This window comes from Argopecten irradians, chromosome 11 (genome assembly GCF_041381155.1).
Source record: "Argopecten irradians isolate NY chromosome 11, Ai_NY, whole genome shotgun sequence".
Lineage (NCBI taxonomy): Eukaryota > Metazoa > Mollusca > Bivalvia > Pectinida > Pectinidae > Argopecten > Argopecten irradians.
This window is the reverse complement of record NC_091144.1, coordinates 23,588,533-23,876,890: the sequence shown is the minus strand read 5'-3', so window position 1 is coordinate 23,876,890 and position 288,358 is coordinate 23,588,533. Positions and strand designations below refer to the sequence as shown.

General features: G+C 34.1%; 9 protein-coding genes and 1 long non-coding RNA gene across 12 annotated transcripts; 4 read left to right on the top strand and 6 right to left on the bottom strand.

The window, feature by feature from the left end:
- Nucleotides 1-1,277: 1,277 nt before the first annotated feature.
- Nucleotides 1,278-6,970, bottom strand: LOC138335060 (uncharacterized). The gene is made up of 4 exons (XM_069283964.1): nt 6,834-6,970; nt 4,007-4,130; nt 2,604-2,746; nt 1,278-2,383 (listed from the first exon to the last, which is right to left on the bottom strand). Exons 1-4 carry the CDS (start codon nt 6,877-6,879, stop codon nt 2,265-2,267), a joined length of 432 nt encoding a protein of 143 aa, XP_069140065.1. The 5' UTR covers nt 6,880-6,970; the 3' UTR covers nt 1,278-2,264.
- An 11,548-nt stretch (nt 6,971-18,518) lies between these two features.
- On the top strand, nt 18,519-24,289 carry LOC138335059 (cysteine and tyrosine-rich protein 1-like). The gene is made up of 4 exons (XM_069283963.1): nt 18,519-18,656; nt 19,904-20,033; nt 20,679-20,833; nt 22,467-24,289. Exons 1-4 carry the CDS (start codon nt 18,608-18,610, stop codon nt 22,712-22,714), a joined length of 582 nt encoding a protein of 193 aa, XP_069140064.1. The 5' UTR covers nt 18,519-18,607; the 3' UTR covers nt 22,715-24,289.
- A 25,315-nt stretch (nt 24,290-49,604) lies between these two features.
- On the top strand, nt 49,605-73,038 carry LOC138335058 (homeobox protein Nkx-6.2-like). Its single transcript, XM_069283962.1, has 3 exons — nt 49,605-50,628; nt 55,079-55,251; nt 69,356-73,038. Exons 1-3 carry the CDS (start codon nt 50,190-50,192, stop codon nt 69,539-69,541), a joined length of 798 nt encoding a protein of 265 aa, XP_069140063.1. The 5' UTR covers nt 49,605-50,189; the 3' UTR covers nt 69,542-73,038.
- Nucleotides 73,039-106,070: 33,032 nt separating this feature from the next.
- LOC138335057 (inositol polyphosphate-5-phosphatase A-like) lies at nt 106,071-166,950 on the bottom strand. Of its 2 annotated transcripts, none has more exons than XM_069283961.1 (18): nt 166,691-166,950; nt 148,701-148,742; nt 147,593-147,693; nt 129,109-129,196; nt 122,127-122,190; nt 120,715-120,746; nt 120,132-120,203; nt 119,330-119,382; nt 118,927-118,990; nt 118,554-118,609; nt 117,603-117,687; nt 117,191-117,280; nt 116,600-116,677; nt 116,319-116,392; nt 115,242-115,353; nt 114,749-114,811; nt 111,888-112,717; nt 106,071-106,232 (listed from the first exon to the last, which is right to left on the bottom strand). In XM_069283961.1, the coding sequence occupies exons 1-18, from the start codon at nt 166,751-166,753 to the stop codon at nt 106,211-106,213; spliced, it is 1,989 nt and encodes a 662-aa protein (XP_069140062.1). In that variant the 5' UTR covers nt 166,754-166,950; the 3' UTR covers nt 106,071-106,210. The 2 variants fall into 2 exon arrangements, with proteins under 2 accessions (XP_069140062.1, XP_069140061.1); XM_069283960.1 differs by having other exon boundaries at nt 106,093-106,232; nt 111,831-112,717.
- Nucleotides 166,951-168,674: 1,724 nt separating this feature from the next.
- LOC138335056 (zinc finger protein 782-like) lies at nt 168,675-173,235 on the top strand. The gene is made up of 2 exons (XM_069283959.1): nt 168,675-168,746; nt 169,770-173,235. The coding sequence occupies exon 2, from the start codon at nt 169,793-169,795 to the stop codon at nt 172,157-172,159; it is 2,367 nt and encodes a 788-aa protein (XP_069140060.1). The 5' UTR covers nt 168,675-168,746; nt 169,770-169,792; the 3' UTR covers nt 172,160-173,235.
- A 1,690-nt stretch (nt 173,236-174,925) lies between these two features.
- On the bottom strand, nt 174,926-194,479 carry LOC138335055 (uncharacterized). Its single transcript, XM_069283958.1, has 13 exons — nt 194,366-194,479; nt 191,328-191,564; nt 187,908-187,980; nt 186,317-187,501; nt 186,060-186,178; nt 184,929-185,016; nt 184,133-184,218; nt 183,894-183,956; nt 183,449-183,540; nt 181,461-181,534; nt 180,521-180,752; nt 179,069-179,171; nt 174,926-177,346 (listed from the first exon to the last, which is right to left on the bottom strand). The coding sequence occupies exons 2-13, from the start codon at nt 191,534-191,536 to the stop codon at nt 177,142-177,144; spliced, it is 2,529 nt and encodes an 842-aa protein (XP_069140059.1). The 5' UTR covers nt 191,537-191,564; nt 194,366-194,479; the 3' UTR covers nt 174,926-177,141.
- A 1,637-nt stretch (nt 194,480-196,116) lies between these two features.
- Nucleotides 196,117-223,139, top strand: LOC138335053 (condensin complex subunit 2-like). The gene is given in 18 exon segments (XM_069283956.1): nt 196,117-196,228; nt 200,309-200,571; nt 202,689-202,773; nt 203,083-203,169; nt 203,705-203,837; nt 205,160-205,302; nt 206,833-207,025; nt 207,544-207,623; nt 208,649-208,793; nt 210,418-210,523; nt 211,558-211,685; nt 212,220-212,452; nt 213,503-213,576; nt 213,709-213,760; nt 215,207-215,350; nt 217,989-218,090; nt 219,847-220,047; nt 220,875-223,139. Coding segments are annotated over 18 exon segments (2,265 nt in total). The 5' UTR covers nt 196,117-196,195; the 3' UTR covers nt 220,938-223,139.
- Nucleotides 223,140-227,556: 4,417 nt separating this feature from the next.
- LOC138335052 (uncharacterized) lies at nt 227,557-237,657 on the bottom strand. Of its 2 annotated transcripts, none has more exons than XM_069283954.1 (8): nt 237,337-237,657; nt 235,508-235,601; nt 235,092-235,324; nt 231,909-232,145; nt 230,608-230,761; nt 229,907-230,002; nt 229,232-229,327; nt 227,557-228,703 (listed from the first exon to the last, which is right to left on the bottom strand). In XM_069283954.1, the coding sequence occupies exons 2-8, from the start codon at nt 235,544-235,546 to the stop codon at nt 228,332-228,334; spliced, it is 1,227 nt and encodes a 408-aa protein (XP_069140055.1). In that variant the 5' UTR covers nt 235,547-235,601; nt 237,337-237,657; the 3' UTR covers nt 227,557-228,331. The 2 variants fall into 2 exon arrangements, with proteins under 2 accessions (XP_069140055.1, XP_069140056.1); XM_069283955.1 differs by having other exon boundaries at nt 237,364-237,657.
- Nucleotides 237,658-250,381: 12,724 nt separating this feature from the next.
- LOC138335769 (uncharacterized) lies at nt 250,382-253,328 on the bottom strand. Its single transcript, XM_069284934.1, has one exon. It carries the CDS (start codon nt 253,034-253,036, stop codon nt 250,943-250,945), a length of 2,094 nt encoding a protein of 697 aa, XP_069141035.1. The 5' UTR covers nt 253,037-253,328; the 3' UTR covers nt 250,382-250,942.
- A 32,062-nt stretch (nt 253,329-285,390) lies between these two features.
- On the bottom strand, nt 285,391-286,866 carry LOC138335051 (uncharacterized). Its single transcript, XR_011210227.1, has 2 exons — nt 286,396-286,866; nt 285,391-285,630 (listed from the first exon to the last, which is right to left on the bottom strand). It is a non-coding gene; the product is annotated as an uncharacterized lncRNA (long non-coding RNA).
- Between the last annotated feature and the right edge of the window lie 1,492 nt (nt 286,867-288,358).

The window sequence follows — 288,358 nt, the reverse complement described above, 5'->3', positions numbered from 1 at the left end:
CTAGCCAAATTGACACTTTTGGGCCTGCCTGTCAATTTTGAATTTGGAGTCAACACCCCATACAGATTTTAATAGTCAAATTTTGTCAGACCAACAGTTACGAAGAAGAAATCCATTGTTGAAGGATAGATTGACTCCGTACTATGACAAAAGCTCACCCTGGTCTTTTGGACAAGGTGAGCTAAAAGTACTATCTATAGTTATTGGTATTTTTGCAGGTTACTTTTTTTGTTTGCCATTTCAACCAAAATGTTCGTGGTTTCCTGATCTGGTATATCAAGGTTGTCAACCAACAAGAAGACAGAAGACCATTGTCACGATATGTATTGTATACCTGTTTGTGTTATCGTTACCGGTCCGCATTGTTGTTGGTGGCTCATTGTGATCAAAATAAACAATATTTTTATCTGTTTCCAAGAAATTGTTCAGTTTAATTTTACAAAAAAAATACTATGTTTTTTAACCGTGATACATATTAACATCTAGTGTGACAAAAGAAGACTACAGAAACACTTAACTAAAACGAAAAACAATATTTCTTCACGTTGACTCAACGTGATTTTTTTCACGTGAAATTCACATTTTTGCCCCGGTCCAGGTGAAAGAAATATTGCCTGTGTAGATAGTACTAATTCATGATATATTTTCAGTGTTAGTTATAGCTTGATTTGAGAATACTTCACAAACTATGAAAATATTAGAGGAATTTAAAATATGTCTATCACATGTCATGTAACTACAACATTTTTTGTTCGAAAGCAACATGTATTTTACTTTAATTCGTGATGTCGACGTGATAGGTACGCTATATATTTATTTTACAAGCTGTCCCAGTTCGCTATCAAGTTGCAAAACCCTGTCAGTTGCGGATTACAGCGGATATATTACAGCGCATATAATAAGCATGTATTGAGTATATATTGCGTACGAATATGTCGTATGTAATCTGAATGATTTCCACAATCAAAATTTTGTGCTGTTCAAAAATCGTGGGAACGGAAAAACATGCATTTGCGGAAAATTGCTGACGAGTGCAGATATTGAGCGGCCGTTATAAGTGCGCTTTACGAATATTGAGTACATTCAGCGAATATCAGCCAATTTTGTGGGCAATGCATTCGCAAATCTTCATTAACTGCCAGTGGGACCGGGCCTTTTTTAAACAAAACCCTGATAGCACTAACATAACACACTGAGAAGATTTTTTTTTTCTTTTTTTTTAACGTAATGTAAAATATATTGAAATAAACATCAGTATTAATAAGAACAACTTCAAATCAACTGCAATTCACGGCGATTTAATTCAGAATTTCTGCGAAAATTAAGTTCGTTTACTGTAGTTAGTCTACTGATAGACGTCCATTGTACTACGTCTCTTTGAATAGTACATACTTTGCTGATATGATATATTTGCCTAACAGAATGGGAGATAACTCCTATTGGTTAATGCACAATTGTTAATTTATCCTTGTAAATTATGATATATTATATACTATAACTAGTATGTCATATTAACAATTAGATCAAGCGGGTATTACAGTAATAGTAAATCATACACAACGAAAATTCAATTCAGCCAAAAATGCTCAACTTGGTTGTATAAATAGAATTTAATTTCATGACTTTTATCGCTTTTTATATGCAAATGCTGTCTATATCATATCAATAAGAGCCACAACCTAACAATTATTTCCTGAATGCTAAACATATATAGTACATAATTTACTATTATCATATGTGCCAATTAGATATATTTTGCACCAATATGTGTTTATTCTAGTACTATATACATTGAAACTAATCTTCACTGAATAAAATAAATATGAAATAACAATGGTTTGAACCAATTAAGGTGTTCATTTTGACGTCATTTTTTCTGGGCGAATACTACGGGTGGGCCTTTTACTTTTATGGAAAATTGGAGGAAATTAGAAAAAATATCCATTTTGTTGAGCGGCCTGTCCCAATTTCTATCCTGATATAGATTTTCACTCATATCGCACTCAGGGGGACTTCTTAAAGTTCCCTTTTAGCAGCACCGTAAAAGGATATTTTTTGTTATCTGTTGGAAACATTTTATCAGCGCGCCAGTTAAATAACACGTCTTTCAAAACATCAAGAGAACCACAAAATTAAAACACAAACAGTATATTTCACTTTAAAATATTGCCACACAATCACAGTTATATAGGAAACAGGTTGTTTTGCTGGTGGCGCTCTGCCTCTTAATTTGTTGTAGTGCACGTATGTTATGAAGGCGATCATTAATTTTTGGGAGGATACGCTGGAGATCCCATGGGTGCTGGTTGTTGGTAGGGTCCAGGTTGTTGGTAGGGTCCAGGTTGTTGGTAGCCAGGCTGTTGGTAGCTGACCTGGTTGCTAGCTGTAAAATAGCCGTATTTCATTGCATGCATTAGCTAAAGGCGTTACATAATGTTTTTATATCCTTTTATGGAATACTTTGTTACCAAATCAAATCGGTGAGTAAAATTGCTCAAATTGATAACCGTGAAGTGGTCAGTTTTAATTATTTTGTTCTAGTTTTTCTCTCTATAGTTGTCTCCATTTTGTTTATAAAAGGCGAAAGAACATCAGTTACTTACCCATATTGACGTTATTAGCTGGTTGTGCCATGACCACACCGACAGTCTTCTTCTTGTTACAGTGGTGACACAGGCATACCACGAAGATGATACCCCCGAAAAATAGGACTGCAGCGATCACACATCCAACGATAAGGCCAGTGCTGAAACAAGCGTCCGAGTCTTATAAAAACTTTATGATAAGTGACAGTTGTGGCGTTGTTGATGGCGGATATGATGATGGTGGTAGTAGTGATGTATGATATATGTATTTGTAGTTGTCGTTGGTTACTGTTATTGTTGAACGGATATTTGCTACATATGTTTTTTATAGTGTAAAAGGAGCGGGTCGGTGTGGTTTGTACATAGTGTTAAATAGGTCTCTTTCACTCAGCTGACTGAGCATGCTTCTTTGGCTCAGTCGGTAGAGACGTAGTTTTTCTCACCGAAGACACTCGGATTCGATTCCAGGTCGGAGCACTCGACAAGAATCATATGTGCAGTTTCCCTGTTCTTCTACAATAATATGCGGTGTTAATTGAAGAAGTTTATCAATGGAAAGGTTCAAAATATACTGTGAGGGTTCAAGAGGTTGTCTTTAAAAATAATATATCTAAGAATAAACGCAGCTTTTCTGAATTGAATAAATTTTCAAAAGATTATTATTCTATTATGGCCCTTTCCAGAGGGAACTGTTCTCCTATAGTGTTGTTTGGTGAGGTATAGTCCCTCATCATTATTTTATGAAGTCGTATATTTGGTCACGTGCTCATTCCCGGGGGACTATACTTTAGTATATTTCTCGTAGTCTGGTATAGTCTCCCGTAGTCAGGAAGGACAGAGAACTGTCGCAAAATATACCATGGCTGTTATCCAATCGCATTCCTAGTAATTATCATGTGATGTACTAAAAACGTTACATATTTACGGTACGAACAAAGAAGTCGTTTGTGTGTTATAGCGGTGGCAATGGGCAAGAAGAACTTTTAACAATCTTGTCTGTCTTGTTATAAACGAATAATTTAATTTCAAATGATATGCTAACTTCTATTGGTTAGATCTTTGAAGCTACTTCTATAGACCAAAAGAACAATACGTCGAGTATTATGACGTATACATATATGATTTTTTCGCTGGAAATTTTAAATGCAGCACAGTCATTGGCCAAACTAAACTATTGTATAAGATATCAATGCGCAATAATTGAATCTGTTCTATTGTAAAAGCAAGTACAAACATGGAAATTAACGCCTTATAAGTATCACATAGAGTTAATCACATTAAATTAAAAGCTTTAATCTCAATATTTTTGGGTTCGTGGAGTTTAGACTGAAAACAGACGGAGATTCTTTTTCACAGACGATTCTCGTCTATGAAGAATACCATTCCAATATTTTATGAAGTCTATACATACATATACTTACTAGTTTGCACAGCACTCCTGATTGTAATAGGTTCCACAGCAGCCATGTTCACAGTAGACGTAAAAGTGCCAGGTATCACTGCCTCCTAGTGAAGCTTTGCAGTCTTCAGCAGACACCAGACTATCTGTAGACACAAGCATAAATACTAATTCTAAAACACGAAGTTAACATGTCTTAAATAACTGCTTGAGATCAAAAGGATAATTAGAAGAATGATGAAGTTCTTCTGAAGCACATATATCGTATTATCATAAACTGATATTTCATTAAAGTTCAGTCTGTCTTATTTAGCATTTATTATCTTTTTTTGATTAATTATGCTAGAAAAGATATCTAGATTTTTTTTTCAGCTTATCCGAATATTTTCATTATAATGACCAAATAAATAAGAACATGGATTTTGATACAACGTTGTTTAATGCAGTAAAAGTTGTGCATATTTAGTATGTCTATCCGTGCTAAAGTTGAACACGACCAGAAGATTTTGACGTGGGCCAGAAAGGATTTAAATACATAAAAAAGTATAATTTGATACTGAATTGATTTGGACTTGAAGTTTTTGGTTTGTTTTATGGAAAATAAACAGTCAGGTCCATTTAAGGTTATAAATTGTTAAGGAGGCTGGTAAAAGCTGGAATGTCCGGAGAAAGCAAGCTACCTACATTCAGAATCGAATGAAGATTCGAAAATCTTGTTTACTTGTTATATCATTTCATTACTTAACCATTGATGTCGCTATTTTTTAACTTCATCGGGGTATGAAAGAAATATCGATTGCAAACTGTGTAAATCCGCACGAATAACCCGATGAAGTTAACAAATAGTTACAGCAATGCTTCTTATTATTTTTCAGACTACTTGCTAACATAAATTATGTTTAAATGTACGATTCCATTGATTTTCTAATAGATTTTTTTTTCTAAATCAATACGCAATGTCGACGTCTCTATAGTGACGCCATGATAACGTTGAGTTTTCGTGCCATTCTCGGATATTTTAATAGTATGAAGAAGAAGAATCTGCCAATCAGAAAGGCCGATTAAGTATGAACACATATACTAATTATTTAAATTTGATTTTTTAGTTTTTTTCTTACTTTCATTCATTATTTTTTCTCAGTCAGTTAAGGGCATATCATTAATCTCTTGATGTACAGCAAAAGTGTTATAGTTCATCTACCATAGAGGGGGAAAACATTTAAAAACTATTTAAGAGGGACATTTTCCAAAGAAGAAACAGATAAACCCCTGTTGAAGGAACAACCTACCACTTATCTTTCTACCTAAAATGTCAATCAAATTATCGCTACAAATTATTATAATGTATCCGTCAACGGTCCCTCGATAACAACAATAGTCAATTAACAAAAATGACGATAAAAATACATAATGGCAAGTTTAACCTTTTCTGAAAATGTGAAATCAAACTTAAGCTCAAAACTTTTCCAAAAAGTTTCCGTTTTTCTACGTATTAGGGGCGTGTCCTTAACACGGTTTAGAGGGAATTACAGAACGCATTTGTAAAAGTTTCAAACTATTGTCGATTTCAGAAGTAATTCCCCATGTAGTACACATTTTCAATGACTGCAAGTTTAATTCACCAACAACGAACCCCCAAACAACAGTATTATTTCTTCATAAACAGTTTTGGACTTACGGCGAGACATCAGATAATGTAGCGACAACGAGAAATGTTTATTATGACAACATTCAAGCATGATCAATATTGAAAGAGCTAATGTCTTTGTCTCATTCACATGAACTGATAAAGCGGTCATGCCGTTTGGATATTTCATTATAATACAATATAAATAGACTACAATGTATGCCAAATTCACGGTTTTGAACTTAAAAACAAAACGTATGTACCCGTGTGTTATATTTTAGTTCAGGACATTGTGTAATTCAGGCGAGGATTTAATTATATACGTTAGGGATTTGCGTCTGACAAATACAGACCTGAACATTATTCAGGTGGCACGAACCCATTGTCTCAAGACACGTTTTATACCGGGCCTTATTATTGTTACCATTCTTTGTTTTTTTGTGTATTGTTCTCGTACCGATATTACGAACATATGTACCCGGCCTTCTATACCTTTCGGTCTTTTCTAAAGACGACACCATTATCTGTTTAGAAGTCTTTTGAGTTACAATATTGCAGCTATCGTACCGATAGAGCGGTGTCCTACCCAATGTATATATAAAGGGGACAACTAAGCACGAAAAAATATAAGAAAACACCACAAAAACGAAAAATGAAACTTCCATTTTTTTACTACACAATAAAAAGTACTGAATAAACGGAAAAATAAAAAGCTCCATGCTGGCTCATAATTCTATATTTTCATAAATAAAGTGTTTTTCGTATTCAATCACAAGTCAAATGTGCCATCATTGTCATACTCACCATCAAGAAGAGTTTTTAATATGTTATTCATCACCAAAAATTACAAACATTTTGTTAACCACAATACTTATAATGTAAAGGTTTCAATTTTACAATGTCAATTAATAGTTCAAAGTGAATATTTGCAGTACAGCCAAAAATCGTGGTATTACATCCTACGGTGCACACAATCAAACTAAGAAACGTCTACCATTTCATTTCATATTTTAAAGATAATAACAATAATTGCAAAGTGACCTAACAAAAGCATTCTAAAAAACAAGATTTTGCTTGTATCGGTCAATTAATTCTAAATTGCAACTCATGTCTATAAAGCATTATATATGTTGTGTCCATGTCGTTTTGAATGATTTCAATTGATTACTGAAAACAAAACAAAACATGTCAAACATATTTAAAATCACATAGTTCCACTTACTTGCTAAAATTCCACAAAACAATGAAATAGAAATTATATCAAACATGATGGCCGAATAGAATCAGTGCGATCACTATAATCCTAGCTATAATTCCGGCTAGATGTTTTATCTAAATGACCGAATACACGACCTACTCACCGAATACACGACCTACTCGAGCTGATCAATCCGACTGGGTTAACACGTAGTTAAATAGCCCACGAAACCCAAGGTTCATTGTCTCTTCAGTGTTGTGGTTACGTGATTGCACGTAGTCACAAACACATTATCAAACCCTATGGACATCAAAAGTTATGTTCTGTAATGTTCATACTCATGAATCAAGAAGGGCTTTTGATATTTTATTCGCCACCAAAAGTTAGCAACGTTTTGAGAACAAATAATGGTTGAAAATGTGTTTTAGCAGTAGTATCAAAAAGCAGTATGCTTATATTTACAGGCATAAAATAAGTACATATGGTCTGACCATAGTTGATCCAAAAATCATCACATGTTGAATGTTGAATGTCGAATGTCGAGCTGCACAACATTCAAAAGTCCGTTCGTTAGTCAGTTATATGTAAGTTCTGAATGTTGAATGTCGTTTGTCGAGCTGCACAACATTCAGATTTTGTTCTCGTTGGCCAGTTATTGGTTCTTAATGTTGAATGTCGTATGTCGAGCTGCACAACATTCAGATTTTGAATGTTGAATGTCGAGCTTCGCAACATTCAGATTTGTTGTCGTTGGCCAGTTATTGGTTTTGAATGTTGAATGTCGTATGTCGAGCTGTGCAACATTCAAACTTCTGCTCGGTGGCCAACGATATTTGAAAGTTGAATGTCGAATGTCGTATATCGAGCCAACTTCACACATCCGGCAAATTAGTGTTTGTCATGCTCGAAACAAAAAATGACATAATTGCCTCTACAATGTACCTTTAAGTTATATTTGGTATGAAAATAATGGTAAAGCATGCACTGAATAGATTTAATATTCGTGTTTTAAAATGTTAAGTTTAAAAAAGTTCAAATAACTGAACAAATACACGGGCATAATAGTGTCGTTTTTCTGATGTTATCTCCTTTGAGGCCATTGGAAATAAATACTTACAAATTAGGCTTGTTTTCCTTTGTTAGCTACAGTTAATGACCAATACGCCTCTCTTTTTGTGTAATGGTAGTTGAATTGTAGCCTTCTCTTTGGATGGTTACTTACACACTTCACTAATTTTACTACCTAGTATTTACTTGGGTCACATAATTCAAGAAATTAACATTCAGGCTACAGAAAGCTGCTTTAAAGATGCTCCACCGCCGACAGAGCATAAATGATATTCATCATTTGAACAATAATTGGTGTTTAATCGTGTATATATATATGCCTAATCAACACAAAAATAACATAAAATAATTTGTTTTGCCTTTGGTGCATGCGCAATCATTACTTTATTATATATAAGATATAGTGCCACGGAATTTTTTCGGGATGCAATTAATTATTTTTCATATTTTTAACTTGAAGTAAAATTAGAAGCTCAAACTTTTCAATGGTGGTAATGGTGTAAAGTAAGTAATTTTTTTAACTGAAGAAAAATACAAAATCGTCTGCTCCTGTTTTTGATAGTGTAAAAATACCATTTGTCAGCGGTGGAGCATCTTTAAAGTATCCAAATATTGTAATGATCATGTAAAATATCTATATGTTTAAACTATTTATTCTAAAATCATTATAAATCTTCCTATTTGGGTGACGATGCCTAGTAATGATGGCAAAATCTCTCCCAACCTTTAAGTTCTGTCCTTTTAGATATCATGATTTACGTTACTCTTCTTATTAGGTGTTGTGGGGTATATATCTGGTATAGGCCTGGATTACAGGCTTTTGCTAATATTTAGCTATGGACATACATTTACAATAGGAAACTCATGTAGAATCACTGGATATAATTATTCGATTTCTTCTGCCTTACACAGTTATATTAAGATACATTGCTATTTGAAAATTTGTTATTTATGCATAAGAGCATATGATTCAGTAAATCTTTGTTACAATTTTATATAATAAATTCCTTTTGTTTCTATACTAAACGTGTATTTAATTTAGTAAGCGGGTGACTTGGAATCTCGATTGACCTAGAAAATAAGCCTGTAGTGTTCTACAGTGTAAATGAAAGTTGGTGTAGTTGTTATCACTCTCAAGTGATACGAAAACTAGCTCGCTCTCCTCCGCCACTACATATTGGTGGGCCTGCATTGCAGGCCGAACCTGAATCTGCACCAGTGGAGTAAAACAATTTTTGGCTAAAACTACTCCAATCACTGTAGTGTATTTTACATTTAAAATGTATGATAATGTGTGAAAAGTATTTTTTTGTATATAAGAGAAAAAATTAGCAATTTACAGATAGTTATTTATTGCTTTTGGCGTACCTTACGGGAGCCAGCATCTGACCTAGTATGCATTAGTATAATTTAATTTAGTTTTTTAATTTTAATTTAATTAGTATATATCTATATAATTATACACAGTTACATGAATACTATAATCTTGTAGGGTTTTGACCATGATGGCAGAATTATGGTCAAAACTCTACAAGATTCTATTATTCATGTCACAAGTGTAAGCGACCTTGAAATATTCCTGAAAATTAAACTCAATATCACAAAATCCAAACCAAGCTGGTCCCTCCATGTGCCAACTAACACTGTTACAGGTCCTCTGAAGGATGGCTTACCCTCTGATCCCAATGCTAGTGCGCCTAGCTATATCCCGTTGCCTGGTTCGATGACCTCAACACCACTGTCAATGTCTTAATGGTGAACTATAGACATTGACCTTCATTACTATTATACCAATCTACTATCTCAAAATGGTCGTATTAAGCAAATCGCATAATAAAAACATGTAATCTATAAATTTGATATATTATGCTACTTATAGAATGAGTTCTTATTTTATCATATCCATATGATTTACTTGTAATTAGTTTAATATGTTATCTATAACTTATATGTAAATACCACCTGTTTACCATGACCATTATAGTTATAATAATCTTCTTCCTAATTGAAGTTTTATTTATTATATTAAATTTCCTATTTATTACTTCCTACTAATATGAATTTAGTTTTTTTACTTCAGATATTTCCTGCAGCAATATATAGTAAGTACTATGCGGATAAGTATTCGTTTTGCAACAAAAGCATAAGCAAGACCTGATCTAATATCTATCTTAGCTTGCTTGTCTAGCCACTGCATGGACAGCTAATTGTTTAATTCGGGTTTTTTTTGTTTTTTTTTTTTTTTTTTTTCTCGCTTGTCCAAGCATTACTTATTGTTGGCTAGTGTGTTTGTCTTCCTTTATATTCAAGTTTATTCTTATTTTAGTTACTTACTTATTTATCAACTTATAATTTATTTATTTCCTAATTATACCTATATGGTTTATTGTTCATGGTTTTCTTTTCATTAGAATTTCTTTTTTTTCTTCTGTTTTTCCCTTTCTTTATTGCTCTACTTTTAAATTTTATCTGTAATTATGAATTTAGTTTTACATTAATCAACAATGTTGTCTTATATATGTATAAGTATAATAAATAAGTTTTTAAATTTGTTTTGTAAAGTTTTAATGTTAATTGTATAGTTGATCATGGTTCATAGCTCGTCAGGTACACGTAGTCTTCGTTAGTTGGGTCCGTATAGCTTCTTGTGCGTGGAGAGTTGTTGAATGATGATTGACTCCGATGGTTTTGTCAACATTTTATTCTTTTGTACGTCATATGTTATATAGAGTCATCGTTGATATGTGGTCCAAAATTGGACCACATACAAGGTGTGTGGTCCAATCTACTCTCTCTCTCTCTCTCTCTCTCTCTCTCTCTCTCTCTCTCTCTCTCTCTCTCTAGCCCTGTCTAGCTGTCTCCCTTTCGACATACCCCGGTTATCTCTATTTATAATAGTTAATGTGTACGCATACATTACATAGCAACGAGAGCAGGGAGATTAAAGATCACTCTTTGGCCATGATACTGTACCCCATTGCAAGACCTGGGGGTCACACGAGTAGTTACGAAGTTGTAAGTCTATAACAATATCTTGTGAAATAAAACGTATTATATTAAACAAGCTACAAACTATTCTAGCTCCTCTATTTTATTTAGTGATTGTCTCCCTCTGACTGTATCCAAATCAATTATTGCCAATTACAAGCTATATTATTCTATCTACTCTATTTTATTTATTGAATGTCTCCATTTGACTGTATTCAAATCCGTTGTTTTTACAAGCTACATACTATTCTAGCTACTCTATTTTATTTATTTATTGTCTCCCTTTGACTGTTTCAAAACTGCTGTTTGTATAATAGCCACTACAGTAATCGTATATGTAACCACAGATCTATAATAAGACCAAATATTACATAATTAATTACCTTTGTGAAGTCGCAACTAAATAACAATTTGTCTATATTACATAAATACTCTTCATTCAGAGTAAAATCTTATATCAATTGAATCGTTACCTACTTAAGTTAGCGGTAATATTCTATTAAAATGTAAATTAATCTCTACTTTAATATGTGTGTGGAAGTGCATATTTGTTGTTTACCCTATACCTGTTAATTCAAATTGTTGCTATGCAAATAAAAATGTTGTATTTGCCCAACAGAGTTTATTACTATCGATATCTGGTGACATTCAGCCTAATCCAGGGCCAATAAACTACCCTTTTCTACTAAGCCCTAACGGTTCCAAAAATGTTATATGTAGACATTATAAAATACCTTTTCTTTTAATCTTTTATTTGTCAATCTTATTAATACTTCTTAGTGGTGATGGTCATCCCAATCCTGGTCAACCCCCTGATAGACATTACCTATCTAACTTGTCAGTTATTCATTCTAATGTGAAATTATTTAGAAACAAATCAGATATTATTGAAACTGAATTTTCGGAATATAATATAGTCAGCTTAACTGAAACACACTTAAACAATACTACAACTGATGATAGCTTGGCACTAAATCCACACCCAGTTATGTTCAGACGAGATAGAGAAATAGATAATGGAGGTGGTATACCGATTTTTACCAAAGAACTTAATATCTACCAGACGAACTGATCTGGAAAACCCCAATATTGAATACTTAGTTATAGAAGTGCAAAACTCAAATAAAACCTTTTATGTTGTATCTATCGTCCACCTAACTTCGGAGTTAACTATTGGCAACATTTTGATGATCTTATCGAAAATTTGATTAATTTCAACACTATTGTAATTATTACTGGTGACATCAATCAGGACATGATGAGACTCCCCAACACTTCTCATCAGCACACTATTGTAACAAATTACCAATTAGACAGCCTAACCATTGTACTATTCTTTTAAATCTTGTCTTCAAAACACTGCATGTAATATCTTACAAAAAAACTTTTTATCAATATAAAAGTGCCAATTGGGTTTTCATTAATAACGAAGTACAATCAATAGACAGGGATACTTGATTGGCCATTCAAATAATGTTAATGCTATAAATGAAAACATTCTTCAAATTCTAAATAATGTTATTGACAAATATATTCCTTGCAAAACTGTTACAATTCGATCATCTGATTAACCATGGATAACTAATGAAATTATGCTATGTCTTAGGGAAAAAAACAGAATTAATAGGAAAGCATGAAATAGAAATCGAGTTCAGGACTGGGAAGCATTTAGGTAAATTCGGAATAAATCTATCGATCTTTACTAAACTACAAAACTCTCTAACTAATAAATCCATTCCTCCAGGTAAGTGGTGGAGAATAACCAAATCAATTTCTTCACTAAATAATAAAGTTAAAAAGTCACCACCTTTAAAGTTAATAATTATATCTTAAACCATCCATTAGAGAAAGCTGATGCCTTTAATAATTTTTTCACCTCAATATCTAACTATATAGATGATACTCATCAACAGGATTTACCTCCCCTTAGTCATGTAAAACTGTCTGATATCACAATTACTGACGTTGACATTAAAGACCAGATTCAAATCATTAATAAAAATCAACCAGCTGGACCAGATGGAATAGCCCCTAAATTTATAAAAAAAAATATATGCCCTTCTATAATTAGACCCTTAAATATTCTTTTTGATAAAAATATATATATGGGATATAGACATATTCAATGTAGCGCGTTCTATAAAAGAATTCATATAGACTTTGCCTGGTATTCGATCCTTTTGCATAACATCTTGCCTATAAATTTTGTTGAAATGAAATGAATTTCTATCTATTAAGATTCCTAAAAATATCGTTGAATTCGCCAATATTTTGTGTTTCTCGTAAGAAATGTAGGCTTAGTCTGTTGTTTAATGAATTTACATTAACTCAATAAAACTGATTGAATTGAAATTTGACAGAATGCTAAAAAAAACTTTATCCCTTCTTGGGATGTCACAACCCCGCCACTACTTTTCCATTTTCACATGTTTCGTATGGCATGGATCTTAGGTGTACTTGAACATTACTAAGTTGATAAAAAAGTAAATAGACAAGGGAGATAACTTTAGGTATTTCTGGTGATTCGTACATTGCTGTGTAGCGCTAGTAAATTGTAACAAAATATGCAAAACAATGTACAGTTTAGTAAAACATATGTCTGTCCTTAAATAGTCATGATGTTATGTCTATTAGTGTCTATAGCAGTAAGAAGAAACGTTTGATTGTACAAAAACACATGCATCGAGTCCTTTTTGACTTTTTGGTATTAAAATCATAAAAAAAAATCCTATCATATACTTTTATAACAACGAACATAAAGCACAAAGTTATTTTGAGAAAAAATGCACAAAAGCTGTATTTATGGTAAAACATGCATATTTGTGGAAATACACTTAGAATCATAAATTTTACATATTTGTTTAACACCGTATTCTCAATGAGCTCGTATATGACATCATAATATTGAATAGGTTCATTGCTATCAATCGGAAGCGTCCGTTCATACATACTATATCTGCACGATATCATTTACAACCATTTACATGCGATGTCAAAAAGAATTAGATGTGTTTCCTTTTGTAACATCGCATTCGGTCAAACAAGCTTTCTTTCTACCTCCTACAAATACCAAATAACATATGGTTGGTTGGCTGAATGGACTTAACGTACTATAAATAGCTAAAAGGACGGTGATATATTATATTGAGGTATCAAGTATTAGGCAATATAAGAATAACAAATATTGATCCAGGATATCGATCTGATCATTCTATATCATACATAACTTTAAGCTTTAATGAATTTAGATAAGGCAAAGGATTATGGAAGTTTAATAATGATTTAGAATATCTTAACATAATAAATAAACACATAACAGATATTAAAACTCAGCATGCTTTACCTGTTTATAATCTGGAGAATTTAACTCAAATCAACTTTTTTAGAAACCCTTTTATTTGAGATCAGGGGGAAAACTATTTCATACTCATCTTTTAAGAAATAGCAAATAAAAGACCAAACATTGGCATTAAGGAAACTCATTAAAGAATTGGAAGATCAGAAAAATGTTAATTTAGAAGAATAAGCAAAAGCACAGAAAGAACTAGCAAACTTTCAGTAACACAAAGGCAGGGAATCATAACTTGTTTACCTAAGGGAGATAAGCCAAGACAGTATATTAAAAATTGGAGACCAATTTGCACTCTTGAATACCATATAAAAAATTGCCTCAGGCACAATTGCTAATAGAATTAGAAAAGTTTTAGACACTATTAAAAACACAGATAAGTCTGCATTTATATCAGGAAGATATATTGGGGAGAACACAAGAATAACAAATGATATCATGCATTATGCAGATGAAAATGATATACCGGGCATGTTGTTAAATGTGGAATTCGAAAAAGTGTTTGATTCGGCCAGTTGGAATTTTATTGACAAAGTACTGATCTTTTTTAACTTTGGAAATGACATACGAAAATGGGTTAATGTTTGTCAAAATGGTTTTAATTCAACTGTTTACCAGGGGGAAATTTGTCTCCATTCTTACTTATTAATCGAGGATGTCGACAAGGTGATCCTATCTCCCTATATTTGTTTATTCTCTGTGCTGAAGTTTTAGGAATTAGAAATAATGTAAATATTAAGGGTATTAACATTGATGACACTCCTATATTACTATCCCAATATGCTGATGATACATCAGTTATACAAGATGAGTCAAGACAATCATTAAGGGAAACATTGAAAGAATTGAAAAACTATGCAGAAATATCTGGCTTAAAAGTAAATAATGGTAAGACTGTAGTAACTTGGATAGGGAATAAGAAATATAGTGATGAACAATTTTGTCCAGAATAAAACCTACATTGGGGAAAAAGGAGTTTTACAGTTTAAGGTATTGAATTTAACGTAGATTTACGTAGAATGGTAAAAATGAATTATGGCAAGAAACGTGTTAAACTTATATCAATTCTGAATGCTTGGAATAAACGAGTTCTTACACCTATCGGCAAAGTACAAGTTATTAAATCGCTACTAATTTCACAGCTTAATTACTTGTTCATAGCACTGCCAAATCCTGATATATATGTCATAAAAGCACTTAACTCAGAAATATATAAATTCCTTTGGAACAGTAAAGTAGACAAGGTTAAGAGAGACACTATTATAAAGGAATACAGTGAATGCGGTCTTAGAATGATAGATATATACTCTCATGGATCAGAAAATTATACACAAGGTCAAGTAAATAGCAAATTATTCTAGAAACTAATATTATCACAAACATTATGGCTAATTGTGGAGTAGGATATATTAAAGAATGTGAATCTAAATGTGATAATCAATTTTGGAAAGATATTTTTAATTCTTGGAATTGTCTTATTAAGAAACAAATACAGTTAAAAGGCGATGATATATCAGGCATTTTGAAAACACCCATTTGGTACAATAAGGATATAATAATTAATAGAAAAATGGTATTTTATAAAAACTGGTACAAGAACAATGTTATTTTTCTTAATGATCTTTTGAAAAGTCCATACTCATTAAGTTTTTATAATTTTCATGAATTTACAGAAAAATTTCATGTTAATACTAACTTTGTATCTTATCAGGGAATTATAAATTCATGTAGAGAGTACTTATCTCACAAACAGTTTGATAATTTCAATTTGTCATATCCTATTATACCCAATAATTTAGGAATTTTTATTAAACATAAAAAAGGATCAAAAGATTTCTACCACATACTTTGTCAAAATAACACTAGGTCTTCCGGTAAAGGAAATTGAAACAATTTATTTGAAATTAATGAGGAAACTTGGAAGCAAATATACTTGACTCCTCTCCGAGTTACGTCAAGCTCAAAACTTCAATGGCTACAATGCAGAATAAATCAACAGAATGTAAAGAAGAATTCAATCAGGATTGGAAAAAATAAGGATTAAGCTTATAGAAATCACACCCAATCTCTGACAGCACGACTTGAAATACACTGAAATAATATAACCGATTATTTTAAAATAGTCACTAATAACTTTGCGGCACTGCAAACCTACAGCGAATATATACTATACTATCCTCTCTCTCTCTCTCTCTCTCTCTCTCTCTCTCTCTCTCTCTCTCTCTCTCTCTCTCTCTCTCTCTCTCTCTCTCTTACTTCCCTTTTTGTACGTGTATGTATATTTGTATAATTTGTAAGTGTGTGTGAATGTTAAGGCATATGCGTATAGGATAAAAAAAGAATTGACCAAATTTAGAATGCATAATTTTGTATGTTCTGTAAGTGTGTGAGTGTGTGTAAGGGAAAGGTGTGATAGTGTGTGTGTTTGTGCAAGATAAAAAGCAGAATAAGACTGAATATGTAGAATGCATGAGAAGGATGGTGATGATGAGGAATAAGCTGAGAAAGAGGATAATTGATAACTATAATAATGCAGATAATGAGTTATAGCTATGAGGATTCAGATAGAAATGTGTTTGTTTACTAAGTAAGGATGAGGAAATGTTTTACTGTTGTATAAGAATATGTCTGGATTTTTTTAAAAATACAAAAAAAGCATTGGGCAATATCCACCGAAGGTGCACGTTTAATATCCTCATTTTTTTTTAATATAAAAAAAAGCATTGGGCAATATCCACCGAAGGTGCGCGTATGATATCTCTCATACCTCTTTCTGTAAAAAATTCTGACTATGGCTTATATTTTTAATGCAAATATAAAACTAGTTTGGCAATTTTATTTAAAGTCCCAAAAGTCTTTACTTTACCGTTAATACCACACAGTTTAATTTTTATTTCTTATGACTTGGTTCCTTTTATTTTTCTCGCTGTCGTTGTAATTACCGTATAATAGTTCACTATCGCTACACTATGCGACAAACAGCATAATGAGCATTCGTTGTTAATATAGATTCACATAACTTGCATTTAGTAGGTGTGGTTGCCTCATCTTATTGCATCTATTTACATGTTTCAAAGATAAAACTGTCATTATTAAACGTGCACGTTTTGTTTCGGAATCATATTGGCCCTATAAATGTAAAATTATATGTTTCTATCGTACTCGAATCACGTATTAAGACAAAATTAGCATCTTTGAATCCATGTTTTACTGAACTATTCTCACATACCTACTGACAGTACAGGTACCTACTGACAGTACGGGTGTAATAGTGGTTTATCCCATTCAATACAACCTCATGACGACAATACGTCAACAAGATTATTGTTTTCTAATAAAATGTTAACATTATTTTCAGAAACTACATGTGTTACTATAAAGAACAATAACAACATAATATTTGTTAAAGATATCCCCCAATTTTCATGTTTGAAGAATTGACTTGCAGTTGCTATAAGATCTTTTTTGAAATGGCGAAATATCATCATTGTAAAAACGCCAGATAGAATATCCCTATTCTTTATGTCCACATATGAAAGAATCTTTTATTATTAGCTGTGCTACAAGAAGACTGAAGAACATTTCATACCTTTATTTACCAATCCAATAAAAAATAATGTTTTGTCCAATAGTGATTAGTAGGTTACAATCCTGAAAGTGCAGAAATAATATATACCAGTAAGTTCTTTGTGTGTATACGCAAAAATAGGGGCAATGTGTAACAATTAAGCTCTTTTATGATTCCTCTTGAAATTTGTTTAATTATATTTAATTTCTTCCAAATATTTTAGATCAAAGAATGAGCAGAAACAGAACCTAATAACAAAGTACCTAGATAATTTCCTTTCAAAACTGAATTAAACATCGACTTTATTACCATAACAAATCCAAATAATTCCAACAATACATATGTTTTGTAAGTTTATTTCAAAGTTTCTTTTGTGTTTTTTAAAAAGACGACCAAGGAATTTTAAAACTTAATTAAGCTTAAAATCATTATAAAAAAACAGTAGGACAGTATTTGAAAATTAAGCTTGCTGAATAGTTTTTATACCTACTTTTCCTGATATTTCCTTTACAAACCCGGGTCAATATTCCTCTCGTGCGTGTGGAATAAGTAGTATTGTAATAACGACAATAAAGGAATCCTGAAGACAATCAATATGTTTCCCCTGTAGCACTATTGACTTTTCGTTACCCGTCGAGCTACGTACCCTACTACCCGATTCCAGGTAAACAGTTTCTATATCACTTCCTTGCTGCTTGTATATACTTTTATACAGGATGTCGGTCGATATTTCACCACAAAGCCGTATACATTTATATAGTGCCATCTCAGAACACACTCCCGGCATCCAGTTGTTGCTATGGCGGCAAAATAAACACTGACAAAATGGCGGCTAAGTGGTTGGGGCTTTCGGTACTGCTGGATTTTATCTGTGGTCAGTATAAGTGTGTATAACTATAAATCTGTTTTTGATGTATTGATAAACAATGATATATAAGAAACATAAGCTGAGTAGGTATAGTTTTATGTAGATGTTAATTGTTGTAAGATTGGAGTTACGTTACGCTTTTGTGAACACATGCTGAAAGATGCTCCACCGCCGACAGAGCATAAATGATATTCTTCGTTTGAACAATAATTGGTGTTTAATATATCATGTATATATATATGTCTCATTAACACAAAAAATAATTAAATCAATTCATTTCGCCTTTGGTGCATGCGAAATCAGTACTTCATTCCATATAGGATATTGTGACACGGAATTTTTTCGGGATGCAATTAATTATTTTTCATATTTTTAACTTGAAGTAAATTAAGAAGCTTAAACTTTTCAATGGTGGTAATGGTGTAAAGTAAGTAACTTTTGTAACTGAAGAAAAATACTAAATCGTCTGCTCCTGTTTTTGATAGTGAAAAAAATACCATTTGTCAGCAATGGAGCATCTTTAAGTAATATCGATTTCCTGTATTAGGTATAAATCTAGCAAACATATCTACAAACACTAGCTATGAAATCTTCCACACTTCCTTCATTTAAATATCATTTAAATCATCGTGAATGCTGAATATGTGTAGGGTATCTTTGATTTGAAAAAAAAATGGATTAATACCCTTAAAGCTCAAAAGTTAAATCATTTATAAAAGAAATATATATAATCCTGCAATTGATGGTTCAGATTTTAACTTTGACATAAAGGAATGATATTTACTCTAGTACAATGTAGTTACATATTAGTGTAATACTGTCTCACTGTAACAGGAAAATCGAAATACAGCTGGATTTACATTTTAGTTACGATAAAAAGATTCAGGATATTAAAGCAAACAACTGTCACTTAATTCCATCAAATTTGGATACTGTTTATTATGTATACGCATGGCATCATTTAAACTAACTGTTTTTGTGTGTTATAAATTATATTTTGGCATAGAGGGCCTAGTGGAAGCGGCTTTACGATACTGATTTGAATAAACGAGTTAAATGATATTCTATAAAACTGGCGAGTAGAATATCGAATAATTTAACGATTTTTACGTATAGTCAATACTGAAAATTATTTATTTTGTTATTTTGTTATTTTATTTATTTATTTGGTTATTTTATATTTTTATTTATTTGGTTATTTCATTTATTTATTGTTCGTATTAAAAATATAATAAATCTCCATTCTATTGTAGGAAGCCTGGCCAGCCGCTGTTACTATGGATACTACCAATACTATAACATCTACTCTAATTACTACTATCTGTCCTATTACTGTAGTAACGGTTGCTGTGGCTACTATTATGACACAAAATGCTGCACCAGGTACGTAACAATGGCGACTAAGAAATAGAACAGTCTTGATAACTGAGAACTGAGAGTTTAGTTAATCTTCCAGCTCATTTAGTAGATAAGTTTATGATTTGCTAAGCAAGGTTCAACCTCAAGTTGTGGTGAAAATCGAAGACACGATAAGGTTTTTATCCCGTTTCGTGACCTTCATTCTACACTTGCTGTTCTCTCATATATATCCTCGATACTCCAAGGGTTACTATCACTGTCGTTACATCCACTCCTGGAGTATGTCAAAGTAAACTGATGGCAATTCGGGAGAAAAGTACAGACCAATCACAGGCCTGCAGAGACTTCCGTTGAAGATTTACAAAGAGCACTACTCAACTTCAAAACGATTGAAGTACCGATTATTTTGATAAAAATCATGTGACTAAACTGCCCAATTATTGTTGTTACATACTCAAGAGGTGGATATAGTGACAGTGATGATATCCTCCGAAATATTGAGGATGTCTTATATCACGGTATATACTTTAATTTTGCTGTTGTATTTTATACACATGTACCACATTTAATTAAATATTTAAAGCACCTAAACGATATTCAGATTGCTTGTTTTCAGAAGATCTACTCCATTCTCTTTGCTCTTTTATCTGTTTGTGTTTTCTGTTCCAGTGCCGGGACTATAGCAGGATCTGTGGTCGGGGCATTCGTTTTTATAGCCGTGGTGGTCGGGATCTTTGTGTGTTGGTGGATGAATAAGAAGCGGGCAAGACGAGGAGTCGTTGTGCAGCAAGGCGCCCGCCCAAACAATACTACAGTAGCTGTCGGTATGGCATACAAAAGTCTTTAAAAACAAAAGAAAACAAAATTCATACAAAAGTCGCTTTTGGAAAGTTCCCTTGAATTGATGTATAACGTCATTGCTTTGCATGCAAAAATGTCTCGGTTTCTGTAAATAAGGTAACCTTTCATACATCTAACAAACAAATGGAGTTGCTACAATATCCATTCACAGATGAAAAAAAACCCACTTTAGACGGAGATGACGCCTTTTAAAACTAATTAATTAATGTTGCATTTAGTACCATGGGTTATTGGCCTATACGGATAATATTGATTTCTGTGTTTATGATTATCAATATATTGTTTTTTTCTAATTTCCCTCAACATTCATACAAACTATTGGTTATCGCTTGTTGTTCCGCTATTTAAGCAATAAACTGATACAAGATTGGACATACAGTTGATATGAAGCCCATTCAAAAGGAAGATAAATAAAATGGCGCCAGTTAGGGCGCTATGAATATATTTATCTTTCTGACAGATGGGATTCATATCAACTGTATATCCAATCTGGTAACAGTTTATTGCTTATATTTACATTACGATCATTCAAATTCAAATCCATACACGTATATCTTTTGAATTTCCCACTTGTGCTAGTGTTGACGTCACCAAGTTCAACACAAATCGGTTTGAAACAAGCGAACAAATGAAAACTATGTGACGATATTTTTTCAATAAATGCTATTTCTTCAACACGATAATACTACTGAATTTCAAAGGCCGCACAACTTGAAAACCATTTTTTTAAATTATTTGACCGTTATGTATAGGCGTAAGTATACATTGTATACATTGTCCAATAAGCGGCGAAAACGTTAAATATTCGTACGCTTGACCAGATTGAAGTTCAAAGCATGATATTGCTCATCTGATTTAACATAGATTAAACGGCAATCTGAAAGTAGAATGGAAATATTATATGCAGTTTCCTATCACCTGTTGATAGGCTCTATATTTTAACAGTTGCCCACCAGATACGTTGTCCTCCATATGAAGGACAATCATACAAATAAATTAATATCATCATAATAGCACATGTTTGGCCTCTTAACAATCCTCAGTCACATCATTTATCGTTTGAATGTGATATTCACTACTGACTAGCATGTTATAGTTTAGATAGGCAGGACATAAATTATTCATAATTTTAACAACCAAAACACATTTGTTGTATTCGACCCTGTGGGTGAAAGGCAACCAGCTCAATTTGACAAACAGTTGTACACTGGGAACACTATAATCTACATTTTGGGTAACATAGACAATATGTACATGCGTTAGTTACATTAAATCCTTATAAATATGAAATGATACTTGTTACCAAAATTGACGTAATATGATGTACGTTAACCCAACTTACATGTATGTTTACTGTGATTCAATTTCGCGTTTTTATACCTTCGAGATATCGAGACAGGCACCTAGCGTTCTCCATTATTGTATTTTAAACTGTCTCACAGCGATTTATACTCACGATCTCATATCTCCCGCGAAATTGACTGGGACGCGAAAATGAGTTTGTTTCGAGTAATAATTAAAAATGGTATGTGTAAAGTCGCTAAACAATTATAATTAAGAAAAGAAGAAATTAATTTTATCTCCACTATTTTTCAGTACATTCCCAGCAGACACATTATCCTCAGCCTCAGCCATACGGACAACCGATGCACTACCAGCCACCTATGCAAGGGATGCCTCCCCCACAACAGATCAACCCCGCCTATCCACCTGCGCCTCCCATGGGGCCAGCACCTGTAGGCACTGTCAACAACTACCCGCCCCCTCCGGCATATCCTGGACCCCAGGGTATGACACCCATGGGCGCTGCACCTATGAAACCAGCTTATATGCCAAGTCACTGAAAATAATTGAAACATTTTTTTTTGAGAAAGGGTTTTAATATTTTGGAAGACATGTGTTTTGATAACATGCATTCTTTCTGAAATTTATTCTTTAATAATCATCAATTGTGTATATTTACATATAATTTAGCAATGAATCACATGATGATTTTTGTAATATTTTTGTACATACCATTTCTATAATTTGTTTTGTTTTTTATTTACGTATCTATTCATGTATGTGTTAAACGATTAGTCTCAGACGCATTTTTGTTGATTTTACAAAAGATTTGTATTAGTTTTTATCCAGCCAGATGCTGTTATTTCCCAACTCCGGTGGTATACCTAAGAGTGATACTGTAGGCGTGACTAAGTTATCGAGAACTAAGCTTTAACTATTAAACACGAATAGCACGAATGATCTGCTTAGATGTTGTCCTATGGTTTTCTTGATTTATAGCTTATTACATTATTTTTGGACTCGTTATCATTTTGCTGTAGTATTTTTAATAATCACTAACATCACATTTGCTGTATCTGTGGTTTAAGGCTATTGAACTTTCTTCTTTGAACTGTACTGAACGAAGTGATGGTTGAACACCCGAAGCTTTCTGCAACAAATACTGTGCATAAATCAATTAAAAACTGAAATATGAACTATGATCAGGGCCCACTTTCACGATTATCCCTTAACTTTAAGGAATTCCTGAACTGAAAATTTTCCAAAGAAAACATTACAAAAGTAAAGGAAAAAAAAACCTTAGAAGCGTTCCTTAAATTCTGTAAGGTTTCCCTATGGAGAATTTTAAGTTAAGGGATTCCTTAAATTTAAGTAACGTTCATGAAACTGGGCCCTGGAAATATTAACTTCTCATATAAAGGAAAATAAAGACATTTTTGGGTGGTTCGATTGCATTTTATCTTGCTAGTTCAAAATCAAAACATTTTGATAAACTTTCACCTTTTCATCAATATCTTTCATAAAAAATTAAAATCATTTGCTTACGAAATACAACATTCGGTGATAATTATTCTCTCGTACAGTTATAAAGAAAACTTCATTTTACCTACGAAATGAGCATAATTAAGCATAATTAGTTATATTTGAGATGCTAGAGTTAGATTGATAGGTACAGTCATACTTCTACACCGATAATACAACGATTGGTAAAGCTTTCGGAAATCGTCTGTAAATGTGCTTAAAATTCACCAATCATGTGTCATTAGAATTGTTTAATGTTTTAAAGGGTTTTGCTTTAAATGCCTTCTAGATCTGCTTTAGGTTTAGGAGATTAAAAATGTGTCTTCAGGTGTGAATGTGTTTCATACCACTGTCTTACATAGACACATAAAGGGAAGTAACTCTGATGAATCTTGCTATGGAATCATTGCGATTGTAATTATATACTTGTTTTATTTAAAAGGCATGTTCCATATAAAGATGAATTCAAATAAAAGGGAAAAAAATCACCCATTTGTATTTTTGTTCCGTTGATAATGAGTCAACCATTTACCGCTATAATGACGAGTCCTTGAGTTCGTGTCTTACGTTTTATTTTGTTGATGGTTTTTTTTTTTTTTTTTTTTTTTTTTTTTTTTTCATTTTTAACATTATTGATTTTGATGTTCTTATTTTTCTCTTATATTTCCACGTATATTATGTTTTGCTGGGATTCATTAATCTTTTCTAACTTGTGTAATTGTAAACAAGACGATTTTCCTCAATAGTTTATTTGTCTAGTATTCATTTTACCTCATATCGTTACATTTCTTGTTATCCTTGTTGAAATTTAAATACGCAAATAAAATACAGATTTGCATTGAAAAAAATCTTTATTTTTAATTAATTTTATAGCATTTGTACATAAAAAAACTTGTATTTTTTGTTATTTCGATGGATTCCGTGGCTGTATTGTGCGAGTTATCTTCCTTTAAACTGGTGTCTCATTTTATTTTTAAATTTGTATTCAAGTTGTGTTTAGTCAGATATATTATAAACATAAATTTCATCCATATACTTTTGGCAATTATTTGGTCAACAAATTACTGAAAGGTCACTTATGTAAGTAAATGACTCAAGCGTACTTGACTTGCGTCCTATGATTTAGATGATACTTACTATTTTCTATTTACACTAAGCCGATACCATATCAGATGTTTAAGATTATCCCTACACCTAGAATAAAGCCTTTTTTGTGATGCTTTTAATATTCTACAGACTGGTGACTAGTTTAGGTTAAGAGTTGCAACTCGTAAAAATGAGTTACCTAGAGTATGTCGGAACATCTTGGCCCCTTTTCCGTCGTGATCCTAGATCAATATTACTCACTCAATAATCACTGATGCGAATCTATTGACAAGGATTATTTACGTCATCAATCATAATAAAGCATTCTCATCATTTTTGACCCCTGATAGATTGAAATGGCTACCTTAAATACCCTTGTAAAATCATCCCCATCAACCGCGATGATTGGATAGTTGACACCTACATTCTAATGTGAAAATTCCGATGAAATGTCGATTAAGAGACCATCCTTTAATGAACCGTAAGTGATTATCCTGTCCCTATACTGTGGTAGTGTGCGGACACAACAATTATATTGTTGTCCGCTCATCAATTTACCTATCATCTGTAATGCGATTTCAACTTTTCTATAGCACCTATCGAAGTTAATAGCTTCCCATATGACATAAGCTATGATGTAGATCGTGGGTAAAGAGGGTGTCTTTATTTGTGGGATACAATGAAAGCAGGAATATTCCCTGGGTGTGACATGAAGCGTAGAACATTCTGGTCAAACGTGGTAGGTGAAATATGTATATAATGAATGTATGTTTAATACAAGGAACTTATACCAACACAATATTTGCAGCTATTGATCAATTACAACCTGAAGTAGTGAAGTGACAGTACAATAGTAGTGAAATGATGCAGCTATAAAATGTAAATGATTTTAGCAACTGGGATTATGTATCTGAAAGTATTTTTTCCAGTGTAATAAGTGTTTGTTTCCTCTAACAGCCAGTAATATTAAACATATTTTATACACTTGATCAAAATAAAACTGTAATTGACAAGTAACATGATATGAAACGTGTTAATAAAAAGAACTTTTCAACACGATTCGAAAAAAAAATCGAGTTTTGAAAAAAAAATTGAGTTTTCAAAACAAAATTGAGTTTTCAAAACAAATCGAGTTTTCAAAACAAATTGAACAAAATATCATTAACTTCTGGACTAAACTACCAAGTCCGGCTTTGGTTTCGCCGAAAGTGAGCTGGTTTGCAGAAACGCAGACTAGAAGACTTTCTTCTGACTTTGCGAACTTTAATATACTTCAAAATAGTATTGTTAGATAGACAACATCAATGGTTTGTCATATATTCTTGTTAGTAATGACAGGCTAAGAATAAATGGTTTTCCGTCTAGTTTGTTTGTCAAAGGATTAGTAAAACATACCAGTATTAACGCCAATATAAATATATTTAATAAAGACAGATAATTAAATAGATATCAGTTCGCTAACACCAGACATCACCAAAATGCCAAGGACGTTAAGTGTGTGCACACATAGCATTCATTGTTCCCAGTTTTTTTTATTGAAATATCGCTTCCACAGCTGACACACTTTCATGTGTTTACGATATAAGGTATACAGTTAATTCAATATCGAAATATATTTTACCAAATCACATCCGTGATGATATTAAAACAGTAAACAATGGATGAGCAACACCGCGAATCATAAATTATCATAATATATTTGTTTAGTTTTTGTAAGAATCTGCATTATTGTTTTAAATATAAATAAGACATAGTATTACATGTTAAACGATAGAGACAAAATACGACATAAAATCCATTTATACAAAAAGTGCATTTTGTAAAAATTCCGCATCTATTATTACTATGTATTACATTTCTGCAGATATGAAATACGCGATAAGAAGATTTATACAATATTAGCTGAACGGTTCGGAACACAATCTTCCATACAGTCGAAAGAACAAATGTTCTTCTTTGGATGTGATGTAATGGGTTTTTTTATCTCTCAAAATACTGTATCACTGTTATACAAGTGTATTTTAAAGAACTTATCTATATGCTTTAAAAACATCCGTCATTTGAGAAAAATAATGCTCACCTATACTAGTACAAGTCGATCAAATTGATAGTTAGAGTGTTTACTGTTAAAAATCTTTTTTTTTTTCTTTTTTTTTTGTAAAATTGTTGCTTTTGGCTATAAAACAATTCATGACATTAAGGTAAAAATATCTATGTCGTATTGTTCAATTAAATTTAAATATTTTAATCAAGTATATAAATCAGCATGCGATTCCACTGTAATTATTATTATCACCAAGTTCCTCTGTCAGGAATGCACTTGTATTTAAAAAGGTAATACCTACAACTTTAAACTTTAATCGACAATTTGTACAAACCATTCAGTGTGCGGAATGAACCAACTAAAGTAAACGTATCTATTAAATTTAATAATAGTTTACTTGTATTCATGTTTTCATTTCGTTTCCTTTTTTTCTTTATTTAAAGTAAAGTACAAAATTGACGTAATTTATTATTTTTGATATCCAATTATTCCCAATAATTTTCCTTCCCAAATCTGACAAGAAATGTATTAGATAAAGCATATCATGCCTTTTAGAGTCATAGAAAAGTTTGATGATCAAAAGTGGTTAAAGAACAGCAAGACATTTTGAAACATGTGTGAAACATATCTGTAAACAAACATCTAGGTTTGTATTCACACACAGTCTATAAAGGTTAAACGACAGGCTGTTACAGAGGTGTTATTCTCGTCTTTACGTTTAAGTGTCAAAAATCGTGTATTACACGGAAATAAACCGGAATCAGGAGTTAGTTTAACAGTGCCATCATAATAACACTGTCTAGCTAGACACCACGGAGTCTACATCATAAAGTCACAATTGAAAGCTGAATAGTCCGGATTGAAAGAACGCATTGAAAATCTTATTGCTTGGTAGTCCTCTTCTTCTTCGAATGGACTTTATTTTTCCACTGAAAATAATACCTGTACATCACATTAAAGGGCAAATATTTTAATCCTAAATAAATAACAATGTTTTTGAAATCACGATTTCATTTAAGTGTTATTGATTAAAACTAGTCAATTCTCAGTGACACAGTTGAAATATGTCCTGCAAACATGGCATGATTAAACTAAATCTAATTCTATACGAGTGTAAAAAGGACAGATTAAAAAAAACGAATCTTTTAATTTTGGCAGTGAAGCGTTCTGCTTGTGATGATATGATAGACTCATCAGAGCCTAATGATTGAATGATTGGTTTGTATTGAGCCATTATTGGGTACGATTGTCCATGTGTAAAACGATTATTAGGTTAGGATAATCTGAACCCGGCTGTGATAGGGTAATGTTTTATCTCGCCCTTCCACACACTATGTCTTCCCTCTAAATGATGACAAACGAGTCCCAGAGGATCGTAATTACAATATATGTCCAGAGTCTTGAAGACAGGGTCTTTTGAGGAGGTGGTCGTTTGGGTGGGGAAAACAACAATTGCTATCCGGAGTAATGGTCATTAGGGCGATGGAAATAGAGGCATCACCACAGTACCTGTCACGAAGTATCGTCTTAATTTGACTAAACTGGACAATTATTCAATAAGGATTTCAATGGGATGTTGAAACGAGACGGGGGATTTGATAACACACGAAACCAACACAATGCTGCATTACAGTGGATGGCTGTCTTGGAGAACACAGATGTGGACTAGGAACTCTAACAGGGTCTCTAACTAGACAAGGAGGAGGTCGGAATGGCCAAAAGACAGGTCGGGTCCCCTAAATGTAATTACACTGCAATAAATTGGGGATTAAGCGTTGATCAAACCGCTATTAATACGCATTAATGTCAAAACACGATTTGGTAATCAACTCGCGACAGACCTGATCGTATCGCCGTTCAGGAGAGGTGTCACTTGCCCCGATAAATCTAGATGTTTTAAATCTTTAAATTAAGTGATATAGACAGATATCACCTTTTTTTATTGGTTTTTATTTATTTTTTTTTGGGGGGGGGGGGGGAGGGGGCGGGGGTTACTTTCAGATTTTCAGATTTTATAATTAACAGTATCTTCTAATAATTTGATAATTTTAAATTAACTGCAATAATTTTATATATGTTATAGGAATATAACACTTAAATCAGAGTGTAATCCACATATACCGCAAAAATATCCATAACCTAAAGAGTTATATTCAAAGTAATCCTTATAATTCAATCTAAATCTGTGAAATTCCACATTTCCTGAAGGTTTCGTTTTTTCTATGACATCATTGCGACGTCAAATTTTACGTTATGAGTCGATAACATAATGTTTTAATCCAATGAAAACACTTGTTACAAACAAGATTTAATTACTTGATATCATAAATAATGCAAAGTCAGATGGTTTATTTTCAAGAAATTGGATTTTCATTTTCATCTATATGAAATAATAACACAGTTTCGCTGTCTTATATAACAATACGGAAAAACTATGTCTGTTAAAAGGTTTAGCAAGAAATAATGCATGTGTTTCTTTGTTGATAAATAAAAAATGTGGTCACTGTAAATACATGTATGTGCAATCATACAGATATGGGGCGCATTGCTCATGGAAATAACACCTTATTGAATCGTTAACTATTACCAGTGAATTATACATCACCCTATTAATGTTTTTATTTTCTACATTTACTTTCTTACTTTTTTTAGATAATACAATAAACGTTTGTGTAGACAGCCTACACATCCAACGTTTCTTGGTATAGGACGTCGGACGCACTTCTACTGAGAGAAACAAAATCAATAGAATAAATCAGAAAAATCCATTCAATCTTAATTTCGCTACAAAACCTATTGCCACATACGTTGCTTTGATTACAAATGTGCGCCTAGTGCAGATTGTCCTTCCCATAGGACGAAAAGAACTAATGACTTATGGGTAGAGCCGGTCATCTTGGCGCTGACCCCTCTCGTGGCCCCAACAGATAAATTGACGTTTCACTGAGTGTGAGTATATAAGTTGCTGTTAAATTTACGATTCATCAATTTAGACCCTCGTTGCTTGGCATTGTGAGGACCCGCAAACCAAATTACATTTGAATATACCAGATAGGACTAGAAACGTAATGGCCTATGATCGGCCCTGGGACTCACCGTTTTCCAATATTTGCCGTGAATTCTGTTTGCGACTATGAGTGAAAATGGGTATTTAGAGGGGATCAAAAACGCGTCTCATCATATTTGCCAATTTCTTGAGGCAGAAATTACGGCTGATAAGAGGCGCGCTCTAAGAAGGGGCAATAAAAAGTTAATAAGGAGTGAATCAAAATGCGCATGAATTTCACGAAACAGCATTATGTGGGATTAGGCCGGACGGGAATCGGTGGTATAGCTGATCCAAGAAGCGTCGATTATAATGCCATTGAAATTGGGCACACATGAAACCGAAGAGACAAATAAGCATAAGTATTAAGGGGTCTTATATGTGACAAAACAGTGTGAGCCGATACAGTATAGCTGTGATCGCAAACTCCCCCAAACACAGATAACCATATGCCGGGCCGGAAGCCCTGCTAGGACAATCACACCCTCCCTAATATCTTTTTAATATTTCTTATTGGAGGGATTGTGGTGGATCAAAGGCTATGGTACACAAAGCGACGCTATCAAAACAGATCACGCCGATAAAAAACAAACGCTTATAGATTGACGACAAGGTCATAGAATAACAAAAGATGACCCATTATTAGAGTTTGATTACATATTCCACGCGCAGGCGTTGCCTTATATGGTACGAGGTCTTTGGCATTTGATAAACGAGACTGCTCTGACGATTTGTGAAAGGTGACCTGTCAAAATATCGAAATGAAACTGTTGAACAATCTTGTGACATCACGACATGTGTAATTTAGGGTGGTATTTCGTGGAATCTTAATTAATATGGATTTGATTCAGTGGAAACTGATAGATCTGCACCTAGATTATGAATCGCAATATCTTTTGATAAATCACTCACTCAAATGGGAAATCTTTCCAATAATATATTTATATACCAGTGAAAAATTGTCGATTGAACAGTTTAAGACAGGGACAGTCATTTTTCTGTTTGCCGATTTATCTTGCTTAGATGTTCTCTTGAAACACAGATAATTCTATATCTATACGTATTATATTATGCTTATGAAAGAAAAATATAGGATAAAATTATCCCAATTTGCATTACTATTCATGAAAAATACGATATAGTGTATGTGTAGTTGAATCCGTAATACAACAATCATTCAGTCAAAATTGAGAATTACCTTTTTGCTTATCGCCGTTATCCTGTCACTATTTGTTAGTTATAAGAGTAAAACATTAGTTTTGCCCGAGAAAATCAACAAACAAACATATTTAAATCTAATAATTATTAATCGATGTTTTGATAGAGAACATTTAACAAATATAAATCAAATTCATAACACTTCCCAAAACAAGATTATACATTGATATAAGACAACTGATTTATGAGTATATATCGAGAGCCCATTGGTCATACTGACCTGCTATTGAGTCTACATTGGCTCGTGATTTCCCCCACCCACCAACCTTTTATACCAACTTTTATTATCGTTATCTTTCTTTTACCTATAGTAGTAACCCTCCTTCTTCCTCTTTTTTTCCAACTAGTATTCGTAAACTTGCTTAGATAAGACTTTCTCAGTAGAGTTCTTGATTAGATTATCTTCCTCTATTTTGAAACCAGAATCAGACAAGTGTAGAAACAAAAATGATCAGTCTTAGTGATTAAATTATTATAAAATTTAGTGATTTTTTTTATTCTAGAGATTGGTGGTCGATACTGGTTCCACTTCAGCTGTTGTTTTTGTTTTTGATTTGAGTCCAGAATTAGCCATTTTACAAGGAGATTCGGAAAATACGATTTCTCTTTATTAATTTTTTTTTCTTTTTCTTTTAATTTTTATTGTTTTTGCAAAAACACCCATTATATTTGTTGTTCATTGACGTTTTCCTACAAGACTTCTAAAGACTAGCTTTTAACCCTATAAAATTTTCAATAATTTTGACAAAAACTTACAAGAAACAAAACACACGGAATAAATATAATTAATATAATGATATTAACCTACATGTACTAGTTGGTGCTATGATAAAAATGGGTAGATACAATTATATTTCGGAGGAGGTAAACAAAATTATAATATGGAGGTAAAATAGCCAAAAATTACTAAGGTTTAGATACTGAATTTATCAATATAAACTATGAGATATAGAAAACATTGCTCTCTTGTACTACTATAGCAATTAACTTTAACTTTCACTCCCAAACACTGGCCTTACATACACCAGAATGTTGTGGAGTAAGATATGTTCATTACTTTTCATTTTCAATCTATTTTTTTTTAAAACACTACAATGGAACTTACGTAAATGTCGGATTATAGATTACAGAATTAACTTAAGCCTGGCATTATTGATCATTTAAACTTGTGAATATGTTTAACTTTTTTCCTATCAAGAACATAACTATGAAAACATGTAAATATCATTCACGCCACATCTGAACAAAATGTCGCAACGCGCTAAGAGATGCGCACGCAGGTATATCTAAGCAGAAACCGGAAGTTGGTACGAGATTACACGATATCTAGGACCACGTTTCACTCTGCCATTGTTTACTCTTCCATCATGTGTATAATATTAAGTGCAGTCTATTTAAATGAACTGCAGACTGGGTACCCAGGGGACAGGATCGGAACACGATTCGGCGCAGTGTCCCGATATGGCGGAGCGATTTGGTTTTTTGAGTCATTTTAGTTAATATCCTTAGTCTTAGCAAGCAGACAGAAAGTCGGGGGAAGGGAAGCATGCAGCTTTAAGGTCTGATAATGGATAGTGCTCTTATTTCATCCGCTTCAAAATGGATCAGACATTCAAGTTAATGGGAGAAGACCAAGACATTGAAATTTGAAAGCTAAGCAAGATACGAAAACACCAAAAGTCGAAATGATGATGGGCCTCCATTAAAGATAGTTGTATGATAGAAATCTGCCTTCTCTGAGTGTCGCCTCTAGTTCTGGTCAACAACATGGATTCCAGTCAAATCGCTGTTTAACAGTCGCATGTTTGCAGTTGAAAAAACTTATCTGAACTTGATTGTTCTAGTAGATTTCATAAAGTCGAGAGTCGCTGCAGAAAAAAAAATAGAAGTACTTTAGATTTATCAGTGTTTTACCCAGAACTGTGATAGTAAAGGTATCTGAATTTACTCTTAACACAAAGAAAATAAGTTTGTATTGGTGTGCCAACCGAGTTTTGCTATATAAATAAATATAAGACTGAAATGATTAACTATCGAAGGCGAATGATTAATTGCTATCATATGTAAACCTGGAAACAGAAAGAAAATTGTGCTCACGAGCGGTCTCATTTACATTATCAGTTCTTTTTATTGAAAATGATGTTTAAATAAAATTATCATGATGAAGTCCTTGGATGAAGTCCTTGGTTTATTGCTAATATTAGTTTTTGAAACTTCCATTGATATATCAGTGATACTACACGTCTCAGGCATAGCAGGCTTATAATATATCTTAACTTGCGTGAATTTCATTATGGTCATTAAAATCGCGACAAGTATATGATGTGTTGCGTGGAGGGGGATAAATGTGTGTTTTGAGGAATGATGGTGTATTGTTATTATTATTTTTTTTTTTTACAATAGTAGTATCCTTATTCATTTTATATAAGCATTGATGTCACTTTTTTTAACTTCAACAGGGTATGAAAGAAATTTTGTTTGCAAACTGTTTGAATTCGCGTAGCGGATTCTCACAAAAGCTTGCAAACAAAATTTATATCATACCCCGATAAAGTTAAAATATAGTAACATCAATGTTTATAATGAATTTTTAAAACTACTGGATAACGTAAAACGCGTTTAAACGTATGATTCCATTGACTTTCCAATGGATTCTTTTTTTTATAATTGATACGCAACATCGTCGTCTTTATTGTGACGTCATGATAACGTACAAATGTAGGTTTTTCGCCATTAATGCGCCATTCTCGGATTTTTTTCCTTCATGGTATATGAAAAAAAGTATCTGCCAATCAGAAAGTTGGATTTAGTTTAAAAACACATAAAAATTAATTATAGCGTTATCTCACTGAAGCAGACTATCAAACAAACCTAATAACTCATTCCATATATATTATACTAACAAGTGTTTGACAGTCGTTCGACTCCCTTTATACTGTACAGAAGCTACTATTTTATAGCATACGATCACGATCAAAGGATGGCGCCTGAGCCTTCCTTACAGGTGCAAACGCTCATCTAATTAAAGGCAAACCGCGATGCGGAACCAAGAGATGCAAGGGTGATATGCGCAAAAAAAGACATACAGGATGGAAAGTAAATACCAAATTAAGTCGTCTTTCAGTAGGGATTGCAGGTATCTATCTTAACTTTTTCCTGAAGGGCAACAAATCATTAGAAATGTTAATCGAAAGTGATATGCATCCAATACTTTAAAACGGTGCTGCATTCGATCAAAATAAGGATTGATACCATTAGGTAAGCTTACAAAAATGTCTGCCACAGAAAGTATTAAATATTCATATAATAATCAAAAGCAATAAGTGAACACATGTAATGCACTATTTACATACATTGTGGTGTTTGGATTTACCAGTAACAGAGGACCTTGGCACGTGCATGCCCTTTACCCTTTACCCTTTGTGTATAAAAGATCGTTTGGTTTATTATTAAAGTAATAGCCGGCATGAGCAGTTATCTCTGCCATGTTAAACTTACAATCGATCAAGGTGTTAGTAATTGTCTTTCATTTACTACTTCAGATTCTTACCTCGATATCAAATTACGGAGCGAATCGTAAAATGGAGTGATGAATATTCCATTTTGTTCTCAGACACTCATCGTTGTCAATTTTAAGTTAGATAATATATGCTGTCATATGTTATCTGGTTTACTTTGCACGAAGATGGCGTCCTAACTTGTGTCTAATCCTTTAAACATTTTCGTTGATAAAATATGTTTTAAATCAAGTTAAAGTTGTTGACAATTTTAAAGAAAAAATTCTGCCTGGTGATACTTTTACCACTAGTTTTTCGATAAACATATTAAACAAAACAATAGCTTGAAAGATATATGTTGAAAGATAACAACTCTGACATGATTTAAAAGTGATTTTAAAGTGTGATGAAAGATATCATGTAGATACTTAAATAAAATCTAAAATATTAGTTCTACCTGTTCCAAACTTGCATTTGTGTGCTTTAAAATTTAACTTTTGATCTAACTACTCAACTTATAACATAACACTAACCAAAATATGTTTAAAATGTGAACAGGAGTTGTCTCCTTGCCTCAAACCAAAAGGGATTGTTGAAAAAAAACATCATTTTTGTATCTATCTAATTAATTATTATATTGCTTTCATACTACATCTGGCTTTCTTGTTGGCCTATTCCTTTTTGCATACCACTATGGAAAAAACCCCAGAACGACGTTATAGTGACGTTACTAAAGGAGCATTGACGTTGGACGTTGCGTATTGACTTGGAAAAATAATCCCTTAGAAAAGTAACGGAATTGTACATAAAAAGGTATTTTATTTTATCAAATAGTCTATAAGAATGATTATAAGCACTGATGTCACTATTTTTTAAATTTCATCGGGTTATGAAAAAACAAAGGAGTTTACATCATTTTGTGAGAATCCTCTGCGCGTATTCACACAGTTTGCAAACAAAATTATATTTACCATACCCCGAAAAAAACCAATTAGTGATGTCGGTGCTTATTTATAAAAAAAAATATACACCGCACAATTTAACATCTCATTTCAGAACATAATAATAGAAGGTCTGGCAATGTTTGCAGCCTACCTTTGATGGTGTTTTAATTCACATACTACTACTAAAAATGTTTATTATATGACCATCTGTCTTTCTGCGATATTTTGTCATTTTTTATACTTTATTACAATATACGCCAAATGTTATTTATGAACAGTGTATATTTTCATATGCTAGCTTTGTAAGAAATTGGTCCTGGAAATTTATTGATTTTGCAAAATATTGTGATGACGATATTCAAATACGTAGAGGGTAAGATATTAAGACAGGGCCTTTCCAGTCTGATGTCTACTATTCGGCAGTATAAAAAGCAACCCTGACGAGTCTGACAAGCTTACTCCTCATAAATTGAGCCGACCTGTCGTATACATGTCAAGTAGGCAAACACGCGCGCACGTTCTGAGATCCAACACGTCACCCATCCGACACGTGCACAATTAGTGTGATTGCACGGGTAAATAAATCATCAGATATTATGTAGTGCAATCATCTCGAGCGTGGGTCAAGAGAGATTGGCAGGCAAATGTTTGAAAAGGAATTGATACCGCTTTGTGAATCTATCGTATCGCTATCCAGAATGACACTTTGGTTAATAAAAGGTAATCATATTTGGACAGAATATGACTGCCTGGATGCACCGGTTCTAATATAAAATTGCGGATTTCTTAACAATCTAGCGGAAACAGTGATTTTTTGGCTCAAAGCCTCATCGATTATGGCTTTGTTAGCGTTCCGCTATTTTCTTCCATTCCTCATTTTGATATGATCGGGGGAATGATTAGATTACGTCCATGATCGAATGATGTATTTACAGTGGGAATATTATCAACCGTGTTTGGTGACTTTTTAATTTTCTTGATGAAGAAAGTTCATCGCATCAAAGTTTGACTGACTTTAATTCATCAGGCGCGTTCTTTACCATGGTGCATGAGTCGATGATTAATGAGAGCAAACAAACATTATGAAGGTACCCCTTCTGTAGCAAAATGATCGTACTAATTCTTCCTTAGTAGAAATTCGTCGTCCTTTCAGCATGATTTGACAATCGAATAAAATATGAACGGGCGATTTGTTTCAGTGTTATTTCCAACACGTACCATCGCAACGCAACTATTTCAAATGACTTTCGTATTGAATGCGAAATGAAATTAATCAGTGGTGTTCGCGGTCGTTTACGCTTGATGTCCAGCCCAACCATTCGTATATGATAGAGGCTGCCCTTTAACCATTTGACCGCTTCATGTAATTCATAGTTTTGTTGAGAAAAATGATTACAGTATCTGTAAATGAGAAGAAAGTCCGAGCCTCCTGCTGGGTCAAACGTCATTTTGTTCTGGATAATGCATGGTGGTTTGTTAAAGAGGTTTTTGTTTGAAGAGCAATCAATCGTTTCTTTATTTAATTAACATGATTTCATTATCATGTAAGGATTTTACAAAAGACGCATTAAATCAATGAATTAGGAGGGTTAGTCACATACAAATAACGTTGTCATATTTGTCTCTACAATAATAGATATGTCTCTGTTCCATTTTAAGCGCTGCAAAAAGTTAAACTTGAAACTGAAAATGATCGTAAATTTGTGTCTCTTCATAAGATAATTAAAACAAGATCAGTATGTCTGAGTTGGTATACAACAATGGTAATTATTTCGTGTATATTGTGTAAAATATTTTCAAATGATAGGTAGTGAATAGAGTGTATGTATTACTGCGTTCCCAAAATTTGGCATAGCTTATTATGAACTTCATTTCGAATGGCCATGCTTAACAGCATATTGTCACGGCGATTTTGTGTAACTGTAGATTCACCAATGACTAGACTGTGACCAAAATGCATGTAAATTGTATGATTAGCATTGCTCAAGAAGTCAATGACACTGACTCATTATGATTTGTGAGTACTTATTTTGGCGCAATCAAATTTCAGCACAAATTTCCTATGAGCGCATGCAGCAATGAATTCACAAATTTTTAGTAATTGCTATATAAACCATAAACAGAAAATACACTTCGCGTAATCATATCTTCGCGCAAATGTCTGGCGCGCAACACGCTAATGTATCGTGACCTTTACAATATACTGTACACCAATTTTTTTCTTGTGCGATTTACTTTCGCGAATTTCGCGATACAAGGACATTCGCGCAAGGTTTTCTCTGCGAATTAGCATCCATTGATAGTGATAGGCATTTCCAATAAATTAGGAAATCCGCGAATATTAATCTCCGCAAACTTGCTCTAAAATGTGAAATGGACGTCGCGAAATTTAATGGCCGCGAAAGAAAACTAGTTTACATTATATATTTACAGTATCTGATCTTTGTTGCAAGTCGTTTCGAAGGAGTGTGCACACTAACATTTTGTTTTGAGTTTTGTCTGTTTAATAGATCTGACAATAAATTACGGTTCTTTTATGTCGATATCAGTTTTTCTACGCGATAGGGTAAACTTGTCCTTAATATGAATTTGACTTGTTTATGTGTTATATTTTCTTTATACCAAAGTTTGAGTTAGTTATTGATACAATAAATAAGGTATCGTCGGACGAATCTAATTGTAGGGAACCGTAACATATTTTATATCAATACATTCACGGGAGCTTTTAAAGCGAGTTGCGCTCGGATTGAAACATGTAAAAGAGCGAGTTTATATTTGATTAGATGATTTATTAGAGAAACTCTCGTTTATTTACGTGATACACCATACAAATAGGATGTATGGGTATAAACAGGTCATGTGGGATTGCATTGTTAACTGGACGAGGATGGCTTGAGCAAATATTGTCGGGATTTAGTACGCGATATAAAGTCGTGGCTATTTAGATGATTGTCAGTTACAGCCAGGAACACTTTATTACGGCTGTTGTACAAAACAATAATAAACACGGGATCATTGTTATGGTCAGCAGGACAATAAAATACAATTGTTTCCTATAAAATTTCTTTATCAGATTAATTTGGATAATAATTTCTGTTTTATAGATAATATCGATTATGTATTAATATTATTTATCCGTTGTTCGAGGCACGTATTGGTGATTTTGATATTAATATAGAAGGCAATAATGATGCAAAAATATCATATTTTATATATAAGTTTTATGGTGTAAAAAAGTATTGAAAGAAAATGAAATATAGCGGATTTAATGCGCGCGGGTGTAGAGTACATTGAAAAAGACCGTCATTGTTAGTGATTTATTTTGTATTATTTACAAATATACTTAACCAAAACATACGTCAAATATTTATTTTATTTAATAGCATTATCGTTTCTCATGAAAAGTAATTGAAGACTGAATTTTCTCACTCCCATTACAAATACTGATTCTTTGTTTAAACGCCCTTTTTGTTTTCGAGTGATACAATATAACAGATCCGTTCGACAATGGACAGAACACAATGGTAGTGGACACACACAGACTGCTGTAGCTTCACAGCATGGAAATCAATCCAGATAAGTAAATGTTCATGTGTTGGGAGTATCAAATATAAAACCATCTTTATAACATAGAGAAAGTTGAGTCACATCAAAAGGAAATTGGTTTCTATATAAACCCTATAGTGGTTTAAGTTTAAGAGAAATTGTAAAATCATGGAGACTGAGAGGTTTCTTTTTCAAATGTTGTTTTCTGCGGTCGCTTTTCATTCACCCGAAACATATTTCATTTTTTCTAAGGTTGTAAAAGTTACGTGTTTTGTATTGTTACCAATATCATCAAGTATAAGCATTAAATGATCTCTTTTCCATACTTATAATACTTATTTTAAACCCATAATAAGTACAAAATGATTAATACTTAATTGTTTATAATACAAGTTTTTTTTATTAGTTTGGTATTCAAATAAAACTAACTATTTATACAACCCACGAAAAAGAAAATGAAACCTGTTTACGAATGGCCAAAGATGTCTTATGTGCAGCATACAGGATATGTATTATATAGCATGTAGTAGTTTTCGTTGGAAAGTCTTATTAAGCTGATATACGATTCCTTGTGTTTAAGCCTTTCCCCGCTTTGGTTCTCTCTTCATTCTGTTGAATCTACTTCGTCCATTGAGCTCTTGCATCGAAGGTTCCTCCTGCATCAACATAATCGCTTATTTAGTTAGTAAAACGGTGTTTAACATAAATGAGCATTTTTCTATTTTAAACAGCACAGATTTTTATATATATTTTCCTAAATGTGAATTGCTTTAATAGAACATGTCTACGGAAAATTTACATTCAATACATACGAACTTTTCGCACTTTCTAAAATAGTCTCTCTTGAAAATGTGCAATTTACAAATGAATTAAATTGGACAGTTTTGACCACTTAACATTTTTTTATAAACAGCCGTCAAAATCTTGTATTTTGTATTTATTATGTAGCAAAAAAACAATAAAAAGGACGTCACCTGCACAGTTTATGAGAAGTAGAACAAAGGAAACCCATTTTAAGGCGATCAGTCGAGAAGGAAATGAAAGTAAACTTGAGAAAAGTTGATGATCCCAAGAAACAGAAGATGATGTATACAGTAACTGTATTCTAGCTACAACTTTTAATTTGTTTTTACGATGATCAAATCAACTATATTTTTTATATAATAAATTTTAGGTGAAAAAGACAGCTGTTTATAATCCCCCCCTTCCCCCTAAAACCAGTCCATCAAGTTACAGACGGATGATCCGTACACTGTACGGCTGTTATGGCTGATTACATTATTTTACTTAACTCTATTCACATTCAAAATTTACCGTAGACCCAATATACCGGACACGCGGGGAGATAACTCTCTTTGTATTGTATTGACTGATAAAACAATGACACGCGCCGTAGATATTTGTGAGATGCGTAAGCGGCCCTGCGGAGTTGCAAATGGCTAGGGATCTGGGCGGCGTTCTGCTTTGACATCCCCGGATAAATGATTAGGGTGTCATTTTTATTAACAAAGATAGCAACAATTCCAGCGGACATTAAGAATAATGATCACAATGTCAACAAGACTGTTTGTCCGGCGTCGTCTGTCGACACTTCTGGTATGTCGTTCGGCCGTCATCCACCGTACCATAGTCCTTCCGTACGACGGAGGAGGCACAGAAAGGCCAAAAGTCTCTTTATAGCTGGGTTCTAATTAATTATATTTTACACACTACAATGTGTTATTATTTATTCTGCGGAACAAAGGGCCTTAGAGAATCCAAATCTAATCACATCTTTAGAATAAATGTGTACTTAAGTCAAACATGAATTTCCATATTGGTACAATATCGTATTCTATTACAAACGACTTGGGCGATTTTAGGATGAAATGGATTTTTTTCTTAGATTTTTTAAATATTTACTCTATGTATGATTTCTATGTGAAATGTTTGTAGTCATTCGGTTTGTAATTAAAATCATTGCCCTCCATATAATAGTACATGATACATTGGATAGGTAAAATCTATTATTCATTAAGTAACAGTTTGGGAATTCAGAAATATAATTTCTTTGAGGATTTTTTATCAGAGATGATAGTATTGTTGTTGTTGATAATAAATGTATGATTTCACAGTTCCTTAATACATCGGTGGATATATTGTGTAGATTAGTCATCATGATAAATGTATTATGCTGTAGTGAAAGCATTGAAAAGAAATTTTAAACCTTCTTTCACTATTTAGATCAATTTTTAGGATATTTCTCTGTAAAAATATGATTTACCAGATGAATTTTCATAATACTTAGTCTTTCTGTAAAGAAATAGGTAAAAAAAGGCGATATATCGCTATATTTTCCAAATTGCTGTTCAAGATATTTCTCTGAAGAGAAAAAATACAGTCACGAAATACCGCTATTTTGATTTTGATTTTCAGAATATCGAATATAGTCTCATAGATTACTTAAGTTAACATGAATGCTATATAGACATTATCAGGGTCTATGAATGACCCCTAGTTAGCCGCCGTGACCACCAGCGCTAAATCATTACGACTAAAGAAGTGATTTTTATTGCCCCTTTACGATAGCTTCAATTTACCCGACATTGTACCCCAACTGGCAAAATAATGACCTGTACCACTTCTAGCTCTCCGATTAATGATGGACCATTCTATTGGCCGCAATTCCGGCCGGGGCCGCGTAACAATAGAAATCTCATAAACAGTCAATAGAAATAGCCCGTAATGCGAAAGTTCTCACCGTAAAAGAGGGGGCTCTTGGAGCTCGGAAAGCTATCAATTTGTCGCACGGCCGATTGAGCTTGGACGAATTGGTAATGTTATCGCCTCTATCGCACGTGACCGTATTAGTGAGGGAAACTCGGAACGATTCCTCTGTGCAATGAATATGGCCTTTCATGATAAAACCGACTTGGCTATTTGTAACCCTTAACGTGAAAGAGTGGAGGAAAATAGAATTGTATAAACGTTCAAGATCATCAGATTGTAATCTAATATCAGCGAGTGAGGATTAGAAAGCTTGTCGTTTAGATATTCCTAATAGTGGTCATTTGAATATTTATTTGACAAAATAGGACAAATATATTTCAAAAGAAATATTTGTTTTGCCTTCCAAAGGTGACGGAGCATTCTGTTTTCATTGGATTATGATAAATTTAGCGGAAAATGATGTTATAGATTGTCGTGGAGCAATTGTGATCTGAATCTGATTTCCATAAGACGCGCATCTTAAGCTTAAGACATTATGGAAGAACGACCTACACGTTTTGACGTTTAATGTAATATATCACACTGTATGTATACCTATATAAGCCTAATATCCCAAATGTTAGCGGGAATAGAATTCTCTACAATAGTACACAAGGAATATATTTCTGCAATTGCATCTGTCTATAAGCTAATGTTGTCATGCCTTTGTTCAGTTTATAAACGATACATTCACGATGTTGTCGCATTATGTAAATGAGAAAAGTGATTCCTGGTTATATATCTTCGCACATTTTATTGCTAATGTATCTAAAATTATAATAATTCTTTATGTGAATGTCCCGCATTTATCGTGACGTCACAATAGGCACATTGACGCTGTGTATTGATTTAGAACAAATCCCTTTGTGAATCATTGAAATCGCAAACCAAAATGTATTTTATCTGCTGAAGGAGTCTTAGAACATGATAATTATAAGCAACGATGTCTCTAGTTTTCGGACTATCTGGTTAAGAACAAATGTTTGCAAACATTTCTTTATACCCCGTTGACATGAAAGAAATATACAGACATAAATACTTTAAAGATGCTCCACCGCCGACAGAGCATAAATGATATTCATCATTTGAACAATAATTGGTGTTTAATCGTGTATATATATGCCTAATTAACACAAAAACTAACATAAAATAATTTGTTTAGCCTTTGGTGCATGCGCAATCATTACTTCATTCTATATAAGATATAGTGCCACGGAATTTTTTCGGGATGCAATTCATTATTTTTCATATTTTAAACTTGAAGTAAAATTAGAAGCTCAAACTTTTCAATGGTGGTTATGGTGTAAAGTAAGTAACTTTTTTAACTGAAGAAAAATACAAAATCGTCTGCTCCTGTTTTTGATAGTGTAAAAATAACATTTGTCAGCGGTGGAGCATCTTTAACGTAAGATAATTTTTTGGGACGTAAAATGTAATAATATCATAAAATTTATTGTTGAAGTTGTATGTTCTATGACTTTCTTTCTTTTTACCATTTAATGTGTTCTACATATTTTCCCTTCCTCTCTTAGTTTTATACTAGTTTTTAAGTTCGTATTCTCAAAGTTATTAAATTATTTTGTATATATATTACTCAGTTATTAGCTCAAAAATCACCTTATTGTTCCGGTCTATTCCGATCTGTACGGATGTTACCAATGTTGGTCACGTGATGCAACTCAGGTTTCCGATAAAACTCGAAATTTTTAAACATAACGTTGATCTGTGGCCGCCTTTGAAATGCACGATATTTCTCCCCTCTCTCTGAATGGTATATTGGGGCTTTTATGGATCAGATCAGCCTGTTGATTTTTTCTCTACTGAAGAGCATTTAATTCGATTTTTTTTCAAACAAAGAACTACATATTTATTTGCTTAGTAAATATATATTTCACTCTATTAACTCTACTAGAAATCGATCTTACATACAATTCAGCAAAAACCACTAAAATTCTTTTTAGACATCCATTTATCCATTGACGCATATTATCATATATGTAATGGTTTTAATATCTTTTGTACATTTATTATCATTAACAGGAGAACCAGATTTTTGCAGGTAATGTTGACTTAAACCTAAATAACTTCACAATGTAAAACAACTATGTGACCTGATTTAATAGTTATGATATATACATGTATATATATGGATGTTGATATTTTATGCTGAAATATCCAGGTAATCAACACGAATTTTTATAGATAATACATGTTTTAATCTAATTCTTTGATACTTGATACCTATTGAAGCATTGTAATCAACATAAGGATAATTATTCAATTAACTTTTTACCACAATAGGCGGTGTTATTCAAATCTCACGGTATCAAATAAACAGTGCAGCTATTGATTAAGAATTTGTTTTACCACACGTGGTATAAACTCTGTACGCATTCTGATTGGCTGACACGATGAACTTTGACCGAACTTCTTTTTCTTTGGTGGCACGTCATTATTTGTCAACGTCATCAATAATCGAATGACGTCATACTATGTTGTGATCGCTGCTTGAGGTCCAAACTGGTGTTGGAAAGCGTATGCGTCGAGATCTTTGTGTCAAAATCCGTGACATTTTCATACATGTTAAATTGACCTTATATATGTACTAATATGATAATACATCATAATACGGACAAGACTTTCACTGATGAGTTTCGTAGATTTATCGTGTATGAAACGAACTTGATCTTGATGGTAATGGCTTGAAGATTATCTGGCGGGAAATAGACGATGCCGTGTCGTGCGAATGATATTACATGTATACATGTAGTCCGACAATGAGTTTTATTTTCTGGAAGCAACTATGAACATTTGAACTCAATAAGACGTTAAATGAGAATTATCTAACCCTAAATATATTCCCAATTAGAAGAATTTGATATCGATAGATTCTTTATCAAAAAATTACTTTTGAAAACTTATTACTGTCTTTTTGCTGATTAAAACGTAACTTCACCTTATTTGCATATTTCGGTAAATACATGTTACCGTATCCTCGCCGTATTACCGCCGTATTTCTATCAGCTAAAAAAATATGATTGTGGTACTAACAGGTCACACTACTCGTGGTTGTTAAATATTGAATTTATCGCTAAAGCTCGTGTCTTTTGTAACTTTTAAAAAATAACTCACTCGTGTGGAATAAATTCAATATTCAACAACCTTTCATTGTGTAACCTCTATTTACTGCATCCTTCTGTTAATGTTATGTATCTTTTAGTGAATTTTCAACTTTTAACAAGATTGTATATACATCAAGTGGATTGGACATCAGGCTACGCATATATTTAATTCCTTTCTAATAGTAAAAAAGTAAATTTGATATGTGTCAATTACAGTCAGCATACGTTACGTATGTAACCGTAAAGACAATAATCAGTGATACTGCATCCAACTGCTAATGTGTCGTTTATTGTGATGCCAGGGAAAGTGTGGCAATAAAAAAACCACAAGGACCGGAAAAAAGAATAAGAAGGTATGATATTAAAGATTGATGATGCCAATTAGCTGCTTTAGATACCGGTAAATGGTCGTGAACTTTAGTCTAATTTACAAAACGCTGAATATTTCAACAGGTTGATTTACAACGATTAAGGTGTGACTTCCCTCTAATCTAAATAGAAAATAAAACTACGTGTCATGAATAAACAAACTGATATTAAACAAACTTTTAATGAAAACCACAAAACCTTTATTAAATCAGATAACAACACCAATGTTTTCTTTTTCGTCGACCGGTGACTTGATAAGAATGCGATAAAGAATTACATGAACTTCTAGAATTGATGAGGCGGTGTGGATATTTATCTCATGTTCGTCAGATCGGCTACAATAGGTCGAGGGGCTCTTTACTGCTTGATGCCCCAACACAATGTGCTGAGTTTGGTAAATGTGAAGTTAAAGTGGGCATACTGGAAAGGCTGAGACCCACAAACACAGAATCATTACGTTGCTATGGAAACTACTCTAACACATATAGAAATGTTCTATTATCATGTTGAACGGTTGGCAATATGTATTCTGGAAATCATACTGTCATTAATTATAACAATCTGACAGGTTTGTAGCCAATAGCGTGAGAAGTTCCAGCGTCCGCTATGATCCCATCAATAATAAAACGACGATATTGGAAGTTTAAAATTGTTTTTATGAACAAGAAGATTAAAACATATGAGAAAAAATCCATCATATCACTGTCAAATCGAACTGAAATAGACAAACATGTGTTACTTTAAAGGCACAGAACAGGAATATTTTATTTTGGTTTTATAAACAGGATCGGGACTTTATTCTTCCGTGAACTTGATCTCTCCCTCTATCAAATAACAGTCCATGTTTAAGAAGTGTCACATCGTTCCTTCACAGAACTTCAATGGTAGTAAAAGGATCATAGAAAGAAAGAGATATGAAAGGCTTGATAGCTGATAAAAATATATGTATAGGGCTTTTTTTAAATGCAAAACAAAAGTAGATGGTTAATACAAATTATGTTATTTAGTTCAAAACCATGAAGTTACAGAAAACTTGAAATAATTGCCCTTCAATAAAGATTGGCTGAAGTTTTCAGCATATTATCATGTTGCATTACTTTATATTGATAAGACAGTAAGATCAGGGTCTGGCACCATAAAACTTTCTCAGACAGATTTTTTACTCAAGTCTATGTTAAATCATAGACTTGAGTAAAAAATCTGCCTGAGAATAATTTTATGGTGCCAAGTTGGATCAACTTGTGAAAAGAATGGAAAGGATTTTATTACTAACAGCGGAGGTTGACACAATGTACAAAGGAGTCTATTATAACCATAATATATTACTATGTTGGTAATTAGACACTCCTGGTATATTGCTAATCATTCTTACTTTAGACGTCATGTTTGTTTTCTTTTAGCTTTTGGTTTTGATTTTGTGAGGGTTTTCTTTATTTATTTATTTTGTTATTATTGTTTTGTTTGTTTATTTGTTGTTGTTTTTTTTTATTTTTTTTACTATTACTTTTTTGCATACTCAGCATTTTTTCTCATCTCTAACTCATTCTAGAAGAAAAAAAACCAGCTTCATGATGCAGTCATTTGAAAAAATAAAAAGATTTATTATAATTATATAGTCATTTTTTTATGACAAATTATCAATTAGAATGCTACATTAATGTATGTTCGCATCATCTCCTTGAATATTTAGGCTTATGATATGATTATTTTTATTTGCAGTAAATTTTAAATCGATATTTCAATATATATATGCAAAGTTGGAATATCTTACACATAACATTTATGTGTGTCCATATACTTGTATAGCCTATAATAGAGTATACCAAAGGATTTGTTCTTAGTATCCTGCATTTCCGTTTGAGATGTTAAATATTGTTTGATATTTGTTTGATGCATTTTAGTGATATTTATAGTGATTAATTTGTATAAAGTGTGACTCTGCTGAATCAATAGCTTAAATTTTTTACTTGTGTTTGTTTCAATGCATTTAGACCGATAGGTTTTTCCATGATAAAGCAATTTTCCCTCATATCAAGCATATGGCTAGTATATACAAGCAACACAAAATGTTGTCTGCATTGACGATACACTAAGATTACAAAGCCAACGATAAATATCATACAGTCATAAAATACGATTGTAGATTATGGGCAAAGTATGATAATATAATAGATATATTTAGGAACATAATCCATAATTCAAATTGTCACAGTGGAAAATTTATAAGAAGAGCATTACAAAGAGATTGCGATTTTAACCGATCTATACATGCATACACTCATAATGATAATAATTTGAAGTAGTTGATATGAGCTTTAAGATTTCAAGATGTTTATTAAATCACTGAGACACATGGGAGCATATTCAGTAAAAAAAAACTAAGCATGACAAAATGGACAATACAATGCAACAGGCATTAAATAATTTTCAATGTAATAATTTTGATATGATGTTCGTTTGAAAGCAATATCATGGTCTTTTTTAGAAAAATGTATTTCGTAACTTTAATATAGCAAACATTCAAAAGACGTTCTAGTTGAAATAAGTGGAATTTGATGTGGAATAATGCACAATGAAACATGGTAGATAATCATAGTCCAGGTTAGACCTCATCAAAGCTCTGGGGTAATGTTTAAGACTAGATGTATCAAACAAACACTGATTATTACTTTTACAGTTCATGGCATAAACTTCATCATTAACCCAAAATAAGAAAGAGACGACTGCAATTCGAGTAGATTTAATGAAATACTTATGATTTATAACAAAATATCTGTACTTAACGTTATAAGATGAGCATGTTTGATACGGTTATATAATTCAAATGACAAAATCTGATCGATATATTATTAGGCATGATGAAATGATATAAAGATATGATATTTTCCTATTAGGTTCGGATAGAATCAGTATAATATAGGATACCATTGTTGCGCCTTCTTGTTTTCGTTCATAATATTAGTTCAAGGCGTTTAAATGATGTTCTGTTTAATTTTACATTTACGGATGTAAGTAATAATTAAACAATAAGATGTACAATGTATTCAGCGTTTTATGCATGGCAGTCTTTTGAGTATAAAATTAACAAAAGAATGAATGCCTTATTTCATTAAGGCTTACAAAAATGTACGTAACATGGTCATGATCCGAAATAAAAAATAATAAACGCAATGAAACTTCTCAATACATATTCATGATATATTACTTTTTATTTCATGAACCACGACTGCTAACATAGAGTTATAAAAAATAATACAGATTATGATTTATATTGGCCCAAAATCAGGACTCATAAGAAACCACTCACTCGGCACTTAAAAACATTTATAAGAAATCTAACAGAATTCATGGTTATTTGTACCAAATGATAAGCATTTTCTTAGTGTTAATTGATCGTAAAAATGAGTGTAACCCTTTTTATGTTCCATCTTGGATTTTGTCCTGACGTGAAAATTGCAATTCATATTTTTTTTCAGTTTACTTTGCTGATCTCTGAATTTTATTAATATATTTAGTTCTTTCATTGCCGATAGCTCTTTAAAAAGTGAAACAGCTGTAATATGTAGTTTTATAGTTTGGATCCAATGATAAATTCATATTTAAATACGATTTCCATTTCTGTATACAATAGTATAACATCTGTTGTACCTGCTCAACATACTATTTACTTATATTAGTCAGAATGAATATAATATTATAACCTGTTTAATAAAGTAACGGATATATTTATAATATATCCTCGTGCTAAGTCAATGTAAGCAGATTTATTGACGGGGCACTTGACCGGCCTATTGACTTCATAACTGTTTACATGTTTATTACCGTGACCTTTAGCCAGATAATATCGAACACGTGCTGGGGTTCTACTCTATTACATTGTTTATATTATCGAGATAATTAAATGGGGCTGCTCCCTATAGCTGTACATAAGTAACAAAGCCAGCGCGAGATAACGCGAGCTGTCATTTCAATATCACACGAAATACGACTTAACGCTTAAGGAATTGTGGAGTCATTATTAAAAACTGAAGATAGGGACGTCTGCATGAAATTGATATGTGCTATCGGGACCGTTTAATTTTAATCTATCTAACATATACTTATCGCTACTGTAAGGTTGTCGTTATCACGAATGGAGGCGGAGGTTAGCCAATCAAAGCGCGCGGACGATTAAGACCGTATGAGTGAATTTAGCTTCGGACCAATCACGCGACCGGATCTGGCGGAGGGGGAGGGGCTTCAGTGTTTGGCATTAAAAACTGATTAATCATTGTATAATATGTGATTGATCGTTGCCTCCCGTTCATTCCTACAGCTCCATACAAACTTGTGAAGATACCGGATTGGCAGTGATAAGGGAAACCTACGTTTGTTATTTATATATCATATATATAGTAGCTTAGAAGCTGAGGCTAGTGTAACTCCTTACGTTGAAGGCCAACAGAGGGCTAAAGTGCAAAAATATAGATTTCAAAACGACCCATCGGACAACAACGGCGATATCACGACAAAACTTCGGTCATCTTGATTTTAACGTGCATCTAAAATGTTGTCGACATGGCGAAAGAAAACATTACGTGCCGGGATAATGCATTGATGCTGGACATTAAGATCAATTATAACTCTATCTATAATTGTACTTTATGAGAAAATTCCAGAGAACTGTCAATTAGCCTATTTGAGTTACGAATTGCATATTTTAAAATAAGCAAGAAATTATCAAGAAAGCAATTTCCATTAAGCTTTTAATTCGTTATTTGTTTTCAAGTTCTTTGCAACAGAAATTGACATTCGACTTCCGTACAAATCGTGTGGAGAAAGAAGGAATACAAAGCAAGACAAAGGAAACTTACACCAGTTGACAATATCTTCTTGATTCTGACGGGACAGTGATATGTTGGATTATTGTTCCAGTGACGGGTCCGGGAACTCGGGATACCATCCGAACCCTAGTCCCACAACGATGGCTAATTTACTAAATATGGGCATGGACAACAGTCGGGTGGGACAACCAGCTTTTGTTTTAAGTAGTCCACCGTTAGCAGCTCTACATAACATGACAGAAATGAAGACTCCAGCTTCCTCATCCAGCATGCTAACTCAATCAGGGTACTCTCAGTCCTCCCAGAAACACATGTCGTGGAATGGTACCCCTCATGGTATCTGTGACATCCTCAGTCGGCCCAGTATGGCAGCTCTTGGACTTTCTCGTCTGAATGCAGCAGGGATGTATCTAAATTCACAAGGAAGACTTCCAAAGTTAGCAGAACTACCCGGTCGGCCGCCAATTTACTGGCCCGGTGTTATAAACAGTTCGAACTGGAGACCTTCGGGTGAGTGTTGAATTATATGATTATTTAAGATTAACTTCAAAAATTATCATTTTAAAATCATGTCATTATCTGAATGTTTCAAACCGATTCAATTTAAGTTTTTGCAATGATTTTCTTGCTCTATACGATCATTATACCGAAATTATGTTAATTAATCAATTGATATTTTGTCAAAAATGTTTTATATTTTAAAATATTCCCGATTTAATCCATACTAAATATAATTACAACTGCTTCCACCCATGCCAATATGAAGGAAAAATAAGACATTTTTAGTTGCTATATAAACGGGCATTTTCTAAGTCAATTTCAAAGTCATTCTTTCTTTTTGAGGGGAGGGGGGAGCAGTTATTTGTTTTTCTTAACATTTTTTTTTATTTTCAAACTTCAAACTTTATAACAATCAGCATTTTTGTTGTAAACACTCAGCGAGTATTCTTTGTTTCTATCATAATATATTTTTTATTTAACGTCCAAATTACAGGATATCCATGGTAAAAATCTTACCTATTTTTTCAGTTCACGAGCAATTTAGATTTAAAATCACAGAATTATATACAAAGTTATACTTATATTTTGATCATACAGTAATTGTAATTGGTATGAAAATACGATTACGTCAGAGCAAGTTTTATTATCATTTTTAAACAATTCTTCCAATATCATAAAATGATTTCTATTCTTACAATAATGTTAATTTGCTCTCAATATCAAAATTATTGATAACTTCAGTATGTCATATTTTATAGGTCAGCAAGACAAGTAGAACAAATCCATTGCCTTTTTAGTATTATTATTATAAGAAAAAATGCCAATTTAGGAAATACTTTTAAATGAGCAAAATTGTTAGCCGTTTAGTATGTTATATATCGAAAGTATCTATAGTTGTCCAGTAAGTACTTGTTAAGTGGAAAGTTTACACTATGTATCACATACACTGGGGTAAGGGTACGATTCCTGTCGGCGGGTCCGGTTGTCGGGGTAGCCAGGGGCCAACGTCAGTCGACAGATCTCCCCGGCCCTAACGGTACACAACGTGTAAGTGTCGGGTGATTAGGACCTGTCTTAGACACCAACAATTAAAGACAGTTTCACACAAACACAAGATAAAGTACTCATCCCAGAACAGCCCTAAAGCTCATCTGACATTAGCTACTGTAGTCAGTACCAACACTGTCCTATAGGATAGAATCGTATTACACCGCTTTCTCAAATTCTATTAACTTTAAGTACAAAGAATGCTGTAAAAAATATGAAAAACTTTCGCATAGTGAAGTTACAGAAGTTCTAAGTCTAATGAAGTAATAGGAAGAGAAAAGTCATCTCATCAAAAAGTGAAACAATTCAAGGTTCTGGTTTGATGCTGTATTCCTCACAGCAATTAATTATTGTTTGAATTAAGGTAAAACATAATTATTTAAAATTGTTTCGTTAACGAAATTACACGTTCATAATGTATTACTGATTCTGATTGTTCTACTGGTTAGATGATTTTTCTTAAAACATTTTTTTATGAAATGAACTATTTATTAATAAAAAAAACAGTTTTTAATATGTCTTATAATATTTTTCTCTTTTATCTTATTTAATAAATATTATTACAGTACCTTTTTCCTTAAATGATATCTTTAGATCAATACTTGAATCTTTGAAATGTTTGTTCGTTCAAAAGTTCTATATTTTCATCAAATTATTTGTTTAACATGTACTTAAAACAGAGAAAGAGGACGTAACCTTTAGTTTTAAAACACTAACTAATGTTTAATACAACAAACTTAACTTGCCATGAAGCAACCTAAGATGCCTTAATGCTTGAACCATATGTCACAAAGAATGTGCCTTTCTACTGCTAAATAAATACGATATTGTGTAACTTACAAAGTCCGTCTTATCTTAACATACACACACTTTGTAAAAATAAAACAGCTTTATTTTGTTATTATTTTAAATGTCTAGAATTTTGTTATTTATTTTTAGTTATTTTTTCTGTAAGAAAATTGGCAAGGATTATGTTGTAACTGTTATTTTTAAATACTTACCGGTAATGTTATACTCAATAATGGTGTTACCGACAAATAACATTCAATAATGGTGTTACCGACAAATAACATTCAAAACATAACTACACGAATAAAGCCTTTAAATATGCGTCTCTTAAGCTTCAAATGTGTATTTTTTCAAGAATGATTGACAAAGTTACATTTCTTCTTATGAAATATTGACTTCAAAAACCTTCATTATTTTTCATTATAACAAAGAAAATGTGGAGAAAACTGTAAAAAATACACTCAATAAAACTAGTTTGGCTCTTCTCTCAGTACAAACTAATAAACGTTTTATCAGAATTGTTAGATTTGGATTTAATACATACAAGAACTTTTTTTCACTTGGAAAATAAATAACACGTTGGTTATCACTTAAAGCTTCTTCTTGTGAAATAACATTTCTCTTAGCAAGAAAATAATCAAGTTTCGCAGTTATTTTAACTTATCTTGGTCGTCCCAGGGAAATAATAAATGAGTGACAGGTTTATAGACCATGTGGTCAATGTCAGTAGCTGAAGATTACGGAGGTGTATTTGTTTTGTACCTGTAATTAATTTCCCACCTGGTAACTACAGGTAAACAGTTACCTGGGAAATTGACACGTGTTTGGTAACTAGTATGATCATAATCGTTACCGAGATAATTAAGTGGAGTAGTAATATACTACAAACGTCAAGGTGATGTGATTATCAGGAAAAGTCCATCCGGGAACCGGAAATAAGATATCTAAAATTAATAAGGAATAACTCCGTGTAATTGATTTATGAATTATGAACTTTATATGTCTAAATTATCCTGGATTTTCAATAAATTGTTTGGGTTCATTTATAGAACAATTATCTTGACATCTCGCATGAAATTAGTTTTGAAATAATGATCTACGTAAAATATTGATTTTTGGATTAGATATTACTTTAATTCTGTAATTGGTTGATGAATTCGATGTGTATGAAGTTTATGTGTGGCTACATTATCCTGGATTTTCAAAAATAAAATTATCATATTAACATAGCAGATAAAATAAATATTGAAATATGACAAATCGACATCTATCTTTTTACACATATCGATTAGATATTGTTTATCAAATTACATCAATCAAAGTATGTTTCAAAAAATCCAATCGTTTTGCTTCCAATGTTCCATATTTTAACACGAGAGAAAATATATGTCTGTTGCATGTTGTTCAGTCATTCTCCTTTCGAAGTAAATTATATTGAAATGAGATCCTCATTTTACAGTAAACAGTAATGTATAAATTGCAGAAATCACTTGAAGGCTCTCATTTTTCTCTCGCCATTTTTTTTCTCTGTGTCGTTTCATCATGATGATCGAGACTGTCGATGATAGCACTGTCAGCCTTGTTTCTCCCCCTAATATGTAAATATGTATTCCTGTCAGTGTTCTGTCTGTGGGCCCGGTCGTCAATCGATGTATTTAATGGTAAATTGTGGTGCTAGGGTATTTATCTTTAATCTTGTATCCGACAACTATCAGCATCCTTCACTCTCAGAACAAATATCTCCCAGACTATACCTTATATATGGCCTTTTCCAGTCAGCGGCGAAAAGGAGGAGCAGGCTAACAGTTTAACATTGTACCGAAGCCAAATAGATCAAATTAACATCTAGTCCTATCAATTAGCTAATACGCTAATTACGGTAATAACATGATATCTGCATAAAATGATTTTCAACAATACAGGGATTATCTATTTTATTTTAAGAATGACAATGCTGCTATTTCATGTAATAGCGTTGGTCTTCTAAACGATATATGGTATCAATTCGACAATTTTTTTTAACAGTGTTGTTAGTGCTAATAGCGATATGCCAGTGAGATCATTGCTTTCTCAAATGCTACTCATTCTGACTCCCTCCCTTTTCTTTATGTATCCCCATTATAAAGCCTCAATTGTACTTACCCCCTCCACCTATTCCATATTTTCATATTACAACGTTGTTTGTCCTTGCGGGTGGATATTGACTTTGACGTTATGTGTTTGCGTGTGTAACGTCATATATTTTAGAGAAAACGATGTGAGTTTCGCTCACAAAACAATGTCATCTCAACGAATACGCATAGACGGAATTAAACAACTTTCCATTGACCTACTTTTTTAATGATATTTCTTGACTCCATTGTGTCATTATAACGAGTTTCCTTTAATAACCGACCCCTTCTCTAACCCACCACTCCTTTCTATCCATCAAATTACCCAGGTCCTGCGTCAGGGACAGAATAAACTCAGGCTGATAGTAAAATAACTTTTTTCTAATAAAACTAAGTTGAATCATGAAAGTGGTGGTCTTTGATGAACTGCGATGTTGTGAGAACATTCCTGAAAAATTCTTCCTGGTTTTTTTCATTATTACGCATTTTGATGCCATGTTTTTATTATACAGGTCACAGTTCGGTCGTGGTTGACAAGGATGGAAAGAAGAAACACACACGACCCACATTTTCAGGGCAACAAATTTTTGCCCTAGAGAAAACATTCGAACAGACCAAGTACCTAGCAGGGCCCGAACGCGCGCGACTCGCGTACGCCCTCGGGATGTCAGAAAGTCAAGTAAAGGTAGGTCACCTGTGTCTGTCTTTGTGTGTCTGTCTTGTGTCTCTGTTTGTCTCTATGTGTCTTGTTTAGTGTTTCTTTCTCTCTGTTTTACTCTTGGTTTAATGTCTTTAAATGTCATGATGAATCGAAAATGATCAAACTTACATAATATGGCCATATGATTCCTGGTAACTTTATAATGTCATAATGTTATTAGATGCCATTTCGAAATCTGAAATTATAAAACGAATGGGTCTGCTGGAAATATGCATCCTTCATAATAGGTTGGTTAATTATGTCCGAGTTTCTTTTGAAGAACTGACATATTAGAAGGTAATTTGTGTCTTGAGTTATAGGGTAAGCAAAATTGGTACAACAAGCACAATAAGATATGAATTACTTAACAAGATGGATAACACAAATGTGAATCAGTGGTATCCTAGATTCATTGTCTTATAACGTATATCGATTTAGTGTGATATTTATATTTTTCATATATAGTTTATATATCATGATAAGATCAGAGTTAAGGACAATCATAATGCTTTACTTGATAATTTAGAACAATACCACAGGAAATATATGTTAACATTATGAAATAGGTTGTAAAAGACCTTCTGTGAGTAGACACGTGTCAGACAAGGTTGTGATTTGACCTCACCTGAAGCCACTAAACAAATATAAGGGTACGACTGTGGGCAAGTTCCAGATATGACCTTTAACAAATTGTGTATAGTGTTGATAAACTGCATTCACTTAAACACTTTCTCAACACGTAAAAGTCTTAAGCCAATATCTGACGGAGAATTTTCCGGCTTTAGTTGGCCGGTCAACATCTGTTAATATGTCTTCTTCATTCCAATGGTTTTAAGTTAGAGATTTATTTTATTTGTCATTCGAAAAGAATCTTAAATGTCTGTAATTTGTATAAATATTTGTATGTGTACATCTATAAAACATTTCAGTAATGATGTAAATAAATCAAGTGATACTGAAATAAATGGATTTATCTATAAATACTCCATGGGATAATCTATTAAGACATCTGCAATTTTTAAGCTTAAGAATGACAATCATGTGGTCATCACTTACAAACTTAGAAACACTAACCAGTTATAGAAATAAATAAGGTTTAATGACTTATCGCTACACACTATACTTAGTGTTACCCCCTACCTATACTAATGTTAGTACAAAGATAACAAACTTATAAAAGACACACTTGTTGGCTGTTCCTCCTTAAAGCATGTCTGTTTGATTAGACGGATCTATCACGATTAACGTCCTTACGCCAGCTCGCGGGGGTCCTAACTTGTGTTTGATATAGCACGCGCGTAGACCTGTTCTCCTTGGCAGGTGCCCTGTGTGCCACCTTCAATCGGCGGCCCCAGCTGGTAGGACCAAGGGAACAAGGTCCCACCTACAAACTTTGGACCACATGTATCAGTAGTCCAGCCTTTGTGGTAATTAGTTGACTAATTCTTACGTCACTGTGTTTTAATTGTAATTAATTAGATTCGTGAAAGAGATATAACTTCACTTGGTATATTGTTTAGTTCTTTGCAATTCTAAAGCAAATTACAATTGTGGAAATCGGATATGTAACAGTAAACATGTTTTATTTAGTCTATATTGAACGGTTTTAAGAAGCTTATTTTTTTTAATTAATTAGAGAAAGATATCATGTTCTTTTCGCAGTAAATATTCTTCCATTTCTTATTTTAATTGACTGATTGCAGCTCATTATTAGATTTGATGAAAGAATATAAGTATTTTTGAAAAGAACAGACAATTTGTTTGTTTACTGTATTGTCTGGGTTGGTTTCTCAGGTTTTTGAAACATCATGATGTAAACCTATAAAATCTATAGTCGTTTAGCCCAGACGCGTAGAATTACCATTAGCTGGCCTCAGTGTCTACAGGGTAATAAACCCCTGTATTGTGTCCTAATTAATTAAAAATCCTCTGCTCTACATGGAAGAGGAGGGACCCTGAATTCTCTTGTTACAAACCCTCCTTATCAATTGTCTCGCGGCCGTCAGAACGTGCGTCGCTCGCGCGTCTAATTATGATTAATGTGTTAGCACGTCTTACGGCCTAGTAGCGGATTAACTTCCTGTTCCGGCGGGAAACAGGTAATAGTCTGACATCACTTGTAATGGCGGAGGGTTTTAGGGATTCTGAGAAAATCTTCTTTCCTGATTCTGATACAGATGTTTATAGCATCAATGTGTCAGTAAATGCCAGCCCTCTTGTCCTATACTGACTCTTACTGTCAGTTCGACACCAATTGTTGGATTGAGTTCGATAGACATTGGTTTTGTCGACGTATTGATTGTGCATTGAGTACAACTGAGTGTTTTTATATATAAACGAAAACATGGAATAAAAATACATTACGTTTATACAAACCAATTATCATAGTAAACACTGATTAAAAAAACTAACAAAAAAGTCAACAAACTCGAATGATTATGACATTGGGAATACTAACTTTAGAATTTGTTTCAAGCTGCTTTCTAAATTAGAAAATTGCTGATCACGTAATTTTTCATGTATGAAAAAATGACTTTCAGTCGTGGTTTCTTCGAATTTATTTCAAAATGGCGGGATATTTTAGTTGTAAAATTGCAATAAAAAGTCGAGGTATGAAATACAAATACTCTTTCATAAGTGGATATGAAGAATAGTGATATTCTACCCTCGGGATCACAAAATGTTGCAAAACCCTCGGCAAGCCTCGGGTTTTACTACATTTTGTGACCCTCGGGTAGAATATCCATATCCTTCATATCAACATATGAAAGAGTCTTATATTCTAAAATACAACTAAGATAGGACTCAAAGAATTATATTATAGACAAAGAAAACATATGTTTGTGATAACGAGACAAATGAATCAACAGAAATAAAATATGAAATTAACATATTGGACAAAAAAATGAAGATACGATATCGAAAACTAAAATGTGGGACACAGAACAATAACGCAAAGGAAGCGTGTATGTAAGGGACAAATTTTACAAAGGCGTAGAACTAATGATACAATGGAATAGCAGAGGGTAAACGGGACGAAAACACACACACAAATGTCGAGAAATTTAAACGAATGAAATAATAGTACAGGAAGGATATATCTAAGATCCATTGAAAATACTGTTAAAATCAAGACGTGCGTAAAGGTCAACAAAAAAATAATGAAAACAAAAAACTTACAAATAATAATAATACATGTACATGCATATATATATTTAATACAATACCGTTATAGAGAAAGTCTTATTACTAAACAATGAAGAACATGAGGATATGTTAAAATCATAAAACCTGTTGCCCTCTCTGTATTACCAATATGTTGAAGTATTTAACACGTGCGTTTATAATTAGCACGTGCGTTTCACATCAAACAGAGACAAGGTCCCTTAGCGAATGGTGTTTATATTTCCAAATGATGCTTAATTTCTATATAATGTCTATAATTAGCCAGACATTGCCATCCAGAAGGGCCCTAAGATAACAAGAGGCTGCGCGAGCTCATCTATAACCACACTGTAGCTCTATTAGTATTTATTTAAACAATTTCTGGTTTAGTAAATAAATAAATCCGGCTTTGTGCGTGTCTGGTTTTTATAGTCGCCCCAGCATCAGCGTTTCAGTGAAGCATGTATGTATAAATTCCTTGTATGTCCAATGGCGTTTCTTTGCATGGATGATTTCTTTGGGGATATTCGGCCTCTAATTCATCACTGTCATCTTCTTCGTCGTTACAATAATACATTGGTAGACAAGTCAAACCAAGTTAATGACAGAGACGATGATAATGTTTTAGAAATGTAACAACAAACTCCATTAAATTGCCATTTACTGTGAATAATTTCATGTTTTCCTAATGAGCTTTATTGGGAATTTTATCATCATTCCAAGTTGCGGATATTATAAATCCTATTTTATTTTTTTTCAGATTGAAGTTCATAATTCATTCATTTCTTGTTTAATTAGACTGTAACGCCAGAGTCAAGTAAATACAAGAAAAGAGCGGGATTCTTGAAGTTGGAATATCTAAATTAAAAACCGAAATTATTTAAATGGGAGAAGTAAAATGACATCATCATAAATCTGTATAAAATGGTGCATTTGCATAACGTTTGGAGATTTTAATATATTTTTTTGTTTTTTAAAACTTTATGTTTCACACAACCGTAACCATAAATTAAAATATGTTTGCATAAAATTTTAAATATTTAAATATTGCTTGATTTCTATAACGAGTGAAAATGTACGTTTCATCCCATCTAATAAACACTGACCGAAACATCAAAGTTTATAAAGCCTGTCCATTATTTTTTCATAAACATACTATGAAAATATTGTTCTGTGTAACAAAAAATGCCACTTTTGATGTTTAAGATAAATCGAGTGTCCGGTGATCATAGATCTCTGGTGATTTATGAAATTCCATCAGACTGAATGGACAGGAAATGATTCGATGTAGTAAGAAGTTAGAAGTATTTTACGCTGTGTTGATGGATGTTTGTGTTTGTCCAGCTTAGTCCCCACTTGTGGCCGGAATCCCTTTCGGTGTATTACGTGGAATGTCCACTATAAGGTCAGTATTGGCCGAAATCCCTTTAATCTCTGTTACATGGTCAGTGCTGGATATGGTCACCGTTTGTAGTGGAAACTTCCCATTCATACAAATCCTTGTGATCTGGAACATGAATGAAATACCCATATGGAAACAAAATTTCCCCGACAATACCGGTCATTTCCTAACATCTGACCGTTGTCCACTTGACGATTATCAGCGCAGTGTTGGTGTAAGTCCGTGATTACGAGAGCGAGGTCGGCTCCCTTTGAAGCCCTGCCCCACCCCTAAGTCCGGTATGGTCATATCGGTAACACCTTTGTCCGAATTCTTTAACCTTATCTAGCGTTTCATTGACCAAGACTGGACAAGGCCCATCAATCCCCAATATCCAATTAAATGAAGTAACTCGCTTATGCGTTAACGGACAATCAAAGTGTGTTTTATCTCTGTTTTCATTATCAGTCTAATAATAGTCCACATTTCGGACCTGTCCCTCAGAGTTCTGACCACCGGACCAGACACGATTTCTCCTGTTACTGAACGTCCGAATGATCATCATCTTCAAAGGAAAATGTGTCTCCATAAGGGATTCAACAAAGATTAAAGGATTTCCATACATCGTATATTCATTTTCAATATTCGCTGCATTTGATGTTAGTGTTATTTTTTTTTTAGATTATTTCCAATTTAAAATTATTTTCAATTTAATTTAATTTAATAATACACTGCATTAAAAATTGAATTTGCTAATATCAACAGTCAGATCTTGTCTTTATTTAGTAACTTAAATATTCGATAAGTAGATTTAGAATATCTATTCCATGAGTAATTCTCGGAATATCTATATCGCCTTAATTATCTACATAATGTAAAATATAAGGTGATTTTATCTACGAATATCTATATCGTTTGAATTATCTACATAATGTGAAATATAAGGTGATTTTTACCTACGAATATCTATATTGTTTTAATTATCTACATAATGTAAAATATTAGGTAAGTTTACCTACGAGTATCTTTATCGTTTGAATTATCTACATAATGTAAAATATAAGGTAATTTTTACCTACGAATATCTATAGCTCTTAATGATCTACATAATATAAAATATTAGGTGAGTTTAGCTACGAATATCTATAGCTCTTAATGATCTACATAATGTAAAATATAAGGAGAGTTAACCTTCGAAAATCTTTATTGTCTTGATTAAATATCAAAGAAACACAATTTAAAAAAGCATGACAATTTATTGACTCATGCCCTATTCGGGCCTCGAACTCACGACCTACGGCACCCAATCGCCTAGCCACACTTACATGTACAAACTTGAAAAACTTGAAAAAAAACTATGAATAATTATATCCAGTTTTCGTTAAATCAGTCCATGAACTTTAATACTGCTCAATTTCATGCTCTTCAGTTTCTGCAAACAAAAAATGATCATGCTCGAAAAAATGAAAATGAATAAACCTTGCAAAAGGATTTTCAATAATACCAATAGACAACTCGAAATTTCATTTTTACCAACCTCATTTCATTATTCATTAAATTTATATTTAATTACGAAAAAGTAAAATTTCGAAACAGTTCATAACAATGACTTTTTCTAACCATACTGTCAAAATATATCACATGATAAAATATCTCCACGAATAATTGATTAAAATAATTGTTCATTCGTTTCTATATCAACTATTTATGCATGGAATTATGTTCCAGATTTTTAAAAAGGAAATTATTTAGTTTAAATCAGAATATGACAACTTGGTATGATTTTAGCCAAAGTCATTTACACATACAGTGTATAGGCCCACCTGGTCAATCCAGATATACGATCAGTTTTTATCTACCCGCCGTATAAACCGATCGAAATAAATCATTCCTTTCACGTTGCCATTTTCATAAAGTGATAATAAAATCAAATCTTATAGATATTTTGGAGATTGGTGTTGATCTCCTGATAATGAATCATGTACTTTAATATGCGTTGGTCGTCGGCCTATCTGGGATGTAAATAAGTCTGAAGCTTATTTTAAAGTCGTTCGAGTGATAGACCGTTCCCTATAAATAACATACCCGACCAATAAGGTTTATAATGATCTCTTAGAGATTTCTGTATTCTTGTAATAATGCGTAAATATTGTGATGGAACTCAATCCCAATACCAGTTTAAATTAGATAGTTGAAAAAATGTATTCGAAAATATTGTTTTCTGTTCAAGCCAAATATTTTACTTTTCATTCATATTTGTTCTGATATGAGTACAGGTCAGTTCTATTGAATCAATAATGCTGTATGTATTAGTGTAATTAAATATTTCCAAGCCAACGAATATCTTTACTTTAAAAATGCGGAAGTTTTCTCGAAAAAGTTCGATATGTTGTTTCAGTGCGCAAAATCTTTGATGGGATGAAATGTAACTATATGCCAAATATTTTTTTAGACTATGGCGTTTTCATTTATTCAGTGTCCCTTATTAAATGTAAATAAATTAAAAGTTCATGTACTTAGGAAGATGACACACGAGTATTTCTTTCCCAGTCGTCTTCCTAAACAACACATCTAAACATAAACATTCAAAGTCATCGCTAAATAACAAAGAAAATACTGAGTGCCAGATTCCGGAATTTGGTTTTTAAAACGTTTATAAAACAAAACATAACTTGATTTATGCAAAGGCTTGAAACGAAAACATATTACTACATTTAAAATAATTTATTCAGATTAGAACAGACATCTTCTTTCTGGATATTTGAAAAGACATAGAATCTCCACAGCAGCTGTGGGCAAGCTGTGAGCAACTGTCTCTGAACTATTCTATAATAGCAGCAATGTCTTAGTATGCTAACCACACTTACATAGCATCATTAGACGTATTAGCAAAAATAATTTCTTCATCCAGATCTTTGCATATTTCCGACAAGACAAAATACAAAGCATGACGAATTATTCAGCTTAATTTTATTACATTGTACAAAAGTGTCTTCAAGTTGGGGCTCTTCTTTTATTAAATTGAAATCAACATCACATGTTACTGTTGACGTTGTACAAGTATATAGTTCAAGTTTATTGATTACAGGTCAATCTAGTAATGCCCTTGTAAGTCTAAAATATAGTTGGATATAGCGATAATACATTATAGTGTTTATGAACACTAAAATAAAATCGAGAAGAAGTCATCAGATTTATTCGTCAAAAATATCCAGGAGATAGATAAATACTAAGTTTCCAAACAAAACGGAAAATGAATTTTTATGATTTAATGATAAATTTTCACCCACAGACCTTAGTTTTCGGTTATGACGAATATGCATACCCGACCTACTATACTTTTCAGTCGAAACCATAATAATCTGAGATCGTCTTTAGAGCTGCAATATTGCATCGAGTCTCCGGTCATTGTGAATAAGGTCTCGTAGACATGAAAACTGGACGCCCCACGTAGTTGGTAACCCATTAAAGTACATTTTTGCTTGTCGAACCCGTTTGATTTTTAATCAAATGAATAAAATGCTACCAATTTCCGATGAAAATCCCCTTTATGTAGCTGTATCCCCCTTGATTGTTTATTCATCACCAGACAACATCATAGTTAGGACGTTACGGCGTCAGAGGGTGTTAGTTAAGTCCCCTGGGGTCCCTCACCAGACAATGGGGCTGCCTCTTCACGAGGCCGCTTGTGTTCTTGCCAAGACAATGATATGTGTTCAAGCAGTCTTCTCCCTATTGCCAAAATGAAAACTTTCGACTCCGACATTGCTATTTAAACTGGTTTTCAACTTAATTAAGACATGTTTATTCAAATCAAACTGTTTATAAAATCTGTACAGAATTTAATGTTTTCACACTTAAAGGAGAACAGCCTGGTTTTTATAATGATCCCTCAAAGGAACACTCAACAATACAGTTTAATACTCGTACATAGAACAGATCCTGTGCATTACAAAACATTAATATACTTTCTGTAACATCTGTAAACCCTATTGCTAGCTGTAGCAAACATTTACGCATTTCAGTCCCTCAGGTACAAATTTTATGTGATAGCCGTTTCCGCGGATTTGAATTCATTCGCACATCAGGCTTAGGAACGATTAGATTTTATTCGCTCATCAAAGACCATTTGTAAGGGCTACCCACAGATGGTGTGATTCGGTCACACCTTCCGCCATTCACCGAACACATTGTCGCGCAGTAATAAACCAGCATCTAGTCCCGATTTTTTCCGTATTCTGGGAAATGTGGTCGGTTTCGACTGTTAGCAATCACCTCCATCTCAGACGAAAAAAGACCGCGATTAGGAAGCATAAACGATGCTAAATACTAAGTATTTTATGGATAATTTGTCCCCGCTGTTGGGTACCATTTTGAAATTGGGCGGATGCATTTATACGGCGTGTGAAATTATGCATACATTGGAAAATCGTAACATTTGATATAATTGATATTTTTTAATCCCTTAAAGGTTGCTTCTGATTTTCTTACTGAAGCATGAACACCAATGTAAAGGTGATATGATTTTAAATGGGAGGTATTATACGTGAAGTCGTATCATTAGAGAGAAAATGGAATCAATTAAGTGTTTAAATCGCCATTGCTGTGCAACTTCTGTAGGTACAAAGAGGTTTGCATTGCATCAATTACATGTATATTTTAACTCATTGTTGAACACGTTATAGTAATATACAGTTTTGTATTTATATGCCAACATTTTTGTGTAATGAAGACTTTGATGGTCTATTCAAGATGTCCGACTCTCTTTGAAACTTCGAAAGTATCTAAAATACATACAATGTATATTGCTGTGTGCGTCTATCACAGTTTATATTTGACCATCATTCCATCAAATAAATTCGATACGTTTGACTTTATCTTCTTGCTTTTAGTTGTTTTTTTGTCTAAATAATATATAAACAATTTATGATGAAAACTCTTCCAAGAAAAATAACACACGAAATACAATATAACTTTCTTTTAAACCTGAATGAAAATTTAAATGGTGCTTTTAATTGATCGCTATTTATCATAGGAATACTTGGAACTGCTGCAAAACAAACATATTCATTGCGTTATAGAGTCGGACTGGTACAATGAGAGGGAATGATATGTAAATCTCCATAAGTGGTACTAAGCATGTGTAGCGTTTTCCTTGTCCTGGCGGTCACAAAATCCTATAATGCTTACTCCATCAATGAAGATAAATGTCTCCATCATAAGCTGATGGAGTAGATTTCTTTCAAATCATTAGCTCAATGTCATACTTTGTGTGTTTATGTAGCCCTATAAATTAGCCAGACTTTATCATTATGAATTGCTGGCGTTTTGTGGTGAGCATGACATGCAGTCCTACAAGTTCGGCTTCAAAGAGTCGCGTATTCAAATATATGGTTACATTCATGCACCCCTAGAAACCCCAGCGTTTTTATTCATAAAGTTCAGTTATATATCAAAGCTTCCATGTAATGTTTTGACACGTCGCTTAATTTTCTCTTCATATTCTGGCGTTTTAATATGCTTTTCTATATGCTTTGTGATTTTCAACAACCACCAAGGTTTTAACCGTCATCCATTAATTTGTCTCTCTGAAGAAACTCGGGAAGCATCCCCTAGAAATGTATTTCTCTATACATTTGTACTCTCCAAAAAAATCTTGGTCATTTTTGTCTTTTAATATTTCCTCAGAAAAACATACATCTCCACACGTAAGTTTAACTAGAGCCTTTAATAGATCTGCATTCACCATTTCCTATAAACCCCGTCGTTTTGAGCGGCAGCTTCCTAAGAAACTCTTGTGCTTTGATGAACTTAAGCGGCGCGTTTACCACTTAATAAATGGCCAATGAATCACGACCATTGCAATATTATGACGTAGTAGAAATAAAAGATCTCTAAGATGCTACAATAGACCGTATAAGCCTGATTTGCAGCATTGTACACACGATTTTCAGCCCGAATTTGATCCATCGTTTAGCGGTTCTGTTGGCTCATTTGTCCCCATTGATTGGCACCATGCTACGGACGAACGGCTTGCTGGCGGGATGCTCTTATGCTCCGTCGCAGGCAATGTGTTCTAACCATTTCTTCGTATCAACTCTGTATTTCTATGAGCGTTAATGAAATTTGATACGATTTTTGAATTAATTTCTCTTTTCCTGTTCGTGTTCATTCAATTGATTTTTATTTCCTATATGGCCTAATTAATGCACGCTTAATTAGGTAAACAGTAGAGCTAGTTCTGAAGCTGATGATGAGATGGTTCATTTAGTATGGGTCCGCACGATCTGTGCAGCGTCCATGTTCAGCTAGACCCATCACATAGGCGCCCCTCCACAGTATAACAACTAGTCTCAATTGAACTGGAAACTATAATGACGAAATGACAAACCTTTTCAATATCTTCATTATTTTTTACACCGTAATCCGTAAAGTTTTATTACTTTTACGCATTATACTATTATGATAGGGCTTGAATGAATATTCGTACCCGGCCTAATATACCTTTCGGACGGAACTATTTTCTTTCTAAAAGTTTTTTGAGCTACAAAATTGCAGCTAGCTTGCAAAAGGTTTTAAGTGTGTCTTTCTTTCTTTCTTTTCTTTCTTTCTTTCTTTCTTTCTTTCTTTCTTTCTTTCTTTCTTTCTTTCTTTCTTTAACGTAATAATATTCAGAAAACATCTGATTTAAACATTTCCCCCTATAATGTATTTTTATTATAGAAGAGGACGTTTTAATTCATTTTCTGTTATTTTCGCTTAGTGGAAATTTTTCTGATGTTAATTAATTTTTAAATACGTTTGATATTTTACCCAACCCAGGTAGACTTGTCAGCCATGTTTGAAAGCCCCAGAAAGTTAAAGATGTATAGCTATCCGTGTCTTGTATAGTAAGCATGTTGTGTTTTTAATTTAAGTAGATTTTGTTTTAACCTTTCGAACTTATTACCGGCCGAAAGCTTGCATTTAATGATTTGTTTGCCTATATCACTATACCCCGACATGGAGTTTGACGGCACCGTCATCTAGACGCTTTAGCGGTGTCAGGGTTTTCCAAATGTTTGTGCGTTACGCAGCACCAGTGATACAGACGGTGACTGCTGTACGCTAATATGGCGTTGGATTCTTATCGGCATCTCCTAACGATTCTTTTACAAACACATAAATAAACACATCTCTATAGAATATTTTTTCGTAGTAAATCTATAGTTATACTATATCTATACGTATATAGTAAACACCTGTATTATACAAATAAGGTCCTATCGTGTCGGATATCCGATAAAGCTGGCGACATCCAGTCACAGCGAGATTTGTTGTATCAAAACACTTATAAACTATCCATTCGCTTGAGATTGTAAAATTACTTGCTCATGAATTTAGTTTTCTCACAGTTTTACAACATCCCCGTAACAGCAACAGATCGTAAAAACATTAGTCAGTGAGCTAGGCCGCTCAGTCTGTAGCCTGTCGCCGGAGACAGGGTGGAGAAAATACATCCCATACTCGTGTTTGGGACAACTGGCTCCCTAAACAATATACACACTCTCATTATAGCCCCTCCGTGAACAGACAAACAATGCCAATCTTTTCTCCTTCAAATTGTCCCACTGAACTGTTTTGTGAGTGTTTTTACTTTGCAATTAACTCTAGCAGGCATAAGTTCAGCGGTTGATACCAGTTAGTCTTAGAAACAGGAAGCGGTGATGCATTCTTGAAATTATTTTCGGCCATGATACTGCTAAATCTACATGTATATACTTACCGTGTGCAACCTTGGGCGACATTCCTCGTTTTATAATGAGATATTTGAACATTACATAATGCAGATCTAAAGAGGATGTTTACATGCATGTTGGCGGCAGATGTCGGTCTCTCTAATACCCACATACATATATGTACACCTTAATATCACCGATGCTTTTAGGTACTTACTGGTTTGCTCTACTTTCATATACATTACAGGAAGATTGCAGAGACGAATAGTTTTTATAAAATATTAAATTTGTTTTAAATTATTGCCCCAATTTAGATTCCCAAATGACAACATTTGTAAAAAACAGAAACACAAATAAAAACTCTTATAATTTTCAGAAAGAATACAAAATATTTCATTATAGAAACTTTTAAAAGAAAGTGTTCACAATTAAAAGCAAGGGAGAAAATCAAAGAGAGGTAACCATAGTCAGCAAGGGAGTTAATTTAGGGGAGATAACTACTAAATTATCCTGCCAAACTGTTTAGTGTGTGCTATAATGTGAGAATGTCAACATCCTGCGTGAACATAAAATGGACATTTAATCGTTGTGTTCGTTCGTGACACGGCCTGACTTAAAACCGTCTATTATCTAAACGTTTCCGACTTAGCGTTCATAGCTTTGTCACATTCTAAAAGTCCAATTTAACAGTATCTTAAAATATCCTATTTTTCTTCGATTTCGAATAAAACACATTTAATCTTTCTTTAAATATTTCAGTGACTCTTTTATACGATTATTGTCAATATATCCGTTTGCTAACTCCCATATATACAAACAGACAAAGGAATTTATGTGCTCGCACCTGGGCTCTAACTTAAAATTCAAATTCTATACCTCGTAAAATTTGGATGTCTATTTTTCCAAAGGTCGTTTGCCGACCTCTCCAGTATATTTCATCGCTAATAGAAGCAACTCTTAGGTTTAATGGATAATATCCGTCAATGGGGGACGACCTTTATGGAACAGCGTATGGCCATTTTCGAGAATGGGTACACTGGTGTACCCCGTAACCCATCAGTGGTTGAAGTGTACCCTACATATAAACAAATCGTTATGTTGACTTTATTTTTATATCAAACATTACATCCGGTTAATGTCACATTGGTGAACGAGGTGAAAAGTCATAACCTATTAAGTCTATTGCATTGCTTCTACAACTTTGTCAACTATATCGTGTTCCAATTAACGGTATCTTAAAGCAATAAGAAACTTATTTCGACAATACAGAATTTGCTTTTTGATTTGCCATTTTTCTTTTGTAATAAGTCTTTATGTAATGTGTCTATTATTCTTACTGCAAATATGTTATGTAACACTGTTTTCCTTTTTCAATATATTCTTTTGTGATTGAAAATTTTAAACAATAACAACATTGCTAGAATATATTCCAAAGGATATGAAAGTACACTTTGTATTTTTTCGGTCCATGCTCTTTTGATGACTTGCATCACTATATACTCACATGTGTTATATTGGTAACAAAATTGAATAATACAATTCTAAACACTACATGTTACAATTACAATTCACATTAGTGTTTCTTGTTATCGTTTCACAGTTTATAATGATGTAATTTCTTCAGGGTTTAAAAATGTTTGTTATCATAAAACTATACAAAAAGCCACCAAACAGATGCACAGATTCTTCATGGCCTCCAAAAGTTTGATATAGAAGGTTTTGCATTAGGTTAACTCTCTCAGCAGCAGATAAAATGGCATACATACATTTTGAATGCTATATAAGCTTTCTTGTTCTTTAAGTATTTTTGTTAATTTGCTTGCAGGTGTGGTTTCAGAACAGACGTACAAAATGGCGAAAGAAGCATGCTGCAGAAATGGCTACTGCAAAGAAGAAGCAGGAACAGGCAGAGGAATTGGACGAAAACTCTGAAGATATGGACGATGATGGATCGGATGATGGCAAGATGCAAGACAGACTGGACGATTTTCTGGATCATCAAGGTTTATAGGTTTATAGGTTACCATAGTAACTTTAACCGATGATCTTATATAAGTCATCAATATTGCGAAGTACACATCTTCTTATGACGTAGTGTACGGAGACGCGTCATATTAGTGTGTGTTTAATGACGTAGATACTAACGTCATTAGTTTCATGTACATTGATGACGTAGTTGACTCACGTGCCCGGCACTTAATGTGTCAAAAGAGTGGACCAATTTCCAGGAAGAGATAGCCACCAGATGTTCAGTCCTTAAGTGTGTTATTATAAACTAAATTATATCATTGGAGACTCAAAGTTCACAGAGTGCATTTCACCTACCAGTGCAGTTGATGTCAGGTAGAGCAATTAAGCCTGGCTTTGTGTGAACTGACACAATATTGCACGTTTAAGGCCTTGAGGGCTAAACCGATCTCGGTATTATGGAGTTGAAGATGACATAAGAGGATTCCCGCGCTGCCACATGACGTCACAAATAATGACTACATGTCGTCTGCTTCATACGACGAACACACCGAACATGGTCGTTTATTCCAAACTTGTTTGTATCAAGTCATGATATGCCAAAATGATAATAGATTTTTGTTCTATTTAATGTTGATCATACTGATGCAAATTTGTAAGGGACACTTACGTATACTAGACATTAAACACTTCGTAAACATTTTTATTTTGATCCAGGGAGAAGGACTTTCCTGATATCCATTGCAGACTCGACTAAGGCTTTCTCCCGTAACTCACCAAATATTGACAAAGGAAAGCCTATATTCATTAGGGGGCCATTTATCACGGCACAGTTATCGCCAGCTTATTCTTCGTTTATCGTATTTGACAGTTGCTTCGGAATGTGCAATACCTCTTCCCCGTGCTCGATTTGAACAACGCTCTCCACCTTCGAAATTTAAAATTTATAGTTTCACCACAGCCTTTCGACCTGACGGATGTCTGCACATCTAGGCAGGGGGTGCATTTTATCATAAAAATCATACAAGAGAACGATGACTTTCGGTTTGTTTTAGGTTGAGGGTTTCCCCAGTTAAATGCCAGTCCTGAAGGCGTGTGTGGTATAGACGATATAAGACTTTGTTATCCGCTTTTATATAAGACTTAACATTTGTACCAGTGTGCACTGACAGCTCTACCTGGACGATAGCATTGCTGATGGGGGGTAAATCCAATGAACATGCATTACGTTACGGAGACACCTGTTTTTGCTGCAACCTGACTGGGACATATGAGATAATGCTCTCGGTCACAAATCTAAAATCATTCCATGTCACACAAAAAGTATATTTGGGCTTGACATACAATTACATTGTCAGGATAAATCCCATGATTGATGGTTCGCATGACACTTCTGATATGGCATGCTGCTCACGTGATCTAGCATATCCCGTACTTTCAACAGTACCTTCTGTTGTATGGGTGACGGGTTGATGGTATTTCAAAATTTATATGAAAACAAAAAGAAAAATAGAAAATAAAGAAATTGACCCATCCAAAAATTGAATTTTAAACAATATAAATAAATAAAAAATGGAAGATTTTTTTGTATAATAGAGCGACCACCATGACAAAAGTCTAGCCCTGTTTTGAAATCAGAATTATCTTTCCACAATGACCAAAATTTTGAACTTTCATTAATTAATAACTGATCATTTACACAATGAGGATATTTCTTTATGTACTGTTTTCTTTTCACAGATACACACTATGATTGTCAATAATTATCAGTAACAACAATTAAACATTTTGACAAAGCTATATTGTTAAAAAGCAATGTAATTATGTAGTGCAATATTTGATCACATAATAATGGATAGCTTTTCTAAAGATCGATGATTCTTGACAATTGTCTGCTAATAATTAATATATCTTTACTTTGAATTCTCTTGCATTAATTAAAAGAAGCATAAATATATCAATTTGAAAAATGAAGGTTTTTTTTCTTTTTTATCTTTTCAAAGTCTTCATAAAATGTTCAAAGATTTCTTAAATATCAGTATTTAAGTTATAAAAAATTTCCTAAATATTTTTGAAATGCTATTTTTAATATCGACATTTAGCACCATTCAGTTATATAGCTGATAATTGAGTGCACAGGTGTTAGTGGAGTTAATATTCGGTAACAATAACCTGTCTAATCGGCTAAAGATAAGCAGTCATTTGAAGGATATTGTTTCTTTAAAATCCAGCTGTATTTGTGATTTAATATATAATCAATACGTTGTGTTTATCTAGAGATTTTGGTTCTCCTATCGACACAGCATGCCCTGTCAATAGAGAAAAACGCTGACTAAATGTCTTTTCATTCTCAATAATATGAACTTCATAAACTAATTTTCTTATACGAACGATTGACGGATATCAGTTTGAATGATTTTGTTAGTAAAAAAAAAAATCCTGGACGATTTTCGTTAAAACTTTATTCCAGAATATTTTTCGGAATTTTGATGTTATAAATATTAAAATCAGTATTTTACTTTTTCACGATAATGTTAAAACAAAGGCGATACATGAAAGATGTGTTACCGTACTCTTTAGTTCAGCAATGTATACAAGACAAATACATATCCAAAAACAAAGTTTAATTGTAAGCTTTGTTACCCAATGTAAATAATATTATGAGTGAATATGGACAATAGAAACACTGCCGTTTATTTTGCGTACAACATTGATATTCCTTCGGCCCTCATGATAGCCAGATGCGTGGGCACCGATGATGAGAGCCGATTTGTTGAGACAATTAGGATAGCAATCTCATACATATTTTTGTTTTATTTTTATTGTTCCGACTCTGAGAAAGCTTGTTTCTCTAGGCGACTTATCGCTTAATGATATTGTGAAAATACATCACATGGATTATTCATAAGGATTAAGTTGGATTCTAAACTTTATTCATGCAATATTTAATGTGTCAGACTGGTCTTCTTCTAGATCGTATTATTTTTGTTATTTCTTCGATTCAGATTTTGTTTATCACAAAAAAACAGGTCGCATTTGAAATTTCGATTTTGATAAATGATTACTTAATTATTAATTTCTGGAATTATCATTATCGTAAATGGATTTTGAAATATCTCTTGTTGAATGTCAACCTATTATTTAAATTTTGTAGCGGAAGGAAACTATACATCGATTTATCATTTAAATGTGTAATTACTATGATAATTAGTTTATTTGTTTTAGTATGTATTGAACACGAATTTGTACACGTGCATTACGTGTGTGAATTAGTTTTGTGATACATAACATAATTTTAAAGAATGTGCTGACTTTTGTTCACAAAGATTTAATAAAAAAAAATTAAGAAAATGTGTTTTTTCCTTTTTATTGGTGCAATGCGCATCAGATAACTTTCCTTGATAGAAGAATCGTTATTGAAATATAATAATAACATGTAATAACAGAGATGAGAACTCCCGAATATAGATTTTATAACTATGGAAGTAGAAGTATTTTACAACAGAGAGATAAATTGATATTCAAACAACAATATAGATAGAATTATAGAAAGTGCACTAAAATTTGATGTGAATAATGATTCTTCTATTCATGAATAAATAAAACTCCATTGAATTACTTTGAATGTTTTATTGGAAATTATGACTTTTTTATCAAAGTAAAATTTGGAAATATACATTACTTGATTAGTCGTATTCACAGTGACAATAAATTTGATATTGTAATACGTTATTTTGTATCGAGAATTTTGCTGTTCTTTATATTAAACGTGATAAAATAGGCGAATAATATACACAATGTTAAATGTATTTGACTCAAGTTAATGGGTACATATAATTGTGTTCGTCGTGTAGATATAAAAAAAGAGAAATATACCTTTACTGCAATTTTGTACTGTCAAGTTTAATTAAAATAAAACATTTAATTCATAACAATTACAAAAATAGTCCTGAGAACAACTGGCTAAGTTCCGTTGATAATATTACAATGAAATAAAACGTAACCATTGGTTTTAAAGCAATATCAATTTCTCAATATGATATATAATTCCACCGATAAAGTTCTAATTGTCTATTGACACTTGGCCTGTCGATACAGTAATCATTTTTTATAACCACAATCATATATATAATAATAAAAAAATCGAGAGTGAACCGTTTTATGAATCAAGAGGAGCGTCATTAATTTGAAGTTTACAGAATCATTGGCATACCGAAGGAAATCTACCACAATTGATGCTAAACAGAATTGATTATCAAGTCATTTGTTTGCAAAGACATAACACAAACCTTACCAAAGTATAAGACCATAACAAATTCAGGCGGGAATGATAATTTATTCGTCTTAAACATAGTATATCATAAAATGCGTCTGGTTTTGGAGATTTATTTCCTGTTTATAATAATATTTAAAAAATGGGATTGCATACATATATAAAATTTAATTTAGCGATATTATGTATGTTTGAAAAACTTTGATTTTTATTTTTTATTTTTTGCTTAACAATTTTAGCGCAAATACGATTTATAGATGAAGAGCCTAGCAGTATATCGATAAATACAGTATGGTAGTCATACTGAACAGCAGATTGTAGTCTTTTAAAAACGTTTCCATATGCTTTACGGAGTATAAGAACAAACTGCAAGTGAACTGCACATTTAAACGGATCAACTGATTTTTTAAAATTTATTTTGAGACCGGAAATAATCTTAAAGTTAGCCGAATAATTTCTTTCCAGGCAAGTACTTTTTGATGATTTTATTATCTTATATAGTATTCGGAAAAAACGTTGGATATGCACATTAAGACATTTTCTTCGCTGCTCTGTACTCTCGCTGGTACAGCGCCTGAGTAAGCAGAACGACTAGTAATATTGTATCAGGGACGAAAATATCAATATTGTAAAGGATGTTATAGCTTGTTTCAGCAGTAACAAATGACTTTACAATACTAGGTAAAGATTTGTGTGGCCAGGTATTTAGTCAGTGTCAAGCTTTCCAATACCGTCAATAGACCGGCATTGTGCTGGCCATTTAGTCTCGGACAGATACAAATCCGCATTTTACTAGAGTACGTTCAGTGATAAAGGCATCAGAATTCCGATGAAAGCTCGGATATTTCATTCAGCGTCGCCAAAGATTTCACGTTTAAAGAGCTACGGTTATAAATGAAGGTAAAGCTGGCGCAAAAATAGAGTGCCGCTCCTACTCAAAAGAATTATACGGTATTAAAATCGGCCAATGAAACACGTCTGTATTTCCTGTAACAGAAGTCACCATACAATAAACCTATTTGATCAAAGTGCAGGCCTTTTTCAACTGAGGACCAGAAGAGAACAAAGGCTCTTGGGTATTGTCATCAGAGGACAGGGGGCGAGCCGATTCGTCCCCCGAATGTCACTTAACATCAGCGCCCGCCATTAATCGCCGAGATACACTGTCTCTTATTGGCGAGGCTGTGCTTTGGACGAAGCCGTCTTGGATCCTGTGAGAAACACGCTAAACGCGGAGCACTGGACCCATAACACGTGTTGTTGACACGATCGACCAATGAGAAATAGATGATTTATTGCCTCAATTGGATATTATTAATTGATGTGTCTATTGATACAAATACTGAAGGGTATAATGCAGCCTTTTGCTGAAGAAGAAAGCAATGTGAATCGGCCTGTTCCATCTGATAGGGTAATTTGCGTGATGTTCCCGTGTTGTGGCGAGCGATTCCGAGCGTCAATCTAATGATACGGGGTTATCTGCCACAAACGCTAAACCCCCAGTAACTTGTTCAATGCTACAACGATCAGCATGGTCGTACATCCCTATTTAAGTATTTATCCGATCCTTTTCATTTATGGAAGGGATATACATCCTTAATTTTAAAGTTTATCCAATCGAAGCATTACTCAATAATTATGATATTCATTATTTAAAGTCCTTTATCAATGTTTTGATTCCCAATACATAATATATATTAGATTTAAACAAAAGTTTGTTATTTTAATTAGCGATAAAAAGTACGATAGCAATACTGTTTTTTTCAATAACAATAACCCTCACTTTAAAAGTTTTAAAAAAATGGAGTTTTCTTTCTGATAAGATATATTTGATTAACCTGAATATTGATATACTTTCAAAGCATTATAATTTGAATTCAAGAAAAATATGAAATAACTTGGCACCATATAAGACCAGGAATACTTTATCGAGTCTGCTTGTCATTCTGAGATATTCATTAGTACTGACAATGTTAAAAATTAGCACATGCATATAGAGTTTTTCAAAACTGCAATTGTGAAATCATTGAAATTTCTTTTGGCTCAAAATTTTGATTTGAAAGCATTTTTATCCATAAATTTTGAGTTTTTGTTTTCTTCTTTTAAGATTCGCCTTTCCCTAACAAACCCTTAAAATACTACTGTGTATAATATTATTCCTTTTTAATAAGCGTGTGTCTTTTGTAAATCCTTTATCTCGTCTTAAGATGAGATCTTTGGCACGTAATCTAGCTAACTGTTTTCAATGGAGGAAGACAATCGTTTTAATAGCTTTTCGTATAAACAAATTAACCATCTCAGCATTGTGTTTCATCATTTGCTGTATTGAAATGTACCGACATTGCTGATTGGCTGCTCGTGAAGTGCACGTGCAGGATGATAGATCATCAATAAGAATTCTATTGGGAGGGGTCATTAGACGGAACATACCCTCCCTAATAAGGTCACACAGAGGCTCTATTAATTGCTGTTTACCACTGGTGCGAATCAATCATTGCATTGATAGGCCCTAATATGTCTTTTAATTTCTTCCGTTTTCCTAGGGGAAATCCAAACCCTATTGCAAGCCGTAGATGTCAATGAACATTCGGCGAGGTGCCTTGGATTGGGGATACAAACCGCTGCTATAAAAGACGATGAAATATTGATACCACGAGCGTGGAATTATTTTGTCTGGCAAAGAAAATCTTATGTTCTTTAAGCGTTGTGTATCGGTTCATTGTAAACGTATGTACTGACGAAGCTGAATATGAAATACTGACGATTTTAAATGCATGATTGGTCAGACATATCTAAATGAAATGCTTTGGTCAGTATTTGATCATTAAATGACACCTCAGGATAAAACAAAAACAAAAAATAAAATTTAATGACACGATAAATAATAAACCAAATCATCTTAACGGATTTGCTTTAATGACAAAATTTTAAAAAATAAATGGACAAATTATCGTTTAGTTGGATTCAAATGTATAGCGTCAATTCTATGATGTGAAGTTACTACTATTACAGATAATATTTCTGGTTGAATTGTTACATTTTTTAATTGAATTACGTTACTACGAAATACATATGCAATTATTTCTTCTTCATACTTCATAATGAAATATTGTGTAATCAATGAAAATTTGTTTTCAGCTAACGAAAATTCTATTACTCGAGAAATAATAGTTATAAGTCGCTGGTTATAAGGTAAAACTATTCTATTGACACTATAATTAAACAGGATTAGCGAGTTGGGCTATTACGTTTTTAATTTCCATTTGAACAATTTTTATTGACATATGACGCGGCATATGGCATTTTTTCAAGATATAGCAAATACGAGTTAAACAAATTATTCATCTTTTGCACATGCAAAGCCACCACGATTACGTTAACGGATACTTAGATAGTCTTTATTTGTTGACATGCTGTTGCTTGTCATTCAGTTTTACATCAGACTTTTCTCTATTAAATCTCTGCTTACTCTCGATAACAAAATCTTAATGATGTGTTGTTTGGATTTGTAAACATAAAATAGAAGTCGTAATATTCCTATCCGGATTTTCTAAAATTCCTCTGTCTTGTTTACAATAACATTTATACATACGACTGCCAATGCAGAACAATTAGATACACATTCACAGGTCATAACATCAGACGATATAGACTTGATATCGTTTTCTGTATCTCTAAATACAGTCATCCAGACATCACTACGTCTGAACTGTTCCACGAAGTATCTAAGCTTTAAAGGGTAAAACTATTAAACAATTATTAAAAAGTGTGTTGAGGTTGGATAGCTTGTCATTTTATTGGTTTAGATTTCAATATCATAGATGGTTTTTAAAGGAATGGTTGATACAGAGGGAATAAACATATACTACTTTTCGTTTATACGAGGTGTAAAACCGGCGACAGAGAGACAATCTTTTAAATGCGTTTGTTGTAGCACAGAAAATACATCTTTGTAGAGAATCAAAATTTCCTATGAGTCTGTATACTATTTTTCATCGAAATAAGTTTCATATTATCGATTTCTTCCTATGAGTGTTGTAGCACAGAAAATACATCTTTGTAGAGAATCAAAATTTCCTATGAGTCTGTATACTATTTTTCATCGAAATAAGTTTCATATTATCGATTTCTTCCTATATTTTTTTGGATTTTTAAAATGCCTTTAAAATAACACACACACACAATCACACTCACACAAAAACGCATTTTTGAAAATCTTCCAAAACCCCATATTTTTCCAAAACCCCATATTTTCACAAATCTTGTTTGGGATTTTAGGCGTTTAATCACAATAAATAGCTTTTAATGCCTATTTATAATGAAAAGATATATTGTCAATTTAATTATGTCGGAGAAAATATACTTTAATGTAAAATTGATTTAATTAACATTGAATGTAATGATATAAGTCCTGAATTTGCATTAATTCCTATATTCAAGACTTATAGAACATGCTTTTGATGCAAATCATATTTCAGTTCAAAATTTCTGGTACGAATCGCACTTAATATGATTACAATTGCTATATTACGTTCACAGTATATTATATTAAGAAATGCGTCCAAAAGAAAACTATGGTATTGTAGTTTCAAAAGAGAAATAAATCCTAAATCTAAATTCATTTACTGAAAAAATAATTGGTTTAACTGACGAAACACTGCTACTATTTGTTTTACTAACATTTGTTTCATTCATATTTAAAGAAATACGCATGATACGTCATAAACAGCAACGAACGTCATAATCCAGTACAGTATGATGTTATGGATTACGCCCAAACCATTAAATGGATAAGACCTTTAATTGAATAAAACCGCAAGTTATTTGTTATCACATCACTTTCCGTGGATAAAACACGTGCGACGTTATGAACTTTTGATCAAATGACATAAAATCATCAAAGAGGATAGCAGAAAAAAAGAAAGTGTTTCAACAACAATACCAATACAGTAAGACCAATACAGTCATAGCATGGCTCCATAAAGGGAAGTTCATTACAAAGCGAGATTTAGTGGAATATTTCATTGCACAACAATATGACGGCTTTAGTTAAGAAAAACCAACATTGTTTTGTTACTAATATTGTACAAAAGGTTTACAAGACATATGTTGCCTGTCCAATAACAAAATTACAATGCTCACTTTCCCTTGATCTTTCTGTTCAAATTGATTTTCTTCTGAATAGGCAATGTATATTTTAAAAGTATGTCTGTATAACTGAATATTTAGTTGTTTTTAGTGAATTCTTTTACACAATCAGAAAAAAAATGTAATAAATTAGCGATCAGTTTCGTATTTTATCTGTTTGACGCTGACTTGTATAAGCTTTATAATGAGTGTGAAGGATATTGATATTAAATGCATTATTATACAGGCGGAAATCTAAATTTCGTGTGTTGATTTTTTTAATAATTCTAGATAGCTTTTACCTTTTTACGGTTGAATTGATTCCGCTTGAAAATATATCGAGAACATTTTCTTAGCCTTTGTCAAAATTTGATGTACCAGGCTTCATTTGACATACATACAAAGATGAATTATACATAAGAAAGCCAAGCGATGTTAATAAATTTAGAAATGTTCTTACCTTTTAAATTTAAGGTAAAGAAATAATGATGATATGGTATGATTTTTTAGACGTCTTGAAAATAGCTATGACACACTATTATTAAAGTACTTACATGAAGACAATAAAACACTGAGACAATAGCAACAGTGAACACACACTTGTTAAGTTGTTAGATAGATGATTTACACAAGCTATGCACTATGTCTAGAAACTCCGCCGATACCAATACTTTTCTTTAGGGACAGAAGCTGAATTGTAAAGATTTGAAGAAAACAATAATCAGGTCAACATTAAAACTTCCGCCAACGCTATATGAAAAATCTGAATGTTGCATGCCGAATGTCGTATGTCTAGCCAACTATACACAGCCCAATAAGGTTACAAACTCAAAATCATGTTTTACCAAATTGTCTATACATATGCCTCATTGATTTGAAATTTTGGTAAATAACGTGATTTAACAATCAACAAATCTAGTTATTAAACTATGTTGTAATAATATAGGTTACAAAGATAAATGAACATACATTAGCTTCACCAGAAATACAGTAGCAAGCTGTCTGCTCACATGAAAAATGTTCAATATAGTACTGTAACAACAACATATTCTCAAGTGGAAAGCCGTTTATGCCTTGTTTATAAATCAAATAAAACTCAAACAATGCCAGGTTATGTCAGTTTTGTAAAGAGAGGTGATTTAATTTGACAATACGTAATTTATTAAATCGAACCCCTGGGATTAGTATGTTTTACTTGGATGATAATTTCTACTAGTAAAATCGTTTTGCTCTTAATTAGCTTCAGTGTAAAATGGTGTGTTGGCTATTAGCATTATGATTGGCTGCGGGTTTGTGTGTGGTCAAAATAAATTTCACACCAGATGGCGCTGACGATGTTATGAATGAACGGTCAATGCAGCTAAGTACAAAATTAAATTAGATGATTGACACCGGGTTTTAATAAACCCTATTGTGTCTTAAAATATTAATCTTTTTCATATTACTATAATAACCTGCATTTGGCTATGAAATTTGCTTGTGTTTTCATATCTATGTCTATCATAGAGAAATTGTATACTCTGTAAGTAAATTGACTAAATGGTATCGTCGAAAAAAATAGCTATAAAATTTAGTATTAAATTCAACTAAAAATTACAGTACACATATATAAAAATTACAATCACATTATTTTAATGACATATTAGAGAGAAAAAAAAACACAACTTGTAAAAAAAAATATTCTATAAAGCACATGGAGTAAAGAGTCACGAGTTCCAGTTGAGTAAGCCATCTTTTCATTGAAAGCTCCCGTGGTCAAATGACAGAAAAGTGGTCAAAATGATGGAATTCGAGTAATAAACCAGAACGTCTCCCTTCTTTCTCAGAATGACGTAGTCACCTTCCCTATTCAAACTTTTTCGAAATTATTGTGTAGTTTAGATTTAACTTTAATATAAGAAAATAATATACCCATCATAAAACACAATAAAAATGTATTGAAATTTTAAAGGATGAACATTATGGGATAGTTTTATGGTCAAAACATTTTGCAACATGTTTCTTCTTATATTTTGAAAACATAATATAATATAATATAATATGATTTAATAAATCTGCTTTCATAAGAATACTGTATAATGTGTATCTAAGTGCTTATATATCATTATCATTTTAAATCTATCAAATAAAATCAAAATATCAAAATCTGAATGTAAGATGTAGAACCATTTTCGACAATTTAACAAGCGATACTGGAATTAAATATCCGGTCCTCGAGAATTGGGTTCTTATATTAATCTTAACGTCACCTGCCTGCCATTACTCTGGGATAGGGGCTTTACTCCATGATAGGATAATCTTTTCCATTGAGATACTAGTTATGGGGACCAAAGTATATTATCGCCCCAACATCACGGCAGCCCCTATATTTATCCCATTAAAGGGGTAACCATTTCACTAACTTAACTGATTATCGGACCAAGGTAGAACATGGTGACATGTTGACTTTTCATATTTTTAAATACACACTGGTAGGGTTACAGCTTAATTTAGCAAGCACCTAGGTGTACATCCGTGTGCAGGTAGTTTTTTTTACGAATAAATCGCTAAGACTTAGGAGATATGTTGTCATGAGTCGATTGCGTATTGCAGCAAATCCATGAAATATATATTGTAATTTGTAAAAACTGAGGTACACATTTCTGTGATTTGCAATAGAGCATTTCTATAAGATATTAAGACATTTAATAAATATAAAATTATATCATGACGTACTTTGTCTGTTGTCATATTAGACCTGCGTCCGCGTGCTATGGCTTTGATTAATGTGTACTTATTATATTAAAAATACAAAAGCATTAAAAACCACTTTGCCTAACAGCTGAGAGAAATGCCATGCTATCATTTTGTTATGAATATAAACTGTTGAAAGCGTTTGCTAGTTGATATGGAAAAATACGATTATGTCCAAAAAACAATAAAAGAAACGCTTCCAACCTGTCTAAGAAGTGTTCATTGTAAATTATCGAATTTCCATTCCGACTCACTCTAGCACTTACAAAATATAGGTGTGGATTTTAAAAACTAGATTTAGGTATGTTTGAGAATTTGTTCTAATAATCAAATTTCTCTTATATGCTTGTATACTACCTATCCCATATTTGCATTTATTTATCTGCACTAGTGGGTATGTAGTGATTGTTATGTCACGTGTTAACGAGCACAACGTCATTTTTTGCAGAGAAAACAACGTGAGTTTCCTCACGAAATAATGACGTCAAAATCAATACCTACTCGTAAGGTCATATAACACTTTATTACGCAAAAACGGAATAGTTATATTTTTTTCTTGCTGTTTAAACAAAAATAATTAAAGTGATCGGTCACCGATTTGTCGAGACAAACTGAAGTCAAAAAAAGACAAAAACATTTTTTCAAGTTTTGACTTTTGAGAAATCGGAGCCTGTTCACAATTGTCTTGCAAGCAGAATAGTAGAAGGGAGTCAATACACCCTAGATATAAATCAAACTGAGCACCAAATCAGTATAAATTAACTGAAGATTCTATAAGATCAGATTGTCACTAAAAGGAGCATTTTCATTTCATTTAATCTTCGCGGATTGATATCTTCGTCATTTATATTGACAGCAATTTTCACTTTTTTTTCAACCCGTGAATGCTGTTCTTGTTTTCAAATCGAAAGAAAGTTGGTTAACAGTGTATAATAGTCTGTGTAAATCAGGGGAGACAACAACAAGCACATTGATGTCCGCCACCAGGTATATTAAGCCACCAATATAGGCTATTTGCGCCGCTGACCATCTGTTTACCAGCTATTATAGGGTAAGGTCTGGACTTCTCGGATAAACGGCAAACTGATAACCCCAGTCCAGCCTTGATTGATGGCCCGCATACCTGGTGGGCTCCCACCGGTTTCCTGGTAAAGCCAACTCACCGATAACTCTTCACTATTCATTTACTCCATAATATCTAGAAAGAGAAGAGAATAGCATGAAAATTAACTCTGGTAGATTTCTCACAGTAAATATGACGTTCTCGTAAAAACATCAACCTATATTTTCCCAGTATTACAATAGCATCCTGTACAGATACAAATCCTTACTTAATATTCAGGGATGGAGCAACACTAATCCATTACGTTGAAAGAACATTCAAACGATTTTGGAACACAAAGCCCTCCCTACACGTGTGGCGCGTTCGAGCATAAATCAAAGGCTACTATGTGCCGCGCATTGACTTTTAAGGATTTTTCATATGAAAATGGAAAGGCTTATGTATAGTGTACAATTCAGCCATAAACATCAGATAGATTACATCATATCGATGAATTGCTCTTAACAAAAGATTTTTACAAAATGACTTTTGGAAACATTTGTAAACATGGTTTAATGCATCCTCAGAGATATTATTCAACACGAACATCGCCTGATAGGGTTTTGACATTGATAACGGATGGATTTTGATAACAGACAGGCCTTGCACTGTGTTTCTGCTAAACTACACACGTAATTCGTCTTTTTATACCATTGTACTTAATCTCTGTCATGAAGATTTCGCTGCAGTGTGAGCATAAGTGGCGATTCAAACGCTTGGTGTCAAACAATTTTGACTGGAAAGAAAAAAATGCTTTACATATAGGACATTGAATAATGACTTTATCATCTGCCAGAATTGGATGGCATACATTCCATAACACTAGGTGTCAGTTTATACGGATAGCTTGTGTGCAAAACAGTCGATGTTTTGTCAGGAGCGGTAACATTTTAATTTCGGCCAATATGTGATTGATATAGTTTTCATTGTGTATTTATCGTGCGGAAATAAGAGTTGACCCCGCCTCGAAGCGGCGCATAGTGTTGATGTAGAGGAATGTCAATATTGGACATTCTCAAGTATAAATGAACAAATTTGATAAAGAATTTGGTCAAAATGCAATAATTAATCTAAATGATTGTTAATACGCAACATTCCATGTAACAAAATACAATGTTTATCATCGTGTATCTTGTTCCTTCCCTCTTATTGAAATAAAGTGTACAATTTGAATTTAACTTAAGTAAACTAGCCTTCATCGTCCGGTCGTCACATAAGAATAATTCCATTTGAGACGCCATTAGTTTGAACTAGATTTTGCAAAATAATTATTATCTATATTGGAATTTGATTTTACTGCTTTTGTAGGCATAACCTTAAGCTTGCAAATAAAAAAGTTCTGTTTATGTTCCACGAATGATAATTATTTTTATAAACAATCCAATTAAATAATGTATTCCAATTCACTTATCTATACATTAAGGTATGAAACAAATATCATTTCTAAAAACCCAGCGTTCTGCCAAAGACATCGAACGGCACACCCCGTTCACATATATACTGAATGCTATCAAACCAGCCATCAACCTTATTTATGCTGATCGCTAACCAGGAGTCAAAACTACCAATATACTGTGTATTATAATTCTTCATTTCGTTTGGGTTTTAAGTTTTTCATCAATTAAGGTTCATACTGAATATATTTCCCGTTTTTATTTTTTCTTTCTCATACCTTTCGTTTGCCGTTGCCGTTCTGTTTAGATTTTTATTTTTCATTTTGATTGGGTTTGGATTTTTTTATTACCGTTCATGAATATACATGTATTTACCTTTATTGTTTCCTTTTTGTCATTATTACTATTATTTGTTTGTTTTTTTAATATATTACTTGCAGTACAAGTTAAAGATGCTCCACCGCCGACAGAGCAATAATGATATTCATAATTTGAACAATAATTGGTGTTCAATCGTGTGTATGTATGTCTAATTAACACAAAAATAATATATATATTTTCATTTTGCCTTTGGTGCATGCGCAATCAGTACTTCATTCCATGTAGGATATAGTGCGTCGGAATTTTTTCGGGATGCAATTAATTATTTTTCATATTTTTAACTTGACATAGAATTAAAAGCTCAAACTTTTCAATGGTGGTAATGGTGTAAAGTAAGTAATTTTTGTAACCGAAGAAAAATACTAAATCGTCTCCTGTTTTTGATAGCGAAAAAATACTTTTTGTCGGCTGTGGAGCATCTTTAAGCTAATTATTATTGTTACATAACAAGTATTTTTTATTCATTTTTTTTTAATAATTCAGAAAAAATACATAATATCTTAATATAATTGATACTTGAGTTACTAGATGAATTTTGTGTCATTGCAAAGCTCGTACTTTAAACAACGCAGGTAAAAATACAAATACATATGTCTTTGGAGTGAAAAAAAAACGTATGTAGGTGGCAATCCATCTTTGTATTAAGTCTGAGTAACACTAATGTGATCAGATGGATAATAGAGACAGAAGATAGTATCACTTTTGAAGAATGTTAAATAATTATGTAAATATAGCCCTTTTAAGAGAATGGACACATTATATTATAACTATTCTGTCCTTGTAGATCTAATCAAAGATGGTACAATGTAAAAGAAAGCAGATCTGATACCGGTAAAACGGGTTATTTTCGTGGGGATGATATGTTCGCGATTTCGTGGGGCATTGCCATGATCGCGAAAATGTGATCCACGAAAATAACCGGGTATATACAGGTTTTGGAACTGACTAAATAGGTGTCAGGTGTATAAACAACCTTAAGCTTTGTTAAGCATGCAATCAGCACATTGCAACATACATTGGACGTTGCTTATGTCTCAAAGACCCATCAGTTAAATGATGACAATGAAAGTTTAAAAAAATTTCATGAAGAGATAAAAAGTACCTACTTCATCGTCAGCTTTAAATGATAGTTCGCGAATAAGAATTAAGATGACGGAACCTCATAATATAGTTTGAAACATCCCAAAGATTAGACACCGTTTTTATTATTTTTGTTTTAAGGAACCTGTCGAAGGATATGATCCTCACGGATCAAATACCATCGATCTTCGCTTTTCAAAAGACTTTGAAAGAATAAAAAAAAAATGAATTGACATGTGCATTGGTCCAACAGCTTAATTGTTAAATGCTGCCGAAAGAAATGTAGCATACATAATGAAGGGGAGCAAAAGCAATCGTTTTATCATTTAAATATTATATCACGATGTGTAAGGGGTAAGGATATAAAGAGTACAGTGCACGACGTGTCTTTTCATGAACTAATCTTTCGTATGTATTTAAAACATACAAAAAAGAAACTTTTACAATAACTAACTTGTACAAATTATGCAAAACATTTTGACATTTGCAGTCCATTGCTTGAGTATTCCGCCATGTATTTAGATAGGAAACGATTTTGTCAGAGAATTTTAATATATCTAATATTTGTCCATTTTATGGTAATACCTGACTTAATTTGCCAATTTATAACTCTTTGACAAATTACCTCACGGTGGCACCTGTATCCCATTAAAATCCTATAATACTTTCCGTCAGTTTTGCTATTTACGATCCACCACCCTGGACAATAACTAAATCTTCTCTATTGGGACTGATGGTAGGATATTGTAGTTCGCAAAGCGAATGTATTCATTGCTATTTATTGGCTCATGTCCTTTGTAAAGGGGCTCTGTGTAGATCAAAGGAGATTTATTTAATTCTTTAAACTCTCCTCCACATCAAGAGTCATTAAGGTAGCGAGCGTACAATAGACTAAACACGGTCCGTTGCCGGATATCATTATCCGGATAAAATACACAAATAAATAGTTACCCACAGATTCCATTTATATTGAAGATTACTTTCATGAAGCTGGGAGAAAATCGACTGAGAAGTTCATAATATTTTATCGCCATTAAGTAACCCTGATGAGGTAACCAGCGGAAACTACAATGGCAGTATGTTAAACGCAGCATGATACCACGTGACTGTAAAGACTGATATCTGGTCAATCATTTATTCTATTTACGCATAAAAGATTTCCTCAAACGCCCACTGGAACACTATCTAAAGTTAGTATCGTAAGAAACCATCAAGGATAGTTAAATCTGTCATAGAATATATTGACAATTATTGGAACATTTAAGTCTATACCATTTCACAGTTGGGATCCTAATTCGAGTTTAACGGTATTAATTATGTGTTTACAAGTTCATTGTGCAGCGTTCAATCCAAACTGGAAGTGAATTATACGATTGACGTTTGTGCATACATACATTTATCATCAGCAAATTCAAGTGTGTTTAAGTAATCGTTTCACAAGAGATATTTGCTCATTTTCCCTGATAAATCCATTTCTAATTTCCATTGCATTTTCATTTTACCTCATTCAATGTGACTTTCGTTTTTACTTTACACGCATTTACAAACACATTATTGCCAAAAGTGGTAACATGAGATCTAGAACAAGTTCACAACTTATCCCAGATCAACAGCATATGTTTCATATTAAATGAACATATGGCGACATTTGGTATAAAAAAACACGCTACATTCTAATCCAGTCATAATCAATTCTACTCATTTTAAAAGAAACCTTTAGAAAATGGTATAAGAGAAAGTGCATGCTAAAAGACTGCAAAAGCAGCTTCTTTCGGGACACCCAACACATTTTGACATCTCTGGATATCTGTAAGTAAGATAGGCGAACGTTTTTGTCCTGACATTTGATCATTTCCGGCTTTTCCAAGTCCAATAGTCGTTACAACTAGAACATAAAGGTTCACAAAATGAAGGAGATATCCACACTTTAGTTATAGTCTGCATATTCTTTTAAAATGACGATTGATTTAAAGTTGTGTAGAATATTCCTAATATCAATGTGTATTTACTTTGATGCAAGCGCAATGAGAACAATTGTTCAGATATGCAATTATTTTGAATAAGTATTATGTATTATATATTATTAATCTATATACTTATCTTGCTAATAATTATCTGAGTTTGCACATTTTCGTGTTGTAAACTATGTTTCAATGAGGACATTTCTGCTTATACATAGTATATATTGTAATATCAGTATTTTGTGAATTTCAAATAGCACATAACATTGTTTTTTATATATTTCTTTGTAACATTTAAGCTATTTCCAAGCATTCCGTTTCACGGGATTAATTAGGGTATGAAATAAACATAAACACATAGAAAATATATTATCTGTAATTACATTGTATAATTATAACATGACTAGTCACAAATGCACTGCTTTTCCAGAATCATTCAACTTTAAGCGTAAAAATGTCAGCACTTGTAGCAACACAATTTTTTGACAATACATCATTATCTGTAATGTATATTTATCGAGTTCATCAACCAGTCATGGAAACCGGTACACAGGCATTCTCAAACCCTTATTCTCATAAATAAGACCGAAAATGAAGATGTTTTGTGCTATTTGATTGGACAAGCAGATAATATAAACATCAAACCATGAATACACATAACAAAACCCTGTACAAAAACTCACTCAAGTACCAATTCAACTGTAAACTAAGATAGGTTGTTTGTAAGGGATAAACAAACAGAAAAGTCTGTAAAACTCTATATAAACACTGGGAAACAAACATTTGCCACACCGACATAGTCTAAACTCAACGAGGCAATAAACTGCACGCTTTTCAGTCGTTTTCTGCTATGAAAACATAACAGTTTGACATAATAATTCATCTTGAATGCATAAAATCATTTCCACACATGGAGCACACGCGGACCGAACATAATTAACCCATCATATGATCCCTGTTAAAACATCCCAGGGATCAGAGGGCGATACGCCGCCATCATCAGTGAAGGATTCTGGGTATTCTTGAGAGAGAGTTTGTTTTCGCTGCCAGCTAAAGTCTTTCTCTATGTTGGAAAAGACGTGCGAGCGATTGTTTTAACAGTCTTAGACAAACAAACAGATCTTGCGTATACAGCTTTGAATTGACTTCACCCATTTTTGTAGTATTTGTTGGCCATCTAACTAACGCCAAATTGCCGTGGTTAAAATGGTATTCTAGTCTGCAAATATTTATGATACGAATAACATTTGGTAATTAAGAGTTAACTGGAGGTCCAAAATGATTTTCCTCAAGTGAATGTTAATGTCATATTGTTTCAATTAATTCCCAGCTACTTTTAGTGTGTGTTTCACTTCTATCAATGATTTGTTTTTTATTTTCGAACTTCAAATAGATAGATTTATTCTTTATCCAATTACATCCATGAACATGATCACATTTTAAACTTTAATTTAGAGAGAGAAACAAAAGTAAGAAGTATACCAATGTTTTATTATTATCTTTTACATTATCTAGGTAACTTTAATATGCTTAAATATTACAGTTTATCAATGCTTGGTAATGATTGAGACACAATACAACCCCAAACACCTGTATTCTTCCTAATCAATTTTGAGAACAAAAAGCGTGTTTTTATATGTTTATCTGGATGCAACGACACTTACTTTATTTTACCGCAAATTTCTAAAACACACGTATAAGTAAATTATCTGTGATACTTAACATAATAATATATCCAGACATTTTTTGAAAAAAGCATTTATCTTGACAAAACAACGTTACTTGTGGCCACTGTGTGTCCTAGGGGGACTCGCTGCTCATAAAATCGACACCTGATAAGTAATTGAACAGTTAACTTTTACCAATGAATTATCTTACCTGTATTGAACCCAATAATGTCGTAGCAAATTCCACTGTCATTTCTAACCTTGGTAAGTTCGTTGGTCTTAACTTCCTATTAACAATTAAGGTTATTAAGGACGATTTTTTGTCAAGGGATATTTAGTTAGGGAGACTGTGGTATGCTCGTGTTGTGTCTCCTTGTGATAGTGAAAACCCTTGTCCGTTTTATAGTGCTATCTCACTGAATCCTACTATCAAAGACACCAAACGCTCAGCATAAGGTCAATGTAAGACAGTGCCAGTCAAGAGAGACGTTAAGACAGGAAATTGGTGTAATTTATGTGAACTTCCCATCCCGATGCTAGTGGAATTATATAGTAAGAGACTGAGAGCTGCGATAGACATATGTGAAAATGTACAACTTAAAGAAAGAATGAACAGTGACTCTTATTTTAATCGGTTTAAAATCTACACGATATATAGTGAACCATATAAGCTACTGAAATAAGAAAACACGAATAAGAAAGAAATATTTTTTAAATTATGTCTGTAAAATGTAAACATGTCCTCCTATAGACCAAATATTAAAGTATGTGTGAAGCGCGAGAAACCTTTCTATGACGTCATTTAGCACTTCGTCACTGAATGTATTGCCACATTTATTCTCAGGGACACGTTTATGTACAAAGTGACAAACCATTATGGCGTGTAACCATATATGATGCTGCCGCAAATGGATAATGAGAAACTTTTGGTTTCGGTATCTAAACGTACACTTGAAGAATATGATTTTGACAATGATGCTATATATGCGCTGCGAGTTCCCACACTACTGTGTGTATTTCTTATGAAAAACAGCACAGATTTATTTTAACGTCGTACATATGAAATGATTCCTTAGGATGTAGGATGGATACAACCCAGCTAAGAACATTGATATGTTGTTTAGGACATGATACTTCAAAATTTGATCTATACTGTATATAATAATTCTTTATTTCTGTATTATACACTCTCATTTACAGTAAGGAATTAAGAATGATGATGATGACTATGATGCATGCTGTAACAAACGCCAAAACGCTTAAACGAAGGTCAATATAAGACAGTGTCAGTGCCAGTCAAGGGAGACGTTAGGACAGGAAAAATATAGAAAGGTAAAATTCAAAAGCTAGCCTGAACGTTATGCTGTTGACGAAGCAGGAAGGCTACAATTCTATGATTGATGAACCAGTCAGACAATACTGCGTTATTCTGCATTGTTTATGGATGGCATAACTAATCTCCAAGTTTTTATTAAGTACACATAAAAGACAAAGTATATTTATTTTGAAAATATATTTTTTATATTGATAATTTACTTTTTGAGATTCTGTCTGGTTAGGGCACAAACATGTCTACCGTACAAAGATAAATATCAAGAGACAAATATGAAATAAATTTGCGATCCCTCTAGTAGAAAGACAGCAGATCTACTTCTCTGCGCGTATCTGATGCAGACGTGATGAATATTCAAATAGTCATAATTAAACCCTCATACAATATAGAGATAATCAATCAGGTTTGATTCCGACATATAATGTCTGAATTTGTGACTTAACCCAAAAATGACCTCGAAGTGCACAGAAAGTGATGACGATTTAGCTGGAACTGCTGACTATGCCTAGACACCTGGTCCCTTCATGTTAATCGAGTTATATTCTTCTGCCTTCCTTACTGTGATCTTGTTCTCGTTATCATTTCGGTATTTCGTTTTGCATTTTATAGAGTTATCTTTCTTACGAAAAGATATTGATTCTGACGTCAATATTTTATCGGCAAACTCACGACGTTTTCTCTGACAAATATTATATTTTGCTCGTAACCAAATATTATCATCAGAATCAATACCTACCCATATGATCAGACGACTCTTTAATATACAAAGGTATTCGGTGAAACAAAATGTAATTAGTAATCAAATGTATAGCCAATGCATTTCATTGTTTTATCGGTTAAATATGAAATTGTCTTCTCCAAAATTTAATTATTGGGAAATTAATATCAAACACTAGAAATGCATTTTTGCCATTGATCTTTACTTAAAAAAAATCGGCTGAGCTAATTAAAATATCGTCATTCAAACTATTATGAATACCATATCACGTAGGTACCATAATTGCCCAAATAGATACCACTCTGTTGCTAGATTACAATCCTTTTTCTTTCAGTTTTACATTTATCTATTTCATACTCAGATTTACAAAAGCAAACAGCGTGTTTTCAATTTACCTCATATGAGGATTCAATGCTTCAAACCTTGAGCTTTAGGTTATACAGTTAGGAGTCTTATAATTTGTGTTAAAATGACGGAGTATAAGTGAATGTGTTTCATCTATTTGAAAAAATAAAAGATTCATTACACGTGCGTCTGCCAATATTCTAAGACATTGCAGATTTACGTAATATTGTAAGTTTGAAAATGTATTAGGTTCACCTAAAATCGATTTGCGATTCACAGAAAACCCTATGTGCGTACAGGATAATGAAAGACAAACAATTCATTGATTTATTTATTCCGTGGACCTTATTTCCCATAAGTGCAAATATCATCATTTACAATTCGTCTTCTGTTATAACATTTCTTTATATGCATTTGGCGTAAGATGACACAATATGGACATTGTAATAGAAAATGAAATTCATCCTCGTCTTTTTTCATTTTTCAATATTTTGTTTTGTGCCATTTTCACTTTTTCAATTTTGTGACGACAGTCTTATTTTTGTTAAACATCATCTATAATCAGTGTCATAAGGCTTTATGAAATAAAACTGTAAGCAAAAAATGTCTTTAAAATATTTACAAATCGGAATATGGAATGATGCAAAAAGGAACCGACATTTTGACTAGTTGTAAAGGTCCAATGGTCAAAAGATGAGAACATATATGCTTTAAAATCCTGAGGGTTTCACATTTTGATGTCACTAGTCCAACACCATGGGTATTGTTCTGAAGGAGTCTTCATGACAAATAGACTATTGGCCGAAAGCACTTTACTTATATACATTGATAGTCTATTAACACCATTTGTGAGCGCACAGGAAGCTCAAATCACGAGTGGGTAAATTAGCAGCATAAACTTTTTCTCTGTAATCTTGGTTATTTAGTACGTCTTGTCATTGCTTTACGGCATATATCAGATTAACATGATCGGCTGAAAAGAGTAGAAGATAGATTTTCGGGATTTTCAAACCATTTTCTGGATAATCTTCCAGTAAGCTATATCCATTACGTGATAAACGATGATCATGTAGGGTGTATCAAACTCTCGTTCATTACCCAGTCTCAGTCCAGGTTGGTTAAGATATAGGGGCCATTTACCTGCAAACTGATTCATTCTATCAAAATGCTATCACTAGTATAGAGTCAGGAGTTGTTGCGGAGTTACCTTAGGTAAATGGTGGGGGCTAAAATGATTGCCTTTACAGAAAGAGATTAACAACATAACCCTATACCCGATACCAGCCCAAAGAATGTTCATTTCACAAGTTAGAAAAAGCCTGCTTCGTCTTATCGTCTTGGTCAAACATTGAGCGTATTGGTCACGCCGACAGCGGTGTCGGCCTTCCCCAGGCTTTGTTTACTAATTACCTTGAATATTGAAAGTGTTAAGAGGAAAAGGATTCGAAATTAAGCCAACATTACTAACAGATGTCTATTTCACCTGCCTGTCGGTAAAGTTGGTCCTACACATACAAGCGAGTTGATAAATTATCCGTGTATGGAGTGCTATAGTGGCTATTTATGAGATGTTTAACATAGCAGGCTTGGCCCTGCGCCGGTCAGCGTTCCTCCAGAGACGAGACAACCATGGCATGTTGTAATCTTCGGCCATGTTATAAATCTGATATTTAAGAGAGAAAGTTAATTGGATCTGAAGTAAGCATATTTATTTACTTTACACATACGGGTGTCTCCAGTTCGACGTACGCCATTCACTGTAATACCTTACAAATGCCACTCTTTGGAGAATTTATCTCATTCGGTAGTCGACTCGCGGGAAGTGATGACGAAATCGCCTGATCCGAAGGCTGTCGGTAAGAGGCGTTGTCTCTCCAATTTTATCAATAAAAATATTTCAAATATCTTGTAAGAGGAAACGAGCGCGTGGCCGCGGATTAAGGTCCCCTCATTTTATTGTTACATATCCTTTATTGATGATAGTATATTATGAAACGATGCCTTCATTATCATGCTAGGCCTTTAATGTGGTACCTGATGTTTATCCGTGGGTTTTCATTGTGATTACAAGCATTGACAAGACTCTCAACATTCTGGATTTCTTATTCACTAGTCTAATCCTAACCAACTATTATTTAAATTTTCAACTTTATAAAACTCCTATAAAAATGTGTTGATTACTGCCGAATTAGAATTTATCTTTTGGCGATGTGTTAATACATAACGACATATTTCCATTACATCTGAATAGGAAATCGAAACCGATTTCACGCGTTAAAATTCAGGATGGTCTGCAGCTGTTCTGCTACGTGATGTGATCCAAATGTTATTTTATCACAAACTTTACAGTCGAGTTACTTCAATATGTTGTTGATAGATGTAAAGAATATAATAAGAGAATACAATGCCTTACAGACAATTAAGTTAAACGAGAACAAAAAAAAGTGTTTGATCCATCAATTATTCTAAATGTAAGAATGATAAAACATCATACAAGATAAATGATAAAAATAATTAAATTGAAAAAAGTCAATACAGTTCATCTAGTGAGGAGAACCAGTGGTGGTATATTTTGCACGATAGCATATTCTGTACAGAAATATTACGTCATGGATTATAAGAGTCTTTTATATGTGGATATGAAGGATAGGGATATTCTACCCGAGGGTCACAAAATGTAGTAAAACCCGAGACTTGCCGAGGGTTTTGCAACATTTTGCGATCCCGAGGGTAGAATATCCCTATCCTTCATATCCATTTATGAAAGAGTATTTTTCTTTCATACCTCGACGTTTTATTGCAATTTTACAACTATAATATCCCGCCATTTTGAAATAAATTCGAAGAAATCCACGACTGGAAGTCAATTTTCCATACATGAAAAATTACGTGATATTTTCAACACAAACTCCGTTATTTGCATCTTTTATAGTAAAACCAGTCATATTTATGGAAAAAATGTTAAAATTTTTCCGAGGAAATAGAGATTTTGTTGACGCCGTGACGTCACGAGGCTTTCTTGCATGGGAAGCCATGCAATACAGCCTCAAGCGACACGAGTGTATTGCCCTGGACCAGCCAGTGTTACACCTGTAGGTATGAAAGAAAATGATCAGGGATAACGCTTACATAAATCCTCGAAGAGACAATTAAACGACAATACAGAATACGTGCAAGGTTATTGCAAAGATACCAACAAAATCTCTTCGAAGATGCCTTTAAGAGAACAACGGTGATGGAACATTGTGTTTCTAAAGAGAAATCGTCATCGCCAACATCCATCGAATCCAGGAAATGAAGATGTACTTTGACTGGTTGATCGGTTATGCTCAACATCTTATTACCAGTTAATGTCATTTTGGATAGCCTCCCGGAACGCAATTCATCTGCTGTGTGTGTGAGTGCATTTTGGAGAACTGTGGTATATTTGTGTTGTGTCCTCTATTAAGATATCTAAAAAGGATTCGGGCAACATGCTAGGTCTATATAGGCAAGATATTTAACTGATTTAGATTCAAGTTATTAGATCATTACTTGTCTTATAAGTACACAGAAAATATAATCTGTCAGCATATATCTATAACATACAAAATAACTTTTTGATCTAAACTTCCCATTATTAGGATGTATATATATGTCGAGCGCCGATGGTGAGACAAAGAACGCATTAAAAAAGGTTTTGTATTCTTCTTGTCTTTTTCGGAATTTACATGCAAATATCTTCATTACAATTTTAATAAGCAATTGCCTTAAATTGATTTTCGCATTTACTTCGGCTTTGGATTAGTTTTGTTATTTGTTGGTTTTTGTTGTTTCATAACTAGGAAAACAAGAATAATTTTACAATAGCAAAATGTATATAAATGCAACAAAATGATATAAATGCAACAAAATGATACAACGCAGAAGAAACAGAAAAATAGAATGAAATCAAATGAATTTCCAAAATCAAAATATATAAACCATTTTATAAAGACTTTAATATCAATTATTTCAAGAACATTCAACTGTTCACAGAAAATACATATGTTTTGTTTGACATTTTTCTAAATTAAAGTTCCTATAGGAAATAAAAGATCTTAAAATCACAAAGAAAAAAAAGCCTTTATTAAAATTGAGTTTTTATCCAATACTCTTGTTTCTTTTGTTGCAGATACACTTATTTTGGTAAAACCATACACACATGAGGGCAGCCTTATAAGTTATATCGTCTTTACCTCAGATCTGTTTTCAACAATCATTTAAAAACATTATTTAAGGTACACAAAAAGAACATCTGATTAGTTTACTTTATAACTCTCATGTCTATAAGCCTAAGATAATAAGTCCAATTTGTATTATCATTAACAGATATTATATAAGTTGGACAGAGAAGTCACCAGCAGGCATAACAGTCAGGGAGTACATTGGTATAAGGTACAGTTGACCTACGTAGATGGCGCTGTGTATTCTATACACACTCTGTGTATTCTACAAATCAGAAGGCAGTCTTCCCATGACTACTTATTTGTCAAAAGGAATATTATTCAATGAATAGGGAATTTACGAATGGAAGTTTATGAATGGCATGTTTCAAGAGGTTACCACTAGATGTCATCGTAGGGCAAATCCTACAAATTAAAAGTTTACCAGATAGCAATAATACAAACGTTTCACGCGTTGTATTATAAATAACAAAGAGCGAAATTATCAAAGGAAAAGTAGAAACAATACGTCATAGAAATTGGCCAAATAATGTATAGTTGATTCATGAAGTATTTTTTTTGAAAGCAAAATGCTATAAATTACATAGATATACATGTAACACATAAAAGTTTTTCTTTCAAATATTTCACTTAATGGGCTGACCTGTAAATACTCATAATCAAAGAATGATAATATACATGCACATTTTTGTGATTGAACATATTATTTTTTCTCAACCTGGAAAGAAGTTATACGAATAAACCTGCCTCGTCAATGTTATTAACCCATGTCCTGTATTTCTTTTTCTTAAATTGGGCGTATTCTCTAAGCATGATGTCAGATTAATGAGTTACATGAAATACCACATCTTCAGTCATTTTGCCTGTTGTGGTTTTCCTGTTGCTTCATTCCTATTACTATCTGCGTGGGATGGGTTGGACGATTTTGGTAGTGACGAATATGCGATCTTCTTGTTACCTTTCCACGGAGAGCAGCATCAACACCTTCAACGATTCTGAAAGTATCAAATCAACAAAGAACGTTCAGCATTCCTTGTCGGTGTCGATTCCTACACCGGATGTCGTGTGGTGCCGATGATGCTCTAACTATAACACAAGTTTAAGTAAGATTGGGCCGATATGTTCTGACAAATGGATCAAAATGCACAGCTTGAAAGTCCAATGTTGACACCATTGACGTTGCCATCAACAACGCCAAAGTCTCCACTCTCACGACTTCAATCTTGTTCGTGTTATTTTGACGGTGTTTTGATAATAAAGAGTGCAAGTCCGACGTGGGGATACGTCAATCTTAAATTTAACATTGTTATAAGATTCCGTTTTGTGTTTGATATTCCATAGATGTTTTCAATTCATTTTGGCGAAATCTTATTTCTAACATGCAACACCGCTGACGAATGTTTTTTCCTATCAAAAACAGGAGCTGACGAATTAGTATTTTTCTTCAGTTACAAAAGTTACTTAATTTACACCATTACCAGCATTGAAAAGATAAAAATATCAAAAATAGTTAATTTCGTCCTGAAAAAGTCAATGGCATTACATCCTTCATGGAATGACACACTGCAGCTGATTGTTTATCCACCACACGAAAAACGTTATTTTATATTATATTTTGTGTTAATTAGACATACATTTACACGAGTCAACGCCAAGTTTAGTTGAAATGATGAACATCGTTTATGCTCTATCGGCGGTGTACACAAAGGTGGCATTTCTAGCAGAGTTTGATGGTAGATTTCAAAGAATTTTACTTTATAACCGTGGATAATGTATGATCACTGGGACTTGGCATGCATTTCCGCTATATTGACGGTTGGATGGAAATAAGTGCCAAGTCTGCGTTAGGACATATTGTAATGAGTGTGGTAAACCTTTAAATCCATATTTGCTATTCTTTCTCCAACCAACTGGTCCATTTTTATATCAGTAACCGATATGCTCAAAATGTCAGATTCACTGTCCGAAAAGAAAACAGGAAAGTGTTCAAAGATGGATATTTTTTTATTTAGGTTTTGTCTACAATGGCGCTCATCAATGATATATTTGGTTTGGATTATAGTATTAATAGCTTTTTAAAACAAAACATATTAAAATATTTTCGAACTACCCATACACGAAATAAAAAGGATGTGACGTGAATCCCCTAGAAACCCACACTGAGCTATACTAATATTACTCTCAGCACCCATCTCTGGCAAGCCGAGAGCGCAACAAAGGGGAGTAACTCTGATATATCAAACTGTATCGTATATGGTGGGTATAGAGGATTGTTGGTCACATGAACTCGTTCACAACACTAGACAACTAAACATAGTCTATCAATTATATCACAGGCTTCTGACTCTATAGATATACAGACACCCTTGTATGTGTAATACCTGTGTACGTATACCTGTAAGAGTCAAACGCCTGTGATTTTATCATTATAGTCTTACCTTTGAATACTATATTATGTAGCAAGTTTGTATTCAAATTTTTAACACACTTATAGAATTAATGTATAGTACAATGAAAGTGTTAATCACAGCCTTGTGATGAGAACAATTTAAACTAGACTTCCTTGTTTGACAATGAATTGCAATTATAGGTCATGAAACTGACACTGAAATTCTATGGTAAAGTGACAAAAAATCAACATTTTCTTTTTACTGCTTGATGCAAGATTGAAAAAGTTCGATAGAAAATATGATTAAGCTTAAACGATCTTTTTGTGTTGTCTTATTATATTTCTTTTTATGTATTACATCTTAAATGGAGTCAGCAGAAAAAAATGAAGACAAACGATGTATGTGTATCTCTTCCAACAAATAACTATAGTATGGAAGTATGCCTCTAGCAATACGTTCAATAAATGAAGTATCTGTTTGAAAATGTTTCAATTATGTCACACACCATCAAACAACATGTATATTTACTTTTTGATTTCTTAGAATCCCAAACCTGTCCAGCAGAAAAATCATAATCTGAAAACCCTGTACTCTTATAAATCATTGATAAATCTAACAAAAAACTTAAATAATATCAATATTTCTAGTGCAAGCAGATCATAGATATTATAACATATAGCATTTATAAAATAATGGAAAATACACTGAGTTCATAATCTATTGTCTCTCATCATAAGTAAATCAGGATCATTATAATCCATTTACCCCTGATATTTTATAATAGACTATTCCAATTATTGAAGTAGAAGAGTCTAAATGTGCCTTCAAGGGTGATTAATTTAACAAAGAAATGAGTATATAATTATTCTTTCAAATTGTTTGTGATGTCAGTATTTCAGCAAAACATGTTTTAGTAAAACAATTGTTATTTAAATGTAAAACAGTTATTCATAGACAATGATGATATACTTCATCACAAAATATTGTCATTAAGCAAATAAATTTTTTATACACATAACATTGTCATTATACAAATCGTATATATACATATTTATGATATTACGAATAAACAATATTTATGATATTACGAATAAACAATATTGTATACACATACGCAAAAATTTAATATATAACAATGATATACACATAAAAAAGAAACATTCTAATATCTACAGCAATAGAGAAACACATCCAAACTGTTTACTGTATGCCAATGTTATAGATAACATATGTACATATATTTGTTAGTTCACACATATATATACAATGTTAACATAGTATTTCATAAAAAAAAACTTCAAACAGAAAATACATTAATATAACACTTTTGATCACATAACAATGTTATAAATTGTATTACATGTACATTGTATTACAGAGTTGTAAATAGTACCATATTTATCCTCAAACAACCCCCACGATAGATTCACAGCTTTTTGTTTTATTTTCAATATATATATATATTTTTTTTATTATTGGTTTAAAGGGGAGGGTTGTTTTACTATCTTTAATCAAACATGAAACAAATTTAGGGAGCTTATTTGTGGGTATGGCTTATTTACGAGTAGATGCTTATTTACTGTTAAGGGCTTTTTAGAGCAAAGGGTTAATTTGTGAACTGGCTTTTTGAGGATAAATAAAGTATTCCAAACATTTCAAGGTATAACTGAAATTGGAATCTGAATCTTACATATTTATCATCATTCAAAACACATAAGCAAATCCTACAATGCACACAGAACAAATAAAATTTATATAATATAACAAGTATCTATTTCACGAGAATTTTTTTTAGATATATATTAACATGATATATATATATACGTATATATTCTCTGCAGAGGTATATTAAGCCTACTTGTAATACAAGAAACATATTTATCAACATTCAACTATGCTTATTAACTCATTCATCCCTGAAATTTCATAATGGACCATTCCAGTATTTAAACAAGAGTCTAAATGTATTTTCAGGGGTATGGGTTTAAACACTATTTCTACCTAGCAGATAATTGAATAAATCTATAATCTATGAGGATAGATATCTATATATTATGCTGAAGGAAACAAAAAAACATAACAACCTTAGAAACAGATATGCATGTTCTCCCAGATTTAACACAAAAGAAATTCATTATCTGTGCACACTATGGCAAATATACAGGAAAACACACAGTATGGAAAGTTGTAACCTGAACATAAATGTCGACCCCTATAATCAAACAGCAAAATGTGGTAGACATTAAATAATTATCAAATAAAATTCAGTCATAAAACAGTTATCTGTTCTTATGAGATGGATGAATAGATTGGTAGTCCAGTTTGGGGTGAGAAAAAAAACAACATTCTGTAATTGAATATCACACAATGTACAGAGTTATCTGCCCTTGTAGGTAGATAGTGGCTGTTACATCATTTTTTTGTAAAAAAAATGTTAGGCAAAAAAGAAAAAAATATGCCGAACCTAATTTTTAGCCGCTGACACTAATTTTTTCCCCGCTTTTCTACGAAAACAATTAAAAGTTGGAGTTTTGATCTTAGACTCCAATTCTGGCCATTATCTTAGAGTAAAACACACTAAAAAAAAAAACATTTTTTTATTGACTTAACTTTCATTTTTATTAACTTTGACATAACAATCAATATCAAACTGCAAGGGCAGATTAATTGTTTACTGTAATATACAAACACAGAATATAAGTCTTAGAAAAAACCTTCTCAGTTCTCACACCACTATAAATCACTATACTACCGAGAACAGATAACTCTGTATAATAAAATGACTGCATTAAATAGCAACGACTTTCCAGCCTGAAAATGACAGTTTGCAAATGAAAACAGGGGTACACATTTAACTATATATTTTGACTTATAAAACAGCAAATAACTTTGCAAATGGCATCTTCATTCCTGTTAGGTTGGACGGAGAATAAGTCTTCAGAAACCCTTACAATTTTTATATTATTTGTCTTAAACTGTATAACAGATATATATCATTACTGTCAGAGTTTTATTTCTACATAGAAGTCCTCTTAGACTCCTATTGGACTCCTAATGTACAAAATAGACTCCCTATATATATTTATATATATACACAGGAACTATGAGGACTGACCAAAAAGTCATTCATTTGATAGATTTGATAAAGGAACCCAAGTCCTGTCAAATTCATGAGTCTAGTTTTCTTCTTTTTTTAATATTTTCCTTTCCAAGAAGTATCACTATCAAAAATGACTGAAAACAATGGCTGAAAATTTCAAATTTTGAAAACAGAGTGAAGTTTGTTATTAACTACCCTAACAATAAATTCATAATTTGCATTGAAAATCATATCAACAATCACAACAGCTAAATTCTTATATAAACACAAAACATTAAATGATGATGATCTAGCAGATTAAATGAGAGATAATCTTTTCTAACCATTGAGGTAGTAAATAAACAGAATAAGCCTTGATACATCTCATCACTATCATGATTTAGGAGTTAAGTTAAACATCCTAGAAATGGCCAGTCATGTAAACACATGCCGGACTTTGGAAGAAAATGGAGGACTTGGGGTAGAATGTCAAACATTTGTAACCACTAAGCCACCGTGATCAAATACTCTATGATGATATATACAAACTGAAATCCAGCCTTGATAAATTTCCAGTAGTAATTAATAATACAAAATTTAACGTACTTTGTTGAGAAATTACCAAAATGTATTGTCTTTTTAATTCTAATTTGCTTTCTTTAGTTTGTTCACAGTTTTATCCCTACAATGCAATATCTTGAGTTGCTACAGTTTTGATCGTGTTTGAGAATTCCTAGTTGGAGTAAAACCAATGAGGTAAATTGGAGTGACTGGTGAGTATTATTTACAAAGCTGAAGATTTTCTGATTACATATGTATTTGTGATATATACTGATGATTTACAGGTACAGGTATCTCTCACAAATGAATTCAAACTTACTGATTAACGGGAAGTAACTCATACTCTTAAATAATATTTAAAGCATGAAATGAAAACTTTGAAAAATGATGAAAGAAAGAAAAACTTTTTTATGTGATTGAAATGTTAAAACCAGACCATCATCCGTTTTATGATATCATAATTATTGCTGATCATGCTTTTCTGGTCATACCATCACACATTTTTTTTCTTCTTTTTAACAATCATTAAACTAAAGAAGAAATCTGCACATCAATATTTTTCATTTTTTAAAACGAATTGTTGAAACTCCTACTGAACACATAAAAAAGTTCAACAGAAGTAAAGAAATCACAATATTATATAAAGACTTTACCAGAATTGAAATAATATAACAAACCATCCTGGCAAGATTCAAAACAATTAACAAACATAGAAAATCTATCGACATAAAAACAGACCTTCACACTAGTATACATGAGCCAATATCAACATTATAGGAAATGAGTTCACTTTTATTGTCTAACTTACAATAGAAAGCATCAACCCTGTGTCCATTCAGAAATGATTTATTGAATATGTCATGGGAGACAACTCTAATTGAGCAGTACATATTAGGCTATATGGCAGTTACGGTTCCTTGGACTGTCCAACTGTATGAACTATCTACATATAAAACTAACACACTGGTAATACTAAAGTCAAAATTGTTTTCTTTTAGTTTTTATGGGTGTAAAATATGCCTGTGAAGATTATCAGATACAAAGCATACCATACATTACTTCAGAGGTTCCTGTAAATATGACTGACTGCATTACATATTGTGACAGCCTGAATTTTATAGAATGTTTTATTACCTGTCCTATACAAACATGTTTTGGAAATTCCTAAAGAATTGTTAAAGAATAAGTATGTACCACTGTACCATCTTTCTAACCAAGACACATCACTTCTGTATCATACTTTGATCACACTTCTAGAACACTTCTAGATCACTGGGGTATCAGCCAGTACCTACTATATTTGTATAATCAGTAAAGTAAAAATAAATCACTTCTGTCGCTCAGAAAAAGCATATGTAATTACATAACACTGTAGCGAATTATCTATCTCACCCCAACCCCACCCTACTTTCCCGCTAAAAAATTCCTTGAGGAAAGAATATGCTAGCTGATCAGAGGGGGTAAATGGCTTCTATACTGACAATACATTTTGAGAAGGAAATCCTTGTGAAGATTTGGTGTATAGTGACCCTGCCTTACTGAGAGAATATGAGTAACTACTACTCATAATACCCCAGTATAATGTACATTACTTTGATTAAGGCTGCATCATATTTCAAACCTTCTTCTTTAAGAAATCACAATACAACCTCATCAGTTTTTTAAATATATTTCCGCATGACGGAAGAAAAGCTATCACTTGTTATTTAGCATTTTCACACATATCAAACTTTGGCTATTATCATTTATCTCATTTATGATGTGTCGTATATAAAGCAAACTATCCTAGAAATATTTTGTTTGGCAGAATGAAAACACTTCGGTTTTTAATTAAATTCTCTATTTAAAATAATTGTTTACCATGACAAATAACATATATAGTGATGTGATTCTTCTTTCCAAAATTACAGAGAAAGTTCAATTTCCTAGCTACAAATATTACTAGACATAAAGTGAAAAAGGAAATGGATTTCATAATCAGTGTTGTTTCAGGACAACAATATAACAGTAATCTTGTTAACATACAATGTCTCCATATGAAAGAACTGAAAGTGCTTCCATTGTTCAAAAGTATAAGATTGTATGACACAAATATTGCACGTTTGCATGATTTCCTTTACGTCAATGAGGAACAATAGCATTAAAAAGTACCTGACATTAAATAGATCAATTATCTGTCCAAGTAAAAGCACTAATTGATGGAGTTCAGTCTTTTGCAGTTATTAGCTCTTATGAGCAGTCGGCCTTTATATGGGAGTCAAGCATCCCTTAATATTTGAGAAAAAGTAACAAATATTCTCACTTGCACTAATGATTTGACCATTGAATACTCTCTCTTAAGAGAAATACATGTAGCTCCTAGTAAGAAATAAAGTAAGTTATTTGGAGAAATACAGTTTTAGCACTACTCTGGGGTATAAAGAAATCTCCATACCCAAAAACACAATATAAATCAGATAGGTTAGACACAGATCTCAACCATGGATATTGATAATTTAATGATAAATTGACACCCCTTTAATTTCATAATGAGCTGATCAAGCCTTTGATTCTGAAGAGTTAAAATGTGTCTCCAGGGGTGAGTTTAGGATGTTCATATTCCAGAACATGCCATCTGGACCTGAAAGAATACTGGGAGTACACTGACTTTAGTGGTTATCTTATTTTAGTATGGTAATGAATTCAAATTGACAATAATGTCTTTTATATAAGTATGTCTTTTATATAAGTATGTGTGCACCAAGTACCATTGCACTGACCCATCCAAATAAGTGAACATGTTTTGTTCTCCAAAAATATGTGAAAATCTGACTTTTTCATTGGCTCGAAGCAGAGAACACATTTATACTTATGTGACACATTGATCATCGTCTTTAATAATATATTTCATAAAAGATGTTTTTCTCTTTTTTAAGAGGAGAAAGCAGAAGAAAATAGAATCATTGAAACAATATTAAAGTTAACCATTAATCCCCTAACTGATATATAAAATTGTGACATTAATATAGGATTACTTTGAATCCAGATCAGATCCTAATTATGTTGCCCAAGATTGCAAGGTAGGGCAAAAAAAAGGTTTGCTGGAGGTCATTGATATGCCAGGGTTCATCGAAGCTTGAAAAAAAAAGTTTCTTGAAAAGAGATATTTTCCATAGCAGTTTTTAAAGATGCTCCACCGCTGAAAAATGGCATTTTTTCACTATCAAAAACAGGAACAGACGATTTAGTATTTTTCTTCAGTTACAAAAGTTACTTACTTAACACCATTACTACCATTGGAAAGTTTGAACTTCTAATTTTACTTCAAGTTAGAATTACAAAAAACAATTAATTGCATACCAAAAAAATTCTGTGGCACTATATCCTATATGGAATGAAGTACTGATTGCACATGCAACAAAGGCAAAATAAATTATTTTATATATTTTTTTGTGTTAATTGGACATATATATACACTATTAAACACCAATTATTGTTCAAGTGATGAATATGATTTATGCTCTGTCGGAGGTGGAGCATCTTTAAGATCTATGTACCAGTATTTCAACACTATTCTATGAGTCTTGTGATGAAACTAAGAACTTTTTTTTTCTTTAAAAGAAACAGGATGGTATATAAACAAACTTCAAATTACTGTTACATAATCAGCTCTCAAAGTTTCATAATAAGTCTGGTCTACGTAACTTTTAAAACAGATCACTAGTGGCTGATCCCCACTTCATCTTTCAGCCCCCCTCCCCCCTCCCAACCCCAAAATATTTGTTTAATAGCTTTGGAGCATTCACTTTTCTGATATGTTGAGTATCAGTTATAATTCTAATGAATTCTGGAGAGTACATTGAATCATTCAAGACTGCGAGCCAACTTGCACATACCGGTACACTGTTAAAGATATTATTCAGTTGTGCTATTACAGTGAGCAAAAACGAAAGAGTCGAAGAATCTTCAGCAAAATTTCTCCATAGCAAATATATACACATAATCTAAAACTCCAATAGCGAAACATCAGATTCCAAAATTATCAAGAAAAAAAAATCTAATCATAATTCAAAATGCACAATGGACAGTTATATGTCAATAAACATTTCATAATTTTTTTCAATAGACCATTTCATGCACGTCAACAAAACAATTTACGACAGAACAAATCATGATGAATGGAGATATCTATAAATCTTCCTGTGTCCAAACATTCACAAAGAACAGACAAGATGGCGGATGTCAGACTGACGTTTCTCGGAAGACGCGGGTGGAGTTGCCATTTTGTCGCCGGATGTGGATATATTTGGTGGTGTCCACGTGAGATATTTTAACCTGTGTACTGGGTACGATAACTTCTGTGGCAGTTGGTAATTGTAGTAGTTCAGGTGCTGACACTGTGGGAGCTATAAGAAGAAAAACAAAGATTAGTGCAGGAAAATATAAATGATGATGATCATTTTCTAATTATGTTACAGGTATCAGTAAACATTTTATTGTAATTTTACAAAATCAGATAAACTAATCTATGAATTCTGTAACAGTTATACTTACTAAAGGATAGAAAACCCTGTTTAAACCTGTATTTGTTAATGTTCATAGGCAATTTGGATACATTTGTATAAATAATTCAGCTTCATGCTTTGAAAATTTAGAACCAATAATTTGTTGTGTGACTGGTGCATACACACCATACATTAATTCAAAATTAATGTATTCTCAGAACAACCAAATTGCACTGAGGAAAATTAACAATTACAGCAAAATAAAATGTGAAATTTTAGAATAAATATTCATCTTTACATTATGATAAAAATATGAATCTCACCCTCTCATATAACCTTCTACACCAATAAATATAAATTGAATACATGTGTATTTATAGGTACGCTTGCCCCCAAAGCATTTTACTCCCAAAACCCTGATACAGTGGCTATATCTATATACAGGCATAAGGGAGGTAACTCCATGTTATGTCCCTTCTTAAATACTATACAAGTATTCGAAGATATCTAAACATTATTTAAAACTCCAGTAAACAACGCTTTTGTTGTGTGTGCAGTAGCATGTAAATGTCAGTCAATATTTATGACAATAAGTACAGGAAACCCATATTGGCATAATCAAATCAAACCTAAAAATGTTATGGAAAATATTGGTGATATCACAGCTATTTCAGACTCAAATGATTCAACATGTTTTTTTGGGTTTTTTTTTTGCCTGCCTACGATAGTTTCTAAAATTATATGTTAGAAATCGTATTAGGACAATGTAATTTGAGGATGGCCAAACTTGAATTCTTTTATCATTCCTGTAGACCCTATGATATAAATAATGTGGTCCTCATCCCTGTTTTTCAATTCTCCCTATCCATTTTTATGTAACACCCCACCAATCAACTTCTTCATATTGCCAGGATAAAAACCACGATGATGATGTTTTGGTGGGAAAGTAGGTCATTACTACCGTAATGTGTTTGACTTTATCGGATTTCTGGTTGTCATCAGGGGAGATAACTCTTTCAGTTTCTCATATCAGATTCAGTGTTTTAAAATATGTAAATTTAGAATGTGTAATATTCAATTATTTTATCCCCATCCCCAGTATGTATTTATTTTTCTTCCATTTTTGTTGTTTTTGAAGTTATCTCAAATTGTGTTTTCAGTTTTGTATGTGTATAAATGATGTGTAGTCTATATCTACCACAACCAGACACATACACACATTTAATACCTCCTGGTCGATATCTGCAGGATTTTAAACATGCTTTATGGAAATAAAGGATTGTACTTTTCATAAATGAGGTTGCTCAGAATTCACAGTTTTTCTCCTGCATTCAATATCTGTTAATAACATTCCCACTGTTTTGCCAGGTGGTACTAAATGCATTTTGTAGAGTTACAACACTTAAAACAATATAGCATGATGCCATAACACCAATAATTAAAACAGAAATAAAGACTGGTCAAATCGTGCAAGTCAAAGTTAGAATATGAAAATTTCCCTTCAACCTTCTAGCCTTCCTGTGAGTATGGTATCCTAAATATGACTTCTGTGTGACTGATGACCCCAATGACCCGATGACCCTTGTGACCTTTAACCATATAGTGATCTTTAACTCTGTGATATCCTGATTCTTTCCTTGCAATAGACATTACAATGACATGCTTCGAAATTTGTCTTTTTTTGTTTTTTTTTGTTGTCTTTCATTCCTTTTTTTCCTCATGTGTCATGAAGGAAAGATTTTATTAAACTAGACAAACAATATCACTGTTTCATTACTAAAACTAACTATTTTGAGATGGTTAGTTTATAAAATTGATAAAAATATTTTTCAACAATTCTAATTTAGTGATTTGAACATATTAATGAAGACAATGAAAATGTGTTAATTAAGATCTCAGATAAGCCTCCCAGAGATGCTAAGGATGTCCTGAAGTTCCCAGTGTGTATTAGTATAGGAATCCCATCACCATGTACTGTCAACCAACTTTCTTTCGTAAATATTAAAAATCGTGATTTTCATTTCAAAACAAGTTTGCAAAATTTTTTTTTAAATTCTCAGATTGAAAAAGTTCCCAATTACCTTAATAAATATAATGAAGATGGTAATTCACAGAGACAAATTTGACTTTACTTGAATTGTGAAACTTGTGAATCACATACAAACGAAAATTGGTTTAGAGTGTAATGCCAGGTAATGTTACTCAAGATATCTTATATCATGTTAATTTACAAAGGCAAATATACTGGAAATGCTATGCAAGTATCTATGACCTTCTTTTTAGATATCAGGTCTTGATATTTATTGAATATTTTATAATATTATAGAAATTCTGTGCATTTCAACCATTCTTATCATTGTAAGCTACAATGATAGGTATGGATACATTTTTGGAGTAAAAAACTGTATACAGTCACACATGAATTATAGTGCTTTTGGTCAAGACGAACAAGTGCAAAAACCAAATAAAAGACAGAGGTATATGATTCTGTTAATGTAAGGCTATGGCTATACAGAACTACAGAATATGCAGTTTACTTATTTCTGTTCTTCCAGATGGATTTCACCACTGAAGTCTGCACCTGAAATATCTACGGTCAAACACTCAAAAATAACCGACGGTGTCCTAAGTCAAAATCATTTCACAAATACAGGTAAGTTAGCTGCCGACAAATTCTGATAGAGGCTTAGGGAAAGTGTAGTGTAAGTCTAACCTTTGCTGTCTAGACTCAAATATCATTATAAGATTATATATTTATGATTTGGTAGCCTCCGAAATCCCACTTATGTTTGAAAGCCTTGCCTACATAATTTCTACATAACTTTTTCAGATCTTTTGATAACTTACCAAATTTGCACACATTACTTCTAACGGAATCTATATCAAATTTGTAACCATGGTAACGGTGATAGTTATCCCCCTTCCCTTGCTTTGATTCAATTAGAGAATATCTGAAGATAACCCCTTAAATATATTAGAAGTTTATATCTGTAAGAAATTTATCTCTTGAGATTAAAAGGGGTAGCTCATTTAATAACAATATTTAAGCAGAAAATATCGGTTTAATGTAACACACTGCCTTCGTGTGAACATGTATCCACTGTACAGAGGCAGTGGCGGCCATCTTAGATGTCTTGTTTCACTTCGAAAGGATGTAGAGCACATCTAGACATCTTATTGATATTAAGTTTCTTGAGAATCACAGTAACTCCTGGAGAAGTGACTGCAAGAACATTGATGGCACTATAAACTTCCATTTCAGGGCGAACATGATACAGGACGGACATTGGCATTTAAAGACAGTAGTCAAAAAACTTCCCCCACGTAATTACTAAAATTAGCCACCAACTACATAACACTAAATGTATAACTGCCAGCAATGTTCACCACACGGAAGACTAAAAACTAGATTTATAAAAGAACAAATAAGCACACAATCATTTGAATATAAGAAGACTTGATGGTTCAGATTTAGTAAAAGAAAAAAACCTTAGTATCCAATCATGCAAATAATGTTAAAACTGAAAATATAAAGTAATTATTACAACAAAACTACAGCTAGAACTAAATAATAACAAAATCAGCAAAAATAATAACATCAAGATTCAAAACTGAAACGTTGTTATATACACAAACATACAATAGTTAATAATACACAGACAATGTATACCATACTTAACCTCAAATAAACACCCACCCCCTCCCCTTTAAAAACGAAAATGTTGTTTATATGAGGATAAATATGGTTTTTCATTGCAAACCTAAGCTAAGAATGAACATGGTACCATTGAAAATGCAAATTTGATTAAATTCAATCTAGATCCAAGTTCAAAAGAAACACTGTATGGTTTATAAAGTTACATACACGAATCATAAATGGCTACAATTCCTGCTTGCCTTATGTATACAATTACGTAAACTGTTTCACAGTGATGTGATTAATCCTATCAGCAAAGGGAGGAAACTCTTGGTTAATAAGAGGAAACCCTCCCCTAATTTCAGATCACATCTGATTATTTGTTTCTCATATATATTTTTCAATCAGAAAAAATCCTGTGAAAATAGGAAGAATCACATCCCTGAGTTACCTGTTAGTTCCAGAGATAAATTCTGAACAATGAAATGGATGAAACAACTTCACAACTAACACATATCTTAATTATCACCTACTTATGAAATGTTGCATTTTAAGTCAATGATATATCTAGGTTAATTGACAGTTCAATACCAGAAGTTAAAGGTGTATGGTAAATTTGTTGACAAAAGTCCAAATTTCTGACTGAAATCTACTGGTTTATCCTGTGTTGTCTGAGGCTATATTACTTGGCTACCCATAAAATACAACCTTGTGACGTTACTGCAGCAACAAATTTTATTGCAAAAGAATAATTTTTAGACAAATAAGTCTGTGTGAAGTTAGTTTGCTTGATGTTGATACCTTGTATAGATACAGGTATGTCAAACCCAACAAAAAGAAAACCATTACCAATACACTCATAACTTCTGAAGTGGAAATAAAACAAAACAAAAACATTTTGCCAATAAAAAAACAAAACATTAATAGCATATTAAGATTATCATAATACCAAATAACCAGGAAAATGGATGTGTTTAAAGCAGAAATAACTTAATGATGACTTTTATTAATGTTTGAGGTACTCATATACTAATAAACTAAGACATTAACTCATTTCACCATAGTAATATGACAGTTTGTTGAGTCGGAGATGAACATAATCAAATCGTCTTCTACATTTTATTTGCAATTTTTCTTATTTGATTCAATTACTTTATATTTTCTTCTAATGTTATTTATGCTTTAAACGGCAAGATTTACTTCAAACACAACTCAACACATCGTTAAAAGATGTTTATCTACTCTCATGAATAAACCTCCCAAAATAAAATCTGTTCAAAATGAAATAATTGAGGAATTTCTTCTTTTCTTTCTAAAGTAATTCTTTTTTTCTCTTTGTTTTGTTTTCCTCTCAATCTTTTACTGTTTTATTTATTACTTTGTAAAGTTTTTTCTTCTTCTCATCTTTCTGGTCAATCAGTTAGACCCCAGAGACTGCTGAGACAAGTCTGTGTTGAGTTGTATTTGAAAGTGATGGCCTGTAGTTTGATAATTCACTTGCTATCTAAGGAGCTCTCAATTTTACCCAATCAAATTCGACCAATATTAATTTTGAAGGTTTGATCTTAAAAAAGGTTTAATTACATCAGTACTATGCATTCACCCCTGCAAATTCATTGTGAACTCTTCCTGCCTTTAAATAAGAAGAATTCAAATGCGTCATCAGGTGTGAATGAGCTAATCTCATAGTCATTTTTGAAAATTAGAATTATGATAGGTCTGCAAAGTTATCTAAAATAAAAAGTTGTCCTGAACTCTATCTATATTAATCTTGTTTTTGGAAGTGAATGAGAAGCAGATTTCCTCGGACGAGAGAATTATCAAACTGAGGCCGGGATTGGATGGCTAAAGCTAAAACTCACAACAGTGAACACATAGCTACTGAATACTCCAGTCACAAGATGATGCAGCATGAGCACCTTTGGTCAGAGGATGAGGAGGAGGGGGGAAGCGGATTCCTGGGGGACCCCTTCTTGTTCACCAGTAGAGTTGCCGAGCCCAGGGCGGTGGGACAGGGGGCGTGGCTATCAACTATTGGGCCACACTCATCAGCCTCATGCACATGCGTTTTCACAACAGAAGACGACACAGTTTGATCATGCAGTGGTATTTTTTCCGAGGTCACAGCAGACCCGTCGCCTTGAGAAGTGTGCGACGGATCTACCCGACTCCCTGCGTCAGTGTATGGTTGTTTTGCTGGTGTGACAGGGTTTGACTCGTCAGTGTTTGTAATTTCTGACGAGGTTGTGCGGATGGACGTTTTTTCTGCATCTCCCATAGTGGAGGATTCTCCTAGCTCTATATCTATATCACCCTCATCCACTTTCCCCTTTTTCTTTTCGCTGCACGAAATATTCTCATCTAAATCATCCTCGGAGGATGAGCTATGGTGACGATGTCTGGATCTGCGGGGCCAGCGTATCAAGACTTTTTCAACAGCCTGGACGGTTTTAGCTATTTCTTGAAATGAGGGCTTCCTGCCCATCTGCTGGAATAATTTATCCTTTTCCCTGTGTTCAGGGGCAGAATAACGTTTTTGACGGATGCTATTTTTGAATTCTGGTAAGAGATGTTGCTCTTTTTCAAATGTAGCAAAGTCATGAATGTTAATGTCTTCTACATGGTCGACTTCGACCACCTCGCCATTGATGGAGAGGGACTTGGTAAGTGTTCTGCGGGGAGCGCCAAGTTCCAACGTCGGCAGACCATTACCTTGACTTCTTTTGATGTGTAGATACAGGTACACCGGCTGTGGACAGACAAATACACTTATACAGGACTCTGTAGGAAGTTAATCTAGCATGCCATTTAATTTCTAAAATTTCACTATTAGAGTGCATTCGGAACAACCAATTTTTGTAAATTTGAATGAAAATCAAAATAATTTATTCTCAATAAACAAGAATTTGCAAAATTATACAGCTGCAAATTTGTGGCACATACCAAAAACATGGATTTAAGTTAGCATCTACTGTAGGGTTGTAATACAAACTAAATCTTTAATGTGATTTCACAGCACGACCTTGAGTTAACTTTGTGATCCCCCATACAAACTTAACTGTAATGTGATTTCACAGCACGACCTTGAGTTAACCTTGTGATCCCCCATACAAACTTAACTGTAATGTGATTTCAAAGCACGACCTTGAGTTAACCTTGTGATCCCCCATACAAACTTAACTGTTAAGTGATTTCACAGCACGACCTTGAGTTAACCTTGTGATCCCCCATACAAACTTAACTGTAATGTGATTTCAAAGCACGACCTTGAGTTAACCTTGTGATCCCCCATACAACTTAACTGTTAAGTGATTTCACAGCACGACCTTGAGTTAACCTTGTGATCCCCCATACAAACTTAACTGTAATGTGATTTTAAAGCACGACCTTGAGTTAACCTTGTGATCCCCCCTACAAACTTAACTGTTAAGTGATTTCACAGCACGACCTTGAGTTAACCTTGTGATCCCCCCTACAAACTTAACTGTTATGTGATTTCACAGCACGACCTTGAGTTAACCTTGTGATCCCCCATACAAACTTAACTGTAATGTGATTTTAAAGCACGACCTTGAGTTAACCTTGTGATCCCCCATACAAACTTAACTGTTATGTGATTTCAAAGCACGACCTTGAGTTAACCTTGTGATCCCCCATACAAATTTTATCTGTAATATGATTTTACAACACGACCTTGAGTTTACCTTATGATCCCCCATACAAAATTTATCTGTAATGTTATTTTACAACAGACCTTCAGTTTACTTTATGATCCCCAATTAGGGCTGAAACGATTAGTCGAATAATCGGAGGCGATTAGATTAATGAAGCTAATCGCGATAATCGATTAAAGATTTTATTAATCGTTAATCGTAACATGCATAGCAAGTGCATTGTAAGCTGACTAAACACGTTGACAGATCATGGATTTCTGAGTAAGCCATTCCGACTGGAGTTTCATCTCTTTATGTACATGTTTTGAACTCTACAAAGCATATATGATGTGAGAAATACTTGTTAAATTACGTCTCTGTGGAAGTTAAAGTCATTAATCAATGAAAAAGTGGATGTCATGAGAAAGCTTGCAACACGCTGTTCGCCAATTTTCACTAGTGATCGACTCCATGTTGTTACGTCACGGAGGCCTAATCGCCGCCGGGACGCTCGGGAGCGGAAGGAGCAGTAATCTTAAACATTTAAATTTTACTAATGCATGTGTTTATCATATAAAAAGAATTTTTTTGTTCATAATCTAATTGAAGATAAGAGTTGTTGATTTATTTTATTTTTTTGATCACGGAAATAAAAAAGTTCATTGACGAAAATTTGGTCATGTCGCTCCGTGGCGATCCAGATTTGGTTGATTAGTCGTACGTGTGAAGGTCACGTCAAAATAGCGGGTTAGCAGACTTGATTTAAACGATGTTACGGAAGACGATACAGGAATGGAATTCAGAGCTTATTTGGGATAAAATACGTTTGTTTTGTCAATAAATCTATTCTTATTTGTTGGTAGGCTTATATTATATAAGGCATGTCCTTTGTCATATTATACAGTAGTAATATGATTTTACAACACGACCTTGAGTTAACCTTGTGATCCCCCATACAAAATTTATCTGTAATGTGATTTTACAACAGGACCTTCAGTTTACTTTATGATCCCCAATACAAACTTTTATCTTTATTGTGATTTCACAGCACAACCTTGAGTTTACTTTATTATCCCTCATACAAAATTTATCTGTAATTTGATTTCACAGCACGACCTTGAGTTTACCTTATGATCCCCCATACAAATCTCCTTTCCTATGATGTCGTATCGGGGCTGGTATTTGTCTTCCTATAAAGAAAATCAACAAAGGTAGAAATAATGCTGACAATTTTAAATACAAGTCTAAACACTAAAGACCAAAAGTAAAATAATCCTTTCTAATTGTTTAGGAACCCTATTTCGTTTCTCTCTAAGAAATGTATCCATTACAATACAGCAATAGTTAGCTGTACCATATAAAGCTAACCAGACTTTAACATACATGCTTTATATTTTAACAACATTTTCATTTTATTAAATTGCAACAATGCTAAAACAATCAACTGTACTGGTTTCACTTTGACATATAGATTTCCAGATTTGAATATTTCCATCAATACATTTTGACTATAATTAACACTAAATCATTTTAAAGTATCAAAGAATCCTTTTTTCTCTCAATTCCTTTTATACTTTTTGTTTTTTCAATAAATTGAGAAACTTGTGTATATAGACTCACATTTACTACTATGTTTTTGGCACTACTAGACATGAGGATACGGTCACACCACGACGGACATCTCGTCTTCATGTACGACACCCCGTCTGTGATGTCTTCTGAGAATGGGTAGCTGTTGTGATACAATGATAAACTAAACTAGAGTATTACAAACACACAACACTTATCATGTAAACTCAAATACCAGTAAACTGATATGGTCTCTCTACACTACAATGTTTACTTGTAAAACAGGTCATGAAAATAGAAATATAGACTAAGGCCATAGTTGTGTTTTTTCTGTTTGGCGTCTGCATGCTGGTAGGTTTTAAGTCTCTTGATTGAAAAAAACCAAACACAAACATTTTTTCCGAACTGGGCAATAAAAGAGGTGTACAACAGGGTAAGTAATGTTTCCTACAATTTCCATAGATATAAAATCTATAAAAAGATGGTAGGTTAAAGAAAATCAAAATGAGGCAAAACAGAAAAAAAACCCACAACTATGGCCGAATGGGAATAATTAATATACCATGTAATACCTAATAACGTTTGTATGAGACTATTGTTTCTTTTGGTGATGGAATGATGTCAAAAGATGACATCCCGCGCTAACGTTATTTCAGTGAGAAGATTACAAAGAGTTATGTTCCATCACCACTGGAGATACTAGTCCCGCACAAATGTTATCGTGTATCACATGGTACGTGAATTAGTCCCATTGTACATAATGTTGGTTGTTTCCTTCTGAAGATTTATCTCAGCAAAATATATTTGTACGTCAATTTAAGTTGCACAAAAGTTAACAAAACTACAACCAAACACTAGTGCCATGATATTTAATTTCACATAAGGTTTGCACAAAATACAAAATATCTAACACCGATCTTGGATTTAACACTTAAATGCTGTAGATAGTGTCTGATTATTCTGCTATGAGTACATTCCTCACATTTTACAGAGCAACCTAATGTGCTACCGTGAGCTTGAGCAATAAAGTTCCCCACCACAGGAATGGTTTAGAACTTCAAAGGCCAATAATCACCAGGCAAAAATATCACTACCAATTAACTCACCTCTGAAGGATATATAACTTACCTAGGTGCAAATGATATATCAAATTCATATAGCTTGTCTTTATAGGAATGCATCTCCTTGTCATAGGGTCGCAACTGAAAATAACCACATAGTCAGATAATGATATATGTATTTCATCGTCATATCGTAAAGATTCGTCTTAAGCACATGGTTTCTTTTTTTCATTACAAATGATTTTTTTTTGTGTTATAATACTAGAACTTTAGCCACGGAAGTTATTTCTCTAAACTTTATTTTTTTTATTCCTTTTTTTTCTTTTTAGCCTCATATACAATACATACATATTTTGCTTTCTTTGAGAAAACCTCTGCGTGTTTGTCGTGATGATCAAAGCCCTTTGTCTCAATCGTTAGCACAGTCTGTAATACAAAGCAAAACACAATTTTACAGACTTACATGGCACAACAATTTGAAAAGAATTACTACACGTTTGTATTAGATCTCTAAATCTTTCACAGGGTACTAGATTATCTCCCCTTTGTACCAAGAACATAGCAAAATTATCTGTATGGAAATTGATTGAAAGGATATGTTGTATAATTGAAAGACAAAGTGGTAGGGTAAGGCAGCTGGCTTGTGCTGCAATAATACAATATAATAATTAATATGCAAGTAAGTTTCTGTCATTAGCTTTATTATTACTCAATCAGTGGCTTGAATTATCTGGTCAGTATTTGGAAAGTCTTCAGCTGACCAGCTTATATCTCAAGTTGAAATATCTCAGTCCGTGGAACAATAACACATAAAATAGGTCGGGAGGAAGGAGATTTTATGCTATAGATGTGTTCACTATCTATTACATTTGACTGTTCACCTCAGACACGGATATAATCAAAATTCGACAAACATTTGTCTACTTCTCCAATCCTCACCTTGCCATTGCCTTCCTCTGAGTAAACTATTTTGGCAATCTGGTCCTTCTTTCCTTTGGTTTGATGTGTTTTCGTTTTCGACGTCAAACTCTACAAAGTAAAACACCGTAGTTCAAATCAACGCACAAGTGAGAGCTGATTCTATGTCTAACTTACACAATATATTCCAACATTTTAAAAAAGAAAATTTGTGAAAAACATCTACATTGTAATTAGAAAATAATTAGTACTTTCATTAAATTCTTTGTAATGTTGGTTTTTTTATGATTACCTACAAACCTAGTTGACTTTTAGATTTTACCAAGTCTTCTCTTTTTTTTTATATAAATATGTCAAATGAAATGATTAAAAGTTATTTAAGGGTACTGCAATATTTGATTTTCTGAATAATATTGTACAATTTGCGACATACCGACACTAGTTGGTGAACATCTAGACGGAAGTTAAAATCACCAAAAATAAACATCGGGACTTTGTCATACTGGTCCTTTTCAAACCTGAAACGCAATTTCATAATCCATAAATATCTTAACATTGTTAGCAATAGGTAACACTTTCACCAATATATATATCATATATAAACAGGACTTCATTACGGGCTATTACATCAAATTATCTTCCTAACCCTAGGAATTTAAAATACAACTTTTTAAAATACACCTTGTAATTCCTGCTTATTACTTTTGTAACATAACCTAGAGTTCTGAGTTGGAGTACATATAATTATATTTTCTTTAAAGAGCATTATACATATTAAAATGAAGTGTAAATGTAGGATGGGATTTAATACCTAGGATAGAAATAGTGAAACCTGTATGACAATGAGAATGATTCAGATTCAGAAATATTTTAGAAATTTATGATCAGTGATACATTAAATGCTACAGATCTCCAGATTCAGAAATATTTTAGAAACATAAAGAATGATATATTATTCTCCCACCATTCACAACCAATTTGTTACAGGTTTGAGCCGTGATAGATTTCTCTGTCAATCCTTAAGGTATGACAGATGGCATGTGCTACCCTTTTGAACCTTAAATACTGGTAAAACAATTACATGACATCCTGACTTCATTGTGTAACCATGGTGTGCATTGTTAATGATGTCATCAATATTGATATGCAGTTAACGGAACAGTACTAGTGTTCATGGTGAGATGAAAGTGGTTCTTTTTCAGTTATCTCATCATTTTTCTTTTGTGTATGGAAGAAAAAGAATCATTCCCTATGTATAAGGGTGTGACAATGAAATCACAACCCTCAAGGGAATTATTGAATGTGCTGCAACCCTTAATGGAAAGCCTCAGGTTGTGATTCGTTATCACTTCCTCTAAGTGAGGAAAGTTTCTGACATATATACCTCTGCAGTGTGTGAAGGAGAGCTGCTTTCCTGTTATTACTGTATATTGAGGGACTCTGTAAAGTATAGAACATGGATTACATCAAACCTTCATAATCAATCTATCTATCATCATTAAACTTCTAAATGTTCTCACAGAGATCAAAAGATATTAGCTCAAAAACTGGGATATCTAATGAAATCTACCTCCATTTAACTTCTATATCGTCTCATCTAATGACCTTGTTAAAATCCCACAAACTCTGGTATGTACATAACACCCAGAATTTGACAAGCCTAGTACCATTTCATTAGATATTGAATTTGAATGAGATGTCTTAAATCTACATTAAAAAGTTTGACTTTAAACAAGAGGAAGAATAACGGTACTTACTGTTTGCATTGCGATGATATTGGATGCATCATGGAATAGATGAATATTGACAAGATCAAATAAACTGGAATAGACAAATTGGAACAGATTTCAGAAATCCTACATATTTTTTCATATTAAGTACTGCATATAACAATTAAGAGTATTTCTATACTTCTAACTACCTGATCAATTATCATTTCTACATATTGTATGAATAAGCCTTTTGCATTTAGTGAATACTTTCATTTCATTTTAGCCTTAGCTTGTAAAGGAATCATTTGTACTATAATAATTTGTATATTGAAATCTTCTTGTTCAATTGAAGCACATGTTTCCTTTATATATAATCAGAAAGAAATTCAAACTTTGCCTAAACAATTTTAGAAAGTTGTAATGATTACAATTTTATACTCTGCCTTACCAATTTCTTATATTCCATCTTGTCCTTATAAAGCCTTTCCTGGACCATTTAAACTGAAATAGCAATCAACCATATTATAATACTGTATCTTTTCAATGCAAGTTATAATGCTGGCTCCAACTAAATATCAAACATACTAACTCACTTCACTTATATATATTTGGGCAACTTGAGTTTTACTATTTTTTTTTATTTATTTTCTTTTAAATTGTGTACTAACATAGCATTCCTTCAATTTCTATAAAATATGCAACTTTTGTTATGATATTTTGATTCCTTTCAGACAAGCATCGTTTCTTAGTTTGCCCATTTTTGCTTATTTTTCTTCAATGTTACAAAATTACCTCTCTTACAATGTGATTACCGGGGGTATGTGCATAGTGTCAAAATTTGTTGTTTGAAAACGTTCAATCAGGATAACTGACTAACTGAATCATATGATCAGGCTAAAACATGGTGTACTCAAGTTAGTACGATTCACAATATTTCATAAATGTAAGTGTGACAACCTTTCTCATACATGCACTGATTAACCAGCTGATATTACAAAACTGTACAGTTTACAAATTTAACATTACTCCAAGGTACCATAGGTTCAAGTTATAGGTCCCTTGACACGACATTCTAAAAACAATTACACAGAAAACACAAAACAGAGATAAATTTAAGGGTGATATAAACTGAGACACAACGGTACTAAAACTGTACTGGGACATTAAACCCAAGGATCGTTCACATTAGAATTTGAAATCATTGATTTTACTTGCTTGAAGATATAAATCATGTAACATTTATCACTCACATCTGGGAAGAAATCCTGAGGAAACTTGGCCTTCTCTTTGATTTGAACATTTTCTATATTCCCTGAAAGTACCTGTAACATCAAAATCAAAGATTATTTAAAGGATAATTGAATCAGTTTGAATACCAATAGAAAATAAATATATTGAATGTGACTTTTTTACATATTACTTATAGGATAATTGAATCAGTTTGAATCACCAATAGGAAATAAATATCATATTGAATATGACTTTTTAATATACTTTTCCCATGCTTGCATTATTTTTTAAATTTCTGTAGTGCTTCAGCTCCATACTAAAATGATTATCTTGGGCAGGTTACAATACTCCGTTTATCAATAACAAGCACTCTCCCACATTATTATTGCAAAATTAATAAATGGTTTTATACGGTTAAGTTGTAGGAGGCAAACTAGATTAGGCCCAAGGTTAGATAAGTTCAAGCTGATGTTTGACAAAAAAGGAAATGTTATTAGTTTATTTGAGGACAAATATCTATGAAACATTTAATTTTCTGATATATCCATTTAAAATTTCCTCAGATCATGAAAATGTCTGGACTCTAGTCAAGCTTAAGTTTACCTCTCTTCCCAGAACAGGTACAAATTTGCAATCTGGAAAAGAACAAAGGTCTTTAGTGTACACAGAGAACTAACATAGGAAACAAAACTACCTAAAACTGTTTATTGGACATGGTATTATACTATATTCAGTTTCTATAGATCTGGTCTAAACTTAGGATGAAACTCTAAATTTTATTTATTTGAAAATGTCAGCTGTACTTCAGCTTGACCTTGCTATGCTATCAGCATAAAGTTCTTCATAGTCAGGCAATTTGTTGAATATTTTGCACAAATATTTAAAATAACGCCTACACATTGACCTTTACTTCTGTAGTTTAATAAAATAACAATCATTGTTTTTTTGTGATAAAAGGTGCATACACATATAATATAAAGTTAATACATCAGCCAGCATTTGTAAATAAGAACTGTAGCTCTGTTTTTCATTGAGAAACTCTCCATATTTATGTAAATCGTTTGTTGTATATTTAGCATGAGTTGTGTAAACATGTCATGCAACAATGATTTAATATAATCTTTTACATTAAATTACTGTAAATCACTATATCTTCGCGAGCTACAAATTTTCACATAATTCCATGAAAAAAAATAAAGGCAAGTTCAAATGTTTTGTTTCACAAATAGTAAAAATAAATCAAAACTACCAAAACTGTTTATGTAAACAAGTAAAGGCAAGTTCAAAATTCCATGAAAAAAAAATAAAGGCAAGTTCAAATGTTTTGTTTCACAAATAGTTGTAAAAATATATGAATGAATATTAAGAGCACTTGAAAATTATTTGTTCTTTTCACACATATATGTTGAAAATACCAATAATCATGAACATGTTGAAAATGCTGTTGATGTAAAACATGTATTTTGTTTGAGAAAACATTAATTTACAGTATTCTACATTATTGAAAAAACAAGAGTATCTGCATGTTGTAGTAGATTTTCCTCAGTTTACCTTACTAAGCTGCTCGCACTGTTTCAAATATATGATATAATGAATTGCTTATACAATTCTAGTGTACTTCACACATATTTACTTTCTGGTCTGATAATTAGCAGTCAATTTTGGGCCATTAAATCACAGAAGTTTTCCACTTAATGATTTCATCATTTGTTTGTTACCATATAATCAATAAATATGTACCAATGTACTGTATATAGTGCTTTAAAGTCATAAGGTCAATATTTCGAAGTTTGCTGTAGTGCATATTCACAAGGTTAAATTTCACATTTCCTAGGATTCTTTGAACAACAAGTATTGTCTTTAGGTACGTCAATGAATTTCTGAATATTTTACTGGCATTTAAAATTTGTGGCTTTCAGTAGAAATGCGAACACAGTCGGAGTGTTTATAGCGAAATAAACCACCTGCTAAGTTCAACGTTATAATGTATTATTATCACAATTTGAAAAGCATACCAACAAAATCCCAGATCATCACATCGTCGATTGACTCATGGATAAAGTATAGATTCCCCAGTGCCTGAAAAATAACAATAGAGAAATTAGAAATTACATGTTGACATGTGTCCTTTACATATCAGCGAAAATTTCATAAACAACAGCCAATAATAACATAAGTATTCACATGGTAACCACTTTATATTGTAATGGACCAATTATTGGTCATAATGTTATAATTGGTATATATATATATCTAGACTCATAGAATATACATGATGTTGTTTTTGCTCGGTCAAAAGCAACGATGATTCCTATACTTAACCCAGGCTGGCTGCTAGATACTAAAATTCAATGTTTTATAATCAGCAATATGACTTGAGAGACACTTTCTGACTTGATATCTGACTTGATTGAGACACTGTCTGACTTGATTGAGACACTATCTGACTTGATTGAGACACTGTCTGACTTGATTGAGACACTTCTGACTTGATTGAGACACTATCTGACTTGATTGAGACACTGTCTGACTTGATTGAGACACTATCTGACTTGATTAAGACAATGTCTGACTTGATTGAGACACTTTCTGACTTGATTGAGACACTGTCTGACTTGATTGAGATACTATCTGACTTGATTGAGACACTATCTGACTTGATTGAGACACGGTTTGACTTGATTGAGACACTGTCTGACTTGATTGAGACACTTTCTGACTTGATTGATACACTGTTCGACTTGACTGAGACACGGTCTGACTTGATTGACCCACATGTCATATTGCTACATATGACACCATACCTTGGTCAACATAAAGTCACAATCGACACCGACTGATCCAAATAACAGAATTATAAAATAATTATTTAACAGAAATTTCAGAGTTCTGGAGAAAAACCATTAACCCCTATGGTCAGTAATTTACAATTGCTCTATATAGGCATGAGCGTTTCAAACTTGTGACCCAAATGTGAACGCCAGGCTTTTGATAACATATACCTGGTATATGAACATCATAATCACACGTCCAGCACAGACCTTTGATGGATAAAATATCACAGACACATAGATTTTATAGTGGTATATTTCATTTTACAACAAACCTCTGATATATTATATTGTTTGTTTTATAGTGGTATGTTTCATTTTACAACAAACCTCTGATATATTATATTGTTTGTTATCCAATATACATTGTGAATTAATACTATGAAAAAAATATTTCTTAACATTTTCATAATAAATGAAAGTATATATGATAATGTTGAAGCCTTCTGATGTAATCAACCTCTGAAGAAAGGATTCAGACTCAAAACAATGAATTTTCATAGGAAATAAAATTTCCTGATTTGTAATAATATAGCTAGCTATGATGACCGGCACACTTGTAATTACTGTCAGCAGACAATAGTCAGAGTGCAGCCTGACACATCTAGATCTGGTGAATGGTGAATGGTAAAATATATATAACTGTCTAGGGGATTCAACATAGACAGATTCTCTATATAAAGAGGAATACGTGTCAGAGCAGTAGTGAGTACAGTTAAGTGTTATTCCATAACAAAAATAACCTTGGAATTCTACCAGGGAAGCAGTCAGCATCCATAATTTATGGTCTTTGAATAATACAAAGTATAATTCATACAAACTTCCATTACATACTCAAAGCAAAATCTAGAGGAAGGCTTGCCATGTGTATATTGATATATTGAATTTGGTTTGTTTGGTTTTATGTTCTACTGGAGGAAAGCCGGAGTACCTGAAGAAAAACCTCCAGCCATCAATTTTGCAAAAGGCCCACAAGGGTTTTGTTTAATGTTCTATTAAAATTTAAGTTATTTTAGGGCATGCCCAATTTAGGAACTGGAGGAAAGGCGGAGTACACAAAGAAAAACCTCCAACCATCAGTCTGGTAACTGACCCAAAAGGGATTCATACTTTCCAATAATGTGGACATCATATCCGGTACATATTGCTTGACCTGCGACTCAAAGTCCAACATAACCCCTCAACTTAAAGTCTCGATTGCACCCCCCCCCCCCTCCTCCCCTGCGACTCCCTATATGGTACACTAAATACTATATAACAGCCCCTACAACTGATACATCCCTCACACAATGACAGACTGTGTTAAATGAATATAACCAATAAAACGAAATTCTAATGCAATAAGATAATACGAAGTCTACTTTACATTCTGGACTTACTCCAACATTTCTATGATATACCAAGCCCGGACTCTGTACTTAATGGTCCAGTGGTGTACAATGCTGAACACATTTCCCTGGCAGACTTTTACACAAATGTATTTAGAGAAGAATAAATCAATCCCGTTTTCTTTCTGACACCTAATACGATTGGTAATCTGGTTTTGAACCACACAAACACCTGCAGCCATACTGTACTCATCATATTAACTTTAGCCTAAAAACCATGTTCAATTCCCCTCACTATAAACAGTTGTACCTAAACACTGCAAGATTAAACGGTGGAGTTTTGCTATGATTTTCTGCAGCTCGTCAGTAAATCTGGCCCGTGTGAAGCTTAAGTAGAGAAACATTGTCTGCCCTATGTTGATCATGTCTTGACAATAGACACGTGGGCATCCATCACCATCAGCGTCTGTCGATCACCAGTACATCTACACAAAGTCAGCAGTCTCTAATGAAGGCCTCTTGGAATCCCAATGCATGTACTTCTAAGATTTGATGATACAAAACAGCCCCACTAACATGTCTTTTTCAAACTAACATTAGCCTTCATTCCAAGTGATCATCTTGGTAGAATGTTAGTCCACATATAGAATGTATTTTCATTTTAAGTGATAGCCTTAGAAGTATATGTCTTAGTCAATAGTGGTAGATCTTTACCATGTGTCTGCATACTATAATAAAGCTATGTAGCATGTGTCTGCATACTATAATAAAGCTATGTAGCATGTGTCTATATTCTATGAGATAGTTATGTAGCATGTGTCTTTATTCTAAGAGATATCCCAGTAGCATGTGTCTTTATTCTAAATCATTGTCATGTAGCATGTGTCTACAATAGTTAGAGCCACAAAGCTTGTGTCTATATTCTCAGTTAGACCCACAAAGCATGTGTCTACATCCTCTCAGTTAGAGCCCTGTAGCATGTGTCTACAGTCTAAGTCATAGCCACAATTCAAGTGTCTTCATTTTCAGGAATATAGCCCTACAGCATGTGTCTACATTCTCAGCAATACAGCCACAAAACATGTGTCTACATTATATAAGATAGCTATCTAGTATGTGTTTTCATTCTAAGTGATAGCCTTGTAGGATATGTCTTCATTCTAAGTGAAAGCCTTGTAGCATGTGTCTTAATTCAAGTAATAGCCTTGCAACATGTGTCTTCATTCTAAGTAATAGCTTTGCAACATGTGTTTTCATTCTAAGTAATAGCATTGTAGCACGTGTCTTCATTCTAAGTAATAGCATTGTAGCATGTGTCTTCATTCTAAGTGATAGCCTTGTAGCATGCGTCTTCATTCTAAGTAATAGCATTGCAACATATGTCTTCATTCTAAGTTATAGCCTTGTAGCATGTGTCTTCATTCTAAGTAATATCCTTGTAGCATGTGTCTTCATTCTAAGTAATAGCCTTGAAGCATGTGTCTTCATTCTAAGTAATAACACTCTAGCATGTGTATTCATTCTAAGTGATAGCCTTGTAGCATGTGTCTTCATTCTAAGTGATAGCCTTGTAGCATGTGTCTTCATTCTAAGTAATAGCATTGAAGCATGTGTCTTCATTCTAAGTTATAGCCTTGTAGTATGTGTCTTCATTCTAAGTGATAGCCTTGAAGCATGTGTCTTCATTCTAAGTGATAGCCTTGTAGCATGTGTCTTCATTCTAAGTAATAGCCTTGTAGCATGTGTCTTCATTCTAAGTAATAGCCTTGTAGCATGTGTCTTCATTCTAAGTGATAGCCTTGAAGCATGTGTCTTCATTCTAAGTGATAGCCTTGTAGCATGTGTCTTCATTCTAAGTAATAGCCTTGAAGCATGTGTCTTCATTCTAAGTAATAGCCTTGAAGCATGTGTCTTCATTCTAAGTAATAGCCTTGTAGCATGTGTCTTCATTCTAAGTGATAGCCTTGAAGCATGTGTCTTCATTCTAAGTGATAGCCTTGTAGCATGTGTCTTTATTCTAAGTAATAGCCTTGAAGCATGTGTCTTCATTCTAAGTTATAGCCTTGTAGCATGTGTCTTTAATCTAAGTAATAGTTTTGAAGCATGTGTCTTCATTCTAAGTGATAGCCTTGTAGCATGTGTCTTCATTCTAAGTAATAGCATTGTAGCATGTGTCTTCATTCTAAGTGATAGCCTTGAAGCATGTGTCTTCATTCTAAGTGAATAGCCATTGCAGTCATGTGTCTTCATTCTAAGTTATACCTTGTAGCATGTGTCTTCATTCTAAGTGATAGCCTTGGCATGTCTTATCTAAGTATAGCCTGTACATGTGTCTTATTCTAAGTAATAGCCTTGAAGCATGTGTCTTCATTCTAAGTGAATAGCCTTGTAGCATGTGTCTTCATTCTAAGTAATAGCCTTGTAGCATGTGTCTTCATTCTAAGTGATAGCCTTGAGATGTGTCTTCTTCTAAGTGATAGCCTTGTGCATGTGTCTTCATTCTAAGTGATAGCCTTGTAGCATGTGTCTTCATTCTAAGTTATAGCCTTGTAGCATGTGTCTCATTTAATCTAAGTAAATAGCTTGAATCATGTGTCTTCATTCTAAGTAATAGCATTGTAGTATGTGTCTTCATTCTAAGTGATAGTCTTGAAGCATGTGTCTTCATTCTAAGTGATAGCCTTGTAGCATGTGTGTGTCTTCATTCTAAGTAATAGCATTGTAGCATGTGTCTTCATTCTAAGTAATAGCATTGAAGCATGTGTCTTCATTCTAAGTAATGACCTTGAAGTATGTGTCTTCATTCTAAGTGATAGCCTTGTAGCATGTGTCTACATTCTAAGTAATAGCTTTGTAGCATGTGTCTTCATTCTAAGTAATAGCATTGTCTTCATTCATGTAATGTCTTCATTATAAGTAATAGCTTGAGTGTCTTCATTCAAGTATACCTTGTGCATTGTCTTATTCTAGTCATAGCCTTGTAGCATATGTCTTTATTCTAAGTAATAGCATTGTAGCATTTGTCTTCATTCTAAGTAATAGCATTGTATCAGGTGTCTTCATTCTAAGTGATAGCCTTGGAGCATGTGTCTTTATTTTAAGTGATAACTTCTTAAGTATAGCAGATGTTGGTCTTTCTGTTAAGCAAGAGCCTTGTAGCATGTGTCTTCATTCTAAAAGATAGCCCTTTGCCCTGTGTTACAAATGGTTTTTTTATCCAGTAGCATACTGTGTCTTCAAATAAATTGATCGCCATACATTTTATGTGCCTTCAAGTGTTGGTTTAAAGCCTTGTGTCAGTGACAGACCTGTAGCATGAATCTTTATTCTTATTACTCATAGCAGTTCATTTTTTTTATCTTGATTCAGCAGCACATGTATCCAGCATAAAAATATTTTTCCCGGTACGTAGATTAGATGTATAGTAGCCATGTTTGAATGAGTATGATACATCATTTTTTTTTAAATTATCACCAACATAAAGACATGTTGACGTGTGTAGGGGGTAATTGTTTTGTTCTGCTTTATGCACTGATATATGTCTGTATCACCTTGACACCATTATCTCACACCACACTTGGTAACTTATGTATCAGGTACAGCGTACCAAAATATTTGATTTGAACTTAATCACAGTGGATCTTCTAGCCCAAAAATAAATGTAGTTCTATTAATAGACAAAATAGGTGTAGATATATGGCAGAGAAATAAAGATGAGTAAAGTGCTGCAGTATGTAGGACACCAGAAACCATTACCGTCAATTAACCCATTTACCCCTGAACATTTATAATAAGCTGTTCCAGTCTTTTAATTAGAAGAGCTCAAATGTGTCTTCAGGGGTGAATTACTTAACAAGCACCTGTTGATGCAGTATGTGATTGGTGTCTAATTAGCTGGTAACATATAGCTATAGTTACACTGAACTCATCCACCCCTGAAGACACATTTGAACTCTTCTTATTCAAAGATTGGATCAGTTTACTATGAATTTTCAGGGGTAAATGAGATAAAGAAAAGATTTATTATTTTTTTTCAAACTGCATATCCTCTGCACGGCTACACGGTAGAAATAACAGGATACGCTAACTTCCTCCACCCACGTATACACAGTAGTCTATAGATTATAGATACCTCAAACACTCCATTCACATCTGATAACCAATCTCTATAATCAAAGTGCAAGTCAACCCGATGATCTGAAACTTATCTTACTTAAGGAGCCAGTTCAGCGCAAAAGATTTGCTAGTCCAATCTACATGTATATACATGTATGGAAAAAATATAATTTTCACATTGTCTGGTCCAAATTCAAACAAACTACAAACTAAAATGTCTGAACTGATTAGTGATGTAATCAAAATGTCTCAACCAATAATTTTAAAAAAATCTAAACCTGTGGTGCAATCATGATATCTGAACAGATAATTTCAGAACATCTGAACCTCAGAGAAGTGTGATCAAGAAGCCTGAACCAATAATTTCAGAACATCTGGACTTGGGGTTCAATCAAAGTGTCTCAATTGACAATTTAGAAACATTTGAACCTGGGGTTCAATGAAGGTGTCTGAACCTTACTTATGAACATTTCAGTTGTGGTAGTGATTATTCTGTCTATGCATATTACAGAGTTAGCTCCCTTGAGGGTAAGTATCGATTGTTACATCATTATTTTGGGAGTGCAATTGATGTTGTTTTCTCCGAAAAGTATGACGTTGCGCTCACAAACACATGACGTCACAATCAATACCTATTCGCAAGGGCAGATAACTCTGTCATATGTAAATATAGAATAAGTGTAACAATACATAATTTGTTCCCTCTGTACTGCCCTACTTACTGTGAACTTGTCAGCAGCCGTGTAGTCCTCGTCCAGAAACACACGTACTCGATCATACTTCTGTAGTTCTTCACAACCTAACATAGATCTGAAACATAACAAGTACACCTGTAAACATCTCGTTAACACCTGTCAGGTAACACCTATCACACACAGCGAATAAAGAAATATCACAAATTAAATAATATCTAATACATGTATATTTGTATATGTAATGATTTGTTATTTAACAATTTTAGCTCTCACAGTAAATGTGATACCTATGTAGAAAAAATATATTTGTCAAGATTCTAATGCGAATATTGGTTTGTATACCAGTATCATAATTCAAGCCTAAGACCAATGTTTTCCAATGTTTTAGGTTCATTCTTTTATCTAGTTTGAAAATATTTCTTGGGTTGAAATGATGATCATGGTTAATCTTAAGCTTCCAAATAATAACTACATTAATGCATAAACAAATTTCATTGCAACCTCTGCGACAACGGAAAATTCCCACTGTCATGTCACCCTGCAGTTATACCTTCCCATGTACAGCAAACACAAAAGGTTCATTTATAGGACCAGGGCTTGTCCTAGTTTGAAATATATATTGACGCCTAAAACAGGGCTATCTTCCTTTTTCTAACATATCCCTTTGAGTTCCTGTTTCTTGCTTTCTGTGACTCCAAAGCATCCCACAGGACCAAGATAAGCTTTTACAAAACAACTTTATTGATTCTCTCAAGTACTGGGGTCCTGTGAGAGTAGTAATACTGTAATCCAATAGATTTTTGCTGTGACTTAATTTCACATGACAACTTTTTTCAAAACAATTTGACTTCATGATCAAGACCTCGAAAAGGTATACTTTTCCTACATTTGAACAATTTTTGTAACAACTCATTTTCACAATACCTTATCGCCTGCAAAATATTGTGGGAAAAAACATCACCGAGTTTAAAAACAGTACTTCAGTTCAATTTGTTTAAAAATATTCAACTCACATACTGCACCTGAATCATATCAATTATATTGAAAGAAAATGCAATATTTAAAAACCTCCTGAAACTCATTTATTCATTGATGTCTAATTTCCCGTATTGTATTAACATTTGTTTATTTACTTCTAAATAACTGTTTAATTTTTTCTGCACAGCTAATTAACATTTGGCCAGTGTCCACTGTTGCATGTCTGTATTTAGAATAAGATTTTAAGCCTAGGAGTATTTCCACCTTTGAATTCTCTCCCTATAAAAATAACATATGTCTAGCAATTTTGATAGATTTTCAGAGTTATCTAGTGTGAGAGCGTGTATGTGTACAGTAAAATGCATTAAAATTTAATGCTTGCCTGTATAAAGTATACACTTACACCAAGATTCTTGTCATCTCACAATCTTCAAATGTCAGTCACCGATTTAATTTTTCATATCTCCTAGTGGAGGCCCATCTTTTAAAAGCAATCACATATAACCAGACTTTCATGTGAATTCAGCTGGTAATTACTACTGCTTGACATAGCTAGATGTCAACATATACATAAAGGACTACATATTCGAGTTGAATTGAAAACTGCATCATTACTGTCTTGTTGTGTTAGTTGTACCTGGTTTATAATGACAGCTAATAATAAACATGTGCCATGGTATTTACTATATAAACTACCTAATAACCAACATGATTATTTCTTATTTCAAGCCAAGAATAATTATTACGAAATTATTGGATTCATGCAGGATAAAGAACTCTTATGTAAATGATAACCTAGCATGTTTAAATATTCCATGAAATACATGGATTCCTCATGCCATGTGCCTCTGTATGTGTGGAAGTATGAACTAATATATCTCACCACCAGTCATGAATATCTTCAGGTCTCAGAGAGTTTAGTGGAACAGGAACCAGGAAATGGTAACAAATTAAAGTTTGGAACTTAAACAGAAGTAGGCAGTTAAGAAACATGAAGAGGGAACTCAGATAAGATGGTAAACATGTCTTGTCAATACCAATTATACTTAACCTTCACACATGTTTCTGTAGTGGTGAAAACTTAGCTGGCTAACTCATTAAACGGTTAAAGTATAGATAAAGATACAACTGAATTCAAAACAGAGCCAATTTAACACATTCCAAGTAAAATGCTCCCAAATCAGTTTTGATTTTAATATTTTTTTTTAGAAAATCTCTTCACACTGTAAGCAAATACTACCAGTGGTATGTGAACACTATATTTCATGGGATAATGTATATGATATTGATGGGATTTGCTGAGGCAAGTTTAATACTTCTAATTATAATGGTAATTGTTAAAGCCTTTACGTAACATAATTCTAAATAATAAAATATCCATCAACAGCAACTTATGGTCTAAACTTTATCAGCATAATACAACTGTAGTATTGGTAGGTTGGTTATAATAATGTTTCACTTTATTTTGATACATCCTACTACACCTGTAGGTAGCAGCTGGTGGCTAATTCATTGATTTGCTTAGTTTTACATCTTATTAACAGACAGTGTCACGTAAGGACATGCCAGGTTTGAGAATGGAGGAAAACCAGAGTATCTGGAGAAAAGCCACCGACCAACAACCAGTACCTGGCAACTGCACCACATCGGATTAAAACTCGCTACCCAGAGGTGGAGGGCTTGTGGTAATATGTCTGTCAGGACATCATAACTGCTAATCCACTATAAATTGAATGAACAACCCCACTACAGACCCTATATGATGATCTCTCTCTTATCATTGAATTTATGACTCCATCTCTAAAGAAATATATACATTTGTACTTGGCTTTACCTTACTTCTTATAGTGTTACCAACCAGGTCAAAATGGGTCAGAATTTAGGTGTTATATTTCTCGCTAAAAGATCCAATTTAAAAAAGCTGTGTGTACCTGATAAATAAATGAATATCAAACTACAACTCCCAGTGATAGTAAGTCACACACTTGTCCCACATGAAGATATCTATTATTCATTCTTCAATGAATCAGTTTCTAAGGTTCTACATATTCTATTAAAACCATGAAGAGTGTATTTACTACTGAAAAAACTTGAGAGATATAAATAAATGTCTTTATTCTCAAATTAAAAAAAGTCATGTATACCTGTAAATCATTTCAACCATGATAAACATACATATTATACCTGATGAAAGCCCTTAGATTACGTGAGTTTTTACATTATAATTCAAATGAAAATTGAATCAAAGAAATAAACATTTATGTCTCTGTGTTTAACAAAGATTAGAAACACCACATGATGACTCTTAAAATGAAAATGAGGATACTTTTTTCACTTTTTTACTTTGATCCAAAATTCTTCTAGGATAGCAATAAAAGCATCAACATTTCGGAGAATAAAATGACATCAGTCTCGCATACTAATCAATGAATTCTGGTAAGATCATCTTATGATATATAATGCATTTATTACAACCATCAATTAGCCAGTTCAATCCACAAATCAAATACTTTTTTAAACATTTATTACAACCTTCAATTAGCCAGTTCAATCCAGAAATCAAATACTTTTTTAAACATTTATGCCAGAAATGTTGATGTCATTAGAGTTTTCATAAAGGACTAGCTCTTTCCTGCATTTCCTCAGTGTGGCTTCTTGTGTAGAACTAATTAGCCCTGTACCGACTACCTTACCAAGGCCGTAGTTGTTTTTCTCAGTGGATAACTGTGAAGATTCATGATAAGCTGATTATATACTCCCAATACCTTAGAATGATTTTATCTGTTGATTACCCCAACAAGCTCCTCAAAACACAGACTCAGGTCACAAATCAACATGGAGAAATCTGCACTTATACAACCCACACAGTGATTGTGTCATACTCACAAGTCAACAGCTGATGGGGCTATAGGCATAAAGTAAAACCTTGACAACAGTTCACGGAATGCCAGGTACCAATGGGTATTTGAGACACCCTACATTGATTATTGATCTTGAGATATAAATAAATTACAAACAAGCATCATGTATCCAAAAGTCTTATGATGACTATATATCAACATAAACTCCAAATCTTCTGTATACAATAAAATCTGGACATTCTATTCTACAAAGTGAAGACAAGAATCCACAGAAATAGATATGTAGCTTGCAACACTCCAAGCACTGTAAGTCCTGCAATGATCAAGTATGCATGCATGGAATTCAGCAATACAAATTAAGCACCACACAGGAAATGAATTTTCTAATTTTAGCACAGCGACCTTGACATTTGCAATCTACAGTAAGATACTTTTGACATTGATAAGTCCATAACAGCTTGTGAACCTTGTTTCCAACAAATTGATACCTACCCTGGTATATACTGCCTGCTCATTAATGTAAGATTCCCCTGGACGAAAATGATGTTTGTATGGAAAACTTAGCCTAAATTTATTTATATATGTGTAGATATTATCAAATTACAGGTCATTTGAAATAAGTTCATATGTTAAGAAATTCCGTATTTGCATATCACATAGTTATCTGCCCTTGCGGGTAGGTATTGATTGTAACCTCATGTGTTTCAGAGGGTTATTTCATACTTTTCAGAGAAAATGACATGAGTTGCGCTCACAAAATAATGATGTCATAATGGATACCTACCCAAAAGGGCAGTAACTCTGTAATATGCAAAGACTGAATAAAGCTGTTGACAATTAGTTTATATAAGTGCTTTACCCTAAAAACAGATTTTAATGAATCATGAAGTAATAAGACAAACCTTATTTGATATCAATAGGTATTGATATGAGATCATGTCTATGTGTAAAATCTAGTCCTTTACAATACTTCTACCAATACAACTAGCTCTTTAGGCTATACATGCAATTGATAAAAAAAAAGTAGATTTTTCCCTATAGATAAATGATTCCCATGTAAATAAAGAATACTAATTATTTATAGCCAATGTCATTTTATGACCAATCATTTCCAGAATACCGTTAGCTCAGTCAATTTACTAGAATCAGGTGAGCTAATAAATGGGATTGGCTATAAAAGGTGTTTTATTAAACTCAATTAAGGATGAAATTTCAAGCGTGACAAATATTAAAAGCATTCATCTTTGAAATATATCAGGAAATATCACCAATTGAACAAATCAATGAGTCCACTATTTACTTATATTTGATAATACATACTGTTATCTATCAGTACAGAACGGCATTTAAAATCATTCACTGGGGATCAGACAAGGTTCTCCTTTTTCTTGTGTAATATTTGCATCATTCCAATAATAGTCAGAAAGAGCAGAAAAAAATAAAATTAAAATATCTATATGTTGGTGTTGTATGTTTCATTTTCACTATATTTTCTAAAAAAAAATGTTGCAAATGTCTTTCTCTTCATAAACTTGACCAATGAGATATGTTCTACTAACAGTAAACAGGTGTATTGGGTCCAGTCCATCATTGTTTTTGTCAACGTTAGTGATGATGGAACTGACCCTGTACCATATGTTGAGCACACATTCCAGTGTAGTGTGGTGACAGTGGGGATGTTATGGTAAGCACAGCTGGTGACATACTAATGATGATGTATCTGATAAACATATATTACTACTGTACACAACAGATAGTGCCCATCAACACTGACACAGCATTTCCTTGTGCTTTTGTTACAGAGCAGAAAATAAATTATAAATTCAGTGATCAATCTTAAGGAGGTTTCATCTACATTTGTACATCAAAATAACAATGTGTGTTAAAGTGACCCTTTGGACACACACATAGTTTAAGGTTAGTTTGGACACACACATAGTTTAAGGTTAGTTTTATTTTTCAAAAGTTTTTTAAGTATATCAAATGAATTTGTATATTTCACCTATAGTGTCTCGGCTGAGGTCTACAGAAATGGTTTGAAGGAGCAATAACCAAAAGACCAATCGCCCATACTCTGGCAGTTCCTCTGATTTAAATCATTCTCCCCTTAAATTGCATAATGAATTGGTCTAGTCTTTGATTTAGAAGAGACTATTTGTCTTCAGGGGTGAATGAGCTAATAGTCACATGAGCACTTCTATTCAGCAATTATTCAGTGTGAGGGTAACTTTTGAAAACTTTGAATTTTGAGTAATGAATAAAGTTCATATCAAAAGGGTTGCAGATCTATACCCATTCCAAGTACAAGTGGCCGAATACAAGTACAAGTGGCCGAATACACTTACTTTTACCCATGGACGGTAACTATTTTCTTAAGTCCTGTTAAAATACAATTTGATGATATGAACAAATAAGAAAGAAAACCTTCACATCACAGGATATGATTTAAGTATTACCGGCTGATTTACCGCACAATATGTGATCATGACTTCAAATGACCTCAACATTGGCCCCTGCTGACCTCTACATTGACCCCAGCCATCAAAACACCAGACAGATCCCAGACTTTCAATAACTTTAGACGGAATCAATACACTGCTTCAATCTCTATAAAAGGTTTTATATATAAACAGGACCGAGTAAAAGTCAGTTCCACCTCCCAGAATTCCTTCAACAAGCCAGGAGCCAGCCATGGCAGTACAAATGTAGCACAGGACAACCTTTCACATTATAGGCCCATCGGCACTACACAGAGTTATCCTAGCTTTTGTTAGCCAACAGATGAAGGAATTTCTGTAAAATATTCAACTGCCTAAGTGATTACGTAATGGGAATCAGCAGCCGGTTTTATAGAGTTGCTGATGAACATATACATTGCCAGGGTAATGTTCTCCAGGTGTATAAAGATGAACAAACATTGGCACTTTAACACACAATTAGTCGACACGACTATATTTAGATCATGCACATTTTCTATTTGTTTTGATACCTTCACTCAGAAATCACCCTACCTTTGAAATTTCAATGATATTGTAGCCTAATGAACATATAGTATAGTAGGTAGGGAATGTATATCCGTTCTAAACCTTTGATTCTTTTTTTTTTTGTATTTTTGTTCTATCTTTGATTGTGTTTAAAGGTCTGCAAGATAAACTAGTTCAAATACGTAGTTCAATAGTATATATCCCTCTAGAATACGGGAGTTTCAAGATTCCAAAACAACCAGGGTTAAGTAAATTTACCATCAATTAGTCCCACATTCCAGTGATTATGACGTCACAAAACACACATCAAATTATGATGTCATAATCGCCATATAGTGAGATTAATTGACGATAAATTGCACTTCCCACGTCGTTTTGGGATCTCATAACCCCCTATAAGGAGCTTCTAACAGTTAAGCCTCATGTATTGAAACCATTATAAGTTTTAACTTTCAAATCATAGATGATGATCTCAAAAGTAACCTCACTTTTATTGAATGTTCATGATTCTACAGCACGAAGTCCAACGATGCTCCTTAAGATGCTCCCTAAATATTTTAATTCCCATAATATGGTATATCAGACCCATACACTGTCCAGAGTAGCTTCATCAGTTACCACATGACCAGATTGATTAAGTCTATATAGTAATACACAATAGGGTGATATTAATTGATATAAGAAGTTTTTTTGTAAACCTGAATAACCAGGTCAGACACTTATAGAACAATAACAGCCACCAGCTGGGGTTAATTACCAACAGAACCGTACATAATCCATCCGGCACCTGAATATATACTTCCTAGAGCTAAGAATACCCTGGTTGTCACTGTTGGAGATGTATCTGCCCTGCATAACTGTGGTAATGGGACATAAGTTTACAGAAGGCTTATAGATGTTTATACCTCTGTCAGACACAGATAATTATAGTATAATGGCAGGAGTACATGGTAAAAAATGAAGGCTATCCTTTCTTTGGTGTCTGAAAATGGTCCAATTGTTTAAATTCTTATTTCATTCATCTGGTATTCATGATCAGATTCAAACTACAATTTGCTCTTCCCAACTTAAAGGATACTTTTGGCTCTATTGCAGCTGATGACTGAAACTATGAAATCTGTGAAGAGAAATCTATCTATTGGATTTCTATTCCAAATTGAAGAATGGCTTAGTTTGTGCTGGGTGCTTATAGGGTTAAATGAAGTATTGTAAGAATTTCAAGATGTTTTCTCATCAATTCTACATCAATTTTAGTGCTAAAGGAAGTTAAAAGACAAAATCACTTGTTTAATTGAGAAAGCAAAAATTTATTTGGAATTTGATAAGATAATTTTATGATTTTATCTGCCCAATCAAGACAAAATTCCTATAACACCCTATAATAATTACCCAGGAGAGAGTAGCCAATGGTTTTGTTATCTAAAGGACTTACAGACCTTTGGTTATATTTTATCATTGACTTTATGGAAGCATACATACCAGGGCACCGTTAACATGCGGTAAACTGGCCTTGTTAACCTCACCTACTACAGAGCTGTGACTAGGCTACATGGGGTAATTAGGTAAATAACAGGTACTGCATGCAGCTAATTACTCCATTTGGTCATTCTCACACCACAGAAAATGTACAATCAGCCTAGCTCGCCAATCCTCTTATCTTCATTATTGAGGCCAAGGTACTCATTTAGTGAGACTCCCACCCAGTTCTGAATGATCTCCTACAGATAGGAAATAGACAGGGGAATACATTTCTGTCGGTATACTTATGATGTATGTATAGGCTGTGCAATGTATCCACACATACACCTAGTTATTATTAGGCACCACATATCGGTGTGTGTGTGTGTGTGATGTACATGCATGTTTGACATAATCATCATCATGTTTATAAAAACAAGAAATGATAGGGTTTGGGTTATTTAGGGCAAGCCAGGCTTTGGTTATGAAACTGATTGGAAAATGCTGATATCCTTCTACAGTTATTAGCTAGTTTGGAAACCGATGGATTAATTTCAAGCTGCACTGATTCTTGAGATACTGAATTGAACGAAGGCCTGAGATTTTCCAGGATTTTGTATCCCAACATGAACAATTTTTGAAAACATTTCTTTCTTTTTGGTTTATCATAAAGGTCACGCAGTTTTACAGCTTTAATAATGTGATTAAACTGACAAAAGGTCAAACATTCTCATTTCAATTATTCTGTTGGAATCCGATGTTCCTAGGAGATAAATGCAACCTTTGGTATGTATTTTATTACCACACACTGACACATTGTAAATGAAACAGTATTTCCTAAAAAGAAACCACCAACACTTCCATGGTTTATCCCACCAAGAAACAAAAGCCATCATCTTGTCCATATATTATCCCAAATAACAACAGTGCTTGCTGATACTTTAGGTAGATATTATGCTAAGGCGTTATGGCTCTTTGCTACCTATTCCATACAAATGGTTTTTCTAGGAAGTACTTGTAGCATAATTACAAATATTATTCTGGTTGGTACCATGTGTTTCAACTCCATACCTTGCTGTAAATAGGGGCAAGGCTGTTTCAGTGGTAAATAAACACACAGCTTTCCGACAAATACCTCTCAGCTGTAAACTACTGACTTGTACTCTTACAGCTGTTCTCCAGAGAATGAGAGAGGAGAATGAGAGAGCAAAATGAGAGACAAGAAAGAGAGAGGTTGAAAAACTGAGGACATCAAGGGTTGTAACTGTCAAAATTATAGCTAACTCTATAGCGCTATCTTTCCAAATTATAACAAATTTATTCAAAGATATATACACCATTGGCATAGAAATATTTCAACTTCCAGCTCTCTTAAATCAAATACATATGTGATTTAAAGTTAATTGAACTAAAAAATATATAATCAAAGTACTGTATGTTTCTGTTTGGCGCAAAAACAATATAAACTAAGAATTTAATGTACATGCCAAAAGCTAAGACGAAATGTGCAGCTTTGACCTACAAACTCAGTTATAACCGAAACTAGGTTTTGCAGCAGATATTGGCTGAGAAAGCATCAATGCACACAGGTATGACTCTCACATATATAGCTTGGCACCTGCCAAGGTCCAAGTACCTGGAATAGGTAAAAACTTCCATGTAAGTTATGGATTGAATGACAATTTCCAGAATTTCTTAGTAACAGAAAAACTGAGATTTAAGAAAATGAAATAGTTTGCATCTTTAATTTTCATCCAGTCCATGAGTGGTGAATGATGAACTTGATCCTGATACATAGACAATTGCAATAATTTAAAATTTTCTGAAATTTTATCACTAGCCATCTTCTTCTTGGTTGCAAATATTATCTTGAGACAAGACAGACCATTAGACTCTAGGTTACCAATAATAATTACTCAGCTAAATTCTACTTTACTATCTCCCATTCATTTGATACTTAGTCTCTGAAACCGACATGTTTTGTAGACAAACATCCATCCGAAACTAAGTGAGAATTTTTGTATTTCCAGGACAATTAGAAATCTAACACAAGACCTATAGATGTATGAGGCAGTTGCTAGGTAACACTGTCAGAAAATTGATGGTTTTCTGTAGATACTCAAACACAAGATTTTCATTTGTTTTCATGATATTTTTTTCTATCAAAGAAACAACCCTAAGAAAAACTTGCAAATGTATACACACAAAGTTAATTAACTTCTATATCTTTTTTACTGTGTTTCATCAATGCTAATCAAATCCAAAACCCAGAGATACATTGACATTTAATTACAACACATACCATGTATTGGTGTTTAAATAAAGAATTCTATCGGATTAATCCTGATGTGTCTACCATTTCATTTCAGCTGACATTCATTGTATATTAAAGTCTAAATGTTTAAAACAGGTGTCACAACAAAGAACAGTTTATGATTATTTTCCAATAAACTTACAGATTATTCTCTAAATGTCATGTCTTCTTTGTACGAACAGATGTATAATGTGTGTGCATATGTGATCAAAGCCATCCTCAGATTTATTATTTTTCTTGCGAGTGTGATCGTTCCTTTAACTTCAAATTTCCTCTTAAGACACTTTAACATCGACTTTAAATATTTAAAGGTCAGCATATTCAATAATTCAAGGACTCAAGCTGAAATAAAATTTATAAAAAGTTTCTTAATATAATTATAATCATAATTTAATTTGAAAATTCTTCTTAGGACTCCTGGAGGTAAAACAACTGGTAATCATGTTTCAGTTAATTCCATTTACTTTTCTTTTTGCAATGACCTTTAACTTTAACAAACGCTAAAAAGTAGCTATATAGTCACTTGTGACCATGTCATATCTTTAGGATGTGGGATGATGTTCTCAGACTGATTTTGTACCGAGTTTACTACTGAAAGAGTGCATTAGATGAATATCACAGCAGACGACTCAGAGTCACAGATGGTGTGTCAATTCTAAATCTGCCTTACAGTAAAGCAATGAAAATTGTATTTCAATCAAAATATTCTGATTCAAGCACACAAAAAATGAAGTAAAAAATAAGGCCACTAGGGGTAAAGTTACAGCAGAATATTGAATAATAAGAGATGCAAATTTACATGGCATGTGGCTTTGATCAAGACCTGGATTGAAAATCAATTTCTCAGTAGAAAATTTGAACAGCATTAATCAGAAAGCATGTCACTTCCCACTGGTTTTCCTGATGAAAAGAATTGCCAGAGGAATCATTTTACAAAAAAAACTCATTTCTTTCACTTTTCTTGTTCTGCTAGACATACCAAAATGAAAACAGCTCTTACATTGATGTTACATGTACAGTTGTAGGTTTATGACTGAAACCGAGATTCTTATGCAATTTATGCACTATAGCTAGAATACTACAGATTTCTATAGCAGTAACTAGTGTTTGTCTTTGGTAAACATATCACCATTACATTCTTTGAGTTTATTGAAATTCAGAAAATAAATCCATGTAGGCCTTTTTATTTCATATATAAATATGCTACATTCAGCGAAGTCAGTCAGTCAAAGCTTCAGCATAGCTTAAGCATAAAGAGAATATCAGCATTGTATAATTTTTTCACCTAGCCGCACTGGCAATTCGATTCTCTGGATGTGAGAAACCAACTGGTCTGAACTGTTTTGTCTTGAACAAGATAATAAACTCTAATCCTTTGGATAGCAGATATCAGTTTTACATGTTTTACTTAGAAGGGTGGCCACCAGTTCCCTGATTCTGGCTTTTAGTGGTTGGGTTATAACATATGACAGACATTCAAAAATACAATATGGTGGGTGACCTGCTAGATCAATGTTGTCAAGGGGTTGTCTAAACCGGTCCAAATTTTTTACTTTTAATTCTTCTTTGGGTGCAAGTGGTGGTCTTATTTCCAATGAAATATGGTTCTCTCTGATGTTATTCGGGCTTAAATTTAATGGAATACCATTTTGTATCCCCTTACAGAATGTGGTAATTTCAGGAATGACGATTGCTGAAGAAACACGAGGAAGATATTGATAAACTTGGTTCTGCTCTAGCGCTGTTTTACATTGTATGTTACACTGTACTATACCAGTTGTAAAAGTTTGATCCATACATATGTACATTAACATCCTGATCATGAACACAGAACATTTTCAAAGGATAAGAAAAAGATGGCAGACTGATGACTCCTACTGTCTATCATTCTCCTTGCCTGTGTTTATATAGACAATATGTGTATTGATTAAGTCTAGAGGAGGTGGAAGGCCCAAAGCACTCTGACCAGACCACCAAAGTGATTGTAGACTCCCATCATCGTATACCCTCTATGTAGGGTAGGCGTCAGATAGACGTTTAGGAACACCATATATATATATAATATAAATGGCCCAACAGAGACGGAAGGACTTCTTCTGACGTCCTGAACTCCTCTCAATGCAGGTCCAGTTAGGATCATTGCAGAGTTGATGTCGTACATAACATGTCAAGGTGACAATTTTACTTGATAGTGAATGCAGTGATTTTGATATTTCAATTAATATAATTCAGAAAGTGTATTTGTTAATTTGGCAAAATAACTGCTATATTTCACCACAAACAGGACCTATTCCATCAAATTAGACCCCCCCCCCCTATTTTCATGAAATTCACACATTTGGGGAGGATGTCTCAAAAATAAGACCCCCTACCTATTTTTCCATTTACTGGAGGAGAGATTTGGTAAATTGAATAATTATAAACGTCAAAAGAAATGATTGTGTACCAGTACCGATTTTTATTTAATTTGTTTACGGACAGAGACAAAATTTGTAGTCACAAGTGTACATTTGTTGGTTATCAAAAGTGAAATGAATATACTTCAGTAACAAGTCTGATCTGACTTGTATTTGTGCAGTTAATTATGAGTGATTTAACAGGATTTCTTCCAGGGTGTAGTAAGGCTTTTGAAATCTTTATCATGGATATATATGCTTAGGGGCCATGGTGGCCGAGTGGTTAATATGTCCCGACATATTACCACAAGCCCTCCACCTCTGGGATGCGGGTTCGAATCCCATGTGGGGCAGTTGCCAGGTACTGAACACTGGTCGGTGGTTTTCCTCTACGAACAAACCTGGCACGTCCTGACATGACTCTGGCTGTTAATAGGACGTTAAAATAATAAACTAAAAACTAGCTATGATATATCCCAACTGCAAACCTCCATATGTCTCCAAAATGGAAACACAGAACTGAAACGACCACTTGCAATTGATCTGTTGAGACACACATGAAAGGGTTGAACATTACGAAATTTGTGGTAGAAATACATTTATATGCATATTCTCAATAAACAGACTATTGAATTACGTGAACTTTATTTTAACCATTGCTGTAAACTCTTTTATAAGCACTGCTAATTAAGTTCATGTGTCCCCACAAAGAATACAACAAACAAGATTTGTTAGGACATTGACTTCTAGAGCTGACACACAATGTTCCTAAGGCCTGAGCTGTCAGGAAATTAAAACTCAGTGGATGGTAAGATACCTGTAAGGCTTTTATACTGTACATATTGATCTAACATTCCCGCATACCATCGTGGTCTTTCTGCATTCTCTGCTATTTGATAAATTTGTCTTTTTTTTTCCCCCACATTATTAATCGCCTTATATCTAAATCAATATTACTAATTTACAGTCTTTATTGGGACCTCAGTGTATATAGCTTATTGATCAACATGATGAATTTGCCCCACCTCTTAGGCAGCTTTTTCTCTATCCCTGGAATTATTTTGTGAATGAATAACAGAATGTACATGTATTTAGTAATTATATTTGAGTAAAATTACACCTTGTCACACAATTTGTCGTAAATTTAATTATCTATATTACTGTTTAATCCACTCATTTTCATAAACGTACACATCAAGTCTTCCCATGTCACCACATCTTTACAATTAATGACCTGTTTTAAGGTGATTACAAAGATTTATTAACCCAAGCAGGTGATATTATTTCCTGGTATCAGATGCATATAATCAATAAGAACCTTGCCATAAGCTCCATGGCCTTATCTATTATAACAGGGTGAAAATAATCAACCATCACATTTTAATTTCTCACTAAAATCAGGCTTACTGATGAAAAAAAGACAAATCGTGGAAATTCCACCAGTCTTTATGAAGATGGTTTTCCACTTTTTCTTTAAAGAATTTCAATCTATAAAATTGGGCCTCGGTAAGTTAAAATAAATACACCCTTGTATCATAATATGTGGATGGAAGGAGAGATGAGAATTAAGCCTGTATAGGCATCTAGCTACCAGGTCAAGAAGAAAACCTTCTGGTAGATCTGTATAATACTTCAGACACGATAACCACAGCTCACAGCTTCTGTCTGTGACATGAATATTTGGGTGTGATGATTCAGACACTTTTTCATGGTGCGGCTAAATCACACAATGATTTTGTCATTGGTCTATTTAGACTCTGACAGATAGTATGAATATTGAAAATGGAGTTTACTTAAGCATGAAAAAGCAGTTTTCTCCTGGCAAATGGAAGCATTTTATATTCTTCTCTATCTATTCTGCCACACACAGGTTTGTGTTTAATCAATAAACCAACAGCAGCCCTACATGTTCTCAAACAGAGAACAACTACTGTCTATATTTCTATATATTCTGCAGCCTGGGGCCTATAAATTTACACTAACTGTAACGTTTATATGTTCTTCAAAACTGTTGTCTTCTATCTGTTATCGACAACTAATGCATCGTGGATATCTATATATTAACTACTAATTTGTTAGTATGTTATAATTACTTTATTATCTAGAGCTCCAATACACCTTTCTATGATTTTAGAAATTTTACAAGGAGCAATTGCCAAAATATGAGAGTCTGGCAGATCAAAAAACATACATATTTTTATGCATGTACTCAAAATCGCTTTTTCAAATTTAAAACTGACAGGCTTCATATTAATTTCATTAACATTTCTAATATTAAGAATTTTTTTTTACTTAAATTTGCCATGGATACACTCATAAAAGAACTTAAGACAAAAAAGTTAGGAAACATAATTTACTTCAAATTCAGTAAGAGAGAATTTCAAGGTAGGGAAACCCACAGGATTCAGCATTAATATGCTTAATTATGAGATATAATGGGTTTTTTTTTTTGTAGGCTTAGGTTTTATTAGTTTAACGTCCTATTAAGTCCTGTAAAGAGATTGTTGATGGAGGATAACTGGAGTACCCGGAGAAAAACCACCATGGAGTTCAAACTCTCAACCTAGAGATGGATGGCTTAAATTGCGGTAATGACTTGAGACATCTGAACGACTTGACCAATGCAGCACATTTTTTATCCAGGAATGTTTTGCATGATGTGATGCGTAATATATGTCTTCAAATTTTTATTTCTTGAAAGGGGAGGTAACTGTGAATTATTTGAGGATATTTGTTGAATATCATTTGAGGATGTATGTTGAATATTATTTAAGGATGTGTGTTGAATATTGTTTGAGGATGTGTGTTGAATATTATTTGAGGATGTGTGTTGAATATTATTTGAGGATGTGTGTTGAATATTATTTGAGGATGCGTGTTGAATATTATTTGAGGATGCGTGTTGAATATTATTTGAGGATGTGTGTTGAATATTATTTGAGGATGCGTGTTGAATATTATTTGAGGATGCATGTTGAATATTATTTGAGGATGCGTGTTGAATGTTATTTGAGAATGTGTGTTGAATATTATTTGAGAATGTGTGTTGCATATTATTTGAGAATGTGTGTTGAATATTATTTGAGAATGTGTGTTGCATATTATTTGAGAATGTGTGTTGAATATTATTTGAGAATGTGTGTTGAATATATTTGAGAATGTGTGTTGAATGTTATTTGAGAATGTGTGTTGAATATTATTTGAGAATGTGTGTTGAATATTATTTGAGAATGTGTGTTGAATATTATTTGAGGATGTGTGTTGAATATTATGAAGAAATGTGTTGAATATTATTTGAGGATGCGTGTTGGATGCTATCACCCTATGAGAAATAAACAGCTATTAACCCATAGTTATGTTTTGTTCCTGGTATGCTCCACTATAGATTTGGTTTTATCTGTACATCCTAAATCACCATACATCATCATTATATTATTGTTGTATATTAAACTACAGGGTTTATTTGCCACACTCCAGCATGCTTCTGACCCGCCGTCAACACTAGTATCGGGGATAACCTGTTTACACATCAAAATGTCAGTGGTTCGTCCTATCACTATTTGGTACACGTACACCATCCATAGGAATCATATATGTACAGCCAATACAGGCAAATATTATATTGGCAGCACATGCCTAAATGTCAAACAGGTTCTGTGAATCAAAATGCTAAATACCATACCCTCACTGATGTGTATTAATCAGGAAATATAGGGAATTGCCAAGTAATTTTTATGAAGATCAGTTTATAGAAAATCATCATTACTACAGAGGAGTCTATATATTACTATATCAGCTGTACATGATATTACATTCCACTACATGAATGCATCAAAGCTCCATCAGAGTACAAATGAGGCCAAGTCCTATGCTTATATTGTATCACCATCTCTGTACCTCCAGATCTCAAGTTTGATTGCAATGGAAGTCATGGGAGATTTTCTCTAAGTTTTGAGTGCCAGGTTTCCTCAACAATCAAAACTTGCACATTTTTACATGACTCTAACCCAATACAACAGAGTGTACAATACCAACAAGTAATTACATTCAATTAATGGATCACAAGCTGTCAATTATACATTGTGTATGCTACAACATTTGTAATTGCTACAACAATGTATAGGTACATGTGCATTTGCGAGCATGAGACGTGGCTACATACTACCTTGCGATCGGTCAATAATGATGACATCTTAAAAAAGACCTGTATTTAGAATATGCTTTAATTTATATACCATGAATAAATAATTCTGTGGTTCTGTTTATATAAGCTAAAAGATACTTCATACCCAATCTTAGCAATATCAGATCAAATTAAGTCTTAAAGCCATATACATATATTTTATAAGAAGAAAACAGATATCTTTATTTCTAATAAGATATATAGTAGCCATGACTTAGTCAGTCTCAGTAAGATTTAATCAATGTTATTTGCTGCTAGCTGTTGTCAATGTTTTGAAAAAGAATTATAGCTTTTGTAAGGTACACACAACAGGTGACTGTGAATTAACCAGTATTAAACTGTGACCATTCATTTAATCACAATGTAACTTTCTTTATTATAAAACTTTATTTTTCTTTCTTTGGAAAAACATGATAACACTTTAGGTATACAGATAGTCAAATATATAATTATAAGCTAACAGACAAGAAATTCTTGTCACTTTTTCTACCATATTTGGAGCCCTAAAGCAGTTTGTCACTTTTTTTTTGTTTGTAAATCTTTTACTTATTCTTTTTGTCCTGCAATAAAGTTTTAAATATATTGATCGAACTATTTGCACAATAAATAGTTTTACCTGGCCAATAATAAACCACATATAAACTCCTCAAACATGCTTGGCATATGATGTACATTTACACTTTCCTGCTTAGCTTCAATTAAATGTGTCTATACTCTATAAGGACCAAATAAAGTAAAAATTGTCTTCATAGCCTAGTGGTCTTTACACAAAGGCCAAATTGTATAAAAATTTGTAACTTATAACTCATAAGTAAATTGAACTTATGAAGCAGGTGGTATTTATTCCTTGTTTTCATATTACAGAGTTAGCTCCCTTACGAGTATATATCCATTGTGACGTCATTATATTTTAGTGCAAATCACGTCACTTTCTCTGAAAAGTATGACGTAATCAATACCCACCCACAAGGGCAGATAACTCTGTAATATGCAAATACAGAAGTGGTCACTATATTGGCAGATCATACTTGTTTTTGTATTATTTTTTTATTTGAGAGATTTTTTTTTATGGGGTCCGGAGTGGTGGGGGCATAAGTGGGGGTATGGTATTTATAACTTTTCTATGATCTATTAAAAGTAATGACCACTATCAAGGTGACCATTACATGTATGTAGCACATCATATACATATCTCCAGCCATAATACAAACTGAAGTACATGGTGCCAGGAGTACTGACCAGAAACGACTATGAAGCCCATTAATAAAACTTGTCTTCATGTGTTCTATTTTATTAGCCTCTGCCATACAGATCACAACAACAGACGTTTTACTTACTTCACAAAAGAGTTAACATGTTGCATGGAAGCTTCATAGTTTTTGCCACCGACTTCTTGGCAATGCAGAGCAAGCAGGCCAGGTTCATAGTGCTGTACCGTCTGAAAGAAATGTAGCGTAAATCTGTAAATACATTCCTCAATACCATGGAATCTATCGTCATCGAGACTCACTGAGAGCATAGCTAAGGTCACATTACACACTAATTAACCCATGTTATACTTCTTCTTACAAATCCCTATCTATCATAATTATAGGTGATTTGAATAGATTCCAATTCTACTACTTAATTACATTAATACAGACATCAGTAAATATTTTTGTAGAATATTCTATTTTTTCTGCGTATTTGAAACCTGACTTATACATTGTATAACGAACACTGTGTCTGATTGAGTGAGTAACTGGCTGGCAAAGGACATACTTTGTTTGGTTTAACATCCTATTAACAGTCAAGGTCATTTAAGGTCATACCAGGTTTATAGTGGATAAAAGTCGGAGTACCCAGAGATGACTACCAACCAGCAGTCAGCCCTGTTAACAGCCCTATATGGGATTTGAACTCATGACTCAAAGATGGAAAGTGTGGTAACAATATGTAGGCACATTTTTACTACTCAGTCACTGCAGCCCTATACAGGGCATATCATAAACTCTCTATGATTTATCAGTCTAAATTTTTAGTAAATAAATTTTACTTCCTGCTGTAAGCTTCCTTAGGATAAAAAAAAAATATATCCTTTACTCCTTTCAAGATTTATTTTAAGGATATATCATAACCCCAGCCTATCTTAACTTATTCTAATCAAAATTAGATGAAGAAAAAGTTATTTTATAGATATAATTTATAAATGAAGACCATATCATTTTGTAATTTGCTTTCGAGAAAAAAAATCCAACATTGAATGGTTATAATTACACTTCATGTCTCTCTCAGCTAAACTGTAGATTGAAATATGTAACATTCTAAATACTAAATATTTTCTGTGTTTAATTAGTTCCATCCGGAAATAGCCTTTAAGATGAACTGAATTAAATAGCGATTACACAACACATAAACGTTTGTTCAACACCAAAACAACCAACGCAATCACAGCCTCTCACTTACCTTTAGGAATTCCGACAGCCATAGCTTCAGCATGTGATCCGGCTGAAATAGGAAAACGGAAATTAAATCTTCAAAAGCAATACAAAGTAGAATGAGAACTAAATTGTATGTAGCTTAAAGCTTTTTAAAGAAGTGTTCTCTTATCTTAAGTATTATCTAACTACACCACCATCAACTAGCTATTAAATCATATACCAAATTTATTTATTCAACAGGCAATTCCAGACCGGTATTTTTAACTAAATTTAAAATCTTAATGCTATATAAATGCCCCACCCTTCGCGTAATCTGGATGCAACAGAATATGATAGGATAAGTCAGCCATGGGTAAAACTAATCATGTATGTCCCAAATATTTCATATCAAATATTAAATTACTTCGAACTTAAAGTTGAATTTTAAGTATTTATATCTGCAGCAAACACCAACTTGTACAATCATATTGAAGTTGCATGAAGAACAAAGAGATCCTTCATTTCTGTTTTCATTCTAGCAACTACATGTATAGGTAAAAAGTCAATTAACCAGCTGCAGGTGGTCTGACTTGAAACATTTAAAGTTTAAAATACCACATACCGCGCGGTAGTCAGTTGATATTTTCAATTTCCTGGAAGATTGCTATAGTCATGACAGATCTCAATATTAAGACTAATACACCCTAATAACCAATTGTGAAAATTTTGTCCCACAAAAAATTACCGACAGTATAAAGTAACAGTCACCAGTTATTCTTCTGTAAAAGAAGGCAATACTTTTTCATCATTGGCTAATATTTATAACTTAAAGTTATATTTCATGCTAATTTCACTGTAACGACATTTCGCTTATCAATTTGATATTTGAACATGGACATCTAACTTGATGATTTAGCTCCCCGGAAGCATATGTCGGCCTATAAGAGAACTGAAATCTAGGGGTCCTATATTCCTGATTTTGAAGAAAGCACCTTCAATCACCGCCATGTTCAGTACCTTGGTGTTTTGTCGGGATTCTGAATTGTATCAAGTGACTAACGTCCACACGTCCTGCATGTGGTGATCTGGGTAACTAGCTTAGCGCACATGTGTTTGTTTACACTTTCCTTCTGGCTGATATGAGCAAATCATGTTGGTATATGTCCACAGAGCGAGTATTTAAAACATCAAATTCACACATTGCCGTAGTTCAATATTGTGTGTATCAAATATTGTAATGTACAAGCATTATTTTCTTTGTAGATCCAGATTGCTGAAGTGGACCACATGTTTTGTTTACGAAAAATTGTTGACATTTTCTCTTGGTTTCACAACTCTCGTGTTACTTCGAGATTGTGGCGACCATGTTCGAAAAAGTTCTGAATGATTCTGCATCTTTCGAGCCTATTTTTGTTACATGTACGCTTTAAAAAGATTTTTTACTTTTATAATTAAAAATACTTCCAGTGTTGCAACTTCATAAAAAGTGGTAAAATTAGATAATTTAAACCTCAGACAGACGGAGAAATGTGTATAACACTTAAGCAGTTTTCACTATGACAAAAAGAGCGAAAGTGATAGACCATACAACTTTAATTGTGTAACAGAGAAAATAATAACAGAGCACTTTTCTATGTTGTAAATATTTCCAGACATTTATAAGTATATACACATATTGGGTATGTTTTTTCTACATCAATCACAATTACAAGGATATAAATCTAACAACACGAACCACTTCTAATACTTCAACAATTTTTTGCCTCCCCTATATATAAAATCTTGTGTTTAAGCTTGATAAGAATAAGCTGATAATATGTTACAATCTGTTTTAACCTACTGAGAATAAAACCTCTGTAAAATCAAAACAAATTATTTTATCTGGAATTTATATCTACAGCTGTCTATACAGTAAGCTCGAAGATAACAATCTCTTTTATTTCAGGCTAAAAATGTATCGGATCCTTTTGTAATGATAAGCACATGATCTTATTTTTACTACTGGCATATAAAACTTAACATAAAATTCAAAATCAAATTCAAAATGAGTACACATTGATATTCAATACACTGTATAGGAGCATTTTACGATTGACCGTGCATCTGATACGTAATTATTTTCATTATTGACACTGTCTAAAGTGACCACCTCTCTTATGCGACCTTATTTCAAACTTTCCTTGGAAGATCGCTTAAAACAGGTTTAATTATTTACACACTTCCAAAAAATTATTAACTATATTTTTTCAACTTCACTAGCCAAGTGTACAGTAGTCTACGATACCAAACCCTTGGAATATGTCTTGGCAAAATTGAAGTTCCCGCTTTCAAATTCTGATTGGATGCAGCTAGGTTCAGGCAACCAATGAAAACGCCGTTTTTATATGTAAACAAAGCTTAATTGAAGTGATAGCAGTGACCTACATTTGTAAATTGAATCACACCATGACTGTCAACAACAGCTCCTAGTGGAGTCTTATTTTCTATTTATAATTAGTCAATTATTAAAGTTTAGACCAGTGCTAAATGAAGTACATAGATACATGGCTCTTCAGACAGATTGGGAAAGTAAATACATACATGGTTTCTGTTTCTCAAAGTTAAACAAATTATGCAAAGATAAACTGTGATCTCCTTGCAAAATTGGACATTGATGCATAAAACACAAAAAAATGGTGTTTGAAGTAACAAACAAATGACTCATAAACTTGTTTATCTTTGGTATTTTGAATCTGTCGCAAACAACATGTGTATTTCAAAGGGCGTTGCCATATTTCAATCCATACAACAATGATATGAGCTTTTTCATTGGTTGCTTATTATATAAATGGAAGGGGAGCAACTTTGGTGATCCAGCAGGTGGCTCTATGCGGAAACATAACTTTTGAAGTGACATATGCCAAGGGTTCTGTATCTTAAGACTACTGTACCCTTGGCTAGCAAAGTTGATATTTTTTATGTTCCTACTTTTAAGACAAATCTTAAGTTTAGATAAATAATGAACAATTACAAAGCTGCATTAAACACCAATCTGTAAAAATAGCTTTTCAGGACTTAAGCTCTGGGTGAAAAATTGGGATTCATCAATTGGAATTTGCGGTTCATATGATGATCTGTGATTTACAGGGAAAGATTTTGAATATCTTAAAAATAGATATGTCAGTTTTTCAGAATGGAACCTTTCTTTGTAGAGATCAATGTAATAAACTATTAACTGCCTCAATATATTGTATATGGGCATAAAAGGTGACTAAATGTATTTCAATTTTTATCTTCCTTTAGCAACATTTCCAGCAAAGTAATCCAATTAACATGACCCAATAGCGTACATATTATTCTGCAGTATGCTTCAGTGACATTGCACTATAAAATGAAGAATTTTCCACTATCAAAAGAAGACACAAAATGGTGTGAATTAACCCTAGTGGTGCTATTCCTACCAAAGATTATTTATATAGGATGCAATATTGTTCCAGTTTTACTGTAAACTGGAGATGTTCCTCTAACTCATAGTCATAAACAAGTGCCTGGAGACCAGTAATTTAGACAGTCAAACATGTTTGCAGTACATCCATGTATAAATCAGTATACACCAGATGATATATGAGATGATACATTGGCCATAGCAGACTATACACTAGATCCTAGAGAAAATGTTTGTAAAAAACAAAAATAGAATGAGGCCCAAAGGGCCTTAACGGTCATCTGACTACCTTGGCAATAGTAAATCTAATTTCATATGGTGTCATTTGTCAGGACCATGTCAGGATCATTTTCAATTTCTTTCAACAAATTTTATTTCAAACAAGAGGCCAAAGGGCCTTAACATGTAGGAAATTAATTAGATATAGTGTCATGGTAGCCATCTTCGATTTGGATCAACCAGAGATGTAACAACACTTTGTCGGGACCATGTCAGGATCATTTCATGCAAGTTTCAGCCAAATCGCACTGGTAGAACTTGAGAAGAAGTTCAAAATGTGTTTTCAAGATGGCGGCTTTGGCGGCCATCTTGGATTACGGATCGACCCGAAAAATAACAACACTTTGTCGGGACCATATCAGGATCATGTCATGCAAGTTTCAGCCAAACAGCACCGGTAGAACTTAAGAAGAAGTTCAAAATGTGTTTTCAAGATGGTGGCTGTGGCGGCCATCTTGAATTTCGGATCGACCCGAAAAGTTACAACACTTTGTCGGGACCATGTCAGGATCATTTCATGCCAGTTTCAGCCAAATCGCACCTGTAGAACTTGAGAAGAAGTTCAAAATGTGTTTTCAAGATGGCGGCTGTGGCGGCCATCTTGGATTTCGGATCGACCCGAAAAATAACAACACTTTGTCGGGACCATGTCAGGATCATTTCATGCAAGTTTCAGCCAAATCGCACTGGTAGAACTTGAGAAGAAGTTCAAAATGTGTTTTCAAGATGGCGGCTGTGGCAGCCATCTTGGATTTCCGATCGACCCGAAAAGTAACAACACTTTGTCGGGACCATGTCAGGATCATTTCATGCCAGTTTCAGCCTAATTGCACCTGTAGAAACTTGAGAAGAAGTTCAAAATGTATTTTCAAGATGGCGGCTGTGGCGGCCATCTTGGATTTCGGATCGACCCGAAAAATAACAACACTTTGTCGGGACCATGTCAGGATCATTTCATGCAAGTTTCAGCCTAATCGCACTGGTAGAACTTGAGAAGAAGTTCAAAATGTGTTTTCAAGATGGCGGCTTTGGCGGCCATCTTGGATTTCGGATCGACCCGAAAAATAACAACACTTTGTCGGGACCATGTCAGGATCATTTCATGCAAGTTTCAGCCTAATCGCACCGGTAGAACTTGAGAAGAAGTTCAAAATGTGTTTTCAAGATGGCGGCTGTGGCGGCCATCTTGGATTTCCGATCGACCCGAAAAATAACAACACTTTGTCGGGACCATGTCAGGATCATTTCATGCAAGTTTCAGCCAAATCGCACTGGTAGAACTTGAGAAGAAGTTCAAAATGTGTTTTCAAGATGGCGGCTGTGGCGGCCATCTTGGATTTCCGATCGACCCGAAAAGTAACAACACTTTGTCGGGACCATGTCAGGATCATTTCATGCCAGTTTCAGCCTAATTGCACCTGTAGAACTTGAGAAGAAGTTCAAAATGTATTTTCAAGATGGCGGCTTTGGCGGCCATCTTGGATTTCGGATCGACCCGAAAAATAAGAACACTTTGTCGGGACCATGTCAGGATCATTTCATACAAGTTTCAGCCAAATCGCACCGGTAGAACTTGAGAAGAAGTTCAAAATGTGAAAAGTTAACGCATGGCGCACGGCGCACGGCGCACGGCGGACGGCGCACGGCGCACGACGACGGACGAAACATGATGACTATAGGTCATCCTGACCCTTCGGGTCAGATGACCTAACAAGAGGCCCAAAGGGCCTTAACGGTCATCTGACTACCTTGACAATAGTAAAATTAATTATATATGGTGTCACTTTGTCAGGATCATGTCAGGATCATTTTCAATTTCTTTCAACAAATTTTATTTCAAACAAGAGGCCCAAGGGCCTTTAAATATAGGAACTTAATTATACATAGTGTCATGGTTGTCATCTTCGATTTGGGATCAACCAGAGATGTAACAATACTTTGTCTGGACCATGTCAGGATCATTTCATGCAAGTTTCAGCCAAATCCCTTCGGTAGAACTTGAGAATAAGTTCAAAATGTGTTTTCAAGATGGCGGCTGTGACGGCCATCTTGGATTTCGGATTGACCCGAAAAATAACAACACTTTGTCTGGACCATGTCAGGATCATTTCATGCAAGTTTCAGCGAAATTGCACCGGTAGAACTTGAGAAGAAGTTCAAAATGTGTTTTCAAGATGGAGACTGTGGCGGCCATCTTGGATTTCAGATCGACCCGAAAAATAACAACACTTTGTCGGGACCATGTCAGGATCATTTCATGCAAGTTTCAGCCAAATCGCACTGGTAGAACTTGAGAAGAAGTTCAAAATGTGTTTTCAAGATGGCGGCTGTGGCGGCCATCTTGGATTTCGGATCGACCCGAAAAATAACAAGACTTTGTCGGGACCATGTCAGGATCATTTCATGCAAGTTTCAGCGAAATCGCACTGGTAGAACTTGAGAAAGTTCAAAATGTGTTTTCAAGATGGCGCCTGTGGCGGCCATCTTGGATTTCGGATCGACCCGAATAATAACAACACTTTGTCGGGACCATGTCAGGATCATTTCATGCAAGTTTCAGCCAAATCGCACCGGTAGAACTTGAGAAGAAGTTCAAAATGTGTTTTCAAGATGGCGGCTGTGGCGGCCATCTTGGATTTCGGATCGACCCGAAAATTAACAACACTTTGTCGGGACCATGTCAGGATCATTTCATGCAAGTTTCAGCCAAATCGCACCGGTAGAACTTGAGAAGAAGTTCAAAATGTGTTTTCAAGATGGCGCCTGTGGCGGCCATCTTGGATTTCGGATCGACCCGAAAAATAACAACACTTTGTCGGGACCATGTCAGGATCATTTCATGCAAGTTTCAGCCAAATCGCACCAGTAGAACTTGAGAAGAAGTTTAAAATGTGTTTTCAAGATGGCGGCTGTGGCGGCCATCTTGGATTTCGGATCGACCCGAAAAATAACAACACTTTGTCGGGACCATGTCAGGATCATTTCATGCAAGTTTCAGCCAAATCGCACCAGTAGAACTTGAGAAGAAGTTCAAAATGTGTTTTCAAGATGGCGCCTGTGGCGGCCATCTTGGATTTCGGATCGACCCGAAAAATAACAACACTTTGTCGGGACCATGTCAGGATCATTTCATGCAAGTTTCAGCCAAATCGCACCGGTAGAACTTGAGAAGAAGTTCAAAATGTGTTTTCAAGATGGCGCCTGTGGCGGCCATCTTGGATTTCGGATCGACCCGAAAAATAACAACACTTTGTCGGGACCATGTCAGGATCATTTCATGCAAGTTTCAGCCAAATCGCACCGGTAGAACTTGAGAAGAAGTTTAAAATGTGTTTTCAAGATGGCGGCTGTGGCGGCCATCTTGGATTTCGGATCGACCCGAAAAATAACAACACTTTGTCGGGACCATGTCAGGATCATTTCATGCAAGTTTCAGCCAAATCGCACCGGTAGAACTTGAGAAGAAGTTTAAAATGTGTTTTCAAGATGGCGGCTGTGGCGGCCATCTTGGATTTCGATCGACCCGAAAATAACAACACTTTGTCGGGACCATGTCAGGATCATTTCATGCCAGTTTCAGCCTTATTGCACCTGTAGAACTTGAGAAGAAGTTCAAAATGTATTTTCAAGATGGCGGCTGTGGCGGCCATCTTGGATTTCAGATCGACCCGAAAAATAACAACACTTTGTCGGGACCATGTCAGGATCATTTCATGCAAGTTTCAGCCTAATCGCACTGGTAGAACTTGAGAAGAAGTTCAAAATGTGTTTTCAAGATGGCAGCTTTGGCGGCCATCTTGGATTTCGGATCGACCCGAAAAATAACAACACTTTGTCGGGACCATGTCAGGATCATTTCATGCAAGTTTCAGCCAAATCGCACTTGTAGAACTTGAGAAGAAGTTCAAAATGTGTTTTCAAGATGGCGGCTGTGGCGGCCATCTTGGATTTCCGATCGACCCGAAAAGTAACAACACTTTGTCGGGACCATGTCAGGATCATTTCATGCCAGTTTCAGCCTAATTGCACCTGTAGAACTTGAGAAGAAGTTCAAAATGTATTTTCAAGATGGCGGCTTTGGCGGCCATCTTGGATTTCGGATCGACCCGAAAAATAACAACACTTTGTCGGGACCATGTCAGGATCATTTCATACAAGTTTCAGCCAAATCGCACCGGTAGAACTTGAGAAGAAGTTCAAAATGTGAAAAGTTTACGGACGGCGGACGGCGCACGGCGGCGGACGGCGGACGGCGCACGGCGGACGACGACGGACGAAACATGACGACTATAGGTCATCCTGACCCTTCGGGTCAGATGACCTAACAAGAGGCCCAAAGGGCCTTAACGGTCATCTGACTACCTTGACAATAGTAAAATTAATTATATATGGTGTCACTTTGTCAGGATCATGTCAGGATCATTTTCAATTTCTTTCAACAAATTTTATTTCAAACAAGAGGCCCAAGGGCCTTTAAATATAGGAACTTAATTATACATAGTGTCATGGTTGTCATCTTCGATTTGGGATCAACCAGAGATGTAACAATACTTTGTCTGGACCATGTCAGGATCATTTCATGCAAGTTTCAGCCAAATCCCTTCGGTAGAACTTGAGAATAAGTTCAAAATGTGTTTTCAAGATGGCGGCTGTGACGGCCATCTTGGATTTCGGATTGACCCGAAAAATAACAACACTTTGTCTGGACCATGTCAGGATCATTTCATGCAAGTTTCAGCGAAATTGCACCGGTAGAACTTGAGAAGAAGTTCAAAATGTGTTTTCAAGATGGAGACTGTGGCGGCCATCTTGGATTTCAGATCGACCCGAAAAATAACAACACTTTGTCGGGACCATGTCAGGATCATTTCATGCAAGTTTCAGCCAAATCGCACTGGTAGAACTTGAGAAGAAGTTCAAAATGTGTTTTCAAGATGGCGGCTGTGGCGGCCATCTTGGATTTCGGATCGACCCGAAAAATAACAAGACTTTGTCGGGACCATGTCAGGATCATTTCATGCAAGTTTCAGCGAAATCGCACTGGTAGAACTTGAGAAAGTTCAAAATGTGTGTTTCAAGATGGCGCCTGTGGCGGCCATCTTGGATTTCGGATCGACCCGAATAATAACAACACTTTGTCGGGACCATGTCAGGATCATTTCATGCAAGTTTCAGCCAAATCGCACCGGTAGAACTTGAGAAGAAGTTTAAAATGTGTTTTCAAGATGGCGGCTGTGGCGGCCATCTTGGATTTCGGATCGACCCGAAAAATAACAACACTTTGTCGGGACCATGTCAGGATCATTTCATGCAAGTTTCAGCCAAATCGCACCGGTAGAACTTGAGAAGAAGTTCAAAATGTGTTTTTCAAGATGGCGCCTGTGGCGGCCATCTTGGATTTCGGATCGACCCGAAAAATAACAACACTTTGTCGGGACCATGTCAGGATCATTTCATGCAAGTTTCAGCCAAATCGCACCAGTAGAACTTGAGAAGAAGTTTAAAATGTGTTTTCAAGATGGCGGCTGTGGCGGCCATCTTGGATTTCGGATCGACCCGAAAAATAACAACACTTTGTCGGGACCATGTCAGGATCATTTCATGCAAGTTTCAGCCAAATCGCACCAGTAGAACTTGAGAAGAAGTTCAAAATGTGTTTTCAAGATGGCGCCTGTGGCGGCCATCTTGGATTTCGGATCGACCCGAAAAATAACAACACTTTGTCGGGACCATGTCAGGATCATTTCATGCAAGTTTCAGCCAAATCGCACCGGTAGAACTTGAGAAGAAGTTTAAAATGTGTTTTCAAGATGGCGGCTGTGGCGGCCATCTTGGATTTCCGATCGACCCGAAAAGTAACAACACTTTGTCGGGACCATGTCAGGATCATTTCATGCCAGTTTCAGCCTTATTGCACCTGTAGAACTTGAGAAGAAGTTCAAAATGTATTTTCAAGATGGCGGCTGTGGCGGCCATCTTGGATTTCAGATCGACCCGAAAAATAACAACACTTTGTCGGGACCATGTCAGGATCATTTCATGCAAGTTTCAGCCTAATCGCACTGGTAGAACTTGAGAAGAAGTTCAAAATGTGTTTTCAAGATGGCAGCTTTGGCGGCCATCTTGGATTTCGGATCGACCCGAAAAATAACAACACTTTGTCGGGACCATGTCAGGATCATTTCATGCAAGTTTCAGCCAAATCGCACTTGTAGAACTTGAGAAGAAGTTCAAAATGTGTTTTCAAGATGGCGGCTGTGGCGGCCATCTTGGATTTCGATCGACCCGAAAAGTAACAACACTTTGTCGGGACCATGTCAGGATCATTTCATGCCAGTTTCAGCCTAATTGCACCTGTAGAACTTGAGAAGAAGTTCAAAATGTATTTTCAAGATGGCGGCTTTGGCGGCCATCTTGGATTTCGGATCGACCCGAAAAATAACAACACTTTGTCGGGACCATGTCAGGATCATTTCATACAAGTTTCAGCCAAATCGCACCGGTAGAACTTGAGAAGAAGTTCAAAATGTGAAAAGTTAACGCACGGCGCACGGCGCACGGCGCACGGCGGAGACGGCGGACGACGACGGATGAAACATGACGACTATAGGTCATCCTGACCCTTCGGGTCAGATGACCTAACAAGAGGCCCAAAGGGCTTAACGGTCATCTGACTACCTTGACAATAGTAAAATTAATTATATATGGTGTCACTTTGTCAGGATCATGTCAGGATCATTTTCAATTTCTTTCAACAAATTTTATTTCAAACAAGAGGCCCAAGGGCCTTTAAATATAGGAACTTAATTATACATAGTGTCATGGTTGTCATCTTCGATTTGGGATCAACCAGAGATGTAACAATACTTTGTCTGGACCATGTCAGGATCATTTCATGCAAGTTTCAGCCAAATCCCTTCGGTAGAACTTGAGAATAAGTTCAAAAATGTGTTTTCAAGATGGCGGCTGTGACGGCCATCTTGGATTTCGGATTGACCCGAAAAATAACAACACTTTGTCTGGACCATGTCAGGATCATTTCATGAAAGTTTCAGCGAAATTGCACCGGTAGAACTTGAGAAGAAGTTCAAAATGTGTTTTCAAGATGGAGACTGTGGCGGCCATCTTGGATTTCAGATCGACCCGAAAAATAACAACACTTTGTCGGGACCATGTCAGGATCATTTCATGCAAGTTTCAGCCAAATCGCACTGGTAGAACTTGAGAAGAAGTTCAAAATGTGTTTTCAAGATGGCGGCTGTGGCGGCCATCTTGGATTTCGGATCGACCCGAAAAATAACAAGACTTTGTCGGGACCATGTCAGGATCATTTCATGCAAGTTTCAGCGAAATCGCACTGGTAGAACTTGAGAAAGTTCAAAATGTGTTTTCAAGATGGCGCCTGTGGCGGCCATCTTGGATTTCGGATCGACCCGAATAATAACAACACTTTGTCGGGACCATGTCAGGATCATTTCATGCAAGTTTCAGCCAAATCGCACCGGTAGAACTTGAGAAGAAGTTTAAAATGTGTTTTCAAGATGGCGGCTGTGGCGGCCATCTTGGATTTCGGATCGACCCGAAAAATAACAACACTTTGTCGGGACCATGTCAGGATCATTTCATGCAAGTTTCAGCCAAATCGCACCGTAGAACTTGAGAAGAAGTTTAAAATGTGTTTTTCAAGATGGCGGCTGTGGCGGCCATCTTGGATTTCGGATCGACCCGAAAAATAACAAACACTTTGTCGGGGACCATCTCAGGATCATTTCAGGTAAGTTTCAGCTCAATCCCACTGGTCAAACTTGAGAAGAAGTTCAAATGTGAAAAGTTAACGCACGGCGGACGGCGCACGGCGGACGGCGGACGGCGCACGACGACGGACGAAACATGATGACTATAGGTCATCCTGACCTAAAAACAAAAATAGAATGAGCACTTATTATATATCCATACAGCCATGAAGTAAATGATATACACCGACATATTATTGATTTGAAATACATGTATGAAGTAAACAAACTTCAAACATGTTAAAACGTCATATGGTATAATGTTATGGTATAATGTTTTGAATTTGCTTGAAACGTTTTTCGTAAAGAACCTTTGAGCATTAACTCTAATGCATCAAAAAACAATAATTTAAAGAAGTCCTTTAAACTATACACATCGTGCTTCTCTCCAATGATCCGGAAGAGTGAGTTGGTATCTGGTTCAATCTACCTAGTGTCCATAGAGTGGGCAGTAGCCAACGAAAGCTCCCAGTAAGATTGGATATTAAGGTTGTGTGTAACAGTTTATAAATCCTGTATTTACCAATTATTATCTAATAATAATTAATTCATTCTTTTTTTGTAATTCTAATGACTAATGTTACAAAAATAGTTCAGTCTTAATTTGGAAATTAAGGAGATTGTATCTGAACTGTAGAAATAACATCAACTTTATGGTGTCACACACATGGCCAAATGTGAAGTCTCATCATTCACATCAGAAGTACATATTATAATTAGTTTCACTTTGACTTTATGAACATACCATACATGATTATATTCTGTGCAATGAAAATGAGCTACAGATCCACATTCCATTAATCAATACTTAATTACTAATACGTACTGCATTGTTGTTCCTAATGCAAATAGATCAAAGCAGAATACAATTAGACAACTCAACTTATTTGTATTGTACTTTCTAAGTATAATCATGCAAGGAAGTCTCCATTGTTCCTTTCCATTTTGTCGATATGAAGATATACAGCAGCTATATATATATGTATGGGTCATTGTATACTAGACATACTTATTGTGTTACTTACTATGGCATTTCACCACACTGATCAGTGTAAATGGTCAGTGTAAGAATCTAGAGCAATGGCTGCTTTACTCTGACACACAATTACAGATTCTATTACACATCATTACCTCTAGTGCTATCAGCAACAAGAGACCTCAATCCATGGAGCCTTCCAAGGAATTGTCTATATTGGTGATTCTTCTGCTTTAGTAACACCAGATCTTTGACCCAGCATCACCATCCTCGACACACTGACTTCAGATCTTTGACCCAGCATCACCATCCTCGACACACTGACTTCAGACACCTTCAGACATCGGGAAGCTTATATACAGGTCATTTAGTTTTGCTATTCTTCTCCAAGAAATGAGTTGAATTTTATTTGAATACATGTATATAATATAAATAGATTGAATATTTTTTCTTTTGTCTATTGCATTGCATTGAATAAGTTGAATAAGGTGCAGTTATTAAAATATTCCTCAGCAGGCTATAAGCTTCAAACAGACAAAAAGGTTAGCTAGATAGCTGTCTTATTCAATATAGTACATCTGCTTTGCAATACTTAATGGTATATGATGCAGAAGCAACTAATGAGCTTCCATTGTCATCTTGTGATTTGTTTTCATTATGAGATTTGATCAAATAATAATTTGATAAATTTAATAAGTTCAATATACAATAGTGCTGTTAACAAGAACTAAAACATTTAGTACCAAGATAATGCATTCTCAATAAACAATTATAATGGGTTATAGTTAGCTTAAATGTTAAAACAACCTGGATTGTTACCAGGGTTTTAATAACCTATGGTAGATGACCCTATGGTAGATTTTCTCAGCAGAATTCTCGTAGATTATCTCCCCTTTGTATGAAACTTAATCAAATTGTCACAGAGACAAAAAAATGATCAAGCCATATTTTAGTGATAATTTTTATATTCTAGAACCTGTGGCCAGTCTAAACCTATATATGGTTCTATACCAGGGTTGGAATAGCCTATTATATGTGAACTAGATATAGCTGGACCCCTGTGCAGAACAGGATATTTGTTTTCAATAACATGCATCCCTGTACAGAACAGGATATTTGTTTTCCATAACATGCACAACACATGCACATGTTAATTAACATAAATATCCTGCAGGACTATGCTGTCATGATCATCATTCAACGTTCATTCAGCTAACCAAGGCCTCCAACTAACACAGTACACAACCTATAGCAGTGATCTCTACATGTGTGTGTGTATTCATATAGATTTTTGAAAACCATGAAATTTCTGCAAATCAATTCATTTTACATTAAGGTACGTAGACCCTGGTAGGCTGGCACACAGTATTTTGGCAATATACGGTACAGATAAAAAGGACACTATGGAAAATAATTGTAGATTGATCACTGCCAGCAGACAACACTGCAAACCTCAGGATACTAACAAGTAGCTATATATATATACACATATAGTTGTATTATGATTTATATGAACTGGCCGTCTGGCCTACAATCTACCAGTGATAGCGGTCTTAATTAAGTTGTTTTACAATACCAAATATGGTGATTTGAACCAGTAGTGTAGAATTTATCTTTCACAAATGGTTCAATCAATATAAAAAGATTCAAAGATGTGTGACTTTTCAATGTACTAGATGCCTATATATTATAAATGGATTACATTTTTATATCAATTACATTTAAGAACAGCACCAAAAAATGTTTGAAACCAAATTGTTAGTTGTAAGGATGATACTTATGTGATTTTAGAGATAATTGTCATGATCACAAAAACATAAACTATGAAATAATTACATACTGCCAAAATGTCTGTGCAAATTGTGAATTTCAATTTTAATTTTCTTATTTGTTTGAAAAGCAAATTGCGACAGCTTTTATTGGCATATTTACGGTAGACATATATGTACCACCAGTTATTTGTACAGTTATTGAATACTGCAATCATACTTTCTATGAGGCTAAACTTTGCTATTTGAATGATTAATTAAAATTTCAATATAGAACAGCTAGAGCTAATCGGAAGTATATTATTATTCCAAGATTATAATTGTGAGTGCGACTTTACTATATTTATGCACGGCTTCACAAATTGCTGTGATCAACCAACACATACCACTAAACTTGACAAAATCGTGTTTTCAGCAAACTAACAATCACAATATCTTGTCATGATCAGTCTAAAATATTAAACGCATCATTGAATACTATACATCCTGCATACCAGAAATTATTTTGAATCATCTAACTTCAACACTGGTATGAAAAAAATACTTTAATATTGGATATTATGCAAACACCTGGGACCATTGACGTATATATATCAGTTTTTAAGAAACTATATTATAGTCTCTATAAATATAATTACATGTACATTCTTCTTTTTTGAAAAGATTAAAAAAATAAATGGGCTTGTATACGTAATGTTCACAATTAAATATCAACAGATGTACAGACAACCACAGGAAGTTTAAGTAGACATCTAGATGTGTAGGAGTAGAAGTTGCAGCATGTAATTGACACTTTATATATATATATATATATACATGTACATATAATATCCCCTTTGCTAATTAATTTCTACCTAAAGCAGGTCAGACATGACAAGTCGTGGGTGTTAATGGAAATGTTAACATTTCAAATCGTCGTAAATCATTAATTTGTCAAAATATGACCTCAGGCAACTCACAAGTATAGTACATAGTACATACGTCCTTGACTTGTAGTGAACCGGTCAACTCAAACCAAAAAAATCATCATATTGATAATTTGATACTTTTTAATCTAATTTGATTTTTTACTTTGTTTTTCAACAGTAAAACATTGATAGAAATACATGTGAGTTATTATAATATTAAAATTTTTGATTTGAATTAAAGATAAATGTTCAATGAGTCAATGACTCCACTTTTTATTGAAATAAAATCTTTTATATATATCTGTCTATATTATGTGACCTAAGAAAAAAATATTTACTGCATGTATTGCAGTAAAAAGTTTAAGTTCTAATATAGCGGGAATATGTCGTGTTATATCAGACAAACTTATCAACAACAATTTAATTAAAACATTTAAAAGAGGGAATATCCAATGTATAGAAAATTCCAATTTGGGCACCATCATCGGCCCAGTACTTTATGATTTTGACTTCTTGTCACAGTCTGCGACTTTAAGCACTAGTCCGCGGATGCCCATGACTAGTATGGACTAGTGTCTCCCCATTCGATTAATATAGTTAAATGCTACATTTACAAAAGTGGTGGTCAATTGCTTTTTCAGCACATTTTGAGTGCATTCTTTATGCCCTTATTTCAGTTTGGATGCATCATTTTGTGAGAATTTGTGTTCATGAAAGCATCCAGACTGCAATTTGTCTAATATGTTGTAAACTTATCATGACTGAATTTGAAGTGCTAAAGCAAAATAGCTATATATTTAATTTGGACTAGTGATTAAATAGGCAGACTTGTACAATTTTGGGGATTACTGGTCCAATTGACTAGCCTCGAAAAAAATTTGTGTCAAACTGTTGTCATCTATATATCTGTATAAACCAGGGGAAGATAATCAGGAAATCATCTTCACCATTCAGGGGGAGATAATCAGGAAATCTACTTCATCTTTTCAGTTGGAGATAATCAGGATATATATACTTTATCTATTCAGGTGGAGATAATCAGGAAATCTACTTTCACTATTCTAAAAACTAAAAATTGACTGCAACTTTTTTTCACTTTCATAAGCAACTAACCCGATCTTTCAATTTGACAAAAGTATTTTAAAACTCAGACGAGACACTTTGGATAAATATTAACTTTGCACAATGGTTGAGTTTAATCTGTAAGAAGTCTTTAGTTGTTCCATAGAAGCAAATTTTCTGACTGCTGCTGTAACAATGTTCTAAGATCGATCTGTAAACATTAAATAATATCAAGCAAACACACAAGTACAGAAGTCATGTTTGAAGTTTTAGACAAATTAGTTTAATTGCATTTGGCCTGGCTGCCAGGGTTATAATTTTTTTCAACAAATACTGTGACACTGACTATTGACATTGTCATATAATTCAAACAAGGAACTTGCTGCAAAGTAATCGAAAGCAAACCATTTCAGAAATAAGCCAATTGCAAGAATTGCATGAACTTTGAGTTTGCTTCAGCTAAGGAAACTTGAAGCAACTGACATTGATGAATTTGGTTCACAACTTTTGTATTACTTTGACACAAATTTTATTATATAAGAAATGCTTCATCAAGATATTGCTGTCAGTCAAATACTGGTATTAAGTAATCAATGTCAAATTATCTCTCATGGTCACAAGTAAAGTTTCATATATCAACCCTTAATTTCACCTTGGCATGTTCATTTATTTGATTTTATAACTTGAACATGTACATCCAAGAATGTTAATAATACTATTTAAGTCACATAAAAACCACCATTTGTTACCCCTTCATAGAGTTGCTTTTTAGCGAACTTTAGCTTAATGTCACAATCTTACAACCAATTAAGGTTAATGATTTCCCAAAGGCTGGCTAAATTCGTTACACTGACAATGATATACTGATTACCAATGTTGAAATCTCAAATCTAGATGCAAATTACTGAGTCTTAAGTAGGAGCAGAAAATATGCCTAGCTAATAGCTAGTCAGGAAATCAAGCCCCTTACCCTCGGAACACTATAACCAATTGCTCTACCAATTGAGATATATGTATCAACAAATTGACCTGGTCTAAATCTTTTATACAAATGTTATATGCTCCATGTACCAAGAAATGCTAGTTTGTTGCTATAAAGCTAGTAAAAGAACCCTATATATACAAAATGACCCGGCCTAAATCTGTTGTAGGCTTCAGGTACCAAGAAATGTGTTAGCTGCTACATGGCTAGTAAAAGAACCCTGTGAATACAAAATGGTACATCTTTAATACCAAATTCATTTATAACAACATATCAGTGATATCCATTGCTAGCTGGAATTTTTGAAAAAAATGGCTTCCAAAAATATAAATTGGACAATAGGTATACATTGCACATTCAAATAGATTCTCAAATGCCTGATGTCATCATGGTAACAGGGCTGATTTCAAAAGCACTTTGCCAATGGACATTATTTTTAAACAAAAACAGGCATTCAACATGAATGTTCTGGATATGACCAATGTCGCCCTCACACTGTTACATGTTATTCAATCTTAACAACAAGACCTCTCTGTCTGTCCATGTTTCACATTAGCAGACATTCGCAATTAAGATAAATATGCAGCATGGCTTGTTTACGGGGAGTCGATAGTAAACAGGCTCTCTGCACTTCATTACAGAGCCTAAAACTGGCCTAGCGGGGTACGCAACCCATAGTTGTATTTGTAAACATTGTCGAACACGCCGACATGCTATTATCGCCTCGCAAAGATCTGTAGAGAAACGCACACAGAACTTCTTCGCGATGCAAAATATCTCTCGTAGACTTTAAAATCAATATATATCACCAGGAAACGCTTTTTTTTCAAGCATGATACTTACGTCCTCAAAAATGGATCCAACATTTGCGCTAATAAGCAGAACTCGAGTGTAGGGTCCGTCCATCCTGCAGTCACACCTGCCCGAGCAGACAGCTCCAATTTATAAAATCGACATATCAACACACAATATATATCACACTTTAAACCAGATCAACACGTTATCCATTTTGAGGAAACAAACGAAACAGACTGAAGAACAGGTCATGTAATTTCCACAATCTGACAGGTTCGTTTACTACGGCTGAAGTAGCACTGCTTCTCTTGACGTCACTTCTGGTAAACAACGGAAAAGCGCCACAAGGGGAACTACTCTTGTGATACAGAAGGTGCTCGGACGCTTTACTGCATTACGAATAATTGCACAAAATAACATATACATGTACCTTACTTAAAACATTGGTAACCAAATGTTCAGTGAAAATATAAATAAAAATATATTACAGTACATAGTCTAATTAATTTACAATTAATTTACATCTAATATCATTTAATAAAAGCCCACCACCTTTCCGACACTATTGTAACGTCGCAGGTAGTTTTGACGTCATAATCTATATAATTATATGACGTAGCATGATTGTCTCAGTAGACGGAAACGTCAAATCCGAGCCGGATTTCTTCTGTTTCATGTAGAGACGAAATCTTAAGTTTTACTAATATTTCTATTGTTAAATGTTGTGTGATAAATAGAATCTTAATTACACTCGTGACTAGATATGTGATATGAAATTTATCAAACTCGTAATGTATATTCTCATATGCCACTTGCTTCAAGTCTAAAGGCTCGTGGCATATCAAATTATTAAACTCGTTAAGAAATACGATTATCAAGAATGGTTGTCTAGAGATGAGTTTTACGGTGTATTTTTATGATTTTGCGAGCGCCGAAAGCGCGAGATATTTTGGTGTTGTTAGGGGGTCCGGGGTCCGGGGATCTTATTGATCTAAACATACCGGCTTCACACCATCGGTACTTTGTTGTGTAACTCAAAATGATAATGAATTGATTTTCTTGCTAAATACAAACAAATTTAGCTTTTAAGAGACATTTTTTGAAATAGAAGAATCCCTTGATGGACATTTTAGTCTAGTTCATGTGTATACGTTTTAGGAAATGCATCGCGCAGTGGAACATTTTCTGAAACGAAGTACGAAAAATGTGCAGGGGACCCTTTTTGCTTTAAATGTGCATTTTTAGAAAATTTCAGTCGGCAGGAGGGGGGAGGCAAAATGACATTTTCTTATAGGTATTTCTGTTAATTTTGGCATCTATATATGTCTGAATGTACAACGACGTGAAAGTTTGAGCTGTGAGCTTTCCACCTTAGACGTCCATTTCGAGAAATCTGGACCAGGTTATATTTAAAGACCAATCAGTCGCACAGGGATCTGACAACAGAGTGCACGTAGACCATTTGTAGACGTTGAGGGGGCCGAGATAAAAAAAATCGGCAAAATATATTTTACAATATACATGGTACCACATATATGAGCACGAGGACAGTGTACCGTTGTTTTTGCTCCCCTCTCCTAAAATATTTCTTCCTTTGAATGATAGGCTAACTGGTCTAAAAGGAAAAGTTCTTAGAATAATGCGCCCCATTCAACCTGAGTTTGATTCAATCATTCCTTTTAAATACCGATGTGATCGTAAATGCATTTTTATTTACAACAATGTCATTATTTTATCGTCTAAATAGGCCTGGTTAAATACCACAGGGAACTGGCGCAAGGTAACAGTGTTTTTGAAGACCACAGGGATATAAGAATTAGTTACAGTTTGCATAATTCCATTTTTTGACGTTTTAGAGGTCTAGATAAAAAAAAAAACAGATAAAAAAAAACCGGTAAAAATCATACGTAGGCCTATGGCACTCTGGTGGGACCATAATTATATAAAGTTAAACTGTAACAAATGTCTCAGATCCCCGTTTTCCTACCGGCGGTAACAACTTTTTCATTTTTAAGCTTTTTGTTGACCAAGATTAACACTACGACAAAACGCTTTACACGTGCAATCACAACGATAGTGAAAGCGAATGGATCCCAGCGTAAAGGTAAAAGTTTATGTTTGTAATGTTTGCTTCACGTATCGCCTTTTATAATAATTAATGTTTTTAAAGTGCCCTTTCCATGTCACTTTCCTTTTATTGGGGTCAAACATAGTAAGGATATTGATATTGTTAATGTGTGATGGGGGAGGGGTGGTTTAATATTCCATTCATTACCTAGTACTACATTAGTCCATAACAGGTTATGCCCACTCAACTACGAGTGTTACGGAGATGAAATTAGAAATTTCAGAAAAGGCTTTTAAAACAACAGCAAGTTTTCTTTCAATGTTCCTGTAGCAAATGATGGATGTTTCCCAAAATAACCCTAAATAAGTTTTAAATAATATCTGGACATATTCTATTGAATGGTTCACTAAAATTCATTGTAGATAGGTAAAGATAACCATTTTGAAAATCTCAGTACTAATGTGGCACCTCTGACAAGTTTGAATTCAGGTCATTAGAGATGAAATTGACCTGTTGTGATTGCTTTGTAAAATGACTGCATCATAAATAAATTACATTTTATATTACTAACACATTTAAAACCAAAATGCAAAGACCTGATCATATTGGGTTTGAAGCAAGTTTGATTAAAGTTCTACCATTTTGTTCAAATAAATGACCTTGGCCTTTATTTAAGATCACACTCTTGGTCATATTGGGTATACAGTGAAAACATCATGAAGGCCAGGTGATCATATATACATGTATCACTAGGTTTCAAGTTTGAATCCTATTTAATGGGGCAGATGATTTGTACACGATTGCTTGAATGTCTAGTTTGTTTAAATTCATGACATTGACCTTTATCAGGGCAAAGTGTGCTGTCTATATTGGTAACCTTTTCTCTGGTTGTGAATTGTTGAAATTAAACAAATACAACCACATTCAAGGATAGACAAAATGCCATTCTCTTATACTACATTTTTGAAACATATGTATTTAAAATTGCTTTCATGAAAATTAGGTACATTTATTAAAGCAGGTCTTTGATATTTCTTTTTTTTTGTCTGTATATTTCAGGAGTTGGCCAAGTAATACTGACGATGATGGGAGTTGATAAGGCTTACAAGGCAAAGATGAAGATTTGCAAGGACGCACCAAAAAAATACAGCTTGCGCAAACGACAAAGTGTTAGTTATAACGAGGCAGTCCTCTCTTGTGAGGATGCAGCTTTGGACGATGAGACATTGGAGGATTACAGCCTAAACTACTTATACAGTAGCAAGCCAACTGTGTTTAAAAGCCATTCAGGGGTAGCAACTGCAGCAAGTACTCGCCATGTAGGGGAGACAACTTGGAAATACTGCAATCAAACGGGCCCTCATGAAGAAAGACAAACCAGATCATCATTCCAGAAATTTAAAAACATGCTGAATCCCACTGATGATTTTTCAAAGTCTGTAACCTATAACATTTCCCAAACTATTTCATGTAAGGAGGTGACAATCACAAATCAATACAGCACGATGTCCATTGATACATGCGCTGGTGTAGACGTGAAAGGCAGACAAACAAATATCTCCGATGACTCACTTGATAGTTTATCTTTGGATTCCCAGTCGTCCACAACATCAAAATCTGATTCAATATCAGAGATTTTGACTGAAATCGAGGATAATCAAAAACAGCAGAGGAGGACCTCTTTAACACATCTGAAGTCTGGGCAAGTATATAGACTTATAACTATTTGTGAAATTTGTGGCACCGGATTTTGTCGTAAGGGGGACTTGAACGCACATTTGGTTATGGTTCACCATAAACAAGTTCAAAATTACGAAGATTTGTCGCATTCAAAGAATGACCATGTTTCGGATATTAAGCCAAGCTTGCCCATAGCAACATTTGAAGACTATGTGACTATTTCAACTAATAAGCAGAAATGTGAAACCACAGATCCTCTTTCCCATGTCATGCCAGAGTTGCAGCCTGAATTACCTTTGTACTATATCCCTGCCTTCACACCAATTGGTGCAAAACAGAAATGTGAAGCACCTCAGAATAGTGTGGGAAGTACAAGAAGGCAAAATTGCTCTCTGAAATATCAAGATATGCCAGAATTAGAATGTGAAGCTTCCAATAGTCATTTGATGGAGAACTATGATCAAGATGATACAAGTAGTAGTCATGGATCAAGTCTGATACACTCAAAATATGAAGTCTCCAATAATTCAAAAGAGGTGGAATGTGAAACTGAAAGTTTTGATAAACAGAGGTTTAACCTACCATTGTCAAAATGTGAACCACCTAACCATGTCAAGGAGGTTGACCACAGTGGAACTTCACAGACATGCAATGTAACGCGGACCTACACTGTTCTGACAGAATCCAACGTTCAGAGATGGAATGTTTATAACTACAACAAAACATTGACCAGCGATCATGACAAAACAGAAATTCTGTCAAACGGTTCATTCAGAAAGTTTTCCTGTACTGAGAATATGAATGAATTGGACACTAATGTTAATATTAATGTACCTAATACACCTTTAGTCGATTGTTCTAGCAGTGAAAGTAAGACCGAGCAGGATACAGACACCAGAAACAACAACGTCGTTCATACCCCAGGCCAACAGGGGACTAGTTTCAGACTGGATGACAAAGAAAATCAGATGACCAAATCTGTGTCGGGGATCATCAGTAATACAACATTTACTGTGGACAGCAGGTCAAGTTATAGCTCTTCGTGTAAAAGTTCATCCTTCATTGTGTCAAATTGCAGCTCTTCAGTGAGTCAATTTGACAACATCATCCAGCCATGCAGAAGAAGTATTAAACTTACACAACGTTTACAAAAGTGTGAGTTATGTGGTAAAGGATTTAGTCGATTGATTGATCTGAATTTACACAGCCTGACCCATGACTCAAAGAACCAAAGAGCATTGTGTCTTCCACAGCAAGATGAAAACGATGGTCAAATTTCAACATGTCACCTGAAAACAAAAACCAGAAGGGGAAGACCAAAGAAAAATCTTTCTCAAACTCTATCGGCTGAAAGCTTTCACATCCAAAATAAAGGGGTACCATTAAATTTAAGAGGGAGGCAAGGACAACAGAATGAAACCAAGGACTCAACACATAGAGCCAAAAAGCCAAGAACTCCAAGGGGAAGACCAAGAAAAGCAGTTTTTTCTTGGGCCGTTTCTCAGACCAATCCTTCCAATGACAAATATTACTGTGCCATGTGTAAACGATCGTGCCCCACTGCGAGTTGTCTGCAGGCACATATGAGAGTACATACAGGCGAGAAGCCATTCAAATGTAAATACTGTGATAGATCCTTCAGCCAAAAGGGAAATCTCAAAGTACACGAATGGATTCACACCAAAGAAAGGCCCTACCAGTGTACCCTTTGTAATAGCAGCTTTAACCAGCTCAATCTCCTTCGATACCACAAAACAAAAAAACATTGAAGTCCTGGAAACGTCCGAAAGCAACAAGATAAAGGAATAGAAAATTAAAAAATTATTTGGATAAAGCCTTGCTATAGGTTTCCCTCGATGGTACCATTTATTTAAGATTGGTCCCATCAAACATTTGAAGAAGTTGCTGTGTATCAGCATAACTAGAGCAGTAGGAACTGCTATAACACCAAGTACTGTATTCGACCCAATAAGCGCCCATTTCCCTATAAATGCCCTTTCCTACTATTTAGGCCTCCATTTCAATTGTGTTTAAATTCAATTTTAATCCTTAATCTGAAGCCTCAAAGGCTAGCGAAGATGGTCAAATTATAGATAAAATGATACATCTTTATCAGGTCGTTTGAAGTACAATGTCATGAATTTCTAATTTTGCTGAACACAACTTCTAGCATTATGAATACTGGTACAATATAAATCTTGTTGTTGATGGATGTTTGTAATACTTTGGTATGTGGAATTGTTTAAATAAGCAAATATTCAGAAATATTGTCTTAACATTTATTTGAATAACAAATACAAAATGCATTTAGAATCTAACGTTTATAAATTTGAGGTTGAAAAAAAAACCTTATTGAAAGTAATCATGAAGATGATAATTATTTAATTGATACATTTTTTAGTTAATGTTGCCTTGGTCACTTATTTTTTTTGGAAAAGGTATTTTACTTTTCATTTCACAGCTGTTTTGGCTGTCAAGAAATCAACATGATTGAGAGTTTCAAATATACTTTGAGAATCTCCAAGACTAGAAATTGATTAACTGTAATGGACATAGGTGGCATCATTTAAGCGAATGTTTGTTATACACGTTTTCATTCTGTTCCATTTAAAATGCCAGATTATTGATGGTACCAGTAAGTGCTATACATATCTGCCATATTGTTGCTTCTTTTATTTTGTTTTTCAATCAGGGTTTTGTTATTTATGATTCTTTTACTTATTTTGATATGTTTCAAGTTAAAAACATATCACTATAATGATTTTTTTTGTCAATACAAAGTGTACAATGCATTTTCTTTTTGTTTTTGTTAAATTTCTATTTTCAATTAAAAAATTGTTTAATACTTTTTTTTCGATGTTGTATTTAATAAAAATTGTGATGGAAAACAGTATTTCAAACTAGCACTGAAACTATTGAGTTTTGATAATTGAGCTTTTAGAATTTTCAAAAATCAATGCCCGGTTGTTCAAAGTGATTAGCTCACCTGATTAGTAAATTTTTTCCGATGATTATATCTTCACTGAAATAACCAAGATAAAGAATAGAGTGCTGCATAATCTTGTAAAATTTCGTAACGTTAGTATTACAAGAAATTATCTCGATTTGAAAATTGTTGTTAACCTAATCACTGTGAACAACTGGACTTAAGTTTTTATCAGTTTTATGATTGTACGTACTCAAATCAACACTCATAATCCTAGTTGAAGTAAGAGGTAAATACAACTGGACCCTAGTTTTTATCTGTTTTATGATTGTATGAACTCAAATCAACACTAATAATCCTAGATGAATTAAGAGGTAAATGGCAATCAAGATTGAAAACAGTATTTCATCATTTTCACTAGAACCTTCGAGGGGTGATATTATACACATATTTCCCTGCTAATTCAAGTGAAGTTAGGTTATTTAATGAAGCGAACAAAACTTTAGTTCTCAATTCTACTGGTTGATTACCAGCATGACTTTTAACTGACCTTAGAAGAGTTTGTTAATATGTTGACAAATTGCACACCTTTGACCCTGAAAGTACTGTATTGTACAATATGAAACATACTTTATATAGAAACTTTTAACAATTTCATGGTTGCAGTTGAACAACGAATATAAAAGCGCTGAATTTGCTCATTTTCTGTATTGCACATTACAGAATTATCTGCCCTTACGGTAGATATTGATTTTGACATAAGTTTGCAAGCGTAACATCAGGCTTCTCAGAGAAAACGAGAAGTTTCTCTTACAACCTAATGACATCACAATTTACCTACCCACATGGGAGATACCTGTAATATGACATCAAAATTTACCTACCCACATGGGAGATACCTGTAATATGACATCACAATTTACCTACCCACATGGGAGATACCTGTAATATGACATCACAATTTACCTACCCACATGGGAGATACCTGTAATATGACATCACAATTTACCTACCCACATGGGAGATACCTGTAATATGACATCACAATTTACCTACCCACATGGGAGATACCTGTAATATGACATCAGAATTTACCTACCCACATGGGAGATACCTGTAATATGACATCACAATTTACCTACCCACATGGGAGATACCTGTAATATGACATCACAATTTACCTACCCACATGGGAGATACCTGTAATATGACATCACAATTTACCTACCCACATGGGAGATACCTGTAATATGACATCACAATTTACCTACCCACATGGGAGATACCTGTAATATGACATCACAATTTACCTACCCACATGGGAGATACCTGTAATATGTTAAGACAGGCTATTTGTTATTAATATTTGAATCACTTTAATGGGCCAACTATGAATATTTCTAACCACAAAACACTTTTAAAATGAGTTATATAGTTGGTTCACCCAACATTTTCTTACATCTCCTTAGCATGCAAAACATGGAAGTTGGCTAGTATCTGGTTGTACATTATCCGTGTGAAAATGTGATTTCATCTGAATAATTCAGCAATCCGACATACCTATTGATTTCAATACGATTTACACAAAATATCAGACTAAGCATCAGAATGTGATTGCCATAATGCTTTATTTTACTTTCATGTCATGTCATAATAAATTATCAATAATTCTGTCATCTACATTATTAGATAAATTATATAAAGATACCCCATTTAAACAAACATTTACCATACAAGGGTACTAATCAAATGGAAATCTATTTCCTTTGTCCACCATTGCACAATTTTATACCAGTTTTTATATCTTCAGGATTTTAATTTAAAAAGTGTAAAGCACTAACACCCGCATTAAAACAAACATATCTTAATATTCGGAATTATGATTTAGATATAAATAAATAATTTCATGACAACGGTGGTGTCAGTTTACAATTTAACATAAAATACTGTAGTAAGAAATAAGCCTTGCATCAGTACAATACAAATTACAACATACTCGGTGCAGGGCTCGACATTAACTTTTTTAAGGACTTGCCCTGTCGGGCAGGTGACTACAAAAACCTACCTGCCCGACTGGAAATTTGACTTGCCCAATAAAATTTAATGAAAAATGATACAATTTCTCTATTTTTATGATTAATTTATGATTCCTTTTGATTTTCTTAATTTTTGTGTTCTATGAGCATATTGAAGAATTAATAATTCACTGTAGTAAATATAACAAAATATGTCCTGTCCTAATAAATTGTTCCTAGCTACTGACCAGTCGGGCAAGTGATAATTATCAGGAACCTTCCAGACCTAATAACTCCACTGACACTTCAAATCTGCTTTGATGTATCTTCTTCTTAGTCCACACAATATCGGTGATTATTAACGAGATGAACAGGTGTCTTAGCTAACAATATTCTACAAGCAGAAACTGTAAAATACCGATAGGGAAAGATCGATTTGAGCAGACTAGGTTGTGAATAGCCGGCATGGCGAACAGAACTTATAAATTTCTTGATTTTCAGTCAAAAGCTGGTCATGTATAATTAATCTTGATTCTTGCATATAATGATAAACTTTTGATTTCCACTATTGCCATACTATTGCTTTTGAGCTAGGCCTACCATTTGTTATCAATCTCAAAGCTCTTTGCCATGCTTTCTGTCAAATTACATTATGACTGTGTCATCAAAGCGCTTGAATTATCACATCGTGTATACTACATGGGTGTACAAACATCTGTTTGACCATGACTAATTATACCGATAAATCTGTGTAGACAGCTTCATAGCTCAGATTTTGTTGCATGACCCGTAAATGTATCTTAAGGACTGTGATATCAACTCTACATCAGCCTAAACAAGTATCAATGGCACTAAAATATCCACCTGCCCAGTCGGGCAAGTCACAGACGTAACTGACCTGCCCGACAGGAGGTCTGACCTGCCCCGGGCAGTCGGGCAATGGTTAATGTCGAGCCCTGCGGTGGAGTGTTTTCTTGTAGGATTTTAAAAATGCTTGCATATCATATTCAAGAGCATTACCCCTATAATCAGGAGTAGATAAATAAGATACAGTTTTAAATGTTAATAGCGTACCCCTGGGGACCAACAAAACCACTTTGTTACAAACATATTCGAGACACTGGAACATGACATGAAACTATGTTATGATCAAGAATTTGTTGTATTAAAGCATATTCCTTATAAATGCATTTTACTGTAATAAAACTTGTTATTGTGAATCTTCTAAATAAATTAAACTTTAAAAATATCAATTCTTATAAACAAAATGGATTGAAAACAAAAACATTAGTTTTTTACAACTAAAAAAAAAAAATAGACAATTTTGTTTGAATATAAAATGAGCTCATGATTATAGTCTCCACATTATACTAGATGTAGCAATCTAAATGAAAATCTATGATCAGAGGATTTAATACAGAGACAATCTGACTGTCTGCTTGTTTGTTGTCATGATGAAGTACACAGATGCCTACTGCTATCAAATACATAACATGCTCTAGGTGCCACATTCCCCTTCTGACAATATGTTTATAATTCAAAAAGATATTTTCATTAAAAAGATTAAAATTTTGATGCACATTGAGTTGAACATCTTACAAGCATGATTTTAGGACTTTTAAGTAAGTAATTACTATGGCATTAACAGTCAAACATTGTCATCCTGACGAGGTTTAAATTATTGTAAAAAGTTACGTTCTCAAGCAAATTACTATCGCACAATGATACACATCTTCTAACCTACATTTTCTCTTGTTCCATTACTCACACTATTAATACATGTATATCACACAAGCATGTAACAAGAATATCAGGACTTCAGAAAATCATTACAGGTAACAAGTTCACAGGCACTGTCATAGTCCAAGATATCCTTCAGAAAGCTCCTGAACTCACGCATTACACTCTTATCTTCACTAGAGTTCCGCACATATCGTTTAGATCTGACCAGTTTGTCGGCTAAATAGTGCAACCACAGAATATTTGTACGCGGATGGAAAGGCTCCCAATTATTCCTGAAAAGAGAATAGGAGTCAAAATTGATATACTGTTATGTATTCACTGACTTGTCTAATACTAGTCTTTTCTCTTGAGATTCAATGACGAGTCTAGTACTAGCCTTTTCTCTTGAGAGATTCAATGACGAGTCTAGTACTAGCCATTTCTCTTGAGAGATTCAATGACGAGTCTAGTACTAGCCATTTCTCTGAGAGATTCAATGACGAGTCTAGTACTAGCCTTTTCTCTGAGAGATTCAATGACAAGTCTAGTACTAGCCTTTTCTCTGAGAGATTCAATGACAAGTCTAGTACTAGCCATTTCTCTGAGAGATTCAATGACAAGTCTAGTACTAGCCTTTTCTCTGAGAGATTCAATGACAAGTCTAGTACTAGCCTTTTCTCTGAGAGATTCAATGACAAGTCTAGTACTAACCTTTTCTCTGAGAGATTCAATGACAAGTCTTGTACTAGCCTTTTCTCTGAGAGATTCAATGACGAGTCTAGTACTAGCCTTTTCTCTGAGAGATTCAATGACGAGTCTAGTACTAGCCTTTTCTCTTGAGAGATTCAATGACAAGTCTAGTACTAGCCTTTTCTCTGAGAGATTCAATGACAAGTCTAGTACTAGCCTTTTCTCTGAGAGATTCAATGACAAGTCTAGTACTAGCCTTTTCTCTGAGAGATTCAATGACAAGTCTAGTACTAGCCTTTTCTCTGAGAGATTCAATGACAAGTCTAGTACTAGCCTTTTCTCTGAGAGATTCAATGACAAGTCTAGTACTAGCCTTTTCTCTGAGAGATTCAATGACGAGTCTAGTAATAGCCTTTTCTCTTGAGAGATTCAATGACAAGTCTAGTACTAGCCTTTTCTCTGAGAGATTCAATGACAAGTCTAGTAATATAATAGCCTTTTCTCTTGAGAGATTCAAAGACATGTCTAGTACTAGCCTTTTCTCTTGAGAGATTCAATGATTTGTCTAGTAATAGCCTTTTCTCTTAGAGTTTCAATGACGTGTCTAATGCTAGCCTTTTCTCTTAGAGATTCAATGACAAGTCAAGTAATAGCCTTTTCTCTTGAGAGATTCAATGACAAGTCTTGTTCTAGCCTTTTCTCCTGAGAGATTCAATGACAAGTCTAGTACTAGACTTTTCTCTTGAGAGATTCCGTGACAAGTCTAGTTCTAGCATTTTCTCTTGAGAGATTCAATGACAAGTTTAGTTCTAGCCTTTTCTCTTGAAAAATTCAATGACAAGTCTATTAATAGAGATTCTTTATTCTTAGATTCTTTGAGATTTACTGTCCATATCAAGAAAAATGTCTTTAGTCTACTCTCACTTATATGACTAGAATACAAAAGTTTTTGGTCCCCTCTTGATAATTCTGACATGCTGTTGTCCATCCATGGCTTTTTTCCTTAATACTGTTGGACTGTTTGTAAAAGTAATTATTTCAAGTATAAATCCTGTCGGTCCTGCAGTACTTCAACCATGTGAACAAGCAATATGTATTTCTGACATTATAGTATCCTATTTGTAAATGCTAAATTTTTGCAGATATATTGTTCTTTTACTTATTTCAGTAAAACCATAAAACATGAGTAAATTAAATAATACATTTGATAAATTGCATGCAAGTAATAGGAAGGGAAACGCAGCTACAGCGTGTTGATGTCAGGAAATTACTTGACAGAACATGTACAAACCACAACATTGATCAACATTACATAAACAACTAACCCATTGTTGTCCTTCATTTCTCTGTAGATGTCAAATTGTAGATCACCTGACCCCTCAAACAGTGTCTCGTCTGCAGACAGGTCATTGTACACTACACATCCATCTGAAAGAATCAAATGTTAGAATGAATTAGCTATTTCATTTAACGCAACAACAACAAGATGTTGTTTAAAGATGCTCCACCCCCGACAGAGCATAAATGATATTCTTCATTTGAACAATAATTGGTGTTTAATCGTGTATATATATGCCTTATTAAAACAAAATATAATACAACATCATTTATTTTGCCTTTGGTGCATGCGCAATCAGTACTTCTTTCCATATAGGATATAGTGCCACGGAATTTTTTCGGGATGTAATCAAATATTTTTAACTTGAATTAAAATTGGAAGCTCAAAGTTTTTAACGGTGGTAATGGTGTAAAGTTAGTAACTTGTAACTGAAGAAAAATACTAAATCTTCTCCTGTTTTTGATAGTAAAAAAAATACCATTTGTCAGCAGTGGAGCATCTTTAAATGGTTATAGCCTATTTGACCCCTGTGACCTTGAATGAAGGTCAAGGTCATTTATTTGAACAAACTTGGTAGCCTTTCATCCCAGCATCCTTCGGGGCCCAATATCAGTACCCTGGGCCGTCTGGTTCTTGAGAATAAGTCGTTTAAAGATTTTAGCCTTTTTGACCCCTGTGACCTTGAATGAAGGTTAAGGACATTCATTTGAACAAACTTGGTAGCCCTTCATCCCAGCGTGCTACATGCCCAATATCAGTACCCTGGGCCGTCTGGTTCTTTAGAAGAAGTCTTTTAAAGATTTTAGCCTATTTGACCCTCGTGACCTATAATGAAGGTCAAGGTCATTTATTTAAACAAATTTGGTAGCCCTTCATCCAAGCATGCCAGAAGCCTAATATCATGTCTCTAGGCCTCTTAGTTATTCACAAGAAGTTGTTTAAAGGATTTTAGCCTTTTTGACCCCGGTGACCTTGAATGAAGGTCAAGGTCATTCATTTGAACAAACTTGGTATCCCTCCATCCCAGCAACCTACAGGCCAAATATGAGTACCCTGGGCCTTCCGGTTATTGAGAAGAAGTCATTTGAATGAAAAGTTTACGCACGGCGCACGACGACGGACGGTGCATGATGACAATAGGTCATCCTGACCTAAAAAGTAACAAGACAGAGTCAAAGTTAATATATTCTCAACATTAAAAATAAAACATAAGAATTTAAAAACATGTTTACCATACCTAGACATCCTTTAAAGGTAAAATCAGGTACTCTTTAGGTTTTACTTTTCCTGAGCCTAGACAGAGTGAAGTCTATGAGACACGCCTCCACTCTATGGGAGGGTATACTGTAGTCAGTCTTACCTTTCCTGACTCTAGACAGAGTGAAGTCTATGAGACATGCCTCCACTCTATGGGAGGGTATACTGTAGTCAGTCTTACCTTTCCTGAGTCTAGACAGAGTGAAGTCTATGAGACACGCCTCCACTCTATGGGAGGGTATACTGTAATCTTTTCCCATCAGTCTGTACTCAATCTGTGGTGCCTCAGTCCTTTTCACCAGAACATTTCCCCAATGTAAGTCGCGATGCTCAAATTCCAGGGCTTCCTCGGCCACTGCTAGTGAAAAGGCTACTTGAACGAGGGCACTTTTTGCTTCAGAGATATGCTGGAACTGATCAACAAGTAACATGAAAATGTTAATAGTGTTAAAATTACATTAAACCTAACCAGAACAATGTTTTCAAAATTATGATGGCAGTTGAGTACTCTAATTTACGTACTGAAGGAAAAAAAGATTCTGTGATCTGATCCATAGAAGATCATAAAACAGTCTTCAGACTAACTTAGATTTGGACAATCAGAGATAAAAAGGTTACATCAGTTTCTATTGTCTATACAAAAATTTCAGTTTACGATTGTTTACCAAATATCTCTTATGTGTTTTACTTTGTAATTTAAAACCATTTCAGAAATGAAAATATTTAAACAGTACAGTTTTACATAAAGACTGCAAAACCATGCTTTGGTTTCACATATTGGCTTGTTCTTAATACTGGCACACTACATCCATGCTTGATTTTCAAGAATATGTGACTAATTCAAGTACCATGTTATACCTGCTAAGACTATTGTTTCTATATGAATCGATGATGGAATGATGCTAAAAGATGATATCTTGTGCTAACGTCATTTCAGCAAGAAAATTACAATGAGTTACATACCATCACCACTAGAGATACCTACTAGTCCTGTAGAAACTATTTTGGGTATCACATGGTACATGAGCCAGTCCAATTATATGTTGAGTTAATGCAAATCAGATGAAGATATAATATTGTCCTGTCCCTCCTCTTACATAAAATTTGTCTGAGATCCTTACCTGACAAGACTCCAGGTCACGTCCACCATCAGCAAACTCAAACACAATGAACAGCTGGTCATCATCGAAAATGTCTGAAATAAGACACAGGTAAAGGAGGTTACACCTGGTAGTGTAGACTGTTATATATAGAAACAAGACACAGGTAAACACTGACTCAGATTACACCTGGTAATGTGGAATTTTATATATAGAAACAAGACAAAGGTAAAGAGGTTACACCTGGTAATGTAGAATGTTATATATAGAAACAAGACACAGGTGGAGACTGACTCAGATTACACCTGGTAGTGTAGAATGTTATATATAGAAACAAGACACAGGTAAACACTGACTCAGATTACACCTGGTAATGTAGAATGTTATATATAGAAACAAGACACAGGTAAAGTCTGACTCAGATTACACCTGGTAATGTAGAATGTTATATATAGAAACAAGACACAGGTAAAGTCTGACTCAGATTACACCTGGTAGTGTAGAATGTTATATATAGAAACAAGACACAGGTAAACACTGACTCAGATTACACCTGGTAATGTAGAATGTTATATATAGAAAAAAGACACAGGTAAAACTGACTCAGATTACACCTGGTAATGTAGAATGTTATATATAGAAACAAGACACAGGTAAAGTCTGACTCAGATTACACCTGGTAGTGTAGAATGTTATATATAGAAACAAGACACAGGTAAAGTCTGACTCAGATTACACCTGGTAGTGTAGAATGTTATATATAGAAACAAGACACAGGTAAACACTGACTCAGATTACACCTGGTAATGTAGAATGTTATATATAGAAAAAAAGACACAGGTAAAGTCTGACTCAGATTACACCTGGTAATGTAGAATGTTATATATAGAAACAAGACACAGGTAATGACTGACTCAGATTACACCTGGTAGTGTAGAATGTTATATATAGAAACAAGACACAGGTAAAGTCTGACTCAGATTACACCTGGTAGTGTAGAATGTTATATATAGAAACAAGACACAGGTAAAGACTGACTCAGATTACACCTGGTAATGTAGAATGTTATATATAGAAACAAGACACAGGTAAAGACTGACTCAGATTACACCTGGTAATGTAGAATGTTATATATAGAAACAAGACACAGGTAAAGACTGACTCAGATTACACCTGGTAGTGTAGAATGTTATATATAGAAACAAGACACAGGTAAACACTGACTCAGATTACACCTGGTAGTGTAGAATGTTATATATAGAAACAAGACACAGGTAAACACTGACTCAGATTACACCTGGTAATGTAGAATGTTATATATAGAAACAAGACAAAGGTAAAGAGGTTACACCTGGTAGTGTAGAATGTTATATATAGAAACAAGACACAGGTAAAGACTGACTCAGATTACACCTGGTAGTGTAGAATGTTATATATAGAAACAAGACACAGGTAAACACTGACTCAGATAACACCTGGTAATGTAGAATGTTATATATAGAAACAAGACACAGGTAAAGACTGACTCAGATTACACCTGGTAATGTAGAATTTTATATATAGGATCTGAAATGAAAGTTCATTTTATGAAACAAATTTTAATACTTTTTTGTATGCAAAATCATAATTTCAATTTATCATGAATATGGTCAAAACGACAAAATTTCCATAAAATCCTTTAATCCTTTTGAAATTCGGGTGTCTGGAAACATAATCTGATATATTTACTTTTAAAAGTTTTAAATTTGACCCAAAAGTAATATATATATATATATATATATGTTTGTCCTTAAGTATTGTAAATACTCATACCAAACCTCTATTAGCGTTGAAGAATACAATATTAAAATTTATAAGTTCACAAAAATAAGAAAACAAAGAAAAATATATGTATTTGTAATAAAGGTAGAAAGTCGCTTATTTATTGAAGTATATACAAATAAAAACCTACATTTTGTTAGGATTAATCTCCAATTCATTTCTGAATTTCTAACAGAAAACATAAGTACCTGGTTTGTCGTTTTCCGAGTGGCGTTTTTTATCAAACGCTACCCACTCCTGCAGTAGCTTGGCTGGATACTTGCCCTGTACACAGGATACTCTAAAACAGATATTTTACTCTAATGCCATATTCAAGGTAACAGATGTTGTTCATCATTTTGTTCTATCATATTATTTTATTATTCTATTTGTAAAAATTGCTAAGTGGACATAAGCCTATCAACACACCGGTGTATGTTATTACAACTAGAGTGTAAATGTCTTATTTAAAACCAGCTGCAGTCATAATGGAGGAAAGCTTCCTACCTATAGTCATCCAATATGTAGCTAAATAACATGATTCATGTGGTCCTGGATATTTTATCAAAGAAGTAGAAAATATAAAACAGAAAGTAACCATCCAATATCCGATTTATTCAGATCATAAGAGAAAGATAAAGTTCATGGACTTACTTATTCACTTGGCAAAAGTTCGGAGTGAAGGATTCTTTTAAAGACCTCAAGGAGCTGAGTTCCCTGAAACAAAACAAAATTTAAATGAACAATTCAGACAACGCATTTACCAGACCGGTGTTAACCAATATTACAGGTGGACACAGCGATTACTACAGGACTTCCGCATAAAAGTTTTGAAGATTGATACATCTACATATATATGATATTCTGCTAAGTGTACAATAAACATCACTTACCTAGATATTACTATTTCTGGTAACATCTCGGCAAAAGTTTTCTGTGGCTCATCATTTACAGGAAACGATCCCTCGATAGGAATCACCTATAGAATACAAAATAAAGTAAGATAGAAATGAACAGTGATCATGTAAGAAATATTGATCAAAATTATAAACACATGTACACATATATCATGGGCCAAGTGGCTATCTGGCCTATAAGATGACCTTAATGGTATTAAAGAATAACACAAACTTTATTGAAACCTTATATTTACAAAAAGAGTTCCATATATAATAATGATAATTTTGATAAATACTATGATCTCATTTTGCATGAAGCCAAAATTAAAATTTTGTTTGTTTGGGATTAACCGAACTACCCATTAGAAAAGCCCCTTCTAAAATATTTGTATGGCTCCTCTGAAATTACAATTTTATTTAATTCAATTATTCAAAAACCTTTGGGTTACAATTTTAAAAAGTGAATGCAAAAAAAAGTTCTTGTGAAAATAAGTTTTGAAAGAGTCATTTCATTTTTATTATTTCTTTTAAGCATGTATAATTAAATGTGGTTTGAATTTTGCAAATAAAATAAAATCTTACCAACTGACCCACATTCTACAAAGGTGTTCGGTAAATTCCAAAACGAGGAATATTTAAGAATGGCCTGGTTAATCAGTCCAGAAAAGACAGAAAAGTGTAAATTTCAGAATTATTCTTATTATAATTTTTGGAAAGAAATGTTGAGCGTTAGGTTGAAAGATGACACAGTACCCCACAATATTAATAAGCAGCTATACAAACAACTGACCTTGATAGCTACTGATTTGCCTCTGTTCTGCGTCCTAAACACCTCTCCGTAAACACCCTCTCCAACTTTTGTGCACATTGACATCATTCTTAAAATAAAACATAAAATCTAAATGTTTTGAACAACCAACTTTCCAAAAAGTGCTGGAAAATTTTGTCATCTATTTTTTTCATATTATGAAGTGTATACATTGTAACACTGTCCACAATATTATTGTTTCATAGTACAGAGAAATCAATCACCTTTATTTCACATTACATTGTAATTACCTATTTGGAATACATACTGTATAAGGTATGGCTGATTTCTGTTGCTTTTCTTACCTATTTGGAATACATACTGTATAAGGTATGGCTGAATTCTGTTGTTTTTCTTACCTATTTGGAATACATACTGTAAAAGGTATGGCTGATTTCTGTTGTTTTTCTTACCTATATGGAATACATACTGTAAAAGGTATGGCTGATTTCTGTTGCTTTTCTTACCTATTTGGAATACATACTGTATAAGATATGGCTGATTTCTGTTGCTTTTCTTACCTATTTGGAATACATACTGTATAAGATATGGCTGATTTCTGTTGCTTTTCTTACCTATTTGGAATACATACTGTAAAAGGTATGGCTGATTTCTGTTGCATTTTTTACCTATTTGGAATACATACTGTAAAAGGTATGGCTGATTTCTGTTGTTTTTCTTACCTATTTGGAATACATAATGTTAAAGGTATGGCTGATTTTGTTGCTTTTCTTACCTATTTGGAATACATACTGTAAAAGGTATGGCTGATTTCTGTTGCATTTTTTACCTATTTGGAATACATAACGTAAAAGGTATGGCTGATTTCTGTTGCTTTTCTTACCTATTTGGAATACATACTGTATAAGGTATGGCTGATTTCTGTTGCTTTTCTTACCTATTTGGAATACATACTGTAAAAGGTATGGCTGATTTCTGTTGTTTTTCTTACCTATTTGGAATACATAATGTAAAAGGTATGGCTGATTTTGTTGCTTTTCTTACCTATTTGGAATACATACTGTAAAAGGTATGGCTGATTTCTGTTGCATTTTTTACCTATTTGGAATACATAATGTAAAAGGTATGGCTGATTTCTGTTGCTTTTCTTACCTATTTGGAATACATGTTGAAAAAGGTATGGCTGATTTCTGTTGACACACCTGGTGAACCTTGGTGCGGGGTGAATCCTCAACGACAGGGTTGACACACTTTTTAGGAGTCAGTGCGTCCTAGTAATAAAAGACAATTGTGATAAAATGTTATCTAATATCATTCTCATTACTATACATAATGAAATTTTTTTCATTTTAATTTTGTTTAAGTCAACTGGGAGTCCATATAAAAATAAATGTACAAAATGTACTTACAAAAATGGACCCATTCAAATCTTGTTTCTTCCTAGCTTTCTGCCTCAGACACATTTGAGGTGTAGTTTTGATGTTGTCAGCTGTGTGATAGGACAAATCCTCAGACTCACTATCCGCTGTGTTGTAGGAGGAACAAGACAATCTTTCATTACTTTCCTCCTCCTCCTCATCAGAACAATCTCCCTCTTCAATATCGTTAAGAACATTGTCCTCACTTTCGTGGAGATTTTCAGCTAACATATAACGTGTTGAGTTATTGTGTGAGACACAATTACTATCATCCTCATCATTTGTTATGTCTTCACCCTCCTCATCTTCATTTTCCTCTATATCACTAAGAGCAATATCATCATCTTCAGATGACTCATTTTCATCGCTGGTATCATTGTCATTATCATCATGATCAGTAGAACTTTCATCTGTATGCATGCTGATTTCATGATCACTAAAAAGACTTTTTGAGTTGTCCACTATCATGCTTTTCCCTTGAGTGCTACTACGAGTTGCTACATGCATGGACAAAAAGCTCTCTCTAAGTCTTTCCAATTCAACCACACACTCGTCTACAGGACTTTTCCTTACATTAGAACCACAAGACTTTTTGGAACTTTCTAAATTGGTGGAAACTTGGCGTGCGGGAGGTGTAGACAGTATCTGTGAACCCTCTACTATACTAGATATGCCCAGTTTGTCCAAGTCTGTACACGATGACCTCTCTTTAGTTTCCAATGAATTGTCATTACTATAGTCTACAATAGGGCTATCAATAATTTCAATATGAGACAGGTCCTTATCCTCCATTCTCTCTGAGAGTGGTGATCCTGGATGAAACCTTTTTGCAAAGGGCGTGCTGGTCTCTATCTGCAGTTTCTTGCCAGACCTCAGGTGGCAAGGGGAACAAAAAGCAGGGCTGTTCTCAAACACGTTTTTTCCATTAACCTGACCCGGGGTACCAGATATCACAAGACTGTAGTCATCAAAGTCACTGAAGTTATAAAGTGCAGACGATGAAGCAGATGTATTCTTCCTCATACTGTAATGATGCAGGGCAGAGATCTGACCACGTTTCCGTTTCCCATAAGTCTTTACTTCGTTGTCTTTGATGTTACCACGTTCTCGAAGTGCCCTGCGTGGCCGTGACGTGCTGTGGAACAGTCCTTCACTACAAGTACTGGAACTACTTCCCTGGCAAAACAAAAGGAGTTCAATATAGACAAGACACTTAAATTGTACCAAAGGATGTAGTTTACACAGGCATCACTCAAGTTGCTGTAAACCTTATTTTATATGCAACTAAAATTCACATATCTGCAACTAATAAGTGCATGTGTAAACCCTCCCCCTGGTGTTTAAAAAGTGCATTTTATGATATTTCAGATCACATCTGCCATACTTTATTTCTCATAGGTAGACAACTAATTCAAACGATTTCTCATGTTCTTATTGACCTTCGAATGCAAGATCAGATCACATTTGTCATACTTTGTTTCTCATAAATATTGTTCAATCTGAGGAAATTGATAAACCACATCTATGTTTTTCGGTGTACAAGGAACAATTTCAAATCTAATCATACCAATACCATGCTTACCCCTCCGCTAGAGTCTATCTTCCTCAGATTCCACCTCTTCTGTACTGGTTGTTGGTTTTCTTTATTCTTGTTCCTATAAGACAAAAGGTTTATTCCATTATCCAGGTACAACTGTTACAGAGGAAGATTAATTGACTAAAAGATATATTGCTTCCTGGTTAAACCTTGTATCTCTAATGGTTACTATCACTAGTTCGTGCGATATCCTAATCCATCCCTGGGTAATCTCATAGAAAAACTGAAGGCTATGTTTGCAACAACTGCAGGGAATACCAGCTTTTCTGTAATTTTGTGTGTACAGTGGACCCGCGATAATCCGGACGCCGGTAGTCCGGAAAACTCTCATCCGAACGGAAATGTCAGGGAACGGATTTCCGTAACGTTAATTATACTCACTAGTCCGGAAATTCGTATTCCGAATCCGGAACTCCATTTTGGGAACGGAATGTCATTTTCGTTGATAAATTCCCGCAATAATCCGGACAATTCGTTGTCGCCACGTGCCGAGAAAATCCAAGGCCAGCTACAGTCATGTGTACAATACACACAATCACTTGACACTGAGTGTGTTGTCATAACGACGGCTGCCCGGTCATAGCCACGGGCGTTTACCTGAACACCTTTCAGACGGGTACATGCAGTCATGTAACGGTTCATTGGTTTTCTATAGGAGTAGGGCTGCCGCGGTTCACCGGTATATTGGGGTATTGCAATACACCACCAAAAAATATTGTACCGCGATACAGTTTACCTGTACCGGTTTTTTACGATATATTTTCTTAGTATCATAATTTCATTAATTTGATATAATTGAAACGTCCTGTCATTAAAACAAAACCAGCAAGTTGTATTTGTTTTCCTTTCCGATAATATGAAGCCATGTGGGTATCCCTTTCGTTTTCATTCGATTCAGATGTCGGTCAAATGTTTGTAACTAACGTGTATAATGTTCAAATGATTCAAACATTTGCATGACGTTGAATATAAACAATATGACATTAGGCTAGTTTCTGAAATATTATCAAGCTGATTCGCTCCATCAATCAACAATACCGGAATATCTAATTCTCTAAACACATTTAAGGCCCGGTGAATACATGGCTGCAGGGATTTTGCCAGCTTTTTCAGGCTTCATCGTCCGCCGCCATTTTCGATTTCCTACACGTGTCAAAACAACACTGCAAGCCGGTCAGCCCTTTGAAGTTTAATCACGATCGTAAGCTTATTTTACCAGGACAATTGTACGTAAATTTGTTCATCATTTAGGTTCAAAAGTGTAAATATTTGCAGACACTATCATGCTTAGTTATTGCATTATTAGGTTACGATCGTCTGTAACAGTTAATTAGCCTAGCGTTTTCACAAACGACTCGTATTTTTTTAAAACAAGAACACATTTGAACATTTTTGTTACTCAACAACATGGTTCAAATCGATGTAAAACTACATAACATAGCACTGTATGTTTGTATAATGTAATGGGTGTTTTTATTATGTTTTTTATATACAAAATAGACAACACATATGTTAATGTCAAAATATTGCAATACATATCACAATACAGTTGTTGTGTATCGCAATATATCGTGGTACGCTTCTGCCGTATCGCAGCAGCCCTATATAGGAGATCAAACTTCAGTGTTGTTATTGAGATACGCAATATATGTTTAGCCACACACTTTTAAACATGCAGTTTGAGCTTGGGTACGGGTACGTATGCTGTAGATACCTTACTTGTTTCGCATGCAGAATATATCGCTATGAGTATCGAATGCAATAAAGTGAGATAATACTCACAAAATTAATAAGAATTTTAAATGTATGTGAATCTATTCGAATTCATCGTCTGTGGTATAAGATATAAAGGCTACGGCATATGCCATTTACACGTGTGTGACATTGTGCACGAAGTTAGACGTGAACGGGCGCGTGGTTGTTACAAACGTCTGTAAGTCAGAAAGCAAAGATTTGTACGGGCGCGTGGTTGTTACAAACGTCTGTAAGTCAGAAAGCAAAGATTTGTAGAAATGGTCATTAAAAAGACACATTATACAAAATAACAATTATATGAGTTTATAAAATGTTCACAACTATTTGTTATCATAGTTTTTTTTATGCCAAGAACGTAGATGATATTGATCCTTTGTTAGGCAATTTGCCGTACGACAGATCAAGAGTGGGATACGTAGCTATATGCATACATAGTACACAATTAACAATGGCTTTAGGTTTCGTATTTTGAAGAAGAAATACGTTTATTCAATATTTTTAACGTAATGATATAAAAATACCTATAAATCATAACAAACGAAGTATTAATTATGATACACGTATATTACATAAAAGCCTATCATCGATTACAAGGTCAAGGGGAGTAACTCGTACGTGCCAATTTAATTGACTAAGAACACGGAATTCGGCAGTCCGGAAAACTCGTAATCCGGACGGTTTAGGCTGGGAACGAAGGTGTCCAGATTATCGAGGGTCCACTGTAAATTATTTAATTTTCATTCAGTCTGATAACTGAGGTAAGTACAATAGGACGAACTGTCCAACTGTTTTAGGCAAGACTTTGAACTTGAACGAAACAGAGTAGGTTGGTCCTTAATTAAACATCAAAAGACTTTTGATTGGTCAAATAACAGTAGACTTATCAGCTCAAGATTTTTTTCTCCTGAATAAAATATATTCAGTTTTGCTTTAACTTGTCAAGATATTAATATAACACTTTCAGTGATACTGAAAGTAAATCTTGCCGTCTCAAAGATCAGTCAACAGGCTGTCAAAATTTTCTATCATCAATGGATTCATTAAGATATACCATATTTTCAGGACTATAAGCCTCTACTTTCTTCCCAGGAAATCAAGAGTACATTTGAGTTATAATCCAGTGTAATTTATATATGGACGACCAGAAACATAGAGATTGGAAACTCCTTCTTTGTCTTTGTTGACAGGCACAGGAACCTCCAGTTTATAGGCATTTTCCCTCGGCTAACCACTTTTAAGTGCATTCTTTTAAACAAAGTTTAAACATTGTATCATGGTTTGCTGTGACCAGTTTTTCCAATTAATGTTACTTAATATGATTTTTGAAAGCATGAAAATCAGCAATTTTACCTGGTTTTTCGAAAATCAGACATTCAAAACCGGAAGTGCATTTTGTTTTATTAATCTATAAGTTAAAATTACTTATCTTTTATATCATTTCAAAGTTATTCTGCTGTATCTAACTATTTAAAAGTTTATCTAAAAACCCTTAAGCACATATATACAGAGGTACATCTGCCGATAGTAAAAATGGCGGAGTTGCCAATCTCTACGTATATATATGTTTCTGGGACGACTAAATATAAAATCATAGTTTTTCATGTTGTCATTGACCTTAAAAAGTGAGGTTAGACCTGGTTTTTTTTTTACCTATTTCTTGTTTTCCGGGGCTGGAATATCGAGTTGTCTGTACTGTTGTGTGATATTGACAACGAGTCCATACTGGAACTGGTACTGAACACATTCTTCTCCACATCTTTTGAGCTCTTGTCCACTGCATTGTTCCAAACATCAGAGGATATGACTCGCTGTCGATGACGACCATAAGTCTTCACCGTTCTCTCTCCTCTCTTCCCCATAGCTGATGTGTTGTATCCAGTCAATGGACTGAAATGACAACAGTATTACAATAAAAATATTTTTTTTTTAGATTTCAAAATGTTTGCTTGTGTGTTTGATTAATTATTGTCCTATTAACAGCCAGGGTAAAAAAGATGAGATATTATCATACTTCTACTAGCTGCAATATTGTAGCTCAAAAGACTTTTTGACAGAAAATGGTGTCGTCTTTAGAGCTACAATTGGTGCCTTATTACTGCTAATGGAGCAAAGTAATGATTATGCAAACCATTATAAAACGTTTGTTTGCATTTTTATCGTACTTGAAAAGCTGTTTGATATCGCTTACCTACTACGCAATAAAACTGAACCACATAAAATATCAAATTCTCATCGAGGCATTATTTTTTTACATAATACATATAAAGGTCTTTCTGAAGGGAATTTATATGGCAAGTCCACAAATTGTGAATTTGACGTCTTGTGAGCGGTACGGCAGATATTAGAATGGTAGTTATGTTTGTTTTGGACAAAAATGATATGTAAATGCATGTATACGCATAAAATAATTGGAAACCTACAAAAAAAGTATAGAAAACTATGCCCGAGTGATTTTCGGAGGCAGTGCTCCACTACGACACATAGGGACCAATTTGTACCCGGCCGAAAGGTATAGTAGGCCGGGTACGTATATTCGTTCTATACTTCTACATGTAATAAAAATTAAAAGTATACCTCTTATGATGCATTACTGAATTTTTCTTTTTAATTTGTAGAGCTACCTTCTACTCCATAGATGACAAATCTGATCATGAGGACTCCTGGTGTCCAGTTTCACCATTGAACACCTGATAACCAGCCTTATTTTATTGTGTGTCAGTGATTTAGTAGATGTGCTACAAATTTCTTAGGTTAAATATTTACACAAACGTTTTAAAGAACTATTTCTGAAGTAAATTAAATTTTTTGTCACTGATAACTACTTAATTATGACAACTCATTTATATTGTTGAATTTTAATTTAGTAACTTCTTCTTATCATTGATGAGAGTGTGTTTGTTTTAATGCTGATAACTTGTAATGTATGAGAGATATGTATGTCTACATGATCATGAGTGCATGGTGAAATTACTGGGGTCTATATATGTGGATACAATGTTTTCAACATTTACAAGTTGTTAAAGGCCCACTACCTTTCTGCAGCAAAATATAAAGGTTTCTGAAAAATATTCACATCAGTAAATATATATTAATGGAACATTGTGCATGATAATGTTGTCGCCTGGTGGTGTCATATTAGTTAATGGGTATATCATTTATGCTCTGTCAATGGTGGAGCATATTGTCTATTCATCAAAACAATATATTATAATTATCAACTTAATTAGCTTAATTATGCCTCATCAAAACGGCTATTAACAAGCACTGCAAATTTCAGGAGTCGGGTTTGAGTGGAAGCATTTTTCTCTTCAAAAATGTTGTTTACCGTCAGTTTTGTGTATAGCTATAAATAGCTATTATAGCAATATATCGCTATAATAGCAATAAAATTACATGTGCCCAACCTGATTTATGGTACCCTTGAAGGACCAATATTCGTCAGGGTAATCAAATCTTCCGTATATCAACAAACCACCAAGAAATAAAATGTACCAATTTTATCAACACAAATATATAATGTTTTGTCTTACTTGTACAACAAGGTGTCTATCAATTCGTTATTTATCTATTGCAATACGGAGGATTTCTAACAGTCGGTCGCTGGGTGATGGCCGACCCAAAAGGGACCTATTTTCGTCAGGGGGGCTGATTCGCTTATTTCGAAAAATTGAGATCATTCAAAACAAATGATGAACAGCAGGCGCTTGTGAGATCGTGTTTTAGCTGAAAATTACTTGTAGTTACATAGATTTTAAATCTTTAAACATATTGGTCATAGAAAGTGGCGAACACCTCTGTTTACATAGAATAACATTGTTTTCCACAGTACCGCACTAGAAATTTCGGGTAACTTTAATCGCCAAAATAATTTGAAATTACCCAAAATTTCGGCTATGAATCACATAATCAGACACGTGACTTCCGGTACTTTGTTGACATACTGCTGATCAGTGCACATGGACAGTCAAACGCTGACGGTAGGGTTTTAAAGTTTCATTTAAAATGGACTTGAGAAAATACCTTCGTTTTGGGGTATGCTACATCGTTTTTATAAAATCGCTTGGTTATAGTTCACACACCCTTTTAAGCAAGACAAATCTTCCTTGATCAAATCTGCTTTGGCAGACGACACTCTTTATAAATTCACACGATAGTTCTTGAGATATAAGCAAAATTGTAAAAAAATTTGACGAAAGCAGGTCCCTGACGAATTTAGGGCACTTGCATGACCATACCGAACTATTAAACCCAAAGTGGGTGATTGTTTTGTTTTTGGAAGTGGGGGGTCGAAGTGGGCATTTGTGTCGGTGATCGAGATCAATACTAGAATATCAAACAGGAGAGATTGGAGCTGTACTAATTGTTCACAAAATAAACTCGTGATAAACGTTAGAACACTAGCATAGTCTGCAGTTCAGTCTACATGTTAACTAATCCCTATTGAGATTCCTCCTCTAGACTCTTTTATATTCGGACGTCTGATAGATGTCTCCGACGAGAGGCATCTATCAGACGTCCTAATATAAAAGAGTCTAGAGGAGGAATCTCAATAGGGATTACATGTTAACAGGTTAACGTTGGGCAGCTGCTCTAGATCTGAAGCAGCCTATCGCTCGATTCGTGAAATTTAAATGATAGATAGAGAAACACATTACAGTTATTCATGGCAACTCATTATCTCAACTTACTTTAAAACCTAAAATAGAAAGCTATAGGCTTAGTTCTTCACGATACCCTTTTTCACATTTTGAAGTGTTTACCATTTATCAAATATGGCGCTTGTGTGTTTGAAGAGATGAAAGGACACATTTGATTGGCTAAGAAATGGAGCCACTAATCTAATAGCCACAAAACAAATCCGTCAAAATTATCCGGAAAATAATACGTTTTCGTATTATAGGCCGACTTTCAAACATAAATTATTTTTTTTGATAATAAACATGGAGTAGTTGTCTATCATTGAGCCAAACGGCAAGAAAATGAAATGAATCTCAACGTCTCGCCACCAAAAAATATTGATTGTTCAAATTTTCTAACGTGTGCTTGAATCCAGATTGTTCTCCTAACAAATTTACAACTCCTAAATATGGTTTGATAAAAGAAATGCCGAGGGCTCAGTTTCACAAACGTTCCGTAATTTTAAGGAATCCCTCAACTTAAAAATTTCCATAGCAATGCATTACAGATTTGAAGGCTCCTTAACTTAAGACTGTTTCCTTAAAGAACTTTTTAATGACAGTTTAGACTGTAAGCTGAAAATTCTGCTTCATATACAGGCCTATCAAAAGTGTACTATTTTGGGCATCATTAGGCTTTTTTTTATTTCTTTTGTTTGGGCAAATATATAAGGCAAAAATATAGGCAGGTTTAGACTATAACGTAATCAGAAGCCTTGGCTAGCGGAGATGCATGTAACGTTAGCGTAGCGTCACGCACGAACTACACTATCTAGTTACAATATTATAAGCTCAGAAGACTTTTAGACAGAAAATGGTGTCGTCTTCTGATATACTAGGCCCATAGGGATCTGATAATTAGTTACAGATTATATAATCATGGACCCACCAGATTGCCTTAAGACCATTTTAGACGTGTTAGAGATATAGAAAAAAAACAATAAAAATCCAAGGATTTATACGTCCTTGAAAAATCATACTCTACATGTTACTATATCTCGATATAGTACCATGTAGACTATGATTTTTTTATCGCTTTTTTAATTAGACCTCTAAAACGTCTAAAAAGTCTTAGGCACTCAATTGGGTCTATGATTATATAATCTATAACTAATTCTCAGATCCATGTGAGTAGGGCGGGTACGTATAAATTCGTTCTAACGTTACAGTATTACAGGCAATTTGCATTTGTTCGTCATATTAAACAGTCGATACCAGAGATTTAGATTAATTATTTAGTTAAATTATCTATGTCTCTTCAGAAACATATATACATATAGATTAGATGTATATATGTTTCTGGTCTCTGTCGATACAATATATTTTTTTTAATGTTTTTAAGATTTTTTTTTAAAGATGATTTGCCTTTGAAATAGTCAGAGGAATTATTAGGAAAGGTAAACCTATATTTATAAGTCATTGGCAGAGACTTTGATATTATATCTAAGCCTCTGCCCATGGCGTATAAAGTTATAACAGAACTTTACTAGGCCGATCTACGTCACTGACAGTATCGAGAAAAAATGAAATGTGATAAAATTATGAGTTATATTATTTTGGAGGGGATATGAAGATAATTCAAATAAACTAAAAATGTATTTTTTTTCTACAATATTTTGCTCTTTTATTTTTACGCTCCTGATTGGTGTTCCCGTTTATTCCGTCTCCGACTTTGTTTAAATTTTTAGAGGATCCTCTCGTGAGAGTTCGTTTTCGACGAGATTAGCTAAACGGATGGCGGAAACTTCGAACACTGTGGATTTGTAAATAGACGGTACCTATCAGAGACAATTATTCAATTTACAGAATTTTTCTCAGCAAAATATTTGAATTGACCTCCCCATGTTTCCTTGCGCAAAGATATCGATCAACAATGTAAATATTTGGGTCGCGTGAACCGAGATCGTTCTATTATTATTTTCTCGCGCTAAACAGTCAACAGTTAGACAACACTGACGTTAACTGGGTTAGTTCGGTACCAACTCTCAGCCTATTGATCAGTAGACTTGTCTAGATATATCTTTTTTTCTCTCCGCCACACTAAAAGCACATTTTGTCATCAGTATGAATGTCAGTAGTATATAGACTGCTCTAAATTATATACCTACATGTCACAGTTATGGACAAAATTACAGCATAGAATATCGACTAATTAATGTAGAAAAGAATATAAAACTTCAGATGCTGAGTTCAGGGCAAGCTGTACGGTATATAGTATAATCATCTCTTTCTGAAACATTATAAAATATGTAGGCTAGGGGAATTAATATTATATATAGTCAGTGCACAGGAGTTTGACGTTCTGTCAATAATATATAGTATACATATATAAAAAATACCCATATATATTATATAAAAACATATATATAGTATATAGGGGTATTTTTTTTATATATGTATACTATTTATTATTGACAGAATGTCAAACTCCTGTGGTCAGTGTTAATCGTCTGTGATCATGACTAGCTAGCTCTTAATTATAATAATCTAATATTATACAGTTGTTGACTGGGGTTGAGGGCAACAGTTGATTTGTTGAACCCGAAGACAAACTGTTGCCCGAGGCCGAAGGCCGAGGGCAACAGTTTGTGTGAGGGTCCAACAAATCATCTGTTAACCGAAAACCCAGTCGATAACTGTTTTGTTATACCCATTGACTCAAAACAATGCATTGACGTCACGAATTGTAGGTGCGACTTCACTCCGGTCCAACAGCACATTTTAACAGTCAATTTTAACAGTTCTTTGGACCGCTCGACGGAACAGCTCATTTATTGGCATTTTTGGCAATAGAGTTTATATAGGAACTATTTTATTGGGGTATAACAATAGATTTTAGACGTCAATATTGAGAAACCTCTGATTGGCAATATCGACATCTAATATCAGACGCCTATATGAGTCTTTTCAAGTTCCGCTGGCAAACTTGGGTGGAACATGAAGTTTGACAGAGTGAAAACTTACCAGAATGTCAGAAAACATGCATAGTGTGAATCAGTAGTTATCCATGAACACATTGGATCACTGAATAATCACAATCATATCCAATGCTGTATAATTTAAGTTAGCTAGCTATAGACGGCCAGCTCTATCTGAAAGGATCAGTATTTGGTAGAATATCTGACTATAGTATTGGGTGGTCTTGTGTTTGCGAGCTTGTCAACCAATGTGTTTCAAGCATTGGGAGTATGCTTTAGATTAGTAGCAGGGGATATACATGCAAACTTTTGTGATAACATGTGTTCATTGTTTGTCAATTTGTGTTTTCTGGGGCAAAAAATGTTAGAAAAAGGTGTGAACATTGTAGCAGAATGGTCAGTCGGTGACTGCATGACCAGATGGTATAATGGGTAGAACATCCAGTTAGTGTTCGGAGGTCTAAAGTTTGCACTCAATTTGGACTATAGCAAAGTTTTTTATGCTGTGAAACAGCATTGTTAAGTATGCTCGGCGAGCCTGAGCTCATCAAAACAATTAAACCACTCTGCCATGAAAATTTAATGTTATTTTGTTAATTTTACATATTACTTGATGGTATGAATAAATCGAAATCTCAATATTAAAAAATACAAACATTGAAATTGCACATTCATACGCACCATAGATGGTGTGTTTTAAGTGTTCAGTTGGGACTCAATGATTTTTGTATCGCTCTGCCTCCTGTACATGTGTACTCCCTAAAATCACGAACAATGCCTTCTTCGATGTCCTTCTCTACGGCAGATTTTCGGTTGATTTTGGATTATGTATGTTTGTTTCAATTTTACGTAATTCTTGATTCTGATCTATTGATGTAATCAAATGTTAGGAAGGTAATTGCAAAAGAGAGTTCTTATAACATTTGTAAAGTTTTTGGCTTTTGTTGCATTGACGAAATATATCTGATGATATTATTGCGCAGTAAAATGAATAGTTTTAAGTAAGAGTTTCTTTCATTGTTCTGTTGCTGGGAGTTGTGTCTTTGATTTAATCGACAACTCAGTTTTATTGAATGGAAAACATAAGTACAAAATTTATGAACATAAACTTACAATATGTAATGATAATATATATATGTACAAGCAACTTAAAGTGACAAATAAACTTCTATTGTCGTGTAATGTATGGTAGCCTACTAGTACTACTAGCCTTACAAAGACTTGCTAAAGTCTGATACATTGCATGAAGTTTTCTTGATGTTAGCATTCTTATTTTATGAAGTCAAAAGAAATTTGAGTGTTATAGGTACCTTTAATTTGGCAAATTAGGTAAGTGACCTATTCTAATAGGTAACTAAAACAATTTAATTTATCGTATGAAGCAAATTTGAAATATTTGGCAAAAGTGATTATATGGGTCTGGGAGGGGCCATGATTGACTATTCAATCAACAGATGTCAGATAGAAAGGTCAAGGTCCTTTACAAAAAATTGAAAAAAGGTTTCAAGATAATATTACTATAGTTTATATATTAGGAAAACACATTTACCAAATATTGATAAATATCAGTCCACCAAACCAATTTTCCATGACTGATCTTAGGGGCGGGGGGTCAAAAGGGGTCAAATAGGCTATAATTTCAAAAATCTTCTTCTGAAATTCTGGAACTGATTAGAAAATCACTTACTCTTTCATAGATGGAAAGGTCTTAAGGTGTTTTATGAAATTGTGAATTATATGACCCTGGGGTCTCACGTTTCCCCCTGGGGAGGGGGTTCAAATTTACTATAGCTTATAATAGAGAAAACATATTAATGAAGCATTTTTTGCTCAAGTTTTTCAATAGGAAAAGGAGTCATAATAATTGTTTAGAATTTGATTAGCCCAGAGAGAACATTTTTAGTATTATATCTATGTTGGGTCCTGGTCAACCCCCTCGGGGCAGAGGTGTGGTGGCCAAAATGGGCAAATAGGCTAAAACTTTAAAAATCTTCTTCTTAAATACTGGAAATGGTAGAATCAAATACTCTTCATAGAATGGACAGGTCTTTAAGGTGTTTTATGAAAACTTCATTGAATTTACATCACACTTGGTCTTCAGGTTTCCCCCTGGGGTGGGAGGGGGTTAAGTTTACTGTATTTTTAATGTAGGGAATTAACACATTTTTGAGCATTATTTAGTCATTATATATAGGAAATTCTTAGTCAATTGTGTGTCAAATTAGTCCCTATGTGATGGCCATTGAAATTATTACCAAATTTTCCATGACTGATCCCCAGGGAGCCTTAGGGGCGGGGCCAACACCAAAAAAAGGGTCAAATGGCTAAAACTTCAAAATTCTTCTTCTGAAATAACCAACCAGAACTGAAGCCTAGCCTTACGAAAACTTGCTTATAAGTCTTATGCATTTAATTCAGTATTGCCAAACGCTGTTCATGAAGTTTTCTTGGTGTTAGCGACTAGCTTTCTTGTGAATTCAAAAGAAATTTGAGTGTTATACATAACGAAAATAATGTACCTTTTATTTGGCAAATGTATCTGGCCATGATTTATTAGTTAAAAGCCGTCAAGGCAAAGTGAACCATGTTGGTTTTCTAAATAAAGAAACTCCAAAATTCAACACTGCACATTTAGTATACTATGTAAATTCAATATAAATGATAAACCAATTTCTTTATCCCTTTTGTTTGAGTCCTTCATTCACAGCATCAATGAGTGGCCTTGGCACTTTGATTTTCTGGCCTGTTATTAAAATCTTAGAAACTTTCAGTAGTCTCAAAATTATATTAATGTCTTATAATCTATATACCAGTAATTGAAAATGAAAATCAAATCCACAGAACTCAACAGTAGAAAATGCAGTGAGTGGCCAGCTACATATATACAGGTTAAACACTACAGGGTACAGTAGATTATATCACTTGTGTGTTACATTATATCTACTACTTACTATTTATACAGCAATTTTATGATTCTATCCATTATTTCTTAACGTTTATTTTTTTATACCTAATTTTTCTTGATTTTGATTTTCAGGTAACCATGCCAGAGATGCGAGACATTTTGTCTCCTTTGGCTACTCCTAACCAGCGAACTCCAATGTCTACATTTTCCCGTTTACCCCCAGCTGGTATATCTCCATCTACCAGTCACAGTTATGCAGGTCTGAAAAGTCCTTCAAGTAGCACCATGCTGTCAGGTGAACATGACGAAGCTACAGAAAAAAGGGAGAGAAGAAGGTCAAGGGTCATACAGCTTCAACAGATACAATCGGACAGTCCAATATCTCCAGCGGAGAAGTTAGTTTTATATACAGTATAACTTGTCAAAACAAGACCTTATCTAATCTGGATATCTCTGTACTCCGGCATAATTTATGGTATTTTCCTTCCAATTTGACAGTAGTTAAAACCTATACCATCCAAAAGCCTGGCTATATTGACCAAATATGTGACATCCTGTTTAGATAGGTTCCACTGTGCAATGTATTGTCTGTAAAATTAAAAAAAAAAATCTAACGTTATTGTTTTAGCTATATCATGTAATTACATAAATTACATAATAAATTGGAAAATTGGTATAGTCAAACCTGCTCTAACAACCGCCTGTATATAACGACCGCCTGTCTATAACGACCGCCTGTCTGTAACGACCAGTTTTTAGACTCCCCGTGCGTTTTTACTATATAATGGCACTGTGCATAACGACCACCTGTCTAATGTGGCTAACGACCGGTCTTTTTAGCCCCGTCAAAGTTGTATAACGACCGGCCGCTGAGATCAACTTTTCAAGTACCGAGTACAGTGTGTGTGTAGTAGCGTCCCTTTGACCTACTTCAGGTAATTAACTCCCTTTGTAAGCAAATGGCAGCCATTACTGAAGCCCAAGCTATAATTTGTTTATACAGTACTGTTCGGTTTAGTCCTATAACCTAGCGGTCGTAACATTTGAGGTACAAATATGGTTGCCAACTTAAGGATGGAAGTTTTAACGACCGTTTATGCCTATCAAAGACTGAAATTATGTTTGGTCGCGAATGCCATGTGCTCGAAAAGATCACACTCATAAAGCGTGATTTTGAAGCCACAACTCGGATGATACGGTAGGCAAAATAAAACATGCCGATTTATTTAATGTGTTCCGTTATTCATTGTTGATATTTAGCATTGTTTTATTACTAAGAAATGGCTGTACTTAAGCTATTTCAAATTACTAAATAGGACTATAAATTTACGTTCTTCTTTACGATTAGAGTCAGTCGGATTATCGCCCGATGTAACCCGGGTATTCTCGATGTGTTTATGAATAAAATACGGTCCCATTTCTTGGTAGAAATGTTACTGAAAGTTAATATGTGTACCTGCTTTGTGATTTTAATAGTTTTGAAGCTGTATATTGTGAGAAAACACCTCCAAATCGATCTTTCATGTTCCGTGATTAATCCGTCAAAACTGGTTACACGGCAACATTACATACGACTTGCCAGCGAGAATGTGTTGTAAAAAAAATATTACACGCATACATGGTCTGAAAATAATCGTTCTTAGATAATTCGAGGCCATGTGAAGTCAGTAACTAGGTAATGATTATGTTCATAGCTGAAAAAATCTACTATGTATCAAAACGAGTTGATTTTGTTATGATCGAAATTTCCGATTGCATTAAAATAAAACGGACACAAATCGTGGAAATATATTGACACAATTATTTCTTAAAGATGCTCCACCGCTGACAAATGGTTTTTTTTCACTATCAAAAACAAGAGCAGACGATTTTGTATTTTTCTTCAGTTACAAAAGTTACTTATTTTACACCATTACCCCCATTGAAAAGTTTGAGCTTCTAATTTTACTTCAAGTTAAAAATATGAAAAATAATTAATTGCATCCCGAAAAAATTCCATGGCACTATATCTTATATAGAATGGAGTAATGATTGCGCATGCACCAAAGGCGAAATAAATTATTTTGTGTTCTTTTTTGTGTCGATTAGGCATACATATACACGATTAAACACCAATTATTGTTCAAATGATGAATATCATTTATGCTCTGTCGGCAGTGGAGCATCTTTAAATAATGCATGGCAATACATATATAAACATCCAGTAGCAGGTCTGTTTTGTATTAGTACAATTCTGTTTTATTTACTGGCTCGTTGGTTGGCACAAAAGCCCCAACCTGTCTGTAAAGGCAACCTGTCTATAGTGACCGTTTTTCTGTCTCCCCTTCAGTGGTCGTTATAGACAGGTTTGACTGTACATGTTACTTGTACTGAAATGAGAAAGAAATGAAAACTTGATTGTGAAAAAAACAACATTATTGTTCACTTCAGTAAGTCTGTACTGTGTTGATACAATAGAACTGTATATGAGTATTTAGATTAATTTGTTTGTAACCCATGTCTATAATTTCAGACGAAAATCTTTTTCACTTAATGGACTATCAAGCATTCAGATAGCAGAGCACTATGCCAACTGTATCAAACTCTCCACTGAAAATGTAAGTATTCATCTACCTTTACCATTTCCCCACAATTGTGATAAACAGAAGCAAGAACCTCAGTTTATGGTAACAATGGTTGTAATGTCCTGATGGCAATGTCAATATTTGACTTCATTAATCCATGTTTAGTTATAGCAGAATTTGGTATGTTTGTTTATGCTGTAATTAGTAAAGAAATAAAAATGGTATCATACATCCATTTGTCACTATTATAGTCTAATTACATGCCATTCTATTGTGAGTGGTTGTGTGCATCAGATCTGAGTGGGGTATCCGTATCCGTTGTATTTTTGTGTTGTTCTACAGAAAATCACGTCTAAGAATGCCTTTGGTCTCCACCTAATAGACTACATGTCTGATCAACTCAAGAAGAGGGAGCTGGAGAACTTTCAGGTGAGGTTAATCTCGCATTCTGTACCTACATGTTACTGAGTTATCTGCCCCTGACTTTTATAGCTTGTGTTTGCTGTGAACATTAACTCGTATTTTAAATTGAAAATAGCATGATTTTTAACACAAACTATTGATATAACATCTTTTACCTACCTTAAGTAGCAGATGGATCTGTATCATTCAAATGCTGTATTACAACTGCATAATATACAAAGTGAATAATACAATCCAAACTGTTCCCAACATATATATTTACTAAGATGTACCGGCATCTTCAATGAAATTAATGAGTACCATAATGTGAAAAAATAGGGTCATTGGAAACAAAACAGAAAGTGTCTTCAGCATAGCTAATGTACTTTAAACAAAGACAATGACCTATTAAGTGGGGCATTTACGACTGATGTGTACTGTCAATGTCATATATATGGTGTGCTTTTAAAATACAGCTGTGTTTGCTGGTGCAATGATATACATGTGGAAATAAAACTTATACAATATATGTTTATGGCTATGTTTGTATGTAATTCTGTAGGTTGCCAGTACCACACTTGATGCCAGTGCTAAGATTTATGCCGGAAGAGTTGATGCTATCCACACAGAGACATATAAGGTGCTATCTGGCCTGGGACGTAGCTCGGACAAAAACAAACCGGACGAGGAACAAGGTATACAAAGTCTGCTAAAATACAACTCAAAGATAAGCATTTACAGTGTTATTCATATACTGGGTCGCGACCAGTTACCGTGATGTACCAATTACCGTGATTTCTGCGCACGCTCTATCTCCCGCACAATTTTTTGGATTCTTTTAAACAGCTAAATCACGGTGGTCATGCAAGTGTTCATTCAACAAAAAATTGTTCATTTGCAGTCGATATTTCTCACAAATCTACGTTTTTTTTTAAATCAAAGTTTGCAACACTCAATCATAGCGAGGAATAGCTTGAAATCATGACTTACTTGCATATTTATCCTGAAATTTCATGAAATCATTGTTTATTTTGTTGGTCAGTCGTTTTCAAAAATCCTCTGCATCAAAGTAGGTCAAAGTATGCAAAATAATGGGTATATACGGCAAGTTACCGATCGAGCATGTATGGACAGGAAGGTAGTTTTTACCTGGTGCATACGTCTTGTGTTTACATTTTTTTCAAAAAAAAAATTAATATGTATTTAGTTAATTTCTGTAAGTTTTAGGTCCTCTACACCTTTGTTTGTCTAAATTTACTCCTGCCTGGAGCTGAATCCTGTTTTTAGTGATTCCCTGGTCACCTATCGAACGCACCTTTAGACAGTCCTTTTTTCGTGCTGTTTTCGCCGATCAGTCACTGGATCCCAAAATAACCATGCATTACGATTATATTATTTCACTAAAAGATATTGGTCGCTTTAATGAAACACAAGCTAAGTTTTGGTGCTATAAGCATGTTTTTAAAAGCACATTTCCTTTCTATTTTGAAATCACAGTAACTGGTCCTGTAGGTTCGTCAACTGTACCAATTAGCGGTGAAAATAAATGGCGTCTCGTCAAAAAACATATTAGAATTAAGTAGCGACTATTGTTACTGAAGTATCTTGGACTAAAGATAATTCATGTCGATTTTCAACGCCTTCTGTGCGTTAGTTTTGACAAAATCCTTAAAAAACCTCGAAAAAATCATGGTAATTGATCGCGACCCAGTTCCATTTACAATAAGATAGATTGAAATGTACTAAATCAACATAAACTTCAGAAGAACTACTTATGTTCTCAAAATTTGACAGTAGTGTATAGATGAAAATAATTACAAAAGAGAGACAGAAGATTGGTTTTTTCATAGGAAAAATAGGAATTTTGAGGTTATTGAAAATTTTACTTTTTTATACGAAAATCTGACATTTGCAACCATGATATATATACAGTAAAATGTCCTTTAGAATCAGAAAAAAATTGAAATAATCATGTTCTAGCTATATTTGTAATAATCGTCAAATTTCATCTTAACAGATGAAAATGATACCAATGCAGACCCCAATGAACAGGGAGCAGAAGACGAAAACAAAAAGAAGAAGAAAAAGATGAGAAAAAAGAAGACAGTGGAAGCCAACATAAAAAATATTGATATGAAAGAAAAAGACTTTGAGGCTAAGGTAAATTTGGTTAAGTTTATAGAACTAAGTCTATCCTTCTAGTGCATCATGTAATGTCAGTGGTGTATACACCCAATGTATAATAGCACAGAGAGTGGTTCATCCATCAGGTTCTGGTCAAGAAGTTTGATTTAGCTTTTGTTTTGGGGGCCACAGTGACTTGGCCAAGTGGTTAAGATGCCTGAACATGTTATTGCAAGTCTTTCACATGAGTCACAAGTTCAAAAACCATGTGGAGCAGTCGTCCAGTACTGTCTAACTTTTGGTCAGTGGTTTTTCTCAAGGTACTTCGAATTTCAACCACTTATAAACCTGGCACATCCTTAAATGACCATAGCTGTTAACGAGATGTTAAACCAATCAATCTAAAAGCTTTTATTTGGGTTTGTCAAATCATTTGTGAAGGATATGGCTCTCACGGATCACCATGTTCAGACTTTTGATTCCAATTGTGTTTTGTAAAGATCTACATCTGTTTTCAGCAATGTATGAACGATACAAGAGTATAAAACAGTCCTACTACTATTTGCAGAATAGTAAATGTTAACAGATTTTAAGAAATTTGGAAAGTTAAAAAGTTTTTGGTCAGTTAAAACCTACTTTTCCAATAATAAAAAAATTCTGGATAAGGTAAATTATGTTCTTACGTTTTTATTTTCTAAAAATCAAAAAACAAATCTGTATGAATCACTGATTGAATAAACATTAAACAGAAAAAAGTGCTATATATTACATTGACCTGCAGTTAAAGGATTGGACAAGTTTTGTAAAATTTTGTAACTTTGTATCGGGAGAAGGGTGAATGACTTGACCATTTTATTTTACCTGGTAATTTTGAACTATCTCACAAGGCATGCCTGACTAAGAGTTATTTCAGTACTTTGATTCCTTCAAGCAATCGGATAGCTGTTTTGTTACCAACAGTGATGATTATGAATTTATGTAGTTTTATTTCATGTCAAAAATGTAGAAAAAAATCTGGAGTTAAAAAAAAAAATATACAGGCATACTGCCAATCAGGACAGTGAATTGGAGTTAAAAATAAACAAATGAAATGCCAAATAAAAAATAGATCGTAAAGATCTATGACTCAAAAAAATAGAAGAAAAAAACATTTATATGTATATTGTTATTATGTCGAAAACTTTTGAACTTGCAAATGTTTACGGAAGTGAGTGTAATGGCCACATACAGAGTCAGCAAATTAAATACGAAACTAAAACCTTCTTACATTAAAACTGACCAATCGGCACTATAAATGATGGTATGGCTGTCAAATACACTCTTATATTACCATCTTCTGAAATGATTCTGTAAAATCTTATCTTGATTTCAATACTAATTGAAATAATTGAGAATACGGAAGTGTGCAGTCAGTACTCAAATATGGCGGCCACCTGTGTATATTGTTATTATGTCAATTGATACCACTGGAAATTACACAAGGTATGATTAATTATTTGATTGTAAAAATAATGTATATTGTTATTATGTCAAGATTGTTCAAAATTTTCGAATTTGTGTTTCCAGGCAGATCCGCTGTTCCAGATAATGTCAGCGACGTTTGATGAGGGTGGTATCAGTAGTCTACTCCTGAACAGTCTGCGGTGTTTTGACGACCAACAAAGTCTAGCCCTGGACTCCGGTACACTGATAGGACCCTGTCCAAACATTGATGAGTGCTCACAACGCCAGGCCAACGACCTCGCTGAAATTACTACAGGTGATTTTCATAAGTAGTCTGTACATAGATTTTTAGGTCTTCAATAAAGAAAGATATCCAGGAAAAAAGAACTGTTCAAATATCAAAGTTATCTCAATTTATACTTCAAATTTATTAATTACTAAAAACAATATACATGTACTGCTATTTGATGACATTTTCTTAAATGTTATAAAGATAGATGTAAAACAAACTTTACCTGAAACTTTCAGAGAAATCTAAATGGTGTGTGTGTCCAAAAGTCAACATATCCCTAAATATAGAGCTGTCATTATCAAGATATTATTGTCGTTTTACCAAAATCCATGCTAACTTCACTGCATTGATTTTTGGTCAGATTGTATGTTATGTACATGTATTATCATTTTTATACAAAAAATCCTTTACCTCATTCACTCCCAAAATTTCATAATAGACTGGTCTAGTCATTGATTAAGAAGAGCCTAAATGGTTCCTCGGGGGTGAGTGAGTTAAACAAAGTACAGACTGGTCTTTTATGCTGCCCTTTTTCACTACAGACATGGTCAAAGGCCCTGATCTTGAACCTTTGGTAGTGTGCCCAAGCTTTTCTTCTTTCAACTGGAATGATGCTGATGAGGTAAGCTTATAATCCAATCTAATACGCCGATTCCAGGATACAAGGAACTCTTCTGGGTAGGAGGTAGAAAACGTTGATTTGGTCATGTGACCGCGAAAAATTTAGGGCACATTTTTCCGTCATGGCGGTGACACTTATAGGCAGAGAATATCAATGTCCGGGTAAAGGTCATAGTCGGTAATACTTGCTCGATAACAGAACTAAGATAAACTGTTATGTTTTGTGTTTCTTATTTGTTTTTGAGTTTCGGAAAAATGCACCCAGGTAAGTTATACAATAAATGTGAGTGGTACGTCAGCTACCGTTGATTTTCAACTGCTAGGCGACAGCTCCATTTGATGCGGTAATTTACATGTCATTTCCTTATTAAGTGTCCAAATTTAATTTTCATGCATATTTGGATTAAATTTAATACAATTTGTTCTGATAATTAATGTTAAATGTTCTGTCATGATATGTAATTTTCCACCCATGTACAATCATTACATATGCCGCCATTTTGTTTCAAATGTGCCCTAAATTAAGTCACGTGGTGATGAAAGTCACATGACTAAACTGACTGAATGTTGTATCCCGGAATCGGCGTATTGAAATTAGACTTAATTCCATTCCATTACGATACGCTCCAATACAAGATTTGACAATTCTCGGTTCAGGGTCACCTCACCATGACCCCTGGCCTAGAATCAGAATATCTTGAGACAACATAATAGTTGTTAATACTTCAGAGAGATTCAATCAAAACAATGGGCACACGCTGATTGGCTAACCATAGGGGTCATGCAGAGGTAACCGAAACGGGAAGTTTTTAGATCTTGTATTGTAGCTTACCGTAGAGCATCGTAGTGGAGCAGAATTTCAAGTATGATTTTATTTAGATTAATAGATTGTCTTATAATCATTAAAATTAAAAACTCTTGATTAAACTCTTTAAAAAATTTCCTATTAACAGTTCATTGCTGTATTTATGGGTTGATATCTGATTTAGAAAATGAATTGTTAATTAATTTATTTTTTGTTTCCAGACCTCCATCTTGCCATCAGGCCCATCGTCACATGCTTTTGACATTAATGCCGAGTCTGAACCAATACCAGACATGGACGAGGATCACAACGATGATCTGCCACCTGACATGGGGCCTCTGGATATGGAAGACATGGACAATGCAGGTAAAATAAGCTTAAAATTGAGTATTAAACCACTGTGATACAAGTCTTGTCATGAAATTTTAGTTACACAGATATATATTGTAGCCTGGTATCTAAAGTATAACATTTGACCTGTAGCTTTGGCAACACACTTACAGTTATATTTATATATTATTGCCTTCTTTTGAGGGCACTATGGTCTCATAGTGTTGTCGAAGGATGGCATAGTACCCACGCCTCTGGCTTGGGTACTATGCCGTCACAAGACAACACAATGAGACCATAGTGCCCTCACAGAAGGCAATAATGTGTTTAGTCAGGGGTTTCATTATCTTTCAGGAGAGGCGATACAATTGCAATTTCAGGGGGTGTACTTTTCTCTACCATCTGTATGCTATCTAATGTAATTTAGCCCAAATGGCTGGTCCAAAAAAAAAGTACATGGGTACCGCTGGTAAAACTCCTGGACATAACAAATTGAAAAAAATGAAAAGATCAAACAATATTGTAATTCACCAATAATTTTAAAACGAGTGTGGCCACGTCTAACGTTTAGAAATGTCATGGCCGGAGTCGTCTAAATACATTTTTCTAGGCAGAAATCTTTGAAAATACTCACTGCATATTTCGTTGCCTGCTCAGTTCAATTTGCTATTTTGTTCTTTTGTAAATTTGTCAGCATTCAAGTTTCCAAAACCGTGACATTTATGTTTTGCAAAACATCATCCGCACACAGCTTGTTTGCCAGTGAACAGCGCAGATAACAACAGTGACATCATTTTCATCAATATGACGTTTGTAACAAAAAACGCGCCCAAACCATAGTCCCAGCTAACCATAGTCCCAGCTAAATAGTGGCTTTAAATATGGCTAAATAGTGCCCGGGGGCTGAGCCAATGAAAACGTGAGAAAAAGTAACGTTATGTACTAGTATCTGATAGCTTTGCTAATACAGCAGAGTGGGATTGAAAATATATAAACTTTGTGTTTTAGAGTTATTTCATACAAACCGAAAGTGATCATTCATTGTTACTGTAAATCACATTTCACGAGCACTTCATTTCGTGAAATAAGATTCATTAGCAAATACATCAATTTACAATTTATGAATTCAAAATGACTTTAATTTCAATCGTGGACGACATAAATATTGACTTTAGATTGCTCGGAAATAAAAGTGTATTTAAAATAGTATGTCAGGTTAAAATAACAGACAGTCAAGTAAATATACATGACAATCACAGGTTTACAATAGTGTGTAGTGTTATGTGTAGCCAACCATGCAATTTATTGACATGTACACAGATTATGAATGGATTTTTTGTTATGAATACAATATTTACGTATTTGTCATTTTTGAATTTGCACTTATATGTGTTTCACAGTATACTTTATGATCATACATGTAGATTTTTTATTCTTTTGTTGCTGTATCTCTAGGTTACTACAATTGTAGTTTGTGCAAACATCAACAAATCAAAACATTCAATCTTTTCTGTTTAGTTTTCACAAGATATTTGAATTCGCAAACGACTCACTCAAAAGTATATCTCTTGTGAAATGTAAGTGTCGTACAGAAATGATTTCTAATGCTCTTTAATAAAAGGAGTGTCTGCTGATCCTGCTGAGCTGGCTTATGTTGTAGATTCAGACACTAGTCACATTGAAGGAGAGGAACCAACAGACACGGGTATATCTATAGGCGACAGCAGACCTGCTCAGATCATGGACACGGTCATGAAAGATATCTCGTAAGGATCAATTTTCTAGTTTTGGTAGCTATAGGATTAAGGGCAAATTATTATTCTATTGGAAATCCTCAGATCATAGACACGATCATGAAGGATATCTTGTAAGTGTCAAATCATTAATAAGAATTTAGGGCTCGTTGTTATTCTATTGGGAATTCTCAGAACATACTTCCAACTTAGGATTTGAAGTTTCTTGACTCATACTCAAAATCCAGAGGGAAATGTAGGAATTTCTGTGGTTAAATTTAAGATTAGATTTCCATATTCAAAACAACGGCTTTCATCATTAAAGTTTAAATTAAGTGCCACGATTAAATCGCAGCTCATTGTTTAATGTTAGTTTTGAAGGAGTTTTGGGCTCCCATATTATTTTTTGGAATTGGTAGGTTATACACAGGAGGTGGAAGAGAACTGTATTGGCTAACAGCTTTGAATCGGGCGTCTTCCAGAAAAAATACCGTATTCGACCCAATAAGCGCCCCTCCCAATTTTGAGGCCTTTATTTCAATTGCACAGGCCTAAATAAAACCCAAAATCTGTACAGATTTGGATTAATTTGATCTTATTAGAACTTTTTCAATTTTTAAACGCCCTGGGTGCTTATTGGGTGGAATATGGTATGCAAATTTAAATATTCAGATTCTGAAAATTTTCTATTAACATGTACAATTTAACTTTTTAAATCCAGATGACAATTGGACCATTGTATTTGTCAGGAATACACAGGATTTAGATTTATATATATTTGTATATCATAACAATAGATAGGTGGTGTCAAAATCAATTTATCTCTTATATTCATAGATTTAGAAAGCAAATAATTAAACTATCAAACTGTAGTGATAAACAAAATAAATTTTTGATATTACCAAAATGTAAATAACACACAATATTTGTTACAATCATTTTTCAAGTTAAATGTTAATTGATATTAGTGTGGGATTTCTTACACCACTAAATCACAATAACCAGTCTTTGTCTTACATGTATATATAAAACATGTAGATTTACATATTTTACTCTGTATACGTCAGGAACGGGTCGACGGGTACACTGATGCAGGTATTAGCAGCAGAGCCTTCAGAATATTCATTCTTCAACAAATCATTACTGCGGACATGGGCTGGACCAGAGCACTGGAAAAAGGGACCACTAAGTCGAGGTCTGTGTGCAAAAAAAACCCAAAAAAACTGTGCATATAAACACTTATACCATTTATCCCCTAAATATCATAATGGAATGTTCCAGTGCTGGAACTAGAAGAGTTCAAATGTGTCTTCAGGGATGAGTTAACCAGAATAATGATTAACTGTGCACTGTATTGTAATTTTCATTTCATTAAATATATATATCTAAACGTGATTTATGTAATAAATACAGGTTATCATCCTAATAGCACTAGTCCAGAGAATGAGTAGATGTCTTCTTGAAATAATAATAATTTAGACAAGAAGAGCGCCTACCTTGTGTCAGAGATATTTTAATGGTTCAGATTGTCAATGTTGTAAAAAAAAAAAATAAACTCAGATTGTTTCATTGCCTCAATGACTTTGTCATATTAAATCGAGAGATGATCTTTTTTCCTGCTGACTTGTTTTACAATTATAATATGTTCTTTTATAGGAATATAATTCTTTATTTTCGAGTTATTTGCGATATTGTGAAAATTAAATTTTCTTATTTGTATCTTATACAGATGTTACTAAAGCTAAAGATTCTGCTGATAAATCTCAGAAGAAAAAGAAGCCTGTTTTTAAGATGGACTTTAAGGAGGAAACAGAATGTGAATCTCTATTTCAACCTTCCAAATCTGTGACCTTGACTAAGGTTACACTAACAAAAAACAGTAAAACCAAGAAAACGGTCCCAAAATACCTCCATTATGAGACGGAAACACTCTTCAAAATGTTTGTGAAGCGTAAACTCATGGTAGGTTCACTAATCGGGTCAAAATATGGGAAAAAGATAGAACATATTTTTCTGTAGTACACTTGAGTCAATGTCTCATACGACTTATTAAGTGTACTATAAAGCACATTTTGTCTGTGATTGTGCATCATATGTTGCACAAATTTTTACTTTTTTAAATTATTTTCAAAGACTACTGAAGCAAATTTACTGAAATGTGCACAAATTTTCTTCTATGGCATCCTGGAGGAGGGGGGCTGTATGTGGGATTTATAGATGTAGTGGAGACAAATCTCCATACACTGAAGGATCTTAAGCCCTGTACAAAATTATGAATTTCATGTCTTGCATTTTTCCATAGGAAACAAGTCAAATTTTGTTTAAAGTAAAGCATGTCAAATTTTGTTTAAAGTATCAGCATGAAACATCATTTTAACTTTATAGCCTAATTGGTTCTGCCTGGCCCTCAGAGCCTGAAGGACGGGACCAGTTAAGTCAAAATGGCTATAAAAATAAATCTTCTCAACTCACAGATGTGATTGAAGTATAACACCCATTGATTGAAGGGTTACAATTACAAAAAAAAATATGTATTTCGCAGCCTTGGGAAGCTTTATTATGCCACGGCCCGGCATTTGCCTGTCTGTCAACATTTCCTTTAATTTACAACTAGTCAATTTCTACATGGATTCTTAACAAATCATAAACATCCTTCGGCGAAAGGGAACAAAGGGACCTGTTACACCTACCATTGAATTTTGCCCCTTGGTTCTGTTAAATTGGTTTGTGGGCAAAATTCAATGGTAGTTGTAACAGGTATTTTGCATAAGTTTTGGATTTAGGGGCAGGATGGCTTAGTCCTAATAGGGAATTTAGAAAAAATAGGTACCTATATCTTTGAAATTCTTCAGGGAATATGGTAAACACTGAACCTGTATTCAGAACACTTGGCATAACAAACCAGGTGAGTGATACTGGTCCTCATTGCCTATTGTTGATCTGATAGTACACAAACAATAGAATTTGTTTTATTTCTGTAACTGAGATCTATCTCATTATTTTTGTTTACAGGTAAAAAGACAAAATACATCATCTGATGGCAATGAAGATAATGTAGAAAATATAAAAATTACAACTATGAAAATGTTAATGACAGGAAAACTTCTGTCCAGGATTTGAGGAAGTGAAATGTTACAGAGGAAAACTTCTGTCCCAGGGATTTAGAGGTAAGTGGAAAATGTTAACAACAGGAAAACTTCTGTCCCAGGGATTTAGAGGTAAGTGGAAAATGTTAACGACAGGGAAAACTTCTGTCCCAGGGATTTAGAGGTAAGGGAAAATGTTAACAAGGAAAACTCTGTCCAGGATTTGAGGAATGGAAAATGTTAACGACAGGGAAAACTTCTGTCCCAGGGATTTAGAGGTAAATTGAAAATGTTAACAACAAGGAAAACTTCTGTCCCAGGGATTTAGAGGTAAGTGGAAAATGTTAACGACAGAGAAAACTTCTGTCCCAGGGATTTAGAGGTAAGTGGAAAATGTTAACAACAGGGAAAACTTCTGTCCCAGGGATTTAGAGGTAAGTGGAAAATGTTAACGACAGAGAAAACTTCTGTCCCAGGGATTTAGAGGTAAGTGGAAAATGTTAACAACAGGGAAAACTTCTGTCCCAGGGATTTAGAGGTAAGTGGAAAATGTTAACAACAGGGAAAACTTCTGTCCCAGGGATTTAGAGAGGTAAGTGGAAAATGTTAAACAGGGAAAACTTCTGTCCCAGGGATTTAGAGGTAAGTGGAAAATGTTAACAACAGGGAAAACTTCTGTCCCAGGGATTTAGAGGTAAGTGGAAAATGTTAACGACAGAGAAAACTTCTGTCCCAGGGATTTAGAGGTAAGTGGAAAATGTTAACAACAGGGAAAACTTCTGTCCCAGGGATTTAGAGGTAAATTGAAAATGTTAACGACAGAGAAAACTTGTGTCCCAGAGATTTAGAGGTAAGTATGTGAGAATTCAAAATCAATATATGATAAAGCCAGTTATTTCTGCAGTTTGAAGAATTTTGCAATTTTCAATGTAAAAGTTTTGTATAAATATATAAGAGACTTAATTATATAGTTTCTATGTGCAAGAGAAGGTTATAAGATGTCTTCAAGGTAGTTGTGTGGGGGAAGGAGATCATCAAAGGGACAATTCAGTCTAAGAGTACATTAAAATTTGCATACTGATCGGAAACAAACCAGTCCTAATAGAAATTATGTTAGTTGGTTTTACTGTGATATACCAGAAAAGCCACTGTATTGAAATGAATGTGAAATATTCAAGCTCGCTTGCTGTCCGCCATTACACATTGTGGTCGGACGTCTTGTATGCGGAACCCTGGTCCTTTTGTCTAGAACTACTCAAAGTGCTCTTACAGAAGTGTCTTTAAGTTATTAGGTGCATGTTCTTGTCTAAATATAATTTCACCAACTCCTTGGTGGTTATGTATTTTATTTGATCAACACACGTAACTTTGGCTTGGGTATGGGTACAGCATGTTATACCTGCTTAATCGTATTGATCAACGATTTGGAATTTCAACGATATCAATCAAAATACTTTACAATGTTGAGGAATTTGTCAATATTTCTTGTTATTGTTTCATTAAGAAAATAGAACAATACATTTATGTCATATTTTGCTTCGTGGTTATGTAACAGAATTACGCAATTGAATTGCCCTTTAAGGGCTATTTATATTTCCACTTTAACATGTGTACCCTGTTCATTTTTCAGGGAGACAACGATGACGATAGCGTTGAATTTGACTTCACAGCGGGAGGGTGTGAGTTCAGTCAATCACCAGATTCTCAGGACTTCGGATCTCAACCTGATGGGACCATGCTTATAGGGGACAAACTTGTGGCCCAGCCACACAAGGTAATGACCCTGGAGATTCATGGCTAAAATACCATGGCAGTTATTTGTTAAATTATGTTGTTGGTATCCTGAAGCAAAACTCAATGTCTCATATTCAACTAAAAAAACAAAAATTGTAACACTTTTTGCAATAAAAAGCAAATCATCTAAAATTTTGGTCCATACAGTTTCCAAAATCTTTTTGTTAAAATCATTATACAATAAAAAAAAAAAGGTATATTAAAAGTCTCCTATATTGAAATATAGAAAAATAGTATGATAAGGCAACACTAAATTAATCAGTTGTTCGTCAGGAAACCTGCTATAAAATGTCGAAGTTGAGAAAAAAGTAAAAAAAAAAACAAATGTAGATTTTAGACTAAATGTCAATAAAATTAATAATAGTAAATTAATATAAACCAATGAAATTATAATTTCATTTTTATTTTTTTCACTTTTTTTTTTCTTTCTCAGATTATTTATTAGCGATGTTTTTATTAGCCCACCATCATCAGATGGTTGGCTATTAAAATCGCCCTGCGTCCGTGGTCTGTCGTCCGGCGTCCGTCCGTAAACAATGCTTGTTATCACTATTTCTTAAAAACTACTGCAGGGATTTTGTTCAAACTTCACATGGAGGGTCCCCTTGGTCCATAGTTGTGCCATACAGATTTTATGGCTGATCGAAAAAACCAGATGGCCTACTAGCAGCCATCTTGGATTTTGGCAGTTGAAGTTTGTTATCGCTATTTCACTTTGAAAACTGCTGCAGGGATTTTGTTCAAACTTAACATTGAGGATTCCATTGGTCCATAATTGTTCCCTATAGATTTTTAGGCTGATCGGAAAAACAAGATGGCCACCAGGTGGCCATCTTGGATTTGATAGTTTAGGTTTGTTATCACTATTTCTCAGATAGTGCTGACTATTTCTCAGAAAGTGCTGAAGGGATCTTTCTCAAATTTCATTTGTAGGTTCCCCTAGGAACCTAGTCGGCATGTTGCATTTTGGGACCGATCAGTCAACAAGATGGCCGCCAGGCAGCCGTCTTGGATTTTGTTATTCAAAGTTTGTTATCGCTATTTCTCAGAAAGTACTGAAGGGATCTGTCTCAAAATTCATATGTAGGTTCCCCTAGGGCCCTAGTTGTGCATATTGTGATTTGGGACCGATCGGTATAGTATATTTTTTTTCAATAACAGATATATTGAAAAGAATAAGGGTATAATAGAATTGAACACAGGCATCTTCATCGATGAAATTAGATCTGTCCTGCGAATCATGGATCGTCATAATTTAAAACCAGTAATTTCCAATTGCGAATCAAAGTTTTGACCTAGAGCTAGTCTGCTTTTTTTCCATTTTGATTAAAATTTGATATGAATAGGGGCTCAGTTGAATTGTTTGGGTTTTTTTTTTTTTTTTTAATGACATTGCTGTTTAGTTATTTTTTTTTCAATGAAAGGGTGCAAAATTCATATATTTATAATTAATTCATTGTAAATATTTTGAAATGGAAAAAAAAATGCAAAAAAAAATGGCGCTTGCATGACATTGGATTCCTTCGCCTCTGAAAATCTGAAAATTGATATATTTTATTAAAAATAGAAAAAAATTGCTCGCTCGCTCCCAATTTTTTTCTTCAGTTCCCAAAGAACAACTGATTTATTTGGTGTGGCCTAAATATATACAATTTTCTTAGTTACTGTTATGGAAAATTTGAGAGATTATACAGTTCTGCAGAAAGAGAGCAACATGTATGGTTGTATCTATGTTGAAACGTCTCAAACACATTTTGTAGCTATTATCAGGGGTTTGCTTGCCTTTTGACTATGAGTTGCCTTCGGTGGGATTTTCGCACCTTGCCAGAGTACAAATGACTCTAGTTTATACATATTGGATTTACTAGTACAAATGACTCTAGTTGTTGTGTTAAGAAGGAGCAGGACATGGCCTTAGTGTATAACTGTTTTAGCATTATTCTCAATATATTTGGGTTTATAAAGTCATAGACAAAAAATGGAAGGACATTCATCATAGATGTGGAAAGTCCTGTTTTTTTGTCTATGAATTAATAAACCCGAAATAAATCTAGAATAATGCTTATGATTTACTCACTGAGATGCTAATTAGGCAGTGATTTCCTTACTTTTACTTAATTTTACAATAAAACATAATCAGATGTGGCATATTTTATCTTAGTCGATAGTTGAGTTTGGCCAATGACTGCGGCTTTTAAAATTTCCTGTGGAAAAGTTGTTCGTTTGTTACATCATAATACATGACATACAAATCTTTCAGTCTATGTAAAAACAACATCAAATTTCTAACAAATATGAAAATAAATCAAAACAAAATAAACAGAGTTTTGATCAGATTTACAATACTCTAGATGAAATATAATTTTTTTATTTTATTTGCGTTTGGAAGTGTGTGGACTGAATTATTTGACATGGAAGTGTGTGGACTGAATTATTTGACATGGATTGGATAGTTAATATGTATAGTTACCACCAGTAAGTCCCACTATGGGACAACCGCAGCTACAACCAGTAATGACAATCAAGAGGCATCAGCATAAGTTAGCTTCCTTTGACGCAAAGTTCAGCCAAAGTTAAAATAAACAAAGCCCACTGTATATACTGTCTTTCTATACTAGGTTGCCAAGATAGATATATCCTATGCCAAAGCAGCAAAGAAACTGGATGTGAAAAGACTCAAAACAACTATGTGGAATATAATGACACATGACATCACGGAGGTAAGAAAAAACATTAAACTAAGTATGTTACATGGCTCAAGGTCAATCTGTGAAGGTAATTTGATTGTGTAAATACTTCAAACAAACTTTTCTGGAATTATGATGTTTATCCAAATATCAAAGGTTAAGGTCTCTGTTACTAAATAGAGAAAATTTCCTTAGAATTCTTGTTTGTATTTAGTTTTTTGTGTTACAGGGTTGCCAGCGGTAGCAATTGTCGCATTTTGTGAGAAAAATATTTCATTTGGAATAAAATTATGAATTTGGCATTATAAAACATCATTTTTTAATATATAAATATATATCTTTTGGAAGTTGTACATTTGTACAGGTTTGCCGTGATTAGTTGGTACAAAATATCAGCTGAAATTTATTAATATTTTAGTGGAATCCTCTTAATATTATTTATCAGGCAAAAGTATGACTTTAAGCAGAATGTGACATTAACCAACATGACATTAAGTGGTATCCTCGGACTGTCATTACCACTGATTTTTGTACTTGGTTGACAACTAATTAAAAGTGTAAATTTTCTACATTAAAATTCTACAGTACAGTTTATGTGGAACATTTCATTGGTTACTGGATTACTTATTAATGAGGGTGTGTTGTTTTTTGTATCGTATGGTAAAACAAAAGCAATAAAATAAATTAAAAACATGAAGTTTCACAGTATAAGAAACCTTATTTAAATACAGTAACTGATTTTGCTTTGTGTAAAAATAATGTAGATTTCTGATAGGTTTGGATGATCAGCAAATGTGACCGATTGATCTAGATTCATTGTACTTAAATTATTGGTACTTTGGTCTTTCCATAAAGAGGTTTTTCTTTCCACTCTTGAAAAAGCTTGACATAGCCATTAATGTCTGTTTTGTATCATGAAAACTTATTTTATAATTTTATTAATTGAACATATTTGTTTCATTTTTGGCTTCACTCGGTGACTTGCAAAGAGCTAAATTACATAAGATAAATTGTGTCAAAATTTGATGTAGAAATCACGCCAAAGTAATCTGTAAGTGTCCTGTTTTGATGAAAATATGTTGAGAGATGTGAATGAAATAATCAATACAGAAGTCTGAACATATATACATATATATACTTTAAAATGCGGTGGCCGAGTGGTTAAGATGTCCCGACATATTACCACAAGCCCTCCACCTCTGGGAAGCGGGTTCGAATCCCATGTGGGGCAGTTGCTAGGTACTGACCGCTGTCGGTGGTTTTTCTCCGGGTACTCCGGCTTTCCTCCACCAACAAACCTAGCACGTCCTTACATGACCCTTGCTGTTAACAGGACGTAAAACTAAACAAACCACTTTAAAATGAACATCAATGTAAATCCAACATAGGACATATATATAATACTTTATAATGAATGTCAATGTAATATAGCATACACCAGTGGAATTTATGTTATGAAACTTACAATCCTGTAAACAAGTGAATCAGATATGGTTGACATGTTTTATTGACTCTACAGCTCTCCCTTGTACTTTCCTTAGCCAGCAACTCTTTTCATCTGTTGCCCGACCCCACAGCTTCAATTATTTATTGCCCTAGTCCACAGCTTATTACTTGTTTATCCAACCCTCAAACCCCACTTGTTCTTTGCCCGTCTCCACAGCTCACCATATTGTTGCTTGACCCCTTTATTTAACAGCTGAGTAATTCATTTATATTTTTGATGACCATCTGATGTTTTATCAGTATTTGTTCACTCTTGTTCACACTGCTGATTTCCCTTTGTTAGGCTGCTGTTGAACCTGAAGCTGCAGGGACAAGTGAGGTGAACCAGAACCAGAACGCGTCCCCAGAAGACCCGGAGATGAAGGGCACGTGTACGTTCCAGGACCTGCTCACAGTTATCCCTGACAAAGTATCGAGTCAAACTGCCAAGAATCTCAGTGTCCCTATAGCCTTTGCCTGTCTCCTTCATCTCGCTAATGAAAAGGTTTGTATTACTCAAAATGGATCCCATATAGAGATATTCAGCCAGTATCTCCTACTGTAGCCTTGAACTCGCAGAAAATACTGTTAATGTACCTTTTAAGCGAAGTCAAATTTTAGTGCAAATGCTAAAAATTGTGAATGATGTTTTATTAGTGTGGATATCAATTAATACAATGTGGTGGTTAACTACCTGAGATACCTTTATACAAAATTCAGTGCTGTACATGAATCAGCACGAAAAAGCGCTTAAATAAAACTACCTCGAAAATAAATACATTTTCTGTAGTTAATTCAACAATTAATTAATTGAAGTAGAAAAATCCTTTATTTTTGTCTTTCTTGATGCTTTTTTTATTTATTTTTTTTGTTTTGCTCTAAAAAAATCCATACCTATGTACAGGTATATTTATGATGGAATTTTTACTTCAATTACCTACTTGCAAGATTCATCTTGACTTGCCTGCTACATTTTGATACATATTGCATCTGCTGTTCAAGTACAATGGATCTATCAAACTAGGAAGATTAAGGCTAGGATCCAGAGTGTATTGTATGCTAATGTCTGTATGGTGATAACTATGATACTTTGTCTATTTTCATAAAGATGTCAGCATATTGAAATGTAATGGTGATGTCAAAAAATGTCAATTGTATTGATTTGTGTTTAGGTGTGGAATGTAGCTTCACATCTTTTAACAAAGTGTAATACATATTTGATATACCATACTACTACATCCACTCTGGCGGTGGTTCTAGTTAAATCAAATATGTCAGGGAGGATGGATAAATGCAGTGTGACCTTATTTCATTGAATTTATTTAATTTCAGTGCCTGAAGCTTGTATCACTTGACGAAGACCTTGGCAACATAAAGATATCTCAGGGAATATGACACTCTCAGGAAAAGACTATTAAGTAACAGAGATAGGCTTACTTGTGGTGTTGCTCATCAACTGGCTCTGTAACTGGAGTTCTATTTTGCAACAAGAAAGTTTGACTCTGACAGCCCTTGACAGTTAACTGATTATACTCGTTCGTGTTGTGAAGGTCAACTCTGTTCACAGAAAGGCAGCTTACAAAGAACTTGGAAAAAATTCTTTTGAAGAAAAGTGTATGAACTATATCCTACAGGCAGAATTTTTTTTTATGTTAACATCTAAGTATACATGTAAATTCCTTTGAAATTTAATGAACCGCTGTATCTGTATTCATAAGATTTTTATCATCAACACTCTACTGGCCTGCAAAAGTTATACATTTGTTGAATGGAATGAACTTGAAGTACTTGAGTGTCCTTTAAATAATTGCTGAGAAGTTAATTATATTTACACTTGATTAAGTAATTCTATATTTTCAATCATTTGTAAAGGTGCAAATGTAACAAAAACAAATTCTGAAAATTCTGAGTAAAAAATGGCAGCATACTTAAAATGAAGCAATCCGCCTTGGAACAAAAATTATTATACAGATTGAAAATTTTTAAACAAAATGTATTTATTTTGAACATATAAGTTTTTGAAAAAAAAAAATCATGAATCGACGGAACTTTAGTTTATTTGTTTTCTGTTTCCCCTCTTCTATATTTTCTGTTTCTCTCTTCTACACTGTTACATTTTACATATACATGTATATCTAAGTTGTTGATTTTTTAATGAGGAAGTTTATGGGTTGAATGTACCACCTGATTGGAGATTTGTAAATAAAGAAAAGTGTAAGTTAGACATAAAGGCACAAATTCATATTTTGTTATATTTTATTCTACTTACACATGCAATATATTAGTTAGATTTTTCTTGTTAAGGTTTCTGTGGACAAAACTTTCAGCTTTTTAACCTAGACCTGTTGTATGTAGGTTTACATTCTGTTTTGTTGATAAGAGGTTACCTTGCCATATATACATTGTATGCCATAGTTACCAGTATTTAACATTCAGGGCTCCAAATAATTCAAGTCTAGCTTCAAACAGGGAGCTTATTTATCAATGCTTAGAAAAATACGAGCCTTGGTGAAAATACTGATCTTTAGGTGGATATATTTTTTGGAGGGTACTCTGGCTTTCCTCCACCACCTCAACCTGGGGCAGCCTTAAACGTCAATAGCTGTTTACCTTAACTTAATTCAATGTTTACCTGTAGTTTTTACCTCAATAAGGCAAAAAAAAATATGTCTGTTAAGGGTTCCTCGACCTACCCTAATTTTTTACCCCGACCCTAATTTTTTATCCCACTACTAAAACAAAATTAAAAGTTGAGATTTTGATGTCGGACTCTGTTTATGGCCATTATTTCAGAGTGAAAAACACTTTTAAAACCAAAAAAAAAAAAAAAAGTCCTCCCGACCTACCGACCATATTTTTTTTGCCAATGTAACCCTAAACAGACATTTTAATTTTTTAGGCCAAATCTAGAATAAAAATAATCCTAAACATAAGGGGGACCTAAGCTCTGACAAAAGGGTACTATATACATTTAACAATATGTTAGGTAATTGTTAAAGGCCCACTACCTTTCCGGAGCAAAATTTAAAGGTTTCTTTAAAACATTAATAACAAAAGAAAATATATATCGATGGCTTAAGATGAGGTTACAACACCAAACATGCAATATTACCTGTCTAATATACGATAACAGTGGAGATTCATTTCGCTGTTTTGCCGTCTGGCGCAGTGATAGTCAACTACCGCGCGGCATTTAGGGCGACGGCGGGAAACATAAAACGACCCGCGTTATGAAAATTGACATTTTATTTATTCTAATTAAACAGTTCTGAAGGTGATGATAAGTGTGCTAGTAAACGTATAGTTAATAACTTCTGCGACTCTACAAAATTATTGATCTCATTTTACATTCCTATTTCAAAAATTAAAAGCCGTTTCGGAAAGGTAGTGGCCCTTAAAATGAAATTTGGTATTGTAAAGATGTGTATTAAAAAAAACTCTATGCATAATTTTTACTTCATCCCTCATAGATTTTGTATAGTTACCAGAACAATTTGACAATTTGATGTTGGTTCATTTAATTTTGATATTGTATGTCTCAGACGTATATTTATGACTTCCATTGGTAGGTAAACTAATAAAACTACAATACTCCAAGTCAAGTTTGTTCGTTTTTTCTATACATGGTTTCGTTCATACAAAAATGTTTGATAGAAAATTCTCAACCCATGCTTCTACCATATACGCAATTATAGAAAGAATTGCTTTTTGTTCTCTAGCTTGTAGCACACAATAAAATACCAATACACACCTGTATAGTTATTCAATATTTATAAAAAGGTGTATGAATGTACATGTTAGACTAAGTGTAAGACATAAGATTGGTCACTTGAAATTTTGAATGGTTGATAGAGGCATAGACAAAAAAAATGAAATAAAGGCTTACATCAAAGCTCGATAAAGGAGATCCCAAACACAAAGTAACTGATTACTCCAGAAAAGCAATGTTTTAATGGGAAAGCAAACGCTCATAACTTTTATATATCGGATCTCTGCGACAATCATGTGTGATAATGATTAGTTTCATTTATCAATCTTGGTGTACTCGTACTCGTACATGTATATACCACAGAGATCTGAAAATTAGTTACAAATTATATAATCATGGACCTATCAGAGTGCCCCAAGACGTTTTAGAGCTCTAGATAAAAAAAAACGATAAAAAAAATCATACTCTTCATGGTGCTATATATCGTATATATATCGGACCTAGTGTGTAAAGCATTCATTTACTTAATGTCCAACGCGAAAACGTTACAAATGTTTTCTTATAGATACATTTAAGTTAGGAACATCTTTAAGGAATGTTTGTGAAACTGGGCCCAAGTGGAATTCTTATGTCCTGCCACTATATTGATAGTCTTAAAATTAATTAATTGATGGGCGATTGATTTTCTTTCAAAATGAATAATTCATGCACTTGACTGGGAACATCTCAACGCGTCTCGTCCCTCTTTTGACTAACTTGTTTTATTTATTATTATCAATATAAAACGGTTTGTCTAGCTATTAGCAATTTTACTGTATTGTATATACCTCTTCCTCCCATAAAAATAGTTTTTTTTTCTTAAATAATTAATATAATTAACATGGCATTGTTGAGTTCTAGATAAGAATCAGTTTATTAGTTGAACTAGGTCCATGTCTATACATTAATGTGTTGCTCTACAGTCTAAGGTGTGTTGAGCTGTTTTTTTCCAATCCTGGTTAGATATCCCTGTAAGGCTGATATGTAGAGGGGAATTATTGATTGTTTCAAATTAGTGTTGGTCCTCATACTTTTCCTTATCTAATATATAACATGCTTGCCATACAGAATGAAAGAAAGTAACAAATATGTTAGTCGTCTTTTACTAACTTGAGTGTTACAGTTCTAACGTTCTATATCATCATCACGTCTGTGATCACGGTATCCCAACAAACTTTTACTAACATTTTAGTTCTAGTATGCATTGTCGATGACGTCATCAATTTTGACACATTGCGACGTTCCTGACAATCATGACGCGATGAAAAAACTGGAAAGCAACAGGAATTTCATATTTTTTTCAAATGAGTATGGGAGAAAAAGAATCAAACATGGGTCTGTCAAGTGGACAGGGATATTTCAACCCTCGTGAAAGATTTTGGCTTTCAACCCTTGGTAAGCCTCAAAGCCTCGGGTTGACATGCCGAATATCTTTCACTCGGGTTGAGATATCGATATCCCTGTCCACTTGACAGACCCATGTAAGAATTTAGATTCTATTAATCATAGTCCGTTAACATCTGACGAGATAGTACATAAGCTTACACAGTTTCCATTGTATGTGACCCTAGTGTGAAACAATAAAATAATAACCGATAACCTACACAGAACACCACTTATTAAAACAGCTATGTTGCTGTGTATCATTGATTTACTAATTGACATAAGATGCTCTGATTCCCGTAAAAGGTTAATATTCCATAGAAAACTTTGTAAGTACGACAGAACATAAGAGCAGTAGATCCTAGCATAATTGTTAAAGACAACTTACTAGTGGTCTTTTATAGAGTGTTACTGTAGCGGCCCACGCAGATAAATAAAGGCCAAGAGACAGGACAGGATTCCATTTGGACTTCAGTACATTTTGAAAATTTAAACTTAAATCCAATACTTAAAGCTGAATACACGTGTAAAAATGCCACCAGGAATATATAAACTAAGATACAGAAAGTTAATATTAAGTAGCATAAACAAACATTGCCGGTCCTTATTGGCGCAGTGGAGGAAAGTACGGGTACTTTGGGTTGATTTTATGATTTTAGGGACCTCATACTCTGAGAACGTTTCGTTAACTTGAGTACTTACTTCAATATCAGCCCAAAATATTATCCATTAAACTCATCCCAACACAATTTAAAACGCTTCAAATAAAGCAATACCCCTTAAAACGACATGTTCAATATCAAGAGTTACCATGACTGCTTTGGAAAACATTGCTTAAAACCAACCGCCTGAATTATGTACCCGGATTATGCTAATTAAATCCTTAGAGACGCAGTGTTTTTTCTAATTTATTAACGCTGTGCGCTCACATAAACTAATTAACAAATCTATAGTCCCTAGTCAAACCTCCATGGGTTTAAAATATTTATTTTAAAATCAATCTGTAGTTTTCATTAAAGGTCGGTGTCTAGATAAGTAGCTATATGTATAGTGCATTCTAGCGGGACGTTACTTGATGCTACATAACATTATCTTAAAAGGCGACTAAATTTGATTCAGTATTTCACTTCAGATAAATGAGGTCAAGGTGAGCTTTGTTTTTTTACGACCGAATGCCCTAAGGATAGGTTAAATTACCAGTGAAAAGATGACGGCGTATGTAGTACCAACCGTCTCTATGATGCGTTCTGATTCATAAGGTACTTTGCATACTAAAGAGTTGCCTCCCTTGCAGAAATGTACCCATTGTAACATAATCAGTTCATGTCTTTTTTACTGACACCTTTGACGTTACCCTCGTTAATACTGACGTCACAATCAAAGTTACTCACGAGGGCAGATAACTTTGTAATATGCAAATACAAAATACATAAAAAGACTACTGTACTGTCGAAAGAAAATTCGAACGACCCAAAATACATGTAGAGGAATAACGACTTTAAGTTTTTAATGGGAATGTTATTTATATCTAGTCGCGAAAGTTATTAGCTAAGCTTATAAATACTATACTTATCACCACTTTCTGAACAATTTGATCAAAATAAAGTAAATGTTAAATTAAATTCTGTCGCAATTATTTGCAATTATTCGTTTTTTATTGGACTATTAAAGGATCATGAACTCCAGAATAAACAAATGACACACAATTTGAAATTAAAGTAGGATATACTGTCTGGTCAAAACATACATAGTAGCTATAGTATTTAGCATGATAATGTGTCATAGAAATGATTGCATACCTTTCCCTGAGCAATTACATAACACATTTAAAATGCACCCATTAATATTCAAATGTGTTTTGAAGTCATTCCAACAGCGTTGTGCCAATGCTGTTCATTGGCTATGACAACTTGATGATGATTTCTCCCCGGGCATGAAACTGATTGAGGTCCCTAGACTACTATCTGCCTTAACACCCAGAACCAGGCTAATTAAAACTAAGTTTTTTTTGGTATGTATTATTCATTCAAAATAAATTTGAAATGTTCTGGTTCTTTGTTACAATCATTGATCCCTGTATGTGTTATCGATGATCGAGGAGGTGAGTTATTTTTCTTCGTAACATCTTTCTTGACACACCTTATTCCCGCAAAGCTTGAATTCGCTAACCTGGTCAAGACACCACCTCACATTTGGCCTTCAGTTGTGCGCTTGCCCATCTGAGGAAGGCAGTGAGTTCCTAGCCAAGACACACTTTAGCTATAAAGGTTGTAGTTGCTGCTCAGCATAAAGGACACGAGTTTCACTATAACGAGGAGATATAACATGAATAACCGCAGCCTCCAAAACCATACATATATTCTGACAACATATCGCACATATGGGAGGCTGTCCTTAAATAACCCTGACTGTAAATAGGACGTAAATGTAAGAAACCAAACCAAACATCCACCTAAATTATAGTCAAAGAGAAAGTTATGATGTTGTCACTGCAAAGTGAAAAGCTATGAGAAAATTAACTTCTATCGAATTAGCGAGATAATTCAAAAATGTAGCTTGCCTTGTGTTCACTTACATAGGCATGGATAATGGCATCTAATAAGGGAAATGAATGCTATCGTAGCGACCTGCGTCATTCAACACGCATGGAGCTTTATAATTACTGAGCTTGGCGAGGCCTGTTTCAATATTCATAATAATACATTATGTACGGCATAACGCTTACTTCCACAATAGTCAACCAGAAATCAATAATTAAAAACAAAATCATCAAAGGGCAACAGCATTAGTACGAGTCTGATAATTAGGCTAAATGAAGTTGTGCAACATTGTTAAAGGTTGTGTATCAATGATATTGTATATAGTACACACCTGAAACATACATAATCCCAAACTCGTATTTATTGACTTTGTCATCCGCGGTTAGATATACATGTACAATAAAAACCATTTCTTGGTTTATATAAACAGGCCAAATTGTGTTACTGATGACCATTGAGAACCATCAGAAAGTCGTTTTAATAAGCAGGTGGTCTTTATAGAGAGAAGGACGCAAAGGAATGTTTGATTGTAATCAAAGAGTTGAACATAAGACACACGAGGTAGCAGCACATTAAAAAATGTGTTTCATCTTCATGGTCGATTGTTTTCACATGGTTTATCCGTGGCGCCACGACGATGTTTGATTGCCTTTGTAGTTTCTTCTGATAGAAGTGGAAGACTCCTTGATACTACGACGGACTATGGCACCGGCAGATCATAATACGCATCTAGTTATTACAGCAGGGACTGGTTATCACCAATCGAAAGCAAGTATCGTCAATTGGACGATAGACAAAAAGGCTGTTTTAATGAAATTGGTAGTCTTGGAAAGCGGGAAGGTTGAACTTACATAGAATCAAGTCAATACCTGAATCTGATGGCAGATTAACATCAACGCAGGTAAAAAATGCGGTGCCTGGTGCAGAAATGATTCGTATTTTACGTCGTGTGTCTTTTCTGTAAGCCGTTTTTTCACAACTATCGAAGTTGTTTATTGTATCGTTTCCATGACGACTGATATTGCCATCAGACATGATATAACTGACCTGAAAATATATTACATACACTACTGTGGTGAGTGTAGACGCCTTGAGAAATATCCATTGATCTAATATAATTAAAATTGTCCACTCTTTTGTCTTCTGTCTTCACCAGTTCCATTCCTTGAATTAGCGCCTCGTTTTGGTTTCGCTGGTTCGGCATCCGCCCATCCCTTAGCAACCACAGCACCTTGAGCATGAGACAACAACACTGGCCATACCAACGAGTCCATGACCTTGCCTTCAGTTCTGTAATACTGATACCTGGAAAGGTCAAACGCGTAACCTTTCTTCTTAGTAAGGTCAAATGTCATAGCGGGATCTTGAACGCACATGCACCAAGTGACTTCAATGCATTTGCTAACGTAGTTCCTAATGTTTTTATTATTTTTCATCGACTGTGATATGTTCTGTTTCTTGAACTCTTCTATATCATTCACGGTGTATAACTGAAAAAAGGGAAAAAATCAAAGAAATAAATAGTAGGCAAATATTTTCAATTGCTAATGGTTAATGTTGTGTAATCTAAAAATAAAACTCAATAAATTCATTACACGTTTGTTCATAAGTACAAAATTAATTATTTATTGGTAGCACTCTGAGATTGACAGTTAATATATCCCCAATAATCCACAGTAATTGTTATATTGTTATTATCATTATGAATTTTTAAAATGTGAATATGTTGAAATCATGCGTGAGTGTGACTTTGAATACGGTCTTAAGCAATACTGGATTGGATTTCATTTCCTGTTTCCTGTTGTATTCGACTGCGGTATATGGTGGATTTAGATTGATTATACTACTCTGCCGTCCTCATCTATTCAAAATATCCACTCAGTCTTAGATTCAAATAAACAACATTGTGTGATGCTTCATCTCGAATCTTTTTTTAATTACATTTTTTAGATTAGAAAGCAATAATATCCGAATCTAATGATTCTTAATATTTCAGAAAAAAGCTGATCTCTACTGACCTTAGTAATTGCATCCAGTGTTCTGTCTGTCACCTTTCGACGGTAGATTTCTGCCTCCGTGCCACCGACCAACTTCAGATCATATTTTGACAAGGGCTAAAACATCATGAAAATCTTTAATTTATTAGTTAAAACGTAATGTGAAACCACAAAAACCAATACATTTTACAGCTAAAATATCACTTACAACATTCAGCAAAAATGTGGTATAAAAATACAATATCATCCGAAATTAATCGCAACCTGCTTGTTAGAACAGTATGGTCTAAAACTGTAATCGTGGATATTTTCGTGAGAACTTAATTTTGCGATTTTCATGCATAAAACGCGTTGCTGTTATTTTCGCGATAGATACACTTTTAGACTTCTAACAAAATATTTATACATGTACAAAATATTACGGTCGGGAAAGTTTTCGCGATCAAGCGAGTTTCTCATAATTAGCGTAAATTCCCCCTAGCGAAAATATCAATGTTTACAGTATCTATGGATGATTTCACTTCGCCCAATCCAAAGCTAGTTAGCGCAGCGACGTAGGCCAGGCGAATTCGTCTATGGATATCTGTCGAATCTAAACATATGCACCAACATTGGTAAATATATTTTGCTTCTAGTCTATCAATACAAAATGTTTGGAAAAAAAAAAAATTTCTATTGCAATAGATTTAAATTTACCCGGCCTCCTGTAGATTGCAACAATATCTCATTTGTTCCATCCACAATTTGTTTCAGCTGTTCTGCGGATTTCTTTTTAGCATACTCTTGAATCTCCTGTATAAAATGATATTTATCAGTTTAAAGGAAGTGTTAAAATAAAAGAATACTCAATCTGATTAAATCACATATCCTTATTCTCACCACTCAGCTTTATATGGGGGCGAGAAAAATGACATATCAAAAATTTAATCAGATACGCCACGTTTACACCGCATGATATCATGACGTCAGTTTATTATCTTCAGGTTCAAAAGGTTAGTGCGCGAAATCTGTCATACATTAGGAGGTTAGTCCGGTGGCTTATGTAATTCCGTGGGCGTTTCGTAATGAAGGTTGACATCATATATCAAAATGTTCAGTAGGCCACCCTCTTTTTAAAAAATAATGGTGTCAATTTTGACGATGTGGAAGGGTCAAGGGTCAAAGGTCAAGTGGTTTATTCGCTGAAAAACGACTAAAACCTGGCAGGAGTGAGATCGTATTTTGAATTTCAGAGGATTTTTCTCTTTAATATATGTGATATGTCTAATTGTTTCACTAAAGATTAGTTGACCGAGAAATCTCTCACGGTTAAAACCGGTTACAAATCAGTGAATTGTGGGAGAAAATCTATTCCATTGACTTCGTAAAGGGATTACTATGATTATAAAATATCTTACCACCAGAATATTAAAGAGCAGCTCTGTACATTTCCGGTACTCGATACCGGAAGCTTCCAGTGTTTGAAGCGCCTCCTCCCACTCTCTCTCGAAGACAGCAGTATATTGCTGGCCCACTTTTTCTTTATCGCTGGTCACATGTCCTTCTCCAACTCTGGTAAATAAACATATTTTCCGGAATTAGATTTACCGAAACACAACGAAAATGTATAAGGAACATACACAACCTAACTAATTCTCCCAATTTATCACAATATATGTTTATGAATATTACAGTATCAAGTATTGTATCTAGCAGTCACACTATCTTATTAAATAATGGATACACAGCAGTTAATACAACATTTACGACTAAATAAGTGTTTAGAAATAGAGATGGTATTGCCTCATAACATATTTGGGTCATAGAAAACAGATAAAACATATAAAAACTGTTTATACACTTAAGTTTGGGAAAAAAACTTCAATCAATTAAATCGATAGATTATTAAATATAGTTCCAAAATGAGATTGGCACTAAAAATATGTTTGCCTGAAAAATACTAAATTACGGTAACAAATATTTATGATTACACCTAAATTATATAAGCTGAATCCCGTCTTCATTTCATTTCTTCTTTACGTATTGAATATTATGTTGAAAAATGAGGTACTATAAAGAAGTCGATGGTGTCCGATAGACAAAAGCAACATTCATTATCGTTATAGGCTTAACGAAGCGTCATCGCAATACGACCAAATATGTGTTTGTTTGTATGTTTGTTTGATTGATTATTCTAACGTCCTGTTAACAGCCAGGGTCATGTCTGGACGAACTCGCATGTATGCGGTGTGTTGTGTGTATGAAGTGCGTAGTGCGTGTTGGGGAGACTGCGGTACGTTCGTGTTGAGTCTTCTTGTATAGTGAAACTCTTGCCCTTTTTATAGTGTTATATCACTGAAGTATGCCACCGAAGACACCAAGCGACACACCCTACGCGGTCACACTATACTGACAATGGGCGAACCAGTCGCCCCATTCCCTGTATGCTGAGCGCTAGGTAGGAGCAGCAGAAACTACCACTTTTATTGACTATGGTGTGTGTCTCGGCCAGGGAGACAGAACCCAGAGCCTTCATCACAGATGTGAGCGTTCAATAGAAGGCCAAAAGTGAGGGAGTGTCAAGGGAGACGTAAGGAAGAAGAACGTTACATATGAAAAAGAGAAAAAAACAAGATCCTTAATTTATTCGCCTTTTACGATCATGCAATAGGGGCAGCAGGTTCGTTCCATTGGGACTCCTCACATCATTAACTCTCACCTATTTCCTGATGACGTAAACACATCACCCCGAGACCCGGAAGGTGTGGCCTCACCCAGGCGCCGTCGGTACAAATGCGCCTCGGCGCTCCGGTGGTCTAGTTCCCTGTTTAGACGCGCAATTTCCTTATGCAAAGCTTCGGTGTTATCGGATGTGTCCTGACCAGGTCTTAATAGTAACTTACTGGGCTGAGTTCGAGTGGTAACTATATCCGGTGTCCCCGCCCAAATGGCCTCCCTATAAGCAAATACATGTAAAATATTTTTTCCTACCAATTCAAAAAGAGTAAAAATATTTCTTTATAATTTGTCCGGTTTCAGGATCGCAAAAGTCATTTCGGAGACTGGATTGCCTGCCGTAGTTTTTCTACTCTCCGCTAGGCAGCGCTCGGTACAATCTTAGGGTTTAAGAGCGCAGCCTATCGGAGATAATTGGTACTAATGTAAGTAATCCAGTTTAGACAATAAGAAAAATTGTTAAGCCACAACCTTTTATCAATCTGTCTATACATCCCAAGGCGTCTCAAGGTCTGGTGCTGGATTTCCAACAGTCCGGGAAGAATCTTGAGACAATCGTTCATTACTGTGTGGGATACGGTACTTCAGAAACGGATACACTGCATCTAAACATATTTTCCGATACATTAGGCCATTAGTGTGATAACCTGGTTATTCAAATTACTTTTTAATGCCAACTTATCGTGGAGTGAATAGAAACAGTCAATAAGATTAGAGAGGAAGCCGGTACATCACCATCAGTAATGCAAATTCATGGCCGTAAGCGAATTAATGTCCATTAGTGGACTATAACAAAACTGTGTGACAATGCTAATACTACACTATACACAATGAAATCCCCGAGTCGGACAATGTTTATGTATAGCTTTTCTTAGCAAATCTTTTTTATGATTATAAATCCATACATACTCAGCAATTTTTTTCGAAAAAATGTTGTTGGGTTTTTTTCGAAAAAAAAAATGTTTTTTTTGTTTTTGTTTTTTTTTTCGAAAAGGATAGAAAATGATTACTAATATAGAGAAAGAAAAAGCCAAAAATCCAAAAATCTAAAATGATTAACACACAAAACACAAATTTGTACGCAGACTTATAAATATACAAACAGAGGTATGCTGAGAAAATATTCTCCGCTTCAACAATTACAACCGCAATGCTACAAATGCAATACAAAACAGTTTAAAATGTTGGGCTTTCTAAACTAAATATTTTCTGATAGAATTATTTTTAAATATTGATTTTTTATTTTTCTGTACTATTTCTGAACCGACCTTTTGACAATTATATATTCAGACGAAAATTGTTGTCGATCGAGGACAACCAGTTAATAAGCTAAATATTTTCATCTACCTTTATCTCATTGATGATGTAATCTAGACTCCAACAGCAATATCATGTTACCTGCTGGTATTCCCCTTCGGAACCACATAACATCTAGCTTCTATGTTTAAGTTGTCATTTCGATATTTTAAAAATTTTGTTTACAAACAACACAGCTAATGGATATTAGCATTAGTGCCAAGTTCATTTTGACGTGTTTTAGATTTAACTCTGCAGGTTGTCATTGATAGCAGTAGTTTTCCCACTGGGCCTATTGACTATTCATGTGAACTGGCATAGAACGAAAATGTTAAAACTCAGTCGATGTTTCATTTTTTAACCTTAATATCGATATGGCATGCCGTATTGCGTTACATGAGCGAATATTGTATGTAGTCGTAACATAGCATACCTGTCTCTGTTAAGAATGTATTCTTTTGAGGTTTCAGTCCCGTTGAAGTTTCGTTCCGACATTGATTAAAGAATTTATGAGATTTTCAAATACAATTTATCAATATCTGTAGCAAGTTGCCAGTCGCAAAATTTTGTAAAAAATTACATTTTTTAGTAGATTTTTCATACGGTGATTTTAAGAAATGGGAGAGCCACAGTTTTACCATTTTTTACTGAAACTGTTTTTACTTAAATCATCACTGCGCAAGCATTTTTAGCTGTATAGAACAATTTTTTGCTGAAGATCTTGACTAGGTTTGTGATATTTAAAATATTGAGCATAAATGTGTGAAATGATATAGTTTTGTCACTCTTATTTAACATTTAATGGTAATTTGAGCACTTATATATTTTACTCAGAAATACTCAAAATTAACAAATATTCAAATAGGGCAAAAAAGTACCTTAAGCACACGCCCCCCCCCCATTTTTCTTCCTGATTTGGAAAGAACAACCCTTTCCTTATTGATATGCAAAAAATATTGTAAACAAATACGTGTCAGTCGGCGGATTTACCTTGAATAAAACAATTTAACGAATGAACATGCATCTGATACGTAATCATTTTCATCTTTAATATATTTTTATTGCAATTTTTTTTCTTTTAAACGTTTTTACAGTGATTTGTGCGATATATAACTTAACATAACTGGCGAGTAAAACTTACGATTTTCACATATGAATCACGACGTAATGATGCAAAAACATCGCCAGATTTTTGGTTTTCGTCCACGGATAAGCCGCACTGGTGTATAAGCCGCACTCCCGATTTTCAGGGGGAAAAGTCGCGGCTTATACTCCGGAAAATACGGTAAGCACACGGCAAAATTCCCATTATCTTTGAGTGACAATAGCTCAAAAACAAGCACATGGATATATGATTTTTCTTCCGTTTTCTTTTATGGTATGAACTCTTATTTCCAAAAATCTATATGAGAAAAAAAGTTTAATACAAGAAAATTTTGACTTTTCAGGGGAGTACATCCTTATGAAATCTGTCCTAACCACATCTCAAAACGGTGTAGTACTAAGGAACCCATTAGTAATTTAACATCACATCTGACATGTTGGATGCTTGAAAGCAACAGAACGTTTCCCGCAAAGTGTCACAATAAAAGAGACATTTACCATCACTATCCATTCATATAGCTGGTTATTTTCGCGGACCAAAATTTCTCATCAAAAATCATATGTGAGAGGTTTTTAATTTTCGCGATATGGATTTAAGTTTAAATATATTTTAACTATTTTTCAATATTTCGCCGATCAAATTTTTGCGATCCTAGCAATGTCTTGCGATATCGCGAAATATAAAAAATAACCGGTTATACGATCCTATTCCTTTTTAATTTGGATATTTAGTTTTTTTTAATTATGCCATATTTTCTGTACCTACCAATCCGTTACTCGAGCGTTTGTCATCGGTGACAGCTCCCGAGGGGATCTAGCTGTCGTTGTCCCTTGTTTCATGGTGAGCATTACTGGCCGAATTGTCTCCTGGTAAGGACGATTTGGATCTCGATATCCCGACTTCTCTAATGCCAATCTCAGCTTCATGTTCTCCAACCTCAATTTCTGGCACTCCGTACATGCTGGGAATTTTGTCCTTTCTAAAACTACTGCCCGGTACTGACAATACAATAATGTTAAAGTTGAGTTATTGATTATTTTGTGGCTCAATTCATGACTTTTTGATGTTCTGTAATGTTATTTTATGTCCTATCTCTATGGATTTCCGGGTTTCCCGGTTTCAGGCCAGAGGTGATGGACTTGTGGTACATGTAGAAGAATGATTAAGATAGAACAACTTACCTGGTCCCGAGGACTCGCCACAAGTTTGCTATACTGCATACTGTTATCCTACTCAGGTACGTTTATATAGAACGACCGTAGATATACCGCAAGGCTGTGAATCAAAAGATAATACACTGTATTGACGTTAATAACGCGGAGATAGCTATGTTTTGTAACGTGCTTAAATTCCGTGAAAAAATAATCGGAGATGGTCTAGTTACACATTCATTGCTTTAAATGTAAATGATGCATTTGGTGTACCAGTGTTAGCTAAATGTATACTAGAATACCAATATGCGTTAATCAAATCAAATCATTTTTTTAGATTTACTCTTTATCTTGGCATGGTATGCTTATTTCAATTTGATATACCATAGACACTTATAATAAGACGTAATCGAAAATAAGCCTGTAACTACCTAAGATAAAAAGTTAGCCAATTCGAAAATAAGTCAGTTCTTGAAAATAAGCCCGTTCTTGAAAATAAGGCTATAATATCTTACTATCAAAGAAAATAATTTTATTTTCAAGTTTTTAGGGTATTTAAACGAATGCAATATCATTACATGTGCAATTGTATGTTTTATTTTGAACCATTAATATAAACATTAAAATGATAACCTTTGAATATAGGAAAAAGAAATAGAAACCAAATAATTGAACATGTCAATTCTATATTATATATATATGGTTGTCTCCATTCATATTACATATTATTTAATATACTGTTTACGAACAGCGAATCTGGTTACTTTGTACGAGACACTTCTCTCTGACACAAAACAACAGGTACATCGATATACACTTGTAACCGTTCTGTATACAATAAAAAACAATATGCGGACGTCTTTAGGTGGGTATGTCAATAACGTCATGGCTCGTTACACTGTTAAATTTGTATATTGGTAACACAACCAAGGCTTTAATCTTCTTAAGTTGAACAAATTACGATTGAATACAAATGACTGTCTTTAAATGTAAAGTTACTTTTCAGAGTACTCTTTTGTCATATGTCACCAAAAAATATGTTCAGGGACACATTTTTACATATACTTCAGATTATTTATTTAGGTTATAAACTTTACATTACAGCATATATTAAAGTAGTTTAAATAGTATATGCCAACAAATTCTGATACGCTCCTTTGAAGTATTTTCAATCGCCAAATGATTTTTTTTTTCATATTCAACTTCTTTGTGTTTATCAACTATTACTAATATAGATTTTTTAGAGTTTCAATTATCATTGGAATGAAATCTACATCGTACATATTGCAAATAATATTCAAATTAACATCTAGTGGAAAACTATTGGACGAGAAAGCGAAAATGTTGAATTCTGAAACATGCTGTATGAAATGGAATAAGAACGAATAATTTCAACCAGAAAAAACTGCAATTAGTCAACATAAGAGGGCCATCTCTATCAAATAAAGACAAAATAATGTGTATTTAGGCTTATTAGATAGCTTGTCTTTCAACACAAAAGTTATACACTCACGCTAAAGAAAGACATTATAGATAAAATTGTTTTTGAAATACATGTATAAGTGACAAAACCACATGTTCACAAATAAAACAATTCCCTTAGTTGGATTGAAATTCATTTTGAATATGTACTTCGTTTTTTCATATCTTAGCTAAGAAAGACTTAGAACATATTCAGAATGTACCGAATAAATTTCAAAATGATTAAGGGAATTGTTTTATGTATATGGACAAATACGTAATTTTGTTGACATATTCATAACGCGAAGTTGTGAGGTTAACATCAAACATATAAACAATTTAATTATGATCTTCGTCTACTATATGATAATTGCTAGATATGCAAAATTTACACAAACCTGAACACAGACATGGAAGTCACATACCAGAGGAGGATCCCTTGGCTTTGCGACACTATAATACTCGATGTTCTTCTAATGCTGTCACTCTCTGGTCCCTATCCAAAATGCTAAGTGTATTGTATTTATCCGCCAAATGCCTTGCACAAACATTAAACTCTCTAAAATTATCGGGTTGAATGTCTTCGTCAACTACTACCAAAATATGTTTGTGTATACATAACGGTGCTTTTCCAAAGTCGGTGTAATAAATTACCTTCGGCGACGAACAAAGCTACACTCATCCATATAGATAACGTAATTTGCATAGGATTTGATAGAAAATCATAAATATCTGTACAGAATGTAGTAGACTAACACTGTTGAATGACCCATACATAGCTTATCCTACCCCGACACACTCTGAATACCAATGAGTAAATATTGATGTACTTATTATTTATGTGGCGATTGGTTTATGTAGTTTTGTAAACAAGTTAAGCGTGAACTATGTCTGGTAGAGATAAGATGTTTGGAAGAGTATGTATATAAAATTCATATTTAGAATGTGAAAGCCGCCGTCCCTTTGATGTTTCTGTTTCTTGATTCGCTGGTTTATTAAACGGTCCGACTTTTGTAGGTTTCTTTGTTTCTAGCCTCCACTAATGACAGTTGCCGCGTAGTGATTGTAGGTCGGTGGTTTTCTCCGTGTACCCCAGCTATTCCCTCCTCCTATAACTGGCATCCCCTTAAACGACCCTACTCATTATCTCGCTCTGAGGGAGGACACATTTAGGCTCTTCTAAATCAAAGAACAGACATGTTCATTATGAAAAATATGACTTAGTTAAAAAAAAGAAAGAAAGGCAGAGGATGCAATATTTTTCCTTAGTGAACAAAATCTGATATCTTCTTAACGATGGTAAACGTTAATTAGACAGAACATGATACTGATTACTCCGGTGGTGCGTGTGTAAAGTGTGTGCGGTTTTAGGGAGACTACAGTATTCTAGTGTTGTGTGCTATTATAATAGTGGAACTCTTGCTACCAGAGACATAGAAGAATGACACGTTATCCGGATAACGGACCAACCAGTCGTCCCACTTCCTTTATGCTGAGTGTTATAGACTTTGGTGTGTCTTGGGCGGAGGACAGAGCTCAAAGCCTACCTCACAGGGGTGAGTGCTTAACACATAACGAAAAGTGAGACAGTGTCAAAGGAGACGTACAAAGTATATGACAGTTGGTTAAAGAGAATAGGAAGTACAATTCTTAAAACTTTATGTCGAATATACATGAATGTTTACATCTAAAAGTGTGTCTTCCATATTTTAAAATGCCTGAACTACTAATCGACGATGTATTGTGTACTGTAAGATGGCCACCTTTTTAACATTGACATGAGGATCAGTGGTCAGTCCTTTCTAAACCCGATTCATGTCAAAGTTTACGTCAACTAATGTAACTTTTATACAACTAAATCAAACTGTTTCACTATGGTATGTTTAAGTATTGTTATAATCATTATTTTTACCAATGTATCGTGAAATCGAGATCTAATTGTCAAACACTCGAAATTTTGTATCAAGATGATGCCAATGGCATGCATTACTAAACAATTATTAAACTGTGTAGACGACCTCTGGTTTCATAATTGATTTTGTCCAGAAATACCACCAGGGCCTTAGAGTAAATCCAAACAAAATCTTCAAAAATCAATAAAAATATTCGAGTCGAATCCGCTTATCAACATCATTAATCACAAGACTAAAGCAAGCATTCACCTGACAAGGACATCCTTTATGTCATTAGGGCGTTTGTATTCTATACATATATTGTTGTCAATGTTACAAACGCAGAACGTTGCCACGCTGAATCTTTATTTTATGCATTACTTAAACAAATTTGTTACCAATTGTTGCGAAACTTTTTGAAAATCGATGTTATGTCAAACAGCGTTGTGTATAATTACAGGGTTATAAACGTTGGTTTGTGAAGGACTTTATGTCAATCTATGCCATAATATGGAGATATCGATCACCTCTGTTACAGAAAGTGTGTCGTATCATTACACAGTCGCGAAGGTTCGCTATACTATTCGTTTTATTATTTCACTTTTTGAACATATCAGAACCTTGATTATGGATATGCTGCATACCCGGAGATCTTAACTTAATTTGATTTTCTATTGCTTACAATAAAAAACAAGATCGTTTTAGGGTGACCGTTCCTAAGGAAGACTTTTTTCTATCTCGTTATATTCATTTTTGCTTGTTACGAGCATTTTCATTGGCTTAAAAATTTACTTTATCAGCCCATAAAGGAAAAAATGAACGTTGCTTCTGATTGGAGATGACGGCGCATTAATTTCATAGACAAAAGAGTCCCAAAATGAATTTTAAATGTTGAAGAGATTATCTTTAGTAAATTGATTATAAGGATTAATTTGAATAGATTTTTTATGTTATGGAGATATAACTCTGAGTGTATCTCATCATAAACCGCTTCGCGGTTTATTTAGAGTTCACTCAGATTTTTGTGTTATATCTCCATAACATAAAAAATCTATTCAAGTTAATCCTTAAATAACGAGATAAGGAGATCTCATTATAACAAGATAGTTATCTCAAGATAGCTACCTACGGAAGCTATACGTGCCGTTGTATTTTCATTAAGATAACTTATCTCGTTATAATTATAACAAGATAGCTTTCTCGTTATAACTATTTTGTTATAACAAGATAGCTACCTACGGAAGCCTATACGTGCCATGTTGTATTTTTTCATCAAGATAACTTATCTCGTTATAATTATAATAAGATAGCTTTCTCGTTATAGCAAGAAAACTATTTTGTTATAAGGAAATAGCTACCTACGGAAGCCTATACGTGCCATGTTGTATTTTTCATTAAGATAACTTATCTCGTTATAATTATAACAAGATAGCTTTCTCGTTATAACAAGCAAAATTGAATTATTTTGTTATAAGGAAATAGCTACCTACGGAAGCCTTTACGTGCCATGTTGTATTTTTTATCAAGATAACTTATTTCGTTATAATAAGATAACTATCACGTTATAACAAGAAAGCTATCTCGTTGTAACGAGATAACTATCTTGTTATAACGTGATAACCTATCACTTTATAACAAGATAGCTATCTCTTTATAACAAGATAGCCTTCTCCTTATAACAAGAAAACTATTTTGTTATAACGAGATAAGCTATCTTGATAAAAAATACTACATGGCACGTATAGGCTTCCGTAGGTGACAGTCCCTGTATGCATTGTTTGTGTGTGTTTATCTGTTCGCCAGCTTATCATAAAAACGAGTCTAGCTTAAGGTTGTACATAACTGAAGCTATGGCTGAGGACATTGAACATCACCTTGTTGGTTATGGGAGACTGTGGTACGTTGCATTGTGCCTCGTTACAATATTGGAACGCTCGCCAATTTGGTGTAGAAATACATGAAAAAGTCCTTTGTGACTACAGTATGTCAAAGTATTGGGTCACCCCTTTATAGACCACCTCGACACTTAATCTTAGAATTCTCTTTCGTTTTAATAACTGAAATACTATTAAATATCACCGTATGTTTCACTGTTAACGTTAAAGGCTGATACATACCCAGAAAAAGCATGCCCACTGTTTATAGATTCATGTTATAGGTCTAGATCATTCAAGGAATTACTATAGCTGTCTGTGACATGTGTGTGTATGAGTGTGTGTGCGTGTGGTGTTTGTGTGTGTGTGTGTGATTTCAACGCTTGTCTCTTTAGGCACATGTCATTGACGTTGACCTCCTATGGCTATTTTTAACCGTTTCCTTAAAAGGCGGCTGCAAAGATGCGTCAATGACATGTGTCTTTTTTGTGGAAGTGTTTTCGTTTTGCTTACGTGCTGAATCGTCATAACAATTAGATTAGATTAGGCCTTCACTGATGTGGTACCACATTGATACACCCGGAAAGGTATTGTACGAGCCGTGAACAAACAGATATCATCAAATTGTCAGATATGCATGGACGATTCCCTTAGCGTGAATTGTTTTGCTAATCCAAAATGAATCATTAATTTGTCGTATTTCGAATTTCTAACGATTAAAAAATCCTTTGTTTATGACCAATGTGAACAATTAGCTATCGTACTGTAGTCAGATGAGTGATCAGTTGACTACTGTACCTAGATACTATGGTTAATAATGTAGACGGTGTGTTATATGCACACATCAAAGTAGATACAGTAAAACCTCACCTTACATATATTTGATTAGCTGGTTTATATTCTGCTTTTTTTCTTCTATTGCTATCATTTTTTCAAGACAACATTATTATTTCAACAACGCGTTGTAAACATCAAAAATAGATTTAATTAGTTGGTACCTATGCTTTTATCTTTCCAGTTGTTAGTATTTCAAGTAAAATGTATGCATTGCGCTGTTTAGATATACCACCATTGAGGTAATTTAAAGCTGTATTTATATGTGGATATGAATGATTGAGACATAAAAAATAAAGTCACATTCTGCCCGAGGGTCATTAAATTTATGAAAATAAAGTTATTATTTACCGCATACAATGTATCCTCAGACGACACAAGAGTATTGTATGGGTTATAACAGTTTTACACTTATACGTAAGAAAGTTAAATAGTTTTTTTCCTGGAAAATTCAGGTAGAGTACATTTCAATTGCCTACGTCACTGAACATGCCCAAGTATCACTAGATTCTTAGTAACATGTGCGTATATTTTTAAATTAATCATAGAAATCGATCGGATCGATTATTTTTTTCCGATGAAATACACGTCAAACTTGCTGAATGATTGATTTTTTAATCTTTGGATTCTCTTGAGAACTAGGCCAAATACAAATAACAGAATACTTTGGATTCTATATGAGACCCGTTGGAAACAACAAGGAGAAATACTATCAATTACAATACTGTTTACTATTTCAGTGAAAAGCAGTGACAATAACAGTTCTACTAAACTCCATTAACATAACTACTGTTTAAAGGGTAGTTAAAGACTAATTGGCAAATGTTTAACTGTTATTATTTATGTCAATTGGCTATCCAACAGTTGAACATTATCATCAAGTCTTATTGGAAGTCAGCAGATACGAACTTTAAAATCGTTCCAGATGCAATATAATTTGTAAATGTTTATTTTATCAGACTTTAGAAGTCGTGTTTTTGCTGTTTTGTTACTAATACGAAGTCTAAAGGGTATTGCTTGAGCGTTTCATGTTATTATAACTAGATTGTCTCTGAGGTGGATTCGCGTGGATCTTCTTTGCGATTGAACCTTAAAAAATGCCTTACAATATTATATATCAATTATTGACATTATTTCGGTCCATATGTTGTTATATCGCCCACATAGAATAGGCCCTCGGTCATTATTTAAATTCTACAAGGGCAATATAACTCAATATGGACAAAAAACAAATGTCCTTAATTTTTATATTAGATATGTCGTTTCTTTAACGAATGTCAAAAACAATTTCTTATGTGCATATTAATTACAAGAAACGCGTTGGTCAAAGAACGGCACCCTTAAGACTGCAGTTTTTGGAAAATTAAGTTCGCAAAGGAATATTGACTCGGTATTTCTAAAAACGGAAACACCGCGACAATATGCTATATATCGAACGTCACGTGACCTTGTATTTGCTTATGAAAATAGTGAAAAATAAGAGCATATCTAGTATATATATAAGATATGCTCTGGTTTTACACTATCATCATTGGCTAATACATGGTCACATGGAATTCGATAAAAAGTATATAGACTCGATGTTTCAATTTAAGATACACCCGGTGAAAGTCCTTTGTGAACTTCATTTCCCAAACGTTATGTTCTTCAGGGCTGTGTCACATGAACAACGTTTTTTTGTAGTTAAGGATGTATTCTTCTGAAGTCCCGTTGAATCTCGTTTCGACATAGATCAAAGAAGTTATGAGATTTTCAAATATAATTTATCAATATCTGTAGCAAATTACCAGATGCAATTTTTGTCAAAAAAATACATTTCTATTTCTAGTAGATTTTTTATACTGGGATTTTAAGAAATGACTTTTGGCGGCCATTTGGAAATAGTGTCATTTTTTGCTTTGAGTAGAGCCATAGTTTTAACACTTTTTACTGAAATTATTTTCACTTAAATCATCACTGCGCCAGTATTTTTAGCTGTATCAAGCTAATTTTTGATGTAAATCTTTACTGGGTTCGTGGTAATTAAATATTGAGCATTAATGCGTGAAATTATACAATTTTGTCTCTTTATTTTTATATTTAATGGTAATTTAAAATTTTCAAATGGGGCAAAAAGTAAGCACTCGGACCCCCCATTTTGCTGCCTGTTTTAGACAGAACAACCCTTTCCCAGATGATAAGCAAATAATAACAAAAGTTGTACTAGAACTTTTTCTAGAAAGGGTTAAATTTGGCAATTTTTTTTGAAAAATGGTGCATTTTGTAGCACAAAATTAAGGGGTAGGGGTAGCATATATTGTTATTCTGAGAAAAAAATATAAGTCTTATAAATCAAAACTGGTATGTTTTTAAAGAAGACTACTGCAAAATAAATTCTACAAACATCCATACATATCAAACACCTCATTAGGAAATTATGGCTTTAATCTCTTGTGTATATGGTCAAAACGGCAAAATTCCCATAAAATCCAATGTTTTATCAACTAGATATCTTTGAGTGACAATAGCTCAAAAACGAGTACATGGGCATATATTTTCCTTCCATTTTCTTTTATGGTATGAACTCCTATTTCCAAAAATCTATATGAGAATAAAAGTTTAATACAAGAAAATTTTGACTTCTCAGAGAATTACATCCTTAACATGCACGCCAGTTAATTTTTTGACATTTGTCGAAGAAACTGCTAATCTAATGACCTCGTAAAAATCAAGGGCACTCGTTTCAGTCCATTATGGTGGTTATACCGCCCTGATATATTCTAACGTAATGACCTCGGGCTAACGACTAGATTTAAGGAAGTGTATCGGGGTAATCCGCTCATGGCCGTATGTAACCTAACACAATGTTTTCTCTCGTTCTGTCCTTCAGTCGGCGATTATCTGCACCAAACTGATCAATAATCGGGATTAACAGGTAAAATAAAACCCTAATATACCGTGGACGCTTTCATTATCATAATAATGATACAATTTTGTCATTATCATAATAATGAATGAAGATCGATTAGTTAGTGGGTTTGAATGGGTTCGTCATGTAAATTCTGTTGATATTTATATAGATACGCTACCTATACACTGTAATCTTATTAAAGTTGTTTGGGTGTACATTGTCTGTTCAGAGTATTAATCTAGTAATGAAGCCATGAACAGATGGCCTTAATAAAGGATTAACTCGAATAGATTTTTTTATGTTATGGAGATATAACACAGAAATCTGAGTGTACTCTAAATAAACCGCGAAGCGGTTTATGATGAGAGTACTCTCAGAATTTTGTGTTATATCTCCATAACATAAAAAATCAATTCAAATTAATCCTTGTAATTCAATTTAATAAAGATAATCTCTTCAATATTCAAAATTAATTTTGGGACTCTTTTGTCTATGAAATCATTACGCCGTCATCTCAGCCAATCAGAAGCAACGTTACAATCGGCGACGCCATTTTTTCTTTTATGGGCTGATAACGTAAATTTATAAGCCAATGAAAATGCTTGTAATAAGCAAAATTGAATTATTCTGATTTATTCTTGAAGGAACACCAAACTTGAAATTGTTGAAAATATATCATAAGACTTGGATGTAAATAAAAAGATAGTTGACGACGGTTTTGTCTTCGACAATGGTATCCATCTTCGTTTTGTACCACTTCTACTTGCAGGTTGGAATCTGTTATACATGAAATGCTGTGTTTTTGGTGGGGTCATTTGAGAATGGATTTGAGAATACGACCTACCAGTTCGTACAATATTCAATCCTTCAGCAATTACCGATTTTGCTATTTCAGATAATTTTGACAATGGGTTTTACGAGATTAATCGCAACGACACGGCCCCTCCCAACGTCTAGACAATCTAAGAAACCTCATTGCATTGGATGCGCAGAGTATGTATAACAATCAATGATCATTGCTTCATGGAATCCATTGCAGATAGGATCTTAAATAAGTGTTATTTCATTTTAAGAAACGAGTCTAAGATGTTTTCATTTTTTTTATGAAATCACATATTCAAGATAATTTTGATCAAATAACAATAAAGGAAGCCATTTTGCGATTACATATTCAAATCATGACGTCACATCTTTCAACCATGACGTCATAATGATTTTCCTTCCCGGCACAGTTAACGAAAATCGCTCTAGGTTATATTACACTAGTGACATATGCAAAATAAAACACACATACCCAAAAAAAAACAAAAAAAAACAACATTACACGAGGGAAGCCATTGGATATTAAACGTGATAAAATGTATTTATTCTTCACACATTGCCAATGACTCTAAATAAGAAATATTCCTATAGCAATATAAAAAATCTATTATGCAACACTTCCCATAGCAAAACAATCCAGAATTAAAGCAAAACATATTTAGGAACTAGCCTTCTTATCCGCATCATTTGATTCATGGAATCGTTTAAGTTAAATAATTAATTTTCCTAAGTTACGGGCCGATGGTTATATCTGTGGTTGATTTATCTCATATATATGAAGGTCATAGATACGTACTTTATGCTTCATTGACGCGGGTAGCCGAGCGTGGATTTCATCTGATAATAATGCATGGGTATTTTGCGACGTGGATGGCGAACGTTGCTTTACAGTGATGAGGTGACAGACGTTGCTAATAATTTATACTGGACGTTTATAATAGATTGAACAGAACTAAACGACCCGACTTCCTTTCCATAATAGATATATTTATCACTTATGCCACAAGGTACATATAGAACCCCAAATCAATCGCGAGATGCTTTCGTGTATTGTTTACATAATCCTTATATATGATTATATAATACTGAATTAGCCTATGTATCAATTTGTTTGAATTATACTTGTTACATCACTTTGATATGAGTTCGGTCTTTTTAATACTAAATTTGTCTCCTTGCGGTGGTCATTTTAAATACATATAACTCCTTGTTATAGCTTGGACCTAAACGGACTTACCATAGCATAGTTATATATGAGTCGCGTAAACAAAAACGTATGATATAGAACTTTTGTTCGCTCACAAAATAATGACGTCACAAACGATACCTTTTATAAAGTGAGATAACTGTCAATACCATGACCATACCTCATGGCTAGTAATTGTTTCTCTGCATCACCTGCTTATGTGGCATTAAATGTGGTCGTATAGCAGTCGTTGAACCAAGAACGCCTATTTACACGAGCAAAATAGTTGCTATCAATACATCATGTCTATAATTATATATACCTATGTCCTTATAACCTTACACTTATATATATATACTATGTTGCGGTCGGTGAACCGATCCCAGAACGCCTACTTACACGAGCAAAAGAGTTGCTGTCAATGCCAAACACTATATTATATTTACATTTACTTGTCAGTTCTACTATATAAACTAACCAAGGCAAAGTGACGTATATGACGGTATAACTGACACCCAAAACGTGACCATGATGACGTCACGAATGTTGACATGGTCACGTCAACTAATAACCGTCAAAATGGCTGTTCCATCGTGAGGAATATACTTGTACCGTCGTTGATAAACGGTTTTCCTGGTCTTCCGTAAACATTTTTACACAGAGACCCTAGTTAATAATGTATATATAAGTATTATACTATTTTCCTATGGATTATATGGTCTATATAGATACCATAGCTTAGCAGACAATCATCTCATAATGCGTTAGGACTTAAATGTAATGAACGCCTGTCTCTAGGTACATAAACATAAATCTAAAAATAATCTGAGCGAGAAATACTTATCTGTTTGATCTATGAATAAAAAAATCGCCTGAAAGCATTATTAGAATCATTATAGGACATTGGCGATACATTTCATTTTTCATGGGAATGCAGTTCATATGTCTGAACAACGTGCAATGAAACGTGTTTTTAACTTCCATGAAAACAAACAATTAAATCCGTTTCATATCCTTTTTTATTCATAAGAAATTAAAAGACAAATCAACAAAGAGTACATAAAAGTTTTTAAAAAAACCCATTCATTTCGCTCTCGTCAATGCTATTTTAGAAGTCCCGCTGTAGTGCTTCATCACCAGCATCACAAAAGGAAACAAGACTATATCAAACTAAATGTGAGTTAATGGTTACAACTTAATAGGAAAACTACTGCTAACCAACTCATTTTTGTGGCGACTCGATTTTGCGTTTTTGTGCCTTATGACTTATTCTTGGTGTGTTGCTTGGTGTCTTCGACGGCATGCTTCAGTGATATAGCACTATAAAAAGGGCAAAAGTTCCAATATACTAGAAGACACAACGCGAATATACCGCAGTCTCCCAAAATACAAACACCGCATACATGGGAGACCGTCCTTACATGACCCTGGCTGTTAATAGGACGTTTATTTAATAAAACAAACAAACAAAAATCGACGATTTAATCTTGCGATCTATACGCTAATGAATTTATACTTGTGTTTGGAACAATTTCTCGGTGATCTGTTTTCGTGATTTCTGATCGCCCGAAAAATACGCGTAAACTAATCGCACACAAAAACTAGATGGTTTACAGTATTGATTGATGATGATCTTACACCATCAATAGTCAGAATACAGGTGTTTAAGTTTAAGGAATTCCTTAACTTCCATATCTCCACACAAAAAAAGAATTACAGAATTTTCACGTAAGATGTTTTCTTTCACACCTGTTATGATTTTCTATAAAGAGTTCTATGTTAAGGAAGTCCTTAAATTTTATGAATGTTGATGAAAATGGGCCAAGTATGGCACCAGTTTGGCTCAATTAAATTTGAACTGCTTCTTTGAAGATAATGCACGCTTCAGATGGAACTCGCTTCGGTAAATTGTGTTGCCCTACCAATGACAATAAGTCATATCTATTGTACGATTTAAAATTCATAAAAATTGACATAAAATTCTCAAATAGAAGGAATATTGAAAAGTAGAAACGGAAAACGCTTGTCTTTAGCAGTATCTCATGATACATAAACATACATAAACAAATGATTGTTTTACAATGTAGACCCAATCGCCGACTGATTGTCGTCGTGTTCTCATCAATACTTTATTTTTCTTTATTCGAGCGAAGCCTTGCTGAGAGAATATGTACTATGGCTGATAATCCAGTCCATATGTGATTGCAATATCCACATGTAATACCTTTGAGTAGAATAATAGGATTTTTCCACACAATGTCTTGACGGCATACACAAGTAGACCTTAATTCCAAATCATTGGACAAATTAAACTTTCAAAAAACTCTTAATTACATAATTAAGTTAATTAACACTGTTTTTTTACTGCTTTAGAAACAAAACAGCACATAAAAAATGTATACAGTATTATAGCAACCTTCTTGGTAAATTTGCTAAAATCATTGAATTTTATCTTAAATTATATCCTACGTATGAAGGTACACGTCAGTGTGGCACCTTTCATCAATAGATACAATGGCTATAGATATCGTAGTGTTCCTTTTGTTTTGCAGGTGATACTTAACATTATGAGAACTTTCGTAGTCTTACATTGTAACCGTCATATTGATCATAGTGGTATCTTTCAGTTGGGATCAATATTGTCATGGCAATTTCCAATTAGGCTGTCTTGTTAAACAGTGTCTTACTTAAGGTGACATTTTAGCAATGCTTTGATTATGGGTTTTGTACACGCGTCCGAAAGGTTATCGCTGCGGTGAATGTGATCAACCTTTAGTTTTTTAGGGCAGATCTATCTGTGTTTAGGAAGGAAAGCAATCAAATCAACGAATCTGCTGGGTTACCGCGGTGACCGAGAGGTTAAGATTTCCCTCTGGATTTCGATTAGAATCTCATTTTTGTTACATTTACATTGTAGTAACCAGGTATAGGTCGCAGGTCGATGGTTTTCCTCCATCTGCTAAACTTTCCTCCATCTGCTAAACTTTATACGTCGTCCTTAAATGACTCTAGGTGTTACAGGGTGTTAGACCAAACAGTTTCAACAACATCTCTTAATTCAATTAAAAAAAAAAAAAAAAAAACACCACCTTTACTCGAAATTCTCCGTAAGGATCCTTGTATGTATTAAGTGTTAATTTAAGGAAATTCCTAACGAGAGTACAATGTGTAATGCAATCCTGTGAAGAACTGTTATTTAAAGGATTCGTATAAATTAACGACTCTCGATGAAATCGGGTCAAAATAATACTAGTTTTAGCAGATCAGATATGAAGAATTCTTCTATCACTGCTGTTTCATTTGAAATGTTTCAACACCTGATATCGTTTAAGAAAGATCTGCCATTTATTCAGTATATTCGCTTTGGTAATAGAAAAAATTGTTAAAGTAAAGGTTTTCAGATTTATATGATGTTCGACTTACATGGAAGTTTATTCTATGCTAATTTGTTTAGGAATTTTATCAAAATAGTTAAAAGAAAATGTTCTCTGTAATTTCGGTCAAGCCAGTCATGAGCGGGGTAGAATTTTTTTTATTTTAAATTGCTCTTCTAGTTGTAAGGTGAAGAAAAACGTAGAAAAGTAATCTGAACGAAATTTCAGATAACACTCCATCATCTTACTTTGTAAATCGACGCAAGCTTTATATGCGCGCCAATTGTGAATTGACTCACAATGATCAGATCTAACAAGTTTTGTTCTTCTTTGATCAAACCTATTTGCTTCAGGAGACCGACGGGTCTCGAGAAACCATATTTTTCTTCAATCTTTCAAACTCATTCTTCACTTCATAATCTACTGTATTCAATTTGTGGTATTTCATTAAAACATACTATATAAACAAAATTTCTTTCGCAGCTTCTAAAATTCGAAATTTCCTTTTCAAAAAAGTTTGTGAAGATTAGCTTCTAAAATTCGAAATTTCCTTTTCAAAAAAGTTTGTGAAGATTAGCATTCTCGGATTCTTGGATACACCTATCAATAGAAATGTTCTAGGAATTAATTCGCAGAGATAAACTCGAATTGACTTTGATCGCGATATTCACGACAGTAATTTATAGCAAACGAAATGAAGTTGGTGTACCATATTGCCAAATACACAAGCCAAATAAATACAAAACACTCATTAATGTTGAAAAAGCAACGATAATGAACGAAATTTCGTCTTATTACAGGGTAAGCTCCCTTGCGGGTAGGTATCGATTGTTCCATCATTATTTTATGAGAATAATTCATGTTGTTTTCCATGAAAAGTATGACGTTACGCTCGCAAACACATGACGTCATAATTAATACCTACCCGCAATGCCAGATAACTCTTTAATTAACATGTAAATACAGAATAGCAGATACATTTTCACATTTTGGAGATCTACACACTATACATTGATCTTGATCTTTGCAGTTCCCAATATGGAGACCATTCTGATCTATAAAAGTTCCATCCCTTCGTTACATTCCACTGACGGAGCGAAACAAAGGGACTGAACTCTGAATGTTTGGAGACTTACACACTATACGCCTTGATCTTTAATGTGTTGTTATTGGCTACGTACAGGTTGCCGTTAAGTTGACTGTAACATATACCACGTGGTTTGTTAACCCCATCACGTTTGTCAAGAATCGTACATCCTTTATTTCCTCCTGGAGCAATTCTGTGTATATTTGAAGTTTCTTTTGCGCATACGAAAATGTTCCCGGTTCTGTCCACTGATAATCCGGTTGGACATCCCATATCACGTGCTCTGTAGACGAATTTCAATTGGCCATCTCTACCAAGAGCAAAGACGCAATGTAATGCTGAGTCGGTGACGTAGATCTCAGTACAGAGACTATTACACGACATGTGTTGTGGGGCCGTGAACCCAATTCCCTTCACCGGAACAACAGTCCCCTTTTTCGAATTATTGTCCATACTGAGGTGCAAGATATACGGCTCACTCAGCCAAGGATCGCATGTGACATACAGGCTCTTATCACAGTAGACCACTCCCCAACATTCCCCTGTACATGGAATGTCTTTCACAAACACCAATTCATTCGTTGGTATCTTTTTGTCAGGAGTCTGCCTGTTGTTTTTGATACCTTTCTTATGTGTCGGTTCCTTCATAACAGTGACCATCTTTACAATTTTTACGATTTTCTCTCCGGGAAGTGTGACGGCAAAGTGCAAGTCGGGTAAAATAGCTAAATCCCATGGCAATGACTGAAATGTGTAGCATGCTGATGCTCTTAATTTCCCGTCATGCACTTTGAGTTCCGAGGCACATCTATCTATAATAGCAAGGTCACCTGATGGTAGACAGCCAATAGCTGTGATGAAAAACGCCTGGTTTTCGTCGTCAGAGTAAGGTACAAACGTATTCACACTAAGGGCGCGTTCGGGTGGAGGAGACGGCAGTCTAAGAGGACGAGATCCACCTGAAACACCAGAGGAACGGGACGATGAGGAAGAGGTCGAACCTGACCCAGGGATACTTGCAGATCCGAAGGAATCTGGTCTCTCGGAGATCAACGGTGAATTGCTACTCGACGATGTCAGTGAATTACTTGTTCTCTGCTGAGCTAAAATCCCCGCGAATTTCGAAATGGCTTTGACCTTGGCACCAATTCTTCCTTCCATTTCGAAGACCATAAAAGGTGGTAACCGGAAGTAGGTGTCTGTTCTCTGCACGTGCCTTTTAGTTTCTATCGAGTCGCCGTCCTGATGCCGAGTACAAATCACTTCGTAATCATAATTATGAATGTCGTCGTATATTTCTCTAAGAAATCGTTCATATATGGTCCGTTTGTTGCTTATCCTTATGTACACCTTCACAAAACGGGCAGGTGATACGGGAGGGTCATCTTTATACACTTCTTTCATTTCCTCCACATCTGCTTTCGTCATCTTTTTGAGATTTGTAAGTCTTTCTTTTTCTTGTGAAAGTTTTTTAATGTTACGTTTGTGCATACTCTCGAAGTCGGCTATCGCGCTTTTATCATTGCCATACGTTTCTTTTTTCGATTTCTTTCTCTCCGCTGTCAGTTGCTGTAAAATAACCTCTCGTTTTTCTTCGAGGATATCTGTTTCTTTCACGCGATCTTGATACATAAGATCTGCAAACTTGTGACATTTCTTCAGTGCAGCAATAAGATCGACAAGATCTCGAGAGCTTTTTTTAGCATTGGCAACATCGGCAACTGCAGTGAAATTGACACAGTTTTTGTGTTCCTTTGGTTTACATAGATCACAAACAATACTTTGATGTTGTTCACAGAACACTTCGTTTTCCATCTCCATCTCGCTGTGATCGTGGTTTTGTTGCAGATCCTCCATGTAAGACGCTTTGTCGCCATTGTCCTTCCAGCGGTTCTTCTTATTGTTGGCCTTCTGCTTTAACTGGTCAACTTTTGAAGCCAATGCTGCCTTAATGTTCTGTTTGGATTCCTCTGAGAGTGACATATACGAGTGTTTCTGAGCCCAGCTCTGGGCGCGATGGAGCTTTGTACAGTTATTACAGAAAGGCTCCTTACACGTAACGCATAGCAATGTGGCCTTGACACTCATCCGTTCCTTCTGACATGGACCACATAGAATATCAAGTACTTTTTCATCCATTGTTGTGAAAAATCAAGTAGAACGTACGTAAATTCACAAACCTTTAGTTCACGTTTTCTGATGTAGCTTTGAACATTAATTACTGTTCTATTCTCACATTTCAAGCTTTATCCCGAACACATAAATCCATAAATCCATAATAAAGACCACAATAGTTCCGAAGTTCACGGTTGATATGACAATAACAGTCCCATCACATACCAACAGAATATAATTTGTCACAGATACATCATGTGTTTGTCGTTTCTTGTGTTACCCGACTGCCCCACACCCTCGCCTTTACAATGCTATAGTTTCCAATACGCTCCGTCTGATCTGCTGAAAGCGTCAGCCTCTACTGTTCCTTTACTGACTCGGGCTTGATACTGTATCGTTTCTCGTCACGCTCTGCCTGGCCAGACGTGCCAATACACATTAGCGGCTGTTCGCCAATAATCCAATGCAGCAATGCAGCAAGACATGCGATTATAGTACTTTAAAAACTACGCATTATCCAGGTGAAAGTTTGCTGGGGAAATACATTTTGAAACGTTGAATAACTGTCAATGAATATACATATACACATTATCCGTCGCACTTTCATTGAAAATTGGAGTGCTTCCTCTATTGCATGACGACGCGATATGTATCGTTTCATTTGAATGTTCCGAACATTGCTATTATTTTTTTCCCTCTCAAGTATTTTTAGGCCATGGAAGCAAACAATATTATCGACTAATGTAAGGAAAATGGTGAAAAGTCAATAAAAACTGAAACTCTTTGAATATACCATTTATGCATGAACTCTAACTTAGATACAATGTTTATGAATAAATAATCATCGTACTCATCCAAGTTTGAAAGGCACCAAATATATACATTATAGCAAATATATATACTATCCATATTAAACAATAATGAACTAGAATCTATGAAAAGCATCAAAGTCCTCTGAAACGTTTACACACCTCGATTTCTAATCAATATGAGACCGGGAGTTAGATCCCATTTCAACAAAATGAGTATTGATATGACATTGCTTACACAACCTGTGAATGTCGTTTCGATGACTTGTGCGATATTTGCATTGTCAACTTCATCAGACCAATGAGCGGATAGTGAGTTTAGGAAGGCATCACCCATTGCTAGCCATTTTTAGGATAACACCACGTGACGTGATAGGTGTAGCGTGGCTTAGTGCAATGAACCGTTAAAGTGTAACGTAGATAAATCTTCCATGGGTCTCCGACCATGTCAGACATGATAAAGGCGACTCATCAATTTAAATGCAATTCTGAAAAAGTACATTGTAAATAGATCCAAGTACTCCCAAAGAATGAGCTCGGACTGTATAAAAGCCTTATTTGATGGTAAGTTCTTGTGTTTTAAGCTGAATTTTCATTATCCGCATATATTTATCCATTTATTTTTTTATTATTATTTTCCTATGGGTGCATAAATTATGGCTTTTGAGTTAATATCGATTTTAACCAAGAATCTCGAAGTATAAGTTACTAAAACATACGGTATATATGTATATCTATCTCAGAGTTTTATTCCAAACTTTATCTGACTAAAACCACCTCTTTATGGGTTCATTTACTTTAAGTCCATCCTCTATATATCCACCCCTGGACATTCTCATAGTAAAGGGAGAAAAAAAACTGACCAATCACAGGCCTGCAGAGACTGTCTTTGGATGACCACATACAATGTTCCTTTTATACAACACCAACGGATCAAATTACCTGTAATTTTTTAAGCTTCTGGAAGAGAGTCAAACTTTCTAACTATAGAAAGTCTGCGGGAAGTGAAAATTGAATGCAAATATGTCGTGGAACACATCAGTAGTATGTGGGATGCAGACAACAATCCGCTGGACAAAACAAATATGCTGATTGTTCTAGATATTGTACACGCGTGGAAGCGATTAGGACTATACCGGATGTTAGCCAATGTCGTCTGTGTCATCATTGTTTGCTTCTCTATATAAAGGTTTCTGTTGTACTTCAACTTTATTTCCAACAACAATGTCAATATGCATAGCACTTGTAGTTTATATATGCTTCAGATATAGAATAGTGAAATTGCGTGCTTTGACATTGAAATAAAACAATGATGATCAAAGCAGTGAGGTTTAAACTAAATCCAATATCGACTGGCAGAAAAAAACTACAACAAATGGCAGGTTAGAGAAAAAAAATTGTCGTGCATATTTATGCAGTGTATTTGAATAAAGGTAATTTGTTATGCATTGCTAACGACAGCAATGGTCTGGATAGAAGAGAGGCGACAGAAAAATATGATAACGACATTTCATTTAAAATCATCATCATCATCATCATCATCATCATTATCTCTTTCCCTCTCGCTCCCTCTATCTCCCCTATCTCTCACACTGTCTCATGTTCCCTTACATATTCATTGTGTCAAATATAGTGGAAGGTCAATAGCATGCGAAGGGAGCTACGTTTACACTTTGGTACTTTTTGCACCTGTATTTAAATTTAATAAAGCAGTCCATTTGATTGATGATTGATGTGACTTTACGTCTTTGTTTCTGTTATAACCGAGCCTAAGACACAATAACGCAGTCCAATTTATCGATCCCGCAAAAGTTATAACCATCCATGTGTTCCTGTCATAATCTAATTTTAGCCATTTTTATTTAAAGTGGTTAAGCACATTCTTATTGACACATAAAGATATTAATTTGATGTTTTATGGATATTGTACAACATCGAAAGTACATGGGAGGTAACACCCCCCCCCCCAAATACAGCTATGCAGACCAATGATCTCTGGTACAATGTACCAAGTCTCATGTATATATCGTCACCGACGGATACAGTTGACCACACACATGTAGGATAATTGTAAAAAGAATGGTCTTGCGTAACATGACAAAAAAAACAATTGTAGCTTTTCTCATATCTTTCTTCCTTAATTAAATTTCCAAAGTATTTTTTTACGAACTGATGTAGCGTGCTTCTTTCCATTTTGACCGAATCAACATTACCAGTTTCGTTTATACTTTAAATTTTGTCACATGGAGTTGTGGTGTGTTTGTTGTGGTATTCTCCTCTATATAGAATACTTATCACATGGAATTATGTTTTTTTTTTTCTCTACAACTAATGCATTGATCACGAAAATCACTGAATATGTTATATTTGTTTTTCTTTACTACTAGCATAAATCATACCTAACACTGGGGACTGTGACTTACTATTCTCTACAACAAATATCAGAAGGAACTGCTATTTATGATAACGCATAACAATTAAACACAAAAGGAATAGTGACAATATCAATGTAGCTTCCAGTCTGGTAATTGTAATGTGCAACAAATTATTGAATTTGTCATAATTGATAAAAAATATAGAAAAAAGCAGTCGACTTGTCTTCTTTTCTGAGACATTTCTAAAGCGTTCGATCGTGTATGGCACAAAGGACTGATTGTTAAAATAGAAAATTATGGTATAGTTTAAAAATATAAATATTGATTAAAAATAAATAAGAATAATAAAAATAATCGCGGACATTGTTTGTAGGAAATAGGAAGAATCCTTTAAAAGTACAAATGCTGGCGTTCCGCAAGGTTCCGTTTTAAGTCCATTTCTATTTATTAGGTACATAAATGACATGTCTAATTAGCTTGAAAGTATTCGAAAGCCTCACAATGACACACACACACAAAAAAAGACAGAAAAATGAATGATTCAAAATAATCTCCGGAAAACGGAAGCTCTACTTATTTCCAATATTGAACATGAACATGTTTTTGATTTAAAGTTTAATTATGTTAGTGTAGAAGAACCAACTTTGACGCTAACTGTAAGTGGAGCAATCATTAAAGCAAGTGTACTTCGTAAACAGAAATATGTTTTGACAAAATTTGTTCAAAATTTATGAGACATAGATGTACCCAATATCTGAATACATTTGTGAAGTTTGGATGGATGCAATCTCCGTGACGCAAATAATTTAGGAAACTGCAAGAATAATATCAGGTTTATCTAATTTTGCCGGTACATCATCATTATATTCTGAATGCGGATGATAATAACTTGGTGACCATCGTTCTAGGAGAAAGTTGCAACTTTTGTACAAAATCATTAATAACAAATTATTAATCTGATTTACTACCAGCCTTAGTATCAGAAAAACTAATTCAAACATCTACTCTTTGTCCAATTTTCAACTTCAACTTACAAACCTATCCCTCCAACTATACTATACGACTATGGGATCAAGTGAAACTGCAGATCCGACAGATTAAAAAAATCCGTCAAAGCATTTACTGTCATGTTTAAAAATATCAACATATAACAGACCAAGTGTCCCTAAGTATTACTTGTCTATGTATATGTTTCAATATATACAGAGAAGGAAATAAATAATCGAAATCTATTTGTTTCATGCATATATTTCAGAGTTTTGTTTTGACATTATGAAGGGTGGGAGAAGAAGAACACAAATACACAAAAAATCTCGTGAATGAATTCAATATTTTTTAAAGTAAGTTGCATTTTATTCAGGGGAAACAACTCCAACATCCTCCGATGATACAAACTTAGTTTTATTATAGGGGAAGTAACTCTGTCATTCTTACAAGTGATAATAAAAAAAGCGAAGCCTTTTTGCCGAGAATTTCTCAGATTTTTGTTAGAATGGCATGTATTTTTCGCATTTTACTTTATTGTTTTTCTTTAAAAACCCAACCCAGCCTTTAGTTACAGCATTATATTCCACTAGTTAATCATCTGGAGATTATGCCCACAAAGAACATGTACGTCTTTTATCTAACAATTACTTCCTGTATAATCAAAGAACATAGCAGATAAGGTAAGATAGATTATTTCTTATATTTATAAGCATATGATACATAGTTAGTCAGGCGTGTAATATCTTAATGAGCCGCCCTTTGTAGTACTAAACTCCACAAGAGGATGTTAAAGGAGAATTAACGTTATCCCTGTACCGAGTCACTTCCTATTAACTAGCTTTACATCCTCTTTGTGGATTCTTTGTTTGTTTGTTGTTTTTTCTAAAGACGAAATGGAAATATGTTTTCTGAATTGCGTCCAGCGCATAAAGACGCCAAAAAGCAAATAATATATATTGTATGATTTGTGTATAATATAAAGATGCCAAAAACAAAGAGTAAACAGTGTATGATTCGTGTAAATAAGTCGTTCATTTACTGTGAACGTCATTTTAGATACAAATGGGATTAATAAAATTCAATTTCGGCATTTGGAAAACAAACTAATATATAGACTGCGACACATTACTTATTATTTGAACATTTGATGGATACATTAAGTCTAGTAAAACTAAAAAGTACAGATTATTGTGTATGTGGTTGTTTTGTTTTTTTAATTTTGATCGGTAGTTAATCATGATAACTCAAACTTGTGAAATTTAATATTATGAAATGAGAAAAATTGCGACACAACGGTCTAAACAAAAACGGTTGGTGTGTTTCACTTACAACTGGTGTTTCCAAGCTTAGGGTTTCATAAGGGCGCATTGAAAAATGAACTCGTTGTAATATTGGCAACTGCAGCACAAATAAATCTGCATTGTCTACTAGGACAAGGAACTCTAAGTGAACCATAGAAGCAAAATGACAGTTTAAGTAACTCGGAGACGTCTGGCATCTGAAGACGTTCAACAGTAAATACATGTCAATTAATCACAATCTATATACGCCAAAGTAGCTTGGTTTTTACGTTACATATTGATTAGCAAAATTGTATTTTTGCCCACACAGCATGTTAAACGCACTGAAATGCTTGTACACACACAAAAAAAATAATATTGATTTTCATGATAATAAACCATGGATTGCTTACCAAGTGAAAATTAATTGGACTGGTTGGATAAATGTCTTGACTTTTACCATGAATAATGAATCTTGATATTTCATAAAATATATAGCTCTCACAGTATTGTCCCTGCTCTATCGTTTGTGACGATGTCTTTTCTCCTGCCATTACAAATTGAGTTTTTTATTGGTGTTTTGGTCTCAGTCCTGACGTCAGTATTAACTGGCTGCATTTACATTTTTGGAGGTCAAATGCTTGGGCTCACTGACACCTTCCACTCTTCCCCATTGCCATGTAAAGACCGTGCATGCGCCAAACAAAAACAATTTCTGTGAGAAAGCTAGGTGACAATGTTAAAAGCGTCAAATAACCGCGAAAAAACTGATTTTCTTCACATGAAGCACTTTTTTGCGTGGTACCCTTCTTCCTATGGCGCATTATTTTTCTTCTCACATTGATCATCGCACACACGAGATAAGCCTTATATTCTTTGAAATATTTCATTTTCGCACGACAAACTGCCTCATTTGAGTATCGTTCGCAATCTTCGACTGCATGGCGTTTTGTGATTGTATGCAAATTAAAAAAGTATGCACGGTAATGTGCAAGTACATTAAACATGGACCAAGGGATTATCTTGAGTCCGTTGTATATAAATTAATCCTCTGTTAAAAAACAACAACATTAAAATGATTAATAACACTCTTCCCGTGACAGGATGGATTAGCATACATGCGCATACATGTATTAACAATTGGCATCGAGCACTGCTATATCATACGACCTTTTGTCAATTTACTTAAAACAAATAGTCTGGATTTTTAAGCATATGTGTTTCAAAGTGTCCAATTAAGCAAAAAAGTTTTACTTTTCGAAAAAAAGGACATTTTCCGTATCATATAAATGGCTACACAGATGTCTAAATAAATTATTCATCAAAGAATTTTCAAATAAAATGATTAGATAAGATAACGGTTTAGACTCGCTCCCTACCGCGGTGATTCCGACGGTCGGGATGGCCTTTAATATTGACTTTCATGTGAATGGGTTTTCATGTTACAAATTAATTCAAAGGACATTTTATCACAGATAAAAAATAATCATCGCTCTCAGACCTTTCTCTAGCAAGAAATCGTCTTTTTATACATATATAGATAAAGTTGACTCTGTGGCATCACATGTAATTCACGGTGACTTATAGGAAGCTAAAGTTGGTCGTTAATTGAAAAGAAAATTCAAGAAAAACTTAGATAGAAGTAGAATGGAAATAAAAGAATTTGAGAGAATATAATTTACTCATAATGACATTGTGAATAACTGACTACCGTATCCCATCAACAAGCACCCGTACATGTAGCAGTTATACATATGTCGTGTGTTATGTAACAATCTTCTCCTTTTTTCAAGCTTCAAGATTTGTTTAGCTTGAATTAAAACAGAAACATATATGTTTCTGATTAAAATGAAAACATATGAATGTTTCTTAAATTTATTTCATTTCAAAAAGAATTCTGACTTACTATACTTATTTTATAATAATTTAACCCAGAAACGTGTATACAGTGCTTGCACGATAATAATATCTAATATGCATGTTTCTGTTTAACGTTATTTAATCCAACAAAAGAAATGTAATTATTTTACTATACTGTAACGATAACACACATTAGGGCCTACAGAGTAAGCATATTGAAAGCTGGCTAAAGTGTTTCAATTAAAAAACATTCATGATATTTTAACAGCTGAATAACAATTACATTAATACTTAAGCTTGTTAAAGATTTATGCATATTCTAAATAAAACAATGAAATCACCAGTTTGACCCCTCTCCTCCCCACCCTAACTCGCCATCACCCCTTAATGATCTGTAACATGCCTCGCTGATTCGCCTTTTTCAGTCGGTGCTCTCTAAAGAGAAAGTTTAAAATAGCATCTGTGACGTCACATTAGTAAACCAAGATGGCCTACTGAGGGGCATGTTTTGTTTGTGCAAGGATTAAGATTGTTGGTTTTCGGTGTATTCTGTTATGAAAGAGGAATTTATATGAGCTGATTATGACCGTGTAGGTACAAGGAATTATACCGATTCTCAGATTTAAAGATCGTGTTCAAAATGGAATTAGAACAACGAGAATATCAAACAACACACACTGGATTTTAGAGTACGAGCTTTTTACTGGCAGCCGGTACAGATATTCTTTCTGTGCCAGTGTGGCTTCGTACATCACTAACGGCACATACTGCAGTCTAAACACTGGTACAATCATGTCCTGTTAGATTCGTACGTAAATTCCCGACTTATATGTAGACAAAGCAATTCATTTCAGTATTTTATTTCATTTTCATTGTTTGTAAACATCGATCCTGTGTATTCGAGCATACACGGCTGAAGGGCCTTATAACGGTGTGTGCGTTAGTAAGACCCCCGTTTCAAGCACTCATAAACTATCACTGTAATCTTCAAAATAGCACAGAAAAGCGTTGCTTGGTTATATAATTATCCATCGTGATTTTTTTTCTGGTTTAGAATTTGTGAGTGTGGATCCATGTGTATTGTAATATAGCATTGTGTTGGGAGCTACAGTACACACTGCATGGATAAAGCAGATTCCCTAGCCCATGTACCGGTCCCTAGGTTCTAGAGTATAGAGAGTTGGTAATATTTGTAAATATCTTGACAATGTATAGGTAATGTGAAGATAAATCACCAGTGGTTGTTTGGCATTGTGGAGTTAACCTGCACAGCAGCAGCGTTTACAAATGTCCATTCGCATAGTGTTGTGTCCAGCCCAGTGATGTCGGTGCTCAAGGAAGAGCTTCTCGTCCCAATGCTGCCCAGGAGATATCCATGGTTATGTGTGATGATTGTGATGGTGTTGTTTGTGGGTGTGGAAGCCTGTCCCCCGGGCTGTACATGCACCACCCTAAAAGCCAAGGATGACAAGAGCGGGGAAACCCCAAGGATAGGACGGGGACGCAGAGTCAATTGTGCTGAAAATCTGTCACCAATAACATCAGCAGATCAGATCAAAAGTCTCCCACTTGACACTGTAATTTTGTAAGTATGAATAACAGACTAACATATTTTTTCAAATAAACACAGCTAAAAAAGGCCATATATGTCCTTAAAAGCACCCTTCCCTCGTTTTATTTCCTCATATTCTCTTAGCTTTAATTAAAATTAAATTGGAAGGACCTCTGTATCGTAACATTGCATGGTCCTTTTATTTATTTTGATTCCAAATTGATTTCAACTTTATTTGTTCAATTCCTTTAATTTTATGAAAGGATAATATAGGTAAGTGCCCCAATTAACCCTCAATTTCTAGTTAATAAATGCCCTAGCTGGGTACTGGAGGCTTTGATTCTGCATCTGTTGAATGATTCCTAAAATGGAATATTGTCAAATTTTGGCTCTAAATTATTTCAGGTCATTTTTAAAATTTCACTAATTCACAGATTATCATTATTTGTGTGTAGTGTTGGAATCTGTTGCAATTTTATGATTGATCATCAGTTTTTTTGTCACCAAGCGATGATTGATTGAAATTGATTGTATTTTTCTTTGGTTCCACTAAAGACTTTGTACGTTTTCCAGGAAAATTGTACAAACTTTCTTCAACACATGTTGCCATGTTCTCAGGGCGCTTATGTCTTCACAAATAAAATCAAACTCCTCTGAACATTTTCATTACTAAGTATGCGTATGCATATGCATTCTTCAATTTTGACGCTTGATATATTTGAAATGATTTTAGTGAAACCACACACAAGCGATTGATAACGACCAGTTTTCTATGACATTTCTTGCATGTTTTACTGATCGGCTTATTACACACTTTCGTTAATCATGATGTCAGATAATTATGACAAAAACTACAGTTTTCTTACCTGATTATTTGGTCAAACACCCCAAAACAACGATACTCAACAAACTTGATTAATTGGAAAACCACTTTTGTGAGTGGCTTCATATTTTTCCCCAGAATAAGATTTAAGCTACCCGCAGTAATCCATTTGGTGAGACCACATTATAACCAATGAAAAACAACAACTTTAATTTATCACATATAACTTACTCGTTCAGCCATCTGTCAACATTAACTTCTATCATAGATTCGCGCAAAGCTAAGAAATTACATGTATCGATATTTACAGCATTCATAGACTATATATAGTGTTATTACACATGTCTTAGGATATTTATCTTATGTTTATACTATTTTGTTATATGTCACAATCATGATCAGTGGAAGGTGGGAATGTAATCAACTATAAATGGTACTTTACCCACGTCACTAGTACTAAGGAAGTCTAAACGGCTGAAAGTATAATATACCAAAGATGAAAGAATATTGACTGATATCATTTTCTGAAAAATGTGATTTTATTATTTTGTACAGTACATTACAATAATCCATGGTCAATAATCAATGTTTGCGGTTGTTACCAGTTGGAAATTATAGGTTTGTGTCAGGGTCTGGTATATCTTACCCATCATATATATGTCTGTAGGAATAAAAAAATCTGAGAACAAATCACATTCATATCTGGTCTGTTACTAGTTAGCATTAACTATGAAGGCCTGATTAAATAAGAATAACATTATCTTTCTACACGAGATCTGGTATTCATTATATCGCCCAACCATTCTTTTCCATAATTTCCACAAAATTATAGCCTTAGAACTGCACACACAGTCAAGGGATAATGGTATATATAGGGTCTGTATGTATAAAAAAGATAGGGAGGGAGAATGAAGAACACATACTGAATTAAGGGCATCCCAAGGTCTTCACAGTGTCTAAAGCTGGAAACCAGTTCAGGGAAGAATAAACACACCTCCAGAAGCTTAAAGCAATTCATGATTCACATCTTGCAAAAATAAACATGAGATTTCTAACAAAAATAAACCTCAGATTGCCGATATCTTTTTATACCTAGTATTCCTGGTCCACATCGCAATGCCTCAGAGTTTAAAGGACTAGAACACATGAACCACAGACTTTATGAGGAGGGATTCGGAACCATCAAGTTTTTTTTAACGCAGAGATATCATCACCCACTGTTGGAGCAAGAGCACTAGATCTGTAACACACTTATCATTTATAATGCTGACTATGATTCAATGTATTCAACATATTTTGTAGATTTTTTTATCCAGTTTGAATATTAATGAGCTGATATGTTTTCTGGTAGTACAGATTAAACTGGTATATAATATTACCCTAAGAAATCCATGTTACTAATTAAGATAAATGAGAACAGGTTTCTTGTCAATCTTTCGATCAATGCAAATCATTCCATTGTATCTGAATAAATTATTTATTTGCTGAAAAACATTCTGATAAAAAAAAATTGGTGTACATGTATGTGTTCAAGGTTATTTTGGGCTTTATCAGAAATGCCAATCAATGAATGCTGCAGGTCTGTTTGTGAAGTATATGTCTTTAAAAATGTAAATGAGAATCCAGCTTTTGTCGAATGTAACCTGATCTTAAAAAAGCCTGCCTATCTGGATATGGAACCCCCACAGTCGGAGATTAGCAGGGATGTAATGTATAGTGCTGATCTATCACCAGGGTAGAAGAAGCCAAACATGGGTTACTCAGCAAACCTGGTACCCTTAGAACCTGGCTCTTATATTTATATATAATCCCAATTAATGGTCGTTGTACCATAAAGTGCCCTGAAAAATTAAGGGACACAGGAAATGAGAAATGTGGTCTAATTAACACTAAACTCGGGTACCAGTTACGTAACATCATTATTTAAAGGTAAATAACACTGCTGATCTTTGTTTATTTTTTACCTGTAAAAACATTAACTCGCACCTGGTGTGTTACTGTGATACCTGTTCCAGTAGGGATATTTTTGTCCAACAGGCTCAATTTTTAGAAATATTTTGGTCTTCATTCGAAATACGGTAGATGTAATTTTTTATATGCACTAAATTCAACTTTAAATTAATTGTCACTAAATCATTGCAAGGTTATTTAAATTCAAACATATCGATATACATGTCCTTTAATTTTCATCCACTTCAATTATAACTTTATTGATAAAAGAAATTATACACACAATTTATGCAAGTTCTTTTTTTTGGAGGTCAAGGTAAAAAACAAGATAACTATTCTATTTATAGAAATATTTTCGAGTAAATTATACAAATCTATGTAATTATTCACTCAGTTTCAGTAAGATGTACCAGGTAATAGTTGGTATACATAATGCAATTGATCTCAAAAAGGGTTTTGTTTCAGTATTCCAATAGAACGGTCCATAATTAAGCTGGTTGTGACAGTGTTGATATTATCTATTTCAGTGTTTATGCATAAAAATATATATATATAACATAACAGATTAAAAACTTTATATTGCAAGAAATTACGATATAGACACAGATATATGATGCCTGCTGTCATTTTTGTATGTGTTATACCCAAACATCTAAATTTAACCCATTATATATGCAGGTGCAACATTGCAAATATATCGGTTTCAAAGTTAAGGGATCCGTTATTTTCATTTGTAAAATGATAGCATGGAAATATAAATGTTTAAAAATGAAAAAAATACATGATTAACTGTAAGAAAAGAAGTTAATACATGATAAGTTACGGAGTCTGACTGATGGTGTCGGATAAACTCGTTAGTTACAGGTGTATATACACAGATGTGGCCAGGTACACAAGTAAATCATCAGTCTTAATGAGAATTCCATGTTAATTGATTTTCTACATGAACATCATGAGCAACATAAGCTATTGTTAGATAATACAGTTGTAACGTCAAGTGGTTATCATTACCTGGTTCTTTCTCACCTGCCCAGGTAGATAGATTTCGTAGCTGCCCAGGTAGATTTCGTAGTTTATTGTCTCAGTAACACTGTCACAGTGTTATGTGTGTGGCCTGTAACATATATCATTGTTAAGAAGGCGCTGTAATTAATTGTTTTGTCTGGATTGATGTCCCTGTTAGGACCACGAGGGTTGTTCATTGTTCTGTACATGAGACAGGTAGAAATAGCTGTAACATCTGTGTGTATAACTACATATTAAGGAATTTTTGCTCCTTATCTTTTATACTAAATGATGATAAAAATACAGTTAGATATATAATATTTATAATGAAAGAATAATAAAGTTTTTAGATTATAATATTTATAATAAAAGAGTAGTTCAAGAGTAGTTCATTTGTGTGTGAATATTTGTGTGTTTTGGGAGGCTGCGATACTGAAACTCTTGCCCTTTTTATAGTACCATCTCATTGAATCGTGCAATCAAAGACACCAAACTACACACCCCACCCGGTCACATTATTGTTGTGTATAAAAATTTGGAAATTAAGTTTAATCTGATATAAAATTTGGAGCTTTTCATCTCAAGAAAATTTAAAATTGATGAATTATGTTTACATATATATATATATTTATATAAAGTTAATATATTTTTCGTTTCAATTATCTTGGGGAAATTTATAAACTCCAATGATTATACAGTCAGGATACACTACCAATTAAAATTCATGAACTCAGATAGTACACTTTTGCTTTATTATAACAATTGTATGGGTTGGAAATACAGTCTTGACGCTCCCCCAATATACATGTACATAACATAAATACTGTAATGATGTGTTCTTAGGAGGTCTGTCAACTGCCATCTATTTAATACTACTGACATTTATAGCTATGTACATAATCAGGTTATATATCTGGCCCAGGACTGTGGTAGTACATGTATATAACCTGAAACTAGACTGCCAAATGTTGACTTTGATCTTTTGAGTTTGATGAACAGGGCTTAATTTATACCCTATATTTAGTATGGTTCAAATATGATCAAAGCTGCTTTAAAGTGTGATAGCCAAGATACATTATTATGTCATTTTCTGGACTCAAGTTAAAGTTATGTTTCTATATTAAGAAAAAAAGATTTATCAAATTCCTGTTAAGAGTATAAGAAGCCATTGCTTGATAGAATAAGCCCACATTAATGTTCCAGCATGGTCTGGTAATAAGCTTGTGTCTATACTCAATAAGCCCATATATGTGTGTAGTACATACATGTATTATCATGTTTGGTTTGAAGAAGCCTGTCTGCAATAAGCCATGTCTGGTAATAAGTCTGTGCTTGGCAATAAGCCCATGCTTGATCTAATAAGCAATGTCTGGTAATAAGCCCATGTTTGGTGAATAAGCTGTGATTAGTAATTAAAATAAACCCAGTCTGGTAGTAATTAAGCCCATGTCTGATAATAAGCCCATGCTTTGAACAATAGTAACAAGCACATATCGACAAACAAACAGCATTTTGTAGGTGCCTTCTTAGGGGCCCCAAGGTTGGTGCTCATAGTGAAGTTTGGGCAACTCCAATCGGTCAATACAAGATGGGAAGACATCAGCAGCATCTGGGATTTTGATACTTAAAGTCTTGTTTAACGCTATTTCTCAGAGAAAGTACTGAAGGGATGCTGTCCTCAAATTTCTGTTTGTAGGTCACCTTGGCGACACTAGTGAAGCCCCAGGCTAGGTGGATATTTGTTGGTTGGTGCCTAGGCCCCTAGTTGTGCATATTGCATTTGGACCAATCGGTCAACAAGATGGGGCCGCCAGGCAGCCCATCTTGGATTTTGATAGTGTAAAGTTTGTTATCGCTATCTTCTCAAGAAAGTACTGACGGGATCTGTCTCAAATTCATTATGTAGGTTCCCCTAGGGTCCCCTAGTTGTGCATGTTGCGTTTTGGGACCGATCGGTCAACAAGATGGCCGCCAGGCAGCCATCTTGGATTTTGATAGTTAAAGTTTGTTGTCGCTATTTTCTCAGTGGAAAGTACTGAAGAGATCTGTCTCAAATTTTATATATAGGTTCCCCTAGGGTCCTAGTTGTGTCATGTGCATGGCGTTTTTAAGGGACCCAACGATCGTGTCAAAACAGGATGCCGCCAGGGCAGCCATCTTGGATTTTGATAGTTAAAGATTGTTATCGCTATAAACTCCAATCTCACAAAGTACTGAAGGGATCTTTCTCAAATTTCATATGTAGGTGCCCCTAGGGCTTCTAGTTGTACATAAATGCGTTTTTTGGATCGATCGGTCAACAAAAAATGGGCCGACAGGCTGGCCATCCTTAGGATTTTGGATAGTTTAAGATTGATATCGCTATTTCTCAGAAAGTATTGAATGTCCAAATCTGTCTCAAATTTCATATATAAGTTCCCCTAGCCCACTAGTTGTGCATATTTCGATTTGGGACCGATCAATCATCAAGATGGCCGCCAAGGAGCCATCTTGGATTTTGATAGTTTGAAGTTTGGTTAACTGCTCGGGCTGCTGTTTCTCAGGAAGTAACTGGACCGATCTGTCTCAAATTTTATATATAGTCATGATAAACCAATTACGCTAACATTTCCAGTTGGATGTGTATTTTACAGCCAGAGACTTCATAACTTTTCTGCCACGTGATGTAAAGAGAGTGTGAATTTTTATGTTGAATTTGATTGTTTCAGCTACTGTATGGTATATACAATCACTATTTCTGTATGTCTGTAGTAGTTGTGGCACCAAGAAACAATACCTCAGCATACAATGTGACCTAGAATCTCTGTAGCCATGAATCTCAAGATTCTGGTCCTTAAATAATTTGTAAATATTCTCTTAAATAACTGCACCAATTACTTCTCAATTATTATATATGAATTGGATTTAAAAGCCTGATAATGAAGCTGCCTATATTTATGGAATAATAATTTAGATAAATCAGCTACCTGATTAGCTTGTATGTTCTGGGTGTGCTAGTTTCGTTAGGAACCTGCATTAACTCCTCAGCATTGTCTTGAACCATTGAGTCTTTTATTGTAGAATAATATTTCTAAAATAAGTCTGACATTTTTGAAAACCTCTGACTCGTCCCTACAAGCCTCCATGTTAATTCTACTCCTGCCATCCTTGATTTTTTCTGCCATTCCTAGCTCTGCCCTTTGATACCCTTTCCATACGACTCCTAAAGCACCTCTGACTGGCCTGATTCCTTAAGACTTTGAGATTCCATGTCAACAGGTGATGTCCAAATCCCCTAAACACCTGGATTAGAGAACTAGATCAAGTCCATATCACTGTTGTCCCACTTCCGGAGGATAATGAAGTCTAGGGGATCTCCGGTTGGATGGTCATGCCAGCTTTTTGCCTCTAGATGGACGAGACCTGTCATAATAGTTATCATTCAGCAGGGCAGTCGACTGCTATTTACCATATATACAGTAGTAACACACATTTGTTGTGCAAATGTCCCTATCTGATTGATGTGATGGATTTATACAGTTAAACCTGTCTATAAGGACCAGCCATATAACAAAGTCACAGATTAGTATTATACATGTACTAATATGACTTTGAACATGTTGTTTACAAACAAAAATATTTTCGTTTCTGCAGAATCATCATTTCTGATACTGCAAGCTAAAAGTGACTCACAAACATTTATAATAATTTTAAGAAGCTTAGAAATGACAGGTTGAACAGAGCCTCATTCTAAGTAAGTGGAGCTTTGCATGAAACCTGTACAACATTTACTAGTAAGATTTTCTGTAACATACATCGACTATACACCCACAATACAGTTGTCCATAATATACTGACTTCATTGCTTTCAAGATATTGATTAAGTGATGTATAAAAAAAAATCCAATATACTAATATTTCTCAATAGCATTTTACTTACTTTCCTTTGACATGCAAATAACTCTTTTTCTGGATTCTGTGCAGATAATCAATGTCAGTTAGATTTGATACTGTGATCTTGGAGTCAGAATCAGGACTACACAATTGCAAGAAGAGCTTATTTCTAAAAAGAGGGGGCAGGGGGGGGGGGCTTTAACCTGTCTGGTCCACTTGCAAGGTGGAGGGATGGGAGAGAGGAAGTGGAGAGATCAAGTATCTGAATTATTATAAGGACATTGGAGCCTGGAAGTAATATAAAATAGTGTACTGAAATTGTACAATGATGATCTTCATTACTAGATGAAAGTACGGCTTCAAATATACACACAGATCAAAGCCATAGTGTGTTTTAAATTCCTGTTTGGAAATAAATTTGTAAAAGAAAAACAGAACCCTGAAAAGAATCATTTAAGTTTCCGTGACATAAGACATGGATATTTTGAAGAGCTACTCTTTTGGTGTCTAAGAAACAGACTGCCATTTTCTGTTGAGGCTATGTAGCACTTATACACATGTACCAGCAAGCTCTCGCTCAACTTCAAAGGCAGAGAAAACTTTATCAAAACCCCTTATCCATAAGTATTAAAACCTCCCTGGGGATCTAAACTGCTATGATAAAACCCACGGTCTACAACTAATAAACCCCGACCTGGAGCTTTCCTTGCTACAGCTACATCCACAAATCCAGCAGCCGTAGCGGCCAGTAGGCATTTTGAATCATCTTTTCTCCTTATTTCCACTCATCCTTACTCATTTCTCCATATACTTTGATGTACGATATGAATGGCTTTACTCACCAAATCCTTTACAGTCTCATTATGGTAGATGATATTAAAGTATGGTTAAATTACGTTCCTCTTCCTAATCTCCTTAAGTGGGAGACATAGTGGTTCGTACCATCTACATACTCGCTGGTCTAAAGATGACAGATCTCTGTCCTCCCACCAAAAATTAATGTGTTTTTCCTCTTAATTAGCATGTCGCCCTTCTGTAATTAGTCAATGGCTAACGAGGGTATGTATTGCTAAATTACTGTTTACACATGCAAGGACATGAAAATTAATGCCAGCTTTTAACTAGACATATGATTTAAGATATATTGTGCATTGACATTAAAACCTGCCTCAGTGATCACCTGTGTATATATATAAAGACTACCTGCTTGATAACTAAATACTTTTCTAGGACCCCAAATGATCAATTTCAACACAATTCAAGTTTTATATAATGACCACCTGGCTATATCTATGAAGACCATTTTCCACTGTGCCTAATGTGGATGGTCTTTATAGACAGGTTTGACATTATTGCTTAGACTTATTTTAAAAATTAAGGGCTTTATACTATAAGTTTGATCAAGAGAAACAGACATTAATTCATTTGGCCTTAATTACACACCAGAGTTGATACAACTACATTTAATCTACATGTAGGTTTTGCTTTCTTCGCATGTTGATACAGTTTATAAGAAACTTGGAGTTTTGATAAATAACAGAACATCATGCATGAAGCGCTTTGATAAATGAAGTAAAATTGTCAAATAAGTTCGTCAAAATGCCAACATGAGCCATGCATGTCGTGGATAAAAATTTATACTTCATCCAAAATTCTTCCGAAGTCTTACACATCCTCTGAGTTTTTGTTTGTTTCATTTAGAATATTGCCATAAAGACATAAATCTGAACTTAAACTGTCATGGGAAAATGTGAAATCACTTCACACAGTGACATTCATGTTGTAATGAACGCAACACTAAGCTCCTCTTCACCCATAAGCTTATTTGCATAAATTCATAAGCAGAAGGAGTTTGTATAGCTGCGATGAGACGTTCTGATGATAGCTTTGAACTTTAATGGGAATTGTTATTGAATTCATACCTTGTATGCCATGACTTAAGCAATTATAATTAAGGAACAACTGGTATAACACACTGTCTTTGTTTATGAGCTGTGCCTCGGGCTATTAAGGTAAAAGGCATTCTGATTTAAAGCACCTGTGAGACCAGGATTTGGTCTGAACCAGATGCTTCGTAATAAACTTTCAGCTGAATCAAAAACACAACTCAGCAGAAAAAAATGTTTTCCCTGTATTGTGTTTCGGGGTTTAGCAGCATTAATTTATACAGTATAAGAAATTACAGGACTAGTACGTTTCCCAATTTCAACCTATTATTTCTTAAATAAGATTTTTTTTGACGAAATTTCCTGGTTGGAGATCGAAGGGGGGTTGGGGTGGAGATGGGGTTAGGGTGGAAGTTGTAGTATAATTCATTAGAAAACTTATACCGTTGAAGTTCTAATCAAAATCATCTTAGAAGGAAAGAATAATATAACCATATGTTAGAGTAATGCTAAATTGTTTGCTGATACAAGTGCAGTTCCATAGCAGTTGTGCTGCCATTGTTTGCAGAGTTTGCTAATGAGGATTTGATTAACACAAATCACTATTTAATCCATTAGCCATTCCATCTGGTCCAATAGAGATGTCTGTGTTTATATAAGATGGTATATAGCCCTGATGGTGGGCATTTCAGAATCTAAACCTTGAGGGTACAGTTTTGGTGAACTCAATTTAGTGCTACCTACTCTACAAACAACTACTCCTCTGTAACTATTGGAGGGATTTCAATGAAACTTGGTGGCGCAATAATCATTATACAGTAGTGATATTTTTTTTGAAAGTATGTTTTAAATACAGGTAATCTAAAATTTTATCATTTGAAATTATTCTTTATTTGATAATATCTTATTCCACTTGAAATTACACTTTCACTGGCAATATCACACAAATACCAGGAACATGCATAATTACAATAAGAAACCATCATACACAATATAGATAAGATTTCTTTGGTTGTGAATTTTGTGAATATACCATATTGAATCGAGGAATTAATAAGGATAACTTTTATATATACCATGTTTTAGGTATATAAAGAGAATGATGTTATCTTTTTGTATAATTTATATTTTTACATTGAGAATGGGATGGCCACTCTAAGGAATCGCTTGACTACTTTTATATGAAACTCTGGTTATAGAAGTTTTAAGATATAGTGATACCCAGTAATGTATAGAAATAATATTGATTCAGATTGTACAGTTTATACCACTTATGGTATTATATATCAGATCAGAATCTGAGACCACACACAGTGAGTCCTGGATCACCTAGTCATACTATGTTATACATACAAAATATGGCATAAAATGAAGCCCATATTGGAACTTATGTGATGTCAAGTCTACAGGGGAAAGGATGTGATTATGATTTACTGTAATTCCTTAAAGACTGAGGACTTAAATGAAGTAAATGAATGGTTTGGGGTTCAAATTTATAGATGAAGTCTTTAATTTATTTTCAGGAACTTAATTAAGCTATAGAGCTTGTCTAAAAATATTTAGTCAACATGCATGAAAATGCTTACATTTTATTAAAAGTATTGAAAGCTGTTCTATTGTGAATTGAGTTACAAAACAGATGAAATGGTTACATGGCGTTGTAAATGAGGTTGGTGTTTTGAAATAAAAGTGGTACATATTGTGTTAAAATTCAATAGGTTCTGGGTGGAAAAAATGTCGTTTGAGCTAACTTATGTGAAATCACCCTTTAGCATGCTAGCTAGTTTATAACTCCATGAATAACATTTGTCCAAATTTCTCCACTGGCAATGACTTTTAAAAATAATAGAAGTAATTGTTGATTTAACGCTCCAGGAAACTGATGCCTATCTGGCTTATAGCTGGGTGTAACATTCCGGTGCCAATGTTTAAAATTAATCAAACTGAATGTTGAAATAAAGCTCACAGACTCTCATTTCCAGTTCTTTTGTTGGCTTACACTAAATGTTTAATTGACATTTAAGTTTGCTGGTCATGATATATCAACGCCCAGAAAAGAAGAAAAAACACTTTCTATGTTCCTAACTAGCTATACACACACAAGATTAACCAGGCCATCCAATCTACCTGACATTTTAGATTTTATTTCTTTATGTGTTTTTCCAGACTGATGATTTGGAACAATTATCATTCATTTTGCTAAACAGGCATGACTTTGTGTACCATGATTTGTGAATGTTACCTATGATGAGTGAATTTCCTGTACTGTTAGCTAGGGTTTGGCGTTAAACACCTATGTTAAACTCCTATGTTAGCTGGAGTATTGTACTGGTGCAGTCAGGACATTTAGAGAAGAAAGTTTTATCATAAAGGTGGCAGTACAATATTTGCTTTTTCCTGATGAGGGAGGAAATTTTCTTACGGGACATGAAAAGGACTTTTCGGATCACTAGATTGCTGATCAGATGAATTGCGCCCTACAGTAAAACTCGACACATGCTTTCATCTTGGCCAAAACATAAAGTGTGATAAATATCACTAGGTAGAATTTGTTTACTGTTTGTTCTATCAGGTCAGTAAAGATTTATTTAGATGAAATATTTGACATCAAGCAAAAGGGACCCTCTAGTACAATAAGACATTCATGTTTCTTTTGATGGTGATGTAAAGCCTGTGTTCACAGAAGAAAGCCATCCTCTGTCATAGTCAGTATGTATACATTGGCATTACATGTGCATTTACTATCAATGTGGGCCTCAAACTCGCAACCCAGAGGTGAAGGCCTTCGTGGTACACCTTGTCAGACACCTTAACCACTTCTGGGCTATTACAACAACATATATATCTATAGCTACTTCCCAGAAGTGGTAGTCGACTTGGTCATGTAGCTTGATCCGCCTAGAATAGAGGGCGGGTAGTTTATAATGCCAGACACCTGAACCACTATGCCAGTGTGACTCATACAATAATGACATCATATCATGATTAATGTGCAAGAAAAAGTCTTAATATTATTATAATACTTAATTAAGATTGTTTAAGAAATCAATTAACAACAAAGGAGATTGATAAAGTCTGGTTGTCATGAGATATCTTGGATAGTGATCGCAATGTCCATATAATACCTGTATGTGTTCAGGTGCATGTCTGCGGGTACTATAATAAGTTAATACCCTTGTGTCTTTATATCAGATCACTACATCATAGAGACATCTGTTTTACTACAGAACTGCTCCACTCTATCTATAAATCTCTCTCTGGACTCTAGGATGATACCAGCCTGTTCTGTAGTACTGTCTGATCCTCATGTACACAGAGAAAAAATGTTTTCATATCAGTCACGTGTGTATAAAAAAATCTTTCAGATATCTTCTGATTCATGAGTGCTATTTATACCAAAGTACACACGATTCATAAAAGCTCAGGGTACACTCCTGAGGTATGTTATATGTACTCACACACATTTCATCAATCAACAAGCTGGGAAACAGAGGGAAAAATAAATACATAGTTATCATAAATCTGGTCAGTGGAGAACAAGACATGTAAGAAAGTTTATTGAACACAATTTTCAATATTTAAAAAGGCTTAAAGCAAAGTTCATTCATAACAGATAACAGAATCTTTAAGAAATAAAATTTATGTAGCTTTGTAAAGCCAGATTCAAAATATGAAAAAAAACATTGATACCATCTTTTACCTACAAAGCGGATCTCAAGAACTCTTTAAAACTATTTTTTTAAGCAATCGTAGATGGATTCATTAAAAGTTGGGTGTCTTATTATTGTGAGTTAACACTGTATTTCACGCATGAGTGAACAGACCCAGTTTGATTGGTCTGCCACACACAGACAAACGTTTTAGTAGTATTCAGAATTACGAAGTGAGAAAAAGAATAACTATATGGCTGTCATTGTTAGCTCGCTGATATAAATGATGATTGGGGTTTTTGTGGCCTCAACACTCACCTGTACCTTACCTTCACGAGCAGTAATTTGACATGAATGGGTTAACGTTGAAGGGTGGAAATCTAAAGTAATGTTTGCAAAAAAAATTACTGGGCCAGGGGTGTTAGAATGAAATTGGATTTAATGCTGGCCTTTATTTGAAACTTCTTTTAAACGAACAACTGGAAGAGTTTTTTTTAAGTGTTGATGGTTTAAATATCATGTTCCGTTTTACAGCAGACAAAGAAGTAATTATCTAAAGAGAATATTGTTGCATCGCGAAGAAGGGAAAAAGATGGAGATTTAAATTTGTTACATTTCTGAACTTTCTCATGAAAGGTGCTGACTTTGGGTAGAATTCAGCCGATTAGAGATTTTTACACCTGCATTATATTTAACTACACATATTCATCAATTCAGTCGTAGTTGAAATTCGGATTATGTTAAAGCTTGATCTGATTTTAGGACTGTTTTTCATCACAATGAACTTTAAAAGAAAAAAAAAAAGAAAAAAACCAAAACAAGTGTCATTATAAATATAAACTAACGTCTTTAAAAATTGCTAAAAACTGTGATTTAATTTCGAGGTGTGACTGAAGTTGTGCAGGAACAGTCATTCCTGTCACATGTTGTCATCTATCACTGATTAAATTTTCAGACATACATGTCTACAAGAGTGTCATGCTGTTTAAATTTTCAGACATTACACATGTCTATTTGAGTGTCGTACAGTTGGCTTGGTGTACGATTAAGATCACTATAGAATTATACAGATTGGTTCTGTCAAATGTCTACCAATCTGCATAACAGACAAATATACATGTGGGAAATCTCCCGTCTGTCATCTCCGTGCTAAAGGATGAAAGAAATTTACTAGGTATGTTAGCTTTTAATTTTGGACATGAATCGCCTATTATATAAGGTGATTGTCTATCAGCTGTCTATAGGAAGTGTCAGGCCCCTGTTGTAAGATTTCAGTTGTCAACCCACAACAACTTGGTCTAGCAGCACAACCAATACATGCCAGTTCTTTTCTTATTATAGTGAAAAGTTTTTTTTTTATTTTATCAAACTTTTCATCTTTATAGTTCTAAAATGAGATTCAAATAAAAATAATTGCCTTTAGAATTTTGGCAGGTTTTGAATTTAAGTGAATATGTCATCATGATGTGTATAGTTGATGTCTAATTTTGTGTAATGTAAAAGATAATATCTTGATCAGTTTGAAGACATGTAGTAGATTTAAAAGTGGTAATTTCATGTTTTGGAGAGGAAATCGTGTCATCTGCAGTCTGAATAGTGGTGAATGGTTGTTAGCATACATCAACAAGTTTTTCACTTACCTCTCCATACAAAATCTTGAATATAATTTTGATAAATGTGTACTTAAATGGAGTACTTTTAGCATAAAAAATTATCAGATTTTAACAGTGATGAATTTGGCACACTTTTCCACATTGTACTCAATATCATAATTTACATCAATGTACAAAAAATATATGAAATCACATATCCACGAGACAGTATATTATGTATATTTCCATAAGAATCTGGTTATCTTCTTTATGAAACTGATTGTCTCCCTTTATTTGTAAACCCAATCTTCACCAATTAGATGCCATATCCTTAAGCACATACAGTGGATATAAAGATAATGAATATTAATCATCATATAATGTATGATGTAGCGCAGAGCTTAGATGGCACTTACAACATTTGTAGTAAAAGGGAAAATGATCGATTTTTTCCATTCCAAAAAAGATAAAAAAAAATATGTTCCATTTCCTGAAACAGATTATATGAACAGAAATGCTTCCAGAACGTTTTCATTGACAACAAAACCCACTGAAGTAGAGTTTATGATTAGTGCTCAGCTATCCCTTAAAGACTAATGCTAGGGATACTTAAAATGATATTATACAGCTCCATTACGTAAATGTTGCTTTCATGACTCTGTAAACGTACATGTGATTGGTAGATAAATCATAGGACGGGAAAAGTCATGTTATAGAAAACTGCTACCAGGAATTATGTCTCACTATCCCTGCTAGAGTTTCATGAATAGGAAATGGTCAGGCAAATTGTCAAGGTGTCATTTCTTCATCTCAAACTACTGTGTCATAATAAAGAACACAAACGCATTTTAATGCAAAATGATATCTTTAAAGCACTTATAATAATACAATTAGAAAACATTGAAGGAAAAAAACCTTTTGATGTGACGGTATGGGTAACCATAGCCAAATAGCATAAAAACTTACATACACAGCCTTAGCTAACTGACCCAAGGTAGACTTAAAAATGTACAGTAGGTGTATACCTTCTTTAGTCTGGTCACTTATTGTGTCCCAAGAGAGGCTGGACACTTCTATAAAACATCACATGGCTCGTCTGCTGGTCCAACCTAGCCTTTCTATTGTCATCAGGATAAAATATTTACAATGGCATGGCATTTCTGTAGACAAATTAGCCAGATGGAAGTAGCATTTATCTGACCATAAATGCCATTGCTCACCTTACCATATCATGACATCATCGACATCATGATCGGGGGCAAAGGTCACCAGTTATACACTCATAAAAAGGCCTTTCTCTGGATCTCTAATGCAACAATTATTGTCAGTGAAGTAATGGAATGTACATATGACATAGTGTCTGGTGTGATGGTGCATTTATAGTTTGATCTTGTGTCTTAATATTGGAGCTGAGAGTCTGGGGATGACAGCTCCCGAGGGTCTGGGTGTGCTTGTTTGGTGAGAGAGGAGAAAGAGAAGACGATCTGACTACAAAAGTACTCCCAACAGCAGATCAATTGAATGTAGTGTCTTCAAGACAGCACATAAGCTGTTAGTGTCCTAGGGAACACTGGAGCTGTAGAAAATGATCAGGCATTGGAAAAAGGAAATCAGCTCTTATATCACATGTCCTGGAATTTGAGGAGCGAGGGATAGGATAGCGGGGAATGGCATCTAGTGTAGAATTTAGGTCATTCATGACAATTAATCAAGGAAGATTTTCTCAGGAAAACTATAAATGTTACAGCAACAGTATTTAAGGAATAAAATCTTATTACATCAAAGAGGACAACCCCATATACTTTTAGTTTTATTTACACTGAAATTGCTTTTGTTTTGTCATGGAGTACGTTGGCCTGAGAGTGGAAGCATCATTTCGTACAATAAAATCTCTTTGTACGTTTTTGTTCTCTGTTTAACTATTCCCATTGGTTCTGTATCCTGCTACCGTCTTATACATGTATGTATGGCTGAGATTCTGTACTAAACTTTATTCCAGATCTTTCATCTGTTTGTAATGTGTGACTATGAAATGTACACAGCACAAGATAACAAATGTTTGTAAGATTGCTCTGTAATAAGATAAATTGGTTTGAAATTTACAGCCAGTTGCTGTGCTCAAAACATGGTTACTGGAGAGGCCAATGAAACAGCATAGTTTTTTTGATAGAAATAAGGCCTTGGTGTTATTCTGCCACAACCATTTTGGTAGAGTTTCACGTACATGTTATATATATCACTGGTGATTGCCATGATAAAAATTTTATGATTAGACAAAAGTTTGTAATGACCAGCAAAGTTGTGATATCATTGAATGACTTAATAATTAAAGAGCATCAGAATGTCAAACAAAAAACATTAAAGTTCATATTTTGTAATAAAGGGGTTCACAAACTTCCATTTTCTCAAGAGAGAGAGAGAGAGAGAGAAAAGCAATAGCATTTATCAAAGCAATCTGGAAATTTTTTGTTCAACTTTGTTCATTAAGCAAAAACATCAAGATCCCTGTGGAATTTCAGTTACATTTCCAAGGACAAATTTTCCCAGGGACCAGATGTGACACATACTTCGAGGGGAATTTAAAGCGAAGAGCAATTAATATTATTGCAATTGTTAGCAAAATTCACAACTTATCACAGCGCAACAATATAGCTCCCAAAAAAACTGATATCTAAATTACAATTTCTTCAAAGAAATCATTCATAATGACCTCATAAATTGCCATGAAGCTTTTTTTCCACAATAACCTTAGAATCTGATAACGGAAGGGCTGTATGATATTGCGGGTGTTTATATGGATGATAAGGGTTGATGTGATGGTATCGGTGGGTATGACCTTGGTCTGAGTACAAAGCACTCACCTTGGTCCTGTACACATCCTGTCTGCTACACGACCAATTAAAACTAGACGATCAATAAGGCTCTAATGTCCCATAGTAAAAACACATGAAGGAATTTCATTTCTAATGTTTGTTTGTCATTGAGCCGTCCAGGACAGGGTCCCTGATCAATATATATATAGCCAATGTGTTATATTGTACTAACTGGCATGTTGGGTGTCAAAGTGGAAAGAAAAAGATAAAAACAATGGAAAATAATTAATGGATTCACTCCATTATACAAGTGAATGACATTGTTGTTCTATCTACTGGTCTCCATATAGTCAAACTAGAAAATGGTCTGATGACAAGTGGCCTTTACACATAGGTTGATTTTTTTACCTTAATTTCGAGAGTAGCAGGTGGTCTTTATAAAGATGTAGTCCCTAACATATACAGGGTTTACTGTAATACTTATATGTTTTAAATTATTTGTACATGTTCATTGAAACTTGTGTGTATTTGCCTGCAAATTGTTTTAATCTATGAAAATAGAAAAGTAAGTAGTTACTTGAATTAGGAATCCTGCACCTTTCTCTACACCTTCATATGTGAAAACGGGGATCACAATGAACAAGACTGTATTTTAGCACATGTATAGTTCCACAAGCTATAGGCATAGTACAACATGTTAATCAATGTAGCTATCTCAGAAGCATTATTTCCTGTAAAAAGTTGGTTAACTGGCTAGAAAGGTAAGAACAGATAATAAAGTATGAAATGATATGATGATAATCACAGTATTTTGCACAACTGGCATTTTGTGAAGTCTACTTAATGATTTGTATGTTGCCGCTATATCTTTTCCCTGTTTCTGTATAATGGACTTTTCCTTCATTGATGTTGACTAGTCCATTGTGTATTATAGGTAAGTGAAGGAGGAATGTGCCTCTGGGGTGTATGGTAATATATTTAATCTGTTTATTATAAAAGTGAGGGGTTTGTGATGGGGAGGGGGACTTGTTGGAAGTCTGCCCATTCTATTTCACTTCTCTCCTCAAGTAGAATGGCTTTTTAATACTGATTGCTTACGGTTGTTAATGAAACACAGTTTCAGAACATCACCTGATTCTCCAGCAGCCATGACAGTTACATGGTTTTACTATATCTGTGATATATTTGTATATAAAGATGAGGACTTAAAACCTTTCTTGTTATCTGTCCATCTCTGCAAACAATTCTAATTATCTGGGGAAGCAATCACATTCTTGGGATGGGTTATGATTTCTGGTCCTACAGGCAGAATGTACAAAGTGTAGGGATGATGATGGTGTATTTGTGTACCTAGATAGAAGCCAGGCTAAGGCAGCGACACCAGATGTTTTCTTTGATTGTATGTGATACATTTCATAAGAAGATTTGGAACACAAAGTTACTAAGTCATTGTTAATACAACTGGTTACTACAACTACAGTGAAACCTCTGTATAGTGACCACCTCTGTTACTACAACTACAGCAAAACCTTTATATAGTGACCACTTCTGTTACTACAACTACAGTAAAACCTCTGTATAGTGACCACCTCTGTTACTACAACTACAGCAAAACCTTTATATAGTGACCACTTCTGTTACTACAACTACAGTAAAACCTCTGTATAGTGACCACCTCTGTTACTACAACTACAACAAAACCTCTGTATAGTGACCACCTCTGTTACTACAACTACAGTAAAACCTCTGTATAGTGACCACCTCTGTTACTACAACTACAGCAAAACCTTTATATAGTGACCACTTCTGTTACTACAACTACAGTAAAACCTCTGTATAGTGACCACATCTGTTACTACAACTACAGTAAAACCTCTGTATAGTGACCCCCTCTGTTACTACAACTACAGTTAAATCTCTGCATAGTGACCACCTGTTATTACAACTACAGTAAAACCTCTGTATAGTGACCACCTCTGTTACTACAACTACAGTAAAACCTCTATATAGTGACCACCTCTGTTACTACAACTACAGTAAAACCTCTGTATAGTGACCACCTCTGTTACTACAACTAAAGCAAAACCTTTATATAGTGACCACTTCTGTTACTACAACTACAGTAAAACCTCTGTATAGTGACCACCTCTGTTACTACAACTACAGTAAAACCTCTGTATAGTGACCACCTCTGTTACTACAACTACAGTAAAACCTCTATATAGTGACCACCTCTGTTACTACAACTACAGTAAAACCTCTGTATAGTGACCACTTCTGTTACTACAACTACAGTAAAACCTCTGTATAGTGACCACTTCTGTTACTACAACTACAATAAAACTTCTGTATAGTGACCACCTCTGTTACTACAACTACAACAAAACCTCTGTATAGTGACCACCTCTGTTACTACAACTACAGTAAAACCTCTATATAGTGACCACCTCTGTTACTACAACTACAGTAAAACCTCTATATAGTGACCACCTCCATATAAAGACTATCTGATATTCAGTAAAACCTTCCTTAGTGACAACCTGATAGAGATCACTTGATATACAGTAAAACCTGCCTTAGTGACAACCTCTGTATATAGAGATCACCTGATATACAGTAAAACCTGGCTTACAGTGACCACCTCTGTATAAAGACCACCTGACTATAAAGACCGGTCCATTTTCCCTAACCTTGGGTGGTTTCTATAGACAGGTTTGACTGTACATACGGTATAATATCAAACTACTACAGCTTTAATGTGTTGTGGTGGCCTTCTTTGCTATGCTTCCCATAAACATAAATAAATCTAATTATTATTATAATGCTGGTGGCTACCACATAAAAATATCTGAAGCCACTTACCTCATGTGTCATTTAATAAGGACACAATTATTTCACATTGTTAGAAATGTAAAGAGATGTACATAGTATGTGAAAAAAATCTATACTGTGAGTTGACCAACGATAATCTGGATGCAGATAGTCTAAAAAGCTCACAATCTTGATTGTTGACTAGTTAAATGGGGAAAATTTACAATCCCGACGGTTTGGGCTTGGGTCTGTCTCACAAGTGTTCATATTATCGAGATCCCACTGTGCATGTACAGTTCATTGTAATATTGGCACTAAAGTCTATATATTCTAAATACATTCCTACCACTTACATTTATATATCTATAGAGCTAGCAGGTTTGTGATTCATAACCTTGACTAGGAACCAACTACAAAATTAAAACTTTAAGTTGCCCATCAAAGATTAGCTGATAGGAGCGCACTTGAAAGAAATCCATGTCATTGAAACACGATTAGAAGCAGCTATACTGCTAGTGTTTGATTTAATTCCTTTAAACTTGGATTTGATCATATATTTTACTTAATTTAGTGATGGGGGGAATGTAAAGAAATAGATTTTACATTGAAAAATTCAATTTAGATATTGTTAATGGTTTAATATTCAGCATGCATTGATTTTCTGTTGTCTTGTTTGATAGAGTTTCTATTAAACATTATCTAAAGGGTTCTGTCGATCTGTCTTGTGAATGTTTCAACGTACCATTCTGTCAGTTTTTTTCCTCTTCTTTGGTTAATTGTAATGGCTGACTTTGTTAGACCTGCCAATGTACAGAATTAATCCAAACATGAAATTGCTTTTGATTTGTTCCAAATATCTGACTATGGTGACACTGACAGAGATGCCCGAGACTGAATACAATGTGAAATTACAATCCACTTGTTCCATCTTTATAGAAATGGGTATTTACAAACATGACAGTCTGCCAGAATATTATAACGGCTAATTATAGTGCTTTATTCCGACAATTCCCGGATATTTCCTTGTCCGACGTTCCTGAATTTGATGGAGATACCTTTTAGACATGAGTTGAAGCTTAAAGTGAATAGTCGGGCAAAGGAAACCAGTCTAAATGCGTTCTTTGGCCTTCCAAAAGTCATTGTATACCATAATGATGGTCAAGTTCTGCTTACGGTGTCCAGTTTTGACCATTGAAATTTTGGGGAAGCCCCGTGTAAATTTAGCACAGTTCTAAATATAAATTCTCCAAACTCTTTGAAAACGAGGCTGCATGGAAATGTCAACATGGACATGTGTTTCTCAGTCGTGTCGGTTTCGTTTCGTGTGATCAAGGACGTATATCTCACTTATAAATCCTTGGTGTGATAAACCACTAATGCGGTATGCAAATTGTTGTTTTGAGATGATACATTTGATGCAAATGAAGTATTCTTACATTAATGACAATGCTTTGTAATCATTTTTCGATAAAAGCATCTTGTACATGGAAATCGACACAAATATTCGGCCGATGCAGAGATGGGGCCCCGGCAAGGGGCAATTATTGCAGCATAGCATTCGTCGTATTTTACATCAACCGAATCATGAAGGTTAAATACAAATAATCGTAACATAATTTCCCATTTAAAACCACACGAAAACGTTCCATAGAACGTCCGTGCATGTAGCTGTCAAAGATGTGAAAATAAATTAGCTCATACATAGATACTTTACAAGTACAATATATGTGTTCAATTATTCGTGTAGTTTTTTGCAGAGATTTAATTAAATTATCTATGTCTCTGGTTGTTTTTTTTTGTAAACAATATTTGAGTTCTGGAGAGAGATGACATGAATGTCCAGCTGGAAGGAAAGAAACTTTTATGATGTATATGTATCGTACAATGTATATATGTAAACGTACATTCCATGTAGCTGCTATAGAATTACAACTAGGAAATTCTCTCAAACATTGATAATATTTAATTCTTCACATTCATGTAGGCATATGCTGTGAGAATTAACACATCATATATATTTCCAGAAAACATATAGGCCTACATGTATGTTACTTTCCTTTTCTGTTGTTTCCTGTTCTTTTTTGTGCTCTGGAGAAAAAGATGATTGAGTTGAAGAAAAGTAATTGATTAAGAGAAATGTGTACCACAGTACTTTGTCTGTAGCCGAGGGGTTCTATACTGTTTTAATAGTCCAGTAATTAATAATTAAATTGAAAATTTCAAAATTAAGATGAAATTGTAAATTCCATTTTTGAATGAAGTGGTTCCCCTCCTTTGAGAGTACACAGTGTGTATACCCTTTTTGGTTTTTAGGAATAATACCTGAATAGGAACCTGAAATAACATGACAATCAATCAGGTATGTGTGTGTTGGGGGGGTGGGGGTGGGGGGGGGGGCTAAAAGACAGAAGAATCATGAGGTTGGGAAGTTGTAACTTGAGTGGGGGGTTGAAATATAGAAGAAATAGCTACAGATAACTGGAAGTGGAAGGGTGCTTTATCATTGATCTGGTCATTGCATATTTGGGGTTTACATGGCTTTTTTTTGGTTATTTAGTCTCATTGATTTTGGAGCAACTTTGAATCCATATGGTACTGTATATCTTTCTTTTTTCCATGTGTAGCTATTTCTTCTGTATTTCACCCTCCGCCCAAGTCACAACTTCCCAATAGGTACCACTTTTTTGTTTACAACTCAAATCAAAGACAGATGTACATAGTACTACATACTACATTTTAGTCTATGTGTTTGTAATCACTGTTACTACAGTATTAATACATAAATGGTCTATGTACAAGTTACACATAGACAATAAATGTGAAATTTGGTTCAGACAAAAAGATTTTTAACATTTCAGATAACTTGCTAGTTTTATGGTTTTATTTATATGTTGAGTCTACTCTCTTGTAAAGTAGAATTTAGAAATCATAAGACAATGTTATCTATATTGCTATATGTAAAAAAATCCTTATATTTTAAAAGTAATTGAAAAGCTATCTCACAAGCCCTGACAAACAAATGGGCAGGCATATGGATGCAAGAATTATAATCACTGGATCTAGAGGACTAATATAAACAAATATTTCTACAAAGTTAAACAATGAAAAAGTATTGCATCATAATTTTATTTAATGATTACAGTTGAAAGGAACATTTAATAAATTAATACTGTTTAAATGTTCTGTTCATGATCTTCTAGGTCCATATTGGAAAAGTTTACTTTCAAGAGCACTCAAATCAACATTCTTCAGTCTTCATATGATGCTAATTGTATGTATATGTATACATACACTTGTATACAGGTCCAAGGGATGAACTTTCTGTATTCATGTCACTATGCATGCATGGTGCCTGAAAAAAAGAACCAGCAATTTTTTATATCTGTTGAATATGACAAAAATTGAAATGATCAATTTCAAATATATATAAATGAATAAATGTAGGTTCATTCTACAGGGTTTTTTTTATTTTAGAGAAAACATTTTATAAGTTGTGAATGTGTCACTGATGCATTTGATAGAATCAAATATTGTTTCAAAAAAGATACAAAATTCATTATCTATAGTTCCAACAAAAATTCAGAATAATTATAAATGATACATGGCTGCAGTACATTTCAACTCTGTAAAGTTTGTCATATACACATGAACCAGGTACAGTTGTAATAAATATACAAACACTATTTATTATTATGACCAGAAATAATATTGTATGTGTCCTCCAAATATATCTAAAGAACAAGCTAAAACCTACATGTACATATGTATTATGTGTATATCAGAACATATACAATACAATTTTACCAATTAACCTACAATGTAAATCCTAAATACAATGTATGTGTATATAACACTACCAGAACATGTACAGAACAAAAATTTACAAATTAAAAATCTATAAATATATACATCAGAACTGTATGAATTGACCGGTAGCATACAGGGCATTCATTACCCCTAAAGAGGCCCCACTAAAGAACCGCTATTTACCCCAGGGTTACGTTTTACGCGATTGGGGAACAGGTATGAAACATGTGACCATATGTGACCACTCATTTATGAAAAAATACTGCTAGGGACTATTTACATAATGATCAAAATACGAAGACTCACTCACAATCAGCTGAGCAGGGAGTACCGGGTACGTAGTAGGCCTAGGTACGTACAGTAGCGGTCCGGAGCCGCGTGCTCGTTTGAACTGTTCTCTTCACTATAACAAGTTGTATTAACACTCTCCATGCGTCGTAATGTTTACCGAGTCAGTTGTTGGGATTGTCGCTGCTCCATTGCCTTTCCTTTCGCATTTTAGGTGAGTCAGTTGGTTGTTTTGGCGGAAACATTTTGGTTCAAAACTACGGTAGCCATGTTTTGTTTACTACGGAGAGTGGTGGGTGTTGCGCATGCGTTAAGATTGAACTGCACTCTTAGCCGTCCGGGAGGACTTTTAGGATTCCCATAGATATTATTATTTTCTTCGCATGTACAGCGATTTTGACGGAAAGTTTTATTTTTCTAATTCATAAGAAATTATACCGGATATATTAATACCATTTTTACCGATTTTACAGTCACTTGCCCGACTATTCGCTTTAAGGAAGCCTGAAGAATTAATCTTCCGCTTCTAATAGTGACATTATCGACAGATATGTTGGCTGTATGAGATTCTCGTTGTATTAAATAGTGGTATTGACACATGGTATTTAGCTGGTAGTCTTCATTGTAAAAATTCAAATGTGTAACTTTGCTTTTCTTTGAAATTAACTTCACTTGAAAAATAATTCTGATTAGATTTCTTTTCAGAACCTATTTGCATCATAATGTTGTTCAAACAATATACAACTAATTTCTGTAAAGTATACCGATGTTTATTTGTTATATTTCAATTTGTTCAAGTTGCTTGTCTCATATTTCATTTACTTGAATGAACATTGTGACATCAAAATGTTTCTATGTAATTTTGATGTCTCTTCTAACGGCAAGACCAATTATGATTTTATTGATGTTATTAAAGTAGTTCACAAATGAAGGGTTGGAGGAAAAAAACTTTGTAAAATTACATTACACTGAGTCTATATCTTAAGTGTTTGTTTATGACAAGGCCATTGGCATATGTCATTACCACCACTTTTGACCTTTATTTCTTCTCTGGGTGGGGGGTCTTATTTGCGGTGAAATACGGTAGCTAACTTTGACGACACGATTACTTGTAGTTTGATAACTCCTGCTTTTGTAATATCACTCTTGTATATTGCAATATTAATTACATTGATTTTGTCCATTGATTAATGATTCATGACACAAAAGGTCAAAAGGTCATCAATCATCAATATTTAGTTTTAAAAATACATCACTTGTGATGTAAATAGTGGATTACCGTATAGCATAGAAGAAATAGTTGACAGATGACGTACACACCATAGTAAAGATAATGACTGATCTCTGTATATATCCGTATGCACAAATACAAAATTAATTAAAAATCTGCTTCCACCTTTGATCTCCACGAATTATTATTTTGTTACTTAAATATTTTCAACACTGATTGGTTTTTACAATTAGTGCGTACCTGTGAGAGAACATCTGATACAATTCACACCTGTGCTTTGTAATACACCTGATAATGCATGCGATGCAGCGATAGAGATATTTCTATTGTCAATTTTACTGGTTCTTATTTTGTGATGGAAATTCTGTCCTTTTTCTTCACGGTGTATTGATTTCTAACGGCTTATGACTCAATTACGACCACACTATCCTCCTGTAGTGTCAGGCTGTATGGGAGACTTGAACTCTTAATAAATCAGGGATTCAGAATGCATTGGCAGGTGTCACAGAATTACCATTACGTGCTGTTAAACGTCACTGTTGTTCATAGTGCTATGAATACATTACAAAGTCGTGTTAAGAATTGTTTGTCAAGATTTTTTCTTTCACCTCTCTGAATGGCAAATGTATATACCTAGCTTAAAAAAATGACATTCATGAGTTAAATACATTCGTTAAAATACATAAAAGTAGAGAACTTTGCAAGATCATGTTTACTTCTTTAATTATTGTTATTCAAATAATGGGGGGAAAAA

Coding starts and splice junctions, on each gene's coding strand:
- LOC138335060 (XM_069283964.1), bottom strand. CDS start 6,879: ATGTTTGATATAATTTCTATTTCATTGTTTTGTGGAATTTTAGCAA. Junction 4,131..6,833: donor GTTTTGTGGAATTTTAGCAA/GTAAGTGGAACT, acceptor TTGTGTCTACAG/ATAGTCTGGTGTCTGCTGAA. Junction 2,384..2,603: donor AGCTAATAACGTCAATATGG/GTAAGTAACTGA, acceptor GCTATTTTACAG/CTAGCAACCAGGTCAGCTAC.
- LOC138335059 (XM_069283963.1), top strand. CDS start 18,608: ATGGCGGCTAAGTGGTTGGGGCTTTCGGTACTGCTGGATTTTATCTGT. Junction 20,034..20,678: donor GACACAAAATGCTGCACCAG/GTACGTAACAAT, acceptor TTTCTGTTCCAG/TGCCGGGACTATAGCAGGAT. Junction 20,834..22,466: donor CAATACTACAGTAGCTGTCG/GTATGGCATACA, acceptor ACTATTTTTCAG/TACATTCCCAGCAGACACAT.
- LOC138335058 (XM_069283962.1), top strand. CDS start 50,190: ATGTTGGATTATTGTTCCAGTGACGGGTCCGGGAACTCGGGATACCAT. Junction 50,629..55,078: donor TTCGAACTGGAGACCTTCGG/GTGAGTGTTGAA, acceptor TTTATTATACAG/GTCACAGTTCGGTCGTGGTT. Junction 55,252..69,355: donor TGTCAGAAAGTCAAGTAAAG/GTAGGTCACCTG, acceptor ATTTGCTTGCAG/GTGTGGTTTCAGAACAGACG.
- LOC138335057 (XM_069283960.1), bottom strand. CDS start 166,753: ATGGACGGACCCTACACTCGAGTTCTGCTTATTAGCGCAAATGTTGGA. Junction 120,204..120,714: donor TACCTGTTCTGGGAAGAGAG/GTAAACTTAAGC, acceptor TTGATGTTACAG/GTACTTTCAGGGAATATAGA. Junction 112,718..114,748: donor TTTGTATGGGGGATCATAAG/GTAAACTCAAGG, acceptor GTCTGTCCACAG/CCGGTGTACCTGTATCTACA.
- LOC138335056 (XM_069283959.1), top strand. CDS start 169,793: ATGATGGGAGTTGATAAGGCTTACAAGGCAAAGATGAAGATTTGCAAG.
- LOC138335055 (XM_069283958.1), bottom strand. CDS start 191,536: ATGGGGAAGAGAGGAGAGAGAACGGTGAAGACTTATGGTCGTCATCGA. Junction 180,753..181,460: donor GTGACCTGGAGTCTTGTCAG/GTAAGGATCTCA, acceptor CTTGTTGATCAG/TTCCAGCATATCTCTGAAGC. Junction 177,347..179,068: donor GAAATGAAGGACAACAATGG/GTTAGTTGTTTA, acceptor TTCTCTTTTCAG/GAATAATTGGGAGCCTTTCC.
- LOC138335052 (XM_069283954.1), bottom strand. CDS start 235,546: ATGCAGTATAGCAAACTTGTGGCGAGTCCTCGGGACCAG. Junction 230,762..231,908: donor TTTACGTCATCAGGAAATAG/GTGAGAGTTAAT, acceptor TTTATTTACCAG/AGTTGGAGAAGGACATGTGA. Junction 230,003..230,607: donor TGCTCTTTAATATTCTGGTG/GTAAGATATTTT, acceptor CATTTTATACAG/GAGATTCAAGAGTATGCTAA.
- LOC138335769 (XM_069284934.1), bottom strand. CDS start 253,036: ATGGATGAAAAAGTACTTGATATTCTATGTGGTCCATGTCAGAAGGAA.